The 288358-nt window shown below is 46.3% G+C and overlaps 2 protein-coding genes and 1 pseudogene across 5 annotated transcripts; 2 read left to right on the plus strand and 1 right to left on the minus strand.

The window, feature by feature from the left end:
- Nucleotides 1-3848: 3848 nt before the first annotated feature.
- Nucleotides 3849-216380, plus strand: SLC10A7 (solute carrier family 10 member 7). 4 transcript variants are annotated; one of them, XM_056119048.1, is made up of 12 exons: nucleotides 3849-4182; nucleotides 9698-9780; nucleotides 10722-10858; nucleotides 15228-15303; nucleotides 76721-76759; nucleotides 167987-168022; nucleotides 182194-182277; nucleotides 187694-187859; nucleotides 189471-189522; nucleotides 198026-198099; nucleotides 215495-215640; nucleotides 216315-216380. In XM_056119048.1, exons 1-12 carry the CDS (start codon nucleotides 4083-4085, stop codon nucleotides 216342-216344), a joined length of 1023 nt encoding a protein of 340 aa, XP_055975023.1. In that variant the 5' UTR covers nucleotides 3849-4082; the 3' UTR covers nucleotides 216345-216380. The 4 variants fall into 4 exon arrangements, with proteins under 4 accessions (XP_055975023.1, XP_055975024.1, XP_055975025.1 ...); XM_056119049.1 differs by lacking the exon at nucleotides 76721-76759; XM_056119050.1 differs by lacking the exons at nucleotides 189471-189522; nucleotides 198026-198099.
- On the plus strand, nucleotides 96837-97178 carry LOC130028299 (ATP synthase-coupling factor 6, mitochondrial-like; annotated as a pseudogene).
- Nucleotides 216381-254793: 38413 nt separating the features above from the next.
- On the minus strand, nucleotides 254794-265920 carry LSM6 (LSM6 homolog, U6 small nuclear RNA and mRNA degradation associated). The gene is made up of 4 exons (XM_056119052.1): nucleotides 265844-265920; nucleotides 259128-259240; nucleotides 256117-256230; nucleotides 254794-254960 (listed from the first exon to the last, which is right to left on the minus strand). The coding sequence occupies exons 2-4, from the start codon at nucleotides 259219-259221 to the stop codon at nucleotides 254926-254928; spliced, it is 243 nt and encodes an 80-aa protein (XP_055975027.1). The 5' UTR covers nucleotides 259222-259240; nucleotides 265844-265920; the 3' UTR covers nucleotides 254794-254925.
- Nucleotides 265921-288358: the final 22438 nt, after the last annotated feature.

Below are 288358 nucleotides of genomic sequence, written 5' to 3' on the forward strand. Positions count from 1 at the left end.
GGGTTTATTCGTGGCTCTGGGCATAGGGATCACTCCTGCATAGGGCCCTGAGGACCATGTGTGGAGCTGGGGATGGAACAGGGCTTGGGGGAGTACAAGGCAAGTGGCTTAGCCCCTGTATTCTTTCTCTGGCACTCACAGCCATGTTTCGTAATCTCTCAGAGGAATGTGATGATTCTGAGTTGGTTTACCAGAGCTGAAGTCAATGAAAAGGAGGATACTGGCTGGATAAAGAGAACAGGTCTATTAATATGAGTCCTTTGGAACTGGTAAAGAAGTCACTGGCTCAAGATTTCAGCTACTGAAAGGAGGATCAGCTTTAGAACAGACTTTTCTGAGTCCCAGTCTGAAGAAGCTTCCACCCCACACGTAGCTTGTGATGTTTGTTCAGCCATGGTCCTTGGACCAATGTTGGTTGGCAGAAATTTCTGGCTGATCCATGAAAAAATTATCTTAGATAACTACAGGATTCAGCTGATCATGAGTTAAGTGGCAATAATGTCTTCATGGGACAGCAGGAAAGCTCTGCAGAATGACTGTAGTGGTTGAAAACCACTGTTTGAGATTCTTATGGAACTTCATGATGGGTACTGAGCAGATAAAACCCGACCTTGCAAAGTGGCCCAGAAACAATGCCTCGTAAGAGGGAGTATCTGGGCAAAGTTGGCCAGAACAGCACGGGGTATCAGGCCTTGAGCCTCCTCAACCTCCTAGTCACATGCGCCAAAGACACAGAAACTGTCACGTATGCTTACCAGGTCATCCTAACCTCAGCAACTAGCCTTGACTGGGATTGGACTGGGGCAAAACAGAGTAGGAGAGCAGATAGGTTAATAATGCTAACATTTATGTGATTGGACCTTTTCTTTGGTGGGGGGGGGGGGCATCACACGCAGCGATGCACAGGGGTTACTCCTGGTTCTGTGCTCAGGAATTACTCCTGGTGATGCTCAGGGGACCATATGGGATGCTGGGAATTGAACTCAGGTTGGCCATGTGCAAGGCAAACGCCCTACCCGCTGTGCTATCGCTCCAGCCCCGTGATTCGACCTTCTTGTAAGCCAAGACTCCCTATAAAATATGTATGTATTTGGCAATAAGGTGAACCTGGAAGGTGTTTGCCCGTGTGCCCGTCATCCTTCACCCCATGTCTGCCTGAACCCGGTGCGCAACCTGTCTGGGCACGTTGGGGGAAGACCGGTGCTCAACCTGTCCGGGCATGTTGGGGGAAGACAGTTCTCCAACAGACCCTAACATCTCAAATTATGGCTGTGATTCATAGACGGTCTGAGAACTGACTATGGGTGGCTAAAAACATTTAGCAACAGTCAAAAGTTTCTGAACAGGCAGAAACCAAATGAATTCAAGTATAGCTGCATTGGGAATCCAATTCTTTTATAGTTCTTGGGCAAAAGGGAGTTGTGGGCAGAAAGAAATTTAAGAAGCTCTGATCTAGATGATCTTTCCTCTGTTTAGACTATGAGATTGGTTAAAGAATCAAAAACCGAAACTATATCTCCACACTAAGATAAAATAAACCCCACATCCCCTATTTTACAATTTACTCTCTGAATTACAACTATTCAAGTCAATAAACATTTATCAGATATGTATTGCATCTTCTGGTGCTGTGTTAAGTGTAGCAAATGACTGTGTGATGGGAAAAAAAAAACCCTAAACCCCCAAAACCCACAATCCTTATTCTTGGAAAGCTTCCAGTCTGGTTATAGAAAACTAGGAATACAAATAACTTGTTAGTGACTGTGACCAACAGGGAAATACACACAATGGAAAGGTAATTTCTGGCTCAAAAGAGCAGGAAAAGCTTTCCTAAGATTTGTTGTGGGTCAAGAGATAAGGGAGGCAATATCACAGTGGTTGTGGGTGTTGGCTATGTACCTCATGGTTCCTACCCAGGATGACCCGGGCTTGCAGATGAAGCCACTGAGCTGACAATCACAGCAGGAGGATTCTGTGTTTTGGTCCATGTCCAGCTGTGTTCGGGGCTTACTCCTGGCCCTGAGCTCTGAGATCATTCCTTGTGGGAACCAAGGGATCATCTAGGATGTCAGGGATTGGGCCCAGGTCCTTCAGCACTCAGGGAACTGTGATCCTTGAGCACAGAGCCAGGAGTATGCCCTGAGCACCACCAGATGTGACCCCCCAAACAAACAACAAAAAGCAACCCCCCCCCAAAAAAGAAAAGAAACAAGAAACAAATGCTGTTATCTGCAAACTCTATACCCTTGCCTGTCTCATAGCCAAGAGCAGGTATTCATTACACCTCACAAGCTTGGTTTCTCTTTCCAGGATAAATTGTTAGATTTTTTTAGGAGTCTTCCTAGAAAGTTAATTTTTAATCTGGAGTCTCACTTGTCCTTATCTAGCCAGATACATCAACAGCAGTCACTCAGCACCCTTTAACTTACAACCCCGTGGCACAATGCATCTGTGGGCATGTTTTAATTTTTTTTTTTTTCCTGCACAGCACACCATGTCATCGAGCTAAAGCTTAATTCGGTGGAGGGAATCGCAGGATTCCCTCTGAGTCCTGGCTCAGCCTTTGACCACGTTCAGATTTAAAGAGTGGCACTGTCACCTAACAATTCCTAAGTCCCTCCGGGACCTTCATGCGTGACCAGATGCGCAGGCAAGGGGTGGGGTTCAGTGGCCCGGGCAGGGCACTGGGTTCCACCCGCTGCAGCAACCCCCGCAAGAAAGCAGTCCTGGGGTTCAAAGCACCGTTTTGTGAGCACAGGGTTGAGGGGGCAGAGGCTACAGGTGGGGAGCCGGTCGCAGGATCGCAGGATTCTGCAGGATCATCTGCAGGATCCGGGAAAACATAAAGAGACAGCTCGACCTGGCAAAGCAGAGCCCCCTCTCTCGGGGCCCAGATCCTCATCACTCTTACTTGGGGGTGTCTCTTGACTCCTTGAATCCCCTTCCTAGAGTTACCCTGCAGCTTGGGTGGGTCCAAACCCCAGCCACGAGCTCTGCCTCCCCATCACCCCCAACCCCATTTCGCTCATCAGCAGCTCCAGGGAGGGAACCTGAACCCACTCCGACCCCCGAAGGAAGATCTGATGCCCACCTCCCGGAAGGAAGGGACCCCGTGCACTCCTTGCCCACTCCGGGGATCCAGTGGAGGCGCCGGGGAGTCCCTGGCCGCGCGCCCACCCATGGGCGTGGACCTGTAGAGTCCCTCCTGCCCTTCCGGGGTGCACAGGCGCGGGGCGCCGGCGAACTCGCCCTGGGGGCTCAATGCATCCCGCGTCCAGGACTGAAATCTCCGGGAGCAGATGCCCGGCGCCGGCAGCCGAGCGCTCCTAAGCCGCGGCCGCACCCCCGAAGCCCGCGAGCCGCCTCCCCCCGCACCCCGCCCCGCACTCACGTCAACGCCGGCGTCGGGGAAGCGCCGTAATGGCGCGAAGAAGTGCGCCCACCTAAACCTGCTCCCCGCTGCCGCCGCCGCCGCCGTCGCGGCGCAAAGGAACACCCCCTGCCCCGAGCTCACGCCAGTTCTCGCACGCTCGTGGCGAAGCAAAACGCGGCCCTCTCCGGGGGATGTGCTCCAGCAGGGGGTGGGGGGCGGCTACGAGGAAAGAGGTGTGCGTATGCGATGGAGTTTTCAAGGCTCGGGCGCCCCTCTTGGCCCCCTAAAATCCCCTTCCATAAAGTCATGGATTATGGAAGTGTGCGTATATGGGGTGGTGGTGGTCTGTCGTCCCTGCACGGCGGACCAGCCCCCGCCTCTTCCCAGTTGCCTGGCTCGGACCAGCTTCGCGCGGGTGTCCGCTTCCGAGCTGTCGGCTGCGTGCGCGCGTGTTAGGAGGAGCGCGGTAGTGATGGCGGCGCTCAGCGCGACTTCCCTGTCACTGGCTACTACGGCTCCCAGCCCTCCTCCGAGCCGCCCGAGCCGAGCCCCGGCGGTCTAGTTGATCCGAGTGGCGATTCGACTCGCTCTGCTGCATGTCCGGGGGGACCGTGCCCAGTGCGGAGCCGCGCCGGGGACCCAGCGACCGCAGCTCGAGACGCCCAGGAGGAGCCCGAGCAGCCAGCCCGACCCGGCCGCCCTAGCCGACATGCGGCTGCTGGAGAGGGCGAGGAAAGAGTGGTTCATGGTCGGGATCGTGCTGGCCATCGCCGGCGCCAAGCTGGAGCCGGCCGTGGGGGTGACCGGAGGTAGGTGCGCGCCGGCTCCTGCACGCTCCGCAACTCATTTCCCGGTCCTGGGGGGTCCCCGGGGGGTGGGGTGGGGGGAACGGGGCGGATGAGAAAGTGGTTGCTTCTCTCTGCCGAGGGGGATGCCTTCCTTGCTTTTTGCTTTTTTTTTTTTTTGCGGGGGGGGGGGCGGGGAATAAAATAGAAAAAGAGCCCAGTGCAGGTTATTATTTGTCATCAGGATGTGGGGCCAACGCGTTTGAACGCGGGCTGCTCCCGGGGGTGGGGTGGGGGTGCCAACCAACCGCGAGCGACGAGTTGAGTCCGCGCCTAGGATGGAGCGAGGCTGCAGGGGATGCAACTTAACTGGGCTCGCTCGGAAGTGACCTCGCATCCCCGGGGATGCTCCCCGGAGCGCCCGGTCTGTCTCGGAGACAGACAGACAGACAGACAGACAGACAGACACACACACACACACACACACACACACACACACACACACGGTTCTCTGGTCCCTTTTCTCACCGCGCCCCTCCCCCAGCTTTCCGGGGGTAAGGGGCGGGCAAAGGGGGTAGGGGGCAAGCAAAGGAAGCAGGCACACCCTCCTCCCGCACCAGCTGGGACTCGCGGACCCACGTGTTGGGTAGACGGAAGCTGGAGGCTTGGCGGCTGGGGCAAGCCCCTTGCAAGCCGACTGACACGTTGCACTGTCAGCTGCTGGGACTAACTACACTTCCGCGTGCTGCCCGGGGGCTGGCTGATTGATTGACAGATGCGCGCAGGGGTGGCTCCCGGGACGTGCTGCTTGGGGTGGGGACAGGTGGGTGCGCACAGAGCATGCTCAGACCCTCCCGCCCCCTCCCCTTCCCCCAGGTACTAGGAGCCGGGAGGCATCCCGTGCAAAGGACTGGAGATGTCCTGAGTGGTTTGTGCATCCCGCTCGCGCCCACACCCCTGCCCCCACTTTCCACCCTTAGACACTCCGGCTCCACTTTCCCCATAAACATCGGGTTTCCTTCAGTGGATGGTCTTTGTGGCCTTGTCTGGCAGTTTTCAGGCTGATCCACAGGTTTCAACAGGTTTTATACAGCTCACATGCAACAAGTGCAGATAAGGACAGGAGCAAGCAGCGTCTTTTTCTAGTAGGAAGAATTGGAAACTGTTTTACGTTTTTGATAAAAAGAAAACATGGTGGTAATAAAAAAACAAAGGATCTCTCTGGAGTTCAAATGATTCCTTTGACCCTCTGCCACCAATGCGTCCCTTTAGAGAACATTTCAAATGACTTGATTTGAGCTAAGATTGTGGACATGAAAACTTTTTTGCTTTATTTTTCCTCTTCGGTATTCAACTAAGTCGTACATGTTAGACTAATCTAAGGGTAAAAAAACAAAACAACAACAACTGATTTGTCCTTCTTCCTCCTTCTGAAGATGTCCGTTTCTTCTCTGGGAAGCGTGGGAATGCTGATATTTCCAAACTGTCTAGTGATAATCCTGACCTTGCAGCGCTCTAGCTGAATGTGAAGAATTCAGATTTAAGGCTGGAGAGATAGTACAGTGGGGAAGGCTCTGGCCTTTCATGTAGCTCACCCGATTTAGATCCTTGACACCCCATTTGGTCCTCTGAGTATTGCCAGAAATCATCCCTGAGCACAGAGCCAGGAGTAAGCCCTGAGTGCAGCTTGGATTGGCTCAAAAACTACCAAAAAAAAAAAAAGAATCAAGTTAGTGGGCTGGAAAGAGAGTATGTGTAGGAGGTAAGATGTTTGCCTTGGTTCCAGTTGCTGAAACTACACATGATCCCTGAGTATTGCCCAGGGATCACTCCTGAGCACTGAGCCAGTAGTAACCCTTGAGAACCTCTGGGTGTGGGTGTGATGGAAACCTTTTCCAACTCTGTATCCTCAAACTTCCTCCACCCCCCAACCCCCAACACTAGTGTCAGTTATGATCTAGAACATACAACTTACTAGTAACTAGCAAGTTACTAGTTACTAGTAACTGTTTGTCTGGTGTTAAGGTGAAGTTATAGTTAGTGTATGAAGTTTAAGACTGCAGGAAGTAACTTTGGTAAAAGACTTTTGATCATGCTCTTTGGGATAACGGGCTGTTGAGTGTTGCTTCCTTTCTTTAAGATTTCCCAGTCATGACGTGTGTGAGGTGGATTCTTGTTCTGGCTTACTCCGCCAGCACAAGAAGTTTTGGTGTATTGTTTTGAAGTTTTGGTGTATTGTTGTATCTTATAAATATTATTCCTCTATGTTCTCTAGTACTGAGGCCACTAACTAGGAAAATTCATTTCTCCGCTCAATTTGAAGAGCAGAACATTAATAGTTGAAGGAACATTTATAAAGTATTGGTGGGGGGGCCACACTAGAAGTGCTAGTTGCAGAGGCTATTTCTAGCTTTGTGCTGGGGGAGGGGCCCCTTGGGCTGTGCTCAGGAAACGGCAGTGCTCTGGGGATCAAACTTGGGCCGACTCTGTACGAAGCATGTACTCAGCCCCTGGAACTATCTCCTAGGCCCTTGAAAGTGTTTAAGTCAGCCCAGAGAGAGAAAACAGGAGGTCAGGCACTGCCCCTACATGCAGCTGATTCCTGTCAATCCCCAGCACCACGTGTGGTCCCCACCTTCCACGCTCAGCACTGTCAGGGGTCATCCTTGAACTCAGAGCCAGGAATTACCCCTGAGCATCTCTTGATGTGGCCACAAACAAACAAAAGAATTTTAGTCAACAGGCTGCTTTCTAGATGACATTTTACATAGGAAACGTTTTGTTTGTCTTTGGCTAGTGAAAAGACTCACATTCCCTCTCCCTGTCGGCATCTTACTAAGGACTCTCCAAGTTTGCCTCCATCCCTAAGTGTTACACCAATCATCTCGCTGTCCTTGGTAAGAGATTCGGAGCTAGTTGGTGAGTGATGTACAAAGGAAGATGTGGAGTGAAAGGCATTGAGTGGCTTCTAAGAAGTATAACACATATTAGCCTGAATCATTTCATTCTTGGTTCCGTTGTTTTTACTTAAAATATGTATAAGAAGGCTGAAAATAGAGAGCCATGGCAGATGGAAAGTGTGGATTTGGAGGTGCAGAGACTGTACTATTGGCCTTGAACTGTGTGTACCTTAGTTTCTCTTGGTTTAACAGGGTTTGTTCCTGTTGAGTTCATTCCTGGCAAGAGAGAGGTTTACCTGGGATGCGCACGGTCAGTTCTTCATTCTATCTGCACTTGAACTCGAGTCATTTCATTAATAACATGTGAACTCTAAAAAGGAAACACTTCCCTTTCTTCCTTAAAAATAAAAACAAACAACGTAACCAGAAACATGCTATCAGCTTTGTTCTATCAACATCACCCTCTAGATGAGCTTTGGAAATGAAATCAATTTTGGTGATGTGTCGGCTTCGTGAAATGATAGATTAGTTCCTTGCATTCTTAAACATTCCAAAGTAGTTTTTTTCCCCCCTCATTAAAAAAATACACAGTTTGAGGAGCCTCACATTACTTAGTTTTTATAGCCAGTTTAAAAAGTTGTTATTACTCTACCTTATTCTGTTTTCATTGAGAAACATTATTTGCTCCTGTTGAAAAGTAAAATTTACATTTCCACTTTATAGTCCACTTCATAGATTGGAGTTTTATAGTCCGATCTGTTTATTTTAGTAACACGGAAGATGCAATCATTACCTTCGAGAAGGACCAAATACCACATTTATATCATAGTTTCCAGTCTCACCATTGTGCAAATATTTATAGCAGTCTATGCTTCTGTGTGCTGCACATATCTTCCCTCTGAGTGTGTCTGCGCATGTGTGTGTGCGTGTGTGTATGTGTGTATGTTGATGTGTATGTGTGTGTGTGCTTGTGTGTATGTGTGCATGTGTGTGCGCATTGGTGTGTGTGTGTGCGTTGGTGTGTATGTGTGTGTGTTTGTGTGTGTGTGCGTGTATGAGACGGAGATGATGCCTGTCTCCCACTTAGCAGGAGAATATCGGTGGGATCAGGGCCGTTCTGCATCTGATGAGAGCCCTGGCTGAGTCTTCCTGGAATTATCTCTGCAGTCACCTGATTTCCCAAAACTGGTCCTGGCCACCGCTTGTGGGCTTGTGGGTGGGCCTGGATTTGGGGGAGGTGGATTCTATTTATTTCAATTCTACACAAGAGGACCCAGGAGAATGGCAAGTCTGAGATGATCTCTGTTTTTTTCTTATTTCGGGGCTGGGGGCTCACAAGGAGTGCTCTGGAAGCCCTCCTGTGCTTCTCAGTCACCTGGGCTGGAGGTTGAGTGCAAGGGCCCTGCAGTGCCAGCAGTTGACCTGGGCCATCCTGGTGGTGCTGGGGTGGGGGTGGGGGGTCCTCCAGGGCTGTACCTGGTGATGGGGGAACCATGTGGCTTTGGGAGTTGTACCCTAAGTGCTCAGCTGTCGCCCCCCAGCTCCTGATTTCTGGTCTGAAACTGGTGTGCACCCTGGCTCCAGCTCAAGGATCACCACTGGCAGTGCTCAGGGCACCACACGGAAAGTGGGGGATTGAACCTGGGTTAGCCAAGGCAAGAGCCCTGCCCGCTGTATGATCTCTCTGGCCCCTGCACTACAAGTTTCAGTGATAGATGTTCTCTGGGCCTGGGGAATTGTACAGCACCTGGTTTATGTGCTTTCCTTACATGCGCCAGTTCTAGTTCAATCCCTGGCATTAGCATATAATCCCCGAGCATCGCCAGAAATGATCCCTGAGCATAAAGCCAGGAGTAAGCGCTGAGCATTGCCAGGTGTGGGCCCTGGAAATGGGAAAAAAAAATGTCTTTTGGTTAGTACATTTGATCTTCAGGTGAGCTGTGGACAAGTCCCACTCACTGAAAACTATATGTTGGAGTTACCACGGTTCAACCCCCTCTGGGACTATGGTACATATGTACTCAGAGAGGACTTTCCGCAGGACGGAGATCAGGCTTGACTGGCTCAGACCCTGGCACAGTTTTCCAACTCCCATCTTAACAAAATGTCCATTGCTCTGTTATCTTATACCTGCATGCCCACAGTTGCGTGTAGGGAAATGGTCAGCTCTTCTGTAGAACTGAATCAATGCATGGTGTAGGACTCTGTGTCTGGGATTGCCACAGGAATGAAGTGACCTTTGCTCCGACGGGACTGGTCCTCCATCGCATCTCTTGTTTATTGTGGGTGGGGGGTGAGGGGGATGGGGAGCGCTGGTGGTTGGATCGGGCGGGTAGATCCAACCACCTGGGTGTGCCAGAGGTCTTGTTAGAGGGACAACTGCCTGTTTCCTTTGTGACAGCAGACTTCGTTTTTTCTCCTTCTGGACAGGGGAAACCAGGCTTGGTATTTGCCTTTTGGGAAGTTCTCTCTGCAATTAAGTTTCCTCCCCAGAATTTCAGCTCTGTCAGGCCAGTGGTGTGCTCTGGGCATCACGAAGATTTAAGTCTCTATTCATTCTCCTTCAGTGGCTGCTGCTTTCAGACCAAACTACCTGCTGGCAGTCCTTATCCGACACTAATTCATTTCTCTCTTCCCAGGTCCACTGAAGCCAGAAATCACTGTCTCCTACATTGCCGTCGCAACAATATTCTTTAACAGTGGACTCTCGTTAAAAACGGAGGTACTGGAACCCGTGGCACATTTGACAAGCAGGGAGAAACGTTTCATTTGTGCTGGCTATTGTTGAGGGGAGGGTTCAGACCACACCTGGCTGTGCTCAGGGATCATTCCTGGAATACTTGGGGGACCCTATGCATGTGACATCCCTTATAATCCCCTAAGTATCAGCAGCTTAGAGGCAGGTGTAAAGCCTAAGTACCCCCTGCTATGGCCACATCCCTCCCGCACCAAGGAATAGGTCACGCTAAAAGTTATTGTAGCATTGTAGCACTGTCTTCCCATTGTTTATCGATTTGCTCGAGCAGGCACCAGTAAGGTCTCCATTGTGAGACTTGTTGTTACTGTTTTTGGCATATCGAATATACCACAGGGAGCTTGCCAGACTCTGTGGTGTGGGCGGGATTCTCTAGAGGGACAGAGGAATTGAACCCGGGTCGGCCATGTGCAAGGCCTACCCGCTAGGTTGCCTAAGGAGGGGTGAACCGGCCCAGGTTGGAAATGGAGCAGGTCAAAACTCCCGTGGTAAAAGTTATTAAAAAGATTTATTTTTTTTTAATTCGTTAAACATGTGCTTGTTTATAGTAGCAACAATTCTCAAATATGCCAGTGGCAGCACACTGAATTAGCCCTGGTGAAGAGTTTACCGATGTTGGGGGGCTGGAGTGATAGCTCAGCGTGTGGGGCGTTTGCCTTGCATGAGGCTGACCCGGGTTCGATCCCCAGCATCCCATATGGTCCCCTGAGCACTGCCAGGAGTAATTCCTGAGTGCAGAGCCAGGAGTAACCCCTGAGCATCGCCGGGTGTGACCCAAAAAGCAAAAAAAAAAAAAATGGGTTTACTTATGTGAGTGGCTGGGGTGAGCTGTATGATGGGAGTGTTTCGGATGTGAAGCTTTTTCTTACTTTAGTTTTCTTGTGTCTTTCTATTTTTTGTCTTTGCAGGAGCTGACCAGTGCATTGGTGCATATAAAACTGCACCTGTTCATTCAGATCTTTACGCTGGTGTTCTTCCCGACGGCAATCTGGTTTTTCCTTCAGCTCTTATCAGTCACACCCATCAATGAATGGCTTCTCAAGGGGTATGTGGGAACCCTGGGAAGGGGGCACTTATCAGATGGCAGGGCTAGTGACACTGTGGGTGTGGTGAGATCTCGTAAGGAAATGACCTTTAGCCCTTTAGATGGGGTGGAGGGGGCACACCTGGAAGCACTCAGAGCTTGCTCCGGGCTCTGTTTAGGGATCCCTCGTCACCTTTCTGGGGGACCACAGTTGGTTCTAGGGATTGAGCTGGGATCAATGTGCAAGACAAGCACCTAAACCTTTGCACATATTTCCAGTCCCCTAGCAATAGTTTTGGTTTTTTTTTTTTTCATTTTGGGTCACACCCAGCATTGCACAGGGGGTACTCCTGGATCATGCACTCAGGAATTACTCCTGGCGGTGTTCGGAGGACCATATGGGATGCTGGGAATTGAACCTGGGTCGGCCGCATGCAAGGCAAATGCCCTACCCGCTGTGCTATCGCTCCAGCCCCAGTAATAGGTTTTTGAGATGTGTTTCTTCCATCACAAGTATTACTATGCTTATTAGGAAGATTTATCTTACACTGTCCTCCCATTGTTCATTGATTTGCTCGAGTGGGCCCAGTAACGTTTCCATTGTGAGACTTGTTGTTACTGTGTTTGGCATATCGAATACGTCACAGGGAGCTTGCCAGGCTTGGCCATGTGAGCAAGATACTCTTGGTAGCTTGCCAGGCTCTCCGAGAGGGGTGGAGGAATCGAACCCGGATTACCTGGGTCAGCCTGGTGCAAGGCAAACGCCCTACCTGTTGTGCTATCATTCCAGCCCTTATCTTACATATATACATATATATAGTAATACTTGTGATGGAAGATATATATCATTGGTTTTCAGTCACAGGGAGGGTACTCTTGGCTTTTTGCTCATAGTCGTCCAGGCCTCCAGTGTGCAAAACAAGACTTCAGCCCCCCTAAGCTAGCTCTCCAATCCAGGATTGAATGATTTAAAAAAAATATATATTTAAAGTACTTTATAACTCACATGCTTTATCCTTGTGGCATAATTGCTGAAACACTAAACCCAAAGCCAAAAATCACTTTCTGACTTTTCCCTATTTAAAGTGACCATGATGAAAGTCATTTTGTGGTTTTAAACCTCAGTTTCCCTGTTCATACAATGAGGATAATCTGCTTTTGCTGTCTGCTTAATTACGATGTTGAAAATATCCATTGAGATCCCTTTTTTATTTATTCAAGTCATGTGTTTGGCTCCTACCATGCATCAGAACTGCTGTAGATATTAGAGAAAGAACTGTAAATAAAGCTGGCAAGATGTTTTATCAAATATCCAACCAGGGTTCAAACTATTAGGCCTCATCTGGGACCACGTATATCGGACATGCCCAGGGAAGAATTCAAGTGCAAGTCTGGACTAAAGCATAGAGTTTGTTCACCTACGGATAGTAGAGATAAGGGCCAGGAGAATCGCTTCATGGCTCTGAAGATGATCTCATGTGCTGGGGGAAAAGGCAGGTGGGGTGGTGAAGAGACCACAAAGTGAATGATGGCTGGAGGGATCGCTTGAGATGGTAGATGCATGCTGAAAGTAGATAAAGGACCAAGTAGATAAAGGACATGATGACTGCTTAGTGCCTTTATAGCAAAACATAACACCAAAAGGAGAGAGAGTAAGAAGGAATGTGCCTGCCATAGAAATGGGGTGGGATGGGGTGGGGGTTGTGGGAGGGACACTGGGAAAATTGGTGGTGGAGAACGGGCACTGGTGGAGGGATGGGTACCTGAACATTGTTTGATTGAAACATAATCACAAAAATCGGTAAGTCTGTAACTATCTCACAGTGATTCATTAAAATAAAAAAAAAATAATAAAATTGGTACTTAGAATATTATACTAGATTTTTTTTTTTGCTTTTTTTTGGGGGTCACACACGGCAATGCTCAAGGGTTACTCCTGGCTCTGCACTCAGGAATTACTCCTGGTGGTGCTCGGGGGACCATGTGGGATGCTGGGAATCGAACCTGGGTCGGCCACGTGCAAGGCAAACATCCTGCCTGCTGTGCTGTCGCTCCAACCCCATACTCAACTTTTTTTTTTTTAAAGTGAAAAAGCACTTGTCTTGGTAAATAAGATAAATAAAATAGCTGAAGTACTAAAGGAAAAAAAGAGTTTGTTAGAGAACAATGCACATTAAAGAATCATAGTGCAGGCATTAAGTGAGCAGCTTCTCCGAAGCGCCATCACCAGAGAGTGGGTCGACTCTAGAGAACACTACAGATTTTACATAGGTTTCAAGCTCACATAGGTATAAATGTGGGGTAAATTAATAAAGGGTGGAATATTCATGGTATTTCAGAGAAGAGGAAGGGTTTGGGGAGGTGATTTCACTGAATCAGGTGTCCCCGGATCCATATTTAATCACTTCTTGGGCAATTGTAAACTGTTGTGGCGTGGGCAGATGTGATTTTTTTTTAAACTATGCAAATATATTTTAATGAGTGTCTAATGAGGCTGGAAGTCATCCAGGGGTCAGTTAGTCTTCCATTTTGGATTTTCTTGGCTCCATTGAGTGTTGAATCTCATTGGTCTCACCTTATGAGGTGCCCTGTATGTGTAACTCATTAACTCTTATAGATTAAGATGTTTTCAATTTCATAGCTTTAGGGCAAAGCAGAACATTGTAGTTGTGAAGTTTTATAGTGTCTTGTCAGGGGAATGGTTTTCTGTGAGAGGCCAAGTGTTCTGATTCCTTCCCTGTCCAGGTCAGTCGGCCATGTTTATTCCGGCCACTTCCCACTGTCCCCAAGTGTGAGGTTTGCACTCTGAGAAGATGTGAAATGTGCTTGTCAATAAATTACTTAGTTGATGGTCAAGATAGAGATGAGTGATGCGGAGTAAGATGTAGCACTAAAGTGAGTCAGAAAGAGAGGGACAGACATTGAAGGACTGCACTCATCTGTGGAATGTAAAATAACATCACATGAGACTGATACCCAAGGACAGTAGACACAAGGGCCAGGAAGATTGCTCCATGGTTGGAAGCCTGCCTTATGAGCTGGGGGAGAAGGCAGCTGGAATAGAGAAGGGATCACTAAGTCAATGATGGTTGAAGGGATCACTCAGGATGGGAGATGTGTGCTGAAAGTAGATAAAGTACCAAACGATGGCCTCTCAGTATCTGTATTGCAAACCATAATGCCCAAAAGTAGAGAGAGAGTATGGGGAAATTGTCTGCCATGGAGGCAGGGGGAGGGTTGGAAAAGGGGGGTATACTGGGGACATTGGTGGTGGGGAATGTGCACTGGTGTAGGGATGGGTGTTTGATCATTGTATGATTGAAACTCAAACATGAAAGCTTGTAACTATATCTCGTGGTGATTCGGTTAAAAAAAAAAAAAGCCATGGCCCTATTGAAAGTGGTCATGGACATCCTCAGGATCTAGATCATGTTAGATTTTAGAGTCCTGGGGGCAGATCGTTCTTGAAAAAGGAAATGAAGCATGCTGAAACTGGACAGCATGAGCAAGCCCAGGTGCTCTGGAGTCAGGAAATCGCCCTTGCAGGCCAGAATCTGATGGGGGGCAGGCAGATCACCTGACCTGGAGTTGGAAAGGCCGGAATTGGGTCACGTAGAACCATGTAACTGTGTACAAAAGGCTAGGGTACAACATTAAAATTTTTCCGAGCGTTACAAAATTCCACTCATTTTTGGGGGAATTTTGGGGAAGGATTTTAAGTGAGAAGGGGTGTTGTCTGTTGTACATTTCCGAAGGATTCTTCCAGCTCCTATGAGGAGGGTTGTCAGAGAAAGTTGACCAGTCTGGAGGTAAATGTACTTTGCTCACCCGGGCGGAGAGGGAAGCAGAGGGATGGGTACTTCATTTTTAAATCGGAACTCCCAGAGCAGAAAGATTTTCAGGCTGTGCAGTGAATAGGACAGAGAGGAATCAGGGTGATTTTTAGATCACTGGGAAACTTTGGACTTTGTTTAAGAGCTTCATTTTGCCAAAACACTTCCTGTCCCCCCCCCCCCCCCCCACAAAAAAAAAACCTCAAGGAAAGATAGGTGAAAACATGCTAAGTTGGAAAGGCAGGAACTGGGTCATGTGGAACTTTCCAACTCCTTTTCTTCGCTTGTAATAATTACACTCTTCATTTAACCGACAGTTTTCAAGTTTCATGAGAGTTTAACTAGCTTAAAAAAGGGAAATGACCCAAATCAGAGGGTTGAATGATCGCTGAGAACTCATAGCCAGATCACCCCATGTAAACTCAACAGCACGTGTGTCTCGAGAAACACTCTTCACTTAGCTCTGCTTGTCCAGAATGAATTTACTGACAGCTAAATGAAATTAAAAAAAAAAAACACTTCACTGAACTTGTTTTTTTTTTCTTCCAACTTTCCAGTTTGCAGACAGTGGGCTGCATGCCTCCCCCCGTGTCTTCTGCAGTGATCTTAACCAAGGCAGTTGGTGGAAACGAGGTGAGTGCTGGAGCCCCTGATTAAGCATCAGCAATGCTGAGCTTTGGTTTACATTTATCTGGTTTATTTTGGGATGAAGAGCTGTGTCCATCAGAGGAGCAGTGGAAGGAAGAAGCGGGTTTATTCCTGTATAAGATAATACTAAAGGGATGAGTGGAATTTAGGATTTCACAGAAGATCAGGGAGACAAACGAAATGGAGAAGGTGATTCCCTCTCCTCAGTGGACAAGGAGTCTAAGAGAAGTGACCTTGTTCAAGGGTTCCAAAGGAGGCTAGAGAGATGGTACAGCGGGTAGGGTGCTTGCTGGCACACAGCCGACCTGGGTTAGTTCCCTGGCACCACATATGGTCCTCTGAGCCCCACCAAGAATGTTCCCTGTGCAGTCAGGAGTAAACCCTGAGCATTGCTGGGTGTAACGCAAAAGGCCAAAGCCAAGCCAAGGCAAAACATAAAAGCCAGTCACAAAAGAGAAACAGCTTGCTAGGACTAGTCCTTAGTTCTCCAAGGAGTGGTGCCAAGATAAATTCATGTGAAAAGGTCAATAGCAGCGTAATGATAAGTGAAGGTGGTGTCAGAGGAGAAGCGAGACCTGACTTCGGAGTGAGCTCACAGATGATCCAGTTTCCTAGGGACTGTGGCTGAGGGGTGCCTTGGTGTCGGAAACGCAGCTACTCCCTCAGGAACTGCATGAGTGGTGACAGCTCTCCTTGGTTGAGTGGCCCCTCAGCTTTATACCCAGTAAGTTGGACCATATGCAGAGTACAGTACTACTGAATGAGGGATGGTAGAAGTAGTTCCTCTTCAACTCTTTAGATTGTTTTCTTCCTTATCCCTTTATTCCAGAAATATTTATGGGATTTTATTGTTTCTTAGGGATTAATTTTTCATTTTTTTTGGCTTTTTGGGCCACATCTGGCGATGCTCAGAGGTCACTCCTGGCTTTGCACTCAGGAATTGCTTCTGACAGTGCTCAGGGGACCATATAGTGAGTTGCAGTGATATCTGTGCGCATTTGTGAGACCAGCAGAAGGTGGGGTCCCTCTGATGTCTCCTGGTGCCCCGGAGCCACCCCCTCCTGTCTTTCTGGACATCCTTCTTCCCTAGGCAGCCTGGGGCATGCTCGCCCTCACTCTAGGTTACTTTGCATTTCCTGAGTTCTACTTAAGGAATTCAGACAGTACACGCGTTTTCCCTTTAAGTCCTCTTTGACTTGGCAAAGTTCTTTAGAAGATCCAGCTATGTTATGTGTATCAATAATTCAGTCCTGCAATATCTATTGAAAACAAACCTTGGGCTAAGCCGAATGGAGGTTACCATCCTTTTGTTCGTCGATTGCCTCGAGCAGGCCCCAGTAACATCTCCTTCGTCCTAGCCCTGAGATTTTGTAAAAACTGCCATATTAAAAGCTCTTCCAGGATTAGGAGAATGAGACCCATCATGGTTACTGGTATTTGGCATATTGGGTACGCCACGGGGAGTTTGCCAGACTCTGCCGTGTGGGCAGGTTACATTCGGTAGCCTGCCATTTTGTCAAAAGTAAGAATGCGGCAATAAGTTGTCGCGCGATAATGGAGGTTACCAGGTGGGGGTTAAAGGGAGGAGAGGGGCTAGGGAGGGATGGGTGGAAGAGAAGGGACTTAGGGACAGAGTTGGTGGATTTGGGGCACCTCAGTATTGGGTATGAGGAATAATTTTGTGCGTGTGAAGCATGAACATGAGTACTGCCTTAGACCGTGTTACTACAGTGGTAATAAAATAAGGTAATATTAGACTAAAAAATAAAAGTAACCCTGGCCTATTTACAACTATGATTCACTTTCACGTAATTTCCTGCAAAGGAGGTGACAGTTTAAGGAAATAAAACCAGAATTCCCGTTTTCCAAAAAATAATAATTTCAATCCTTTATGATTGCTGGAAACTACTGTTTTCTAATATGGTATGGATTCATGGCATGGATATAACACAATATACATTGTTTATCCATTCCCCTGTTAATGGATATTCAGCAGTTTCCAGTTTCAGGCTCTGGGTATGTGGGTACAGACCTAGGTGGACATGTATCTTCTTTTTTTGGGACAATATAGGAGTGAAGTGGCTGTGTCACTTGTCAAGTGGCTGTTTCAGTGACTTTTGACCATGAGGGAAAACACTAGTAAAGAGTTATATATCATCTATTAATAACTTCATTTTAGGGGGGCTGGTTTGGGCCATACATAGAGGTCTCAGGGTCTATTCCTGGCTCTGCTCAGGAAGTGACCCTTGGTGGTGCTTCAGGGACACAATGTGGTACTGTGAATGGATCCTGGTTCAGCCTTATGCAAGGCAAACTCCTCACCTTCTGTATTATCTCTCTGGTCCTGTAAATAGTTTCTGAATTCAGCATTCACACACACACACACACACACACACACACACACACATACACATGCACATGCACACACACATACACGTGCACACACACATGTACACACACATACACACATATGCATACACACATACTTTTTTCTTACTGAATCACTGCCTTTGTCTTTTGTTTTCATTTTTGGGGGTCACATCCAGCAGTGCTTAGACTTACTCCTGGTTCTGCACTCAGAAACCATTCCTGGTGCTCAGGGAATCAGGCGGGGTGCTGAGGATCGAACCCAGGTTGGCTGCATGCAAGGCGAGTGCCTTAACTCATGTACTATATCTCCAGCCCTGCCTGTGTCTAAGAAATTACTAAAGTCTTTCAAATGGCCACAGGCTTTTCCATTTACGCCACCAGCGGAGGAGAGTTCTAGCACTCTATCCCCATTTGGTATATTAGCCTTTTGCACTTGATCCATTCTCTAGGCCTGGTACTGGTGTCTCATTATGGTTTTCACCTGCATTTAGTGCTTCACCATCTGAGTGAAGTGCAGTGTCATTTGCACTTCCTAGTGACTGATAGTGGCTGAACATTATCGTCTTCTCATTTCCTTTTTTACAGCCCATCTTCTTTAGTTTTTAGATCTTATTTGTTTTGTTTTGTTTTGTTTTTGTGGAGGGGGTCCTAGTGATGTTAGCCCTTGGGCTTGACCATGCAGTCTGCTCAGACCAGAGGAACTGTGGGTCCCAGGGTTAGGAAATCTTTGGCTTCCAAGTCTCCTTGTTCTTGCTGTGTTGTTATCTTTTTGGCAAGTTCGAGAGTTTTCTATATTCTTGAGCCAAGTTCTTCATCAGCTCCATGCCTTGAAATATTTTCTTCTGGTTGTCATTGTATTTTCATGTTATGGAAGGGTGGGGTAAAGTCACACAGGGGCAGGCTTCTGGATGTATTGGGAAGGCACAGGAGGTACCAAACGATCGGAAAAGGGGCATGAGAGAGAAAAGGGCAAGTAGTGAGTACTCAGTTTTTTTTTTTTTATTTGCTTGAGTGAACTGGTTTGAACTGGGATCGATCCCATAACCCAATTCTATCTGAGTCTCATCCCTTTCTTTTCCTACCTGGCTGTCTGAGCTTTGGCAAAGCTACTGAAAGGTCATGCGTGCAGAGGTGAAGAGCCCCAGGCGAAGGTGTGTTGGGGACCTTAGTCTAGGGACTTTAGTCTTGCCTTCAGAACTCAGAACTCCAAACTCGGAGTGAGGAGATTTGGAGGCTTATCTCTTGCTCCCGGGCAGGTCAGTGGGGTTTTGCTGTCACTAAGGAAGCTGCTTGAGCAGCCTCTGTGTCTGGAAGGTCACGGTCCAGATAGCACAGAGCACATTTTGTTGCCAGGACACGGGCAGAAAGAGATCAGAGAATCACAATTGGGTTTCTCATTGTCCAGATTGGACCCGACAACAGGCACCTCAGATCATGTTCCAGTGGCCAGAGCAAGTCATAAATTGACCTGGTGGTGTGCTGACTTGTGTGTGCCATGAAGGAGAGAGCTCAAGGGTGGTGAACACTTAGAGCGTCAGCCTTACAGGTAAAGAGCCAGAGCTCGGTTGTTTGCTGTGGCAGGATGACTACTGCCTATCTCAGTGGCCACTGGACCACAGAGATCGAACAGTTGGGTTCAAAGGAGAGCTCTAAAGGCGAGATATCATTGAGGACTTCATGGGTGTAAGTGTTGAGTAATGGATTTTTCCTCAGTGTTGGTTGTATCCACCTTGAACAACGTTGTTCAGGGTGGGTCTGGTTTGCTTTTCCCTCATTTTGCATAAACTTACAGTTTTGATGAATCTGTTCATGATGTTTAGGGCGGGTGGACTAACTGTAAATAGTAGTTAAAGCCCAGGTTGGATGCAGTTACTTAGGCAGAGAGCACTGGGAGAGCCAGGAGGTTTGAACCTTGGAACTCTCTGACACGGAGAGATTAGGATGATGAGGAGGGGAGAGGGATGAAGGGAACGGGACAGGGAAGAGAGCACTATAAGAGTGATGGAGAGAAATAATCAACCAGGAAGTGGGGGGTGGCGCTGACAGGTGTGGTCAAGTGTACTGCATGAAACTCCCTCAGTAACAGTACTTATATAGTCACTCCCGCTTGCCAAATTAAAAAAAAAAAAATGTTCCTGTCACTGAGGCAGGCTGTGGATGGGAGGGAAACTGGGGACATTGGTAGAGGGAAGTGGACACTGGTGAAGGGACTGGGTTTGGAACATCATATGCCTTTGTAATTCACATTGACTGAAGAAATTAATAATAAAAGAGAAACTGAAAAATCATTTCTCTAAGTTTGGAAAACGTTATTTAGCTTTTGGGGTGTTGGTGTTTAGCAAGAAAGGTAGAGTTAGGGAGCTGTACTGCCTTGATACATTTCAATCTTTGGTCTCTCTCTTTTGTTTTGGGGCTGCACTGGGTGGTACTCAGGGCTAACTCCTGACTCTGAGCTTAGGGACCATTTCCGGCGGGACTCAGAAGACTCTTTTGTGGTGCCGGGGATGGATTGGACCCTGGTCAAGCAGTGCTAGTGCCCTGTTCCCTCTTCGGTCTCAATATCTGATCTGTTGCAAGCTGAGAGAAAGGGAAGGATTCAATAAATGCCATTGCCTTAAAAATGTGCAGTATATTTGTGGTTTAAGTTCTTGAGTAAAGTTGCATAGGTGTATGACTTTGTAAAATTTGAACCAAGTAGGAGAGACATATTAAAGATTTCTCCCTTCATATTTCTAAAGGGGGAAAAAAGGAAGAAAAACATTGTGAATCAGAACTGATTAAAAATATGGGCAAGTCTTGTCTTCTTTGAGAGTAATTTTTATGCTCACTCTCTGTTACCTGCACTTAAGACTGCACTTGGCATTTGAATTGTGAAAATAAGGCACTTTCACTAACGAATAGTGTACCAATCACTGGCCAAGTATTTAGATTCATTTGTTTATTATTATGATGTTATTTCTCAAAGTCAATTTCTTAGAAAATAGAGTAACATTGGTTGGGTGGTTAGGGAAAAAAAAAACAATTAAATCCCCTTTTTCCAGTCTCAATCAGTTGAATTAGAATGTTTGCTAGAGGGACTTTAGGACTCTCCTTTTTAAAATGATGAGATCTGTCTATAAAAGATGTAAATGTGTATGCTAAAAACATACTAATAAGTGCTATCGTACTCGCTGTACGTCTTCAGAGGAGGATGTGGTGTTCACCGAGCAGTGATTAGGCACATGGGTGAAGTGGACTGTCTTCAACAGCTGGCAACCAATAGGAGCCTTTATTTGGCCCCTGTTCCTACAGTTAGTGTGACATGACTCCTTTATTGTGTGCTAGAAACCTCACAAATAGGCGAGACTGAGTGGTTGACTTTCTTGACAACTGAATGTTGTCCCAGATCATTCCATCATCGTTTTCCCTTTTTGAGTGGAGGACAGCAGGATGTGGTCTGAATAGGCTCCATCCCCTCCATCCTGGTGGCCAGCCTGGATCTGGATGGTGCTCGCCCTGGCAGGCATGGAGATGGCTGTCTTCTCCCCGGCCCTGGGTGAGGACGGTGTTTTTTTAGGGTAAACATATTCAGCTGGCACTTGGTCGTATTTTACTTAGCAGCTTGGAGGATTTTGGATTTTGGAACCGGCAGTTAGTAGTGCAGAATTCCAAGTAGATTTAGAAGTCAAAAGTTTTGACGTTAGATGAAGCAGAAAGGTGGCCAGCTAAAAGTGTGTGTGTGTGTGTGTGTGTGTGTGTGTGTGTGTGTGTGTGTTCATCAGTTGGGTTAGTGGCCAACTCTCTATCCAGAGCATTTACGGAAGGTCTCCCGAGCAAAGAAAATTATAGCATGTGGTGAACTCTTTAAGATATAGACGAAGGTCATGGCAGTCTGTGGGTATTTAAAAAAGGCTTTCTGTCTGCTTGGAAAGCAAATGAAGCACTCATTACTAACTTTAAAATGATAGCTCTGGGAGGACTTTTGCGAGAGGTGAAAGATCAAGATCATTGTAGTCCAAATGGAGACAAAAGTTCAATTTCGGGCTTATCAGGGAGGCCTGAAGCATTTCAGGGTTATTTTGCATGGTCAGTGGGGAGTTGGTCTCGCTAATCCAATGCATGAAGATAAGATTCATTGAAACATTTATAAAGGCATTTGGAAGAGACCTAATCAGGGGAGAGAGAGAGAGAGAGAGAGAGAGAGAGAGAGAGAGAGAGAGAGAGAGAGAGAGAGAGAGAGAGAGAGCGAGCTTGAAGTGTGAAGCCCCTAGATCTGTCAGTTACCATCTGGGCTTGGGCAGCCCCTTGCTTTGTTGTGCCTCACCATTCTCTTCAATGAAATGGGCTCTAGCTGCTTTGCTTACAGTGGAAGTTGAATGACTTCCTAGAGGAATCAGCTCCTTGAAAAGCACTGTCAGGATTAATTCCTCCTGCAAGCTCGTTAATGACCTCACTTATGCTCCAGCCCCCTGTGCACTCTGGAAAATAGGGAGAGTTTTTCAAACTCTGTGATGGATGAAAAAACAAATGGCAGCAGCAGCAGCAGCAGCAAGAAATTCTCTGTTCCCGCTGCTCTTCTTCCAAGACCACCTGTAACCTTCATTTCATCTTCTAGATGGAATGACACTTCCTTAAAAGCTCTAGGAATTGTTGACTGGGCTTGTTCTAAGTTGCTACGAAACTAGTTTGAAACATCATAGATCCTCTCCCAGCATTGTGTGTACAACATGGAATTCTCTCATTTACCCCCTCAGTGCCCTTCAGACTGTCTCTCATTTCTACCGTCTAGCTCAAAAGGTGCTTTGTACCTATTGCCAGTGATTCCTTGTCGGCAAACAGTGTTCAATTCTCAGTTCCTATTTTCTGGGACCTAATTGTAGTCTTTGGAACCATGGCCGTTGCCTCCAGGGACTTCTTTTTCCTCATTCTCTTCTCTGCTAATTCTCTTCCTGTTCTTCTCCTTTCTTCTCTTGACTGGTTTATTTCCCATTTCAGTGGATATATCTTGCTGAGACTTCCCTGATCATGAGGCATTTTTTAAAGCATTAGAAATTCTTATTTCCTAGTTCTTCACTCTATAATAACTGAAGGCATTAGGGCCTCACTTCTGCATCAGCTGTCTCAGATGTTCGGATCAGTCCTGTCCTAGCCTTGGGTGAGGAGCTTGGAAAAAATGCCATGACACACCATCACCACCTTTGTCATGACTTCCCTAAAAGATTGGATCCCTTCTTTTATCATTACTCACCTGGTCATCTGAATGCCCATCAGGTATGCTCTGGGCCTCTCTGAATGCTCATTTCTTCATCTTAGGGGCAGTAGTATTGTGACCCTATTTTATAGACCTGTTATAAGAATCTCATAAAGTCATATGCAGAAGTGCTCATAAAATATGAGGAAATATATATGTATCAAGCAAATACCAGCATTATCATGATTGCAGAGATTCACTGCTGAGATTATTTCAATTTATGAGTTGGTCTTACTGCTTTCTCAAGAACATGATCTTCTAAACCGATTAACTCCCTTCACCCAAAAATAATGAGCACTTGGCTCTACTTTGCTGTATTTGCTAACTTGATAGTAAGGGTGTTTCATATAAACTGTAAATCCTAGAAAAGCACCTAGGACCTAATAAAACCAATCAACCAGCCAGTCAGCCAGCCAACCAATGAATTATCCTGCCAATCAACTAGCCAAATCAGCCTAGTCAAATAGCTGGACAACCAACCAAATAATCAGCAGACAGGCAAGCGAACTGTCAGTTAACCAGCTCACCTACTAATCTACTAAATAATCTACCAGCCAAATAATCTAACAGGCAACCAATCAACCAACCAACCAACCAACTATCCTCCCAGTCAACCAGCCAAATCAACCAGTTGAATAGCTAGACAACAACCCAACCAATGAACAAACAGGCAAGTAAACTTCCAGTCAACCAAATAGCCTGCTAATGAACCAAATAATCTACCAGCTAAATAATCTGCCAGCCAACCAATGAATCAACTAGCTATCCTACCAATCAGCCAACCACCCCAGCCAACCCAGCCAACCAGCCTGTAATTCACAAAACGAATTGGGTATGTCCCTGAAACGTGTGTCCCTGAATACTACATAAACACAGAAAGAAAACTTGTTATCTAATTTTTCAAATTTTTTAAAGAGGGGAGGTTATATTGATTTAACATAAATTTTTTTTCCCATAATTTTGGAAATTTGGGGACCACTCAATCCCATACCTAACAGTCTTTCCTTTCTTTCAGGACTCTCCTCCAATGCCACCCCTCTGATTGAGTCTTAGCTGATGTTTTGTATTGAATACATTAAGAATGTATTCTTAATGGGAAAGAGTGATAGCATAGCTGGTAGGGCATTTGCCTTGCACATGGCCAACCCGGGTTCAATTCTTCTGCCCCTCTCGGAGAGCCCGGCAAGCTACCGAGAGTATCCTGCCTGCATGGCAAAGCCTGGTAAGCTACTTGTGACATATTCAATATGCCAAAAACAGTAACAACAAGCCTCACGATGAGACATTACTGGTGCCTGCTGAAGAAAATGGATGAACAAGGGGAGAACAGTGCTACAGTGCTACAGTATTCTTAATCTTGCCACAGTGATGTTGCACGCACCGGCCTCATCCAGCGGTCTTCAGGGTTTAGTCCTGGTTCTGCTCAGGGGTCACTCCTGGTAGTGATCCAGAGGCCATATGTGGTTCCAGGGATCAGACTGAATTCTGATGTGTACACAGCTCTGGCCTAACCCCTGTACTATCTTTTTGTCCCAAGAATGCTTTTTTTGTGCCTCTGTTCCTACACTCTCCCTCAGTCATTATTTTGTGGTATGTATTTATCTCACCGACCTGTTTGTGCCTGTTCTGTGTAGGGATTGCGTGCCTTAGCTCCCTTAAGTCAATAGAAGAGTCTCCATACAAAAATAGCCAGGGCATATTTGGGGGAGCAAGAGGGACTTCCGTGTTCCTTTGATGGCCCCAGTAAAGTGGTTCCCTCTCGCATTGCAACCATGTCTCAGGCCTGTATTTCCTCACTCTCTTCTTCAAGAGTCTTTTTGTATATTTGCTGTGTCCAAATGAAGTAGACTAGGATTGAGCAGAGTTCTATCGAGATTTTTTTTAATGCAGATGCATTTTAGTTCCCATTCAAAGAATTTGTTTTCAAGGCTGAAGTGCATGTTTTGTATGTGGGGGCCTTGGGTTCAGTTCCAGGCATCATGTGTTTCCCTGTGCACTGAGTCAGGAGTAGTACTCAGCACCGTGGAATGAACTCTCTCTCCCCCTCAAAAAAGAGCTTGTGGGAAAATTATTCTGAGTTTGCACTATATATGGACTCTGAGACAATGTTATGACAGAGTTCCAGGCTAATTATAGTTAAATTCATTTCACACGTGTTTGTAAATGGTAGAATTTCTCAAATAGTCTGACCGTGATGTTTCATTCTAGAAAACAATCTGAGGAATGAACTTTATGAGATAAGGCCTATTTATGTATATGTTTGTGTAATCTGACTTATTTTTTTTTCTAAGTGCATGATGTATTAGCTTTGAAAATGTTTTTCAGGGGCACTGATCACTGTGCCTTCGACTCTCGTGCTGGTTTGTGTTTAGTCCTTGTCAGGGTAGAGTCTGGCATACTTGAGGCACTGGTGCAGAGGGAGTTTCTCCACCCCGTGAGTGTAGAGGAAGCATCTACTTAACATCATCATTATACACGTCTCATTGGCTCACAGCATTGAGGAAGAGCAGTTTCTTGTGCTGTGGTCGGTGAAGTTTTACAACTTCAGGCCCAATTCAGTATGGATTGCTCGCAGTCGAGAAAGAAGCAGCAAGTTAATTGAGCTTGAAGTGTGTTGGCTTAATAAAAGAGCCAGTTTAGTATTGGTTGGAAGCAGCCTAAAGTTCAGATTTCACAGAGTCTCATAGGATGTGGTGAAGACATGTGCTCATTTATAATGCACCATCCCTCTTCCCGATCCTGGAGGAGAGAAGGGGCAGGTGATGGTTTTAGGGCTGGCAACAGCGCATGGCCCTGGACGTCTTCCCTCTCACGGGCAGTTCCCGTGCCCTCTGCAGAGTGATCTGGCCATTCCCTTTATGGGAAGCAGGGACTCCTTTCCACTCCCAGGAGGCGCTCCCATGCAAAAGGAAGACTAGTAGCCAGGGTGTGGACAGCCCAGGATGTGGACAGCCCAGGATGTGGACCGGCCCTTGTCCCCTATGCCTTGCAGCTCCTTTTCGTGTAAGTAACAGTCCTTCACCGTTGGCACTGTTGTGAGTATTCACATTTGACAGATAAGAGAACTGAGCCCGGGGGGATCAGGGACCTTCGGAAGGCTTACACCACCCCCACAGAGCCTGAGCATGGCAGCAAACGCATGGCAGCAAAGGCTCAGCTCCTGACCTGCCTGGAGCCTCTTGGTGAATCCTGGAGGGAGGGAAGGGGCACTCAAAGACCCCCACCTGTCCCTGTCTGAGGTCCCCAACTGCTTAGGCAGGACGAGATTGTCCTGGGAATAAACCCCGACACTGCAGCGGACGGAGCTAGAGGTGAAATGAGTGCTCCGAAGTTGTGTGGGCTGGGCTGGGCTGTCTTCCGGACTAGAACCTCACCCCCTCCTCAGCCCTCTTCCCCCTGCGGTGCTCATGCAGGGTGCTCCCAGTGGAGTGTGGCATTGATCACCATGCTCCTCTCTTGCTTTGCTTTTTTTGGGCATGGGAGTGGGGGCACCCAAGGGCCCCTGGATAGCATAGTGTTCAGACCTTCCAGGGCTAGCATCAGCTGGGCCACCCCGGCAGTGTGTGGGCACCTCCAGGGCTGCGTGTGGCAATGCTCTCGGGACTGTGTGATTTCCGGAATGCAACCTGGTAGTGCACCTGCCAACATGCCAACCTCACCACGCTTCTGTCTGCCCACGGCTGCAGGTGGCACAGTGTGCCTTCTGTTCCACAGCGATATCCTGTGGGTCTCGCACATTCGTTGGTATATTCCAGTGGGCACAGTAACCATATTTGTTTCGAAGGAGTCTCTTTAAAAATCTTCTAAACCTCTCCATGTCTTTTTTGAAATACATTCCCCGAAGGCAGTGACTCGTGCCTCGCTTTGGTTTGTCCTCTGTTAAATCAGCTTTTACAGGAATATCCAGCGGTGCCCCAGACCAGCCCTCCTGGTACTCCCTGCATCGTGTGGTGATTCTCTCCAGCTTGGCTTTGTCTAGGCCTCCTTGGCCGTCGCTGCCATTCACTCTGGGGCAACCGCCGGTGGAGCTGGTGCCGTGCCAGGTGGGAAGGAAAGGGTTCTAGTGCTTGGAAAGGAATAAAAGCCTTTTTTTTTTTCTTCTCCAGTTGCTCTGAGCTGGAAGGAAATAAAAAGACTTTTCTATAGGGCTGATTTTGCATTTTCAGACCTATTCAGGGATTTCTTTGATAAAGCATAGAGACATTTTATTTTGGTTGCTGGATAGAATCTTCAGTCTTTTCTTCCCTCTTTAATTTTGGGGCATCGTAAACTAGCCGTCATGTAAGCATCACTGTGGGAAATGTGATTGTCATATCTAGAAACATTGGTAGCTATTTGATATATTTTGGGAAAAAATTTAGGTAGATTCCCCCCCCCCCCGTACCCCCTCCCACTTGTTTCTGTATGGGAATTTAAAAGTTGAGAGGAATAAACTATATATGAGTTTTTGTGTGTGTGTGTGTGGGGGGGAGGGTGGAGGTTGTTTTGGGGCCATAGCTGGCTGTGCTTAGAGCTTACTCCTGACTCAGTGCTCAGGGATTGTTTCTAGTGGGGCATGAAGGACCCTGTGCAGTGCCGGGGATCAAATCCGGGTGGGCTGCGCTCAAGGTAAGCACCTTCCTGCTGTACTATCTCTCCAGCCTAAGAGTCTTCTTTAGTTCATCAGATGTGATAAATATATTCTATATTCTGCTGTGTATCTTGGGCTGGGGTATAGTTCATTGAGGATAGTGCCATGCTCATGTGAGACTCTTGAGTCTGACCCAGGCACTAGTCTCCTGGGCACTGCTGGGAGTAGCTGGTAGTCCCTAAGCACTGCTGGGAAGAACCCTATACAAATTACTTTGCTTCTCTGTTTAAAAAAAAAAAAGAGGGGCTGTATAGCCCAGTGGGTAGGGTGTTTGCCTTGCACCTGGCCAACCCGGATTTGAATCCCAACATTCCATATGGACCCCTGAACGCCACCAGTAATATTTCGTGAATGCAAAGCCAGGAGTAAACCCTGTGCCTTGCCGGGTGTGACCCCCCCAAAAAAAAATAAAATAATAAAATTAGAAAATAATTATTCAAGTAGCACTGTAGCACTGTCCTCCCATTGTTCATTGATTTGCTTGAGTGGGCCCAGTAATGTCTCTGTTATGAGACTTGTTGTTACTGTGTTTGGCATATCGAATACGTCACGGGTAGCTTGCCAGGCTTTGCCGTGCAGGTGAGATACTCTCAGTAGCTTGCCAGGCTCTCCGAGAGGGGCGGAGGAATTGAACTCAGGTCGACCAAGTTGGCTGCGTGCAAGGCAAACGCCCTACCACTGTGCTTTTTGGCTATATTTTTATTTATTTCGCTTATTTATTTCTTCTCAATGGCATGAAATTGCTAGGGCTGGTGTGACACTAACATGTGGCATGGGCAACGTTCACAATGAGAGGTGACAGCTTGTCCATTACAGGGCTGGGAGGCGGGACCAGCCCACTTTATCCACCATCCACTTTACCTGTGATCTTGTGCAAAACACTCCAAACAACAAAATCCAAAGGAATAACCGGGCCTTGTGCGGGCTCCTCTCTCCAGGAGGGGAGCTTGAGAATCTTCCGGAGATGAGCCTCTGTGTGCTCTGAGCAATGGTGGGTCCTTGCGCCCTGCGAGGCACTGAGATGATGTTGCTGAGCATGGGGACCTCGAGTCCAAGGGAAATCCAGTGTTGTCGGCTTTCCTGGGGGTTCCAGTGAGAGGGGCAGATTTTCAAGGAAGGGGGATTGCAGAGGACGCGGTCACTGGACCACACCCGCAGGAGAGGTCCCTGGGAGTTGAGCTTCTGTCCTAGGGGCCAGAGCCTGTTTTTAGTTTTAGTTTTTGAGCCACACCCAGCAGTGGTCAGGGATCTTCCTGCTGGCTCTGTGCTCAGGGGTCATGCCTATCAGAGCTCCAGGGACCATACTCAGTGCCAGGGATTCGAACTGGGGTCCCTGGAACTCAAGGCCAGCGCCTTAACCCCTGTGCTATTTCTCTGGCCCCCAGGGCTCTGTGTGTACACACAGTGAGAATTAAATAGCAGATTGGTTGGGAGGTCCAAGAGAAAGGGTCTAATGTTAGAAGGGGTTAACCTTGGGTCTGATGTTGGAGAAGGTACCTTTGGGTCTTTGGAAGGGCTGCCATTGGATCTGGTGTTGGAAGGGGTATTGTTGGGTTTGGTGTTGGAAGGGATATTCTTGGGTCTGATGTTGGAGGGATGCCTTTAGGTCTGTTGGAAGGGGTGCCATTGGGTCTGGAGTTGGAAGGGGTGCCACTGGGTGTGGTGTTGGAAGGGGTTCCGTTGGGTTTGATTTTGGAAGGGGTGCCGTTGGTTCTGGTATTAGAAGAGGCTCCATTGGGTCTGGTGTTGGAAGGGGTGTCTTTGGCACATCTTCTCCCAGGAGAAATTCTGAGTCCTGGGCTTACAAGTGGTAGTGGAGCAGGGACTCAGGGTCCTTTGAACTGTGAGCAACTCCAGGGCACTGTGTGTCCTTGGTGCTGTCTTTACAGGAGAGAGGTGAGTTACCCCATGTATCAGTGAGGGTTATTTGGGCTCTTTTTGTATGCAGAGAAAACTAATCACAACTAGTCCAAAATGTGGGAGTATAATCATAAAGTATACTTAACACTGGAATGACACTGAATATGATTCAGAATAATAATGGTCTTTAGAAGGCTGCAGAGCTGAGTTGCTTTGTCTGGGCCCTTTGTAACTTAATGGCAGTAGTCAAAAAAGCTTCTAGGTTGAGTGTTCAGCTGCTTTGGATTCTTCTGGATGTGCAGATTGCCAACTAAGAAATATTTCACATCAGTGTCCCCGCTGCTTGGAGCAAGATCCAGAAGGCTTGGGGGAACCTTGGAAACACCCTTCTGGGATTCTTTATGCTGGAAATTCTGGAACAGATTTTGTGCTAAGTTTTTTTTCTTCTTGAATGATGGCAATGAAAGGATACATACTGAAGAGAGGCTATAGAATAATTCTCATTGACATTCTGCATCTTTGATCAAAGAGACACTTCAACAGCAAAAGATTTCTGGGCCAGGGAGGGTGGACTGGGTTCCATCCCTGGCCCCTCATGACCTTTCAAGCACGCTGCAGGGAATGTCCTCAACATTTAAAAAAATGTTTTAAATCTGAATTTTGGTTATATTTCTAATACTTCTTTTGAAATTGTGGTAAAATGTATCTGTACTATTTAGCTTTTTTAACTATATTTAAGTACTGTTCTGTGACATTGACATTGTATAACAGTCACCATCTGTGTTCTGAACTTTTAAAAATCTTCTCAAAGTAATAGTGCCATTAAATTCTGACCCAAGTTTATGCACAGAGTCCCCCCCCCCCCCCCCCCCCCATACACACACCGGCCACAAGGTAACCAACATTCGTACTTTCTGAGAAGGCTTATCATGTAAGAGGAGTCATTTTTGTATTTGGGGGACTGGTTTGTGTTACTCAGCTAATTGTTTTGCTGTACTTGGGAAATTTCATGAAATTAAAATTATTATTAACAACAATTACTATTTTTTGGGGGGGGGTTGATAGTATTGAATAGTATTTGAGCCACTGACATGATGTGACTGAGACCAGAAGCAAGGTGTTTCTGGCAATGGCAGGTATTGAGAGGAAGGTTTCTGCTGAGTTTTCTGTATTAGAAACTCAAATGTGGGGCTGGAGCAATAGTACAGTGAGGAAGGGGTTTGCCTTGCATGTGACCAACCCAGGTTTGATCCCTGGCACCTTGTGTGGTTCCCCAAGCACTGTTAGGAGCGATCCCTGAGTGCAGAGCCAAGGGTAAGCTGAGTACCACCTGGTGTGGCCCAAAACACAACAGCAATAACTGTCACTGTCACTGCCCTCCCGTTGTTCATCAATTGGCTCGAGCGGGCACCAGTAACGTCTCCTTTTTGAGACTTGTTGTTACTGTTTTTGGCATATCGAATACTCTGTGGGGAGCTTGCCAGGGTTTGCCGTGTGGACTGAGTACTCTCGGTAGCTTGCCGGGCTCTCTGAGAGGGGTGGAGGAATTGAACCCGGGTCAGCCTCGTGCAAAGGCAAACACCCTACCCACTATGCTATCGCTCCGGCCCAACAGCAATAACAAGATGAAATAACACAAGTGTGATACTATGGTATAGCATTTGATGTTTCCATATTATTCAAAGGAATTAGAAATGAATCCAATATGATTTTAGGATATAATTTGAAAGTTCATAAATTAAGCCCTAATCCCACTTGGCTTATTTTCAATTTGTGTCTCAACTGTTAAAGTATCTTTCTCTTTCTCAGAATGGATAGATTTTGGGGATTGGACATTCACCCTCCCCAAAAAGGATTAAGTTGTTGGTGATTATTTGCTGTCCAGGGAAAAACATCAATGGTCTTTTTTTTTTTTTGCTTCGGAAACCCCATTTTACCCTGCGCCTCGCTGTCTCTTTCAAAGCTCTCCCCAATCCGGCTCCCCACGTGGTATTTTTTTCAGAGGCTCTTCACAGAAGCACATTTCATTAGAACCTTCTGGTACACGGAGAGGGAAGATCCCTCCACAACAAGCCCAGTTAAAGGAAGAAATGGGGAGGGATAGGGCATAAGGAGAGCCAGGCCCCATGTTTGCAGGTCTTTAACCCTGCAGCCGGCAGTTCAAACCATTGTTTCACCCGTCATCCTGCAGCCCCAACAAACGGGTGGAAAAAAAGTAAATAAATCTGATGCCATTTTGCCCCTCCCAACTTTCTTCTCTGCGTTGCAATATGCAGTGATTAATATTCAGTGGATCCTGAAAGGTGAATGCTGGACTTTAAAGTCGGAACAAACACATCCCCGTTCAGTCAGGTCGGGGTGCGGCCTCTGTGAAACAGCTCTGAAGGTACCACACAGTAGCGGTGTGTGTGAGGACAATTTGGATCCTCTCGTCCACTCCAAAAGAAATCTGCTACCCCTGTAATGTTTTTTCCCTTGCCAGGACCTTCCTTGCCTGGTGTCATTTCTTGAGCTCTCCTGGGAGGAGATTAGTCTAAAACAGCGAAGTAGCCAGATGTCTGGTTCTGAGCTAGTCCCAGAGGCCGGGCGGCGGTAGGCGAGAGAGAAGCCGGGTCTGAAGATCAAAGCTACCTGAAAATTACTTATGGGCTCCTAGACTGTGTCATCCCCATTATTAACAGGCTGAGGAAATTTGTTTCTCTAATTAACCCTTTTGTTGGAGTACCCTTAAATTGGAGGGACTATATTTCCTTTTTTCACTCGGGTTTTTCTTTTGTGTAGGTTTAAAACACGTATACACCGCCACCCCACCCCAACCCCCCATAAAAAAGAAAGGAAGGAAAAAGGACTTCATATGCTTGATTGCAGTCTCTAAGCTGGTATTCTTAGCCCAAATAGCAGAGCCCTGCAGTATGTCATCAAATCATTTATTGTGAAGTAAGTGGGTGTTGTGATTCAAAGTTAAAATGACAAATTAATAACAAGGAACTCCCCAACTGGCTTTGAAAAAAAATTGTTCCCGAAAAGCTATTCTGAAAGCTCTAATCCTTTTAAGGCTGTTATTGGAACTTTGAGCTTCCTTCGAGGGGAGGTTTTGCGATCACAGCTTCCTGGTTTTCAAATGAATTCAGAATAAATCCCAGTGGTGGGAAATCTGTACCTTATTAATAGCTGACCTCTTTCATCACACACTGGTATTATAATGAAATGCTGATTTAAAATTCTTGCTACCCTTTACCTGTTTGCGTTCGTAGATACAGTTTCAATTGTGTAGGAAATACAAATCTGGAAAATATGAAGACTTCCATCTCTCACGGTAGTCTGAATCCTAAAGCTCTGAAAAAAAGCTGTTAGCTGAATTTTTTGTCGGGGGATAGGTAAAAATCTGATTATAATGTATGTCCTTCGCATCTAGAAGGGAGTCTCCAATCAAAGGATGAAAGATTTCGGTCAGGCTGAGTTTGGCTTTAGTTCACCATCATGTGAAAACAAAGTCCAGTAAAAACCTACTTCCTGTGTTCTCGGAGATATGATTCCGAACCATGGTTTCCAAGATTGCAAGTAGCCAGTCTTCGTGCTTACAGTTGGTACCATGTCGTCCTGGAAACTTGGCATCAACACTGTGCAAATGTCTCTGAATCTAATTGGAGATAAACATGAGCGAAGCACTGTAGCAACCTCCTATTCTTTATATGGCCAGGGCAGTTTATAAGGGTTTAGTCCGTGCCTCCCCCTTGGTTTCAGTTTGAAGAATTGAGGCAGAGATTCAGCTGGCTTCTCGAGCAAAGTACTCAAGAGGCTGTTATTTATTTATTTATTTTTGTTTTTTTGTTTTTTTGCTTTTTGGGTCACACCTGGCGATGCTCAGGGGTCACTCCTGGTTCTGCTCTCTGGAACCACACCAGGCGGTGCTCAGGGGACCATATGGGATGCTGGGATTCGAACCCGGATTGGCTGCATGCAAGGCAAACGCCCTACCTGCTGTGCTATCTATCACTCCAGCCCCAAGGCTGTTATATTTTTTCTCCCTGAAAAGAATTTGTTGGTTCTTCTGTGACAAAGGGTTGTGGTCTGTGTTATACAGACCCTTGAGAACCACCCCCATCACCGCAGAGGTCTATATGTCTGTTTTCGGGGGTTCAGTGCAGGTGGGTTCATTGTGGCCACTGATGGTGAGTATTTCTAGACCCCAGCACTGCTGCAGTGACAGGATCGCAGAACACCTCCTTGGAGCTGGTTCTGTAGTGAGATCGGATCTGAAGGAATTAGGCGAGAGTTCCAGGACCCAGTCGAGTGACTGAGGCACCTTCCACTCTGTTGTTGGTCAGGGCATTGTTCTCCTTTGAGCAAACTCCTTTGGGTGCCTTCCCTTTGTCTGTTCCCGTCCCCCCCCCCCCCCACATGCACACACTCACAATCACCAAATCAGCAAATCACAATCAGCTGATCACTCACAATCACCAAATCAGCAAATCACAATCAGCAAATCACAATTTGTAGATTTGCTGAGAAGACGAAAGAAGATTCTGTGATGGTGCTGTTGTAGGTCACTTGATCGGCTGTGGGTTTCCCATTTCCTGTGTGTACTGCTCCTGTGGGGGTCATCTCTTCTTGGGGCATTTCCGACCATAACATGTATGCTTCTAAAAATCAAAAATATCAAAAATAGATATTTTCCAATTTAAGAAGGTGGAGCCTGGTGGTTTTCTTTCTTCTTTCTTTTTTTCTTTCTTGGTTACTGGTCTTTATTTATTGTACTTTCTGTATTCATAAAATTGCTTTTTAATTACCTTCTCTTTTCCGATCAATTTTTTTCTCCCCTTCACCTTTCAGTTCTTAATTCCGTTTCAACTTCTGTCTATAACTTTCCAGGAGGGGTTCTGATCTTAAATGAGGACTAAGTTGTAAGAACAGTTATAATCACTTCTGAAAACTTTTTAATAACTAAAGGCATAATGATTTACTACTTGGGTATCTATTGAGATGGAAAACATCTTCAAACTTTTTAATGATATAGTTATGTGCAGAATAAAAATGACTGCAAAATAACTCAAGTCAGTGTCATCGGAATGTGATAATTCTTATTTTAAGAATTGCATTTTTATTTTTCTTAAAAAAAATACTTGGGAGTTAGGTGTAGATCTTAAATTTTTTTTTTTTTAAGTTATGATGGGTTGAAAGACCGTTAAAGCTTGTTTGTTAAATTTCTTTAGTGATTAAGTTATTTTTTTTTTTGGCAAAAATAATTTTACTGAAAGAAATTCACCTAGAGAAATGTGAGGGGAGAGATGAGGAGGAGAGAGATACGTGTTAAGAGAGAACAGAACTCTTCAGAGTGGAAGAAGCGTTAAGTTCTATTTATCCTCGGCAGAGTTTCTGGCTAATAGGCTATTAATGTTTAGAATGGCTGTATTTCGACTCAAGTGGCCTTAGACTGAACCTGCAAAGTGATAGGATTAGATTTTTCGCAGACCAGAGACACTTTTCCCATTGCTTTTGGAGAGGGCAGTCTAGAAGGAAAGTTACGTGTGGGGACAAAATTATGATCAGTCCTTGAATTCCTTATGACTTCCAACTATTGTTATAGAGCAAGAGCTTTTAAAATGAAGTAATTGAAAATTAAGTCATGTCATTGATTGTACCTGGCACGGGCACTTGGCAGATGAGAAATGTTTGAAGTGGAGCACTGTTTCTTTTTTTCAAATATGAGTTCTTCAGTTCAATAGGAAGCGAAACTACAGCTGACAGGCAATCGGGTCCCCGAAAATAATGTTTGGGGGAAGCCGGGTTTCCTGAAGATGTGACGCTCAGTTATTTTAGCCTGGGGATTTTGCCTAGGGGAAAAAAATGTATGTGCCTCAACAGCTGAGGGGCTATTTGGGAGGAAACAAAGTAAAATGGCATCTGCTTTAAGGTATAATTTTGATATCTCATACTTAATCTTCTCCTTGGCAGAAATGTCAAAATATACTAGCTACGAACCGTTCTGGAGTATCTACTGCACCACGAAATTGAACTGGGTAGATAAAGTCCTTAAGGATCCAGTCATTTTCCATGGGGAGAAAAGGGTTCTTTTTCGGTTATTCTCTGGAGAAAAGGGAATGCTCTGGGAGAATCAGAATGAAGAGGTAATGTATTTCAAATATAAGGATTTACAGCCTCCAGAGATGCTGCAGGCGGGGAAGACGAGAAAGGGGGCACGCCGTACTCGCACATAAATATGATTGGGCTTAATTCACAGCTTTTTCTATGTCTGATGACTCCCACTTAAAAGTTTGAAATAGCATTTCCTTTCCTTATATTTTATTCTTGTATTTTTAATTTTAACCTCAGCCCGCATGGAATTGTTTCTGCGGGGTATGATACTCTGACTCTGTCCCTTCTCTGCCATCCTTCAGAGACCAAATTATTCTTGCTGCAGAGTTGCTGTTTAAACTTCAAATCAAGTTCTCACTAATGGACTAGCTCGATTTAGATTGTATGCGACTGCTTTCCTTTTGCCTTCCCGAGAGTAGACGCAACCCCCTGGAAGAATTCAAATGGTAAAAATCTAGGCTACCATTTATCCTGGTATCACATGGCTGTTGTTTATTGTTCTTTAGTAAAAAAAAAACATAAAGTTTCTGTATTTAATGACTCAGAAGATATATTGCATTTTGTCAGCATCTAAGAATGTATGAAGAATAAAGAGCCTTTAGAATTCCCTAAAGATCAAGAAGGGGATGTGTATAATTTTGCTTCTTAACACATACAGAAGCATTAATATTTATTGTTAAGTTTAGTATTTGTATTTATACTTCCATCTCTCTATATATTATAGCCTATTGTATAGAGACCATTAAATAGCTGAGGACTACACAAAGAAGAAATCAAATTTTAGGTTTTTTTTTTCTTTTTCTATTTGAATTTTCTGCAGGTTGTTTGGTCGTAAGCAAGCAAATTTGTTTGAAATGAGGACATTCAGTTTACTTAAAGCCCTGTCTTGTATGTATGGACGTAATCCAAACAACTGGCAAATTGCTGAATGGTCACCATCATCTGTTAATGTAATGCACAGACTATTAATGCCCTGGTGTCAGAGGCACCTGCGCTGTGAAAATCAGCTCCACAGGCAGGTAGGGCCCCGGATACCTAATTCCTACTTAATTATTAGACTGTACATGAAATATATGGGGTTGCTCAACTTAAAAAATAGTATTTGTTTCCTAACATTTAAAATTCATGGAAATGTTAGACCAGTGTACTTCTGTTTTACTGGAAGATTCATTTCTTATTAAAATGGCATTCAACCCCCCCAAAATAGAGTGTTTCCGGAAACTTATTTTTATTTTTTTTTTTTACAACAAATTCTGGATGAATAGACTGTTTCCCTTGCCAGAATAATCGGTAGCCTCATGCTCTTTGAAATAGTGCTCTTTGGGGTCCTCCCCCCATGCACATGAAATGTTGTGTGTTTTTCTCCGTAACCTTTAAAAGGGGAAATTGTTTCAAGGACGCTGAGCACTGCTCTCAGCAACTGAAGTCACCTCAAGCATGTGTTTGTGTTGCTTTCGAGATGCTCTTGTTATAGATATGCTGTCTCCAGCGGATGGTGTGTGCACCCCCAATACACACACACACACACACACACACACACACACACACAGAGACTCATATACACATACAGAAAACACTCACAGTCATCTTTAAAAATATTTTTTTATTTTATAAGGTGATTCACAATATTTGATTACATTTAATATTCAAACACCAATCCCCCCACCATTACACTTCCCCACAACCATATTTGGGATGTTTCCATCCCAAGCACCAATCCCTGTTCCAAAGCACAACCGAAATAATATATTTTATATGGTCTGTTCTGCAGTCAAGGCTGGAGCGATAGCATAGTGGATAGGGCATTTGCCTTGTATGTGGCTGACTCGGGTTCGATTCCTCCATCTCTCTTGGAGAGCCCGGCAAGGAACTGAGAGTATTCCACCCACACGGCAGAACCTGGCAAGCTGAACCGTGGCGTATTCAGTATGCCAAAGACAGTAACAAGAAGTCTCACAATGGAGACATTACTGGTGCCCCGTCGAGCAAATTGATGAACAAGGGGAGGACAGAGCTACAGTGCTACAGTGCTATTGTCTGTTACGAAAAACCGCTGAAAATGCTACCAAAAAGTATCCATAGAGAAAACAGTGTGAAGATTGTTCTTTTTTGGCAGTGGCCATGAAGACATTCTTTAGGATATCACTAACATGTTCTTAAAGGTTGATTGATGTGAGCTTTCGTATATATATCTGAAAATATGTATATATGCAAACATACATATACATATTTCCCTCTATGATTGGTTGCCGACTATTTGAACCCCGTCAAATGTGGTGTGGTGCTTTTGGATAATGGGTAGGAAGTGTCTTATGGACACACACTCATTTTTAACCTCATATGCTCGGAGTGCTTTGACCAGAAGGAAAATCACTCGCAGCCGAGGCCTGAGCAGAGTGCAGGTCAAACCTGCGTTCAGAGGCACCCACAGTGATACAGCAGCCACGTGGGCCAGTGACAGCCTTCCACATATGTGAGATGCAAAGACCGCTTCGTCCGCTCGCTTGTGATTCTCTGCTTCAACCAGTCGTCAGCACCCCGCCCTTTCCGCAGGCTGGAGTCACCACGCACAAACCTTCTCCTCTGTTGCGCATGGACTTGGATGGCCGTGAAAAACACTCTATTCCGAGAAGCGAGTGATGTAGGACACCCCACCCCCTACCCCTAGAGGAAAGAGTAAGGGCTTCCCGTGGGCCACCCCCATTGCCCGGTCCTCCATAGAGCCACCCCTGGCCACCTAGCCTTTAGCTGGGACCAACCTGGCCCTTGGCACCTGGCCGTGCGCCTTGCTGTCTGTTCTCTGCCCACCGCTGCAGTCGGGCCCCGAGTCCCATCAATTTTGGAAAGTTGAAAGGCAATAAGTCAATTCCCTGGAAATGATGCCACCGTGGAGATAGATGCCAGTCGGGAAGCGGGAAATGCATGGAGCACATTAAGCAGACCTGGAAGAATGGACTCCTGTCTTTTGTCGTGAGGTAATTGGGCCCCAACCACTTGGCAGGAGCCTGTGCGTGGAGCCGGCTGTAGCTGCCACAGGTTGATGGGCAGGTGACCAGGCTGCTTCCAGGGGCAGCCCGGGAGGCCCGGCCTAATATGCTGTCTGCCCTGAGGGCCTGTGGGAACACAGTTGGATTATTATGTTAATGCGTGAGCCTGCTGCCCTCTTCCTCTCCCAGCTGGGTTCCCTGTTGTTAGAAACTGCTTTGCACTGACAGTGGAGTAATATGCTTCATGATTGAAAGGGCAAAGGGGCTTGGAAGGGAGAGGGGGAGGAAAAAATAAAAAAAGAATAGGCCTGTGCAGATATGCAAATGAGAGGAAATCCGCAGGAAGATTTCCCTGCCCTTGCGGAGAGAAAATTGAGGGGAGAAAGTTCTAGTTTTCTCCAGGTGCTGTATGTCCAGGCTGAATCTCCTGTCCATCCCCCCTCACCCCACCCCCAAACTGCACTGGGCAGTGTCACCTCAGCAAGCTCTTGCTCCCGAGAGCTTGTCCCCGAATTGGATGTACTGGGTGGTGTGCAGCAGTGAGGCCTTTGGGAGGACCTCAAAGCCTCATTCCATTCCGTTGTATTTTGGGGGCACATTTTTTTGTTGTTGCTTTCTTTGGGGGTTCACACCCGGCGATGAACAGGGGTTACTTCCAGGAATGACCCTTGGTGGTGCTCAGGGAACCATATGGGATGCTGGGAATTGAACCTGGGTCAGCCACGTGCTAGGCAAACACCCTATCACTGTGGGTCAGACTTTGTTTTCCATGGAGGTTTTCAACCTTGACACCATCGGAGAGCAAAAAAGGGAGTGTTTTTTTTTTTTTTTTAAAGGATGCTGAGGGGTTTGCCTTTGGTGTTGGCCTCACTTTCATTTATTTGGTGCCAGCTTTCGAATACTGCATAAGCCTGTCTTTGCGGGGGTGGGTGGGCTTGGAAGTCGAGGCGAGGCGAGGGGTGGTTCTGGCACAGAGGAGGATGGAACCACTGTGGGTCAGACTTTGTTTGCCATGGAGGTTTTCAACATTGATGCCATCGCAGAGCAAAAAAAGGGAGCATGGTGGGAGTGTGGCCTTTGTTATCTGCAGATCTATCAATTCTTGCTCCAGTACCCACTGCACCTAATTTTTATTTATTTGGTGAAGGGGGAGTTGGAGGCCACACCCAGCTGTACTTAGGGCTTACTCCTGGCTCTGTGCTCAACCTTAGGAGGGGCCAGGCTTCAACCTGTGTCATCCACATGCAAGGCAGTGTCTTACCCGCTGTATTGTCTCTCCTGTCCCCTTTCTCTTTGAACATTAGACCTTCTGTGGTCTAATTTTAGATGAATCATGTTCCCTCTCATCTACCTCAGCTATAAAATGGGCATATTTTATAGACATTTTAAATATTTTAGATGAGAGAATAATGACCATAAACCACTTAGCCTGACATTCATCTATTGAGTATTCATCAATGCTTGCCATAATTATACTTAATTGTCATTTGTTAAATGACCAGTTTTATGTGTTAGGGCATTAACTCTGTTTTCAGTGGATTTTGGTGATTGAGGATTTTCTCTTTTCCTCTCCATTAGAGATTCCATAACTTATTTTTTCTACTTTTCCTTTTTCATGGGCTGGAGCGATAGCACAGAGATAGGGCATTTGCCTTGCGCGCAGCCGGCCCGGCCGAGCCGGGTTCGATTCCTCTGCCCCTCTCAGAGAGCCAGGCAAGCTTTTGAGAGTATCTCACCTGCACGGCAAAACCTGGTAAGCTACCCATGACGTATTCAATATGCCAAACACAGTAACAACAAGTCTCACGATGGAGACGTTACTGGGTCCGCTCGAGCAAATTGATGAACAACGGGAAGACCGTGACCGTTTCTTTTTCATGAAAAAAAAAATCACTCTGTACTTCTTGTTTGTTTTTGGACCCCCCTGGCTGTGCTGGGAGTTACTACTGGCTCTGCACTCAGGCACAGTTTCAGTGAGGGTAGGCTGTAGGCTGGGGAGTGTCAGGGCCACCCGTAAGTTTACATCGGGACTGAGCCCACGATGCAGCTTCCAATGTGACTGCAAATAAAGATTCCGGACCAAGGAAGAGATAAGGAGGCTGTTTTCATCCTTCCCTAACCAGACAGGTTTTCTGGTTTCTAATACTGAATTCAGCACCTGATTTCCTTGGTCCGGCTTCACCGTCAACCATCTCTTTGCCCCAGTCTCTTGTGCTTTGTAATTAGTGAGCACTGCACCCTGCCATGTGATGGCGAATGAAGAAGACGACAGATACGGGGTGCTTGGCACACCAGGAAGGACCAGGAAATGGTGAGCATTGGCCTGAGGGTCTCGGCAGCTCCCAGCAGACCCTCCTGCTTTCTTATGCTCTGCAGATTTACCAGGGGGAGCCACAGAGAGATTCTCAAGGTTTGTAAATGCAGAACGTCTGGGTCGAATATAGACCTCCATAGGCGAATGGAATGTTCACCGTATAACTGCTACAAAAAGAATGCTCCTGATTCTTTCTAATCACCTGATACTCTAGAGAAAGCTTTGCTAAAGTCTGAGTACGATACCTCCTGGGGGTAATGTAGGGAAGTAGAATCAATTCTGAAAAGGTAACAGTGCACTTGGCTTTGCATACTGTGTCAATGGGGGAGAAATATATTCTAAGCAGTTCTTCTTTGTCATTGTAATAGAGATCTTTCATCACATGTATTTATATTATCTATTTAGTTTCATAGATGGCCTGTGTGTATGTATATTTATGTATGTATGATATATGTGAGTGCCTGAATATGTTTACACAATTATACATATTATAATGGTAGTTATATGTTACTATATGTGCACCTATCTTTATTTCAGAATCTGACATATTCTTAGAAATATTTCCAGAGGAGCTTTGTTCAAGCACATGCCTTACAAATAGAATTTTAGCCAGTGCATTCAATTTAAGCAATAATTGTTAGGTTGGGAAAATTTTGAAGACAAGAATCACTTAATCACTTAATCCCCGTTATTCATCGATTTATTCGAGCGGGTGCCAGTAACGTCTCCATTCATCCCGGTTGCGTGCTAGCGTAGCCCAATGGTATCTGTTCATTTTAGGAACATGTAGAGCCTCAAACCGATCATTTAGGGTCTTGACGAAGAAGTCTGACCATCTTATAGGTGGGCGTCCACGTGATCTTTTGATGTCTCGTGGCATCCAATCAGTAATGGCTCTAGTCCAGCGGTTGTCTGTAAACCTCATTACATGTCCAGCCCATCTGATTTTTGATGTCTTGGCAAATGAGACAGCGTCTCTGATTCTTGAGCGTTGACGAAGATCAGAACTCCGGATTCTATCTCTCATTTGAGTGAATCGTGATATTCCAAGCATAGTTCTTTCGATTCCTCTTTGAGAGACCCGAATAGTGTTCTCATCCTGTTTTCGTAGGGTCCAGGTCTCTGAGGCATATGTTAATGCAGAAGAATAGTGGAATCAAAGAGATGTGCTCGTAGTTGGAGGTTCTTTGTCCTTTTAGTTATTTCTTCAATGCTCTTGAAGGCATTCCAAGCCGCTCTCTTCCTCCTGCGTAACTCAGGTGCCAGGTCATTCATCATGTTGATTTCTCGACCTAAGTATATATAACTGTTGCATTCGGAGATGGTGGTTCCCTTGAGAGCGAATGGAGCGTCAGGAACAAGGCTGTTTCTCATAAACATTGTCTTCGTAAGATTCAGCTGTAGTCCGACCTTTCCACACTCACGGTCAAAGTCCGCAAGCATTTGTGCCGCTTGGCTGATGTTTGGTGTTATTAGAACGATGTCATCAGCAAAGCGGAGGTGGTGTAGTTGCCGACCATCTATCTTCACTCCCATGTTTTCCCATTCTAGTCGTCGCATGATGTTCTCGAGGGTGGCACTGAAGAGTTTTGGTGAAATGGTATCACCCTGCCGAACCCCTCTCTTGATATGGATGATTACTTCTTTGTAGAATGGTGAGATCTTGGTAGTGAATCCGCAATAGAGCTCACGAAGGATCCTGATGTATTGAGTTTGTACGCCCTGATTGGCTAGGGCTTCCATGACCGCTTCCGTCTCAACAGAATCAAAGGCCTTCTTTAAATCAATGAACGTTAGACAGAGCGGCATCTTGAACTCCCGAGATACCTCAATGAGCTTGGTTATCGTGTGGATATGGTCGATGGTACTGAATCCTTTTCGGAATCCAGCTTGTTCACATGGTTGTCCTTCATCTAGTGTTCTGCTAATCCTATTCAGGATGACTCGAGTGAATAGTTTGTAGATGACAGACAATAGGCAGATTGGGCGATAGTTGCCAATGTCGTGGATGTCTCCTTTCTTGTATAGTAGTACAGTCTTGCTGGTTTTCCATTGGGATGGAACCTTGCATTCAGACAGGTAGCGTGTGAAGAGTCGAGCTAATGTACTGATGAGTACTGATGGTAAGTTCTTCAGGTGTTCAGGTCTGATCTTGTCTGGGCCAGGTGCTTTTTGTTTCTTTACTGACGAGATGGCATGTTGGATTTCGGAAGGGAGAACATTGGGAACGACATATCCATCATGTGGTATGTGGTATGTGGGCAAGTGGATGTGGCTATTAAAGAGATCTGAGTAGAAGTCATGAATAATCTTCTCCATTGCCCTTCTGGAAGATGTGATAGATCCATCATGATGTCGGAGGGCAGTCATCTTGGTTTTGTAGTTGGTGAAGGACAGGCGGGCATTACGAATGTTTTTCCCAGCTTCTGCTGCATCTACCAGTACTGCTGCTCTCCTGTTTTTGAGGTCATCCTTGATGGCTTTTCTGCACTGTTTTGCCAGTTCGGACGTTTGCTTGTGGTTGCCTGAGGCACGTGCCACACCACGTTGGCGAATAAGTTCAAGAGTGTTCGAAGAAAGACGGTTTTTTGTGGTTATCTCTCTCTTGGCATTCCTTGCACAATCATGGAGGTGCTGAATCATTCGATCGTATTCCTCATCAATGTTGTCAATGACGGCATCTTCCCATGTTGCTGCAACAGAGCCAAAGAGTTCCCAGTTGGTGGTTGTTCTGGGAGTCTTCTTCTTAAACCTTGCATTCTTTTCTCCTCGTTCTGTGAGGTAGAATTTTGCACGAAGAAGACGGTGGTCTGATCCCGTTTGGAATTTTGGGACAACAGGAACATCGGTTAGGCAAAACCGCCGATTGAATATGATGTGGTCTATTTCATTGTGGAACCGTCCATCGGGAGACTCCCATGTCCAACGTTTAGATTCAGCCTTTTGGAATTGTGAGTTACCATGGAAGGTTTTGGTTGACATGATGAACTCAGACAGTCTGTCACCTTGTTCGTTCCATTCCAGGCCATGGGTTCCGATGTGGAGTTCATCGACTAGATGAGAAGACAAGAATCAGGGGGAAATAATAAGACCAGTAGCTGGATAGAGAAATAATCAAGATATCATATATGTTTGTTTTTTTGTTTTCGTGCTGGGAATTAAATCCAGGGCCTCATACATATAAGGCAAGTACTGTATAACTGCGTGTCCCCTTCACACCTTTTAATAAACCTTCCATCAACCAGAAGTGGAGCTCACATGTACTGTCTCTTGCAGAACATACTTACAGATTTTCGTTAAGCACTGCCGTTGTAAAAGGAAAGATGCTCATTGCGGAGTAAATTAGAAGTACTGTGTTGGAATTTTGCTCCATGACTTGGAGGCCAGCCACACATGCTAGGGAAAAAGGAAGCTCAGATAGAGAAGGGGAGCACCAAATAAAAGGTGTTGGGAGGATCCTCGCAGGGTGGGAGAAGCATGCTGAAAGTAGACTATAGACCAAACATGACTGCCACTCAATGCCTTTCTTGCAAACCACAGGACCCAAAAGGAGAGAGAGAGAACAAGGGGGAATGCCCTGCCACAGAGGCAGGGTGGGAAGGGGGGAATGGGGGGTGGGAGGGATGCTGGGACCCATGGTGGTGGAGGATGGGTACTTGATCAATGTATAACTGAAACCCAGGCACAAAAATTTGTAAGTCTATAACTGTACCTCATGGTGTTTCACTAATAAAAAATAAAAAAAGAAGTACTGTGTTGAGGCTGGAGAGAGAGTTCTGTGGGTAAAGCACTTTCCTTGTAAACAGGCCCGATCCCTGCCCCCCCATAAGCTCCCACTGAACCTGCCAAAGGTGATCTGTAAGCACAGAGTAAGGTGTCAACATGGCTAGATGTGGCCCCTAGACAAAACAAAACAAAACAAAACAAAACAAAACACAAATGCTGTTGTAAAAGCAATCTGACTTTAAATAAAATCTCTGTGGGCTATTTGGTTTTAGTGAACGTGTGTCAGATACCTGTGTTTTAATTTTTATTTATTGTTAATGAGGTGCCCTGGATTTAATCTGGTACTGCTTTATCGGATCAGGTGTTCTTGAGGTCAGGAGTCACCGCTAATACTTTTTCAGAGAGTGTTTCTCAGTTCCTTCTGAGCAGTAGGAATTCACCAAATGCTGTCTACTGAACAACGGATGATTTTCCTGACAACGCTCAGATTTAAGTTTATGGATCCCACTGTTCCTTATCCTCGCTTATGTTTTCTTGGCGTTTGCTCTAGAGAAAGATTATGTATGTGTATTTGGGAGCGGCTTTGTGAGGCTGACGACAAAGTAAATTTCTAACTTCTGCGACCCCTGTGGGATCTCAGCATCTCTGATGCCTGGCGGCCTTCTCTGCCTTTGCAGCGCTTCTTGGTACCTCCCGAGGCTTTTGTTGGTAAGAACTCCAGAAAGGTTGGACCTGGAGAAAAGGGGACAAATTCTTTCCCAGGGGGCTGGTTTCTGTCCTCTCTCCAGTGACTGCTTAGCAGTACTTTCTGCTTATATACTCATTCATCCTTGGCTTTCAGAAAAATTTTGGAACACCCTGCATGGCTGTTTTATTTCTTATCTCAGACTTAATTAGAAGTGCTAGGATCCATTTCATTATAAAGACCCTTTTCCCCCCAAAGGTGGTAAAAGACAATGTATTGAGTATTTTCCTGCAACACAGATCTCTACTGTTGTAACAGGTTGCAAGTCTAACATCACAGGGAGTTATTTTATAAAAATTCAAACCCTTTTTGTAGGTATTTTAAAATGTATTTTTGAAATTAGCTTTTGTTTATTGATCACTGGTTCACCATGCTATAGAATTTCCAGAGCAGAGCTTGTGCATATGTCTCTACTGACAATCAAAGTTCTGGTTATACTGTCGCTGTCACTGTCCTCCCGTTGTTCATCGATTTGCTCGAGCGGGCCCAGTAACATCTCCATTGGAGACTTTGTTGTTACTGTGTCTGGCATATCGAATACTCTCGGTAGCTTGCTGGGCTCTCCGAGAGGGGCGGAGGAATCGAACTCGGGTCGGCCATGTTGGCTGCGTGCAAGGCAGACGCCCTACCGCTGTGGTATAGCTCCAGCCCTCTCTATATACCTCTCTATATACCAACTATTTTCATAGAGTCTGAGTTATTTCTGTCATATGCACTGATTCTTTGTTGGTTTGTGCCTTTTCTTTTGGGCCACAGCTGGTGGTATTCAGGGTTTACTCATGACTCTGCTTAGGGATCTATCCTGGCAGGGTTCTGTTTCTCCAAGTTATGTTGGCAGTATGCAAGGCAACAGCCTTAACCCCCTGACCTCTTACTCTGTCCCCCTGAGCACTCTGTTTTTGTTTTAAATCTGATGTTCCAAATGTTCGTTATTCTTTCCAGCTTTAAAAATTTGTCTCGGTTTCTCCCAGCTCTACAGAAATGTTACCTCTATTTCTGGATTCATCATTTTGCAAGTTGCTGAGGAATTATTCTTTCCACTTGGTAATGTGATATTCTGTTTGGTGATTCAGTTTAGTTTTGTTTTCGGGTGTGTGTGTGGGGGGGGGATGAGTACTCCAGTGGCACTTGCAGGCACAGGGGCCACTTTGGGCAGTACTTACTTACTTAGTACTTACTTAGCCCAGAAGTGTGGACCTGGGGGTTTGGTGCTGCTCAGATTTGACAGTGGTCAGGGTCACCAGGGTAGCACAGGGTAGCACCGAGCAGTGCCTGGACTTAGACTCGGGCCCTCATGTATAGAAGCCTTGAGTTTTGTCTCCTTGCACTTTCTCCCCAACTCTAATGTGAGGTCACTGATGATGGTATTGTTGACCATATTTATTTAGCACTTACTATGCCGATGCTTTACCTGAATGGTTTTATTTTACTCTCACAAAATGCTTGTAAGTCAGTATCAGCAGGAGACCCATTTTGGAGATGTGGAAGCTTGAAATGGCTCTATTAGTTGTGGCTCTTTCGCCTTGGAGCTTTGTCCTCACCTGTGTAATCTAAATTGAGCCCCCTCTGGAGCCTGCGTATCTTAGGGATGTTGCCGTTAGTGTGTCCACACTATTGTGTACCCCAGTGACTCACACTTGAATGTGGCATCATTTACACTAATACAACCCCAGTATCCATAGGTCAGTCTATGTACTGAGAACCAGCCCTGTTTGCCTCACTCTGGTCTGGGGGTTCCTGTGCTACAGATTAGGTATGGATAGGCACATTAGGTCTAATCATGTTGCATTGATTTAAGAGGATGGATCATGAAAAAGAGACAAGAATAAAAAAAACCCAAACTCAAAAAAACAGCAACCTTAAAAACCCAAGGAGTTGCTGGGTAGCAGTTAGGCACCTTTGTCTTGGCTCACAGAGACTGGCCCAAAGAAAGAAGAAAGCACGGAAAGGAAGAAGAACGAGTGTTAAGTGTATCCTTGGGCTGGGTAAAGGTCAACAGCAAGAATTGTGTGAACTGTAAGTCCATCACAGGAGCTGAAGGCGGTGAAAGGCAGAAGCTGAACATGCATTTTGTTACCGTCCAGATAAACCCCCACCTTTGGGGTAAATCAGCTTCTCAGTACCCCTCTGGGTACTGGGTACCAGTGCAGAGTGGCCCAAGGAAAATGGGGCACTTGGACTTCAGGACTGACCTTCCCAGCCTGCTGTCCAGGGACCCAGGAGCCAACCCCAGAGTCTGGCTGTCAACCAGCTCTTGATTTCTGTTTCCCAAAGCGTCTCAGCCACTTGCCTCACTGGAGAGGAAGGTGCTCCTTGTGATCACCCGCACCCCGGGGTCCTGCTGGAGATGAGCAGATTTCCAGGGAAAATGGGAAACTGAGTCCAGCCCTTGTCCTTCCTCCCTCCCGAGCTCTGCCAGAGCCTTCCCCTGCGGTCGTGGAAGGAGGGTCAAGTGGTACCCGACCCTCCGGACCTGGCCCGCTGGGCTCAGCTCTGCTCTTCCCTCTAAACTCTCCCTCTGGCCTCTTCTCTCCTTCTCTTTGTTTGTCTTTTCCAGTCTGGGGCCTACCCAGCAGTGCTCAGGGAAGACTCCTGGCTCAGTGCTCAGGGATCACCCCTGACGGGGTTGGAGGGATCCTGTGTGGTGCTGGGGAGGGGAAGCCCTGCTTGCTAGGCCTCTGTTTCCAAACCTTGTGAGCCATGGATCTGGGGGAGAAAGGAAATTCAGCCTGATTCCTAAAGCTCTTCGAAAGTGCTTTTCAAGCAGGGATATAGCTGACTAAACAGCGGCCAAGTGGGGCCGCCGCCGCCCGCGGTGTTGGAGGTGAAGCAATTTGTTTTTGTTCTTGTCTCTGTGCTTTTACTCTTTTTAATCTCATTTCTAGTCCCTTAGGTTCCATAATAAAGTCTTCAGTACTATACATTTTTATTAAACATCTCTTTTTTTTGGATTTCAATTTGCATTTCAGATAATATAACAAAATGTATGTGTCTCAAATATTCACTGCATAATTGTGATTAGAGCATGTAATCCCTCAAAAGATGTTAATTGCAATTTAAATTCACGCTGAATTTAATTAAGTGAGTTGGGAATTAGAAAGTAGATGTTAGGGGTAGTTAAGGGAATTCATTTTCTAAAAGCATCCGTATATTTTTTTTATTTTTGGAGAATGTAAACCTCTTTCAACTTTAAGATTAGTCAGATGAGGGAAATGCCAAAGAGAAGAGGAAGAAAACAGTTATCAGACATAATAGGAAACTCTGAAAACCTCACAGTTTGGATCTTGGGCTTCAGCTAACTTTGATTGAACGAGGGCTGATTGACAGAACAGTCTCATTCATATTCTCAGGGTGTTGAGGTGCTTGTTATCCACTTAGTGTCCACCTAGTACCTGCTAGTGTTGTTAGACCGAGCTCTTTAAGTTCTGCAGAGAAGGAAGTGGAAGGAAGTGGAAACTCGTCTTTCCGTCTGTTATGTGATGCTTCACTGTATCCTGGCTAGAGCTGGATGAGAAATTAATTGGATTTAGTGTACCCTTTCTGCATAGATAAGTCATCTTTAAGCTATGCTGTTCTGTAACTTCCCTCTATTCATGGAAATAAAAAGTGAATTTGGAAGACAAACAGATACCATATTCTCCTTATTTCTAAAAAATATGTATTACTAAATCTACTAAAGATTTCTCATTTCTAAAAGTACTAATTTCTAAAGAATAGTATTGAATGCTACTAAGAGAGCATTAAGTGGTTCATGCTCTGGATGATTGGAAGAATGAACTTTTTTTCTTTTGCTTTCTGTGCCACACCCAGTGATGATGCTCAGGGGTTACTCCTGGCTCTGCACTCAGGAACTACTCCTGGTGATGCTCGGGGGACCATATTGGATGCTAGGGGATCGAACGCAGGTTGGCCATGTGCAAGGCAAACATGCTGTACTATTGCACTGGCCTGCTACCTGATATTTTATTGTAGCACTGTAGCAACTGTCCTTCCATTGTTCATCGATTTGCTCGAGCGGGCCCAGTAACGCCTTCATTGTGAGTCTTGTTGTTACTGTGTTTGGCATATCTAATACGTCATGGGGAGCTTGCCAGGCTTTGCCATGCGGGCGAAATGCTTTCAGTAGCTTGCCAGGCTCTCCAGGAGGGACGGAGGAATCGAACTCGGGTCTGCCGGGTCGGCTGCATGCAAGGCAAACGCCCTACCCACTGGGCTATTGCTCCAGCCCGATATTTTATTAAGCTCTATAAATGCATCATTGAAATAGATGTAAAAATTCAGATGGAACATTTTGATTTTGTTACATAAGAAGCTAGTTATCCCTGGAGAGAAATATGGACTCTGACTTTTCATCTAGAACCCTTTTCTTTTACTTTATCTGTCATTTAGTTTTTAAGAAAGCACCTTTTCTTACATGAGTTCTACAGCCATTTCCCGACCTTTCCCGCCTGTGACCCCCTTCCAATCTTCCTTCCTTCCTGTGCTCTCTCCTGCCCTGCTCCAGTTATCTCAACACTTGCTTATTATTCTCATGTGCACATGTAGAGCGATTTATTATTTTATCCATGAAAACCTTTACTATTACCAAAAAACGTCATGGCTTGACAGCCACTTTGCAAGATTCTTTGCTCTGTATTGTTTTCTTTGCTAAATCTTTCCAAGTGGGATTTCTGGGTCTAGCTGGGTCAAGGGTGGCTCGGGACATTCTGTGGTCCTCGTGTCTTTTGCGACTCTTGCCCGGTTATGAGAGATGGAAAGGCAACTTTCCCCTGAACGCTCATCCATCACTAATGCAGAAGAATTTTTAAAAATCTTTGCTCATTTGATCATTGTCTCCGCACACAACTTTCGTCTCCTCTTCTCACTGAAAGGGACCATATGGCCCCTCCAGCACAACCAGGAGAAATTCCTGACTTACTCCACATTGTAAAGAGGAGGCATCCATCTACTATGTTCATATTTTTGGAGACATGGGTACTTAATAAATAATATCGTCATACGCCCCTCCCAGTTTCTATTGTTCCTGTTTTAGAATAGAATCAAGAGGATTGCATTAAACACAGAACAAAACAAAACAAAAACAACTACAAGACAACTTGACCCATTTCTTTATTTTGCTTTATGCCACAGAAATACACATTGTAGCTGCTGAGTGTGTTGTTTAACCAGTTCTCTAATCATGTTATAAATGGTACCTGTAGAAGGACCTGGGGACAAGACCTTTAAGCTTTTTAATCACACCATGGGATCTTGGAGAAGCTGAACTTATATAAGAATGTCTGGGCTGCTGTTATTACAGTGAAACCTTTGGAGAGTAGCATCTCAGGTAATTTTTTTTTTTTTTAAAAAGAAAGTCACTTACTGATATAAAATGTTTGACCAGGAGAAAGCCTCAGGTTGTCAGAGTTACTTATACACCATTGTTCAGCTGGGCCTCTTTATTAAATCATCTCGTGGCAGTCCATTAGTTTTGCTGCGGTAGCGATTGCATGGCCCACTAAGCTAATACACCTTCAATCACCAACAGAAGGATAACCTTAATAAAAAATTTGGAGTCGATTTAGGGCCTCACTGCTTGCTGACTAGTGTTTTACATTTTACTATGTCTGTACCAATTCCATTTTGTGTAATTTTGATCTTCACATATATCTTCTCTACATGGTCTCGTCGAGTCTAGTAAAGATTAATGGCCCAAAGGAAAAGGAGGAGTGTTTGGGGACTCTTCCGTGGAGTCCTGACGAGGGTTAATTACTGCTACGGGCTGTGTGATCTTGAGCAAGTCACTTCTGGTCTCAACTTCTTACTCTCTTCACGGCAGAGTAAGAAGTTGACCCCAAAGGTCGGCAACAACTATTTCTTGTGGTGTTACTATACTGTTTGTAGAAAATTTTAAAGTTGCTGTGAGTGTCACACATTGAAACTTAAGTCTTTTTGAACAATATCTATGCTCCTCTAGGGGGAAAAAGTTACTCTATTCTGACTCCCTCTCAAAATTTGAGTAAGTAGAATACAAAAAGAGATCCACATCATCCGGTGTCAGATGACACAGAACTTAGCTCTCCATATAATTTTGCAAACAAGCAAAAAACAAACACTGTCCTCCCGCTGTTCATTGATTTGCTGGAGCAGCCCCAGTAATGTCTCCATCGTGAGACTTGTTGTTACTGTGTTTGGCATATCAAATTATGTCACGGGTAGCTTGCCAGGCTCTGCCGTGTGGGCGAGATACTCTAGGTAGCTTGCCGGGCTCCCCGATAGGGGCCGAGGAATCGAACCTGGCTCGGCCGGGTTGGCTGCGTGCAAGGCAAATGCCCTATCGCATAATTTTGCATAACTGAAAATTATTTGTTGCAAAATAAGTTTCTTTATGATTTATCAGTAAATGTTTGATTTGCATGCCTATTTTTATTTTATGAAATCCCTGTGATTTATGAACTTATTCACAGTTGGGTTTTCGGCATACGGTGTTCCAGTACCAGTCCCCACCCCCAGAGTCCCCTTCCCTCCACTAGAGTCCCAGGTTCTCTGTCCTCCCCTCACCCCCAGCCTGCCGTCTTGACAGACCTTTTAAAATTTAGTTCCGAAAGTTTGTGTCTCATGATTTCAGTATTGTTGACTCTGGGGTTTGGATATTGAGCTCTATCATTCCTTAACACCACCAAATGGACCTAAATCCCCTTGACCCTTGCCTCCTGTTTCTTCTTCTCTGTCTCCTTTCCCACCCCCCACCCCAACACATACTCAGTTTCTTTAATTCTATTTCTGCAGCTGCTTATTTTATAGAACCTGGGATCGCGTAAACATTTCTCAGGTGAAAAGAGTTGTGAGTTAAAAAAGTTTAAAACTATCTGCTAGGAAGCTTTAAGTCAGCTAACTTTTTATTTTTTATTTTTATTTATTTATTTATTTTGCTTTTTGGGTCACACTCGGCGATGCACAGGGCTTACTCCTGGCTCTGCACTCAGGAATTACCCTGGTGGTGCTCAGGGGACCATATGGGATGCTGGGAACTGAACCTGGGTCAGTCGTGTGCAAGGCAAACGCCCTACCTGCTGTGCTATTGCTCCAGCCCCAAGTCAGCCAACTTTTTAATAAAATTTATATATTAATGTTTTAAATGATTTTTTTTTAAAAAATGGAATCACTGTGAGATAGACCCTTACAAAGCTATTCATGATTAGATTTCAGTCATACAGGTTTCCAACACCTATCCCTACACCAGTGTACATTTTCCCGAACCAGTGACCTCAGTTTCCCTCCCATTACCCCCGCCCTCCCCCCCACCTGCCTCTTTTCTTCTCTCTGTGGCAGGCACTTTTCTTCTCTCGTTCTCTCCGACTTTCTCTGTGTCTGTCTGTCTGTCTGTCTGACTGTCTGTCTCTTCTTTTGGTCAGCTAATTTTTTAAACGAAAGAATGAACACTTGGTAGTTATTTCTGAAAAGTATGTTTCCTTAGTATTGACTTTGAAAAGATACAATTAAGTTATGAAAAAGAGCTTATTTAGAATCCTTTGAACAAAATTCAGGTATTATTGAGACTTCTGCTAACTCTTGGAGAGAATGAAGAATCAACTGTTGGTTTAAGGTTGGGGATGCCTTGTGCTTTTCCTCAGAAAATTATATACGGGGTGGAGCAATAGGACAGCGGGGAGGGCGTTTTCCTTGCACGCGGCCAACCTGGGTTCGATTCCCAGCATCCCATATGGTCCCCCGAGCACCACCAGGAGTAATTCCTAAGTGCAGAGCCAGGAGTAACCCTTGAGCATTTAGGGGTGACCTAAAAAAGCAATATATGATGCCACGATTGGTATTGGTAAATGAAAGCTCCCTTTTATTTAGTTTTCAGACACAACCAGAGAGATGGCAGTTTGCAGAAAGAGGGGCTGGAGAGCTAGTACAGGAGTTAAGGTGCTTGCCTTGCAGGTCACCAACCCTGATTCAACCCCCAGGACCGCTAGTGGTCCCCAGAGCATAGAGCCAGAAGCAGTCACCGAACACCGCTGGACGTGGCCTAGTCCCTTCTCTCTCCCCATCAAAAGCGCCCCCAGAACAGAAGTTTGCAGAAAGAATAGAGGCTGGATCCACATTCAGGGGTGCTCGCATTTGAAAAAAAAGTTAAATAAAATCAGAGCGACTCATTTTTAGCCCCTGTCCCATCACATATTATTATAATGCACTTGCCCCCATGCACTATTCTGATGCCACTGATTTTGTGAAACCTGCATCTTCTGCAGGATTCTCTGCCCCGTGAGCCTGGGGTTTGCAGTGTGTGTGTGGCTGCATGGGGTGCAGGAAGCAGTTCAGCAGTAGATCAATCAGCAGCGCTGTAGCCTGGGGCAATCCCAGGGCAGCCCAGGGAGAGGCCTGGGGCTCTGCTGCCTTTGCTTCCATGTGCAGCCTCCTGGAGCACAGTCCTTAAGTGGGGAGGCCTGATAGGCCTTCCTTTATCTGGCCTTTTGCTGCGTGTGGGACACTGGGACCGAGGGTGGGGGGTTGGGCTAGATTTGCCATCTGGTGCGATCCTCACCACGTCGGCAGAGGTGGATGCCGTGAGTCAATAAAAGGCAGCTCAGATAGAGAAGGGAGCACCAAATAAAGTGTGTTGGGAGGATCCTCCCAGGATGGGAGAAGCATGCTGAAAGTAGACTATAGACCGAACATGATTGCCACTCAATGCCTCTTTTGCAAACCGCAACACCCAAAAGGAGAGAGAGAACAAAAGGGAATGTCCTGCCACAGAGGCAGGGTGGGATGGGGGGATGGGGAGGGATACTGGGATCATTGGTGGTAGAGAATGGGCACTGGTGGAGGGATGGGTACTCAATCATGGTATAACTGAAACCCAAGTACAAAAATTTGTAAGTTTACAAAAAAAAAAAGAATGTCAAAGTTCACTGGTGGAGGGATGGGTACTTTATTTATTTATTTTTTGCTTTTTTGGGTCACACCCAGTGATGCACAGGAATTACTCCTGGTTCATGCACTCAGGAATTACTCCTGGAGGTGCTCGGGGGACCATATGGGATGCTGGGAATCAAACCCGGGTCGGCTGCATGCAAGGCAAGCGCCCTACCTGCTGTGCTATCGCTCCAGTCCTGAGGGATGGGTACTTGATCATTGTATAATTGAAACCCAAGCACAAAAATTTAAGTCTACAACTGTACCTCATGCTGTTTCACTAATAAAAATTAAAAAATTTTTTTTAAATAATAAAAAATAAAAATAAAAGAAAAAATATATAAAAGCCACAGAGATTCAAAGAGTTTCTTTAGCTGAGTCCATGCTCCAGTTTTCTCAAAGGCTTTTGACTTTATTATCAGTGTTTCTCTCATATTTCCCAGAGGCCTTTGCGATGATCTTAAGTTAAAATGGTTTATTAGATTTGAACTATTTACTGTTAACATTAAAAAAGAAAGTTTAAGACCATGCCATGTTTTTGAATGCCCGAGTCCTGACATATTCATATTGTGATACTGTTGAAAATGGTAACTTGACAACACTATTTTTTTTTTACAGATTATAAGTACTAAGTAGTTGTTCTGTGTTTTTGATAAATTTATTTTTATTAAGTAGGCTGGAGCGATAGCAGAGCGGGTAGGGCGTTTGCCTTGCACACAGCCGACCCGGGTTCAAATCCTCTGTCCCTCTCAGAGAGCCTGGTGAGCTACCGAGAGTATCTCGCCCACACCGCAGAGCCTGTCAAGCTCCCCGTGGCATATTCAATGTGCCAAAAACAGTAACAACAAGACTCACAATAGAGGCGTTGCTGGTGCCCGCTCGAGCAAAATAACGGGAAGACAATGCTACAGTGCTATGTAGGCTTTTAGAAATTTTTGGATATCAGCCTCAAAACCAAGTAAGTCTGAAAAAAAAGAAAGGGAACCACCACGACTTATTTTCATACAAATATATGGGGGGTGGTGGTGTTTGAGACACACCAGTTGGTGCTTAGGGGCTAATCTTGCCTCTGTGTTCAGGAGTGAACCCTTATGGTGCTCAGGAAATCATTTTTGGCTCCGGGATCAAGCCAGGGTCAGCTGAATGCAAGGCAAGAAGAGCCTTATCCCTATACCTGATGCCTGTCTGGCCCATGCCTTACCATTATATATCTTGACTTTTTTGTTTACTTTGAACATTCTTATAAATTTACTCATTTTTGTTTTTGTTTTGGGGCCTGGAGATGCTCAAGGGTTACTTCTGGCTCCGCACTTAGGAATCACTCCTGGTGGTCCTAAAGGAACCATATGAGATGCTGGGGATCAAACCCGGGTAGGCCATGTACAAGGCAAATGCCCTCCCCGCAGTACTATAGCTCCGGCTCTTGAACAGTCTTACAAATTTAAAAGTTCAGTTCTGGATATAAGTTTTATCAGTAAAATTCATCCTTTTAAGGTATAGTATGATTCTTTTTGGAAATCATATAAGTTGAGTAGACTATGGTTCCCAAGTCCCCAGATTCACTTTTTTTCCTCCTCCTTCTACCGACACCGCCCCTGACAGCCAGTGATCTGAATCATCCCTAAGGTAGTCTGTTTGCCTTTTCCACACCATTCTAGCAGTAGAATCCATCGTGCATAGCCCTCTTGTGTCTGGCATCATTTACTCAGCATCGTACCTCTGAAATTCGTCCATTTGCCTGCAGTAGCTGTTCATTTCGTTTTATCACTGAGTGATACTCCTTTGTAGGGAAATATCACCATGTGTTTATCCACTTGCCAGCTGATGCGTGGTGCGTGAATAGCTTTTCATTTGGGGCCATGGCAAATACAGTTTCTCTGGAGATTTGGGACGAGGCCTTTTTTGTGACCGTGTTGTTCTGCCCCCTCGGTGGCATGGCTGCTCAGGTAGTGAACGTAGGTGTGACTTTACAAGAGAGTGCAAAGCTCTTGGTGGATGTGTGCCTCGGTGGATGTGCACCATACGCATCCATTCTGCCACATCTCAGGCTTCTCTGTGGTTCACTTCACCAGTGCTGGAGTGTCAGCTTTAGCCCATCTTGTAGTGGTGGGGTGGTATCACATGATGATTTTACTTTGAATTTCTATGAAGCGGCTTTTATGCTATAATCTGCTGTCCATGTATCTCTTTAAATCTTTTGCCTGAATATCTCTCTCTCTCTCTCTCTCTCTTTCCTCTCTCTCTCTCTCTCTCCATCTCTTATAAGATTGGCTTATTAGTTGTAAGAATTTTTTTCTAATCTGTCCTGCACATACGTTCTTTTCCAGCTGTGTGCTATGCAAATATATCCCCCTCATTTGTAGCTTGTTATTTTATGTTCTAAAAAAGTCATTCTGGGGAGCTGGAGCAATAGCACAATCGGGTAGGGCGTTTGCCTTGCATGTGGCCAACCTGGGTTTGATTCTCAGCAGCCCATATGGTCCCCCGAGCATTGAGTAATTCCTGACAGCAGAGCCAGGAGTAAACCCCTGTGCATCGACGGCTGTAACACAAAAAGCAAAAAAAGTATTTCTGAAAGAACTGTATCACTGTATCACATATGCTGTATCATATATGCTGCCTGAGCCTATGTGCTGCTTTTGCCCACATAGCCGAGCACATGTGGTGCCTGGACACATGTGTCACCCGCATCTTCCCTCTTGAGATGTGGACTTTCATGCTTTCGTATCTAATGCTAGGATGTGTGTACGGGCTCTCTCCACCCTTGGAGAAGCCCGCATTCTCTCTCTTTTTTTAATTTTTTTTCTTATTTTTTTTCTTTTTGGGTCACACCTGGCGACACTCAGGGGCCACTCCTGGCGCATGCACCCGGGAGTTACTCCGGTGGTGCTCGGGGGACCATATGGGATGCTGGGAATTGAATCTGGGTCCGCTACGTGCAAAGCAAACACCCTACCTGCTGTGCTATCGCTCCAGTCCCCCCCCCCCCCGCCATATTCTCTCTTGAGCGCGTTACTCTCTCTCATTCACCCTCTCTCCCTCCACACCTTAAAACCCTCCAAATAAAATCTGTTTGACTTCACTGCATGTCTACTCCTGAAATTCCTTTCTGCAAGTGGGTCCTGGGTGGCAGAGGGGGATTGGGAGAAAGTGACCGTCTTTCTCCTCCCCACTCTGAGAGAACTAAGTTTTCAAGTCGGGTGACGTCCAATATGTAATTTTTCATTTCAAAGGTACAAGTTTCATACACTTAGCACTTATAATAAATCTGTGATCCATTATCAGCTCACGTTTCTACGTGATGTGAGGTGAGGGTCCGTTTTCTCTCTCCACCCCCCTTTTTTATGTCAGTTGCCACTTATTGGACCGAGTATGCTTTTCCCATTGAATTACTATAATACTGCCCTTGGACAAAATAAGCTTATCAGATCTGTATAGATTTATTTCTGTGTACTTTCTGCGTTGTTCCATTGATTTATATGTTTGTTCTTACAGGATAAAAACCAGCAGATATTATAAACTCATGTGCCATCCCTCCTCCTAAGAGCGAGTTCCAATATCTGCCAGTTTGTTCCTTGTAATAGCTACTACAATGGCTCTTTCATTGTTTGATTTTTTTTTAAAATTTTTATTATTGAAACACCATGAGGTACAGTTGTAGACTTAGAAATTTTTGTGCTTGGGTTTCAGTTATATAATGATCGAATACCCATCCCTCCACCAGTGCCCATTCTCCACCACCACTGATCCCAGTATCCCTCCCACCCCTCATCCCCCCCCCCAAATCCCACCCTGCCTCTGTGGCAGGGCATTCCCTTTTGTTATCTCTCTCCTTTTGGATGTTATGGTTTGCAAAAGAGGCATTGAGTGGCAATCATGTTCAGTCTATAGTCTACTTTCAGCATGCTTCTCCCATCCTGGGAGGGTCTTCCCAATACCCTTTATTTGGTGCTCCCTTCTCTATCTGAGCTGCCTTTTCCCCTAGTGTGTGCGGCTAGCCTCAAAGCTATGGAGTAATCCTCCTGGGACTTATCTTGGACTTATCTTGGCTAAATAGGTGTTAGTCTCCTATTTTGTTACTTTATGTTTTCCAAATGAATGCAATCTTTCTGTGTCTGTCACTCTCTTTCTGACTCATTTTGCTTAGCATGATACTTTCCATGTAGTACCACTTGTATATAAATTTCATGACTTCATCTTTTCTAATAGCTGCATAGTACTCCATTGTGTAGATGTACCAAAGTTTCTTTAACCAGTCATCTGTTCTCGGGCACTCAGGTTTTTTTCAGATTCTAGCTATTGTAAAGAGTTCTGCAATGAACAAACAAGTGCAGATGTCACTTCGACTATACTTTTATGCCTCGCCGGGATATATTCCCAGGAGTGGTACTGCTGGGTCAAATGGGAGCTCAGTTTATAATTTTTTGAGAATCGTTCATACTGTTTTCCAAAAGGGCTGAACCAGTTGGCGTTTCCACCAGAAGGGAAGGAGAGTCCCTTTCTCGCCACATCCGCTTGTTTGATTTTTGGATTTGGAGCCCCGACTCTCTGGTGTTCAGGGGAAAGACCTGGGTCTGTGCTTAGAGATCAGGGCAGCGTATTCAGTGCTTGGATTGAACTACGCTGGGCCCAAGCTGCCACATGCCAGGCAAGTAGGTACATTACCCCCTCTACTCTGCCTCCAGTTCTGAAAGTAGGTCTTTTTAAATCTTTTTTAGGGAATCTAACGTTTTTAAAAAGATGATTTCACATGAAAAGTTTTCTCCATGAGAAGGGGACTTGCTAGTGAGGAAGAGAAGCTAGATCAAAATACATACTTTTGGTGATGTGTTGAATGCACATATTTTTCACATTCAGCTACCTGTCTTCTAATGTACCTACCAGGCGGGGATGGAGTGGAGACTGGGGTGCAGACGGAATTTGGGAACAGTTGGTGGAGGAGTGTTGACACTGGTGGAGGGGATTGGTGTTGGAATATTATATGCCTGGAACTCAGCTATCAATAACTTTGTAAATCAGGGTTCTTTAATAACAAAGACAAAGAAAAAATAAATATATACTTTAGGGACCAGAGTGATACTGCAGAAGGTAGAGTGTTTGCCTTGCACCTGGCTGACTTGGGCTCAAGTCCTGGCACCCTCTTAAATTCCCTCAAGTTCCTGTCTGGAGTGATCTCTGGGTGCAGAGCCAGGAGGAAGCTCTGAGCACTGTTGCATGTGGCACCCTATATGGAGATAGATAGAGACTTTAACAATTTTAAAAAGAGATTATTTTGTCACTGAGCTTGAACACACGAATAATAGCATGGGTATGTCCAAGTTTGTTGGTGCTCTTAGCATAGTCCATTAAACGGGGGTCACACCTGGTGGTGCTCAGTGGTGTTCCCAGCCCAGTGTGTGGGGGGTTTGCTTCTGGCTGTGCCGGGGGAACCATGTGGTGCCGGGTATCAAACCTGGCCTTCCTGCATGCAAAGCAGGTGCTCTACCCAGCTGAGCCATCCCTCTAAGCTCACTGCATCTCCCTTTCTGAGGAGAGGAAGTCCGCTGCAGTTCTGCTAATCTATGGGAAGTTATTTCCCAGAAGATGGCAGGAGAGCTATTTTCTTGCTAATGAAAAGCTGATGAGAGAGTTATTGCTGAGGGATTGATCTGTTGCCCTCTTAAGAAGCTCTGAGATTCCCAGACCTAATGGATGGGGTGGGGGGAGGGGGGGTGAAATAACAGAGTTAGGTAGTTTGCGTCTAAAATTTGTAAGAAACATTCACTGTTTGACATGGGTTGTCATTGATGTTTGTGGATGCCCTTCTAAACAGAGTGTTAGGGGAATTCCTAGCCAATTTCTCCACGTGCTAAGAGCCTGCTTCATATGTTGGCATTAGATAGAGTTTCCATTAATTGATCAGAGACGAGCTGTTATATGTGAGTAGGAGGTTTGAAAAAGTCGACTTCAAAGGAAATTTTGGTAGTTAATTTTCATGCCGCCATCACTCTTTGCTCTCATTGGTCTCTTTGTATGATAGCCATCATGTCTGCCTTCTAGCTGTGTGCTGTGAGCAGATACATACAACTGGGGGTTTATTCTCAGTGTGTAGCTTAGTTAAATTGCTTAGTAAGTTTATTTTGAATGAGTGATCAGATAAACATTATCTCATTCCATTTTAGTAGGATTTCACAACAATCACGACCATCCTGTTACTCGTCGATTGCCTCGAGCAGGCCCCAGTAACGTCTCCTTCGTCCTAGCCCTGAGTCTTTTTTAAAAAAGTGCCATATTCAAGGCTCTTTCAGAGTTAGGAGAATGAGACCCTTCATTGTTACTGGTATTTGGCATATTGGGTACGCCGCGGGGAGTTTGCCAGACTCTGCCGTGTGGGCAGGTTACATTCGGTAGCCTGCCAGTTTGTCCAAAGTAGGAATGAGACTCTGCGCTTTTCTCTTCCGGGAGCTGGGTTTTATAGTCTCTGAGTCTTGGCCGTTGTTGGAATTACAGGGCGCCAGGGGGCCAGTTGGTGGGTGTGACCCCCGTCTACTGGAATTTGGAGGATCTGGGTGGAGGATGCTCAGCACCGATCCGAGTAGGCTTGGAGATCTCAGCCCTGGGACCCGCGTGCCTTTGTTCTTCTGCCGGTACCTTCATGCGAGTGGAGAGTGGTCTCAGCATGGTGGTGGCTGGTTCTGGAGGTCTTCGGCTGCCGGAGCCCTGGTCAGGGCGGGAAGGATTTAGTAGGATTTAGAAAACCTGAATGATCCAGGGTGATTAAATTTAGGAAAAATTGAGAAATTGGCATTTTAAAAATGTGCAGTGTCTGCGCCGGAGCAATAGTACAGAGGGTAGGGTGTTTGCCTTGCATGCAGCCGATCAGTGTTTTATTTCCAGCATCCCGTATGATCCCCCAAGCACCTCCAGGAGTAATTCCTGAATGCAGAGCCAGGAAAAACCCCTGAGCATCACTGGGTGTGACCCAAAAAGCAAAGAAAAAAAAATGTGTAACGTCAGATAGTGTTGTATTTCATGTGTTTTCTTCAGCTTCACTTGAAACACACGTGTTCCATAAGCTATTAATAAATAATACCTATTTTCAGTTTAAATATTAGTATTCTCAGCTACTCCAACAGTAATTTTTCTCTGAGTTTTTGGTGTTATTAATAAGTCAGTAGGCTACTTAAGTGGTTTCTTCTTGGGATTGGCGGTTTCACTCCCGTCTTTGGTCTGACATTGAACATCCACAGCATTGTTCAAATGTCTAAAGAGAGGAGCCCTAAAATGTTAGCTGCGCTCAACGTAAACTATTTGTTGTATGCTATTTCTCGGATAAGTAACTGAATCGGCACAAAGTATCTTGAAAACGGAGGAAAAGCAGAAAGGAAAAGAGTTGCAGTCCCTTGCTCCGCCATAAGCATGCCTAGTGCTTTGGCGAATGCCCTTTTGTTGTACACATCCGCCAGTGTCTGTTAAAAACAGCGAGTGCAGTGGCCCTGCGGCCGCAAGAGCTTCCAGCCGTGTCTGGTGATTCCGTTCTGACTTTGCCACCAGCCCCCGTGACCTCTGGAGAGAAATTCTGCATCTCTCGAGAGTTCTGTTGCTTCATTTATAAAGGGTTTGTCATGGCGTCTGAGGACTCTTCCTACTTGAAAAGTCTTGATGCAGTTGAAATTGAACACCTCTGAGAACAGATTTCAAGAGGAGGAAATTGAAAGCAATTGATGAAGCCTTTATTCATCTTAATCATGAGGCAGATTACAAAAAAAAAAAATCTCAGACCAGTGCATATACTTTTTGTTAATGGCCTCAGGTTTGGTTATTATTAGAAGTCAGCATTCTAAAAGCAATACATTTCTACTGAATCAGGAATGACACACTCTGAATTGATATGTTTTTTTAAAAAATTGAAATAATTCTGCAAACCTTTCACATGCTTATGAAATACATACATGGGTTTTTAGCCACGGAGCACACCAAGTTGGAAATCAAAGCAGCTATTAGTACCTGATTCTTTTGGCCTCTCAAGAAAATGGATTTTTATCTTCCTTTCCCTGTTTCATGCTTATTTGTATAACCAGATTGGTATGCAAGTACTTTTTCTTATTAGACAACAAAGCTTTCAAAGTATTAAAGGTGTCATCTTAGGAGAGTCAGTTTGCACTTGAAATAATTTTTTTGAACAGTTAAAATGCCCTTTTCCTTTGAACCATTTTTGACTAGAATTTTTTTTGGGGGGGAGAATACACATTTGAATAGTTATTTAGGAGCCCCCATATGCTGAGAAAGGAATCTGAATATATGTGCCTTTCCCCCCCCCCCCTTTCTTCAAAAGCCTGAATACAATGTCGGTTATTCCATCAACACCATCCAAGGACTGTGAGCTGCAGAACAATATGTAAAAATACAGCTTGTGAAAGATTTCCTTTATTAACTGTCATCATCCGCAGAATATATGTTCAAATAAACGTTGTGTAATAACTAAATTTGAGATTAATAGGCCCCTTAAGAAACAGCGCAGTCATTCAGAATAGTCAGTGAAAAATGGGCTGTAAGCCTGTAACATGCACATATTGTCCTGCTTACATGCTCTCTCTGGTGCCATTCCCATTTATCACTGTCGGCACGCTCTGTTCTCATTAAAACACTCTTGCACAAAAGCAACTTAATTTTCTTAAGAGGAGAGGACACCTGATTCAATTTAGCAACCAGAAACAGTAACTTGAATATATTTTTTTCCGTGCCTGTATTGAGATGAATAGTTACAAACAAGAGCAGTCCCCTCACCCACCCCGGGCCCCGCCCCATGCGTCTCATGATCAAGGGTGTTAAATAATTTTTCCATTGCCGTGGAGAAGTGAACCCGGGAAAGTCAGTGAGAAAGGCAGCTAACTCACAGAAAAACAGCTGAATGTCTTTTACTCTGCACTGTAGCACTGTCCTCCCATTGTTCATGGATTTGCTCGAGCGGGCACCAGTAACATCTCACAACAAATTGTGAGACTTGTTGTTACTGTTTTTTGGCATATCGAATACACCACGGGGAGTTTGCCAGGCTTTTCCGTGTGGACGAGATACTCTCAGTAGATTGCTGGGCTCTCCAAGAGGGGTGGAGGAATCGAACCTGGGTCAGCTGTGTACAAGGCAAATGCCCTATCTGCTATGTTATCGCTCCAGCCTTACTCTGCACTAGCAGATATATGTGAACTTGGTCCCATTCCTTCCATGCTTTTAAAACAAATAGTTGCAGTGGTCATTAGGATGTTAGATTGAAATGGTCGCAGTTCTAAAATTAACCTTTTTTTTTTTTAAGTAGTGAAAGCCTTATAGCAGTTCTGTTACCTTCATTTGGATTTGTTAATTGAGAAGAAATATTCACCCATGCTTTTAAAATAATATTCTACCTTATAACCATTGTACCTAAAAAAGTACAGTAATACAAATAGTAAAATTAAGAGACCGCTTTTGTATTAAACGTGAGCCAGAAGATCCGACTTTAATTGGTGTCTTATCACTATTCACTTTTCTGTGGCATAGTTTTTAAAATGTGGTGTGGAAATGTATAAGATCAATGCAGTTAACTAGGCCATATTATAATGTCTTAGGAACTAAGGGACTTGGTGAATTATTTTTAAAGCCAAATCATAGCACCACAGAGATAGGATAGAGGTTAAGGTGCTTGCTTTGCATGCGGCTGACCAGATGGTATCCCTGGCACCACACACCACATATGTTCTCCCAAATAACTCCAGGAATGATCTCTGAGCACAGAGCCAGGAGTAAACTCTGAGCATTGCTGGGCACAAATGCCCCCTCCCCACTGAAAAAACAAACAAACCAACAAACCAACACAATTATGATTGGCTTTTAAAAGAGAATGAGGGGCTGGAGTGATAGCACAGCGGGTAGGGCGTTTGCCTTGCACGCGACTGACCCGGGTTTGATTTTTAGCATCCCATATGGTCCCCTGAGCACAGCCAGGCGTAATTCCTGAGTGCATGGACCAGGAGTAACCCCTGTGCATCGCTGGGTGTGACCCAAAAGCAAATAAATAAATAAATAAAATATTTACAAGAGAATGAGCTTTTCTTCTTTCTTGGGTGGGGGCCACAAGCAGTGGTACTCGGCCTACTCACTTCATAGTGCTCAGGGGTGCTCCTGGCCATGCTTGGGGTGACTATGTGATATAGAGGATCAAATCTTCTCATGCAAAACGTGCCCCACCCTGCCAATCCCACCCCCAGGATAAACATTTCTTAATTCTTAGGCGGTGTGTTTGCCTGTCTATAGTACTTTGCAGTATACCTTACAAGTGAAAGCGTTATTTTGTGTTTCTGTATTTAATAGAAGACCAAGGATTGGACTTTAGTCTTTGTTGTCCCGTTGGCTTCCCACCGGCCCCAAACCAAAACCTTTGGCAGGAAATAAGTATTTATTTTGTTTTAAAATGCAATTTAATTTTATTATTGCAGTAACATGGTTTCCAATAGATTTAATGTTTATCCCTTCAGTGTTTAAAGTTCCTGCAACTCCACTACCACCCAAGTTTCAAAGACATTCCACCTCTGTCCCTCTATCCTTCTGTCACTTCTAGTCCATCCCATTCCTCCCCTCCCTTACCTCATGCCCCTCTCCCCTCCCCAGTCCCTGCCTGTTGAGCCTGGTCCTGTCATCAGAGCCCAAGGGCTTGTTCCTGTTGGCTAATCTCCATTTACTTCTTTTGTTTCTCTGTATTCTACATACACTGAGAGCAACTGGCTTCTGTCCTTCTCCCATCAACTTGACATGATTGGATACTTTCTGGTTCCATCCATGTTGGAGCAAAGGAAAGATTTCGTCTTTTTGTGTAGCTGACTATACAAAATTTTGCATGTGTTCTGTTGGGTATGTCTTCTTTGGCCACTTGTTGTTGGGCATTTGGGCTGTTGTTTAAAAAATGGGGGGGGGGCTGCAATGAATGTAGGTGTGCGGATATCTTTTTGAATTAATGCTTTTGTGTTCGTGGGCTACACAATGAGGAACAGAATTGTGGTTCATGTGCTAGTTCAATTTTTTTGTTTACTTCTTTGGTTTGGGGGCCACACCTGGTGCTCCTCAGTGCTTACTCGTGACTCTGCATTCCTTCAAGCCCTGCTTGGAGGATCATAGGGGGTGCAACGTATTGAACCCAGTTGGCCGTGTGCAAAGCAAGTGCTTACTATCCTTAGTAAGGTGGGACTGTCTTTACTATCTTTAACATCACAGGTGCTTACCTGCTTTGCTCTCTCTCTCTGGCCAGTAGTTCTGTTGTTGTTTTTGAGCATCTCCAAGCTATTCTATAGGGTGAACCATTGACAGTCCCACCAGCAGTGAATGGGTCTTGTTTTTAATGTGAATGTATAGAGATGTGTGTGTGTATATATATATGTATATATACATACACACACATAAACACACACGTATATTTGTATATATGTATACATATGTGCGTATATGTATGTTTAGATGTGTATATAGGTATGTGTAGGCACTTCCCATGAGTGTGAGGTGCCAACCCACTGTCATTATTTGACTTTTGTATTCTTTTTCATATGTCCGTTGGATATTTCTATATCTTCTCTAAGGAGTATCTATTTGGCTCTTCTTTCTGGTCTTTTCTATCAATGGTTTTTTTTTTGTTTTTGATTTTTTTGTTGAATGCTTTATAAATCTTTTGTGAATGTTTTTTAAATCTTAGATGTATGATGTGCAAACACTTTTTCACATTCAGTAGGGTTTCTTTGTGTTGTCGCCATGGTTTTCTGCCACTTTGTAGAAACATTTTCATTTTATGTTGTCCCATTTGTTTATTTTTGCCTGTGTGTGTGTGTGGGTGTGTGTATGTGTGTGAGTGTGTGATAGTGGGGGTCCCTTGGCGTTGCTCAGGGCTTGCTTTTGGCTCTGCCCTCAGAGATCACTCCTGATGTGCAAGGCAAGTGCCTGACCTGCTGTACTATCTCTCTGGCCCCAGTTTTGTTTTCTAATGGAGTAAATTCATTGAAGACCTCTATGAAATTGTTATCCTTGGCTTTTTTTTTAAAAAAATTGATTTGGACCTAATGTTGAGCCCTTTGGTCCATTTTGAATTAAGTTTTGTGTATAGTGTGAAACGGAGTCTGGTTTCTATCTCCCCCTTTATACATTTTTTTTTTTTTTGCTTTTTGGGTCACACCCGGCGATGCTCAGGGGTTACTCCTGGCTCATGCACTCAGGAATTGCTCCTGGCGGTGCTCGAGGGACCATATGGGATGCTGGGAATCAAACTTGTGTTGGCCATGTTGGCTGCGTGCAAGGCAAACGCCTTACCCGCTGTGCTATTGCTCCAGCCCCTATACATTTTTTTCTTATAACTGTTCTTTAAGAGTCTTTGCTTCCTCATTTAATGTATTTTACTCTTCTTTGCTATAAGTTACCTCTTAAAAACATTTACAGATTTACTTATGGACTCTGAATTTTATTTCATTGGCTTAAGTGAAGGTCTACTTTTATTCTAGCACCAGACTATTTCGATGATTAGAGTTTATAGAATGTTCTAAAGTTTGTGATGTTAATATTAACATCAATGTCAATTATTAGCAATATTAACAGTATTAAGGACTGTTCTTTTGGAGAGTCAGAAGCTAGAGTGAAGTAAATACGCAGAGCTGAGGAACGTTTCTTGGAGGACAGTCAAACAGGATGCAGCTTGGGTCTCCGACAGTCTCCACCAGCAAATAATCAATTCCCCTTTCCTTTATTTCTGAGTGGTGTGCTTTGCCAGATGCCACGGGAATAAGAGATTTTGCCAAATAAGCCTAAATGCCTGCTCAAATTAGTATTGTGAAAGAAGCCCTTTGGCTTATTTAACCTGCCTGATGATCCTTTATTAGTTTCTCCCTTGTTTGGAACATGATTGTACTGTTCGACCTCCAGCATAATAGGAAATCAGACTAAATGTGGCTTCAACGAGCAGGGACTTATTCTTCTCATATCCCAAGGTGCCTGGGGGTCGGGATTGCCGACATCTGTCCTGTGACTCAGTGATATTAGAGTGTCTCCGTGCTGCTCTCGGCCTTTCCTTCCTGGGCTCAGGCGGGCTCTCAGTGCCCTAGGCAGGAAGAAGGACCCTGTCAGAGATGCCCGACCCCCAACCCGCCCCCACCAGGCTGGGATCAATCTAAATTTTCATTGCCTGCAACTTGGTTACATAGCAACCTTGAGTTTTTCCTTCTCCGCTTGTACTTTTGTGCCATATTTTTAAAGTGATTTCCTTAGCTGAAGGCATAAAGGAGGTCTCTGTTTTTCTTCTGAGGGTTTTGTTTTCCAATTTTATTCTTTCTTTATCTCATTTTGACTTTAAAAAAAATTACATGATTTTTTAAAAAGTCATATTCTCCTCTTTTTCTCTTTGCTCTGTCCCGGGGCTCTTGTCTTATCCAGCTTTCTCATGTGTCTTATTGTAAACCCTTATTTAGCGGGGGGTTGTTTTATACGAACATTCACTTTGTTCTGGTTTGTGGGAGAGACCCCAATGAGAAGTTCTGCATTTTTTTTTTCAGCGCCCCAGGGAGTCCACTGGTCTGTGATCAACTTTGTTTTTCCAGTTCTTTCAGTTAATTGCTAGTTTGACCTCTTAAGCCACACAGGGAGTGCAAATGTAGCCTCAAGTGCATCTTTGATGCAGTACTCTTACTTTCTTGACTTTGTACACCGATTTTTCTGGATGCCCAGATGCAGTGGGTGGGCCTTCCACAATGTTCTCTTCTGCTCATTGTAGGTGTCACGCCCTGCAGGCAGAGCCCAGCCTCTTACCGTGTCCTGGGCCCCAGGTTCCCAGGAGGAGAGGGACACAGTTCACACACCTCAGCACTCTGGTTTCAGTAACTTCTGTCTCATCCTTGAGAATCTGGCTTTTTTTAAAAAATTTTTATTAGTGAGACACCATGAGGTACAGTTGTAGACTTACAAACTTTTGTGCTTGGGTTTCAATTGTACAATGATCAAATTCCCATCCCTCCACCAATGCCCATTTTCCACCACCATGGATCCTAGTATCCCTCCCACCCCCAATCCCTCCCATCCCACCCTGCCTTTGTGGCAGGACATTCCCTTTTGTTCTCTCTCTCCTTTTGGGTGTTGTGGTTTGCAAAAGAGGCATTGAGTGGCAATCATGCTCGGTCCATAGTCTACTTTCAACATGCATCTCCCATCCTGGCAGGATCCTCCAAACACCCTTTATTTGGTGCTCCCTTCTCTATCTGAGCTGCTGTTTCCCCTAGAATGCCCAGCTGGCCTCTAAGCCATGGAGTAATTCTCCTGGTACTGATCTCGGCTATTCTTGGGTATTAATCTCCTATTTCATTACTTTATGTTCCCCAGATGAATGCAATCTTTCTATGTCTATCCCTCTCTTTCTGACTCATTTCGCTTAGCATGATACTTTCCATGTAGTACCACTTGTATGTAAATTTCATGACTTCATCTGGCTTTCGCGTTAGCTTTACTCTGCATTTAAAATGTTGGGCAGTTATGGGCTGTCTTTGAGTTACTACCAGAAACTGGGGCGCTCCAAATTGCCAGAAGGGGGAAAAAAGTTCCAATCATCTTTGTTGAGAGTTAGGGATTTGAGGACTATCTCCATGAAAGCCCTCACATCCTCCCATTCCCCATTCCTACCCTCTTCTTTGGTGGCACTTCTGGGTGACCTCCTGGCTTGCTGGTAAATCTTGGTTATAAAAACAGTCCTGTTCATAGAGTTAGCAAGTAGGGTTTAATTAGGGGGAGTCATAAGTTGGGGTGGGAGGGCAGCTCCAATAGAGAAAGGACCACCAAGACAATGATGGTTGGGAATGACCACTGTGGGCAAGAGCTGGGTGATAAAAGTAGGTACAGGGACATACAAGATAACTGTTCAGTACCTGTATTGCAAAGTGTAATGCAGAGAGAGAGAGAGAGAGAGAGAGAGAGAGTAAAAGTACCTGCCATAGAGGTGGGGCAACAGGTGGCAGGAGGGAAACTGAGGACATTGGCGGTGGGAAATGCACACTGGTGAAGGGATGGGTGTTGGAATATTATATGACTGAAACCCAATCATGAACAACCTTATAACTGTGTATCTCACAGTGATTCAACTGAAAAAAAAGTTAGGGGGGCGTTCAAGACAGGCTAGTTGAAAATTTCAAATTCCATTCTTTTCCAATCTAGGTTAACCTCTTTTTAAGATTTTATAGGTGGGAAAGCATATCATTTTTAAAAATGAATACGGACACATATGGAAAACTATGCAGTTTGAAAGACCAACAGGGGAAGCGAGATGGTCTGTTGTACTGATTTTTTTTTCCTTCGTCTCCTCCCTCATCCTGGCCTCACTAGGGTCGGGCGAGGTAGGAGGCCTCTGTTCTAGGGGTAGGTCAGGCTGTGCTTTGCTGGGTCTGTCCTGGCAGGCGGCCGCATGCTGGCTTGTGTGCTGGGCATTTAGTCTCCCCTCGAGCTCTGCCCCTGAGCACACCTTCCACAGCCCTGAGCACACCCTCCACAGCCCTCCCAGCTTTTCTTGCTCTTCCCCTGGGATGATGCTCTCTGGGGTCTCGGAATGAATCAGCTTTGAGGGCAGCCCTCTGGGGGAATTTCCTGCCCGAGTGGAAGCAACCAGACCTTGCCCATTACAGAAGTGACTCTGTCATGCCCATTTCTTACGCTCACACCTGATCCTCCTGGACTTAGTGATCTCTTCAAGGAAGTTTCCCTCGGCTACCTTTGCTACCAGGAAACAGTACGGCAGGGCAGAGGGTGAGATTTGGGTTTGCATCAATGTTGGTTGATTATAATGTTGCTGAGGAAAAAAAAGGAATCGGTTTGGACCTGGGCATCTGTGCACCTGCACGTTCTCTTCACAGATCGGTGGGATTTCTTGAGAAACTCTTGTTTTTGCCCATGACCCAAAGATATGGTGGGGGGTGGAGGGGAAGAGAAGGAGGGGAAGGAGGGAGGAAAGGGCAGAAGGAGGGAAGTAAGAAGGGGGAGGGAGAGCGCTGTCTTGTCCAGGGTGGGCCCCTTTTTCCCTGACCCTAAGCTGTGAGAGAAACTCCCAGATGCCAAACTGGAATTGACAGGTTGAAAATGGGACAGAAGAGATGGTGCAGTGATAAGGTGCTTGTCCCGCACGTGGCTGACCCCAGTTCAGTCCCTGGCACCATACAATATCCCCCGACCCATGTCCCCCCAACTCCTGGAGTGATCCCTGATCACAGAGCCAGGAGTACTCCCTAAGCACCATTTTCATTTCTTTTTAAAAAAGATTTTCTCTCGTGGACTCATGATCATTGCACCATCATCATGAACATTTCAGCTGTGTGTCCGGAGAGCTAGACTCATGGGCATGGTGTTTGCACACAGCTGGCCTGGATCCAATCCCTGGACCACATATCCGCTCCCCACCGGAGTGATCCATGAGCACAGAGTAGGAGTCAACCCTGAGAGCTATCAGGTATGGCCCAGAAGATCAAGGGAAGAGAAAAAGAATTTGAGACATCATTTTGGGAGTTAGACTCGGATGGGGCTCAGCAGCTTGTCTCGACCCCTTGTTCTAATAACCTGTTGATTATTGATCCTCCCCTCACCTTGAGGAGGTTGTTTGGAGAGGGACCCGCTCTGCGACCTGATGTCCGAAATCTGTTTGTGGTTTGTGGGCGGAGCACCATCCAGGCAGAACTGGACTCTCCAGAGACTGCCAGAAGAAGAGGAAGGGAGGCCCATCCATAGATGACCATGCCCAGCAGGTGCTGGGCTGGCTGGGAGACCCAACCCGAGTGAGGCTGAGAGCTGGTTGCACCCCTGTAGGCACTCAGAGGGGCATTTACCAACGGGGGTATGGGAGGGTGAGATTTCCAGGGAGAAAGGGTGTTTCCCTGCCCAGTTCCATGTGCACAGTCAGTGGGGGCCGCTGGCATCTTTGCTGCCACAGGGGATGGTGATACAGGCACCATCATCAGAAAGGAAAGGAGGGGCTGGAGTAACCCCTGTGCATCGCCAGGTGTGAACGCCCCTCCCCCCCCCCCCAAAAGCAGAAAGGAAAGAAGCCCCCACCTCTGCGACTATTTAGGAGGGAGACATTTTCTCTCTCAACACAGATGACATCAGGTGATCAGGTGGAGGTTAACCCTGGGACAGATCAGTAGAAATCGTTCTGGGGCAAGTGGGATTGGAGCACACGGTGGGTAGGGCACTTGCCTTGTACACGAAGAACAAAGAGGACGAGCTGTGGCAGCCCCTACGTACCCTGAGACCTCTGAGCTCCAGGAGTGATCCCTGAGCACAGAGCTAAGAGTCAGCCCCGAGCATTGCCAGATGTGGCCCAGAAACAGAGCAGCAAAAGCAGAAGCCATCGCCGGAGGGCCAAGGAGGAACTGGTTCTGGGTGTGCAGTTCACATGGGCAGAGGGCGAAGGGATTGGCGCAAGGATCCTCTCCCGCACCCATAGGGAGGAGCACCCTGGAGGTGGAGGGTAGTATTAAAGGGATTGAGAGCCCCCAAGTGCACGGTAATCTCAGCAAAGGGAATTCCCTTTCAGGTGCAGAGACGCAGGCGTGCGGCGCTGGGAGACCCCCTCAGTGTATGCTGGAGTCCCAGAGGGCACCGGGGATTGCTGCCTGCTCCTGGGCTCCAGGCACTGCCCCCCACGCCCTTGCACCCCCCCTCTCCGCGCCCCCCACCCATGCTTCTGAAGCGCAGACCAAAGGGGCCAGACCAAGGGAAAGACGTGGGTGTGGCCAAGGCAGGCGGGGTGTGGCGAGCCCAGGGCAGTAAGGAAAGTACAAGGTCCACGCGGTCCTCTCCTGGTCTTTATTTAATTAATTAACGAATTTATTTTTAATTTGGGGGCATCACACTCAGTGATACTCAGGAGTCACCGCCTGGCTCTGCACTCAGGGAGCACTCCTGGTGATTCCCCGGGGACCATAAGGGACACCCAAGAATCTCACCCAGGTTGGCCTGGTGACCAGAGCTCTGGGGCCCTCGCGGTCCAGTTTTTAAATGCAGCTGATCGAAGAAGGGCTTGTTTTTGTGAGTTAGAGAACTCTCTGTCCTCAGTGCTTTGTTTTTTCTTTTTTTTAAATGTTTCCATCTTATTTCAAATAATTATGAGCAGGTTGTGAAGAAATTAATTCATGATTGAACTTGCTCGATTTTACAAAGTAGTGTAATAAAGACACGCTGTACAAAATATAATGAAATCTGAGTAAAATACCATAGAGTGGGTGAAATTAGGCTGATGCCAAAAGCAGTTTGTTGTCTAAAACTGTAATATCGAAGAAGCCAGCCCACCCAGTATTAAAAAACGAGAAACTGCTGCAATGATGGTTTTTCAGTTAGCATTGATCTAATTATCCATCAGATGTGATTATGCCAAGGTATAACTTTGCAGATGGGATTCATTATTTGATCAGAAAACTATTACTGCCTTTGGTAGTTCAATTTTGATCCCAGAACATGGTTTGTGTCCTCTAAAATGATATTTGCTACAAAAGTCAGGTGCATTTGCTTTTTGCTTTTATTTTTGGGGGAGTTACGGGGCTTGGGCTACACCTGAAGTTGCTCAGGACTTACTCTGGGCTCTGAAACTCAGGGATTACTCGTGGCGGGGCGCAGAGGACCATATGGAGTGCTAGGGATCGAACCTGAGTTGGCTGCAGGCAAAGCCTGCACTACCCATTGTGCTCTCTCTCTCTCTCTGACCCCTTTTGTTTATTTTTCCAAACCAGAAATTCCCCTGTTCCACTTGCCCCTACCGGTGTCCTCTGTCCTCTTACACAAACAAACACACACACACACACACACACACACACACACACAGTGGTGTGTGCTCTGGATGGTGCTTAGCTCCTAGCTAGCCATGCCTTGACATTGCCATTTTTATCTCAAAAGCAAATATTTTATTTCTGATGTAAAGAGGTTTCAGATGCTGACAGTAGAGTGTGCACCACCCTCTTTCCCAGATAACCCTTCTGAAAGGGCGAATAGAACAGAAGGAAAAAGGTAAGATGAGCTCGCCGCACCCAAGCCCGCTCAACAGGTTGAGCCTTTGTTAGCTTTTTTGGTAACCCCTTTTGCAACATATAGTGGTTCATTTTCCATACTTATGTGTGTGTGTGGATGTGTGTGCACTATTTATACCATGGGACTATAATACTGTGAATTTATCATAAGAAAGATACATTCAGCTTACTTTTCAAGTCCATGATCTCCCTTGAATGTGTATCTCACTTGTTTGCCTCTGTGTTTCAACTCTGTAGAAGCTTGTGTTCTTTCTTGAACATATACTTCTCTCTTTCTCTTTCCTTACATTTTTAAAAATAAGTTTCAATCAAAATGGACTGGAGTGATAGTACAGCAGACAGAGCATTTGCCTTGCATGCAGCTGACCTGGGTTTGAACCCCAGCACCTCATGAGGTCCCCAAAGTCTGCCAGGAGTGATTGCTGAGCCAGGAATAAGTTGTGAGCTCTGTCAGGTGTGGCCCCAAACCCAAAATAAAATAAGAGCAGAAACTATCTTGCTCCAGAAATAAACCAAAAAATATATCAGTTGAACTTCTAAAGCCATTGTGAGGGTCCCTAAGTGAGAACAGCACAAGATGTGTCTGATTATATTGTGGAGATGAGTTTTGGAAAGCCCCTGGATTAGGAAAGATCAGGACTGTTTGCCTGGCCAGGGACTGACAGTGCCATAAGGGAGGACATGGGGGCCCACCCCCGTGGCCCTAAGTAGGGAGAAGGGCTGAACATGAAACCTCCAGAAAAACTCAAAAAAAAGGGTGTAGGAGAGCTTTCGTATTGAGGAACTCTAAAACATGCCTAGAACCTCCTCCTGTACCTCTTCAGTTGGGCTGCTCCTAAGTCATCTCCTTTAGAATGAACTGAGAATCTAGTAAGGAAGCGAGTTTCTCTGATTCTAGAGCTGCTACAGAAGGGTCTTGAGTGTCTCTAATTGATTGCTGGTAGGTTGGACGCCCAGGGGACAGCCGACTTCTTGTAGGCATCTGAAAGAGAAAGAGCAGTGGAACTGCACCCTACCTCTGAGGGGTCACCAACATGGCAGTGGAGGTAAATGTTAGGATGTTCACCTGATGTTGGAGTAGTGCTTGATGAGGCCAGGGAGACAGCTCAAAACAAGCAAACAAATCAGATAAATCATACACACTTCTTGGGTTCCAGTCTCATTTAAAATACAGTTTATATCAGTTTACCATTGGTTTACAGTACTACAGAAGTTCAGGAGTATACACACTATTTGGAATCTTCAAATATCTTAGCCTGCTTATGCAAATCATCCTGGTTTTAAATGGTGCCAGAATCATCCATGGTAAATCTAGTTTTTACTTACTGAACCCAGTAGCTATGGTGAGCAGTGGTGAATGTTAAGACATTCTTTATTTGAAGCATTTTTATCATTATGTAGCCTGTATCAGAATGGAAAAGTGGAGGCACTTGAAAGTAGACAAGATATGTGGAGGAAGAGATGAGAGATGGTGGGTCCGAATCTGGTTCCAGGTGTCAGATCCAGTCCCAAGAGTCTCGAAGTCCTTGAACTCTGCCGATCATAGAGACTTACTTAGCAGTGGAAGTAGACGTTGGGTATTTACGAGAATTCTAATTTCTGGGTTAACAAATATGTAGCTGCTTACGATGAACTTCGTTAGATTCCTTTTATTCTATTTTTTTGAGGACCTTAGTCTGCAGAGAAACAGGAAGGTATGTATGTACACTTGTACACAGGCCATTTTAATATGATGACAAGTGTCACAGCGGAAGCATTCTTCGTGTGTTTTGGCAGGAGGTGTGGGCACATTAAACTACATTAAACTACATCTAGAAGTGTGTGTGCCTGTGTGTGTGTGTGTGTGTTTGTTGTGTGTTTGAGGAGGTGATTGGAAGCTTCTCCAGAATGAGTGGACATATGATGGCCAAGCTGAGTGACTTAAGAGAAATTGGAATTCCTAAAGTAGGGAAGAAAGAAAGCATTTCAGAGAAGAGGTGAGGACAGCCCAATGGGTTTGGGGAATCCTACTAATTTAGAGTTTTCAGAATAGAAAATTCAAGGCAGGAAATGAAATGGACCAAGACCTGCTCTTGGGGGCCTGGTAGACCATGTTGTTGGTTCATCCTAAGTCAAAGGACATGCCTTTCCCATATTGGTGAAATAGTCTTTACATTGCGAGCATCGCATTTCACAGTTGTCCTCTGTGATGTTTTATTTAGCTGTGTCTTCCCCGCCCCCACGTCCAATCCCCCACCCCTCTCATACCGGAAGCACCATATGCTATTGTCTCCTACAGAAAGCAAAGGTTCCCCTAGTTTGTGCCTGTTCCTCTGTGGTTTTTTTTTTTTTTTTTTTTTGCCACAGAGGAGTGTTGGTCCAGTGCCATCTTTTATTGATAGGGCCAGCCAAGGAGAAATCTAATGAAATTATCAGAGCTTTGAATTAATTATGAAGTTGAGTGGGAGCTCAGCTCTCTGGAGCCAGGGATCTCATTATCTATGCACTCTTTCTGCAGCCCCTTCTGGAGCAGAAGGCTCCGAAGGCAGCTCCTGCTCTCAGCTTGGCTTTGGACTTTGTTCCAACTTGCTCAACTGACATCCTCTTCTTGCTCTGACATGGCAACTAATGTCCATGATGATTAATTTAATTCTGCTCTGGATCGACAGGAGCGGTCAATAGGTTTTCCTCTTGCTCTCTCTCTCTCTCTCTCTCTCTGTCTCTCATTCTCTCTCTCTCTCTCTCTCTCTCTCTCTCTCTCTCTCACTCTCTCTCTCCCCTCTGCTCATTATCTTTCTTTTTTCTCCTTTTTCTGTCATTGAATTGGATCTCACACACATTTTTAATTCTTTCTGTATCACGCGAAAAGCTTCAGGAACCAGGTAGAGCTTCGTGGAATAGAGGGATTCCTTGAAGCGTTCTAGTTCTGTCTGCCCTGTGTTCCCTGGATGTTTAGGTAAGCGCCATGCCTCTTTGAATTGTGAACGTCTGGTGGAAGTTTTTTCCTGCTTGTTCTTGTTTCAGGAGGAAAGATCTAACCAAAATGCCCGAGGTCTTCACGGGGTTTCCTTCTCCTTCCTGTGTGTCGTTGGGAAAGAGCAGTTCTCCCTCTTTTGCTTCCCTATGAAGAGAGTAAATGTTTGCTTTCCAATTCCGATGCTCCTTTTCCTCGCAGTCCAGATGTTTCAGATGAATAAATAGGATCGTTTTGAAGTCTGTCTAGTAGCAGAGTTCATAACCAGTAGGGCTTGAATCCCTCTCCGTGATGGTTCTTTGGTCCTGCCATGAAGGTTCAAAGCATGTCATGACAAGTCTTTTTTGCTGGCCATTAAGACCCATTATTTCAGAATTCTAAGCTACAGCTCGTCTGTCTCAGTAAAGTACAGGCCACTGGCAGTTTTTGGAAGCAGGGACTAACTTTCCTTTATAGAGTCAACGTTTTAGGGGTGGTAGGGAATGGGAGAATGATAATCTTTGGTTTTCTTTTTCCTAATTACTTTTAGTGAGTGTTTTCCCCCTATTTATTTTCTCTGTAGGCAGCTGCGATATTTAATTCCGCCTTCGGAAGTTTTTTGGTAAGTAAACATGACTTTAACTTGTCTCTTAAAACTGCCGTTCTGATGTTGTTTCCACACTGAAAAAGTATGGAATTTTTAATTATTTGGTTAAATGTAAAAGTATGTGAATGTTTTCATGTGCCACCATCCGTGCCCTGAAGAAATTAGTTAATAAAGAAAATGTTCTCTTACACTTATAATTTGGAGGCTTGAGTTTAATATTCCATTTAATGGATTCAAAGAATCAATTAAAACCCTACATGTCTCCTTATAGAGGTTATGTCAATGTATCGATCATTTAATGAGGTCTTTTAGATGATTATTATTTTGTATCCTGGGACTGAGGATTTCAAAAAGGAAACAAGACCCAGATGGTCAGAATCAGAATGCTAATTTACTTGTTGACGTGTCATTTATTTTGTTCATTTCACTCTCAAAGAAGCGACTGTCGTAAATACTTTGGAGAGATCTGTGTGGAAAAAATGAAAATGAGGAAATTATGAGTGATTTGCAAGAAATTTATTTTTCATATTTCAATTATAGCTTGTATATAGAAAGATTTTTAAATTTTAACTGAGTAATTAGAAATACTACGAGTAATATGATTTTTAAATGGATGATGTAACAAAGTCTTGATTTGTGTTAGAAAAGAATGAGAAACGGAGATCTCTGTTACCTGAATATTTTCATTTATATCCCCAAATTTACTAAATTTGTGAAAATAAATTAGAATATTACATTTTTAGGGATATTACTTAGTAATAATACTACACTTACAAATAGCTGAGAATAAAATTGCCTGTTTATCAATCTAGGTAAAATGTCAATTACTCCTATTTATACATTGATTGTTGCATTCACCTTAAGTGTCGTTGAAGCTTTTAAGCATATTATTACATAGTGTTAAATCTCTATGTAACCATACAACTTCTAATTGTTCTGTTGTCACTAAGCTTTTAATGATGTGGCTTTTGAAAAATATATGCTTAGAGTATTTCTTATTTATAACTAAATAGTAGTATTATTCCTGAGGTTTTATTATTATTATTGAGAAGAAAATCTTTGTGGTCTGATGAAAATATCTCTTGAGCTCATTAAAACTCAGTAATATTGTGTTAAATCCCTCTTAAAACTATTTTCAAGAATTATTTTCCTATGTTCTCTTACTTGACAGAATATCTGTACAATTTGATCTCCCTAGAGGCCCCTTTGGTGGGTGGTTTGGAATCATCCACAGCTACTTTGTGATCCTCATTCCCTAAGTTAGATTTCTTTGGGAGAGAAAATATACTATCGAGGGTAATTGAGAAATAGGGTTGAGGCACTTATCCCAATAACTGAAGCAAGATATGTGGTGTGTTAATTGGAGGGTAAGTTCACTAAGTATAGTTTGAGCTCTGTGCAGACTGTGTGAATAATGAACTTATCGCAGTATTTCTTGCTGGGTCCAATTCTTCAGTGAGGTCGAATGAAGTCAAGCTTGTTCAGGGGGTTGTTTGGGATTTTTTGAAGTGCCTTTTTCCCTTCTAAGAACTTGTGCATTTTCACTCCTTCCTGGTCTTCTTTTTTCCTGCTCTTCCATTCTTTTGGTCTAGTTACTCCATCAATAGTATTATTTGATCTCCTTCAATACAAAGGCAGTGTCTTTCTCCTAGCTGTGGAAAGTGCAAAGAAAATATGGTATGAGCCTTACTCCATTGTGAAAACGACACAGCTGAAAAAAAGGAATGCAGGAGTCAAAGAGTCAAGGCCAATGCCTTGAACCCTAACTCTCCAGCCAGAGTCAAGACAAAGGTGTTACCCTTTGATAACACAATTGTCAGTCGACTCAGGTATATGACCTCTGACCTCAAAGGTGGGCAGGAACAAATTTTGTTGAGCTGGGACTTTTAGGTAGGGTAGGACTCAAGTAGGAGAGAAGAGAGGAAAAGAACCGAGCAATGACAGGGGTGCAGAAATACCCCTTTTCCTTCCCCTCTTTCTGTTACAAAGTTGGAAATGTCCAGATAAGGTTTGCAAATGGAAATTATGATTGTAGATGTTTTGTTTCAGGGTGATAAGAGAAGTGATTTGATGTCTTTTTTTTTTCCTTCACCATAATTACAACGGATCCTGGATCATGAAATATGTATGAGTCTGAACTGAATCAGTTAGAATTAGATTCAGCTTATTTAACAGGGAAAAAAAAAGAACCCTTCAGCCAAATAGAGGTGGTTTATACAAGACAAAGATTTATTCTCTAGTAAGTGAAATCTGGTGGGCAACTCTTCAAGTGTGGTTCCACTGAGGGTCAAAATGCTTCTTTCTCCTTCATCTCCCATAGTGTATGATCTCTAACTCATGGTGCGAGAAGATGGCTGGCATTCTGGCCAAAAAAGGCGTCTGCAGAGCAAGACCTTTAATTTCAGGAGGGGCAAAGGAGCCCACCTAAAAACTTTATCTTCCTTTACACAGGACCTCTGGAATGCCACTACCATCTTTGCAATAATATTTTGTTGCAAAACTTAGTCATTGAGTCACATCAACCTACTGGAGAGATTGGGACGTATGACAAGAGAATGATTAGTTAGAAGCAGCTAGAACTTTCTCTCTGTGTTACCATTGTCTAGAATTTGGAGAGAGATCCACCTGGACTGTTATGCAAAGATTTTAGGGAGAAGCTGTTGACTTGCATTGAATTTGGGAAGAGCACTTGTTTTCGAGGAGGAAATTTCCAAATGACAGCCCTTGATTTGATTTTGGTATTCTCAAAAGGGAATGATACTTCTTAGAGTTTTAGAAGAGTTTTCTTTATAAATGAAAATATTCACCTACCCTTAAGCTTAGGATTATGGGAAGAAGTTTGTTTTCCAGAGTTAGTTTGTCTAACTAACTAGACAATCCAGACAGTTGAATCCAGACAGTTTTAAGAGACAACTGCCCAACCCATAAAATATATATTGGGGGTAATCATAGCACCTAAACATATAATGCAGTGAGGATTAATTATATTCTTAGCTATTCATATATTCTACAAATAATTTACACATGCTTGTATGGTGTAGTAGAAATAACACCTAGGTTTTGTCCAAACTCTACCAGGAATATTTTTCTTTTGACTGTAGATATTCATATAATAAAGAAAATGGTTATCACTGACCCATCTCCTCTGAGATAAACCCTTTGAGTTCCAAAATATATGGATTGACTCATTATCCTATGGCATGAGGGACCATTTTTTTTTATATTTTTATAATGGACTCTGAAAAGGGTACTTACTACAGATTATATTAAAACTGTGAGTGAAGAGGGATTTTGGGGGAAGAACTTCTGAAGAAAGAACTCTGAGAGTATTCATGTTGATTTTCAGACATCTGGGCATACCAAATAAAATAGCTCACATATTTATAGCTAGTTTAATAATGTCCCAGGTCTAATTAAAACACAGTGTTTTAAAGAACTAATTGTTACAGAAAACATTTTTTTAAAACATGGAGCTGACTGGTAATAACCAATGATAGATGAATTCAATTTACATAAATTTCCAACCATGAGAATATTTTTAAATCATGCCACAGAGGGCTTTAAGTTAAGAAGTTAATGTCATTATCTCCTCTTCTCATTTAAATTGTTGGGTTTATAATAATTGTGGAGCATAATAAGTGCTTGGAGATTTCCCGCTCCATGAGATTTTAATAAAATTAGAGTCAAACAATCTGAATAACTAAAATGTTATCAAATTACATATCTAAAATATCTCTTTTTGTAAGGTCATAGGGTTCGTGTTTAACTATCTCATGCATTGCTTCTTTGGAAGATTTACAAAAAATAGATATTGACAGCTTTTTAAAAAGATTCCAGTTGCAAACTGCTTAATAAAATACTCAACTTTTTTTTTTAAAGCAACTTTGTATTGAGAAAAAAAATGAATTTGAGGGTTGAGAGAAAGTACAACGGGGAGGATGCTGGCCTTGCACATTACCAAACCAAGTTTGATCCCTGGCATTTGGTATGGCCCCTCAAGCAAGCATTGCCAGGAGTAATATCTGAGCACAGAGCCAGGAATAACCCCTGAGCTGTGCGTGTGACCCAAAAACCAAAAAAACAAAAGACCAAAAAAACAAAAAACCAAAGCCAACCAAAAACCCTTTAATCACCTGATTTGTTAGGCCTTATCATTTTTGATCAGGAGACATTTCAGAAGTGTTTCCAAGCTTTAAAAACTATACAGGTCAAAGTTTGAAAGGAAAAACATTGAATGTCAAGAATTACAGGTCAAAGTTTAAAAGATAAAGATCAAATGTTGCAACAACAAGGTAGGCTGAGGTGTTGTTATTTTATTTCAGTTTATTGTTGTTGGTAATGCCTAATCTTGTTTTTCAAATTTGGACGGGTCATGGTTGCCTCCAGTTACTCAAAAGGCCTGGGCATCCCCTCCACCCCCCACATCCTTGGCCTTGGTGGTTCAGTGAAAGGGCCCGGGAATGTCTTGCTTCTGGGACTTGTGTGTGTGGGTTCTGGGCCAACATGGAGTATGTGGGCTGCCAGAGCTGCACCTGGCGATGCTCAGGGGCCATGCAGTGCAGAGGATCCGACCCAGGTAGGGCATGTGCTGGGCTTGTGCCCCAGCCGCTGCCTCTTGACCATGATCATTCCTGGCCACTCACCCTAGGTGAGGGAACAAAATTGATCAGACCAAGTCGAGTGTCTAGGAACTATGTTACAGTGGCTCATGTCATCCTGAACTTGTGAAGCGGCAGTGATGGGGTTACAAAAAGCATTAAGCCATCTTTGTGAACAAACAAATGATTCCCAGTCTAAAGGATCTCTGAGGGTCACTGTTGGTTTTCTAGTTCTTTTCATTTAATGTATTGAGAAATGGTTTTCGTCTGTTTGTTCTCTCTTTTAAAAATGGTCTTCTGCGGGGTCGGGGAGTACAGCGGGCAGAGTGCTTGCCTGGCAGATGACCCACCTGGATCAGTCCCCGACACCATGTATTGTGCCCAGAGCACTGCCAGGGTTTAGCCCTGAGTACTGCCTCTTGTGGCCCGCAAAGAAAGAAGAGTCCTCCTGGAACCAGCTCAAATTTACTCATTACTAAAATGAGTAATTTTGGTTCCCTTTTCTGCCAGACCGAGGTTTGAGAGGAACCCCTGGCTTGAACGGAAGGACCAACCAGTGTTTGTACCAACAGCCATTCCATCCTTCTCTTTGCTTGCTCCTCCTATAATACTAGCTATACATGAAAATTTGAATAAAATCTGATGCTGTTGTAGTTGAGGATTGGGTGGGGGGGAAACCCTTTGTTTGCCATCTCCTTTTAACCTCCTTTCTTACTCAGAAATGTACTCAAGACACAGTGGGAGTGATCAGGGAGGAAAAACATTGACTTGCTTGCTTCTGGGAAGCTGGACAACTCGGCTTCTGAAAGTCAGAACCAGGGGCTGGAGCAATAGTGCAGTGGGGAGGGGGATTGCCTTACAGGTGCGGCCGACCCACATTCGATCCCTGGCATCCCATTTGGGAGTGATCTCTGAGCAAAGAGCCAGGAGTCAACCCTGACCACAACTGGTTGTTCCCCCACCCCCACCCCCCTCTGAAAAAACTCAACCTCCCTCCCAAACTGTAAAACAGACACATGAATAAAACCAGCAGCGTGGCACAAAATAAGAAAATAGAATATCAAATTATTGCACATAGACTTAGTGCTTGTGCTTCGGGGCACTTCTCCAGACACTGAAGCAGACACATAAACCATAAGTGAGTGAGCAAGTAACAAGAAGAGAATTCAGGAAGAGAGAAGAGAGGAGACCCCATATTCTATGTATGCCCTGTGCTCCAAACATGGAACTTTATGTCTACATAAAAGCCAGTCTTGTCTTGGCTAGAAGGCAGCTGAAATGAAATCAGGTGGAAAGAAGCCAGTCTCAATGGTAGTGAGCCTACTCCCCGGGTGATAAAAGGGAAGGTAGTACCAGTACCAAACAGAACTGCTGCGTCCCGTTGTCTGAAGGACTCGCTGCGGTCTAAGACTTAGTCCCCGTGTCCTTTGTCATTTCGCATTGCCCTTCACATTGGGACGTGTGGTCTTCACTTGGAGCACTGCCATTCTCTGTCACTCAGGAGAACTATTTTGGGGGCATGGGCAAGAGAGGTAATCAGGGCTTAAGACTCTTGGCATGCTCATGGCCAACCCTGGCACTGCATGGCAGTGATCCCTGAGCACAGGGCCAGGAGGAAGCCTGGAGCACCACTGGGTGTGACCCAAACCCCCAAAGTACAATGGAATACAACCACTTGGGGGTATATGCTCATTTGATGGTCACCACCGCCTCAACTTAGGGTGTGTAATTCCTTTCTTTCGCTTTGTGGGATTCCCTCTGCTCTCACTCCTGGAGAAGCTCAGGTTCCCTTTTGAATGCACTTCTTCCACTCTCTTTCCCTCCCTCCCTCCTCATATTCCCTAAGTAAAAATCACTGCTTTTCCAAAAATAAATAAATAAATAAAACCACTTGGGGAGGCCAGTTAAGCCTCCACCCTAAATCAGGGTCCCTGGGCGGCCTGAGTGTATTCCTTGAATTTCAGTATGTTTTTGTGTGATGCTGGCCCAGAAGAGTGGATGCCTCGCTGCCAACTAGGTTTGTAAAGTTAAAAATGAGCTCCAATGCCTGGAAGAAGCATTCAGTGATCACGGCATTTGGATTTGTTGCTAACACAAACTCTTATCTTGCAGTTCCTGTAAATAAGAAATGGTTTTTGTGACTTAATAAAAATGTATAGAATCCTTCCCAACTCCATTGTTGAAGCAGAATGCTGTCGCCATCTGACAGGACTTATGGAGCAACTAAATGCATTAGTCACGGTGACCATTTTTCTTGCAAATTTGTGACATAGATTTAATTATAGGAATGACCAGCAACTTACAAATCTAATTTTGGTGGAGGCTGAGGCAACTTTTTTTGGTTATTATTTTAATAATGATGGATTTTTTTTAAAGCAATGATTTCATTACTATTTAAAGAAATCTACTGGTGTAGAACTAGCCAATTGACTGAAGTTATTTTATTACCCTTTAACAAATGCCACATACTTTCATTTTTATTTCTATTAATTTTTAAAATGTCATCATTCCCAAACTGAGAAAATACTTGTTCCTATACCCATTTAGGTGAAAATAGATAAATAAAAGATGAGGAGGGGGCAGGCCATTTGCAAAGGGCTTCCTAAGAAACGTGGTGCTAATGGTGGGTTAAAACAAGACTCAATTTCCTTAAGTTTGAATCCAACTGATTTGGAACTGGAACTATTCACTGCTGATTGATGGTGATGTGGGAGAGAGTGAGCTCTCATTTCTCTGCTTCCATTTCTCCACACTATAAATTTGCCATGATTGATTTATGCAGCCGGTATTGGGGGGATCTGGGGTTCCAGGTGTGGTGAGCCCATCAGGGTTCTTGTCTTCATCTGCACGGCTGATTCTAAAGATTAGAATACCATGTCCCCGATGGTGGGATCCTGGCACCCGAAGGGAGGGTATGAACAATCTTCTGTTGGTGCCAGGCTCTGTTAGCTCTCTCCACACTGCCATTTCACAATAAGTCTGGGCCCATGGAAAAAAGGGCAGCGCAGGAGGCCTAAACTGTAGAAACGTTAGGGATTGATTCTTGGGACCAGAGAGAACCTCCTTCATGCTCAGTCCCTTCTCTGTGGGGAGAGCAGCCCTGGCTGTCCGCACTCAGCAGTTCATAGAAACATTGGGCACTTCTCGAAAACAGGACTTTGTGTTCTTGGAAATGGTGCATTGTAGTTCGAAAATTCAAAATCAAAACATCCTATTTTCTTTCGGCTCAGATTCACTACTTAACGTTGTTTGGCTTTCTCTCAGTTTCATGAAGCAAACGTGTTAGTAAGTTTCTGCAGTGTGCTAAGTTCCAGTGCTCCAGTGATGATGATGATGAAGAAGATGATGATATTAAGAGTAATGATAAAAATAAGATTTTCAGCAGCAAGGAGCTTAGCATTTCTGGAGTTGAATATTATTTTTTGCAGCAGTCACTGGGAAACTGCTTCTTAAGCACCCCAGCTGAGGAAGGTTTTATTCCACACCGTTTTGGGACTAAGTTTTTTAAACTACAAATTTTCAAATCAAGTAGCACATTATCATTTAGTCTTTTTAGTAGCACTGTCCTCCCATTGTTCATCAATTTGCTCGAGCGGGCCCAGTAACGTTTCCATTGTGAGACTTGTTGTTACTGTGTTTGGCATATCAAATACGTCACAGGTAGCTTGACAGGATCTGCCGTGTGGGCGAGATACACTCTGTAGCTTGCTGGGCTCTCCGAGAGGGGTGGAGGAATCCAAACTGGGCCGATCGGGTCAGCTGCGTGCAAGGCAGACGCCTTACCTGCTGTGCTATGTAATGTTTTAATCAATTACTAAAAATTGTTCTATTTTGATAACAATGTCAAAGAGAACTGGGTTTTGTTTAAGCTTGTGTGTCTGCTAGCTGGGATATTTTTAAGGAGTAGTTGAGTAGGCTGGAGAGATACTACAGGTGTTAAGATTCTTGCCTTGCACAGAGTCAACCTTGGGATGATGCCTTGTACCAGATGGTCGGCTGAGCACAGAGCCAGGAACAGTCCCCTGAGAACCGTTGGGTGTAGTCCCAAACTCTCTCCCACTCACAAAGAACTAAATAAATGAAGAAATAAAATAAAAGCAGCTTATCAGATACTAAATTCAATTTGTAAATGCATTAAAAGCTAACTCAGCCTGGTATCATAGCTCATGTAACTAATTTTGTGGGAACATCATGTTAACAGTGAACTTTTGTTTTTCTTTGTTATTTTTGGGGTTATACCACTGGTGCTCAGGACTAACTTCTCACTCCAGGTGGGCTCGGGGGACCATATGAGGTCCCGGGGATTGAACGTGCTTGGCTGCATGCAAGGCAAGTGCCCTATCGGCCATACTCTCTCTCTAGCCCTGTTCTAACAGTGAGCCTTTGAAAGCATTATATTATGTTTATTATGTAAAGATACAGACAGAAGTACCAAATGCCTGTCTGACTACTGTTGGGGTGCTGGGGATCAAACTTGGGCTGGACACATGCAAGGCAAGCGCCTGTCCACTCTACTATTTCTCCAGTCCCTGAGGTACAGTTTTTATAACAGAAGAAATTCTCTCTATTTAGACATCTAGTTCTATGAATTTTTTAAATTCTCCTCCTATTGACTCTGGCACCACTAGGCCAACTCCCTGAGGTGCTCTGGAGACCATCAGGTGCCTGTGAGTGGATGGGACCCCGTGTGTGCCAGGCGTGTACTCCAGCTCTGTGAAGTGTCTTCCTGTTTCTTTTTGCTTTCTCAACCTGTTGTCTTTCAAAAACCGGAAGTTTAAGCTTGCTATTAGGTCAGTTTATCTATTTTCTTATATGGAATATTGTGTGTGTGTGTGTGTGTGTGTGTGTGTGTGTGTGTGTGTCTGTGTCCTCTCCTTGAAATCCTTGTTTAGTCCAAAGTCACATACTGTTTTTCCTTCTGTGTTTTTTTTAAAAACTTTTTTCACTTTTTCAGTTTTGTTTGAACATTTATATCTATAGTCCATCTTTTTTTTTTTTTTGAAGTGAAAGCTTGTAGTATAATTTAAGTGCGGAAGCACATACAAGTTTTGTTTCTGTCTTGGGCTGTGCCTGGTGCTGCTCATACCCTCTTCCTGGCTCTATGTTCAGGTTTTCAACTCCTGACAGTACTCAGGGAACTACATGTGGTGCCAGGGATCAAACTCAGGCTGGCCAAGTGCCGTTCTCCTGGTGGATAACTGAGTTTTAAACAGTTGGAACTGGAAACCCACGCCCTCAACAAAATGCAGAGTGTTTCTGTTATATACTCAGTACCTTTTTATTATTCTACTCTATATCCTTAGCACAGGGGTAGGGCATTTGCCTTGACGTGGCCAGCCCGGCAGGGCCGGGTTCAATTCCAGCATCCCTCACAGAGGGCCCGGCAAGCTACCGAGAGTATCTTGCCCGCACAGCAAAGCCTGGCAAGCTACCCATGACGTATTGGATATGCCAAACACAGTAACAATGATTCTCACAATGGAGACGTTACTGGGCCCACTCGAGCAAATCGATGAACAACAGAAGGACAGTGCTACAAGACAGTGCTACCCTTTTGTCGTTAGCTACCATCCCTATTCCAAGCAAGGATTTTCTGATTTACATTGACATAGGTTAATTTTTCTAGCTATATTGCACATAAAATAAGATCAAACAGAAACAATAATGAATAACAGTAGTACTTATTCTGAAGAGAAGTTACTGTATTCTTTTTTTTTTCAGTGTCAGGTGTGAGTGAAGCCAGGACCTCACACACGTGAGATCTCCCCTCGAACACTTCCCCACATCCCTGTGAACCGTGTTTCCATTTGGGTTCTTTTCACTTAGTATCATAATTGTATATTCATCCATTCTGGGTTTATCAGTAGTTAGTTCTTTTCTCTGCTGATTTTTCTCTGCTAATATTTCTGTTTTTCTGTATTTTTGTTGCTAAATATTTGGGTCATTTTCAATTTTAGACCATTCAAAAATAAGATGATTGCGAACATTCGTATGATCTGTGATCCATTTTGAGTTAACATTAGCACAAGATTAATTAGAGTTCATCACTTTGCTTATGGCTATAAAAGATTGAAATTTTCATGTCAGTCATATGTATTCATGTTTTTCTTAATGGATTTTTCCATAGACTATATATTTATAAAGGTCTTCCCTAATGACAATGATGGAGAAAATGTATGTGGATGTTAATTTTTGTTTAGTTTTATAGTAAGTGCATATCTAGTGTATGTTAAAAATCACCCCATGGTTTGAAAAAGTACTTCACAATGATACCAGTGATTATGGAATTGTTGGCTAAAGATGTCAGTTTTTGTTTTTGGTTTCCCTACTTTTTCCTCCTAAATCCTGTGCACATGTGACATATATGCCTGTCCCTGAAAACAATTAGATCAGTATTCATGAGTGTTAAAAATTGTCTGTCTATCTTGGGATATTACCCATGACATTAATATAATTACTTAAAATAGAATTATTTGTTCAGAATGTAGTATAGAGGTGTACATAGAAGACTGATCAGAAATGACGGAAACCTCATTTTGAACTGTATTCATTTAATTTGCAAATATTTACACAAATTAACTGTAAAATGGTTTTTCACTGGGAGGGTTATGGAATAAAGAGAACTGCTCTCTTAACAGTTTCTAATAACAGAGCACTTGGAATCATTAATTTAGTAAACTTTCATCAATTTGATTTTAACTTTCATAAACAGGTCCTACTGTGTGTGTGTGTGTGTGTGTGTGTGTGTGTGTGTGTGTGTGTGTGTGTGTTGGGGACAGAATCTCAGGATAGACTTTGAAATTGAAGTCAAAACATCATGGTGCTTCAGGCTCCTGAGAGAAATGCCGATTCATATTTTCATACTTAATGATATTTATATCTGAATTTACACCATCCACATTTTTCCTCTTTCTCTAGGACAGTGTATTTACCACCTTTTCTTTAATTGCTCTTCCTGTAATGTTTCTAAATAAACAGAGCAAAAAATCAGAAGTGTCTACTGAGTTTATAGTCATACTTTATAGCAGTTTTGTGGTCATATTTTGGTCTAGTGGTCAATATCTTTTTTTCCCAGACAGGCAACTCTCTTGTAAGTAATTAGTTCCTAAAATATTTCTCGAAAACTCATGTTTCAATCTTTCCATCCATCAGTTGAGGAGAAATCTTGTTTCTTACTATCACTGTGCTTTTTGGTAGTTTCCAAGAGCCACGCGGTGTACTGCCTTCTCTCATGTTGGGTGAGATAAACTGTATTTTGATGCTGCTTTGATATGTCATTTCTTTGCCCCAGGGTCTTTACTCACTCTTACTGGGCCACCACCTAATTGACCATTTGGGGCTCCTCCTGGTCGGGAGCCCAACCTTTCTGGTGTCCTTCCTCCATTCCCTTACTAATGGCTGATTCACTCTTCTCCTGTTCTCTAATGCTTGAGGCTCTTTCTCCCTCATTCCCGCCTCTGCTTACACAAGTCTCGTCCTTTCCCTATCCTGCCCATCTCTCAAACTCCCTTCTCTCCTTTAGAGCAATTTCTCCAGCCTTCTTTTATGGTTATTTAGCTCTTGGGATGACTTTTCATCTAGATCGTAACTGCAGAGTGTGGTTAAAATTCTGACCTCTCTCATTCCAACACTTCCTGTCATTCTGCTGTTATTTTTTTCCTAAAAATTGTTGCTTTCTTATAGTATTTTCTTTACTATGTTTATTTCTCTTTAGCTCAGTGAAGGCTGCAAAGGCAGCTATCTGCTTGTTTTGTTTAAGTTCAACGGTTCTATCCACTGTAGCTTCTGAAGTTCCGGTGCATGGTCACTTAATCACTTAATCACTTAACTTCCCGTTAGTCGTTGATTTGCTCGAGCGGGCGCCAGTAACGTCTCCATTTGTCCCTGTCGCGTGCTAGTGTAGCCCAATGGCATCTGTTCGCTCCGGGAACATGAAGGGCCACAAACCGATCGTTCATGATCTTGACAAAGAAGTCTGACCATCTGGTAGGTGGGCGGCCACGCGGTCTTTTGACATCCCGTGGAATCCAATCAGTAACAGCTCTAGTCCAGCGGTCATCTTTAACTCTCATTACGTGACCAGCCCATCTGATTTTCGACACCTTGGCAAATGAGACAGCGTCCCTGATCCTTGATCGTCGACGGATGTCAGAACTCCGGATTCTTTCTCTCATTTGAGTGAAACGTGATATTCCAAGCATAGCTCTTTCTATTCTTCTTTGGGAGACCTGAATAGCGTTCTCATCTTGTTTGCGTAGGACCCAGGTCTCTGAGGCATATGTTAATGCAGGAAGAACAGTGGAATCAAAGAGATGTGCCCGGAGCCGGAGGTTCTTCGTCCTCTTAGCTATTTCTTCGACGTTCTTGAAGGCGTTCCAAGCCGCTCTCTTCCTCCTGCGCAGCTCGGGTGCCAGGTCATTTGTCATGTTGACCTCTCGACCTAGGTACACATAGCTGTTGCATTCGGAGATGGTCGTTCCATTGAGAGCGAATGGGGCGTCAGGAACAAGGCTGTTTCTCATAAACATTGTCTTCGTAAGTTTCAGCTGTAGTCCTACCTTTCCATACTCACGGTCAAAGTCGGCCAGCATTTGTGCCGCTTGGCTGATGTTTGGTGTTATTAAAACAATGTCATCAGCAAAGCGGAGGTGGTGTAGTTGCCGACCATCTATCTTCACTCCCATTCCTTCCCATTCCAGTCGTCGCATGATGCTCTCGAGGGTGGCACTGAAGAGTTTTGGTGAAATGGTATCACCCTGCCGCACCCCTCTCTTGACATCAACGATCACTTCTTTGTAGAATGGTGAGATCCTGGTAGTGAATCCGCAATAGAGCTCACGGAGGATCCTGATGTATTGGGCTTGAATGCCCTGATTGGCTAGGGCTTCAATGACCGCTTCCGTCTCAACAGAATCAAAGGCCTTCTTTAAATCAATGAACGTTAAACAGAGCGGCATCTTGAACTCCCAAGAAACCTCAATGAGCTTGGTTATCGTGTGGATATGGTCGATGGTGCTGAATCCTTTGCGGAATCCGGCTTGCTCGCATGGTTGTCCTTCATCTAGTGTTCTGCCAATCCTATTTAGGATGACTCGAGTGAACAACTTGTAGATGACAGACAATAGGCAGATCGGGCGATAGTTGCCAATGTCATGGATGTCTCCCTTCTTGAACAGTAGTACGGTCCTGCTGGTTTTCCACTGGGACGGAACCTTGCATTCAGACAGGTAGCGAGTGAAGAGCCGAGCTAGTGTATTGATGAGTACTGCCGGCAGGTTCTTCAGGTGTTCAGGTCTGACCTTGTCTGGGCCGGGTGCTGTTTGTTTCTTTACCGACGAAATGGCGTGTCAGATTTCGGAAGGGAGAACGTTGGGAACGACATATCCATCCTGTGGAATTTGGTATGTCGGCAAGTGGACATGGCTATCGAAGAGATTTGAGTAGAAGTCATGGATAATCTTCTCCATTGCCGTTCTGGAGGATGTGATGGATCCATCAGGACGTCGGAGGGCAGTCATCTTGGTCTTATAGTTGGCGAAGGACAGGCGGGCGTTACGAATACTTTTCCCGGCTTCTGCCGCATCTCGGTGCATGGTAAGCACTTAAAATATTTGTTAAATGGATAACTAGAAGTCATTCAATGAATGTTATTTATCTGTTTGTTTGTTTCGGGGCCACACCTGTGGTGCCCAGGACTTCTGGTTCTGTGCTCCGGAATCTCTCCTGATAGGCTTTGGGACCATGTGGGGTGCCAGAGTCAAACCTGGGTTTACCACGGTCACGGTCCTCCCGTTGTTCATCTATTTGCTCGAGCAGGCCCAGCAACGTCTCCATCGTGAGACTTGTTACTGTGTTTGGCATATGGAATATGCATCATGGGTAGATTGCCAGGCTTTGCCGTGCGGGTGTGATACACTCAGTAGCTTGCCGGGCTTTCCGAGAGGGGCAGAGGAATCGAACTCGGATCAGCCATGTTGGCTGCGTGCAAGGCAAATGCCCTACCTGCTGTGCTATCGCTCCAGCCCATGCAAGGCAAACAGCTACCTGCTGTACTGTCACTTTGACCACGAATTAATTTTATTTTAACCTCTCCACATACCTAAGATTGAGAATATTTTTGTATAATATGCACCTAAAATGCATTGTAATTTTAACTCTATGTTGAATTAATTTGGCAAAAGTCCCAATATCACTGTTATCTTTTCATTATGTTAAAGTAATTCTAAATGGTGTTTAAATCTTAATATCTCAGGCTTTAGCCCTGAGAGACTTGTATGCTGTTTAGTCACAGTGTGGATTTTGATTGGGCATGAAAATTCATTCTCACCTCTAAATTTCATATTAGGTTTTTTGTAACATTTTCTTCTTGTAATGACTTCTGTGAATAGATTAGGGCATGCTATCTCAATGTTACCAACCCACATGCTGTTATTTAAATCAGGTGTTTTAAATGTCAGAAAATTTTTCATGATGTTTCAAACAAAGAATTTAGGGCCAGAGCGATAGCACAGCAGGTAGGGCATTTATATACCTTGCACATGGCCAACCTGGGTTTGATCCCCAGCTTCTTATATGGTCTCCCAAACCTCACCAGGAGTAATTCCTGAGTGCAGAGCCAGGAGTAACCCCTGAGCATGGCCCAGTATGACTCAAAAGGCCAATAAATAAATAAGTTAAATAAATCTAATTACTATATTTATTCAGGAGATTTATCATTCAGAGAGCATAAACAAGTTATTATGAGTCTATGCCATTGTAGGGAATTGCAGTACTGGCAGTCTTAAAGACAAGTGTCTGATCATTAAAGATTATCCTTTAACCATGTGAAAAAGGGATAGTATAATTAAACTGCCACGTAGGAGCTGAATTTCCAGCGGTGTTGCAATGTCCCAAAGAAGAGATGAAAATGCAAGTAATTGAAAACTAGAACTGGGTCATTGGTGAATTAAAGAGAGGTCAATCCCTGAGATTCACTAGAAAGACTTAGAAACTGTATATTATTAGGGTAGAAAGAAAAAGGGAAAGTAAAGAAAACAAAGCCCTGGTGATATTGAGGAACTTTTCAAGTTGATAAGGCAGAAGGGAAAATAATGCAGTTCCTTTAGAAGGTTCTTTGCAGGGAATCACTAGCAATGCTTCGAAGGTTCTGAAAGCTCTTTTCTCACCTCTAGTATTTTTCTGACAAAATGTCACCCCAGAGCAGAATTCCCTCCAATAATATTAATGGTTTTTCTTCATTTACTTGACTCATCCCACATTTTTAACAAATCGAGCCCCTTCTTGGGAAATACGGGTGGCAGCTGTTTTATAAATGTCCTCCAGTCCTGATGCAGGACCTGAGTCCAGCTTGCAGGGGTCGACTCACAGGAATCACAGTCTTGCTGATGTTATCTAAATCAGATTGCCAGGGCATCGTATAGACAATTAAAAAAACCTCTTTGATGTTTGAAGTGGACAAGGATGAGAACGGAAATAGAGGAAGGAGAGGCAGGGCGATGTTTGGTGCTCTCAGGCTGGGTTAAGCGAGAGTATCTGGTTGCCCTGCAAGGACACATTGGCCTTGGAAGCAGATGGGTTCTTTGGACAGGGATCTTCTTTCCCAGATGGTGCTGCGAGTAGTTTTCTTCAGAGATGCTCGTAGGTACTTCTATCATGGCTCCCATCTCACTGCTTCATCACGTAAATGGATTCTTGCAGGTATCAACCCCCTGCTGATGTTTTAAAGTGGTTTTGTATGTCTTCACTGGAGAGGTAGTTCTTTATTTCGAAGGTCAGGGACTGGGAAAGTAATTCTCGTTTCCATTTTGTATTTTCTCTGTAGCTCTACTAAGCAGTGCAGTAGCCACAAGCCACATGTGGCTGTTTGAATTCTAACGTTACCATGGCAGTCAAGGAAACTCAGTTCCGTTACACTCGCCCCATTGTGGGGACTCAGTGACCGTGAGTGACTGCTGGGTACTGTCCACATTTTCATCATGGCAGAGCGTTCTGTTGGACAGTCCCGAAAGCTGTCTTCTTGACAAACTATTTTGTTTTTCCCAAATGTTAATATCATTTACTATTTTTTTTTTGTATTTTCATTTTCGTATGTTTATTTCAGATAGTTGTTCCACTTAATATTTCAATCCTGGGAATTTGGAGTTGACCATACTCATGTGTTCAGTCAGGCTGGGACTATTGCTAAGGCAGAAGTTGAATAGCCAGCACTTAAGCAACTTATTAAAAAACGCTCACGCATTTCATGCATAGTTTCTAACTTGAGAAGTTTTGAAATATTGGGAAAAACAGCAGTGCAGAGTCATAGCAATTTTAATGGTTAAATGATGTTTTTATAATTCTGACTTTTTATAATGGTAGATTTTTTTTTTCTGTTTCTGATACTGCGCTATTTTGTTAAATAGCTCCCCTTCAGAAATGCTGACTATACCAGGAAAATAATACAATTGCATATATACAAGAGATGGCCTTTGGAAAACGGAATAATGCTGTAGCTAGACGTGCCGAAAAGTCTGAATTTAATTTTATTTTTAACTCACATTCTTGCCTCCGCATTTAACAACTTCTCAGAGAGCTATTAGAATTTTAAAAAATCTGTTTGCGCTCCCTTCCCATTTGAAAGATCATTTTCAATAAGACTAATCTTTCTTTCTCGCACAGTAGCTTGACCAAGACTAATTTTCTAACATTTGGATATCACTGATCCTAGTCACATTTCAAATGAAATTTTGGCGAGTACATAGGGTTTTCAATTCTTTATTTTCCCAGAGTCGCGCTATCATTCATGATGATCATTATTTCATGAAGAAATGGGCGTTTGAAACATGAGGCCTAGCTGGAAGTCGTTTGGAATTATTTGAATAAATTTCACTCTGCGAAAGTGAAACTGTAGGTCTTCTCCTGTCAGCGCTTCCTCAGGTGGTGATAACACCCCCCCCCCTCCCCCGGGGTGCCAGAATGATGGTGGTGGTGGCCGTGGGGTCTGGGGGCAGTAGTAGTGTCACATGCCATCAGAGGGGAACTTTCTCCTTGCTCACTTAAAGAAGGTAGATGCTAAGTAATTTTTTTTTTTTCTGAAAAGAGAATGGTGGGCCAGGTAAGTTTGGGATACTCTGCTTCATAAATTTGCACTTGTGCTTGCCTAATAGAATTCTCCACTGTTGAGAGACCCCTCTCTCCCTTCCCCTACCCTGGGATATTTGTTTTTCTTCCTTACTGACGATCTTTCTACTGCTTCTGTTTGCTATTTTAAACTATAATTTGTGGGGCAGGACTCAGGACTTACTCCTGGCCCTCTGTGTTTGGGTCACCGTGTGCAGGGCTGGGGATCAATCTGGGGACGTTCACTTGCACAACCAGTGCGTGACTTCTGCATCATCTCTCAGATTCCTTTAAATTATACTTTGGATTAACTTCTTTCCTGTTATGTGTCTACTCAAGGAACCACAGAATCGTATTATCTGCCACCAGATTGTCATTTATCAAAAAGTTATTTGACCCTCTTAGCCAGGACAACTATTAATTCCGATTTTCTTTGTCTCATTCGTGCTCTGAGTTCATGCTCTGAACCTGGCAGGGGCTGGGGAGAAAGAGGTATCTCTTTCAGAATGAGAGAAAGATGAGAGCAAAAGAATAAAATTCAAATAACTTAGGAAGTAGACCTAAGAATTAAGTTGCAAAAAAAAAGTCTGTTTGGGGTCTAAGATAGTAAGAACTCACTTGTCAGGAACTTAGAATTTTTTGTTTATTTTTTGTTTGGTTTTGGGGACAATCCAGATTTGTTTAGGGTTTATTCTCCTGACTGTGTGGTCAGGAACCACTTCTGGTGGGCTCAGGGGACCATATGGGGTACCAGGAATTGAACCCTGGAAGGCTGTGAGCAAGGTAAGAACCCTATTCACTGTACTATCTCTTGGATTTCAGAAACTTAGAACTTTATAAAAAAATTGTCATTTAGAAAAATATTTTAAGAGAACATCAATATATTGACATACATATATATGACTTTACTCACAGGATTTTTATGTGCTGGTTGGAATTGTGAAAGAACTTTTTGGAGTATACTTGCATATATTCATGCACATAAATATATATTCATATTCTTAGATCCAATTTTTCTTGTCATTAGGAAAGGTCACTTTTATTGAATATTTGAAAGTAATGGTTCTGGGAGGGCTATAAAGCTATATTCAGGCAAAGAGCCTATTCTGAGAGAGTTTGCTCTATGGTAATTGGGTGTATGCAAAAATGCCTGTAAAATGAAGTATGGATGATTAGAGAACGTCCTAGAAGAGATGTTCTGAGAAGGGTCTTGAGGGGTCTTGAGGAATAGATAGAATTTAAGAAATCAGTTGTGTTCATTCCAGAGTAAGATCAGGGAATCTTGAAAATTATTATTGATAACGTATCCACAAATCTCTTAAGTAGGCTTTGTTTATTAGTTGCAATGCTTCTGCCTCATATATAAAATCTATTATAATCCAAAATAGTCACCCAAAAGGGAAAAACAAACAATACATAGCTGGAGACCTGTTTTAGTATTGTCATAGTTGAATTTCTGCACAAAAGGTATATTTTACATGAAGAGTTTATAAAGACAAGATTGGACCGTCTTCAATATACCAGAGATTTCGGTGTAACTTTACTCAGGATTAAGCCACAGCAATGTTCTTTTTAGGGAAATACAAGAGATATATATGCGTGTATAATTATTAATCTCTGCTTCTATTGAAAAATGATTTTTCTTTTAAAAGGCTAACTAATTAATTTTTATAAATATATTGACATCTTTAATATATTGTTCTATTTTTAATCTTTAATATATTGACATTTAATATATTGGCATATTTAATATATCGGCTGGAGCGATAGCACAGTGGATAGAGCGTTTGCCTTGCACACAGCTGACCCGGGTTCGATTCCTCCGTCTCTCTCGGAGAGCCTGGCAAGCTACCAAGAGTATATCTGGATGGCAGAGCCTGGCAAGTTCCCCATGGCATATTTGATATGCCAAAAACAGTAACAACAAGTCTCACAATGGAGACATTACTGGTGCCTGCTCGAGCAAATTTATGAACAACGGGAGGACAGTGCTATCTATTATAGCACTATTTTGACATCTTAGCAGAGCTCTATTAAATTTGGCCTATTGTACGGTCCCTAAGTTAGGTTGTAGAAAATACATGAGTTGAAAAAAAATAGGTGACTGGCTCATGGAATTTATAAAATATTTCTCATATCTATTATTTCCCCTGAAGTTTTTTGCATCTGTTTTCAAAGATAAATCATACCTTATTCCTTTATGAGTAGGTCTCATTATTCTAAACCCTTTTTAGTACTGGTAGTCATTTATGAAGGACTATATGCATGGCAGTTGAGTTACCGTCATTTGGATGGTGAAGAAGAATATGACACACAATTTATGAATAATCGAGGAAGAGAGACCCGAATGAGGAAAAACGCCTAGTTAAGAATATGAGTAAAACAAAGGGTGTTGGCAGCTTGGGCCTGAGTGCAAGGAACAGAGACACCATGATTCTTCAGAGGCTCTTCCCGCTCTCCTCTCTCCTTCAGTCCGCTGTCTCTGTCTACTTGAGGAGGAACATTGGTGTGACTTCAGTGGCTTTTAATAAGGAACTTGATCCTGTCCAGAAAATCTTCCTGGACAAGATCAGGGAATAGCCAGAGGCCCTGTGGATTCTGGCCCAGAGTATCAGCAACAGCTGGACTGGGAGCTTTTCAAGCTTAAGCAAATGTAGGGCAAAGCAGACATGAATACGTTCCCCAACTTCACAATTGAGGAGAGCAAATTCGAAGTCATTGATAAACCCCAGTCCTGAAGGAATGATGTCAATTTACCTGGTCATTTGTCCTCAGTTTTACAACCGATAAGAAGGAACAGAGTGAACATATCTCTCCTCGGCCAAATGTTCTTTCAATTCTGATTCCAAATAATTAATTTGGTGTTGAGTGTCTCTCTCTCTCTCTCTCTCTCTCTCTCCATATATATGTATATAATATACATATATACACACACATATATATACATAGATAGATAGATAGATAGATAGATAGATAGATATGAGTAAAACAACCACACAGTTACACGCGCCTATCAAAGGCATAATCCGGTTTGTCTCAGGATGTGCTCTACACCGGCAGCCGGCCTGCAGGCTAGATCTATAACACATCGCGTGATCTTTGTGTGAAGCGTGGCCTCTCCCACCTTCACCAAGACCAGCAGTTGTGTCCATATCGTTGCTCCTGGACACTGTCCGAGCACGTTGCGATCGTGGGTGGCGTGGGTTGCTCCAGCCTCCAGTGGGGCCGCAGAAAGGAAGGACCACGCTGATTGGTAAATCCCCGTGAAGTCCCCAGCGCGGTGCTTTAGTCTGAGGCTCAGTTATGTGGGTCTCAACCTCTTCCCCCACCCCCCGCCCCCGCCACTAGACCTTCCTGTGGCTCAAGTGTGTCATTGTCATGCTCCTGCTGATATTGTCTGTTCAGAAATCATGGGTCCCTGGGGAGGCGGGAGAGGGAGAGTCCTTAGACGTCTGCAAAGGCTGCAAACCTTTCACCTTGCTGTCAAGGTGACAAATGTTTGTCCTTTAGGGAGCACTGGAGGTTAAAGCCCCAGTGCTTCTCTCACTTATCTTCTTTTCCCTCCTCCCAGCCACTGCCGGCCACCTGGATCGCAGAAAGAATCTCAGAAAAGGAGGCTTTTCTGAACCTCGACGGGCCTCCTATGTGGATATTTGCATCCGTTCCGAGTGTTGGCAGGCAGAGTTTACATTCTGACATACTATTCAGAACTTTGGACTCTGATTGCGCTAAAATGAGCAGTGATACTTATTCTTGTTCTAGCATATACCAAGGGTGTAGAGACACACCCAAAGCTGCAAGAACTCCAGGACGGGATGTGGCTCTGGATTCCCTCCTCTCCTCATAGGCCTCGTCCATCCCACTCCCCCACCTCGCAGCCAAGGGTCATCCTAGGAAGCAATCAATTGATCATGTCATTTTCCTGCTGCAAAGTCTCCAGAGTTTCTTGCTCTCCATACCAGAGTCCCTTGCATCGTGTACGAGGTCATGTTTGAGCTGCCTGCTGCATTCCTCCCCAGCTCCATCCTATGCCCCTTTTTTGTTTTTGTTTTGTTTTGTTTTGTGTTTTGTTTTTTTTTTTTTTGCTTTTGGGGTCACACCCAGCGATGCACAGGTGTTACTCCTGGCTCTGCAGTCAGGAATCACTCCTGGTGATGCTCAGGGGACCATATGAGATGCCAGGAATGGAACCCAGGTCGACTGTGCAAGGCAAACGCCCTGCCCGCTGTGCTATCTATCGCTCCAGCCTCCTATGTCCCTTTTTTTTTTTTTTTTGCTTCCCCCTCTAAGGCAGCTGCCCTGTGGACCTACTTAGACTTTCTGAGTTCATTCATGCAGCAAATGCTTCCTTGAGCTTCTACTCTGCATTGAGGCTGTACAAATGTATAAAATAGACCCACAGTTCATGGAGTTTATGGGCTAGTGGGGCAGAAAAGTATTAAAATACATAGATCTGGGACCAAAAAATGTGTAACTAATAGGTATTCTTATAACTATCTGTTATGGAGGTACGTAATGTATGGTTTGTGTGTGTGTGTGTGTGTGTGTGTGTGTGTGTGTGAGAGAGAGAGAGAGAGAGAGAGAGAGAGAGAGAGAGAGAGAGAGAGATGGAGAAAATGTGCAGAAAAGGAAGATTAAGAAGCAGCTAGAGGGGTTGTAATTTCTTAAACCATGGTTGGTGAGAATAAGGATGAGAGCTGCTGGTCTCACTTAGCATGTTTAAGTGACTTGAAGGAGATGAAGGACCAACTCCTGAGGCTATTTGGTGAAATCATGTCTCATACAGATAGAAACCCAGTGCAAGGATACCCGAGCACTGTGTTATACACATTGAAGGCATGTGTATATAAACAGTTGACCCATGTGGACTGTTTAGTAGAGTGGCAGGCATATTTGTAAGTAACAAATATTAGCGATCATTGGTTTTGTCATTTAATCAATGGAATTTTGGGGACCAATTTCATGGCCGTTTTATTCTAAATGAAATTAAGAGCTGAAAAGGTTCAGTGTGTGTTCAAACTTCCCCAAGTGCTGAGAAGAACCCCCATCTCCGTTATTTCTCAGAGAACTTCCGCCCTGCCATGCCTTGCTTGCATCTGTCTAATGAAGTTGTTTGGCATGTTCCACTGGTATGAGCCACTGACAGCCTGGCTGATGTTTTTGTGTCCGCCGTTCCCAAATCTTCAGGAGGGGTCAAATTAGGTCAGCCAGGTTAACACTATTGTAGTAGCAGCGTTAACAGTCCAAAGGTAGGAACTTTACGGATGGGATGAGTCATTGTATATCAGTTTTTACTTTCCTTTGCATCTGACTCAGATAAACATCCTTCCATCTCTTTGGGAGGAGAGATGTTCTTAATGTGGAAGATGCATACAGTAAGGCATGGCCATTAATTAGTTCCATGTTTTAAAATTGTCTTTTGTTACGACAGAGGAAAGTGCTTCTCAGAAGATCCTGTGCATTACACCCAGTGTCTGTTAGGCCAAGTAATTACGCCCTCTAATGCACTTGGGGTGGGGAGGGTTGTTGGATGGCCACAGTAAAGATAAAAGGCTATCGTCTCGCTCACGGCCAACTTCACAGCTGACTGAAGCAGGTGTTAGAAATGCAGATGAGGTGGGTTGACTAAAGACGGTACAAATTTGATGTGAAAATGCCACTGGTCTGCGCACCGCCTGCCGCACATACAAAGTTTCAGGGCATTTAATTATTCATCTTATTGTCAGGAGCCTTGGTGAGGACTCAGGCAAAAAAAAAAAAGTGCCTTTTACATTTAAACTGTTTTTTCCCTGGCTCCCTTTTATCTGCACTTGACAAGCAAAAGGAACTTCGTTTTGTTAAGTTTCATCCAACAAGTGAATGTCTTACATCTCTATGAAAAAAGTACACCTCGGAGCCGAAAACGAGAGGTTTCAGTGACAAGCAGTAGTGATGGGCAGGGGAAGTGCCTTCCCGCCCAGCTGTGCGGCCTGGGAAGCTTTAGATAAAGGGGAAAGTAGCCCTGTTATCATCAGGCCACACCACAGAGCCCTTCGCAGCGCTGACGTCTGTAGCTCTTCATGTTGCGTGAGATTCTGAAAAGTGAGCCATTTCTTCTCATAAATGGGAGAATCCCAGTTTTTTTGTTGTTGTTATTGTTTGGGGATCATACATGGTGATGCTCGGGGCTTGCTTCTGGCTCTGTGCTCAAGTATCACTCCTGGCACTGCCCAGGGAAGTACTGGGGTTGAAACCAGAGTTGTACTTGTACATCACAAGTGCCTTAACACCTCCACTGTCTCTCTGGCCCTCAGAGTCCTGATTTACTTTAAAGCTGAAATGGAGAGATCTTTAACCATAGAGTTATTGTATACTTTTCATTTTCTCCCCGTGTACTCATTTCATCTACTGAGCCTCTGGTTTTTCATTTGTGTAATGGGGAAAATCATAGTAATACGTGCCCCTGTAAAAGCCAACCCATTACTGTGAGAATCAGATGAGACTTTTTTTTTGTGAACCACTTTGAAAAAGTATTAAATATCCTGGAAGGCTAAATAAGTTATATCACCTACACCTTTCCCACTGGAAGCTATAATTATACTATGACAGACTTTTATTACTTATTTTCACAGCAAATGTTTTATATCTTTTTAAGATCCCTTTCTAGTAAATTCAATCAGTTAACTCTGTCTGTCATGTAGATATTAAGTTTATGCGGATATAAAAGTCGTGAGCTCTTGTTACAGCACCCTTTAACATAAGGCTCAAGGTTCTTCCTTATAACTATATGTAGCTTAAAAAATTTCATCATGCTTAGGCGAGCACTCTTTTTCTAGGGTTCCTGACTGGCTACGAAATGTAGACTGATCCTGCTGGAGCAATCATTCTAGAATTGCTATCAGTGAAAACAACTCTGACATTGCCCCATTTAAAAATAATGTACAGATTGTAAATTCACTCTTCTAATATGTAATTGTGAAATTCTAGAAATGTTCTGGCAAGTGTTTACAGTCAGATAAGCACCACCAGAATGAAAATGTAGAACATTCTATCGCCCTACTATTCTGGTGCCGCTTTCTCCACTCATATTCCCAGCCCCTGGCAATAACTTACTGTTCTTTTGTTTCTATAATTTTGCCTTTTCTACAACATTGCATAAATTGAATCACACATTATGTGCTGTTTTGAGTTTGATAAATGTAGCATTTTTTTTGTTAACACATCATTTTTAAACAACCCTCAACCCTCCTGTTTTGGAGACAAAATTGTTAACTGCTTTTTATTTTTAAAAAGAGATTCCCAACATTGTACTTTTAGAGTGTAATTTGAACTTGCTGAGCAATATTGGTTGATGGTCTTGGCTCATTATCAGTGTATGAGTTGACATTGCCTAAATATTTCCATTTTTTTGACTGCTTATACTCATTTAAAATTTTTCCTTTTAGGTTAAATTGTCAACCAAAGATTACATTGTCTTTCGGAATCTGTGAAAGGACATTGTCTCAACATTTTCACATAGTTTTGATGATGATGATGATGATGATGATGATTTTATTTTTGTTTTTTGGCTACACCTGGTGACCACTCAGGGGTTGCTCTTAGCCCTGTGCTCGGACATAACTCCCAGTGATGCTCAGGGTACCATCCATGTGCAGTGCTGGGAATCAAACTATGTTGGGCAACATGTAAAGCAAGCACCTTAACCCCATACTGCCTCTCATCTCCCCTTCCTTCCTTGTTTATTTATTTTTCATTAACCCAACACTTGTGATGGGATAAATTGTGACACTCATTCCCTTAATTCACTTGTTGAAGTCCTATCCCCCTATAATGACTGAATTTGGAGAGAATCACTAAGGTTAAATAAGGCAAGAAGGATGTGACTCTTGTCCAGTAGAACTCATGTCCTTGTAAAAAAAAAAAAGAGGGACCCCAGATATGTGCACGAGAAAAGTGTCCTGGGATCACCTGAGAAGAGAGCTTACTCTGACTCCATAAAGAGGCCTTTCCCGAGCCCAGACTTGCTGGCACCTTGATTACAAATTTACAGCCACGCTAGAAATTTCCAGAGAGCTGTGAAATTACACACAGTACTGCCTTCAAGCCATGAAGTGGACAGCAGGGCCTTCCTAGTAAGACTCCAGGTGGGATGCAAAGTGCACAGATCATTAATAGATGGTAAGGCATTACAAAAGCTGGGCTGATATCCCTGCAAAGTCGAGAACTATAGGATGCATCACAGGGAAAAGAAGAAGATTGATGTAGAATCTCCCATCCTCTGGAATCCATTAGTCAAGTGTGTTTTCGTAATACAAACAAACAAACTGGATAACTTTGTTTCGTTTTTGTTTGGGGGCCACACCTAGTGTACTCAGGACTTACCCTGACTCTGAGCTCAGGATTCTGCCTGGCGGGCTCAGGGAAACATAGAGGGTTCGGGGACCAAACCCAGATTGTTTGTGTAGACGGCAAGTGTCCTACACGTGTGCTATTGCTCTGCCCTTATGACTAAAAACAATCATTTTGACTGAAAATTGGGATGTAGACATTTGCAAGGTCCCTGGGCTCTTTCCATCTCGACTCTGCTCTACTGAGCAGGTTTTTTTTTTTTTTTTTTTTTTTTTTCCCTCTCATGCTCACATGGTGACAATTGGATGGCTGCCTCTGTCAGTCTCTGCCTTCTGGTTCAAGGTAGGGTGTTAGGGAACTGTCATTGCAAGAAAGTGATCTCCTCACCTCTGTGCTTTCTGATTGACAGAGCAGGGTGACAGCTAGCTGTGAGGAAAGGAGAGAGATTTGGGTGTCTGTAAGGTCAGCCTTAGAACTCTGCTCGCTGGCCTTCTCTTTGTGAAGCCCCTGTGAGATGGTCACATTGTCTGCCCAGCCTGGGACCCAGACAAATCAATACTGCAGCTCTCTGGTTGCACTTGAAGTGCACGTTAGTTAGAGAACTAGTTAGAATGAGAGAACTAAAGTCACTAGTTTAGACTTCTTCTGAGTCGTATCATAGATTGGTAGATCGTTCTCCAAGGAAACAGCATTCTATCGGCATATCAAATGGGAATGGCGTTTAGGTAGGCAGTGGATTGTAACTGTTAGTTTTTTTAAAAAATACATATATTTTACATTTGAATAAAATTGCATCTGCTAAGTCTCAGAAGTTACTTTTTCTTCCCTTGAGTTATAATATTCTATATTAGTCAAGAGCCTGGGAGCTAGATGCTTGACTTTTTTTTTTCCCAGGTATACTATCAACTTCACTTACAACAGTATGTTTTCTGCCTGCATGAAGTCATCCTGGCAGTTGCAGAAGCCAATTGAGGGGCAGGAAAGGCCACCAAGGAAATGAGTCGAGTTTGCAGAGGAAAAAGGAAAAGCGCAGGGTACAGACCAGCGCCACAGGGCAGGGACCTAGCGACTGGCCAGGTGGCAGACCCAGGCCTGGATGGAGAGCTACCATGGCTCCGGCATGGCCAATCAAGATGCTTCTTGGGCACTGTCCAGAACAGGAAAAGGGGTCAGGCAGGTGCTTCAGGGATTTATTCTGCAAAGCACCAAGGAAGAGCATGCGAACGAGAAGGTGACACTCAAGCATGTCTGTGCTCCAAAATCAATCGTTGAGGTGTCTACAGGAGAAAGGGGAAATTCCTTCATTTAGTTGCTATTTAGGGATAGTCTTAAAAACAAAATTTCTGATAGAGCAAGAGTTCCAGAGCTTGGAGAGTTGGAATCCTAGTTAAGTTCTGAAAAATTTATCTTCAAAATGTATCCTCTAATTGTATATGGATTTCTCTAGAGAGAAAGGCCATAGCTTTTGTCTAATTTTCAAAGATGGAAAACAGTGAGTCTGTGGAATGCTTAAATAACCCAGACTCCAAGCAGTTTTTCAGGTCTCCTGAGAGTGATTTGAAGAGAACTACGGCTTCTAATTGTTCTCTGACCTGACAATCTGTTTAAACAGTCATTTGTCTTTGATGCAGAAGGTTCTTTAAAGCTTATGTGGAAGATAGCATAAGTGACTTCATAGGAAAGTTATTCTTTTTTCTAGAATATGCATCCATCCTAACTCTTCTGAATTTAGGTCCCTCCCCCCCCAACAAAAAAGATAAAATTTCTGATATGTGATAGTAAGCTTTATGTATTTTGCAAAGGATATTATTGCAAGGGAACCACAAACCTTTCTTCTATTTTCAAGATTACATCGGTAAGAGTGACTTTGTTATAATAGTCAAATACTTCTTTACTAGTCATTTCAGAAATTGGATGCCCAAAATATTTAGATATTTACCTACTCAGGTTTACAGTCTTAGCAAAATTGTGATAGATGATAGATGTAAATAGGTAGATAGATAGAGATAAATATCTGGGTAGACAGCACGATCTTTTGTCTATTATAAAACAATAATTAGTTCCTCGTTGCCTTCTCGGTGACTCTGGGCTTCTAGATGTGTGTTTAAATAAATTTTCCCCTGTGGATGAAGCTGATGGCATTTTCCAAATTGATTTTCTCCCTGTAATATTCCAACCATATCTCAAACCTCATTAAGGCACTTTTCATCATTTCTCCGACTCCATTTGTTATGGCAGCGTCTCAAAATTTAGTTTTCTCGGTAAATTTCATTATTGTGGTTACCATTTCATTATAAAATGATCAGGGGGTGGGGTGGAGAGTCGGAGGGAGGGAAGAAGAATTGACAGATGAGGACAAAGTGAAAGATTAGGACTGTGTGGGCCAATTTGACAGACCAGGAATGGCACGAGTAAAGAAATGTGAGTCACGATGGTCGGTCGGGAATGAAGAAAGGGCATTCCTGAAACCTGCTTCACAGATAAGGAGAGCCATGGAACGGGGCGGGAAAATCTTTTCTTACAGCCTTGGTGAATTTATTTTAGGACCAAAGGTAGTTGTTTGGTTCCAGATGATAGAACAAATCTTGCTGTGAATTCTGAACTGTTCCCAAGAAATTGTTAATGTTATTTCTTATCTTATATTTTCTTATTTTATCTATCTTATTTTTAAGTCTTATTTTTCTTTTCTGTTCTCTGGGACATCCTTGAGGAATAGACTTTTGCATTTGTCTAGGCAAGATGGTGTTGAGCCTACACAAGACGGTCCCTGCTTGCCCATCCAGAATTCTCTGTAACAAAGAAGTGATGTTCCAGTCTTCTGTGTTCTTACAGATAAAGAAAGAAACAAGTACACATGCCAATAGGAAAAATACAAATACACATACACATACAAATAAGGAAGAAACAAATACACATGCCAATCAGTCAACGTCTCACATGTCATGTCTTTGGGTGAGTGGTGAAGGGAAGGAAATATGTACAGCACAGCATTTCAGTACAAAGAAAAATAATTTCCACGTACAGATGATCAAAATAATCAAGATCTACAGGACCCGTTGGTCAAAATGGAAAGACTCCAAAGTATACGCTGTTTTCTAGCTATTTTCTAGGTGGTAATTTTGCAGTGTGAATCCAAATTTAAGACAGAATAGTAGCAGCAATGATTACAGCATCCATCAAAGCTACCAGAAACTTGTGTGCTCAGTGCTTGGCATATTGTAATTTTCTTACTCAGTCATTACTCCTGTGTTATCAGTGAGGATCCCAGATTGTAAAGACTTCGTGTTTTGGGAGGAGATGGGAGAGAGGCACACTGGCAGTGCTCAGTGTCTGTGCCTGGGGGCGTTTGGAGACATATACAGTGCTGGGAAGTGAACCATTGTTGAAGCCATGGCCACAAGCTGGATAAGTGCTTTAACCTCTGTACTGTCTTTCTCGCTCCAAGAATTTGTGTTCTTTAAAGCCAGCATCATACAACTACTAAGTGGTGAAGTCAAGATTTGAAACCATAGTTTTCTAGCGCCAGATTCCATAGTGCTAGCCACACTTCCCGCCCATTCTGGGTAGGTGAGTTCCACTTCTAGAACTGATGTCATAGAGACACCAACGGCTCAGCTGTGCACGCAGGAATGATAAATGACTCCTTGGTTGGTGAAGTGTCTACAGACTATCCAACTCCAGAGCATGGCAAAGTCAAGGCAGGTCACTGACTGCAACACTGATGGCACAGTGAACCCAAGAGACCCCACCCACTCACCGCTCTGGACTTGTGTTGCTCCAGGGAAGGTCTCTGCTCCGAGAAGCCATAGTGTTGCCTTAGACCGGGTGTATGGACCGAAGAAGGTTCCCGAGGATGGAAGGGGAAGTACAAGCCTGTTCTACACAGGTGGTTGCAGACTACACACCCATGATATTTCTGTGGGATTGCAAACGCCAAGCCTAAAATTAAGGTAAAAACTATTTTTCAAGGATGAGCTACAAAGGCTATAGGAGTGGTTTAGTGCCCTGCCAAGTGGGGCAGACAAACACCAAAAGCTACAGGAAAAATATATACAAATATATTGTTGCACTTAAGACTGAAACTTCAGTCGCACCAACAAAACTGCAACTCCACTAGTAGTAAAATTGCTGGCACTGATATAGTGGGTGCTTTGTGCCATGTGTTTTCTAGATGCGCTCTCTCACATTCTCCCTAACCCTCCCACCCCCCAGTTTATTTTTCTCTTTATTTATTTATTGGGAGGGGGTGTTGGTATATACGTAGGCCTTACTCCTGGCTCTGTGCTAAGGGTCACTTTTCCAAGTGCTCAGGGGACCATATTCAGTGACAGGAATCAAACGTGGGTTGGTGGCATGCAACCCCTCTACCATCGCTTCCACTATTGATCTAAGTATTACCATTGGTTTTGTTTGTTTGGGGGCCACACTAAAGTGCTCAGGGCTCACTCCTGGCTTGGTGCTCAAGGATGAAACGAGGGTTGGCCCAGCTCAAGGCAGGTTTCTCAACCCCTGTGCTATATTTCTGGCTTTCTCAAATTTATCTTAGTTGGCCTTTGCAATTTGAACAAAGTAGGCTTTTTGGGAGTCTGGTTCTTTTTTCTTTTTTTGGTTAGGTCAAAACAACCTCAAATCACAAATTATATTTATCTGCTTTCTGATGGGAGATTTTCACCTAATTTGCTCTTATATCTCTTCCATCCCATGGCATTTTCCAGCAAACAAAGAATGCCACCTCTGGTTAGACAGACTTGGTTCCATACCCCGACTTTGGTTTTGAGTCCCCCCCACCCCACTCACTTGTGTGTGTTTGTGTGTGTTTTGGAGGGTGGGGGAGGTGGGGATAGTCTGACTTTTTCGGATACTGGTTATCGGTCTCTAGGCATCTCATGACAAGATAGTTGCAAAGACAAATGTGGGGACATGGAGAGCCAGGGCAGGGTCCCGGGCGCCCTTGTCCCTTCTCCCTCCCTCGCTTCTCCCCTCAGCTCCTTCCCACAGTCCCCCAGGGGCTTATTGACGGGGTCCCTGGGGGATCCGGGACATGGGCTCTGTCCCTGGCTGCTGCCGTTTGATTCGCCTCTGTGTAGGCAGGGCAGCCATTTCCCCATAATGAAGCCATCCATCACCATCCAGGAGATGAACTGAGCCAGCTGCTGACCCTGATTTGGGAGGAGGATGGGCGTGGAGCCCCCAAGAGGAGAAGGGGGGCGGGGCCAGTGTGAGTGAGCAGCCGAACCAGGAGCAGCCCGAGGCAGCGATGCCCTTAGCAGATCTCAGACTCAGCGAACGCTCTGCAGGCTCAGGGCTGGAACATGGTCCCGAGGCCCCATCTGACTCGCAACTCAACCCGGTGGCTCCTGAGCCCATTCGATGGCCCCTTCATCAACAGTGTCCACTTTTTTTGTTCTTGTCTTGAGGGGTTTTTTTTCCCCTTTTCTTCTTTTTTTTAATGGGGGCCCTCTCCAGGGATGCTCGGGGCTTACTATCCCTGGCAAGCACTGTATACCCATTGTGCTATCACTCTGCTCCTCCCCCCTTTTTTTTTGAGTATTTTCTCAGCACTCTCAGTCTTTACCCTTTTCTATGTAAAGATACATTCCCGAAATGCCAGTGTACAGCAAGTGCTGTCCTGATTACACAGCAGTACCTGGTGTTTCACTCTTGTTTCGCGTGGCTAACCCATCCTCCAGATACCTTTCAAGCTCTTTTTCCTGCTCCCCTGTTTCCAAGTACCCTCAGGTCTACACTCGCTACCATGACTGTGTGTCCTTCTGCGTCTTTGACTGACTCTGAAGCCTGCGGACACTTGTGACCCCCACCTGGCCTCGTGGACTGGCTGTGCCGAGTCCTTTCTGTTGCTTGATTCCCCCACTAAGATGGCAAGTTGGCATGTGGCATTAATGAGCCTCCTGAAGAGCTGGCCAGGAAGGGAAGGTTGGGTTGTCCCAACTGCTAAAAATCCAAGACCGCTGTGCCAACACTGGCTGCTATGGGCTGGATCCCACCCTTGCCCCCATCCCTACCTTCCCCCCACTCGCTGGCCCAAAATCATCGATCCACAGTAAACACTGACAAGTTACCCGTGATCAATTAGCTATATTTGAGGTTGTGTTTGAAAACAGACCTCTCTTTATGCTGGAATTCCCGGAGGAATCTAGTGTTGCTCACGGTCAGTTAAGTTGTAAGAAATTCCCAGATGTCTGAAAACTTTTGTGACATTATTTTACTTGACAGAAAGTCTACCAAGTCACCCTATTTTTAAATGACTATGATTTAATCCATATTAAACCATCTTTTAGTTCTTACATCAGTCTTAACTTTATGAAAGTCAAGAGTAATGTTTAGGGAGGGTAAAATCATAAATATGATTCATAAATACTTAAAGCAACAACAGAACTCCTCGCTGAATAGAAATCGTACTTAGAATTGTAGTCTCTCTTTGAAAGAAAAACTTCTGGGATTGAGAGTAAACTGGTTTTGAAAAAAGAAATCAAATAGCTTGGAATTTGAAAATCTAATTTAGCATATATTAGATTAATGTCCTGTAAAGCTCTTAAATCTGAATTCAGTTTACGGTGTTTGACTTAATTCTATTGTTTCTTTTCCTCTTTTTTTTTCCTTGGTTATTTATGTTTAAATCTCAGTGACTTTTCCTTTTATGAGTTTTTAAAAAACATTTCTACTGAATTTCTAAAGGCTTCAGTCCCTCTCTGCCTTCTTTTTCATTGTACACTAGAGAAGGTAGTGGCCAAGAATTTGTGTGTGTGTGTAGAATGCTTGGTCTTAGGAACGTATATTAATACAATTTCACAAATTCACCAATTACTTTTTTTTTCTTTTGCTGGCAAATAAGCAGGGGTTGAGAAATTTGGTTCATAAGGAGCAAGGTTGATAAAAGGCTTTTCATATATTTGTTTCCTAATGTGTTTTTCTTTTTAAAAAATATGCTGTAGCTGATTGAACTAAATTTGATTCTCACTTCTGCCACACAACTCTAATTCCTTCAAAAACATGTCAGTGTACGGTATGTTTAAGGTGATGTCAGCAATAACGCCTTCTTTATTTGGAGTAATGCAATCTAAAGCTATCAACCTTTTCTCCATCCACGAGCTTTTGACTTTCTTACCATAATGCATGAAAGAATTCATTTTATTTAAAGCTCTTGATAAAATGCCCATCACTGAAAGAAATTTTATGTTGGCCCAAGCACTCTCCCCATTGCAATAGACATTTCTTCTGGTGTCTGTATGTCTTTTCAATATTCTAGTCTTTTGGACTAGTTTGGTTTTATTAGTTATCCCTTTATTCCAAAAACTAACAGGATATTTCCCCTTTGTGGTCAAAAGCTTAGACTGAGTAACATGATTATGCTCAGGAACAAAATAGCAAATGATACTAGAGTTGTGTTACCTTATCAGTTCTCTTCAAATGGATAGGATTAAGCAAAAGGAAGGAATCATTTCTATTGGAAGGATGCAGAGAGGACAAATTAGCCTATCCTTGTCCTTGTAGACTGAGAGCCACTCATGATATTTGGCAATGACAAGAATGATGTCTTAGGGGCTGGAGTGATAGCATAGTGGGTAGGGCATTTGCCTTGCACGTGGCCGACCCGGGTTCGATTCCCAGCATCCCAGCTGGTCCCCTGAGCACTGCCAGGAGTAATTCCTGAGTGCAGAGCCAGGAGTAACCCCTGTTCATAGCTAGGTGTGACCCAAAAAAGGGAAAGAAAAAAAAAAAGAATGATGTCTTGGATTCAGAAGCTTCCTTGTGTGAACAGTCCTCCAGATGTTTATGTATATTAACTTCTTTGAAATGTAAACTGAGCAAAGAACATTGAATGGCATGCATGGTCTTCTGAGACTTTAGGGGCCCGAAAACACACTGAAATATAGAATAAGCAAAATAGAAAGATGCTCTAGAAAGGGGGCCAGGCTGTGCACTGTCTATACTCCTGCTTGCTTGCTTTTCTTTGCTAAATGAAGCAAAGTTTTTAGCCCTGAAGAATGTGTCTGATGGGGAGCTGATGTGTTTTGGCCCCTGGCGCCTCTCCTATGCCGCCATGTTTGTGACATAAATTGTTCTGTGATGCACATCTATTTTTAAAAGTTGGGTAATTAGAGAAAAATGAAATTTAATCAAACTAGAAACTTGCCCTGAATGAGATCCTGTTCTAAAAAGAAATGGAGATGATTCCGCGTGAATATACAAGCTCGTTCAGGCTTCATGCTCTCCTCAGGGAGTATGGCCCGGAGAAACAGGCCACTTGGTGACATCGAGATTGCTCAGGGAGGGGTCAGGAAGGTGGAAATGTTCAGGGACAGCTTCATGGAAATAGAGATTTGATTGAGAAAAGGTGTGCCTTAAAGAGTTCTGATAACTGAATGCAGTTCAATTTTGTGTAATGAGGCTTGAGTTTTGGTTTTGTTTGGGTGACAGGCTCTGGACACGCCCTTGGGGGCTGTTCCTAGCTCTGTGCTCAGGGATCACTCTTGGCAGTTAGGGAGATCATATGTGGTGCCAGGTATGGAAATGGTGTTGGCTGCACCACGGCAGTTGCACATGGAGTTTGAAAAAATATGGTTTATTCATTTCACTCTCACATGACTAAGAATGTGGAGGAATATTAATTCCATAGGTAAGATAAGTTGTACGAGTCTTTCTGAGGCCTTTTATCCTTCATTTGCTCCTGTGGTTCATATTCATTGGGTGTACCTGGGGTCTCTGTAGGCTAAGTAATAATACTACTAAAGATAAAATTACAGACTTTTAAAATGTGTTGACATAAAAAAAAAAAAAGGCCCTCCCATTGATCATCAATTTGCTCGAGCGGGCCCAGTAACGTCTCCATTGGAGACTTTGTTGTTACTGTGTCTGGCATATCGAATACTCTCGGTAGCTTGCCGGGCTCTCCGAGAGGGGCAGAGGAATCGAACTCGGGTCGGCCATGTTGGCTGCGTGCAAGGCAAACGCCCTACCCGCTGTGTTATCGCCCCACACAAGACTAGGTGTTGACATAAATACCCATTTTATAATTGTGACTTAAAGTATGTTTATTCCTCTTGAAATATTTTTCACACCAGACTGCCTCATTCTTTGGACCACATCAGTAACCATTTTCCAAAAGAAGTTGGTTTTGGGGGGATGAGATGGGGGGAGTGCTTTGAAGGCTACACCAATGGTGCTCAGAGCTTACTCCTGGTCCTACTCTCAGGGATTACTCCTAGTGGGCTCAGGGGACCATATGGGGTGCCTAGGATCAAACCCAGGTTGGCCACATGCGAAGCAAACACCCTCCTTACTATTGCTGCAGCCTTTAGAAGGAAGATTTTTGAAATAAGAGCCATTAATTTGCTTCTTCGGTTGCAGCACTGATAGATGAAGGACTGAATGCAGTGGGAGGTTGGAATAAAGATTTAAGTCAGGTGTTTATTCATGTCATTACCATGGATGACGAGAATTTGCAATCAAGGGCTGACCTTGACCAGTCCCCTGGGTGTTTGGGTTCAGGAAAACTTGCACTGAGAACTTAATTATTAGGTTCATGGAAATTCACGATCGTTCTGATTAGGTTTCCTTGCCAAGTACAGTAATAAGGATAGTTTAGATGCAAGGGTTAGCTTTATTCATTAAAGTACAACTTCTATGAGTCTTTGGAACATATTTACCTTAGCTAGCCAGCTTTCTAAAAAATCACATTTCAGATGTGATTTTAAACGTATTTATATGTTGGAATTGGAGTTAGGAATCTACTCTGAAAGCAACAGAGAACTGTGTCTTCAAGCTCTAAGTAATTGCTCTGACTGTAAGATCCAGCAGTTAACTGTTCGCACCACTTGCTTTGCCCATTTGATACTTAGGCTATACTTAATCATGATTGGACATTATTTATGCTTGATAACAGGTTATGCCTATTTTAGCCTTCAAAACTCAGCACTTGTATTGGATAGGTAGCAGCAACTTTACCAGGAGTAGTTTTAATCAGCCTTTTGGGGAGTAGGGGTGCCAAAAATTACTTAGCGTGTCATGGGACCAGACATATTTGTTCACTCCTGTGTCCTCAGCACCTGCTCCGTGTCCATTCCACAGGAAACATGGCAACCCCTTTGCTTCTAGTGTGGACAGCAAGTAGGAAGCAAGTAACTAAGTACGGTGTGTGCTGTCCAGTGGCAGGGCAAGAAGGGAGAATCGTGGGGGTGTCAGCTTGGGGGTCTCCGCTCTGTGATTCTGCCCTCTCCGCTGACAAGCTGTGTCACCTTTCTTTCACATATTTCTCTGTCTTTCTGGGACTCACTGTGACGTGAGTAGTGGAAATAACAACGTCGGCTTCATTCACTTACTGTGAAACGAAATGAGAGAACGCCCGGTCTTTCCCAGGCAAGGCCCTATCCTGAAGCCTAGTGTCAGTTAGTGATGATTCCCCGCTGTAGTTAGTTTGGTAAGGAAAAGGAAAGGAGGGGTTCTGGGGAGTTTTCTCTGAGCAGTTAACTTTGGAGTCTAGATCTGAACGGTGGTGGCAGTTCGCCAAGCGGAGAACGATTTACAAGAGAGAGCACCATGTTCAAAGGCCCTGAGGCAGGGTTGCCACGGTGTTGCTAAAGCCCCAAAAGAAAACCATCGTGGCTGGAACTCAGACAGGAGCAACTGCAGTGAGCCGGCATGGGTTATAATTGTGTGATCCTCTCATGGGACTTGTTAGAAAGGATTTAAGGCTTTATTCTAAGAGCAGTAGGAAGAATTTCCAAAGGGGGATGACATGATGAGATTGGGTTTTAGAAAGATTGCTCTGGCTTTAGCATTGAGAATGGCTTAGAATTTTCATAAAGAATTAAGGTTCTGGCTTGTCTCAAAGGGACCTTTTAGGAAAAATACTGGTGGATATTTTTTGCGAGTACAATGTTCTTAAGTGATGGTCCCTGGGACTGGCTAGTTTTGAATAAGTCTGGGGGGTCATAGATATATGAGTATGTATGGGTACATACTTTAATAAATATATTAAACATGCATATGTGAGTGTGCATACACACACACACACAGACACACACACACAGACACACACACACACACACACACACACACACACACACACACACCCTGTCCCAGTAGGAAAAGAGCCCAGCATGATTTCTTCTCTATTTCTGACCATTCGATCTTGATATTTCTTGAGTTTTGGTTCTTATGTTTTAGAGGGCAGGGAGAGAAAATTCATCTCCTCGTGCCTCTTATCTGTAAGGCAAAAGGATACATTATAAGGAGTTTCTGGAGTTGCAAAACCTTCAGTGTCACTCTTATAAACTGAAAATAAAGAGGTGTCACACTTAAAATAAAAATGAATGTGTCATGAGGCTTACCCTCCACATGAGAGTGGGACCAGGCCATGTTGAAATGGCTTCCTAATGTAGACTCCAGGATGTCAGAAATTGTAGAGCTGCAGAAGAATCATATGTGGTTCTTTGTGTCATGACAAACACAGCAATGGGTGTACCTATAAGAATAGATCACACAGAGCATCCCCGGAGCTCCATTTGCAGACAGATCGTATCTCCACGATGACAAAATCCCCGCGAGATGGTGAATTATTAATGTCTTGGAATCTGCGGGATTCAGCAGATCTGTTCGGGGTTATTGATGGCAGCCAACTTTCTTATTTCTGAGACATACAGTGAAAATAGAGAGTCCCCCAAATAAACACAGTTACTTTTTAGGCTCATTTTGTAGGGGCCAGCGGGCTTTTACTTACTGTGTGCAAACATGATTTTTCTCTTCCCCCAGCCAATTGCATGAGAGAGAGAGTCGAGGAGAGGGAATTGGCACTAATTTATGAACCATCTAGCCTTCGACACACAGGACACCGTGTGAGGGCAAGATGTTCTAATTACACTTCCCTCCCATAATGAGAGTTTTTAATGATGAGGGTGGTCGGAGGCAGGGATGTTTGGGGACTTGACAGAAGCTGTATTGGCTCTCAGAAGAGAAGACTTCAGCTCCTTCTGTGTATAAGTCAGTGCCCCACAGATGTCCATCTGCCCAGCTGCCCAGTGAAATTTCCACCCCTGAATAGAGAGCCTTCTGAAGTTCACCTTATTTCCCAACTCAGTCCAGGGCAGAGAGCTAGAAATTCTGTTTGTTTTTAGCACTGTGTTGATTCGACACTTTCTCCCCTTCCCCTGGCCATAAGCACATTTTTCTTTTTGGTAAGAATGACAAGACTGTTTCTCCAGACATTGATTTCACCAGCCCAGACAGACAGCCAACATCGTTTTCCTCTTCACACATTTGTACCAATTTGGGGGAAGCCCATATTTTATCCTAATATAGATAAGGTGATTGTCATAGGATGAGAGAGAGAGAGAGAGAGAGAGAAAGAGAGAGAGAGAGAGAGAGAGAGAGAGAGAGAGAATGATTGTTTTTCTAAACGCATGAGTTTGTACAGTCTTCATGTCCTTTTCGTCATGGAAACATACCGCCATTTAACTCGCAGAATGGTGGTACTCTGTATCTTGGTAATGGAGATAGATGAAGGGGTGTGTGTGTGTGTGTGTGTGTGTGTGTGTGTGTGTGTGTGTGTGCTTCTCCTTCCCTTGCAAGTTTCTCTGCCTAGTTTCTCTGAGAGCCCATTTTGCTTTTCTGTTCACTGTCTTTCCAGTCATTTTCATCTTTTGCTCTTTGAAAACGTTCTATACCTGAAGTGTTATACCTGAAGTTAGAATTAAAAGGAAAATGTTTGTGTCATTCAGGTAAGTGTAAATTTCAATAACTTTCTGTTAACATAACTGATGAAGTAGAAAGGGAAGATGGTTCATGTGTTCTGGGCCCCTAGGCCTCTCCATTCTTGGGTTCTGATTTTAATAACTTTTTCATTTGTCACAGATCCTTCCCGTAACTCCCCAGTGCTTAGAATACTTAAAGCCGTTAATAGCTATTAGAATCTTTAGCAATGCTACAATCAGTTGCAGAAATCTCGAAGACCCCATGGTTCCCTTATGTCAGTTATAGGTACAGTTTCATGCAAACAGACATGTTTGTCACCAAAATAACTTGCCTTCCTCATATGTTTTATTTTTTATTCAAGAAACACATGCATTGTAATGGCTGTGGGTCAGGCGTATAGTGTGAATAAAAACTGTCCTTCAAGGCCAAGGCAAGAGAGAAATGGAGGGGAAAGCCAGAAAAGGCAGATGGGAGTAACAGGCAGGAATCGGGGGTGGGAGTTGCTTGGACACATTGGTGGTGTGAAAGTGTGATGTGTGTGTATGTGTTTGTATATGTATACACATATATATGTATATATGTGTGCATAGTTATACATATATGTGTATATATATATATAAACTATAGACCACTGTAGTGCTGAAGCAAGGGACTTAAAAGTAAAATAATCTTAAATATATGCCTTTTAGGGAGGCAGGCCCTGGAGAATGGGGAGGAGTGGGACATTGGTCGGAGGGAAGTTGACACCAGGCCTGGGATTGGTATTGATTGGGACATTGTATGCCAATGATCTAGTTATGAACACAGTTTTAAATCACAAGCCTAAATAAAAGCATTTGTTACCTACCCCCTACCAAAAATAAAGAAAAATCCTCACATCATCATCTAGCATGATTTTAATAAGTTTGATGATTAATATATTCAAACAAGCACATATCAGTGAGGGCATACACTATTAGACCTTTTGTTACTGCAAATGCCTCTGTGTTGTCTTAAGTCCCCATAAGTTGCATCTGAGACCATTTACCAAGCTACAGAGTAACTATCTCTCCTGAGTGCTTTCCCATCTTTTGTCTCCCATCACCACCACTGCCTCCTCCCCTATTCCCCAGGAAGAACAGTTTTCTGTGTTTCATCACGGAGGACTTCAGGGATCTCGAAGGAGAGGTCAGTGACTGGCCTCTGGTCTCATCATCTGCAGGAACCCCCTGTCCCTGCCCACAGACTCTGAATTGGATTCTACAGGTCCAGTCTGAGCCCCCAGCAGCCCTGCTCCTCCACACCTGACTGTGAGAGCAGCTGTACCCCCCCCCCCCCCCCCGGCCCTCACCTTCTCTCTGGGGCCTGAACTAGACCAAGGAAACCTGTGCTCTCTGCAGAGTATGTTCTCTGCTGCTATCTTGACACCCCTTGTTGCTTTGCAAAACATAACAGGTTTCATTAAAAATATGTGTTTACTCTTTCACTGTTGGTGGGAATGCCCAATAGTCCAGCCTTTCTGGAAAACAATATGGACAGTCCTTCAAAAACTAGAAATTGAACTTCCATATAACCCCGCAATACTACTTCTTGGAATATATCCCAAGGATGCCAAAAAGCACAGTAGAAATGACATCTGTACCTATATGTTCATTGCAGCACTGTTTACAATAGCCAGAATCTGGAAAAAACCCGAGTGCCCGAGAACAGATGACTGGTTAAAGAAACTTTGGTACATCTATACAATGGAATACTATGCAGTTGTCTGTCAAGAGAGATGAGTCATAAAATTTGCTTACAAATGGATAGACCTGGAGAGTATCATGCTAAGTGAAATGAGTCAGAAAGAGAGGGACAGACATAGAAGAACTGCACTCATTTGTGGAGTACAGAACAGCATAACATGAGGCTGACACCTAAGGATAGTAGATACATGGGACAGGACGATTGCTTCATAGCTGGAAGCCTGCCTCATGAGTAAAGGGGAGAAGGCAGCTGGAATAGAGAAGGGATCACTAAGAAAAAGAAGGCTGGAGGAATCGATAGGGATGGGAGATGTTTGCAGAAAGTAGATAAAGGACCAAACATGATAACCTCTCAGTATCTGTGTTGCAAACTTTAACGCCCAAGAGTAGAGAGAGTGTATGGAGAATATTGTCTGCCATGAAGGCAGGAGGAAGGTGGGAAAGGGGCGGGGGTATACTGGTGATATTGGTGGTGGGGAATGTGCACTGGTGGAGGGAAGGGTGTTTAATCATTGTGTGATTGTAACCCAAACATGAAAGCTTGTAACTACCTCATGGTGATTCAATAAAATTAAATATATATATATATATATATATATATATATATATATATATGTGTGTGTGTGTGTGTGTTCAGGGAGATAACTTAATTGGTAGAATCATGTTCGAGGTCCTGATTTTTTCTCAACATGGCATGCCCCCCCACACCAAGAACCCCAAGAATCTCCAGACTGGGCAGGAGGGATCTTTGGGATCGGGTTTAGTCTTGGTGGCTCCACCTTCCCCCAACACTGCTGGTGTTGGCCTCTGTAAAACCCTCACTCCTGCCAGGGGCCAGAGAGATAAAACCTTGCACATGGCCAACCAGACACTGATTCCTGGCACCCTGTAGACACCCCTGAGCCTCCCACTAGGAGTGATCCCTAAGTCACAGGGCCAGGAGTAAGCCCTGAGCAATGCCAGGTATGGCCCAAATCCTCCATTCCAAATTAAACACCCCATCCCCCTAGCCCTGATGAAATATATTCAAACCAAAGCACAAAATACAGCAGTGGTTTGGGCTAACGTGTATATAACTCCGAAGAAGGTTTATACATTTTTTACATGCCAACCAATCTTAACCACTTCCAGTTAAAGAACCAAACATATCAATTGCGCTGGCATTAGATTTTAGAGAACTGAAGTGATGGCCGATTTGTTTCTACTTTCAGACAGTTGTACTTGGTACACTGGCTCTCTGACCTGTGAAAGTTGGAGGCCAGATCCCCAATTTATTAACAGGGGGCCCATCACTAGATTCTTGGTTAGAGCATTTTTCCAAGGTAATATAACATGTTGGAAAGAGAAGTCACAGATTCCCACCTAAGGGATTTTGGTGAAATTGCCCATTATAAAAGCACAGCTGAAACTACCAGAATTCCCCAAAGAAAAAGCCCTTAATTTTGCATGTGTTTTCAGTAAATGCTTCTCTAAAAGATAAAGGCCAAATCAATGTTTTTGAATCCCAAACATCATTATATCACTTTTTGTATATTGTAACAGAAAGGATCAGCTTTTCCTTAATTATCTGCTACCAAGTCTAAATTTTGATTTAAGAGCATTAGCCATTGAACTATATATGTCTAAGCAGTCACAAACACCCACTTTTAGAAAGTCATTTGCAAACATTCATTGAGTACCAGTTACAGTTCTTATGAGTTTCTTTAAGACAGAATCAAAAATAAAAACCATCTTCCTTCTACTCTCTGACCAAGAGCCTTCTAGTTAATCTCTTTACACTTCCATTTCCTCTTGTTATACGGTAACGGTCACATCACAAAGTTGCTTTGAGAAGTGAATGGCACGGTGCATGTAAAGTGTCTTGTCTTCAATCAGAAAAAAAAAGTTCTGATTTCTTTATCAATATTATCACCACTAAAGTGATTTGTAGAAAATCAGAGTTGCTGAAAAGGATCTGAAATAGAATCTCAAGCTCCGTCTGATTTTTCTCAGTGTTTACTCATTGGTTTTGCTTGACATTTATTGAGTCTCTCCTATCAGCAAGTTGCTGGGCTGAGTCCATAAAATATACATAAGTTGTTCTTTGGCGTACTTCCTTTTCTTAAGTGCTCATAAGTAACCGTGGTACCAAGAAGAAAGATGTGGACGCTCTGAAAGAAGTTCAGGTGGTAACAGAAGAAGGTGGGAAGATGTCATGGATTAAGGGACATTTCAGTTAAATTGGGCCTTGTAAGGAGTACTAGAGGGGCCGATGGGAAATATTAAGAGAACATTCCAAATGAAGGAAATAGGACCTGGATAATATGGGAGGTCAGGAGAGTATATCCACCTGGAGAAAGATCTCTGAAAAACCAGGAAAGCGGAAGTATACACAGAATGTATGCCAAAGTATTTACATGAGAAGCATCATATGAGATATAGATTTTAGGGAAGAAAGCTTGAGAGAAATATGGTAACAATTGGTAATTCTTGAAAGTGGGTGAAGAGCATGCAGGAATTCATTGTACTGTTGACAACTTTTCTATAGGCTTTAGTTCTTTATCTTTTAAGTTGAAGGGCAAAAGTCAAAATACATGAGAAATGTGTAACTCGTAAGCAAAAACACAGAAAAAAGAAACCAACCACCTAGTTGAAAAATAGCAGGGCATCTGCAGGCTGGATATTTGGCTCTTAGAACTTATTACAGATTGCCCTCTGATGCAAAGACTTCTTAAATAAGTATCCTGATTTAAATATTGTATTGTTAGCTGCTTTATGTAGGCACACAGAAAGAAAGCAAAATCATAAAGTACCCTTCACAGCCTCTTCTTGCAGACAATGATTGTTAAGTTCTCTTGTTCCCGACTAGAAAGAAAAGTAATTACAACCATACTCATATGACATTTGTGTGTCCAAGGTGTATGTCTGTGATTTCAAAAACTTACCCCAGGGTGATGGGTAATTTGGTATATAAATGCCTGGGCCTCTTGCCTTTCCCCTTTAACTCAGTACAGTCTATTCTGTTTAGCATCTATATAAGGATCCTCTGTCAGGTAGATCTCAGTGGATTGCAGTAACCCCTTCTGAGTAAATATGAATGTTCTTCGTTTTTCACTGTTAGATTAGTGTGCATTGCTCTTGGTGTTTGTTTTGAGCATGTTAGTAGTATCTGTTCCTGGAAGTGTAAGGGCTGGGTCCAAAACTGTGTATTGATAAATGATTCCCCTTTACTAAGCTCTGCCATCTTACCTTCCTCAGATGTGTTGAGAGAGTGGTGGTTTCCTCCCAACTGTAAAGTCATTAAGAGAAAATGGTACCTTCTTCAGATGGATTCATCAATTATTAAAAATAAAGCTGATATGGGGGCCAGAGCACTGGTACAGTGGGTAGGGTGTTTGCCTTGCACATGGCCAACATGGGTTCAATCCCTGCATCCCATTTGGTTCCCTGAGCACAGCCAGGAGTGATTCCTGATTGTAGAGCAAGGAATAACCCTTGAGCATCACTGGGTGTGACCCAAACAACGAACAAAAAAAAAACCTGAGTAATAATAAAATTATAGTGTTCATGTGTTTAGTTAGTTATTAATCACCAGGCTCTTGGCCAGCTCTTTCTGTCAAGGAACTGCGCTAGGCACCAGGATCCAAACACCTCTGAGTCATTGTGCCAAGTTTCCCATTAGTCTTTTGCATTGATTTTTATAAGGCTATTAACATAATATTTTATAAGCCTAATTGCATAATAGCCTGTGTCTATTACACAGGTTGCAAATATCTTTCAAGAACCGTATCTTTTTTTCATATGAAGTTTTGGTTAATTCTTGCACGAGTAAATTTATCCATTCTTTCTCCCCGCCTCCCCATATTATAAGTTCTAGGATTTTTTTTTTTAATGACATAACTTAGTTTTCTTGGCCTGCCTTAATGGAATGCCACAGACTTGGTGGTGTGAACAGCAGACATTATGCTCTCATCACGGCTAGGAAGTCCAAAACGAAGGCCGAGAGCCCTATAGTTCTAGTCACCTTCTCTCTGAGTCTGCACTTGGCGGGGAGGGAGACTGAGGCTGCTGGTGCGTTTCCTTTTCTCACAAGGTACTAACCCTCCTGACGAGGACCCCAACCTTAAGCTTTCATTTCATCTTAGTTACCTCCTAGAGGCCTGGTCAACAGATACAGTCAAATAGAGAGTTGAGAGGAAGAGTTCTTTTGGTATACAGATCCGTGCAAACGTATCTCTAGGCACAGAGATACCTATCTGTGAAGCATTTGGAATAGTACCTGGATCAGCGTATCGGTGAGATTATGTAAAATGTTATTACAGTCCCCCCTTCCCCCAGTCCCTGAGGAGTTTGAACCAATCCACTTTGTCTGGTTACTTCCCTTCCCCTTCAGCTCCACGGTTGTCAGCCCTCTCTGCCGTGCTCTCTGAGGCAGAGAGGGTGCTCACCGAGACTGTGTGTGTCGGGAGAGGGCTGCAGTTAGACACAGAGGCAGAGGAGCACTCGCCTGGGTGGGAGCGGGAGTACGGAGCTCCCAGAGCCAGGGGCACCGCTTGGCTGCTTTGAGGAGGTGTCCAGGGGCCCAGGCAAGTGTTGCCAATGACCAGTTCATTTTGCTCCTCTTTCCCTCCTGAACTCCTTTACTCCCCCTGTACTCCTAGGCCCCCAATGGAGGAGAATAGCATGAGGCAGGACCTAGTTCTCTATTTTTTTTTTTGAACACATATGTAGCACTGTCCTCCCGTTGTTCATTGATTTGTTCAAGCGGGCACCAGTAAAATCTCACAACAAATTGTGAGACTTGCTGTTACTGCGTTTGGCTTATTGAATACGTCACGGGGAGCTTGCCAGGCTTTGCCGTGCGGGCGAGATTTTCTCAGTAGCTTGCCAGGCTCTCCGAGAGGGGTGGAGGAATCGAACTCGGGTCAGTCATGTTGGCTGCGTGCAAGGCAAATGCCCTACCTGCTGTGCTATCTCTCCAGCCCAACACATATGCAAAAACTTTATTTATTTATTTATTTATTTTTAAATTTTACTGAATCACCGTGAGATAGTTACAAGCTTTCATGTCTGGATTACAATCACACAATGATCAAACACCCATCCCTCCACCAGTGCACATTCCCCAACACCAATATCCCCAGTATACCCCCCTTTCCCACCCTCCCCCTGCCTCCATGGCAGACAATATTCCCCATACTCTCTCTCTACTTTTGGGCATTATGGTTTGCAATACAGACACTGAGAGGTTATCATGTTTGGTTCTTTATCTACTTTCAGCACACATCTCCCATCCTGACCAGATCACTAAGAAAATGATGGCTTAAGGAACCGGTCGGGAGTTCTCTATTTTTCTCATGTGCAAAAATAAACATATAAAAAGGAAAGTCAGGCTCTAAGGCAGCTGTCATGTGAAAACTCGAAACTGGAGCTGAGATTTTTAAACACACCAGGAGTGTTTTGAATTTGTGAGCGTGGCAGTGTGTGTCTGGACGGAGGCTTTGCTCCAGCCTCTCCCGACTGTGGCACTCCTTGTTTCCACTGAGAATGGCTTTTGCATTCGTTCTTTGTAAGAAGTCACTCATGGTTGAGTTTCAGTTTTTCGTGCTAATTCCTAAAACATTCCGCTTCCAGGCATTCCCTCTGAAGAGCGCCATTCAAAATAGGTTTCCAGATGCTTGAGGTGGCAGACGTATACAGGAGTTTAGGCACATCCTGTGCATGTGGTCAGCCCTGTTCAGATTCTTCGACCGTGAGGGCCCCCAGACAGTGCCAGAGATGGCCTAGGGTCACACCCAACATTGTCCTGAGCAACCCCCCCCCCCAGTTGGAAGAGTGGCCTCCCACTAGGTGTCCTGAGCAATTCGTGAGAGCCCTCCCCACCCCAAGAAATAATAAGATTTATTATGTAGATATTGCTGTGCGATACTGTCCATGCCACAACTCCCTTGCCTGGCTCTTTCGTTAGGGGTGCACATTTTTACCCCTCTGCTCAGTATTCCTTTAGGAAATAGAAGTGAACAGCCGCAGTGGCCATCCTCATCCCAGTCCTTGGGAGGGTCCCATGTATTTGAGGGAAAAAGGTATGAGCAGAAGCTCGCTAGAAGAGACAAATACTTGAGGAATCCATCTGGTTGGGAATAAGAGCAGGCACAAAGCCTTGAGGGCAGTGGCAGTGGGTTGGAAGGGCTGTCACTGCTCAGCCCAGTTGATGGCACAGAAGAAGGAATAGCCCGTCAGAAACGGACCCATCCCATCGTCACTGAAGATTCAGCTGTGGTCTGGGGGAATAGACAAAACCCAGGTGCCCCCGGGACCCGCACGGACTGGGAGGGTGGCATCCTTTTATGCCACGGCAGCCACCACTTGCCACTCTGCTGTCTCCCAGCCCAGAAGTCCTGAGACGGCTTTTTCTGTAAAGGCAAGAAGCGTAGCAGGCTGTGCCACCAAGCCTTTCCCCAGATTGGAGTTTTTTTTTTCCCTTCTGTAAATTCAGAGCGATGGGCTGTCTTCTCCAATGATCGGGGGCATTGCTCTTGCCAGACTTAGAAATCCTGGTGTTCTATGTAGTCTTCAGTAAACTATTGATTCCCCCCTGCTCTTCTTCCAGAGTCACTGAACGTCTCCTTTTACCGCTTGGAGACTCAGGGCTGAGCAGTCTTCCTCTGACAAACAGGGCGCACGTATAGAGACAGGCACCCATGCTGTCGAGGTGATTGATAATCTGCTCTTCCTGCTCAGGGGCCAGCTTCCGGAAAGCGCCTTCCGAGGTGGCTTGAAGAACAGTTGCCCCCAGCTGCCTTGTGCGTGTGCGGTAGGACCCTAACTCGCTCCTGGACAGGGTGGGCAGACAGGGCCCCGCCCGGGGGCCCCAGTGATGTATGGCTTCTCTTTGTCTGATGAAAGAGCAGCATTGACTGAGAGCCGGGTGGGGGTGGGGGGATGCTCGCCCCATCTTCCCCGTCTCTTGTGAAGATTCCTCTGGAGTGGGGTGGGCGAGCGTCACATGGGGAAGTCTATTTGGGATGAGTTATCTGCAATCTCTCACTCTCCCTGGAGAGAATGAGAATGACTAATTGAAGCATCCCATAACAGTAATGGAGACAGATTGAAAGGGGAAATGAGTGATTAACCCCGGCCATCTCCGGATGGCTGCGCTGGGCGATGTGCGAGCGGGTTTCTGGGGGTGCCTTCCCAGTGCCTCCTTCACAAAGTCCACATCGCTCCTGTAATTGAATTTTGGAAAAAAGACGTTTCCGCCCACAGCTCCAGTTTCAGATAACTTGTTGCTCTGTTTTCTATCATGGCCTGAGTGCAGGCTGCTTCCTGGTGGCTGTGAAAACCAGAGGCAGATTTGCTCAGAAGCTCCCAAAGCTTGAATGCCTGATTTCAAGCTCTCCTCAGGTCCGAGAAATAACTTTACTTTCCATAGACTCAGTCTGTGTTATGAATTAAAATGCATTCAAATGAAATGAAAAGAATACTAGATGAATCTATCTGGTTTGAAAGCAAGCAAACACATAATCTTGATGGCAAGTAGCTTAGTAGGGAGCAAAATAGACCTCTCTATTCCTAGAAGCTAGGGCAGTTAAGTAGTATCACGTACTTGGCCCCGTACATTGCTTGGGTAGTGAGTACCCAGTAATCTCAGGCACCCTCTGGATTTTGTTTGAAAGTATATTTGCTTGCAAAAACTGTCATCTTTTGTCTATAGTTATTTTTGTTTGTTTTGTTTTTTAATTGATGATTTTGTTATTCTGTTTTGATGGGGTGGTAAATTGCCTTGGTTTTGCTGAAAATTTTATTTGACCTATTAGGGGCATGTGCCTGAAGCTATAGCCTTTGGGTGGCTTTCTTCCCAGTGGGTATGCACTCCCACCCCCATTGCTTTGCTTTTGAAAGTAGGTTAGTTCTCTGCTTGTTCATGTTCTTGCATACACACATATACATAGTTACTTTCAAACAGATATTTGTATAGTGTGAATCACTCATTAAACTTTCAACTGGAATATTTGACAAGAACTGAGAACATTCTTCAAATTATCAGGAATTTTACTTTTTTTTATTCATTCATGCATTTGGTTTTTTAAAATTAATTAATTTATTTTGAATACCCATCCCTCCACCAGTGACCATTTCCCACCACCGCAGATACCAGTATCCCTCCCCACCCCCAACCTACCCTCCCTCTGTGGCAGGGCCATTCCCTTTTGTTCTCTCTCTCCTATTGGGTGTTGTGGTTTGTATAAGAGTTTAGCCTGATTTTCAGGGAGAGACGTTGGATGATTTACTTTCCATTGATCACTTGGTATATAGGGAGATGTCTGTGTTCCATCTGGAGGAGGCGGGATGCGGCACCTACCCCATCTGGGACTTCCCGGTGATCTCGGCTCTTTTTGGGACCTGGTGCTTTCTCCGGGAGCTGTGGAGCCCCCCCCTCCCCCCCCCCCCCGTGGCCTTTCTTCTCTGCTTCTCTGCGGCTGTGTGCTGTAAAGATGGTGCAGGGGGGCGGGTTGTGGGCATGACTTCTGGAATCAGAGGTTACCTGGGAGCCGGGAAGGTCCTGGCAGTTTGGAGGAAAAGTCCTGGGTCCTGCATACCTGAGCTATGCTTGTAGAGGCTCCTGGTCACCGGGGTTCCATCTGAAGGAGGCAGAATTTTACATTTTTTTAAAAGTGAGGACTGCTAGGTACTATGAAGAGTAAGAGTTGTTCCCTGCACATACTCCTGAAAAGGTATAGTCTCTGACTTTGAAGTGGCTTTGAAGAAAATGGAAGACAAAGAAAAGAATTTTTTAAAATAAATGCTCAATAGATTGTATCAACATGCTCTCTATCCCCCATCCCCAGCCCCCCAACACACACACACACACACACACACACACACACTTCTGATTGAGAGATTTTGAAATTTGAGATTTTTTTTTTTAAATCTCAGAAGCAGCTTATTTCTCACTCTTTGTTTTGTTACTCAGGCAGTTTCACAAGCAAATAAGTGAGATTTTTAAAAAGTCTGTGCTTCCTTCAAGACCAGCCTTCCTACCTGTGCACGCACATTTATTTTGCCAGCCAGCAGCAATTACAATATCAAGGTAATGAGTAACCTTTTGTTCTTGGAGGTCTTATTTCCCAGAGATCTCTCTCTACTGGTGGTCTTGCCAGAGCTTCTGATGAATCTACATCAGTAAAAGAGGTTGTTCCCTCAATTAAGCATACAGCTGAAGCTGCAAGTACATATACCCCATGTGTTAAAGATTGTCAGTATTCATAGGTGGAAGGGATAAGTCGTTGCGGAGAATACTGTAGCCCTTCGTGTAACAAAGACTGAGCTGTTTTGAGCTGTTGGACCAGCCTGTATCTGAGCAAATAGATCCTAATGGCTTTGTGAGCTAGATTCTAGGTAGAATGAAAGCAATTTGGGCAGTCCTCTGAAGTCTGCAATTCTGTTGGGCCAGTTCAGACACTCTCCACAGGAAGCAGACATTGAGGTCAGAAGTTGGGTCATAGCCTTTTAATTGTGAGCCGCCATGATGCCTCTGGGCTTGGGTCAGTAACCCGAAGGGCTCTGTTTGTGGGCCTGGAAAGGGTCTATTAGGGGGGCTCAGGTGGCCTACTAGACTGTTCCAATACTCTATTGTGAGAGGCAGTTGATCTGCTTTGCAGATTATCTGATCTTCTATCACCAGCCTTCCCGCTGGGCTTTCACTGTCCAAGGGTGAGTGTCCAACGTGAAGTGCAGGAAGTGGCAGAGTGGACTCTGTGAGCAATCCCATTACAGAGCCAAATATAAATTCATCAACAGGCTCTGCTTTGGTAAATGACCTGAGGCTTATTTGGCATGGCATTTTCTCGCTCTCTTAATCTGTATTCTTAAGAGTTGCCTAAACCCCATTCATTGATTTTATTCTTATCTCCTAGAAGTCTTGAGACTCGGAAACAGATGTTTCATGAAATCCACGTGAAATGGAATTACTCAAAGCCCTTTCCTTTTTCTCATGTTCTCTATAGTGTCTGTGTAATATTTTCATTTTCAGTGACAAACAGATGATTGTCATCAGTCTCCGATGATCTCTGAAACAAAGAGAACGATGGACTTGGGGAGGGAGGGAGGGAGAGAGAGAGAGAGAGAGAGAGAGAGAGAGAGAGAGAGAGAGAGATATGGAGAGTTTAGCCAGATCTTCTCTATGGTATCTCATAGAGGCAAATAGTATCTCATGAATTGTTAATAAGGGAATAGATTTTCCAATACTCTATTGTGAGAGTATTTTATGTGAGAGGATTCTGATGCCTTCTTTGACTTGAGAGAGTATTCTTAACACTTACAATGACAGATTTTCAAACTTGATCTTTGTTCTATCACCAGATCATGCCTCACTCCCAAAACCAGTCTTAAACTCAAACACTCTTCCTATGTTCTACTAGCTCTGACTCAGTGTTCTAAGCTAGAGAAAGTGGGGTATGGAGTGTTCCCCCAAGCACAGCCAGGTGGTCCCCAAGCACCACTGGCCCCCAGCACCATCACTTGGCTGGGTTTGAGCATTGAAGTATCCAGCTCGGTTGGGCAAATACCTCTGGGAATGGCCCAGTTGCATTTGGGACACCAATAATAATAGATATTGGGGTTATAATAATAACCATAATAATAATAGAGGGAACATTAATTTGGACCAGTGACTAAGTTATTTTGACCTCAACAACCTCTTCCTCTCTGCTTTTAAAAAAGTCTGTTTCAGAAGTTGAAGAGATGGTAGAGTCAGTAGGCATTTGCCTTGCATGCAGTGAACCCAGTTTCAATCACTGGCACTGCCAGGAATGATCCCTGAACACAGAGTCAGTAGTAAGCCCTGAGAACCACCTACTGTTGCCCAAAACCCAAAAATAAACAATTATTTCAAGTTTACTCAGGAGCCAGAGAGTTCATAGTATACCTGCAAAACAGCCCCCAAACCTCGTGGGAACAAATATTAATTTCAAGGAGATGGCTGGCTTTATATTAGTTGAATACTTACTTAAAATATTGGTATATATACATCTATGGTTTTCAATTTTGTTGACATTTTTAAGTTTTTTATTGAAGATATATTCATTTTATATCACTTTGTTCTAAGTATTTGGTGCGACAATAATAAATTTGCAAAAAAACTATTGAAGCCCTATTTTTAGTATCTTACAACTGCCAAGAACTATTAGAAGTATTTGTTAAACATTTGTTAACCTCTTGGGGCATTTGTTAAACATTATGTTCAAATATATACATGTGTTGATAAAAAGTTCCTTTAGGAACTTAAATGAATATGCCTTACTTTTCATAATTGTTACACTTGAATTGGGAATGTTATAAAATGGAAGGTAAAAATCCTACCCTTGAATTTGTCAAAAAAAATCACATATAATTATATTTATATTTCGACTTCTTAATTTGTATTTTCAGTCAGCCTTTTGCCTACAGTGTTCTTTCTCAAGGTTTTCTTATCAAATGATGATCAACAAACTGATGCACTAAATGCTTTATTTTTATTAAACAATTTTGGGGGACCAGAGAGATAGTACAGAGGTTAGGGCACTAGCCTTGTGTGTGTCTGACCCTCGTTTAATCCTTCACACTATATAAGATCTCCTCGAATGCCAGGAATGATCCCTGAGCACAGACGCAGGAGCATGCCCTGAGCACCACTGGGCATGCCTACCCCACACCCACCAAGAAAAATAAAGTGAGTGAACAGTTGTTTTGTGGAGCAGATGGAACTCTCTGATAGGATTTACGGATAATTTTTCCAACAGATCCTGAATGATCAAACTGGCTTGTGAAATAAAAAATTTGATCCTCCTAGTAAGATTGTTGATACCATAATGAGTCACTGTGTTTTTTTATTTCATAATTTGTTTGGCTAAATGTGACAGAGTTTTGTAAATAATGGTGAAACAACTGCTTTTGACAGTGTGGTGAAATTTAATCAAAGAAAACATCACTTCATTTTTTTTTTAATATTTGATGTAAAGCTATCTTGCCTTTTGCTGTTCCTTGCTCTGGTATATCGTTACCCTTGCAGATGGCTTCGATAATGAGTGAAAAACAAAATTTTCATCTTGTTAATGCTCTGTGTCAGTGACTTTAAGGTCAGGAGGCACACAAGAGGGTCTGTCTGTGCATTGTGATGAGAGGGCCCTGGCGCCTTCCTCCTGGGTGTTGAGATGAACCATTTCACTCCTGACTACCCAGAGGACCTCCTTGCTTGATTATACACCAAAATCCTAGGGAAATGCTTTTAAAAATTTAGATGGCCTTCCTTTCTCAGTTCCACCTTAAACTTACTGCATAAGAACATTTAGGTTTTGGGCCAAAGAAATAGCTTGTTGGACTGGAGCACAGGCAGGAGACCCTGGGCACTGAGTGACCCCCCAGGATTGAACCCGTGTGAATACCAGGAACTTAGGGCTAGAAGGAGCCCCTGAGCACTGCTGGGTGTGCCCCCCCCAAGTATATACCCCCCCTGTCCCCCCCCCCCCCCACACACACACACACAATCTTTAATCTAGACTCAACAGTTTCTACATTCTTCAGATCCCCGGGAGATGAATCTGACCCACTGCCAGGTCCGGGCACCCTTGGGCCACATTCTGCCAAGCACTGACTGGCAGGAGGCTTAAAGGAACCTCTAGGAGTCCCCACTCGCCCGCCTGAGGCTTTCAGTGGACTAAGCAGCCAAATGCTTGGGAGTCGAATGAGAAACAGCAGTTGGACAGTCCAGCTTCTTCCTCTTTGCTTATGTGGGCGCCATTTCTAGGCACCCAGAGATCTCCAGTAATCACAGAGGCACCGAGAGTAAAAACGCACATCAGGGGCTGGAGTGATAGCACAGCGGGTAGGGCGTTTGCCCTGCATGCAGCCAACATGGCCAACACAGTTTCGATTCCCAGCATCCCATATGGTCCCCCGAGCACTGCCAGGAGCAATTCCTGAGTGCATGAGCCAGGAGTAACCCCTGAGCATCGCCGGGTGTGACCCAAAAAGCAAAAAACAAATAACCCCCCCCCCCCCCACACACACACACATCATACCTGACTCTGTTCACAGGTGTGCAACATCTGCACGCGGTATGTAGCAGACACGCAGATGAAGTTGTGTGGAAGAGATCTCTATCTCAGCCACTGTGTGCATGTAATTCCAACCCCACCTCCCTCCTACCGAGGTCCTCAACCCCCCTTTCTTTCGGTTTTTTTCCAGCTCCAGTTTTTGCTCTCTTCCGTGAAAAGCACCTCTGAGTTCTGTGGGCAAAACAAAAAAGGTTGCATGCGGATCTTTGTTTGGCTTTTTTTCATGCTTGAGAACTCAGTATTCTTCTCTTTGGGATTGCAGTTTTTATCTTAGAGACACTTCTGAGGCTGGAGTGATAGCACAGTGGGTAGGGTGTTCGCCTTGCATGCGACCGACCCGGGTTCGATTCTCAGCATCTCATATGGTCCCCTAGGAGTAATTCCCGAGTGCAGAGTCAGAAGTAACCCCTGGGCATTGCCAGGTGTGACCAAAGAAACCTGTTGTTCATTGATTTTCTCGAGCAGGCACCAGTAATGTCTCCATTGTGAGACTTGTTATTACTGTTTTTGGCATATCTAATACGCCACAGGGAGCTTCTCTCGGTAGCTTGCCTGGCTGTTCAAGAGGGATGGAGGAATCATACCCAGGTCGGTCGCATGCAAGGCAAACGCCCTACCTGCTGTGCTATCGCTCCAGCCCATCCAGCAAGGGAATGATACTTCGTCTGTGTTTTTTGTTGGTAGAATAAAGCCCAAGAAGGTTTTCCCAAAAAAGCCTCTCCAATGGGTTATAAAAAGGAACCTTTGAATCCCAAACGTCCCAAGCTCTTTCTGCCATGGGGTGTCCATCTGCCTTTCATGTCATTTCACAGCTCATTCTGCCCTGTAAAATAATGAACTGCGAGTTCCCTGAGGGCAGGCATATTCCATCCATTGCTGAGGACCAGGGTGGTGGTACAGAGATGAAGGAGGTTACCTTGCAAGCAGCTGACCCTGCTTTCCTCCCTGACACAAACTGCACGCTTCCTGCGTATTATCAGGAGGGACCCCTTCGCTCAAAGCCAGGAATAGCCCCTGAGCACCACTGGGTGTGGCCCAGACCACCCCTAAAAGGGTGGGGGAGGGAATGAAGCACGGGCCATATAATAAGTGTCCTTTTTGTTTGATGAATGGGTCTGATAGTGTTTGATGAATGAGTTTTATTTCCTTTGGAAAGGGGTGCGGCGGGCCACACCTGGTGGTGCTCAGAGGTTACTCCTGGCTCTGCACTCAGGAATCACTCCTGGCAGGCTCAGGGGACCATACTGGGTTCTGGGAATCGAACCCAGGTCGGCAGCATGGAAGGCAAGTGCCCGCCCCACTGTACTGTCACTCCAGCTGATGACTGAATCCTGAGGCTCTTCCAAAAAAGCAGATGTGGGGGGAGATCGTACATGCGGCACACGGCACGTCTGTGTAGCACACGGTACTTATTCCATCTTCCCAAAGCAGCCATCAGGAAAAGGCGGCATTCACTGTTCAGTTTTGACTCTTCCTCTCCAGCCGGGGTGTGGTTCGGTGAATTTATTTATCTGAAGCTACCAGTTGGAACAACAGAATTTTGAAGAAATAAGAGACAAAAAGAAAGTCAGTGGAAACGAGGAAGGATGGTCTAAAATAATTTATGCTTCTACAAAGCAAAGCTCTGTTCCGTGAAAAGCACCTCTGAGCTCTGTGGGCCAAAATTAAAAACAGCAACAACAACAACAACATTGCATGTGACTGTTTGTTTTGCATGCTTGAGAACTCAGCGTTCTCCTCTTCGGGCTTGTAGTTTTTATCTTAGATACGCTTCTGGCAGGCCTTTAAGACCTTTAGTACTTTTCCGCTCCACCCAGGAGACCCCCTTCAGGAGGGGAAGTGGGCACTGCCAGTGCTGAGCGGCTTTCGATCCGTAACTTGGCAGAGTAACATATGAGCCAACGAGGCAGGCTGAGAAGAAGCCGGAGCACCTCTTGTTGAGACGAACGGAGCCGTAATGAATTGGGTTCTATCCAAGGCTTAACGGGGATGGCAAAGAGGGAGAAGGTGGCCAGCCACATGTAAAGGGGGAGCAGATTAATTTTTTTCCGAGGGATGATTTGATTTCTCTTTCCCGACTTCCATTTGCAAGAAAATGGTCAAGTTGCTCTCAGTCTCTAAGGTATTTCTTGCTCTGATTCTGGGAACATGCCCCAGGAGAGAGTGCATTTTGAAACTGTAAATCTATGCCGGTGAAATTGTGTTAATTCCACTGACTAGAAATATTAACCATATTATCGCATGGAACTGCCAGAAATAATTCTCTGCCATGCCCTGTGACTTTATTTTAATTGATTTTTTTTAACTCTCCGTTGCTGTGATTTTTGTTTATTCTGACACATGTTTATTAAATGTGTGAAGAAAATGGTTGTGCAAATTATTCGTGGTGTTTGTAATCTTGTTTAAATCGGGTGGGTTAACTCTTTTTCTTCGGAATTCTGACCGCTCTGTTTGCCAATAATACTGCTGATTTAGCTTCCCTCCTCCCCCCCCCCCCCCCAGACTCTTTTTTGCACCCGCTAATAATAGTATCATTGCCCACCTCAGCAACCTGTACAATTAAGTTGTAAGCTTTGCGCTATCATCGAATGTTTCACACAGATTGGAAAGTCACAACTGAATAAGATTGATTGCTGCAAGATATGTTAATATTAGAATTCCTGGGCCGTACTATAGAATAAATCACTCTCTGCAATAACAAAGATAATGCCTCCCACATTATTCATTTTACATTCCATCCGTAATCAGGCCCTGGGACTCAGCTACTTTAACCTACAGGGATGCCCTCATGTTGCCCGCATCACAGAACCTCATTTTGGATGGCAGGATTGACCCCTCATCAAAGACAGATCGGAATGAGGGGAACCTCGTTTCCTTCGCTGTTCTCCTCTCTGGGCACCTTAGTAGCTGGTGTTGAGGAGCAAAGTTGTCAGTGGGATGGCCGGTGGCAGAGTTCCTAACCTGGCAGGTGTGAGGTCCTGGCTTTAACATCCTAGCATCCCCCCTTCAGCCCCCCCCCCCCCCCCACACACACACATTGCACTGTAGTACTGTGGCACTGTCCTCCCGTTGTTCAGCGATTTGCTCTAGTGGGCACCAATAGCGTCTTCATTGTGAGACTTGTTGTTACTGTTTTTTGGCATATCGAATATGCCACGGGGAGCTTGCCAGGTTCTGCTGTGTGGGTGAGATACTCTCAATAGCTTGCCGGGCTCTCCAAGAGGGATGGAGGAATCGAACCCAGCTCGGCCGTGTGCAAGGCAAATGCCCTACCCGCTGTGCTATCGCTCCAGCCCATACCCACGTATACACAATAATAACGACAACAATAAAATTGAAAGGAAGCTGTTTGATTGTTTTTAAGCTGTATTTGTCCACAAAGATTAACCAACAATTTGGAAGTGCCAGGAACTAGAGTGTGCATTTAACAGGTATGAGTGCATTTAATTCTTGCAGTAATGTACCAAGACACTCAAGTGTCTAAGGACTGCCATCCCCATCTTGCAGAGGAAACTGGCCCAGAGATGTGAGCTTGCTTCCTGAAGGCCACACAGCGAGAAGTAGTGGAGCAGGATTTGAACCCGGGGTGTCTGGCCCCTGGGCCATGTTCCTTACTGGTATAGCTTACCTGCTGGAGGAATGAGATGGAAGGTCTTTGCCCTCCGTGACTCGCTTTCTCTTTCTGGTGACATTAGTCATTAGGAGTGTGAATGAGAATAAGAGTCTGCTAAGTTGCTGTGTAAGTGCCCCTTTGGAAACCGCATGCAGGTATTCAAGAAAAGACAAAAACAGTAAAAGCCAGGCAGTTCTCAAATATACTTTGTCATTATTTACATAAAACTGAGAAGTCTGTATGAAAAAATAGCCATCATCACTTTTTGTGCAAATGAGAATTTCAGACGGAGATGCCATCTCGGTGAAAATGGCATCTAGCCCAAGAGCCGTCGCTGTTGGCCGGGAAATAACGGGAGGGAATGCTCACTCATGGCTGGCGGGAAACCGTCTCTTTCAGCCTCTGTGGAAGATGGTTTGGAGATTTCTTGAAAAGAAATCTTTCTCAAAAAGTTTTAAAATATTTCTCAAAGAAAATAGATTTTACATATGAACCAGAAATTGTGTTTCTTGGCATCTACCCTCAAAATACTAAAGCATAAAATACAAAACAGTAATTCAAAGCTACTTTCATACCTGTGTTCGTTGCAGTGCATACTACAAAAGCCAGGACATGGACAAAACCCAAATGTCCAATGACAGATCAATGGATGAAAGAAGATGTCGTGTATAAACACAATGGAGTACTATGCTGCCATGAGAAAAGTTAAAATTTTATAGTTTCCTACAATGTAGGTGACACTGAAAGGTACTGTCAGTGAAATGATCAGAGAAAGATAGCAAATACCAAGTAACCTTACGCACCTGTGGTTTGTAGAGAAACAAAAATGAGGAACTAGAACTAGACAGACTTACATAGTAAACCCTTGGCCTTGGATTGCAAAACTGAGGACACCAAGCTAAGGACGGTGTCAGGGTGGGGAATACGGGCGTGAACTAGAAACAATATAAAGTCACTGGTGGAGAGCCTTGAGCACTTTGGTGGTGTTGAGGCGCAGTATCCGTATATATCAAAACCATGAATATACTACACCACCGCAAAGAGATAAAAAGTACTACAAAAATTGAATTAACAGAATTTAAATCTGAGATGCCTAGGATCACTTGATCACTTGACTTCCCGTTAATCGTCGATTTCCTCGCGCGGGCGCCAGTAACGTCTCCATTTGTCCCTGTCGCACGCTAGTGTAGCCCAGTGGCATCTGTTCATTCTAGGAACACGAATGCCTCAAACCGATCGTTCATGATCTTGATGAAGAAGTCTGACCATCTGGTAGGTGGGCGGCCACGCGGTTCTTTTGACATCCCGTGGAATCCAGTCGGTAACGGCTCTAGTCCAGCGGTTGTCTCTAAATCTCATTATGTGACTAGCCCATCTGATTTTTGACGCCTTGGCAAACGAGACAGCGTCCCTGATTCTTGATCGTCGACGGAGGTCGGAACTTGGGATTCTTTCTCTCATTTGAGTGAAACGTGATATTCCGAGCATGGCTCTTTCAATTCCTAAGATGCCTAGGAAAGGCTTTTAAATTCAGAAATTCAGTATATTCCTGGTGGAAGTGTTTCATAGAGAATCAAGTCTGTTTTCACTGTAGATCCTGTTAGCTCATTCTAATTCTAAATTATTCTCAAATTATTTTTATTTTGTTTTTGTTTTATTTTTAGGGTTTGTTGTTGTTTGGGGGGCCACACCCAGCTATGCTCAGGGGTTACTCCTGGCTCTGCACTCAGGAATCATTCCTGATAGTGCTCGGGGGACCATATAGGATGCCAGGGATCAAACCTTAGTGGGCTGCATGCAAGGCAAACACCCTATCTGCTGTACTATTGCTCTAACCTCTCTCTCTCTCTCTCTCTCTCTCTCTCTATATATATATATATATATATATATATTTGAATCACCATGAGATGGATCCTTATGAAGCTGTTCATGATTAGGTTTCAGTCATACACTGTCCCAACCCCATCCCTCCACTAGTGTACATTTACCAGCTCCAATGTCCCCAGTTTCCCTCCCATCACCTCCTCCCTCCCTCCCTCCTTCCCTCCCTCCCTCCCTCCCCTCCCCTCTCCTCCCCTCCCCTCTCCTCTCCTCTCCTCTCCTCTCCTCTCCTCTCCTCTCCTCTCCTCTCCTCTCCTCTCTCCCCCCTCCACATACACACACACACACACACACACACACACACACACACACACACACACACACACACCCCTTTTGGGCATTGTGGTTAGCAGTGCAGATACTTAAAGGTTATCAGATATATCCGTGTACCTACTTTTAACACATTTTTGTTTGGGCCACACATGGTAGTGTTCAGAGGCTATTCCTGGCTCTGTGCTCAGAAGTGACGTCTGGCCGTGCTTTGGGGGACTATGTATGATACTGGGGATTTGAACCTGGGTCACGGCCACATCCAAGGCAAGAGCCTTCCCTCCTAAGCTCTTTCTCTGACCCTCAGAGTATTTTGAATAGTCATACTTTTTATTGAATCACTGTTGAGATACAGAGTTGCAAAGCTGTTCAAGATTGGGTTTCAGTCATACGGTGTTCCAATACCAGTCCCCCCACCTGTGTACATTTTTCCCACCACCAATGTCCCCAATTTCTTTTCCGCACCCTACTCCCACCTCCCGCCAGCTGAACGGCAGGCACTTTTCTTCTTTTTCTCTCTGTCTCTTTTTCTCTCTTTCTTTTTGGGTATTGTGGTTTTCAGTACAGGTGCTGAGATATACAGTTTCAGCACACAGTTCTTATCCAGAGTGTGGATATTCAAACTTTTAGAGAAACTTTATAAATTAATTGATTCACACCTGGTTGGACTGTTGCATGGTACCCATGTACTACCCAGATGAAGTCTGCGCAGGGTGAAGAGACATCTCTGTAGTGTGTTGCTCTCTTCCAAGATTCATTTGTGAGTTTCTCTTGTTGTATTTAACAGCTCACAGATCTAGAACTTATTCCAGTAAATTGGGTACTTAAGAAATGCCTTATAATTAGTTAAACCATGTTTTTAGTGAATAGCAAAGCCATTGGTCTTGTTTATAGATTGCTTGTAAGTTAGCGAGAGAGAGAAGCAAATCTGAATATGGAGTTAAAGAATAAACTTTTACTGCCTCTGTATTTGTAACCCAAGAACATCTCAGCATAGGAGACTGAGAAGAACTTTTGTCAGGAGATAAAAGGCAAGACCAAAAAATTCTAGAAGGAAGTGCCATAACTTAAGAAAGTACATTCTTTCAGATGCAGGGAGAGTAAGTATTTTCTTAAGTTCCATAAAGCTGTTTTCTTGTTTATAAAAGTAGATGCCTATTAACATAATATTAATAAAATATAGGAAAGTACACAGAGCAAGATAAAACTCATGAAATTTCATCTGTTACTAATAATTATCTTCAACACTGATGTAGTTTCTAGTCTTTCAAAATTATAATGATGAATGAGATTCCCTTAACACTAAGTCCAGCTAAATAAGGCCCGTGCTTTTCACTCGCATCATAATTTAATTCCTACCAGTAATGCAATGCCCCATGAAGGAAGAATTACAGACCTTCCACCCTTTGTCCACATCTAAAATCTGAAAAGCTCTGAAAACCACAAACAAACCCAACATTGTTTCCTCACGATTATCTCTGACCTGAAATGACCACGTTTTTGCCACTTTGTCATCTGTTGGGCTGTGCACTTTATTTCTGTTGTTAAGTATGGATACCAATGAGATTTCTGCATTAGTAGGTAAAATGGTTATGGAGTGTTTTCCAGGGCCCACTGGAGTGATTACTTGTTATGTAATTTGACCTTTCAAAAGTGTAAAAATAATATGAAACCCATCTCACCCCAAGATTTTTGGAAAACGGATATAAGACTGTGCTGAATATTACTACAGACAATCCGGGAACAAACAATAAGATACTTGTCCAAGTCTTCATGGTCACTAGGAAACATAGCCAAGACTGAAATAGAGGGTCTGACTTCAGAATTCTGGGACCTAAGAGTTTGCTTGTTTGACTAAATTTCCTCCGTACTGAAAAACATTAAGTATCTATACGCTTCAAAGTGACTGAGCAGAACTTTCAGATACTGATGACTGGATAACCATATCTTCTTTTCTTTACCAATAAAGTGGAATAATTAAGTATTAATCATTAATAATTAGAAATTTATTATTGATTAATGGATTGGTGAATTTATGCATTTAATGATTGACTTTAGTTTGAGGATTTATTTAGATTATCTAAAAACTGTGCTTTAGATGGAAATTAACATTGAATGCACTCTTTAAATCAGCTATCGTCAGTCATAAAATATTAAACTATACTCTCCTGTATGTTTTGCATTTTTACTGTATCTTACAGAGGGTTTGTAAGACATGACACTTGAACTTGAAAATGTAAATCTTTTTGCCAGAAAGAAACAAATATCTGTTTAATAGTGATTAAATTCAGACTTTAAATGAATAGGAGAGTGTTTTACTGTATACATTCTAGGAGTACACAGTATTTTTAATAGTAGTTCCTGGTGTAACTTTGTTTCCTGTATTTACTGCATCCTAAGCTACAACAACAAGATCTTAATATACAAGAACAAGGGTTTGAATTACAGATTCTCTGTGTGTGCTTTGCTCAACCCAGGGATCAGTTGCTTCCTAGTGGTGTTCATATGAATTTTTGGACATTGAATATTCTCCAATTTAAATACTATTAAAAAGAAATAAGAGAAGGCTTCCACTGTATTGGTTTGCTTTTGCTTCTCTGTGCACTTGTGAGCTCTTGGAAGAGCAAATAAAAATTACCAACGTAGGGACTGGAGCAATAGCACAGCGGGTAGGGCATTTGCCTTGCATGTGGACGATTGGGGTTCAATTCCCAGCATCTCATATGGTCCCGTGAGCAAGCACCGCCAGAAGTAATTTCTGAGTGAAAATCCAGGAGTAACCCCTGTGCATTGCCGGGTGTGAGTCAAAAAGCAAAAAATAATTACCAACGTAATCATAATCCTTTTGCTTGGGAAGTCCCATTTTAATTGGCTGTGTCAGAACAGTTCTTCTAAAGACACACAAATCCGTTCTTTCTATTTACCTACAAAATACAGCTTTGAGTTGGAAATACGTAACAAATCTTGAACCCACAAAGTTGTTTGTTTGACTCTTTAAAGACAAAAGTCCCTCACTCTACCCAACTAATATTTATTATAGGCCAGCCAGTAGCATGGTATCTTGTTTCTGGAACTTTGGAGTGGGGGGAATATATATATATATATGTATATGTATATATATGCATACATATATAATATTATTATATAGAATATGTTTGCTTTCAAGAAGTTCAGAGAAGAAAACAATTCCTTTTAGTGGTAGTGGTGGGAGCGATGGTAGTGGGGTGGTGGTGGTGGTGATAAGAGTGATGCTAGTAGTGGTGGAAGTGCTAGTGGTAGTGGGTGTGATAGTGATAGGAGTTATCGTAGTAGCTATTGTAGTGGTGATGGTGGAGTTGGCTGTCGTGGTAGCAGAAGTGGTGTAAAAGCAGAGAAGGAGGGAGGAGGAAATAGGAGTGGCAGTAATGGAGGCAGAGTTGGTGGTACTAGTGGCTGTGGTCATGGTCGTCATGGCAGTCGGAGCAGCAGTCGCATCCGCAGCACGAGCGGCAAACCTGTAGCAGTCGTGGAGTATAACCAGAAGCTATTCCCTGTGTCCAGCATCTTCCTGAAACTTTGTAGTGACTCTGGTCCTTTCAACCCAGTCATCTCCATTTTACAGATGAAAATATTGAGGTCCAAGAGGCTTTAGTTGTTTCCCCAAGGTCAAGGAATTTGAACCCAGGTACTGTGGGTTCAGGTCGAACCCAGGGTTCAGGTCGAACCATAGCAGTCTGTCTGCCTTCAGATGGGAGAGGAATAAACTGGATTCTGAGTGAGGAATGAGAGACCTCATTGGCAACGCATCTCCTCAACAGTTCTTTGTGAAATCCCTGTTCTGGGGACAGGGAAAATATGCCACTATGCTCGGGGTACTTGGAGCAGGTTTCTAGCCTCCCTGATGAACAGCCCAGTGGCCCAGTGATAAAAGAATAGTGTTCTTATTTGAAGTTTGGCTTTGTAACAATCAACAATCTAGAGCATTTGGTAAACCTGTTTTTTAACTTGTTTTTTTCAAATGCTATGCCTACTCAAATATTAATGGCACAAATATCATCTTATTAATGGATATTTATATAATGGTCTTTCTATAAGGGTTATTAGTGGATCGTTTCCTTTAATATTTGAGAACTTATGAAAAGTCAGGAATGATGTGCCTGCCATAGGACCAGTGTTGAGCAAGATAGACCACCCCACCTGTGCTAGAATTGACACCCAGTGGTGAGTACAGTTGCACAGTCATTGCAAGTGATAATTGATTCCTTGTAATACAGTTAAATTGGTTCACATAAAATATGGCGAAAGCTTTGACAGGCAAATAGGAAACTATGAGAGTATACAGTAGACACTTCAGGCCTCAGAGATCTCAGGAATGTTGGAAACCTGAAAGCTTAAGGAAAGGAATGTGGGGAATAGAGAACAGGAAAAAAATAGACAAGAAAGCCATGTTCAGGCAGAGGGAACAGCCCCTAGAGGCTGAAAGACTTCATTCATTGGAGACGGAGTGTGGCAAGCGGCCTAACTGCTTGTGTGGCTTCCTTCCTTACAGAATGGCCTGGGGAAGTTATTCCTCCTTCTTAAACTTAAGTTTAAAAGAAAAAATATATATGTAGCTTGCTTCTTGTAGAGTTGTTGTAGACATTGAATGAAGATGGTGTTCTAAAAGTATCCAGCACAGAGTGAGCGCTGGAGCAAATTTACTGATTATGAACTTGGGACATCCTGAGTTAGATGTCACAGGGACCAGTGAATCAGAGTAAGACTAGTATGGAGGTGACGGATGGGGACTAGGCAGGAGGGTGAGATGATGGCACAGGGGAACATTGGCCTTGGGTACCATGGTGGCAGAGGAAATTATGAGAAAACACATACATATAGTCATATATTTACCCAGATATGCATATATAGTTCTGTGGTAGAGGAAATGATGAGGAAAATACACACACATATATGCATACATTTTTTAGAGGAAATGATGAGAAATATTTATATAGCTTTCAAGGTAGAATAGGACTAACTCCTTGGTGAGTGCAGATTTACTGGGTGGGAGGCAGAAGCATTAAGGATAACAGCCAAGTTTCTGGTTTTGAGCTGTTGGGTGGTTACGATTGACGAACTAAAACTCTGAATCTAAGCTTGTAATAAATGTCAGTTATGGAAAAGCAGCTTTGGCTTGGGATGAGATCTTACTAGGTAGCCCTTAACAGTCTGAATTTTAAAGTTCCTGCCCCAGAGACCTGAATAGACACTTCTCCAAAAAGACATAGAGTTGACCCACAGACATATGAGAAAAATAAATGCCCAGCCTTACTTATAAGGGAAATGCAAATTTATGAGTTCTCACCTCCCTCTGATGAGAATGGCCTATTTGCAAAAGAGTGGAAGCCGCTCTTGCGTGGTATGGAGGTGCAGAAAAATAGAAAGCCTGGCGTGCTGTGGGCGCGAATGTGAAGGGACCCAGCCTCTCTGGAAAACAGTCTGCGGACTCCTTCCCAAGCTGCAAATGGAAATGCCAACGATGCAGCGATCCCACTGCCCACCATGTGTCTGAAGGATAGGACAACACTAATTTTAAAAGTCTTTGCACCATGAATTGTGCATAATGTAGCAGCTTTATTTTGTAGATGCACAAGAGCCAAAGCATGATCGCCCACAGAAAAGGCAAAATACGGGTGTTTTCAGAAGAAAGGTGGTGCTGAAACTGTGGCAATGGGAACCTTCAGTTCCCTGCCCAGCAGCAGCTGCTTTATGTCCATCCGATCCTTCAGTCCTCAGAAACATATTGGCTCTGCTCCAAGAAGCAGGTATCTTGCCCCTCAATCACACGGCAACTTAGGGACGTGCGGATTTCTCCATCACTCGAATGCGTTTGTCCTCCTCCTCCTTGAAACACCTTGTTCCTGGGTTATGACAAACTCCTGTCCTCTTCTTCTAGACTTCCCTCCTTCACTTAACTCAATGTTGTTTTTTTAAAAATTAATTGTATTTTATTTTTATCAGTTTGTTCACAATTTATTACGTTTAATATTCCAACACCAATTCCACCACTGTGACACCTTCCCACCACCAATATTTAGAATTTTCCCTTCCACCACCCAAGCCTGCCCCAACAATAGCAGGTGCCAAATAACTTATTTTTTGTCACTTGATATGAATCGTTCACTAAAAATGACCAGAAAAGCTTTCCTTAGTGTGATTGTTGTATCTCAACCTGGAGCCCATAAGCCCTTGTAGAAGAAATTACTAACGTGTTGTTACAGGCCGTTAACTCAACCCTTTATATGCTCTTCCTTGGCTACTCCATGTGAGCATACTTCCTTGCATAGACTCTTTCCACAACCGTTCAAGTGGTGCCAGGGCCTTAGGGCACTGCATTTGGAGGCCATTGTAGCTGAGGGTGCAGTTGGGAAGCACTTTCTGTGTGCTTACATAAAGAGGCCGATTTCCAAGAGGCACAAGCAATTTTTTGGGGGGGGGGGGGAGAAAGGGGCAGTAAGCAAACAAACTTTGGGAACTTCTGAATTAACTATACATATGCCAATTATGGAGGTCAATAAAAACAACTATACTAGTCACTGGGCCACAGTTTTGTCCTTTTTTTTTTTCTTTTTGGGTCACACCCTGCGACACTTAGGGGTTATTCCTGGCTCTGCACTCAGGAATTACCCCTGGCGGTGCTTGGGGGACCATATGGGATGCTGGGAATCGAACCCGGGTCGGCCACGTGCAAGGCAGACACCCTACCCGCTGTACTATTGCTCCAGCCCCAAGTTTTGTCCTTTAATGGGTTGTATTTAGAGATTTCCAAAAAGAACCATAAGCAAGTAGTTAATTGGGTGTCAGACTGTATGTTTTGTATCATGAGTTCAGCGTCCTGTGAATTGTCACATGAATTGAGTGCAATATGTGGAATTCAAATTGTCATGTGAATTGAATCCAGTATGTTGGAATGTTTCCACATTATCAGCGGTATAAATCATTTGTTTAAGAAAGGAAAGCTAAGAAAGACAGTGTTTCCAAGGGTCAGTTCTGCTCAGTTTATTTCTGAATGACCAGTGAATTGTCATCTTAAATATAAGAGATAGCACTGTCCTCCCGCTGTTCATGGATTTGCTCGAGCAGGCACCAGTAATGTCTCCATTGTGAGACTTGTTACTGTTTTTGGCATATTGAATATGCCCTGGGGAGCTTGCCAGGCTCTGCCGTGCGGGCAGGATACCCTCGGTAGCTTGCTGGACTCTCCGAGAGGAATGGAAAAATCGAACCCTGGTTGGCCGCATGCAAAGGCAAAAGTCCTACCCACTGTGCTATAAATATGAGATGAGAAAATTAATTTGATTCTCATCTGATTTGTGCCTTCTTTAATTTTTGTTTTGGGGGCCACACCCAGCAGTGCTCAGGGATTCCCCTTGCTCTGTGCTCAAGGATCATTCGTGGTGGGGCTTAGGGGACCATACGTAGTGTTAGGAGTCAAGGTGGGGTTGGCTGCATGCAAGTCAACACCTAAACTCCCTCTACTCTCTCCCCAGCTTGGGCCCTCCATAATTCTTGGCATTTGTTTGTAATTGTGCTTTCAATTTTACAGAATTTGCCTGAACATTATGATGCATGATCTAGACTATTTAATAATGGTCAAAATGAGACTGTTACACTCTAATATTATACAAAATTAGGGCATAATTTGGCTGGTCACCTCAACGTATTTACATGCCACCTAAATTATCTTATAAAAACTGGACTCTACCCCAGAAGTATTCAAAAATGAGGATGTACATTCTAACATGTGTTTAAATGTACAGAAAATGCAAATGATTGCTGTTCATACACTGCAGTTTGCTCCAGGAAAAAAAAAAATCCAGATGCTTTTCTAAAATCCACAGCTCTTAACTCTTTGGTGTTTAAAAGCTCGTCCAAAACCTTCCAGGAAAGGAAATTTCCTTAGACCAAATCATTCCCCCAAATTTTCTCAAGCACATTTATGAGGTACTGGGTGCGCGTGAGAGTTCTTTTTCATGCTTTAAATACAAAACACACCAGCTGCGACCCCAGCTATCCACCAGAGAAAGGGAGAATAACTAAATTTCTGCAGCAATGTGGAGAAGTAAATTTATTGAAATCCCAGTGAAAGCTTTTGTAGTGCTTGGTATAATAGGGGAAATTCCATAAGATATCCGAGATTGCATTTTCTTCTTGGTAATCTTCCTGGTCCGGGGGTCCCCCCCACCCCATCAGACCACAAATCGGCTTCATTCATTTAGGAGTAAAACCTGCCCCTCAGAAGCCAGCCAGGTTTGGGGATTACAAGACATTTTATTTCCAATAACATGCCGACTCCTTGTTGTTAACACAGAACAGATTGAATTTGGTTCAGAGAGGTTGGAGCTGGGGAAAGGCCCACCCTCGGTTAGTGTATTGCCCCCTGAATATCCAAGGAATGGAATCCCCTAAGTGTGTGGTCTTGGTGAGCTGACATCAGCCTCTCTTGCGTCTGTCTCGGAGGCTTTTTCCCCTTGTGATATTTTTGGTTTCATTTCAAGGACATTTTTTCTTTGACATTTATTTTCTCGCCTCTCGCAAGAAGTCACCTTATAGGTGCTGGGGTGCGTGCATTTCTTCGCAGAGATGCAATTCTTCTCCCCTGTGTTTTTAAAGGAAGACAGTCTCTTTTGATCTTTTGTTGATGTTGTTGTTGTTGTTGTTCCCCCTGAGACAGGCTGACAGGCCGTGACGCTGGCTAGCGCAGGAGCTGCACATTTAATACATAATAGATGACTTGGGGGCCTGCATGCGGCACCAGGACACCAGACATCGGGCTCACCGTGCCATGCAGGGGAGGGGGGCGGGGCTGAAGGCTTTGATTTTTTCGTTTCTGAATAGGAGTAACTCCTCGCTGAGTAACACCGATTCTAGAAGTTTACTATGGTAGCAATTATTCCAGAGAGCAAAATGTTTGCCAGCAATAAAAGATTTGAACAGTCTTTTCTTTTTGTTCTTTTTTTTTCTTGAGTTTTGAAGCCATACCCAGCAGTGCTCAGGGCTTACTCCTGGCTCAGTGCTCAGGTATCACTCCTGTCAGGAGTCCGGGGAACCTTCGGGGTGCTGAATGGAACCCAGGTCAGCCACATGCAGGGGAAGTACCCGCTGTGTTTTCTCCTTGGCCCTGCGTTACGCTGCCTGCCCATCTAAACATCTCTCCACTTAGCAACACACATCAACGTTCGGTTTGGCTGATAATGTGCTCAATCATGTTTTAAAATGAAGTTTGCCATAAAGCAACAAAATGGGAGACGAACACCCAGGAGTGGCCGAGATTAGTACCAGGAATTTTGCTCTGTGACTTGGAGGCCAGCCACACGTGCTAGGGGAAAAGGAAGCTCAGATAGAGAAGGGAGCACCAAATAAAGGGTGTTGGGAGGATCCTCCCAGGGTGGTAGAAGCATGCTGAAAGTAGAATATAGACCAAACATGATTGCCACTCAATGCCCCTCTTGCAAAACACAGGACCCAAAAGAAGAGAGAGAGAGAACAAGGGGGAATGCCCTACCACAGAGGCAGGGTGGGATGGGGGGATGGGGGTTGGGAGGGATGCTGGGACCTGTGGTGGTGGGAAATGGGCACTGGTGGAGGGATGGGTACTTGATCATTGTATAACTGAAACCCAAGCACAAAAATTTGTAAGTCTATAACTTCTTCTTGGTAATCTTCCTGGTCCAGGGGTCCCCCCACCCCATCAGACCACAAACCGGCTTCATTCATTTAGGAGTAAAACCTGCCCCTCAGAAGCCAGCCAGGTTTCGGGATTACAAGACATTTTATTTCCAATAACATGACGACTCCTTGTTGTTAACACAGAACAGATTGAATTTGGTTCAGAGAGGTTGGGGGGACCCCCGGACCAGGTGTTTCACTAATAAAAAAATTAAAAAATAAGAAAAAAATTTTTAAAAAAATGAAGTTTGGGAGGGAACTTCCAGAGAGCACTTCTTCTTGAGCTTTCTTCGTCCTTTCACCCTTTCCGATCCTTTGATTGGTGGGGAGTGGAGAGGTTGCTAGTGTGACTGTCTCTTTTTCATGGGAAGAGGAGTCAGGTTGTGCCTTTTCTTGCAGCTGACAGTCTTTCCCTCTGTGCCCTTGAGCTTGCTTCCTCAGTCTCTGAACCGGGGTCATTTCACAGGCACAGAGGTGGTTACTCCTTTCCAGCCTGTCCCTCCCAAGTGCTGCTGCACCAACATGCCCAACTTTTCCTGCTTCTAAGAATCCTCCTTCTGATAGGACTTTCAGCTTCCTCTCCCTCCTAGGTGCCCACCAGAAAGCATCCTGCTAGAACTAAGACGAGAACCTGAGCAGCGGAATTCACTGTGTGCTCAAACTTTTTATTTTGATTTTATTTTTTTAAATTTAATGTTTACATCCAAAAATTAGGTAGTCGTTTGACATTTAAGAAATTTTTTAAAAAATTTAAACAATACCAACAGTGAAAGGACTTTCATCGAGTTTACTTTTTTTTTTTTTGCTATCATTTTGAACGACAGTTCATCTCATCCTGCCTTTAGGTAATGTGCAGATGTATTCTGGCACCCAACACAATCAGGAAACTAAACATCTCGATAAAGTTAAAAGGAACATTTCACCTTTTGAGTATTTAATTTTTACGTGAACTCATTTCTGAAAAACTTTGGTGATGATTCTGGTGACAAAAGGTAGTTAATAGCAATTATTATATAATGCTTACATATTACAGAGTTTTTAAATAAAAAGTACATGAGTTTCCTTTTACGGACATCGAGGATAACGTGCTCCAACTTTTTGAAGCCGCCTTTTGCAGCCTCCAGACTGCACTCAGTTACATCAGCCTAACGGTATTCACCAGAGTTGAGATTAACGCCAAGAAAATAAAGACTTTTGTTTAAAAATGACAATACACCCCCCCAAGGTACGTAGGTATTAGCCTGTTAGTGAGATAGAAGTCTTGTTTCCAGAACAACAACAACAAAAATGAGCTGGGTGGAAGAAGAGTGCCGTTGTTTGAGTCTTTGCAGATCTCTTGACTGTCTGGCTTGGTCGCAGTAGCTCCAGTCTCTGTTTCCATGTCTGCATCTGTCGCAACCAGCCAATTAGGAGAGAATGAGAGTCAAATAGGGCAAATGATGCCTTATTAGGATCATGAAAGATCATGAAAGTAGGTTTTAGCTCAGTGACCCTTTCAGAATAGACTCAGAGACCCCAGGGCCCCTAACCACATGATAACGGCTGCTGATCTGGAAGACCGCATGTAATTTACAGAACAAGATGCTTGTGGAGTCAGAAGGCACACCGGAGATGACGCGCCAGGCAGTGTACCCGGAGAACTGAGAGTACCCAGACAGCCTGGCTCAAATCTATGCCTGCTTTTCATTACTCCTTCTGTGTGTGAGCCCGTTATAGGCTCTTAAAAGCTCCAAAGGGTTTTTAGTGTTTAGTAGAGAGACTCTTACAGTTTTGTTTTGTTTAGTTCAACAATATTTAAGATTCCGGATCTTGATGTTTTTGCCTCATTTGTGGGGGACTAAAGCCTATTCCCCATTCAAAGTCAATTTTTTACCCCCCCCACCTCCATCCCGTCCCCCTCCCCCCGCCCCCATGACTTCCGGTGAGCATGAGGTCACTTGGTTTTCTATCCTGGCCAGGAGACTTTGGCTTCACTGTGTTTTTATCTTTCAAGAAGAACTGGGGTGTAACTTGAGGGGACACGCGGGTTGTGATCTCTGTGGTCTCTTCTGGTTCAAAAATGACACGATGTCATCTTCTTCTCTCAGGTGGCCGGCAAGCTCTTTTCCAAGATGTGCTTCTCAGCATCCTTTCCATAAGTGTGTCTTCTCCGTGACACATAGCGTTCCTTTCCAGGAGTTCGGTTGCGTTCCTTCTCGTTCCTTTTGAATCAGGCTGTGTGTTGATGCTGCAGATTTCTTCCATCATTCTTAGTGAAAATGAATTCTGCCATTTATTAATTACGCTAATCACAGATTCCTGTCCCTTCAGTATAAGATGCTTTATTCTTTCCCTCTCACAGTGCTGGAAGTGCACGCAGGGAGGGGAAAGGCAGGCCGGACTGAGGGAGGAGCGCTGGGAAATCCATCACTCTGCCTGGCTTTGATGCCCATCAAGGAGAATTCATGCTTTTATTACTGGGTCTCCTGAATCATTACTAATTTCCATTCTGTAAGTGATAAAAAAAATAATAGTAATCTAACAGGACAATGGAAATGCCATTTGTGCTCCTTCATTTGAACTCCAATTTTTTTAGGTTTTCTTTTCAGATGTGTCACTCATACATAAATGGTGAAGGGGGCACGTCAGGCCTGGTCAGAGGTCACAAATGAGTAGCCCACAGGCCACACGTAGACGACAGATGTGCTTTCCTTGGCCTGCATTGTGCTGTGTGAGTGTGAGTATGTGTGTGTGTGTGTGTGTGTGTGTGTGTGTGCGCGCGCGCGCGCATGTGTGTGTTCCTTTTGAAATTAAGTTATATTGTTCTAGATTGTTCCCACTCCCTATTACGGTACACGTAGCCTGACTTGCGCACTTGCCTTCTCACTTGAATGAAGTGCTCTACTCACACAGTCACATTTCAGAAGAATAGAAAATTAGAACCCCAAGAAGGTTGCACTGTATACCAGGACATAAGGAATTGCCCAATAAAAATCGTTTGACCAAAAGAAATCATTTGTCAAGAACATCTAATCGCTCATTTCCTTATTCACAGACAAAAAAAATAATTTTTAAGATTAATTAAAAAAAAAAAACGGTTGGTTTACCCGTGCCTGCCAGCGTAGGGTAGGCACACGCTGAGGCAGTTAGTGTAACACGCGTGCAGCCCCGGACGTCTAGGGGCATCACAGACCTGTTACTGCTCAATCTCGGGTGGCTGAATGCCACTTGTCCTTCTAAGAAGTTGGGGGACACGGACCGCTTGGGGGGTCACATAATTAGTTAGCATGCCAGAGTCTCGTTTCTTATTGGAATTAACCAGACAAATCGCTCCACCAACTAAGAACGGCCATGCACCACCTCCCACGGAATGGAGACAGAGCTAACAGTCTGTCAATCCTGTCCGTGTCCGGGCTAGGTGCAGTTTCCAGTGGAAATAATGGGCTGGAGCTATAACACAGTGGGTAGGGCATTTACCTTGCATGCGGCCAATTCGGGTCCGATTCCTCCATCCCTCTCGGAGAGCCCAGCAAGCTACCAAGAGTATCCCCCCACACGGCAGAACCTGGCAAGCTCCCCATGGTGTATTTGATATGCCAAAAACAGTAACAGCAAGTCTCACAATGGAGACGTTACTGGTGCCCGCTCAAGCAAATCCATCAACAACGAGAGGAAAGTGCTGCAGTGCTACAATAAAAAAAATAACATCTATTGAGAAGCATGCCTCAAAAGTGGTATTGTATGAAGGTGCTTTTAATACCTTCACAAGAGTTAGAGTATGTAATTATGAGAGAAGGGTCTGTCTTCCAGGGATTTCATTTATCAGAATTTTGCTTTTCATTATGTTACTTGCATGACTTTAGTTTATGTGAAAAAAATGTTATTTAACATACATTTAAATATATAGAATCAGCCACACGAGTAATTTGTCAAGTGTAGAACTTCTCAGCATTAGTTTGTCTGTAAGGACCCACAGTGCCACCTAGTGCCTTGTGTTTTATTTTGCATAATCTTTTTGTAAATGAAAAAAATTCAAGTGATCACATTTTAGTGTCAGGCATGGAATGGAGATCAACATATTAACAAGCATAACTATAAATAGAATAAGATAAATTAGTACATGTTTTAACATTGTCAATGGAACAAAAAACAATGATCGATTATATAATAGAACTTTTATATTTTTTTAATTGGTGGTCTTGGGGCTAGAGAAGTAACGTAGTGGGTAAGACACTTGTCTTGCATGTGGAGGATTGGGTCCCATCCTCAGACCCTTATATGGGCCCTCAAGTCCAGGAGTGAGCAGACCCTGAGCACTGCCAGGTGTGGCCCCCAAAATATTTAAGTAAAAATAAAATCTGGTATTTTAGCTCATGCCTAGAGATACTCTCTAAAAGGCAAGTGTATATGATCTGGTGAAGTTATTGGTAAGTTTTTAATCCAAAGCAGATGCTGATTCTATCTCTTATTTTTGCCTCTGTGTAATCTGGGAAGGGTAATTCTTCCAGGTTTCTTCTGGAAATACAGGAATGAATTATATTTTTGTAGTCTTTCATGTCAGTGGATTCTTTTATAGAACATAGTGAAGTGGGGAGAATGTAAAGCTTTGTGCAGAATAATGTGAATATTTTAAGAAAACCCTGAACTGGAGGACCGAGGAAGGCTTAGGCAGGTGGCGGCAGAGGAGAGGAATGGGTGGTTATAGGTTTGTTCTTTCCTATAAAATGGTCTCAAGCAATGGTGACGTTTCTCGGGGAGAAGGGTGCTCAGAATCTTCACTTTTAATTCTGTAATTATGACCTTTCTCTACAATTAAGCATTTTCTAATCAGATCCATGCACTTACTCAAGATCAGCAAGTGTTCTTGGAGTATTGGTTATGAACCGTTTTCCCCCTTGTTAGATTTCTCTTTAAGATAGAACTGAAGGGCTTGGGAGATGGTGCAAGGGTGGTGCTGGACTCTGGATCATTCCTCGGCACCAAGTGCTCTGCAGAGCATGACTGGGTGTGGCCCCAAGGTCCCTGAGCACCTCAGCCTCCGGCCCTAGCTCTGACCCATTAGTACACTTTAGTCACGATTTCCGCACACACCCTGGGTACCGCTTGTGAGTTCCCAACCCCAAACAAGAACAAACAGAAACTCAATTTTTAAAAATAAAAATGTAAAGAAACCCAAGTTATAAGACACGGTACTCATCTGTGCTGTGTACTTGTAATATAAAGGTGGCTCTTTGTACATGGCTTTTAAATCATGTGTCATGGAAGCTCCAAGGAGGCAGGGAATTTGGCCAGATTTGTCAGACTGTGTCACTGATATCTGGAATTCTCTCTGGCACATAGTAAGTGCTCACTAAACTATTGTTTAATGAGTCAATGAATGAGCATACTTCATACAATATTCAACTCAGTATGGCTAATGTATATATAAAATGTATACATATATACATATATGTGAATACCTGGATTCATATATACATATATATTAATACATTTTTAGGTGATATCATATAAAACATAACTACTGATGGCTGTTATTTCAGAGTTTATAAGACAGCCAGTTACAGCTTGAGATGTTGTATCCTGGCCCTTTGGTGCTTGTTTTTAAGTTTATGCATACCCTTTAGCTATATTTGAGGGCTCGATCAAGAGGAAACTCTTTCAGATATTTTATAAATAACTACGCTCATCATTTGCCTTTCATGTGTCAGTGGCTGATAACTGCATCATCAGAACCTAGCAGTTACTACTTTTAAAGTTCTTGCCATAACCCATATTAATCATAAAGTGATACTTATTCATTATGAAACAATTCTTAATTACATATTTAAAATGCCATCTGCTTTTATAGCTGTCAGTGAAAATCCATTGATGGACATCAACTATTGTTCTGCGTGTGTGTGTTTCTTAAGGAAGTGGTGGGCATTGATTTTTTTTTTTTTTTAACTGTCAAGGTGTGTGAAAGTTGCCCTCTACTGGGGAACTAGGAAAATGATGTTGGCATAGATTTTCAATTGCCTTAAAGACTCTTAGTTCCTTTTGTTGATGCAATTTGCCAAATGATCACTTCTGGATCTCTGGCACGGCAGGGAGTTTAGCCGAATAGGTCGAAAAATATCTGGGGCCAGCGAGGTAGCTTCGAGGGTTGGGGCATACGCTTTGCAGGGGGATCCCCAGGTGCCATCCACAAAACCACATAGCCCTTCAGTACCGACCCGAGATTAGCTCCCAAGCACCACCAGGTATAGCCAGTCACCCCCAAATAAAAACCACTAAAACCAAGAATCTGATGTGACTGTACCAGCAGCCTGATTGGGGGATCTTCCCTGAAAACTCCTTAATCGGAACACGCCATACAGATTCACACGAAAATAGAACATATGTATACAGATCTACAAGTACTTGTGAGGGCTAAGTTCTTAGGAAAATATGCAGGGAAATCAGCTCTTGGTGCTTCTACAGCTAAGAATGGGTCCAGGATGTTTGAGCAGTTGGCTCTAGGAATTTGGAGGATGAAATTCCAAATCGGGCTGGAGAGATAGCACAGGGTGGGTAAGGCCCTTGTTTCACATGCTGCCCACCCCAGTTCAATCCCAGGCATCACATACGGTGCCCTTAACACCACCAGGAATGATCCCTGAGCACGGCTGGGTGTAGCCCCAAAGCTCCCACCTCCACCCAAATTCTAAATTGAGCTAAAAAGTATATGGTAGCTAGTTCTTTTGCATTTTCCTAGGTTCTCAGGTGAAGTTTTATTATGCATCAGTGAGTTGTTTACTAATTGTAGCACAGTAGCACTGTCCTTCCATTGTTCATGGATTTGCTCGAGCTGGCACCAGTAACGTCTCCATTGTGAGACTTGTTGTTACTGTTTTTGGCATATCGAATACGCCACAGGGAGCTTGCCAGGTTCTGCCGTGCGGGCAGGATACTCTTGGTAGCTTGCTGGGCTCTCCGAGAGGGATGAAGGAATTGAACCCGGGTCAGCCACGTGTGAGGCAAATGCCCTACCCACTGTGCTCTCGCTCCAGTCTGTTTACTAATTATTGAACTTTTTATACCAAAAAAAAAATATCTCTTAATCATCAGCTGATCTCCTGGCAACTGTGGTGAATGGACCAGACGGGCCGTTCTGCCTCCGGAACGTCCACAGGCTCTGGGTATCACTGTCCTAGGAACTCAGTGCTCAGGCACACCTTGTTCACTCTGTGTGTTGTCTCCTGGTCAGTAATAGACATAACACGTGACTGAGGAGAAACGTCTTTTATATCCGAAGTGGGGCCATAGATTCCCCAGTGCCAGGTTAAGCATCAGACTTTATTCGCCCCACCTCTGAGGTGGTGATGGTGGTGATTGGGGGGGGGGGGGGGAAGACCATGGAACCCACGAGTTCCCACACAATGAGAACAAAATGAGAGTCTGCGCTGGGGCCATTGATCCCCCCCCCCCCCCGAAACCCCCCGTGCCCTTTCCCTGACTGAGGCCTCTCCGAGTCAACAGGCTCAGGATCAGTTGGGAGCGGCAGGAATGGCTCAGGCCACGGAAGATGATGAAAATGAGCAAGACTCAAGCAGACCCTTGATGTATGAGGCAAGGCAAGTGGAGCACAGCTGTCTCCACTCATTCTGTCCCTCTCTGCACTGGTACTGATGGGCACAGCTGGCGCGGGGACCCGTTAGGCCCCTTCGGAAAGAACGTAGGCACTCCCCCAGACCCCTTTATGTCACAGGTGTCCACACTGGCTTTCATTCTTGTTCTTGTTTTGTTATGGTAAAGGTCTAGTCCAAGTTTAAATCCTAGTTTTTATCAAAGCATTATTTTCAGTGTTTTATTTAAAACAAAAACTGGTGCATAATTATTTTAATTTAGCTTCTAGAAACCTGCATGAAAACACCCATCCCACAGCCTCCCAGAAATCTCTCTCCATCACCTTCTTCCTCCTCTGCTCTCAGTCTCTATCCCACCCTCCACCTTCCACCATTTTTTTTACCTTGCTTTGGCAGAATTTCACAAAAATGTTGTCCCATAGTCTGATGGAAATTCAATAGCCTTTCATGGCGGGGGTGGGGGGGAGAGGAGCGTGTATTTCAGGATTTGATGTCTTTCAAATAATGGGCTGGAGTGATAGCACAGCGGTAGGGCGTTCGCCTTACGAGCGGCCAACATGGTCGACCCGAGTTCGATTCCTCCGCCCCTCTCGGAGAGCCCGGCAAGTTACCGAGAGTATTTGATATGCCAGACACAGTAACAACAAAGTCTCCAATGGAGACGTTACTGGGCCCGGTCGAGCAAGTCGACGATCAACGGGAGGGCCTTTACCTTACCTTTACCAAATAATAAAAAAAAAAAAGTCTCTATAACCTTAGGACCATGGAGAAAATACAAGGATAAGGTGCTTGCCTTGCATGCAGGTGATTCTGGTTCAATCCCTGACACCACGTGTGGTCCACTAGGAACAGAGCCTAGAGTAGGCCCAGAGCTTCATTCATTGGGGTGACCACCCCTGCTCCCCCACCTCACCCCCCACACAAAATAATGCTACAATAAGCATTGGGTTGGATATTGCTATACCAAGTTAGTCTTTTCATGTTCTTGAGGTAGTTGTGTTGTGGAAGTGGCATTCCTAGGCCCATGGAAACTTTTTAGCTTCTTGAGGAAGCACACTACATTCTCCAATGTGGCTGCTTCCGTTTTCATCTCTCCCAACAGTACACTGGCTTTTGTTCTCTCCACACCTCACAACACGTGTTTCTTTTATCAAGTAAGGCTTTCTTAGCAAGTGTGAGGTGGTGGTATCCTGTAGTCTTGATATGTATCACGACTAAGAATCAGTAATGATAATGATCTTTTAATAGGCCTGTGGATATCTGCGTGTCCTATTTGGAGCAGTGTCTATTTAAAGGTTCTATCCATTTTCCCCCCCTTTGGAGCAAACACCCAGTTGTGCTCAGGACTTATTCCTGGCTCTGTGCTCAGGGATCACTCTCGGTGGGCTTGGGAGATCATTTGGGGTGCAGGGATCCGAACCTGGGCCAGCCTATGCAAGGCGAATGCCCTACCCACTGTACTACATTCCAGCCCCATCTTTTACCCAGTTTTAAATTAAGGTATTCTTCTTGTTGAGTTATTGGAATTTGAGCGTCTTCTCTCATCCAGGAGACTATCTCTTCATGCTGTTTATATGTTTGTTTGTTTTGCTGTGCATTCCTTTTCAGTGTAATGTAGTAGCAATTGTTTATCTTTGCTTTCATGCCCTTTGCTATAGGCATGGCGTCCCCAAAACTCTAGGATACTTACAACTTGGAACATTTCCCCTTTGCTATCATCTACTATGTGTTTGGGGGTCTTTTATTCAGGCCTTAAGTTCAATTTGAATGTATTGTTGTATATATATGGAGGTAGAGAATAATCCGGTTTCATTTGCGTATGCCTTTCTAATTATTCCAACACCATTTGTTTCCAACACAGTTCTCCACTGTACAATTCTCTATCCTTTGTCTTAAATTAAACATCAGTAAGTGGACTCTCCATCCTCAAGCCCACTAGTTTCTCAGCCTTGGGAACGCAAAATCTCTCCTTCCACATTTTGGACCCTCTTTTTCTTTCCCATTCTTTCTAAGTGGAACCGTTTTACTCCACTAAAGAAAAAAGTGTATCATGCTAAGTGAAATGAGTCAGAAAGAGAGGGATAGACATAGAAAGATTGCATTCATCTGGGGAACATAAAGTAACAAAATAGGAGACTAACACCCAAGAATAGCCGAGATAAGTACCAGGAGGATTACTCCATGACTTTGAGGACAGCCGCACACGCTAGGGGAAAAGGCAGCTCAGATAGAGAAGGGAGCACCAAATAAAGGGTGTTGGGAGGTTCCTCTCAGTATGGGAAATGCGTGATGAGAGTAGACTATAGTCCGAACAAGATTGCCATTCAATGTCTCTTTTCCAAATCACAGCACTCAAAAGGAGAGAGATAACAAAAGGGAATGCCCTGCCACAGAGGTAGGGTGGGATGGGGGAATGGGGGGTGGGAGGGATACTGGGACTGGTGGTGGTGGAGAATGGGCACTGGTGGAGGGATGGGTACTCGATCATTGTATAACTGAAACCCAAGCACAAAAATTTGTAAGTCTACAACTGTACCTCATGGTGTTTCACTAATAAAAACTTAAGGGAAAAAAAAGAAAAAAGTGGCGGGCGGAGCGATAGTACAGCAGGTAGGGCGTTTGCCTTGCACGCAACTGAGCCAGGTTCAATCCCCAGCATCCGATATGATCCCCCAGCACTGCCGGAATACCCTGAGCGTCGCTGGGTGTGTGACCCAAAAAGCAAAAAAAGAGAAAAAAGTGTGTGGATTGTTTCTGGGATTTCCTGTTTATTCCATTATCTGCGTGTTGTTGTCTGATTTTAGGCACTGTGGTTTACAATGCCATTAATAATGGGGTTTTATGCTTAACGCCTCCACTCCGCTCCTTCCCCTGGACTGTCCACTTCTCTCTGTTTATTTGCATTCCAGTGTTCTGCCCTGGAGTTGGAATCGGTTTTTCCCAAAGTAGGCAACAATTTGCTCGAGCGGGCCCAGTAACGTCTCCACTGGAGACTTTGTTGTTACTGTGTCTGGCATATCGAATACATCACGGGGAGCTTGCCAGGCTCTGACGTGCGGGCGAGATACTCTCGGTAGCTTGCCGGGCTCTCCGAGAGGGCTGGAGCGATAGCACAGCAGTAGGGCGTTTGCCTTGCACGCAGCCAACATGGCCAACCCGAGTTTGATTCCTCCTCCCCTCTCGGAGAGCCCGGCAAGCTACCGAGAGTATCTCGCCCGCACGGCAGAGCCTGGCAAGCTCCCCGTGACGTATTCGATATGCCAAACACAGTAACAACAAAGTCTCCAATGGAGACGTTACTGGGCCCGCTCGAGCAAATCGATGATCAACGGGAGGGCCTTTACTTACTTTACTTTTAGGCAACAATATTGCCCCCTGGGGACTACCAGAATGATTCGGGGGTGTGAGCAGTGTGAGGTACAACGGGAGGTGGAGGAAGAGGGTGCAAGGTAAGTATTTCCAAGGCAGGACTGAGTGGTTTTCCTTTTGTTTTTTTCCCTGAAAAGAAGGCAGTAAGCCAAGTAACTTTGGGACCCTCTGGCATATAAATCAATTTTGAAAAATATGAATATGCAGAAGGTGACCTGGAGATCTTGTTGCAAATGCCAGCGATGCTGCATTGGGTTTAGGGTGGCCGCTGAGATTCAGGCAGCTTCCAGATGAGTGCGGGCAGCACTGTGGGTCCACGGGCCACTGTGCTCAAGTGGAGTGAGGAGCAGGGCTCAGGAAGCCATTCGGCAAAACCGTCCATTCAGAAAGGAGAGAGAGAGAGAGAGAGAGAGAGAGAGAGAGAGAGAAAGAGAGAAAGAGAGTCAGGAGTTGGAGTTGAGCTGCTGAGAATCAGACTTACCTTGGCATCATGGGGGCCACAGACTGTGAGAACACCAATGTCATCTCAGAGAAGAGGCTTTCTGGTGGATTTAAAATGATTATTTGGGGGGTTAGACCATAGTAGAGCAGATAGGACACTTCCCTTGCATGCCGCTAACCTGAGTTCGATTTATGAGCTCACATATGGTCCCCTGAGCAACACCAGGAGTGATCCCTGAGCAAAGAGTCAGGATTAAGCCACGAGCGTATATATTTTGGGGAGGCCCAAAATATATAAGTTAAATGCCTATTTTGTGATGGTTGTTTTAAAAATGAGTTTACCAAAGAATGTTCTTAAGAACAGTGCTTGTCATTTCCCCAAAAAAAGTGCCTTCGTGCTGTACAATAAACATTGAGAGATGTTACAGAATTATAAGCGTCTTCCTAAAGGATTTCTGGATGGTCCAGCCCACAGTGATATCTGCAATGCTAGAATGAGTGAAAGAGTTTCTTCTTGGCTTCTCTCCAAAAAGTGATGACTAGTGAAAACAGCAAAGAAAAAAGCCTTTGGGTTTTTTTCTATTCATTCTATAGCATTGAAGTCCATCTTCCTCCCATCACCAGCTGCAATTTTCCCTCCATCCACTCTAAAAAAATCTCTGTCAATTCTCTCTGAATTCAGCATCATTTGATAGAAAAACCCACACAGGATCCCGAATCTGTGCGTATTCAGGGCGTCTGCACCAGAGCAGAACCTAGAACCTTTACCAAACTGGAGCAGGACTTGGAGGGCAGTTGGGGAGGATGACCTGTGAGGGCTGTGAGTTCTTCAAGGCTCTCCTGAACACTCTCCTGAGGAGTACTCTTTCTCTTTAACTGATGTGCCAGAGGTCAGGCGGGAGAAATGGTCATTCAGGCTTGCACTGATCACCCCTGGGAATGTACTTCCTGCCAAGTGCACAGGAGCCCAGCCAGAGGCACCACTTCCCCAGCCTCCGCTCCTGTAACGGTGCTTTGATTGTCGCCAACTTGGGTGAGACATGGAGTCAGCAATGGTATTTGTAGAGAGCAATAGTGAGATTGGTAGTTTATTTTTTTTCAGATCCCCAATATCCAGGTGTTCTGTGTCCAGACTGCCTTTGGGTGATGGGATGTTTCTGCTGCAAGACAATTTATCCGTGTGTCTTCTCACATGTCTGCACACCCTATGAGGAGAAGCATTTGGTCCCCTTTGTTCTTGCCTATTTAAGGGTGGTTTGTGCAGTGAATTGCCTTGGAAGAGAGAGAGTGTGTTTTCCCCTGGAGCAAAGGGCAGATTTGCTCACTGCTTTGGAAAATGCAGACAAGTATTCCCTGTAAAGCCAAGGGCAGGCATTCTTCCTGCCCATTATGAAAGGTATGGATTCCTTAAACTCAGTGATCTTCCATTGAAATGCTCCCCACGGTGTGTGTGGACAGCTCACTGAGCCCCCTGCAGTGCCCTGCCAACTGGGGTGTCAGCAGAGCCCTGTCATACTCAGCCACTCACCGTGCTGAAGCCCCTTGTCTCTGTCTGGAAATCCTTTTTCTTTTTTTGACTGAATCACCATGAAATACAGTTACAGGTTTTCATGTATGAGTTACAATCATACAGTGATCAAACACCCATCCCTCCACCAGTGCACATTCCCCACCACCAATGTCCCCAGTATATGATTCCCCTCCCGTCCCCCCCACCTCCATGGCAGACAGTTTCCCCCATACTCTCTCTACTTTTGGGCATTATGGTTTGCGACACAAAGATTGAGAGCCTATCACGTTTGGTCCTTTATCTACTTTCAGCACACATCTCCCACCCCGACCCATTCCTCCAACCATCATTGACGTAGTGATCCCTTCTCTATTCCAGCTGCCTTCTCCCCCAGCTCATGAGGCAGGCTTCCAACTATGGAGCAATCTTCCTGGCCCTTGTGTCTACTATCCTTGGGTGTCAGTCTCATGTTATTTTATATTCCACAAATGAGTGCAGTGATTTTATGTCTGTCCCTCTCTTTCTGACTCATTTCACTTAGCATGATACTCTCCATGTCTATCCACTTATAAGCAAATTTCATGACTTCATTTCTCCTAATAGCTGCATAATATTCCATTGTGTAGATGTACCAAAGTTTCTTTAACTAGTCGTCTTGGGCACTTGGGTTGTTTCCAGATTTTGACTATTGTGAACAGTGCTGCAATGAACATATAGGTGCAGATGTCACTCCTACTGTGCTTTTTTGCACCGTCAGGATACCCAGAAGTGATATTGCGGGGTCATATTCCAGACTGCCTGAAAGTCTTGTGTCACCTTCTAGTGTCCAGGAAACTTGCCACCTTCCGAGTAGTCTGAGTCTCTTCACTGTTCGAGCTCACCCTTTCCCGGTAGTCACGGCACAGGTTTCCGGCCACCAACCTGCCCCTTTCTCTGAACCTCTTTCATGTGGTGAGACCCTTCTAGAATGTAGACACTCACGTGAAAGCTTCTACAGTGTTCTGGCTTTACAGATGTGAGTCTTTCTCTGTCAGCACCTCATGTATGTGGTCTCTCAGTTCATAAGGAAGAGGTGTCTATTTGTCGTCCTTTCTCTAATGTTAAACCTTCCATCTGTGGGACATTTCCCTCCCCTGGTGCAGAAGTTAGGATAGGTATCATCCCTTCTGTTGACTCAATTCCCATTCTCCTGTACCTCCTTTGGACTCTTTGCTATGAATTTTGAAAACTCTTAGGTTTTTCCTTTCTAAAAATCAAGTAAGCAAACAACAAAACAAGCCCAAATATCAACAATCTTTCTTCAGACTCATTCCCTTCACACTCTGGGCCCACAGTGATGAGTTCTATGGCCAAGTTTCCCTGACAAAGTTTGGAGCTGGGCATTTGCTTTGTACGTGGTCAACCCAGATTCGATCCCAGGCATTCCATATGGTTCCCTGAGCACCGTCAGGAGTAATTCCTGAGTGCAGAGCCAGTATCCCCTGAGGATCACTGGATGTGACCCAAAGAGAAAAAAAAAATAATTCTCCCTGACCGTGTTCTCCAAATTCAGCTCTTTGGTATCCACTCTTTGTCTGCTGTAATCTACTCCAATTTCATTTTCAAACTGATTTTTCCATTGAAATAATTTTCCTCTAAGCCTTCTCTGAGCTCTAATGCATATTTTATTCTCCTTATTTTATTCCTATCTTCTCTGTCAGGAAACCAGTAGTTATTGGTTATGCTGTTTTCATCTGGAGATCTTGGAGACCCTTGAAGCTCATCATCTTCGCCAGCAAAACTTAAGCTAATTCTACCATGGCTTAGTAATTGACTCTATGGTGTTCTAAAATAACTTCTTTCCTTCTTTTTAATATACCCCCTCCAGTTTAGTTAATCTTCCAATATACATCTCAGATCCTTCTTGAATGTGTCACGTCTATCTTGATTACTAAGGGTCCTTCCATAGTCCAAATCAGCTCCTACCCAAATTACCGAACAAACCCCTAATTAGTCTCCCTCCCTTACATGTTCCACCACGTTAATCTCTTCTCTAGACTGCCCCAGCCATGCCATGATTTCGACTTAAGTAAGGGTTATCATCACCAGTTGTTGCTACAAGCCTTTTCCCCATGACACACCAGCATAAATTCTTTGAGTGGTTTTCCCCTTCGGAGAGGAAATCCAAACTCTCTGTGCATGAGTTACTAGGCCTTCCTGCTGCTTCTCTCACACACTCCCCTCTCTGCCTTTCAATGTCTTTAATTCTCTTGTTCCAGACCCTTTGTCCAGTGTCTTCTCCCTGCCTGTGTGTCTTCCGCCTATGCCTGGCTGCCTCCTCTTCAGCTTAGATTTCTCCAGTTTTTATTCACCTTCCCCCAAAACTCTCTCATACCACGCTGAGATTTTTTTTTTCCATGCACTCAGTATTCCCCTGTGATTACTTGTCTGTCCTCCTTTTAAAAGCTGAAGCATCCACTGTGTATTTCTCATTCCCACTGTTCCCCTATATCTACCAGCAGAGGGGTCTTGGAATCCAAACCATAGGTGACTTTGAATTTATCAATGACAGATTGAAATCCCAAAAAGCAGTAGGTTTATATCTAATAATATAATAATAATTTTAAATAGCTAATAAGAAATTCCATAAGAATGTCAGACCCTTACTTTGATCTAAAAAGTGACACAGTATTTTGAGAGTAGAGCTATTTCCTGATACAAGTATTGAAGATACAGAAGGGCACGAAGTACTGCATTCTATAGTAGGATGTTACGGACCAGGACATAAATTCATGATCACTCATTAATATTGATATATATTTGATAAGGTTCAGACACTTGGCTTCAAAGGCCAAAATGTGACTCTATGTGGGTAAACAATATTCTGCAATAAATTAGAAAATTTAGAAAGAATAAAGAAATTCTAAGAAAGTCCCTCCCACAGACTTCACAGAAACTCTTTTCTGGAATTCACGTAGAAGTCTAGTTCAAGCTGACTGACTGGAGTGTATGTGTTGTTCTTTTGGAATAGTTTTCCCCTCAGCACTCTCAATGTCTGATACATTGTTAGCACCCAGTGAATGTTTAATTAAATGTATGTCATAGAGACAAGCCAGCTGCCATTCACAGGGTGGCCTTGCTTTAATGGGGTCACCGCAGTCTGGGGATGGAATCCCTTGCTTTGCAGGTCCAGACATACCCTGTTGTTAGCCCACCCCTAGGTGGTTGTCCTCTAGAAGGCTAGTGTAGCTGGATAAAGATGCAAGCAGCGTTATTATTCCATGTTTGTGGCTACCCTGAGTCTGTCTAGAGAGAAATAACTGAGTTTTTTCAGAAATGGGAATTATCCAGCTCAAATGTGTGATGTCTCTACTGCCGTGTGCTGGACCTGAAAACAGATTATAGTGATGGTCTACTTCGCTTGGGCATCTCCTCCCGGGGATGGAGCTAGGCACACACTGAAAAATGTTTAACTTTCGCATGCAAAGAAGCTTGCTGTGTGAAGGTTGGCTTTTAGGGAGGAAGAAAAGGCAGAGGAGGGGAAGGGAGGGGATGACCTGCCAGTCAGCCACCGCATGCTTTCCTGATGCCCTTTCCTAGATCCCAATTCCCTTTTCTTCTGGAAAGTTTCCTCTACTGTGTTTCTTGACACTCCAGTTCATCAGGACACGTTCTCAGGGAATCATGTACTATGACCTCCTTGTTTAAATTTAAGTACTCTCGCTTTGGAAGATAATACCATAGATGATACAGGCCAAGGTGTCAGGAACTGGGAGTTTTAATTGACATTAATTTTCCTTTTTGTTTTTAAAGGGATCTTTAGCTTGGCGTAAATATAAGACTCATACTAAAGGGATTGTCAAAGTGTAATTTTGACAAGAGCTGAAAACATATCTATAGAATGGACATGTGTCAAACATGTATGGACTGCCTCACGAGGGAAACAGTGGGAAGGGGGACTTGGTTTGCAAAAGATCATACAAATGGAGATTATAATCTGTCAAGCAAGCAGGCTGAAGTTAGTTGCAAATCTGGCTAATTACCTAATGAATAATAGAACCAATGGCTGCTGTGACTGATTTTTTCACTAGTCAGAAAGAGTTTCCATCCCTACTGGACAAAATGTTGTAAACAGACATACAGTTTTACAGTCTGGGTACAACCAGTAGTAAACAGAAGTCAAACCAAGATGTATCCCTCTAGACCATTGGGTAGTTCACAAATTGACCTGTTCTACAAAGCTCTTGAACAACATAAACTCCTGTTCCACATTGGGTATATTTTTATTCTCTTGCGTCTTCTGTTGCGGACTCCGGCTCTATGGTGGGATAATGTGTGGAAGGGAAGACTCGCACCCCCTCTCCCCCAAGAGAAAGCAGAGACCCCCGCACCGTCCCCCACTCTCAGCCTGGAGATTCCTTATGTGGGGACCACTTGCTCATTCCTGCTTCCTCTGAAAACATTCCCCAGGGAACATGTCTTCCCGCTGTACAAAAACTTCCACTTCCAAGGCAGGTCATCTAGACGGTGATGTTTGGGGATGGGGAAGAGGGTGGTGGGGGTGCTGGGAGTTGGTGTAAGGAAGACCTTGCCCGTCCCAGGAGAGCCAGGATCAGGCTGGCCTGTGTCAACAGCTGGCGGCTTCCCTGGTGGCGGGCAGCCAGGCCAATGTCACGTGACTTGCTGCAAAGGCAGGGAGAGGTTCAGGTTGCGCTGCAGGTGAGGCCTGAGCCTCTCGGAAAACCTACATTTCATCAATGAGGGAAAATCCAATACTTAACTTTGGCCTTTTAGTTACGAAAACAATAATTCAGTGACTGGAGCAATAGTATAGTGGGGAGGGCATTTGCCTTGCACACAGCCAACCCAGGTTCAATCCCCAGCATCCCATATGGTCCCCCTGAGCCAACCAGGCATGATTCCTGAGCACAGAGCCAGGAGTTAACCTTGCGCACTCCTGGGTGCACACCACACACACACACACACACACACACACACACACACGCACACACACCAAAAGTCAACTGTTTGCTTCAGGCTGGAGAGAGTATAGCAGTTAAGACATTTGCCTCGCACATGGCCAACCCAGGTTCCATCATTCCAGGTATGCCGTATAGTTCCCCAGCACCGCCAGGAATGATCCCTGAACTCAGAACCAGGAGCTATGCCTGAGCATTGCCAGGTGTGAACCACCAGCCCCCACCTCCCCTAAAAGGAAAGAAAATAAGAAATCAAATTTGGACTGTGGTGACAGGATATAGATCCCCTGTCTGTGGTGATGTACCCCTAAAATGTTTTAGTACTCACACCCTCAAACCAGCGTTTCATCAACAGAAAGTGAAATAGAGAGGCAGAGCAAAGCATCCTTTCCAAAACTATAATTTGGTACCTGGGTTTATTGGAGGATCGAGAAGTCAGTGCTGGTGTCTGTATGAGTCCAGTGGCTTCTGCAGCAAAAGCACTGAATACCACTTTCCACTTCAAAGGGGGAGAAAAAGAACTTCGTAAATCACAATGCTCTCATTTTCAAAAGTAGGAAAAACAGGTGATTTACTCCAATGTTTGCCTTCTTCCTAAGCCCTTTTGTCGAAAGAGGCATAGTCGCAGTTTTGTTGGTATTTGAAAGTTTCTTGGCTCCTATTTTAATGCAGCTAAATCTCAAGGCCTCTGATTTAGCACCTCCCCCCCTTCCCTAAGTCATTGAAATATATTCATCCAGTCGTTCACATCAGAGGTGTAAATGGATTTTCTGAAGGGTTTTTATAGGACAATCAAAGACCATCACTTTGTGACTTCACTTTTTCAGGTACTGCAGTCAGAAAGTTGGACGTTCTCCCGTTCTCCCTGCATTTCACGGCTCTGTGTTGACCTTGACGTGGCCAGGAGGGCATCATTCCCCCCTCCCCCCTCCCCTGCACCCCACCACCCCTTGGTAGAACTCCTGTGCAGAGCCTCATTGATTTTGCTCATTTCCTTAGGATTTACTCGGAAAGAGAGAGAAAGGGAAACACTCTGAGCTTTCTTTCTGTGTGCTGGAGAGAAAAATCACCTGCTTATTTAACTTTCCTCTTATTTAACTTTCCAGAGGCCATGCTATTCCCATTTATATGCTCAGTTCTCCCTTTCTAGAAAAAGAATATTTGCAAGCACCTAACTTAAAAAAAGCATTAGCCTTTTAACTTTAAAAAAAAAAAAGCATTAGCCTTATCACGGAGAGGCCTTAATTCTCCATCTGTTTCATGTCATCAAAATGACATACTGAGTCTGAAGCTGTACTCAGGTTTGCTCTTTAAGATACAGCGCCAGGGGGGAAGAGCCGAAGATTGTAGCGGCTTTACTTTCTGGATCCGGGAGCTTAGGGCTGGAGTCAGGGAACTAGAGTTGGATTCTTGGCACATTTGCTTCGTATTTCACTCGGTCATGGTTCCCCTCCCTGCGGGAGGAGGGGACACCTCCCCTCAGGGTTGTTGTGAGGATTACCTAGCATACACAGGGGCTTGGCACATCATTAGGTTGAAAACAAACACTCCCAGAATATTGGCTCTCATTTTTTAAATAACCTTTGGCATGGCTTCCCCAACGCTTAAGTGGGGTGCTGGGCTCAGGACCTGCCATGCCACTGCTGCGTTTCCCGATGGAACTGAAAACCAGATTTCAGTGGCCTATGACGATCCGTTCTTGTCACTTGTCACTTGTCATCCGGTTGCTCATCGATTTGCTCGAGCAGGCGCCAGTAACATCTCTATTCATCCCTGTCGCATGCTAGTGTAGCCCAATGGCGTCTGCTCACTCCAGGAACATGAAGGGCATCAAACCGATCGTTCAGGGTCTTGACGAAGAAGTCTGACCATTTCATAGGTGGGCGGCCAGGCGATCTTTTAACGTCCCGTGGAATCCTGTCTGTAATGGCTCTAGTTCAGCAGTGGTCTCCAAATCGCATTACATGTCTGGCCCATCTGATTTTTGACACCTTGGCAAACGAGGCAGTGTCCCTGATCCTCGATCGTCGTCGGGAGGTCGGAACTCCAGATTCTTTCTCTCACTTGAGTGAAGTGTGATACTCCAAGCATAGCTCTTTCGATTCCTCTTTGGGAGACCCGAATAGCATTCTCGTCCTGATCCACTCTTAGTTAATGAAATCAAACAGATAAGGAAATGTCGCGGATCTGAGTTAGGAATTCAAGTCCTAATATGTATGGAACTTTTAATCTGTTGGGAAGAAATATCCTAAGACTTGTAAAAAATAAAATAAAACCCAAATGTGCCGGCAACTATCCACGGGAGTCGATTGGGCCGGGCCCCCAACTGCTCTTGGCGCTTTGCCTTTGAGAATAACAGGATCAGCTGAGGAACAGCGCTTACAGCAGCTGGGCTCTATGTCGTGAACAGAGAGGTGTGGAGAGTTTCATGAATGGGCTGTGGGAATCGACTGCCCAGGGACCCGCAGCAGTGAGGAGCCAGTTCACTCTGTCCAGCCTGGGAGTGGGACAGAGTGGACTTGAGCCCAAGGTCTCCCTCTTCATTTGCTGTGTGACTTTGGGCCAGCTGCCCGGCTTTGCCGAACTCCGTTTTATTCTACGGAATGGAACCTATATGTGGCCTGACTCCTTTGATAAGGGAAAGTCAGATATTACAAATGTGTGTGGAAGTGTGAAAGCACTTATTGATAAATTTAGTTTGTTTGGGGGCCACGATTGGTGGTGCTCAGGGCTTACTTCTGACTATGCTCAGAGAGCACTCCTGGCAGTACTCAGGGGACCACAGGGGGTGCTGCGAATTGAGTCCGGGTCAGCAGTATGCAAGGCAAGCACTGGGCTGCAAAGGAACTTGAGTTGGGCCCCAGAAAGAGCATGGTCCTCATGTTCACTCCTCTGACATAAAACAAGTGCCTCTAGAGGATGACCATGCTCAGCCTTCTTCCTGCATGAACATTCTTAAGGTTTTTTTTTTTCTTTTTGGGTCACACCCAGCAATGCACAGGAGTTACTCCTGGCAGTGCTTGGGGGACCATATGGAATACTGAGAATCAAACCCGGGTCAGCTGCATGCAAGGCAAACACCCTACCCGCTGTGCTATCGCTCCAGCCCCTTGCGTGAAACATTCTTATCCTATCTCTGTGGGAGAAGGTGACATATTCCTTCCTAGCCAAAGCTAAGAGGATATAGTTACTCTCATGACAAAAGACTTTCATATAAAACTAACGAAGGGATCCCGGTAAAGCTTGATCCTGGGCTCAATATAGTCTCCATCTGTTTGTCTGTTGGTCAGTCTTGTACACAGCACACATACCCACTTAGCAATGTTAAAGTCCCAAGTCAAATTCATGAGTAAAAATATGAAAGGCTTTTCCACCCCTCCACTTTGTCTACATGATGATGAAGTGGAGAGACACAGAGAGAGAGAGAGAGAGAGAGAGAGAGAGAGAGAGAGAGAGAGAGAGAGAGAGAACGGGTGTTCTTGACCGTGTCCGCCAGAGAGAACTGAGAGGGATGAATCATCAGATGCTGACCGGCATCTGAGACCTGTCAGCCCAATCCCCAGCTCCAACACCTGACTTTAAAGATTTACCTTCCCGAAACCTGAGAGCTTGTACCAAGCCCCGGCGACAACAGCCTCAAACTGTTCCCTGTCATGGAAGAAAACAAATCTTTTGCCCCTTCCTGCCTCGGGGAGGCAGAGGGACCACCGTGGTCCTGTGTGGCTGAATTAGATGAAAGACTCGCCTCGCTCCACGGAGACACGGAGTCTAATCAAGTGAAATGAGTTTGCGATCCCAGCTCATTTCCTGGGGGACATCGGCTCACATTACAACACCGAGACATCTCATTCATCACCCCTGACGTAGTCTTTGCTCGGGAGAGCACCCCAACTGGGACTCCAGCACCTGTCTCCTCTTGAAAGGGGGCACTTTATCCAAGTTAGAGTTGAAAGCCTGGGAGGGAGACGGCGGCAGCCGGGGAAGAATCAGAACTTTCGAAGGGAAGACGAGTTTGGGGGAGATCCATGGGGGCACTTGCAGTTGATGTCAGGGTGTCGGCAACGTGACGGGGAGAGCTGAAATGAGGGTCCCCTCTGCTTTTCCTCCTCCGTTTTATGAAGTGGGAAGGGGAGGCAGTTCTGTGCATCAGAGTCTCAGTGGCCAAGGGTGGCTGGAGCAGCCGTCCTGTGCATGGGACACTTGCCTTCCACATGGCCTGCTCGGGCCCCTACAAGCCCCCCGTGCCCCGCCAGGAGTGACCCCTGAGCGCAGATTCCAGAGTCAGCTCCGATCACCACGGGGGTGTGGCCCCAACTTGAAACCGGAATAAAAATGGCAAAGAAGCTGCAGCTGCTTTCCAGGCTGATAAATGACCCTCCTCTCTTTTATCTCTTCCAGGGCATCGTGATAACGCCTTTGCTCCTGCTGCTTTTTGTGAGTATCTCGATGTTGTCTTTAATACCGTTGATTAAAAAAGTCACCTGCCACCGTTAGGAAAGATCACGAAGGGGTCAACATTGAAATGTGGAGGCTTTAGCACCTCTTTATAACCCTTTCCTCACATGGTCGCCCCGTTGAGCTATCCTGGGGCACACCACGTAGACACAATCTCTGTAGTGTGGGTGCAAGGACGGACGTCATGAGGACCCAGGTATGTACGAGGCCTCAGACTCCTCATGAAATCATCGACTCTGGCACATTCCTGATCTGTGACCCAGGTCCCAGAAGCTCTGCTTTTGGTTTTCTCCTTAGTAAAACAAAAGAAAGTGGTTGCTGAATAACCCAGTATTTTCTAGAACACCTTGGACCAGGGGCCCCGAGGAAGAGTGGGTTCCAAGCACAGTCCTGAGAGTTAACTGGCTTATTCTCTGCTGAGTAGACAGTCTTGATTTTTATTTTCTCCCTGTGTATAACGGGAAGCAATAACACCTACCCCGGTCTGTCTCCCGAGGTTCTGAATTACATCTGGGGAGCTGGTTCCGCACTAGAGCCTTGCATGTGTGAGGCCTTGGGTTCAATCCCCGATACTGCAGGAAATATCTCTCTCTTGCTCTCCCTCTCTTTCTCTCTCTCTTGTACACACTCACCACAACACAGAGAAATAAAAGGAACAAGCTACCGCTTAACTAAACCAAAATTGTTCTGAAAATAAGAAATGCTAATTAGCTGTCTTCCTTTGGCACAAAGGCATATGAGAAATTAGATGAAAGATTATATAATAGAAATTAATGTTATCTCATGCTGAGAAAAGCATATGTAATCATGAATGATACCTAAAATATTTTATGAACTGTGCATTTTTCATACACATCTCCCAATTATAAATCACTCCACTTATCACTGCAGTGTAGTAAGGATATGTTTCTGGGAGTGAAATGTAGCTGTTTGACTAGCACTATTTGTCACTGAGCTAAAACTATGGGGAAATTTTATTTAATTATAATGTAATTACCCAAGTTGGAATTCAATTAGAGTAATAGAGTGTGGGACTGGTCCTCTTCTTACAAGCTGGATGGGAAGTGGAGAGGGAGTGATTCGCTACTCAACAGTTGGGTTCTGCATCTTTCATGAAAGGCATCATCTTCAGGTAATCAAGCCAAGCTTTCCCATCCTTTCTCAACAGCCAGCTTCATTCTGGGAAAGTAAAAGGAGTCATATCGCTTCCCTCAGCATAACCAGCCTCATTAATCCGGACTCTACCCAGTCCGAATTTGCAGTGAGTCCAACTGAAACGAGTGAATATCGATGTGTATTCACTTGGAGGAAAAATACCTGGCATGAACCTCACTGCTCACCCAGTTTAGAGTTGGCATCGTCCTTGTGAATTTCCCAGACCTGGGATCACAATTCCCCAGGAGCTGCACTGAATGGGCCCTGAAAAGTAGACTGATCAGACACATCTGACCCTCATCTGAACCATGAGTCGGAAGAGTCGGCTAGAGCCTGGCAGCTACTAGGTGAACCGCCAATGGCTGTGTGGCCAAAGTTTGCCTAGTGCAGAAGAATGTGACATCTGTGTGTGTGTGTGTGTGTGTGTGTGTGTGTGTGTGTGTCTGTTCCTCTCTCTGTTTGTCTCTGGCTCTCTCTCTGATTCTTTCTCTCTGTTTCTCTGTCTCTCTGTCTCTCTCTGTCTGTGTCTGACTGTGTCTTTCTCCTCGCTTTTTCTCTCCTCTGTCTTTGTCTCGTCTCTCTCTGTCTCGTCTCTATGTCTCGTCTCTCTGTCTTCTCTCTGTTTTCTCTCTCTCTCTCTCTCTCTCTCTCTCTCTCTCTCTCTCTCTCTCTCTCCCCCCCTCCCTCCCTCCCTCCCTGTCTCTCCTCTCCCTAGATCCTCTAGGCCACACCTGGAGATGCTCAGGAGTGACCCCAGGCAGTGCTTGGGGGACCATTTGTGGTTCTGAGAATCAAACAGGTTGGTAAGACACGGGCAGACGCCTTAGCTCCTGCCCTGTCTCCCTGGCCCCAGAATGGGATCTCTTTATTGCTGTGACCTTTGAGGGGCATCGGGGAAGAAGACACAGTGCCCCGCCCCAGGGGACTCAGACTGGGGTGGCACTTGAGGCGACTGAGTGCCTGGGCCCTGCTGAGTGCTTCCTTCCATTGCTTACTCTCTTCATGCTGTCACAAACTTCCCAGCTCAATCATAATATGGCATAACCCTGTGTCATACCTTTTTCTCGCTCTTAAATTATGAGTTTGTCCATGTTATAGAATTTGGAGCCGCAGTATGGAGTGCATCCCAGAAAATTCAGAATACTTAACTGGGGCAGAACTGGGTGTGGCTGCCTGGACTTCTGGAAGTACAGGGAGGTGGGCAGAGATTATCCATCCCCACTCTGAAAGGGCCTGGAATTTTCAGGGAAAAAAAAATACCATGTACCTGAAATTTTTGGCAGATTAAATTCTCTGTGGAGCTCAGTCCTGCGGTGGGGATATAGCGGTGGCTTTGGGGCATGGATGCAACTGCCAGGGCTTTGGTAGGGCGGGAGCTGGCCTATCCTCCAAGGTCACCCTGAAGGTCTCGGCCGAAAACCCATAATCAAATAAATTTGTGTGGCTAGTTGATCCCTCTTGAGATTTATTTAGGAGTCTCTGAAACAGGCCCAGTAAGTGAGCTTCCCTGGCAGCGGCCGTGGGACCTGGGTCTAGCAATCTAAATGTTCCTTTTGGAATGGTCTGACAGATTTGTTTTTGTTTTGGGGTTTGTTTGTTTGTTTGTTTGTTTGGCCTCAGTAGTGCTCAGAGCTTACTCCTGGCTCTGTGCTCAGGGGAGCATATGAGGTGTTAGGGTTCAAACCCAGGTTGGCCAAGAGTCAAACTTTCTTGGCTCTAACTCAGCATCTCCCCACTACATACATGACTAGGACTGTCACATAGGTTGAAACTAATGACCTAAATCCAATTGAGACACACAATCCTATCACCTTCCCCTAACACTCTCTCTCTCTCTCTCTCTCTCTCTCTCTCTCTCTCTCTCTCGTTATTTCACACCTTTTCTTTCAGATCTCAAGAACCTCTTTTCTCTTTATTTTCCCTTTCAACTGAGACAGAATAGAAATTAGTAACAATCATTGAAGGCTCAGAAGATCCCGTCTGCCTGCATCCTCCTTTGCCTTCCCCTCAGTTTTCATTGATGTGCTATCTCTGAAGGGTCCAGCCACTCAGGCCATCCCCCATGGCCTAGTTAGTTAACAGTGTCACTCATACCAGCTTTCCTCTTTCTCCTATACTATCATTTCTTCCAAGGCTGCTGGGTCACTTCTACAAGTACATGCACATTCTGTGATCCTCAACATCTTCCCCATGAAATCCCACCTCCTGCTGGCACTCCATGTCTGTGCGCGCGCTCTCTCTCTCTCTCTCTCTCTCTCTCTCTCTCTCTCTCTCTCTCTCTCTCTCTCTCTCATTTCTCATAGCAAAGATTCCTCAAGAAAAACTTTGTAGCAAAGAGTTCTCATTCATCCAGTAGTGATGGTTCTATAGGCCAAGCACTTTCCTGAGGCCCAAGGTTATAGCAGTGTCAAAACAGATACCTTTGTTTTGATGGAGGTTGTATGCTAGTGGAAAGAAATAACCAACAAATACGTAACACTTTAGGTGCCAGATGGGTGATTGTGCTACACATCTGGCACCCGATGGGAAAACCAGGGAAGGGGAATTAGAAGTGCCAGACGGACGGGAGAGAGAGTACAGTGGGCAAGGCGTTTGCCTTGCAAGTGACCAGCCTAGGGTCAATCACCAGCATCCCATATGACTCCCTGGGCACTTGGAGGAATGATCCCTGAGCACAGAGCCAGGAGTAATCCCCAAGCACTGCCAGTAAGCCTAAGCACAGCTGGGGTGGGGGGGCGGGGAGAGGGGTGCCCCCTCCCCATGTTACTTTCCCCCATTATTATTAGACAGAACATCGATTCTTTTACTCAGAATCTAAATGCCTGTTTTGCACTGTGGCCCAAAAAAACAAGCAGATGAAACAGACGTGTCAGACGGGGTTGGGATGGTTGTTTGGATAGGCTGGACTCCCACTTGAGGAGCACTGTGCAGGGAGCACCTGCCACCGTGGACCCTCCTTAACCTTCACTGCCTCAACTTTTACGCCCATAAAAGGAGGAGGACCCAACATGTGTTCATGTATATGGAAGCGTGCACGCACATGTGTGCACACATGAAGTAATCTGAAAAGAATGAGACAGCGACTAGTTCTTTCCACTTGACCCTTGATAAGGAAAATAACCATAATTCCAGGAAGCAAGATTCTTCAGAAGCACGTACCGGAGGGAGGTGTAGCTTGAGTCCAACCCATCCACACCCTTCCAGTGAGCTGACTCTTAAGGCTGTTAAGATTCTAGAATCTTCTAGAAGCACTGTGATCTAGAATCTTAGTAGTCTTGTGTGCAAAGAACGCATGTGTTTGCCATGGCTGCTGGTGCAGGCCAGGGAACTTTTCATGAAACATCACCATTCCTTTCTGGAACACAGAGAGCTTGCCCGACCAGCCCTGTGTCTTCCGGCTAGCATGTTCCACTGCTCCTGAATGGTGGAGCAGTGACCATCCTTTGTGATGTGGGCAGCGGCCAGGCAGCAGCCCCTGGAGTCCCTGCTGGTGGCATAAACTCAGAGCCTGCTCCGCTTCAAGAACTGCACCTGAAAACCATTACTTAGAATTCCCAGTCTACTTCCTCAGGAAACAGTGTCACAAGTGGTAAGCGTCCACTAGATGGATGCAACAGCATTAATGTCATCAGGAGGAGGGGAATCCAGAAGTCAGGGAGGAAGAAATTATGGGAATGGCGTACGTGGCAAATAAATGCTTAAAAGGTTAGGACCCAGCCTGACTCCAAAATCTCACCTTGCCCTTGCTATGGAAAATGATGCTCTTTGGGCAGAGTGAATATAGTTGGGGGGAGAGGGGGTGCTTGTCTTGCTCCCAGCCAGCCCCGTTTCCATCCCAGATGTCGCCTGAGCCCAGCAGGAGGGATTCCTGACCATGAGCCAGGAGTACGCCCTGAGCACAGCTGGGGGATTCTGCCCCCACCACGTGCATTTTCCCGCCATTATTAGACAGAACATCTGTTCTCTTACTCAGTATCTGAATGTTTTGTACTATGAATGCTAGAAAGATCAATCTGGCATTGATTCTTCTCACAAAACAAAAAAAGTGATGATTTCATAGAAAAAGTAGAATCCAGGCAGAAATCATCCAAATCCAAGGTAGTAAGGAAAAACACCGCAAGAATCACAATATGACAAACAAGATCGCTAAAGTAGACAACATTTTGAGAGAAGCGTCGTTCTGCAATGAGTCTTTGACTGAAGACAGAGAAGGCAGATGGGTGCGGCCCAGAGCTCTGCTCACTTGGGATTCTCCCCACCTGTGCGGGCCCGGGTTCTCTGCTTACATCCCAAAGCACCGAGAGAACTTGCCTCTCTTCCGTCTCCTCTGACGTGGCTCCCTGACGCCGTGCTCTGTGCCGTTATTATAGTCATTACTCAGCCGCAAATCACAGAGATGCCGGAGGGGCCGAGTGTCTGAAACTCCAGGGCGGCCGGAGAGTGGCAGGGAGGGTGCTGAAGTCGGGGTGCTGAGCCGGGCCTGGGGCGAGGTTCCACTGCCGCAGCTGTTCTCGCCGACCTGTTCCCTCAAGGGTCCTCCCAGCCATGTCCCACCTTCTTCACAGCTCCATCTTCCTCAGGAGCGGAAGGAAAGGAGAGGATCCCTGAAGAGACACTGAAAGTTGAGTCAAAGCAAGCCACGAATCTGTGTTAAAATCGTGCACGCAGGGGCTGGAGCAGTAGCACAGTGGGTAGGGCGTTTGCCTTGCACGCGGCCAACCCGGGTTCGATTCCCAGCATCCTATATGGTCCCCCATGCACCGCCAGGGGTAATTCCTGAGTGCAGAGCCAGGAGGAACCCCTGTGCATCGCCAGGTGTGACCCAAAAAGCAAAACAAACAAACAAAAAAAATTGTGCAAGCAGACCAGGCTGCTTTGGTGCCATTGCCCACCCCACCTCACCTCTGTCACACCTCGGCAGCTGTAGCTACAGATTCACTGCTGTTGTCATTGGGTCAAGCCCCCTCCTGTGCAGGACACAGGCTGTGCTTGGCCTGCCCGGGAAAGGCCTGAAGCCCTTCAGTCACGGCGTCCGAATTCTAAGTCAGACCGTCAGACCATCTTCTTCTCCGGAGCTGGTCCCGTCAGCATCTGGGGGTATTTGGTTTTAGAAACGGCACCTCGGGGCCCAAGTGATAGTATAGTGGTGAGGAGGTTTGCCTTGCACACAGCCGACCCTGGTTTGCTCCCAGACATCCTGTCCCCCCCCGAGCACAGCCAGGAGTGACTTCTGAGTGCAGAGCGTCCTGAGTAAGCCCTGAGCATTGTTAGGTGTGACCCAAAAAAACAGACCCCCAAAAAGTGCACACATAAGCTTGCCCGGTCAGTAGCGTGAAGGCCGCCCTTATACGTGAGCGCACCATCATCTGATTTCATACGACTTGACTTCTCCTGAAAACTGCTTTTTCTGAGTTCTTGAGCTCTTCAACCACACATACACATCCGTACACACAGACATGGAAACGCATGCAGATACGCATGTGCATGCAGCCCCAGGCTCAGTACATTCCTTGGGTTCGTCTCTCCTGTTCATTATCATCTGGGCAGCAATTGTTCAGTCTCCAGGCTGGAATTCTTGTCCTGCTGTGGAGGAGAAGAAGGAGGAAGGGGGAGAGGGCAAACCTTCCTGACCCTTCAGTGGCTGGGGCACCTGCCCTAGAGGCTACCGTGGTAAGCACCCCCCACCCCATGGGACCGATGACCCCGAGAGGTCAGCTCCTCTCTGCCCCGGGCCTTCTCAGGCCTGCCTGGACAGGGCAGTGCACAGGGCAAGTAGATCTCATGCCTCCCGGCCCCTGACTTCCTCCACAACTCCAGCCCTGAGGTGCTGCTGGTGCAGACAGGGGCCCCCAGAGTCACATGCCTGCCTGCCCACCTGTGCCCACAGGTGCCCACGGTTCAGAGCACTCTGTGGAGGAGCCTCAGCTCTGCACTGCTGCCAGGCCAGATTGGCAGTCACAGATAAGCCCCACACTCAGGACCAAACCCACTGGGACCCCAGATGCCAGAGTGCCCCTCCCCCAGCCTGCCGCACCTGGAAACCTCTCCACTTCGGGCTGAGAAGGACAGTTTCTCCTCCATTCAGGCACCTTTCCCTAAACAGCCAGTGTGGTGTCAGCAACCAGAACTTACCATCATACTTAGTTTCTGTGGGTTATTGTGAGATCATCTTGTGTGGTATTGCCTTAATTTAGTATGTGACAAACTGAGTGGTTTTAATCTCTCAAAAATCACTGCAGGTTTATTGTGTATTCCTCTCAAAAAGGAAAGGAGCCAGAGAGATATCACAGCGGATAGGGCAGTTACCTTGCACGCCGCTAACTGGGCTTCGATTCCTGACATCCTGTGTGGTCCCCTAAGCAGTGGCATGAGTGATCTCTGAGTTAGACCTGTGCACTGCCTGGTATGCAGGAAGGAAGAAAGGAAGGAGGGAGGGAGGGAGGGGGGAGGAAGAAGGGGAGGAAGGAAGTAGGGTAGGGAGGGAGAGAGGGAAGGAAGGAAGAAGGGAAGAGAGAGAGGGAGAGAGAGATTGCACTTAGATACAAAACCTATCATTGTCTTTACCTGATGTCCATCTCTCTGCTGACCTGGCTTACTCTGAGGCATCGGCTAGTCTTACATGTGATAAACGTCCTAGTTACTTGTCCACTTATCTTGTCCACTGGGCTGTGTGGAGCTCATGGCCTTGGTATATGGGAGGCAGATGAGACAAAGACTGAGCTGTGCATTCTGGAGAAAGGTCTTGGTCTCACAGGGTTTTGAGGGCGGGGGCTTGGGGACAGACATTTCCTGCCAGCAGTGCATGTCTTCCGTGGAAGAAGGGGACCCCTAGAAAAGGCAGCTCAGGTAGAGAAAGGAGCACCAAATAAAGGGTGTTGGAAAGATCTACCCAGGATGGGAGGTGCATGCTGAAAGTAGTCTATTGACCGAACATGATTGCCACTCAATGTCTCTCTTGCAAACCACAGGACCCAAAAGGAGAGAGAGAGAAAAAGGGAATGCCCTGCCACAGAGGCAGGGTGGGATGGGGGGATGGAGGGTGGGAGGGATACTGGGATTAGTGGTGGTGGAGAATCGGCACTGGTGGAGGGATGGGTACTCGATCACTGTATAACTGAAACCCAGACACGAAAGTTTGTAAGTCTACAACTGTACCTCATGGTGTTTCACTAATAAAAATTAAAAAAAAAAAGAAGGGGACCCCCAGACCCACTGCTTCCTTCCTTCTTGGCCTTCCTCAGGGTAAGACTCTGGGGGTAGGGGTGGGGGGTGGGAGTCCTTGGGAAAGAGGCGTATCATTCTGCTGCCATAAACTGTAAATATCTGTTCTTATTTGCTTCCAACGTGGTGCAAATGAAAGCAAAGACCAGTTATCAAGGGTGAATTATTTAATACAATAATGTTTTAATAGCTGAGAAGAGACAAAAATAGTGGAGATGCCTGTGGCTAATGGATTTCCCTGGTAGGAGATAAAAGGCTGATTACACAGCAGAGCAAGTGAAGACCTGGTGCATTAATGACAATTTACAGGTCAGCTCACTTACAGGAGTGATTTAAAACGCACCATCTGTTTTCTAACTGCAAGCTGATAACTATGATTTTGCCGACAGTCCATGCCTCTTCATCAAGAACCGCTTCTCATGTGTCTTTTGAAGTCTTGTTAGTTTAACCCCATAATATTTTACTGACTGGGGTGCCAGGTTCTTTCCCCATCAAATTGGGTATAAAATGAATGGATTGATAGCTGCCAGTCCTGTGGCGGGCTCGGCCCTTCTCTGCCAGGTTAGAGACATAGGTCCTCATGCCCTAAGGCGTGTGTGTGTGTGTGTATGTGTGTGTGTGTTGTATTAACTCCCTTCTAGTACACTTACTCTGGTCAAGGGATTTACTGCCATCCTTGAAAGAGTTGAGGGGGGGAAAGTCACTTAGATCATTTCCTGTGTCCTGTGTGAATCCGATCCACAGCCCCCGCTGAGAAAGCATCATCGAAGGGCTGGGGCAATAACACAGTGGGTAGGGCATTTGCCTTGCACACGGCTGACCCGGGTTCGATCCCCGGCATGCCATATGCTCCACCGAGCACCACCAGGAGTAATTTCTGAGTGCATGAGCCAGGAGTAATCCCTGTGCATCACCGGGTGTGACGGAAAGAAAAAAAGGAAGGAAGGAAGGAAGGAAGGAAGGAAGGAAGGAAGGAAGGAAGGAAGGGGAAAGAAAGAAAAGAAAAGAAAGAAAGAAAGAAAGAAAGAAAGGAAAGAAGAAAGAAAGAAAGAAAGAAAGAAAGAAAGAAAGAAAGAAAGGAAGGCAAGCAAGCATCATTGAGCTCTATGGATGAAGGCTGCATGCCTGTTTCCCTCTCACTCCTGGCATCTGTCTGTCCTACGGCTCCTCCTCTCAGCCACACACACATACACACATACACACACACACACATACACACGTACTCCCTCTCTTTTGCTCCCCTGAGGGAGGACAGAAGTGGGAGGTGCAGCTTTGCCCACCCACTCGCCCAGCCCCGCCCTCACCAACACTCCGTGAGAGAAAGGATCCAACGTAGTTGCTGGTTGAACTGTCCTGGGTCCCCACTGCCTTTTAGGAAAGGTGAAAACTAAAATGACCTGCCTCTAGGAGCCTGAAACTGTGTTACAGTTTCCAGCACGCAGCCGCATTGGCCTGGGGCCCGGGTGCTGTCACTGTCCCTGTAGGAGACGCCTGGGCTGATGACCCCTTTGTTGGGTTACAATTTGTTGTGACTTAGCTGAAGTTGGAAGAGCCCAGAGTGAGTGTGGTCAGTCCTCTTTTTCTCTCTCAGTCCTCTAGTCCTTTGTTAGTTAACGGTGGCATTTGGTGAAGCCCCTACTGTGTCCTGTGGTTCTCAGAGGTGACCCCACTCAGCCACAGCAGCACCGCGGAGGAATATGTCAGACATTCTCACCATCGCCCACCCATGTCCCCACACCTCTGCCCGGGTGTCCTGAATCAGGAACTCTGAGCTAGGAACTAGGGAGTCAGTGTTTGAACCAACTACCTGGATTTTTTCGGAGGTGCTGGCATTTGGGAACCGTTGGCTCCTTGTCAGAGTCTCTCTGCGGAGCTCTGGAGAGACAGGGACATGAGTAGGGCTGTGTCTGTGACAGTCAGGAACAGAATCTAACCGTGTGGCAGACGTGTAAGCAAGACTGTCCGGGACACCGGCAGGTACAGTGCTCCAGGGGACCCCAACTGAGTGCCGCCCAGGCTGCATTTGAGGATTTGGAAATAATTCCTGAAGGAGTGGTTCTTGAACTAAGTCTGGGGAAAGGGCTAGAACTTTTTGACGGAAAGAGCAGGGACAAGTATTCTCTACAGAGTGTGCGTGCACGGGGCAGTGGGCGGAGCGTGGATCCAGAGGGTGATGGGTAGAGCATGCAGGCACTTGGCGGTGGGCGGAGTGTGTGTGTGCACACGCATCGAGTGTGATGTGGGCGGAGTCCACGTGCACATGGTGGTGAATGCAGTGTGCATGCACGTGATGGTACATGGAGTGTATGTGCACGTTCTGGTGGACAGAGTGTGCAGGCACAGGGTGGTAGACGCAGTGTGTGTGTGGATGAGTGCCCGTGGCAGTGGTGTGTGCACATGGTGATGGATGGAACGTGCGTCCACGTGGTGGTAGACACTGTGTGCATGTGTGTGGCAGTGGAGGCAGTGTGCCCGTGGTGGTCGATGAAGTTTGCACGCACATGGTGGTGGACGGGGTGTGTATGCATGTGGTGGTGGAAGCAGTGAGCATGCACACGCGGTAGACATGGTGCGTGCACGTGTGCAAGTGGACACAGCACAGACCTTGGCTCCCAAGCATCACCACGGCACGGGCGCTTGTGTCTCATGCCTCGCAGAGAAGGGCAGCTGCTCTTGGAAGGCACCAGGAACTGTTTGAATACTATGCACCCAACTCCCACATTCTCCACTGTCACCGAACAACTTCCCAGTGTGTTATTAAACCACATAGTATATGGTGAGTACCCGTAGGAGCCATCCTAGAGCACAGGGCCAGGAGTCAGCCCCTAGCACCAGTAGATACAGGACAAAAAGCTAAACAATCAGTCAATTAATACCAAACAAAGCACAGAAACCTACGGGCCAGAGCTAATTGCTAACTGGCAGCCAACCCCAGTTCAGTCTCTGGCGTCATATATGGCTCCCCCAGACACGGCTAGGAGTGGTCCATGGTCACAGAGCCAGTGTAAGCCCCAAGCGCCATCAGGTGTGAACAGGGGGGAAAAATGGGGGGGGGGGGGGAGGAATAGACCAGAGAGAGAGGGCAGGAGTTCAGGCTCTTGCCTTGCTTGCAGCTGATCCAGCTCAACCCCCACTCCATATATGGTCCCTGGGACACACCACCGGGGTCACTTCCAAGCACAAAGCCTCTGCGCACCACCGGTGCGGCCCAAAAACAAAACCAAGAGCAAACAGGAGAACACACACACACACACACACACACACACACACACACACACACACACATTCACTGAGTTTTCTCCTCTAAAGAAGTATTTTCCTGGTGAAAGTTTGCCGCAGAAGTGATGGTTCAGTAGGACAATCTGGAGGCTCATATCTGGAAGGCTGGGTGGGCAGTGGGAGGGATCTCTTCTGAGCCTTCACCCGGATGTGCCGGAGCATCTTGACATGCAGGCCTGGACTCTCCCAAGCGTGGCAGGTTCCTCCCTGAGACGTGGGAAGCGCCGGTTTCCTGGCTTCCAGCCACGCTGCATCCATCCCTCATGCCTTGCCCTGCCCCCTGCTCCTCGTCTTCCCGGGCCTCCACGTCTGGATGGCAGGGTCCGGCCTCACAGCATCAAGTGCAGCCCTGAGGGGACCCCCATGTCTTCACACTGACCACAGCCACAGGCCCGCTGGTGGATTCAGAAGAAAGGAGTCTTGCTGAACGAAAACCCAGTGTGGAAGGGTTCTACTGCAGGATTCCCTCATCCCATCCCCACTGCTCCCTCCCCGTCCTGATGGGCTCTGCTCTCTCTTATTTGCACCCGTGGCTTCTAGTCTGAGAGAGTGGCAAGGGAGGGCTGCGCAAGCCCGTGTTCCCGGTCAGGAGCAGCCGGCATCACAGGCTTTTGAGAGGACAAAGGGCCCTGGGAGATCTTGGGTTTCGTGTCCCCGCCTCTGCTGAGGAACCACTGGCTTCAGGCTTCTGGGCAGAGCTTGTGCGATGCTCTGTTATGACCTGATTGGAGAAAGGGACAGATGGATGGAGAAAGGGACAGACGGAGACATTCCCTTTTCTGCCTCTGTGACGTCCAGGGCTCACGGCCTTGACTGCAGTGCCCTGTTGGGGATCATGCAAGCTTGGACGCGGTGCCCTGGAGACCTCACACTTGCTTACATGGCTTGGGGAGGAAACGGTCAGACGCCCACTCTGTGTGGGCAAGACTGGCAGCCAGTGGTCAGTGCTGGGGCGGGCAGGAAATGAACAGTTCCTCTGCCGGGCAGGGCCTAGTGTGGGATCTTGAGCCCATCTGGTTTCAGACGAGGGGAAAGGGACAGAATTTTAGAAAATAACCAGGGAAACTTGTTTTGTGTGGGTTTTAGGAATCAGTGAAAACATCCTCTCCTTTCAGCTGTGGGCTTCATTTGTTCTAAATATCTGGTTGGTTTTATTTAGCATTCTTAATCATTGCTACTTGGATTTTTTTCTCTTTTTTTTGCAAAATTGTATATACAGCAGGGAGCTGGAGAGATAGTACGAGAGTTACCACCAGGGTGCTCTCCCCCCCCCCAAAAAAAAACCCTCCCAAAATTAATAATAACTGTAAAAGATTTTTTCCATGAGGAATTTCCAAGTTTGAATACTCTTTTTTTCTTTGCTTTTTGGGTCACACCTGGCAATGCACAGGGGTTACTCCTGGCTCTGAACTCAGGAGTTACTCCTGGCAGTGCTCAGGGGACCGTATGGGTTGCTGGGAATCGAACCCGGGTTCAGCCACATGCAAGAAAAACACACTACCCGCTGTGCTATCACTTCATCCCCCTCAAGTTTGAATACTCTTAAGCAAAAGTGAACTTGAGTCTCGGTCTACAGTGGAGGAATAGAAGTGAGTTGCAAGAGCCAGGAAGATCATTGCTGAGAGTTTAGTAGCTGCAGAAGGAAATCCTGGAGGTGATGACTCTGGGACCAGCTGTTGTTGGTCCAGAGAGGTTTGGAAACAGGCTGTCTTGAAAAGCTTTAGGAAGACAACAGTTGTTGATGGCTTAGGCTCTGGTGAGTGTGGAACAGGGTATGGAGACACACACTGCCTTGTGCTGGTGGCTTTCAAATCTTCGTGAAGCTGAGACTGTGATCAACAGCAAGAAGAGAACCAAAAATGGGAACAGAGAATGTATTTAAAAAATTGAGCATGTGGTAAACCATGCCAACTTAGGAATGGTGTAGTAACATATTTAAGTCAAAAGGTAGTAGGTTTCAGGATTTACGTTTCCTAGACTCTATAAAAATCCATTTTAAAGACTATGAGGCAAATCACCTTTACTTTGAAGGAAGAAGGACCTTAGGATTTTATTTGCATCAATAATAACATCATCTTACTAATGGAAATATGAGACATATTTGTTTGTTATAGGTCTCAGCGGGTAGGTAAAATGGAAACTACACAAAGTTGTAATTATAGGTGAAATGTCAAGCAGTCGGAACATAAAGTGGCCTTAAATTCACTCAGAGGTGAATTTAATAATTAGCAATTCAACTCAGTAAGAAATACATCATTCGTTTAAATAGCTAAGGAAGTTACTGTTTTTTCCTTAATCTTTGTCTCCAAACATAAGTTACTTTGAAATTACTCAGCAGTCTGCTTTCGCTGAATTTCGAACATTGAAAGCAACTTGCTTGTTCTTCGTAGCTGCGACTCAGGGGTGCATATGAGAGAATTCACCAAGGGCATCGACTAGCTGCAGAACGGGGCAGCTGACTGGGAATTGACTCCTCTCCCGTTCTTGTCTTACAGCTGGGCTCCTCCTCCTCTGTGCCTTTCACCTCTATCTTCTCTCAGCTTTTCATGACCGTGGTGGTGCCCCTCATTATCGGACAGGTAAGGTCCCTAATTCTCGCCGCTCTTTAAGATTGGATTGCGTGTTCTTATGTAACAGCCAGGAAACTGAGAGAAGGGACAGAAGAGACAGCTGGATGAAAATCCTAAGACTAAAACAAAAGGTTTTAACAGTCCCAAAATTTTTCTTTTGTTCTTTTTCTATCAGTCTGCTTCGTATGAAGCTTTTTAGATGGCCATCTATCTAGAATCCTGATTTTTTTTTTAATTTAGTATCTTATTCACAGGTAAGTAATTAGCTCAAAGACATTTAGTAGATCATTACTTTATTCTGTATTTCAACAAGATCTTGGCATTCCCTACCATTATCAGGAGCTAGTGTGTGTCTTTGGCTGATTCTTCATAGATGCCTCCAACAGCAGCAGTTAAGCTTGTGATTGTGTCTTTAACAATTAACCTGTTAGCTTTTTTATTTTGAAGGGTAGACACACCCAGCCATGCTCAGGGGTTACTCCTGATTTTGCACTCAGGAATTACTCCTGGATGCCAGGGATCGAACCCAGGTCAGCCCCATGCAAGACAGTACCCCACCCACTGTACTATCTCTCCAGCCCCTAAACCTTTTATTTTTTTTGCTTTTTTGGGGGGGGGGGGTCACACTCAGCGATGCACAGGGGTCACTCCTGCCTGTGCACTCAGGAATTACTCCTGGCAGTGCTCAGGAGACCATTTAGGATGCTGGGAATCGAACCCAGGTTGGCTACATGCAAGGCAAACGCCCTACCCACTGTGCTGTCGCTCCAGCAACCTCCCCCCCCCAAAAAAAAACCTTTCAAAACCGTTAATTTAGTTTATTGTCTCAATCCTATTCGTTCTTAAAATCCTAGAAAATGTGGTTTCCGTTATTCTTAGTGAACGAGGAAGAGTCTTCAAGTTAATAATGAACATATAATTCCAGGCATGCAAATTTCAGAACAAGTATGGTTTATCTTAATCATGGGTAGCCACAGGAGTGAAACATGAACTTTAATGCATCACTTAGATGAGTCAGTCTCAGGAAGAAGGATATTGGGAGGGTTCGGAGCACAAAGGTTTATTCCAGATTTAGTTATATCTTTGATTTGCTGTGTGACCTTGGGCAAGTTACTTAATCTCCCTTGCCCTGGGTTCATCCTCTGTTAAATACTACCGTAGTATGGTCTTAGAGGATTGTTGTGTGGATTAAACAATGCACATAAAATACAGCGGGAAGGGCAGTGGTGCTTCTCAGGGCTTAACTTCTGCCTCTGTGTTCAGAGATCTCTCCTGGAGTGACCAGCAGGAAGGGCACAAGGGAAAGGCAGGTATTGGACCCAGGTTGGCCATGTTCCAAGCAAGCGCCCTACCCACTGTCCCATCACTCTGGGCCTACATGCTGAGTCTGCAGAAGATGCTTCTAGCCAACACGTCCCCACTTCTTTTTTCCCAAGAGAGAATCCTGAGACATCACTAGCAGAGTGTGTTCATCCAGCTCTAGTCAAGGCTTGTTTCCTTTTCTGTGTGGCAAAGAAGTCTGGAGAGAATGAAAACACTCTGGGCTCTTAATAAATGGAGAACATTTGTGGGGAAAGGAATGGACTGAACTAAAAAAAGATGGAGTTTCCGTAGGGCTAGAGAGACAGTTCAGGGGTTAGAGCATTTGCCCTCTAAGTGACAGCCAACCCTAGTTTGATCCCCAGCATCACATATGGTCTCCCAAGCACCTCAAGGAGTAATTCCTGAGCATCGCTGGATGTGACCCAAAAAAGCCAAAATTAAAAAATGCCCCAAAAATAGATCCCTAAGAACCACTAAATATGACCTCCCCTTACCCCCAAAATAACACTTCCTGGAGGTGAGTACCTCTTCAGGGTGTATCAACCCAAATTTACCCACTACTTCGTGAAACATTTTCACACTTTTCTAAAGACACATGACAAAAAGAGCTGCTGTGTGAAATTTATTGTTGATGGAGATGGGAATGGTTCATGGGGCCTGGCAGGGTTCCAAGCGGTTTGTTCTGAAAAGGAGACAAGAGTCACTCAGAGGTGCAGAACAGGGAAAGGCCATTTGTTTCCCTAACGGTTATGCATGGGGGTCGCGCTGTCCCTCTGCCCACTCCTCAGCTTCCTGGTTGTTTCCTTCAGCAAGTAGCTAGCATTAAACCCGATGTGTTCAGAAGGAACAGACCCATAGGCGGGGGAGATGGAGGACCCCCAAGCCTTGCTCCTCGGCGTGTCGAGAGTCCTGTCCAGCTCTGAGATGAGGTTCTGAGTACTCAGTAGCTAAGGAAGACGCTCTTAGATTAAGTCCTGCTGCAGCTAGTGAGGTTGATTGATCATGAAAGGTTCGCCTTGGGTTTTAAATGACTTTGACTTTGGAGTTGCACTTCATTCATTTTTACTGGTTTGTCTTAGGTGGTGGTGGGAAAGGGGGAGGACATTTCCTTTAGGGATTAGGCTCATACATACATTCAGTGACCTACTGCAGTGACACCCCCCCCATGCTTAACCATTGCTCATTAAAACAATATGGGGGACAGTGTGATCCAATAACTCCTTTTATTTCCTCAAGGACTTGCCTTTGGGCAACTATCAGGTGTGCGCTACCAAACAGCAGATTCTGAAATGATCTTTTCTTTTTATTCGGTGGGGAAGGGGGCTGGGAGGAGGTTGAGCCACACCTGGAGGTGTTTGGAGGCTGCTCTTGTGTTCAGGGATCACTCCTGGTGGTGCTCAAGGGACTACCTGTGGTGTCAGGGGTCATATTAGGGTCAGTCACATGCAAGGCAAGTGCCTGACCCCTGACCCATGTCTCTGACCCTGAGGTCTTTTGGAGTGAACCTCCTCTATAGCCTTCGAATCAGCAGCTACGCCCCATAGTGACATATCAGGACATGAGACCCTCAGTGCTCCTTGAGTTTTATTTTATTTTATTTTATTTATTTGCCTGAGGAATTTGTCCTTTTTTTTTTAATTTTTATTAGTGAGACACCATGAGGTACAGTTGTAGACTATTATACAATGATTATACAATCATCAAATACCCATCCCTCCACCAGTACCCATTTCCCACCACCACGGATCCCAGTATTCATATAGTCGAAGTGACATCTGCACTTGTTTGTTCATTGCAGCACTCTCTACAGTAGCCAGAATCTGGAAAAAACCTGAGTGCCCGAGAACAGATGACTGGTTAAAGAAAATTTGGTACATTTACACAATGGAGTACTATGTAGCTGTTAGAAAAGATGAAGTCATGAAATTTGCATACTAGTGGTACTACATGGAAAGTATCATGTTAAACAAAATGAGTCAGAAATAGAGGGACAGACAGAAAGATTGCATTCATCTGGGGAACAAAAAGTAAAAAAAATAGGAGACTAACATCCTTGAGTTTTATTATCCAAAATTATTCCTCTGTTTTGTTTCTTGTTTGGGGACCACCCCTGGAGGTGCTTAGGGGCGACTCCTAGCCTCATGCTCAGGTATCACTCAGGAGGTGTTTAGGGGACCATGCAGCACTCAAACCATGCACTCCAGCCTGAAGCTCTCTCGGACCAAATCGTGTATCCTCGTCCATCAGCAGGCAACTATTCTACTTTCTTTACATTTTGACCTGAAGGGGAGGCAGGGAATTCGGGCAAAGTCCTGCGCTTTAGAATTACTGCTTCATTCCTTCAGGTTGGGATCTTGGCCCCGGCCGCACCTGGTGATGCTCAGGAGCTACTCCTGTTTGTGTTCTGGGCCATGCTGGCAGGACCACCGGGCATCCTGCATGCAAAACCTGTGTTCCATGAGCTCACTGAACTCTCTCTCCGGCCTTAGAATCATTTAAAAAAAAAAATGCAAATTCTGGGGCTGGAGCAATAGCACAGCAGGTAGGGCGTTTGCCTTGCACACGGCCGACCCGGGTTCAATTCCCAGCATCCCATATGGTCCCCCATGCACCGCCAGGGGTAATTCCTGAGCGCAGAGCCAGGTGGGACCCAAAAAGAAAAAAAAAATAGAAATTTTAATTACCACAACAGTAACTTTAATCCCAAGATCTACTTTTAAGGCTTATTCCAAAGAGTTTGAGGCCCTCTAAGCAGTGTGTCGTCCCCCGCGGTCCCCCAAAGGAACCCCCCCAAGCGTGAAGCTTGCAGGGAAGCAGCCCCTGAGCGACTCTAGGTGTGTACCCACACCAGAACAAACCAAAGGAATGGCTGTTGACCTTTACAGAACACAACTTCCCGTCCCACCCAGCACCAGTTCCTCAGCTTACTGGTGAGACTCCCTCCCTCCAGCTCCCTGGTTTCACTGACTGAGCCCTTAAGAACGGACAGAATTGAGGCCAGCACCGGGCAACACGAAGTTCACCAGAGCATCATTTATTTTGTTCTTGAGTGTCTGCGAAGGGACGCCCCGTTGTGGATTGAGCCTTTTCTGTGGCAGAGTCGGAGATGACAGAACCCCATCAGCTTTGTGAGGAGAAGTTCCCTGACCTCATTATTGCTAATGGATCATGGTAATTCAGCCTGTTGTGAAATATCATGTCCAATTATGCAGGATAATGAGTGACTCAAAATTTAATATGTCTCAACTATCGTCCTTATTAGAAGGTTTCGTCAACATCTTTCAGAAGTGGAAAGGTTTTTAAATCGGATGGTGGTTCTCTTCTACCAAGGAAAGTTTCCACCAATATACAGACAGTCCGGGTTTTAAAAATCCGATTTGATATTTGAAAAAGAAAGAATTGCTCTGTAACTTATTATTTCACCGATTCTTTTTGTAGAAAAAGTTAGGACAGGTTTATTCATTTTTTAAGTGCTAATTCTAGAATTCTGAAAGCCTGCAAATGGCATTTGTCTTTGGATTCACAAAAACTCCAGATATTCAGGGTTTGAATTATTTAAACTCCCACAACACATGCACTTTTGCTTTTCAAGCATGAGTTATAATTTAATTAAAAACTTCTGGTGCATTGCTAGCGTTTTAAATATTAATATGTTTCATGGATCACTTTCGATTATCTACCATCTTAAAATTCTTGAAGATGTCAGATTTTTAAGATTCCCAAAGTTGCACGTGGAATTATCTGTGGAGGCCAAGGGGACTGTGATAATTACACACATCCATTAGGCTCAGCAGAGGAGATAAACTTGGGGGAGGCTTAATGGGCATGTCTCAGTGACAGGTAGCAGAGAACATTTGGCGTGATTAAGGATGGATTTGAATGCAGCGGAAAATTCACTCTCATGACGGACAGCCACTGAAGTTGCGATCCAAACGTGAAATTCCCCAGAAGAGCAGTATGCCGGGGAAGCTTGGAGGTCCTCTGTGGCCACGGCCCAAGTGGCGCTCCTTCGTGTCTTTCTGCTGTCAGAGTCACTTTGTATTGCCCCAGTCAACCCTCCGTTTTGCGGCAAAGAGGCCACCTGTTGATCTCTGTCTTTCAGATCGTCCGAAGGTACATCAAGGACTGGCTGGAGAGGAAGAAGCCGCCTTTCGGGGCCGTGAGCAGCTGCGTCCTCCTCATGATCATCTATACCACGTTCTGCGACACCTTCGCCAATCCAAACATCGACCTGGACACATTAAGCCTTATCATCATCCTCTTCATCAGTAAGTGGGCCTCCGGGCCACCTTGGCACTGGTGCTCCAGTCTCCCCCAGCCCAGCATAGCGCCTGGTATTCTCTGCATTCACTCAGAGTGTGACTGTCGGCAGGAGAGCACCTTCCTTTCATATTCCCAATCCCCAGTGACCCTGGCAGGGGTGCTTCTGTTCCTTAAAAAGACACCAGCTCTCAGTTACAGCTTCATCTGCTTTGATTTGTGTGTGTGTGTGTGTGTGTGTGTGTGTTTTAATTTTTTTTTTTTTGGCTTTTTGGGTCACACCTGGCAATCCACAGGGGTTACTCCTGGCTCTGCACTCGAGAATTACTCCTAGCGGTGCTCAGGGGACCATATGGGATGCTGGATCAGACCTGGGTCAGCCACGTGCAAGGCAAACACCCTATCCTCTGTGCCATTGCTCCAGCCCCCCTTTTTTTAATTTCTAAATTTTATATTCGAATTACAATAGTCAATGATGGTTGGAGGAAGCCATAATATCTGTCAAATTCAAAAATTCTTTGGATACTTTACCTATTGGACACATGCTCACCAATTTGTTACTATAACTTTAAGCTAATCTTACCCTTTATTATGAGTTAAAGGTAGCGCTTATAATATAGGGTGCTTTTACTTTGTAGGTCTGATAATTGGTTGCATTGGCTAAAATGGGACTATTTGCCTTATGCTTTCCATTAAAATATCTCCAAAGTGCTATTGTTTTAAGAAGAGTAAAGTGCAGATAGCTCCAAGGCTCAACAGTCATCCTTTTGAGGCTGGAGCAGTGATACAGTGGGTACAGCGCTTGCCTTGCATGCAGCCGACCCACGTTTATTCCCCAGCAACCCACATGGTCTCCTGAGCACCACCAAGCACAATTCCTGAGTGCAAAGTCAGGAGTAATCCCTGAGCGTTGGTAGGTGTGTCCCCAGAACAAACAAATATGTATTTTTAAAAATCCTTTTGTTTTATTTATCTTATCAAACCAAAGGCAACTTTTGCTCATTGTAATGAAGGAAGAATGTTATCAAATGTTAGCATGAGTTGCAATCAAAAAGATAGTATAGGGATTGGGTCAGATGACTTGTATGTAGCCATCCCTGGTTTGATCCCTGGCACCCATGTGGTCCCCCAAACATCCCTGATTGTACCTCTGGAAGCACCTCAACACACCCAGGGTGTCGGGGTTGCCCCAGGCTTCTCAGACCTGTGCATTGAATCACTGGCCCAACAATCTGAGAACATTGGAAGACCCCAACTATAGATAAATATGTATTAACCCCAAATGCAATCACATTATGCTATTTGTCATAAATACCAGTAGTGCATATCAGTTCTTTCTAAAGTGAATGAATTAAAGGAACAGAATTTTGAATGAAAGGGTTTTTAGATTTCTCTTGGGGAGCTGGATTAAGAGCTGGGGACATTGTATTGAGGAATAGGTTGAGGCCCACTCATTTGGTGACAGTTGGGCAGCGTCGGTTTACTGGGTTTTGTGCCTGCGCTGGCATCTGAGGTCCCCTATGTTTCAGACAAAATGAAATCCACGAGTAACTATGCTGCAGAGTTGAGTTCTCTGGCACTAATCGAGAATCAATCTTTTTTTTCTTCTTCTTCTTCAGTATTTTCTATTCAGCTGAGTTTCATGCTCTTAACCTTCATCTTCTCAACAAGGTAAGTGATTTGGCATCTGTTGTTGCTAGCTGCCTGCAGGAAGAAGAATGTTCTCCCCTTGGCTTCTGGGCCTCCTGTTGCAGTATCTCCCCTGTCTCTTCCCCGACTGTGCCATCTGGTTCCTGCCACCCCCAAATGGAAGCAGTGGTCAAAGGCTCTGTCCTTGGCCCCTGCCTTGACCAGTCACAGCCTCTGTCCTACTGACCGAGGCTGCAGGCTTCCTGCCGTGATGATCAAGCCTGACCCTCCCTGGCCACTGTTTTTCTGCCTGCCAGCATCTTCTCCCTTCATCCTTCTCTATCTTCGTCTTGGAGAGTCCTAATTCCAGAAACTCAGCGAGGATTCATCTTTAGTCCCAACTCTGCTTCTTTGCTGTCTTGTTTCTGGAACCACCATCCCACAGAGCTCCGTAGACTATATTTTACAAGTATCTCCATCCTCCGTCGGTCACAGTTCATGTGCCTTGCTTACACTCCTGCTGCCTCTTCTCTCCCCAGACAGTTCCATGAATGTTGAACTGATCTCGTGGTTCCTGTGAATTTTCTTCTGACAATCGTTCCTAAACTTTTCTCCCCTGTGCTTATGCATTTTGCGTGGCTTCCAATAATTGAGTGTTCTTCCGATAACTTAGATAATGGCTCTTCTGTTTGGAGAGTTCTGGGGGTTTTCAAGGGCGTACTACAGGGTGAAGTTCATCAAGAGGTGAGGGTTAAGTAAAGGCCCTCCAGTCTATTTTTCCATCTGGAAACCTTGCTCACACTCACACATTCCTAACCTTTAGGTCAAGGTGAGGCTTCAGCCTCAGCTGTTCCCTGGAGAAACATCACATTTTCTCACATTACTTTGGTTCTTCCCATCCTTATTAGATTTTACTACTTAGTCCGTCTTTCCTGCTCTTACATTCTCATCCCTAAAGCAACTTCTTCTAGCAGTACTAGATAGTCAGCAGATCCTATTTGCACATTCGGTTTGAGAGAGTTTCCCCAAAGAATGTCACCACTTTGAGGCCACTGTGAGCTGGTCCTGCAAGAGTTCATAAACTAGAGAAGTGCCCTGGTAACTGTGTCCGTGGCATTGCAGAGCCGTAGTAGACAGCACTTCCACAGACAGTGACACAGTCAGGCCTCAAGAAAGAACTGAGGTTTGACTTGAATGATAAGCATGATAAACAATGGTTAACTATTTAGTGATTGCTGAGAGAGGTCTTTTATGGGAGAAGGAACCATGCAAACGTACACACACACACACACACACACACACATTTACACACATGTGCCATGAGAATTGTGAGACCATCAGAATAGAGGAATATTGGAATACTAAAACCAGCAGTAGTAATTGGAAGGGTTTCCCTTGGGCCCATTGTCCTGAATGCCAGGTGATGCCCATTTGAATGCCTCCCGGAAAGGGACCTGGTCTGTTTCTGAGACTTGAAAGAATGTTCACCAATGTATGGTCGGGTCTCAGAGTAGGAGAACCTGAGGACCTTTCAACTGATTGTGAACAGTCTTAAAACCTATTGACTGGTGTCAGTGGAAACATCCCCCCACCTCACCCCCGCTTGTGGTTGTGATTTTGGAAGAGTGAAGCCTGAAGCCATTAGGTCAGAATAAAAAATGGGGCCTCTCTGGGATAAGCAGGAGTTATTTTCAAGTAATCTTTGCAAATGGTTGTTTAGGTTACTTGAGAAGAGCCATTCACCTGTCTCCGGAAGTGGGACTCAGGCTATATTATATGTATATGTATATATATATATATATATATAGAGAGAGAGAGAGAGAGAGAGAGAGAAGGAACCATGCAAACGTATACACACACACACACACACACACACACACACGTGCCATGAGAATTGTGAGACCATCAGAATAGAAGAATATTGGAGTATTAAAACCAGCAGTAGTAACTGGAAGGATTTCCCTTGGGCCCATTGTCCTGAATGCCAGGACAATGTTTATATATATATAAACATCCATCCCAGAGTGTAGAATGAAGCACAGCTCGGCCACTCCTGGGATTGCAGAATAGGGAGGTGAGAGGGTGAGCATAACTAGATGGATTAAAACTGAGAACATTCCACTCGGACTGGACTGGACTCGTACAAGGTCCTACATTTGGGTCCCTTCTCTTCTGCCTTCAGTCCAGCTCTGTCGTGGTTCAGATGTTCTTGCCCCATGGTGAGACATGCGCATTATTTAATCAATAACAGAAAATGGAGCAGCTGGAATGACTCCCCTGGCCAAGTGGTGGCGTGGCCCACAAATAGTTCATTAAAGCTGGGAGATTTCCAGCTGGACATAATTTATACAATAGCTTTTGCTTTAGTATCTTTCACTGTGTCAGCCAGACCCCCATGGTGCCAGAGATGTTACTGGAGGGATGAAAGATCCGAGGTTTGTTGAAGCTGCTCTACTCCGGGAACTGCACTAAGGAGTGTGCACGATTATTTTGTAAAAGTAGGACAGCAGAGACCATGGTCCCCAGAGATCTAGTTGCTGTTTTGCTCATAAAGACCCATTTAGAGGGTTTAGCTTAGTGACTTACCTCAAATCAAATCATCATCTTTTATTAATGACCCCCAAATCAGCGGCAAATAGTATCTTGACTCCACTTCCATTTGACATTTTCCAAAATGGCCCTCCTTTTTCAAGTGCACGAAAACATTTCAGTGACTTTTAAGACCTGTAACTCATGTTTAGGTTGGGGATTAATAGACATGTTCAATTGGAGTCTTGAATCCAAACACAACCAAACAATATGCCACTCATGCCAAGAGTTTGCACTGAGACCCACTAGGGTCGAACTGTGCTGAGTTTCATTTCTTTTCCTACTATTTGTTCCTTCCTGCTCAGATAGAATAAATTTTGCCTGTGGCGGGAGGTGGGAAAGAGGGAAGATACTCATATTTTTCTTAGTAATTTGGTAAGAAACGAATCCAGATACATAGAAAGACCAAAAAAAAAAGTCATTATGGAAATCAGTCTATTTTTACTGAGAATGCTCTAGGCAGAGGAAATTTCGGATAGGCCAAGGCTACAAGCCCGCCTCCCTGCAACACACCTCTAAGTGCTTTTCATTTCTAAGCTTTAGTCACCTATAACCGTGTCATTCTGGTGTCTGGCAGGAGTACCCCTTTAAAATGCATTTGAGAATTATTATACTTTTATCTCTCTGCAGAATCATGCCAGGGTTAAAAAATCCCAAATCTGGAGTCAGGCAGGCTTGAGTTTCCATCTATTTTAATACCTCAGTAATTGTTGTCATTTTCCTCGTCCAAAAGATAAAGATTGTCATACCTATTTTGTCAGGTCACTTGAGATTTATTATATATTGAAAGCCCTGGCATACAGTAAGTGCTCATTAATAAATGTTAGCCTCTGTGAAATATGTATCACATAAAAATAATTTACTGTTTCAAAAGCTAGTAATGAAAGAGAGAGTTAGCATTCCTACTCACTTTTGAGGTTTTCCTCTGTCGGTTTTTAAGACAGGGAGTGGATTCGTAAAACCAGGACTCACTCTCTGCAGTGACCTGGGATTCCTATAGGAGTCTCTCAGATTTTATATTTCCTAGTGTCGAAATTATCTTAGAAAAAAGAAAGACGGACCAGAGAGATAATACATGGCTGACCCAGGTTTGATCCTCAGCACCCTATATGGTCCCCTCAGCCCAGCCAGGAATGATTCCTGAGAGGGCAGAGCCAGGAGTAAGCTCTGAGCTCAGACAAGAGTGCCCCCCACCCCAAGAAAAGAAAAACAAACCTTTAAGGAAAAGGAAGAAAACAAATGTCAAGTGCTTGTATTGGGCCTTTTCATAGGGCCTTAGGGCTGGAGCGATAGCACAGCGGGTAGGGCGTTCGCCTTACAAGTGGCCAACATGGCCGACCCGAGTTCGATTCCTCTGCCCCTCTCGGAGAGCCCGGCAAGCTACCGAGAGTATTCGATATGCCAGACACAGTAACAACAAGGTCTCCAATGGAGACGTTACTGGGCCCGCTCGAGCAAATCGACGATCAACGGGAGGGCCTTTATCCTTCTCAGGACACCTTTAGCCAAGTGTCTCCACAGAGCCTGGGCTGGGAGTGTGACTCCGGAGGGCAGTACAGACCTGGGAGGCAACTGAGTCACAGAGCTCTGGCTAACTCGAGTGTCAGAGCTGAAGACGAATGAGGCTGTGCTCTGCACCACGCCAAGATGAAACACAGGTCCAGAGGTTAGCGTGGGGAAGCACAGGACGGGGACATTTCTTCCTCAGAAGTAGTGGGTTCAGACGGAACATTCTCCAAGGAGCATTCCTGTTCCACATTCTGTGATTCCACGACTAAAACCTTCTGACGTGTTCTCCCTCTGCGGGCACTGCCAGGGAAGGCGAAATAAATATTATGTGGAACGCATTGATTGAAAGGTTTGTAAGAGAATAAAAAAAAAGACCAGTGGGGAAGAAAAGGAAATAAACCCCTCCAGGGAAGCCCAAGTGATCAAAAGGATTATAAAAAACAACAGGATAAAAGGAAAATCAATATTAAAAAGAGTTGGAAAATAAATAGTAATGCGATTCCTTTCAAGAAGGCAAGCAGACACAATAGACATGTTAGTCGCTGAAAGTAATTACAGTCTTTCCCACTTACTCACGGCTCACAGGATGCTGGTTGCTGCCTGTCACCCCGACTTTCTGGCATTAGCCCCCCACCTCCCGCCCCCTGCTTCCCTTAGAGACCCTCTCAGTCAGTTCTGTTTAAATGGAACGCTGCCTATGACCTTACACCTTCCCTTCCGTCCTGACCTTCTCCACAGACACGGCCTTGGTGTCCCTCGCTCTCAGGCAATGTTCCAGCTCCAGTCAGGCTAGTTCCTCAGGGTAGGCCTGCCTTGATCTCACCCCCAAAAAGTGCCAGCCAGCAAGTCCTCCCATGACCTTTTCAGCACATTCCTGGGGTTTTTAGCTTGTCAGCCACACCAGTCCCATCAGCCTTCTTGGCCAGAGAGATTTGACACCTTTAGACCACACTCAGACCCAGGAAAGTGCAAGTTCCTGAGCAAAACAACGTTTACCAGAGGAGTGTGTTGTTGGACCCACTTGGAAGAAAACCAAATTGTTGATCGAGGACCATGAAGACGGGAAAGGCCTTTGTGTTGTTCCTTGTTCCCCAAGCGCCTCTGAAGGGCGGGCCCCAAACTAGGCGGCCGGTGCCTGAGTTCTGCCAGCACCTGTGGGCATTCACCCCTGACTCTTCATTCTCTCATCGTCAGCTCACTTGGTCCCCAGCCCACCTCTTTCAAGTTTTCCTCAGCTCTCAGTCCCTGGGCCTCACTGCTACCTCAGCCTCTCAGTGAGGAGCGACGCGCCTGACACTTCACAAAGGAAGGAAACTTCCCCACAGAAAGGGCCTTCACCTTCTCGTTCCCTGACTGGAATGGTCCATATTTTTCACTCGGTGTGTCTCCTCTTGCTTCAGGCCCACCGACTGTAGGCAACGCTCCCCTCCGACTCACCCTGCAAGCTGGTTCTCTTGAGCATCTCTGACGACCTGGTTTCCTCAGTAGATTCCGTTGGCTTCCTCTCCCTTCACCTCCCTCTCCCGCATCCCCAATGCAGCATCCCCAATGCCCCACAGTGTCTCCTTCTCGCCAGATTTCTTGAAATCACGGTCATCCCCCCCCCCTCACCACACGGCAGACTGGCCCCCCATGAACATCCACCCTGCCCCTCTTCTTCGCTGACGTGTCAGTGCCCTCCTCACTCGTGTTTGCTCAGTTCCTGGTTTTTCTTTCCCCCTGCCTGTTTCAAAGCAACAATAGCAATCCAGGTAATAAAAGTCACTGAGCATTTGCCATGTGTCCATTTCAGATCCAACATTGACCTTTTTCCTCACAAGGACCCTAAGAGGTAGATAGCAATTTTTTTTTTAATCTAAACAAAGGATGGTCTGGCTTTAAGTGCAGGTGTATTTAGGCCCCTGGACAGTGACACACCTTCCTCCTCCCTTCTGCCCTCCTGCTCAGCGCCCCTCATCCCACCCTCACAGGTTCCATGTCTACTGCTCACTGTTGCCCCAAGGCCTTCACGGGCTCCCCTTCATCTTTCCGAGTCCACAGCCGTGTCTTGCGCACAAGGCAGCCTGAAGCAGCCGCTCCTCACTCTCCCGGGCTGCCCAGCCCTGACCTAAAACTCACCTCTGCCCTTCCTCAGCCTGCTTGGTCGCTCTTTGCTCAAGAAGGATCACCACATGCCTACCATCTCCCCCTCCTCCCCTGCCGGTTAAGGCTCATCCTTTCCCCTATGCCAAACCTTCCCCATCTCTCTCTCCCTCTCTCTCTCCCCTCTCTCCTGTTGCTCTTCCTGTCTCTTCTTTTCTCCCTCTCTCTCTATCTCCCTTTCTGTCTCCCTCTCCTTCTCCCTCCCTCCCTCTCTTCCTGTCTCTCCCTCGACATCTCTCTTCCTTCACTCCCTCTCCCTTTCCCCTCTCCTCTCTTCCTCTTTCTCCTTCTCTTCCTCTTCCTTTCTTCGCCTTCCTGGATCTTTTCTCCTCTCGCCGTTGCACTTCCAGAACTTTACATAGCTCCTGCCACTTGAACAAGCTGGAAAAAGAGAAAAGGAATATGCTACAGCTAGTGCCAGTGTTAAAGTGTAAGATAAGAGGGGGGAGCCAGAGAGGTGGTCTTACTCTATTCAAGGGATACACATCTGCAGGGAATCCTTATCTGATGAAGGTCCTGAAAAACTGAGGTTTGAAAAGTTGTTAGCAACAAAAGGCAGCCCAATAAAGGGAACCAGAACAGAAAAAAGCTGTTCATGAAATTAGTTAAAAGAAAGTTGTGGAGGCCAGAGCGATAGTGCAGCAGGTAAGGTGCTTGCCTTGCACACAGCCAGCCAAGGTTTGGTCCCTGGCATCCTACATAGTCCTCTGAGGACTTCCAGTATTGATCCCTGAGCACAGAGCTAGGAATAAGCCCTGAGCATCACTGGCCCCAAACGAAACAGAACAGAACAAAAAAAAAAAAAAAGAAAGAGCAGGAGGTTAAACGACTGTTTAAACAAGGCCAAAGAGTAATGTAATCTTTTCTTGACATATGTGCAGGGAAGTGTCTAAAGTCCAACAGTGAGTATATGGTGTGCAGTCTGTTTAGGGGAGATTTTTTTGTCTAAGGGAAAGTTGCAACCAAGGATAATATTACTCACGAGAATCTCTTTGATTAGAGACCCTTTAAAAATTGGGTAGCTTATTCTATCTGCAGCTCCATCCAGTGTGGACAAGTACTAGGAAACACTTGCTCAATTGTTTGTTCAAGTTCAGGGCAGAGAACGAATAGACTCATTATACCTTCAAACCCCAGTTCTGCAAGAAGGGATCATTTCTAACAGAACAAGGAGACAATGGTAATAATTACATTTCTAACCTCTGTGACTTCTGGGCCTCTCAATCTTTACATTCTAAAATAGGGAGGATAAATTTATGTTCACCAGCACTGACCCCTCCCTAGGACACTGAATGAATTTTACCTAAGTGAAAAAAAAATTTTATGTTTAAGATGTCATATAGCACTAAACACAGGCCATTAAGAACCTAGGTACAGGAGGCAGACCTAAATTAAATCCTGGCCTTGTCATTGAACGGTGACAGCACTCTGGATAAGTTAGTGGCTTCTCTTTGCCTCAGTTTCCTCATCTGCAATGAGGTCTGCTGTTTCCCTGTGGGGTTGTTGTCTTCACATGCGAAGACTTCAAAGAATATCTGCTCCACAAATGATACTATGTGTGTATGCATATACATCACGGGCAGAGCCCGGCAAGCTCTCTGTGATGTATTCGATATGCCAAATACAGTAACAATAACAGGTCTCATACCCCTGACCCTGAAAGACCCTCCAATCGTTTGGAAAAGATGAGTAAGAAGAGGCTGCTAAAATCTCAGGACTGGGAGGAATAAAGATGTTACTGGCGCCCGCTTGAGTAATTCGACAATCAAGGGGATGACAGTAATACATATACATAGTTTTTTTTTTCTAGGTCATAGGATGTTAAGTCTTTGCTCATACCCCACATATATATATCATATATGCCATATATATATCATATATACCATATATATATCTCAAATATATGTCTGCTGCAAAGAATATATTGTTCCTTGAGGGAAACATCTTTTGGGATTTACATTAACTCTTTCAAGTGACAAACAGGTTAATAGCAAGGCATGACTTTGACATGGGTAAGAATAATTCTTGCTGCCTGATTTTCAGAAATTCCCGCATCTTTGCAATCTAACAGACGCCCTCACCTCTCACATTTGGAAAGTGTCGCTTTGAAATATTCGGGTCAATGTCTTTGAAATGATTCCCTAAAAAAGAAATTCCAGTAGACATAGCATTGTTTCTGTCACCAAGAGTGATCAAAGAGACATTCAGATGAAGGTAGGTACCACATTGGACTTAGGATGTTACTTAGGATTTTCTAATACAAGTATTTTATATTTAACAAAGCAAATACTTTGTTTGCCCCTAGGAATAATTCGGGTTTCACACCAGCAGACACTGTGGCTATCATTTTCTGTTCTACACACAAATCCCTCACATTGGGTAAGTGATTCACAGAATTCAAGACCAGCTTCCTATTAAGAACAGTTGATAATTCTGAAATTCATTCTTCAGATTCAGTGGAATGGGGTATTGTCCTTTTTTTTTTTTTTTCCGTAAAGACCAACAGCAAAGTTAGGAGGGGTCATTGTTTTTAAGTATCTTCATTTGATTGAATTACTTTTTGAGGACCTCAATATAATAACATAGGATTTGTCTTCATTGATAATCATGTCTTTTGATTCTCCTCAAAGTGGTTCCATGTAGAATGTTCACATTTACTAGCAAGGATTAGGAGAAGGGAGTGGATTGGGATTGATGCTTTGGGGTGCGAGGCGAGGGGGGCGGGGAGAACTGGCAAAAACTTAGCCTTAGAGGCTCTAGAATTAAGCCAAGGAAATAGTAACTGGTTTTTGGAATCTTGAAGTCGGTAAAGAGTAATATTGACACTTTTACTTGCTATAGGCATTATTTTATTTGAGTTTTTTGTTTGTTTGCTTGCTTTCTGGGTCACACCCAGAAATGCACAGGGGCTACTCCTGGCTCTGCGCTCAGGAATTACTCCTGGCGGTGCTTGGAGGACCATATGGGATACTGGGAATAGAACCTGGGTCAGCCATCACAAAATCACAAATCATCCTGTTATTCATCGATTGCCTCGAGCAGGCCCCAGTAACATCTCCTTCATCCTAGCCCTGAGATTATATTCAAGGCTCTTTAGGAGAATGAGACCCATCATTCTCAGCCATGTGCAAGGCAAACGCCCTACCAGCTGTGCTATCGCTTCAGCCCCTATTGACGTTTATTTTAAAGTTTATCTCAAGCTGGTCCATTATTTCTTTAAAGAAACACTTGACAATTTAGTTATCAGTTTAAATACTTGGTCAGTGTACAAAAAATAGTCCAAGACAAATCCTGTTGCTTTATCCATAGTGGCATTAGCCCCATATCCTATTCCGGTATCTGGAATCTATGTTTTTTAGTCATTAAAAGAAAGTAGCATTAATGAAATGACGTCATTCCCAGGGGTCCTGGGCATATGGTGGTAAGAACACCAATGGAAAACGCTTTGCACATTGGTCTTTCCCTCACAGCCGAGAATGAAGAATCCTTATGTTGTCTGTCTACTCACGTTTCCTTAATATGAGATAGTTTGCAATGTTCTTAGGGCATTTGCCTTACAAGCGGCCAACGTGGCCGACCCGAGTTCAATTCCTCCGCCCCTCTCAGAGAGCCCAGCAAGCTACCGAGAGTGTCTCGCCCGCACGGCCGAGCCTGGCAAGCTCCCCGTGACATATTCCATATGCCAAACACAGTAACAACAAGTCTCACGATGAGATGTTACTGGGCCCGCTCGAGCAAATCGATGAACAATGGGAGGACCATGACCGTGACCGCTCTTATTAAACCCTAGCATATTTGTCTGATCATTTATAGGTAAAGGTAAAGGCCCTCCCGTTGATCGTCGATTTGCTCGAGCGGGCCCAGTAACGTCTCCATTGGAGACTTTGTTGTTACTGTGTCTGGCATATCGAATACTCTCGGTAGCTTGCTGGGCTCTCCGAGAGGGGCGGAGGAATCGAACTCGGGTCGGCCATGTTGGCCGCTTGTAAGGCGAACGCCCTACCCGCTGTGCTATCGCTGATCATTTATGGTTTGGAAAATAATATTTATTTCTGGAAAAAGTCTTTAAGAAGCAGTTTTGTAGGAGAGAGGAGGCAGGGGGGAGAGGGACAGCCTGCTATCGTTGTAGTATGCCTCTTTGCTTCTCCTCCTCCTCATCAAATGGAGTTGAAGGGGTTGTGGGGATAACTCTTGGCTGCTTATGTTCTGACCCGGCACAGATCACCTCACCTTCCTGCACCTGAGCTTCCTCCCTAGTGAAGTAAGGACAGAGAACCACTTGCTTTGCCATGTGGTTGGAAAGGTGAGAACTACAGTTTGTGAAGAGCAAAGCATAGGGCTTGGGCGTGAGAGGTAATCATGTTTGATGCTTAGTACCTGACAGAAAGAGTTCGCTGATCCACTGTCCATCACTACAAGGGCCTCAGGGAGAGCTCACCTACACAGCTCGTGTGCTTTCTCACACAGGAAGTACTCTCTAAGTTGTAGCTGTTGAGGGGCCAGAGCGATAGTACAGTGGGGAGGGCATTTGCCTTGCGTGCTGCCAACCGGGGTTCAATCCCCGGCATCCCATTTGGTACCCTGAGTACCACCAGTAGTAATTCCTGAGTGCAGAACTAGGAGTAACCCCTGTGCATCTCTGAGTATGAACCAAAAAAAAAAAATTGTGACTGTTGATAGATTTTATGAACTAATAATCTAATAGGAGTAGTTATGACTGATTATAACAAGTCTGCTGGCCATATCTTGTAGCTTTTTTTGTTTGGTTGCTGTTGATTTGGGAACCATACCTAGTGATGCTCAGGGCTTCCTCCTAGCTCTGCTCTTAGGAATTAGTCCTGGCAGTGCTCAGGGGACCATATCAGGTGTCAGGGATAGAACCCAGTCAGCCACAAACAAGGCAAGCATCCTCCCTGCTGTATGTCTCTCGGGCCCATGCATTGTATAGTTTTTCATACAAGTAGGCATTAGTTTTTTTCCTCAGAGAAACACTCTTGGCACCTCTTTCCCATGTGGTTGTGGTGATGTGGTGTCCACTCGTTTCGGGTCTCCTGTAAAGTAAGGCGCTGTGGCTAGGTGGCAGAGTACATGCCTGCATGTGTGAGGCCCTGGGTTCAATCCCCAGCAATGTCAGAGAGAGAGAGAGAGAGAGAGAGAGAGAGTAGGAAGGGAGGGAAAAGGGAGGGAGAAAGGAAAGGAGGGAGGGAAGGAGGGAGGGAGGGAGGGAGGGAGGGACAAAGGAGACCAGATGTCCAGGGTCCGATACACAAGAAGCCTGTGTCTGCGAATACAGGCTGTGCTGCCCCTGGCATGTGCCCAGTGCTGCCAAAGACTGTTGAACCCATCGGCCCAGGGACGTGCTGAGTCAGGAACATCACAGGGGCTGGTTGGTTTCTTTCTCTGTGAGGTTCTGTGCTGGACCAGACCCCGGAAAGAAACCAAGAGCTCTGTGCCCAAAGCCCGCTGCGGTCCAAGATTGTTTTCTAGAAGCAGAATCCCTGCCCACACCATCTGTGTGTCCACGTTCTTCTCAGCTTTCTCAGTACTGAAAGCCCCTCTGTCCCGAACGCTTTCTGGAAGCTCTTTTCAGGCCAGCAAGGAACGCTGCACAGAAGCAACCGTCTACTGAGAAGGCCTGGATGAGGGAGGGTTCGGGGGTATTTTTATAGTGTTTGCCCTCTCGCCCTCTGAGATAGTCATAAAAGGAAGATTCTGAGTAGCCAGGCGAACCCCGTGTGGTAAAACTTGTACTTTTCCCATGACCTGTGGCGTGCAGGCAAACCCTCAGGAAGCTGTGAAGCTGGTGCTCCCTCCCTCGTCTGCCCCTGGGCTGTTCTGGGCCGCTGCTTCCTTAGCTCTGAGATCAGGGATGTCACCTTGGGCTTTGCTCCCGCACCCTCCCTCCTAAAGGCCGTGTCTGAAATATTCTCTTTGCTGCCTCTGCTCCGTCAGAGGTGGCACAGGACCTTCTTGTCTCGGGATCACACAAGCTTCTCTCTGTAGCCCAGGCAGAATGTCCCTGTCCAGCCTTAGAGATTCACCAGATCCGTTTCCTCCTCAAAACCCACCGCAAGTGTGCCCCACCCCTGGGCTGCTGACCGGTCCCCTGGGAAGGCCGGTAGCCAGCTCACAGGACTTCTCACCTGCCCAGAGACCAAGGACATCACCCCAGGCATCATCCAGAACTCATGCTCCAGAAAGCAAGAGGAAATGTCAAGGGTCACTCGGAAATCAGCCCTCTCACCAAGATGAAAAATAACCCGTTGTAATTCTCTCTCTCTCTCTCTCTCTCTCTCTCTCTCTCTCTCTCTCTCTCTCTCTCTCATTGGGAATAGATCCCTATGCCTTTTGCAGTCGTGGTCTAGTATTCCTTCTAGAGATCTCTCACACCTCACACATACGCTCCCCTCAGGTACAACACGCTAACACACAGGCCACGGTTGTCCCTTCTGCTCTGTAAGACCCAATCCTCTCCAGCCAAGTGGCGCTTGTGTCATTAGTGGACCCATGGCGGAGACGGGCTCAAGCTGCCTCCTGCACACTCCCTCTCTCCTGCCCGGCCACTCCGTTGGCGTTATTGTTCTCGCTCACCCCTGTCCCCGTCCCTCCCGTGTCCGCGCATCTACACACACGCTGGATTTGATTCATGGCTTTTATTAGTGCCTTTGCCATTGATTGATTAGTTCTCCGTATTAGTACTTTTTCTATTGATTGATTGCAGATGAAGTGACTATTTGACCTTTAATTATGAGGCTTCCTATTGAAGATGACATTGAGCTATGGCTTCACATAATCCATCTGGAAAGCCTGACGTGATGCCATTCCCTGGAGTTCATTCAGGAAGGAAGGGGGGGCGGGGGCGAGGAAGGGCAGCCCGGTCACTGGGGTGCGCCTCAAACAGCACCCCGGGCTGGTCTGCTCCGCCAGAGTTTCTGCTCCGGGTTGAAGGTAATTTGATATTCGCTCAAGACAGCATCCCTTGCTGGGGGCAGCGGGGTGACTTGAGAACCACAAGCTCTCCCAGACCATCCCCCAGTTTTAGGGTGCTGTTTGTACACATTTTACAGTGCCGAGGATAAAGGGCTGTGTCCTCGATATTAATGCCTCGCTGCACAGACACTTCATCGGGAAAGAAATTCAAATACAATTTAATCCAGGGGCCAGAGAGATAGTACCGCGGGGAGGGCACTTGACTGGCACACACCCGACCCAGGTTCAATCCCCGGAACCCCATTTGGTCTCCTGAGCCCACCAGGTGTGGCAAAACGAACAAAAAAATAATCATTATAAGACTATTTTGTTCTTCTTTTTGTTAGGTCCTGGGTATCCAAAGAACTGGGTTTCTCTAGAATTCTGCGAGATGCAGAGAACCTCTCCTGCTTCCTGAAGGAGAATGCCTCCGAGTGTTCGCAATCCCCGGCATTATGCTCAGTTTGCTTTTTGTGTTTTAAATGGGAGCATGTTCTCTCTGAGCATTGCCTTCTCTCTCGTTGGCCGTCTGTTGATTCCAGCCCATGGGCAGCAAAAGTCTGTGGCAGGTTCATCTTCACAAAGACACTAGACTGGAGGAATGGGACGTAAATGTTCAGTAGCATGGGCTGGAGCGATAGCACAGCAGGTAGGGCGTTTGCCTTGCAAACAGCCAACATGGCCAACCCAAGTTCGATTCCTCCGCTCCTCTCGGAGAGCTCGGCAAGCTACCAAGATTGTCTCGCCCGCACGGTAAAGCCTGGCAAGCTCCCCGTGATGTATTCGATATGCCAAACACAGTAACAGTTGTCACAATGGAGACGTTACTGTACCTGCTCGAGCAAATTGATAAACAATGAGAGGACAGTGACAGTGACAATGACAGTATGTCCTGAGCGGCGCTTCTAAAAAGCCCACTCTTCTCTGGTCACGGAGGGGCATCGTGCACAAAGGCCCACGTGGGCAGCTACTCTTGTCTTGTTCTTATGAACTTATAGGTGCAGTTCCAGGGTGGATGGTGACAAGAAACTGCATGAAGCAAAAATGATGCAGCCTTTCAGGAGACATGGGGATCTGGGAGGAATAGGAGGGACACACCTGCACCTAGGCCAGCGCAGGGGCCTGTTCTCTCACCCAAAGCTGGAACACATCACTCAATTCCTGTTAGGGCTGTTTCCTCAACCGCCAAAGAGGGAAAGAGGAGCTGCCACCGAGTGTTCCGTCCCTCTGAGTCTGAGTCTGTGTCTGTGTGTTCAATGGCTGGCACTGCCATGCTAGAAGGTAGGGAAGTTCTCCGTCAGGTGTGAAAGGAAGAGTTCTTTTTTGTTTAATTGAATCATCATGAAATACACAGTTACAAGGTTGTTTATGATTGGGTTTCAGTTATACCCATTGTTCCAACACCTCCTGTTCTTCACCCTTCACCAGTACACGTTTCTCACCACCATTGTCCCCAGTTACCCTCCCACCACCAACCATGCCCCAATACCTACATGGCAGGCGGTGCGCTCTCTCTCTCTCTCTCTCTCTCTCTCTCTCTCTCTCTCTCTCTCTCTCTCTCTCTCTCCCTCTCTCCCTCCCTCCCTCCCTCCCTCCCTGTCTTCCTTTGGGCATGATGGTACTAAAATGTTATCATGTATATCCCTTTACTTCCTTTCAGCACTCAGGAAGGAAGAGTTCTTGTTGAAAGGAACAACTTGCCCATTTTCAAGAATACTGAAGGATTACCTGCAACTTAGGTTGAAAAGACCATTTAACTGCATCCGTGCTGTTTTCTCAAGAGCAACTAGAATTGAACAATGAAAGTTTTTCCTTTTGGTTACCTATGATTCTACTTGGCACATAAAGAGTATTCTCTTAATGGGGCCAGAAAGAGAGTCCAGAGAGTGGGATGTTGCCTTGCGTGCGACTGATCCAGCTTTCATCCCCTGAGTACCACCAGTGTGCCCCCAGACAAACAAAGAGTATTCGCTTAATAAAATCCCCAACAGCTGGGAACATTTTGATCAAGCACTTAACCCTCCAAGTCCCATTGCCTGAATAAAACCTGAGTATTATTAGCAGGTCAGTCATTATTATCTTATTTGCATACAAAAGAAATGGATGGTAGAAAAAAACTCATAGATCCTCCTCCAGATTATATGACAGATTATATTCCAGGCCTCCTAACTTCCAAAACTGTTAGATGAAAGCCCTCCCAGGGGTAGGCAGGGGTAGGGACTGGGCGGGGGGGGGGGGGGGGGGGGGAGTGTTGTTTTTACTTTTAATTGATTTATGTTGTGGTCACACCCAGTTGGCTAAGGTCAAACCCAGGCCTCCCACATTCAACTCTGATGTGAAAACACTTGGGAGCACAGAAGTAGTTACCTGATTCCGAGTGTTACCGTTGTGTAATGTCAGTGTGGCTTAGAGTAGTCTTAGTGCTTGCAAAAGAAATTACCTCTGATTACACTGTAGGTTATAGGACAGTTTAAAGTACGTGGTATCAGTCATGGTCCCCCCTGCATGTTTGTTTCAGTACTCCCGATGGTAACCTGCTCTTTCATTTCTTTATTTATTAACAAAAACATATAATCTGCTCAAAGTGAGTCTGAGGAATGCAATCCTCACTCAGAATCACAGTGCCATGTGGCAAGGAACTATGAAAGCAGAAATAAGAATCGTGTATAAAGACGAAATCGGAAGTTTTGGTCTGTGGAGTACAGCCATAAATATATTTCTGTCCTACAGTTTGCTGCTGGAGCTGCAGTTCTGTGAGGGAAGACAGTTGAGGGACCTCTGCCACGAGGCAGAGCCTGAAACACTCCCTTGAAGTCACAGTCCTGCTAAGATTCTCTCGTCAGGCTGAAGAACAGTGTAGGGAGCGGGATAAGGGAGGTGCCTCTTTCTCAATCCAGCCCCAGAAAGAAAGCAAGTTCTCTCAAAGCAAGGCTCTTGTGCTCTGTGGAGACGTGTTCCCTTCTCTTGCTTTGCATTTTTTTAAAATTTTGAATCTGGTGTCATTGCAGGCATCCTAGATTTGCATCAGAATCGGAGAAGTCCCCACACTCTAAGCAGCAAGGGTTATAACACCCCACCCCCACCCCCATAACACGTCTCCTAATGATGAACTGGTCGCCTCATAGGCTCACACTGGGCTAAGGGCTTGTTGCGTGAAGTAACTGACTGCTCCCAAAGGCAGAGAAGAACCAGAGGGAGGCTCACTCCCTGACCAAGCCTGTGAGGGCCCCAGGAGGAGGGTAACTCTGAGGTAGCTGATGTCACCTCCGCTGACTTGCTGCAGTCAGCCCTGTTCTAGTTTTAACGTTTTGTTTTGTTTTGTTTTGTTTTTTTCCAATTTGTTCAGTTGGTTGGTTTGATAGTGGGTTTGGTTCTGGGGCCAGACCCCTCAGTGTTGAGGGTTTACTCCTGGCTCTCTGCTCAGGCGTCACTCCTGGAGGGACCCGAATATCCAGGGTAATGCCAGGCAACAAATCAGATCCGCAGCAATAAAGGCCCTACCCATTGCACTTTCTCTCTGGCCCTGGGAGACTCTTCATTCCACGGCACCCTATCTATTGCCAAGGGAAAAGACCCTCTTGCTATCAGAAGGGGCTCCAAAGAGAAGAATCCTGCTCATCAGCACTCAGCTGAGACGTCCCAGTCACCCCACACCTCTGAAAGAAAAAGAAGGTGCCAGAACAAGCGAGAGGCACTCCTCCACGTAGGGAGCTTGTCCTTCCCGCCTCGCCCGCGCCCTGCACGGGAGCCGTGGTCCTGGGGCCCTTCCCCGGGGCTTCCCGTGGCGTGTCCCTGCGCCCCGAGCGGGAGCTTGTTTATTATTGTTCTGATTAATATTGAGGAAGTTCGCCCCGAGCAGTACCAACGCACATCACACAGCCGCGCTGCTGACGGTGTTTGAAGTGAAGAATCGCACCCAGGAGAGCGCATCCGCTTGAAGTCGCTCTCCCCGTCCCCGCTCCCAGACAGGGATGGATGAATTGCATCTGTCACTCGGGTGTCGCATCTCTCCAATTATTTATCTGGTCCCGTCTCTTCCCCGCAGTCCCCCGTAATCGATCCCGACACGCTCCCCCAGTTCGGGGCGGCCCCGAGCACAGCCGGCTCCGTGCTTCCTTGTGCAGCAGGAGGACGGAGCCCACGGATGGCCACCGGCGGAGGGTGACCCCGGCTGCCCCGGTCCCCTCCAACAAGCCCATCCAGACACCAAAGGTGGCCACCCGCCACTCACAGCCTGGGCTGCTGGGCCGGGGGAGAGCTTCGAGGATCAGATCTCGGTGTGGAAGGGGGAGGCGGGGGAGTTGGGTGTTCCCTGATGACCAGCCAGGGAGATGGCACAAGGCATGGGGTCCATCCGCGGCACCACCTGGCGCCCCAAACACGAGCAGGAGTGACCCCTTCTAAGGAAACAGTAAGAGTTCCTGGTGAGCGTGCTCAGTTGAGGGCGCGTGCCTGTTTGTTTGGGGGTCACACCTGGCAGTGCTCAGGGATGTGTCCTGGCTGTTTGTAGGGGACAGTAGTATGCAGTACAGGGAATCAAAACCGGGTCAGCCTTAACGTCTCTGCTGTCTCTCTGTCCCTTGGGTTGGGGGCCACGGCCAGCAGTGCTCGGGGCTTCCTCCCGGCACTGTCCTAGGGATCCTCCCAGCACTGTCTGCACCCACTGCCTGAGCAGGCTGGCGCAGGGTCAGAACAAAGCAAGCTTCGTGTGCCCTCCCCGCAGGAGATTTAGTGTTCGGAGGCTAAAGAAAGGAGATTTAGTGTTCAGAGGTTAAAGAAAACGGGGAATTAGGAAAACAATGGCTTCCAGGTCTTTTTTTCCTCTCCTTCATCTCACTTAAAGCCCTTAAATGAAGCCTGAACGTCCCACTGTTACAGCCTTAAAAAGGCAGGAGAGCGAGCAGGTTCGTCACCTTGCCAAGTTCAAAACAGAAACCCAGATAAGGGGCTGAGTGATAGCATAGTGGGTAGGGCATTTGGTTTGCACACGGCCAACCTGGGTTTGATCCCCAGCATCCCATATGGTCCCCCGAGCACCGCCAGGAGTAAGTCCTGAGTGCAGAGCCAGGAGTAACTCCTGTGCATCGCCAGGTATGACCCAAAAAGCAAAAAAAAAAATAAAATAAAATAAGTAAATTTAAAAAATAACAGATAAGTCTTTTTGGGGAGCAGTGGGGGGTCGCTGAGAGTCTCCCAAGCAGGACTCAGAAAGTCCAGGGGCCCCTGGACTTGGTGATTCTCGGCCACCCACCCAGGTGGATGATGCATTGCTGCTCATCCATGTGACGCTGAGGATGTCCCGGGCCACCCCGACCATGCCCAGGGTCCTCCAGGCCACTGCAGAGCTCCTGGGGAAACCATCTGAGTGGTGCCAGGAATTGAGCTGGGGTCGGCCACATGCAGGGCACGTGCCTTCACCTCTGTACGGTCTCTCTCTGCCCATCCCCGCAACCCCACCTTTTCGGAGAGATGGATTCCAGAGCAAATCACTCTGCCTTCTCCTTCCCCGAGTCCCGAGGGTTTGTGTGTGTCCTGAGCTTTGTGTCGAGCTCAGCGTGGGCGTCAGTGAGAGGAAGCGGGCTGCTAGGGAGAGGGGTGGGGGCACAGCGCTGAGCTGGCCCAGGATATGGGTCTACGTAGGGGGAAGACTGCATGGCACAGCTGCCCAACATCTGGAGGCCTGCCAGGACCTTAGTATAACATGGGGGGACGGGGGAGACCAAGTGAGGAGATGGGAGCAGGAAGACCTTGCCTCAGGTGCAGGCCCCGCCCATCCACTTCCCTACCGTGGACTTCAAAGGTTCCAGGGCTCTGCATCATCCACGTGAAAACCCACCTGAGGAATCCTGAATCACTGGCCATGCCTTGCCAGGGCCAGCCAGCCAGGCCCACAGTGATGACCACGCTAACTGGGTCCCCATGACTCTGCCCTGGGTTTTTTTTTTTCATGTAAAACCCTTGTTTGGTTCTGTATGCTTGCACATCCCATGGGTATCAGCCTCCGACAGAGTTTTCTCCTTGAAAGATGAACAGCTGGGGCTGGAGCGATAGCACAGAGGGTAGGGCGTTTGCCTTGCACACGTCCGACCCAGGTTTGATTCCCAGCATCCCATGTGGTCCCCCGAGTACCGCCAGGAGGAATTCCTGAGTGCATGAGCCAGGAGTAACCCCTGTGCAAAGCCGGGTGTGACCCAAAAAGCAAAAAAAGAAAAAAAGAAATAAAGAAAGATGAACAGCTTCCTTCACCACCTTGGGAAGAGAGAAAGTAAAATCATCTCTTTCACCTTCCTGCCCATCTTGAGGGTGACCTGCTCTCCCCCTGGAGACAAAGCAGCCTCGGAGGTAGGCACTGGGCTCCTTTGTTCATTAGGAAATTCTCTAGAGGCATAGTCCCCCTGTGAAGCTCTCAGACCAATGAGGGGGCACCTGCCCTGTCCCCTCGGCATCTCCTCAACCCCCAGGTGAGCCAACTCAGACCAGTCGTGAAACACCCTTTTTATCAGAACCAGTGACAGAAACCAGCTTTGGGGCTGAAGCCATAGCACAGCGGGTAGGGCATTTGCCTTGCATGCAGCCGACCCAGGTTTGATTCCCGGCATCCCATATGGTCCCCCAAGCACCGCCAAGAGTAATTTCTGAGTGCATGAGCCAGGAGTAAACCCTGAGCATTGCTGGGTGTGACCCTAAAAGCAAGCCAACAAGCAAGCAAGAAGAAAGAAAGAAAGAAAGAAAGAAAGAAAGAAAGAAAGAAAGAAAGAAAGAGAGAGAGAGAAAGAGGAAGGAAGGAAGGGAGGGAGGGAGGGAGGGAGGGAGGGAGGGAGGGAGGGAGGGAGGGAAGAAAAAGAAAGAAACCAGCTACCTCCAATCTTCGTTCCTTCCTGTGGCCCCCTCCTCCTATTGGTTGGTCCCCAGTCTTGCACCATGACCCCCAATTTACAGTTTTCACTTGTACCCACCCCCTTTGAAATATCCTGGGGGCTGACTGGGAGCCAGGTTGGAACCTGATAAGAATCTGGTGTAGACTGACTCTTAACCAAGTGAATCAGAATCATAGATGGCAGAAACACACAACCTATGCTTTTCAGCGTATTTCCTCTCCCACTCTCCACTTCGGTTCTCATTTCAAGTCTTGAGTTCCTGGGCTGAGCAGCTTCTTTCCTTCCTGCCATACCCTATATATACGTTTCGACCTTTGCCATCGCATCCTCTCCCGGAGGTCTGTCTGAGCAACTTGTCTTCACAGTCTGGGAGGCCCCAACACTCATCCTCTTCTCTGTCTTTTTCCAATAGGAGCCGTTTCTCCTTCTCATCAGTCATTTATGAATTGAGCACCCCTCCTATGCTTCAGCACAAGAGGGGCTCAAAGGGGACATAGGACAGGCCTGCACAAATGGAACCAGTGACAGTGTCACCGAGGAAGAGTTATGTGGTCACTAGGTAGTGTCTTAAAGAGGAAGATACCAATGGAGGGGTAGGAACATGCGGAAGGATATATGAAACCAAGCCCGGAAGAAACCCGTAGAGGATTCAGGCACATAAGAGAAAGGACAGGATCGAGGATCCTGGCATGGGTTTGGCTTTTGCAGAGCTAAGGAAGTGCTGAGTGAGTGTGAACAGAATCAACAGCAACGAGGGAAGTCAATAGACCGGGGAGGGGTCCTTTTCTGCCTCTGGAAAACCCACCAGATTCATAGTCAGTCACGCAGCTGCTCTCAAAAGCTCAGTTTTCTCATCCTCAGTGGGAAAATGGCTGCCCACTTCCTTTGGCTGTTGGGTCGTGATAAGACAAGAGAATGTGGGGGAGGCACTTAACATGCAGGGCTCACCTAGGAAATGGTGGTCGTGGAGATTGTTTTTTAGTGAGGATGGAGAGGCAGAGAGTTTGATGGATGAGCCTTGGAAGTCATCGTAATTCTTGAGTAAGGCATTGGCTTTAATTAATGTGGTTTTTAGGAAGATTAATCTGGCTGTGATTTGTAGGATTGATGAGGGGAAGAGGCTAAAGATGGGGTTGTGTGAGGAGGCAGCAAGGGCAACCCTGACGTGGCCATCTGAGGAACCGAATCAGGAAGACCAGGGGGAAAACGGGAAAGAGAACGTCTGTGGAAAGAGAGTCCACGGAATTTGATGACTGATGCTGAGGTAGAATGGTATTGGGGATTACTCAAAGATGATCCCCCAGTTGGGGGGGAGCATTGTAGAAACTGGGTTGACCAATGACAGATGGGACTGAGACTCTTCTCTCAGGCAGGAGACCATTAGGGCAAGGACAGCCTGTGGGGTGTGGGGTCCTGTAGTCTGTCTGAAATACTCTTCCACCCCCAGCACTCAGGGCAGCTTACATAGAGCAGAGGCCCCAAAAGTGATGATGATGGATGGAGATGGATGGATGGATGGATGGATGGATGGATGGATGAATGGATGGATGGATGGATGGATGGATGGATGGATGGATGGAGATGGATGGGTGGAGATGGGTGATGGATAGATGATGGATTGAGATAGGTGATGGATGGATGGATATTGGAAATGGATGGATGGATGGATGGATGGATGGATGGATGGATGGATGGATGGAAATAGATGAATGGATGGAGATGGATGGAGATAGGTGTTGGATGGATGGAGATGAATGGATGGTGGATGGAGGGATGATGGATGGATGGATGGAGATGGATGGGTGGAGATGGGTGATGGATAGATGATGGATTGAGATAGGTGATGGATGGATGGATATTGGAAATGGATGGATGGATGGATGGATGGAAATAGATGAATGGATGGAGATGGATGATGGATGGAGATAGGTGTTGGATGGATGGAGGTGAATGGATGGTGGATGGAGGGATGATGGATGGATGGATGGATGGAAATGGATGATGGGTGGTGGATGATGGATGGATGAATGGATAGAAGATCATGTACTTACAAGTAAACTTAAGCAGTGTTATAGCTTTTATACTGCAAACAAGAGAGTAGCTGTTGGTAGGACTTAAATAAAAATATCTGATTTAATCAAGGAAGGAAACTGTTTCCCAAAGTAAAGTTAAAAACTGATTCTCTGTAAGGCCAGAGAGTTAGTTCAGAGCTAGTTCAGGCCAACCCAGTTTTAATCCCCAGCACCATATAAGGTCTCCCAGGCCTTGCCAGGGTTTATTCCTTAGCACAGAACCGTGAACATTCCCTGAGCACTGCCAGGGTGACCCAAAACACAATAAATAAGTAGAAACCATTCATCAAAGAGTAAGAATAGCCCATGCGAACTTAAAGGCACCTACAAAAGGGCTTTTCTAATTCAGAAAACATAAAGGAAACATATTTAAGGTAATAATGGAAAAAAAAGAAGAAGAAGAAAGTCAGGGAATCAACCACCGTGCTGGTACCTATTGTTTTCTCCTTGCCATCCTGGGCAGAGGATAAAAGAAACGCCTTGCTTGCTTGTTAGAAGAAGAAAGCGCTCACTTGAAGTTCCTGCTTGGCAGATGTCAGTTGAAAGCTCTGCTTATGGAGTATGGCGCGGTGTCAAACCCTGTTGGGTGATTCGAGACGAATGTGTCATGTGTGACATGGAATATGGAGCGCTGTACATTAGTGATTTCCCCAGTGTGTGGCTGCGGTCGCGGCGTGCAAGGGAAGTGCTCTTCATCTCTCTGCTCCGGGTACTTGTAGAGCAATGGGGAAGTGCTTTTGGTGGAAATTACTTTAGTCAGAAAAAGAATCCATTTACAATCTGCACCTTCTAACATCTTTCAGACAATGCATTGTATTAAAGAGGCATTTTTTGATTAATGTTTTATAAACACTTTTCAGCCTGACAGCTTAAAGTCCCTGTAAAATTGTAAATGCGCGCAGTGTTCACTTCCATAAAGTCAAATGCCATCTCATAAAGTCTAGCTGGGTCCTGTCAGCCACCGAGACGCAGACTTCGTACCTGCCGTGCATTAAAATTAATCTGCTCTGTGGGTATCACGGCGGCGTTGGCCAGATGAAAAGAAGCCCCTGTTTAAATTTCGTTTAGAGATAACGCTAGTAAAGTTTGGCTTTGGGGGGGCTTGTTGAGCTTCTTCTTTTTTTTTTTTTTCCATTGTTGCTGCTTCCTTCTCCTTAGCAAAAGGGAACATAGATGGGTGGGTTAGGGGGTGAGTCAGCCCTGAGCGACCCGCACAGAGGCAGGAGAGAGCCTGGTGTTGGGTACCAAAGAAGATGGAGACAATGGGTACCCCGGCATCCCCTCGAGGCAGTAACTAGGCTCTGTGCCCCAGGAAGTGCTCCAGGAAGTGCTTCTGAAAGGCTTGCCCTTTCGCTTCCTGGGGCGTCTTGCTTACATCCAGTCCCAGGAAGTTCTTAGAGCTTCTGGGGTAACTGCTACTTGACATTCTCCATGCATGGGGTGAGGGGTTAGGGGAAGGCTCCCTCCCGACCCCAGGGGTGTCTGACCCTCCTTCCTCAGATGTAAGCCAAGCAACCAGCTCACCAACCTCCTGAGCTGGTCGGAAGGTCGGATGCTGGGAGTGTGGACCCACACGCTGAGAGGCCCTGACCCCTCTCGTCACCTCGTCATCCTTATTCATTCTTTGTTTTATTATCCTTGTCGCTGCAGTTTTCCAACGCGGATGCATGCTCTGGTGGGTGTTGCTGCTCTCACTGTACCCGCATCTCCTGCGGGCAGTTTTGCTTGCATGCATTTCCTCACACAAACCCCAGAATGCTGGCTGAGCCCAAGAGAACAGCAAAAATAAACCTCAACTCACTTGGCCCTCACTTGGTCATCCTTCTGGAGAGGAGTGACACCCCTGCTCTCGCCGACTTTGGGGACAGAGAACTCCGGGCTTCCCTCTCCCTGGCTGTGGCCTCACTGCACACTCTCCCCCACCTTCTCCTGAACTTCTTCCCTTTGCACCAGATCATCTTCCTGGAGACCCCAGAGGGAGCTCTGTCTCTTTCCCTCCCGCTGATGACTTTCCAGGCTATAATGTCAGCGGGTGCGGCCTGTCTGTTTGTCCTGTAAAGAAAGTACTTCCGGGGCCCGAGGGATTGTACCATGGGAAGGCGCTTGCCTTCTGCATGGCCAACCCGGGTTTGATCCCTGGCCCCACATACGGTTCCCCAAGCCCCACCAGAAATCATCCCTGAGCACAGAACCAGGAGCAAGTCCTGAGCACAGCCAGGTATGGCCCAAACCCCTTAAAAATAAATGAATAAATAAAACAAAAGGCAGCACTTTTGCCTTTTCTACTAGCCGAAGACAAGCGATGGCAATCTTAGGAGGCTGGGAGGGCAGCAGAGATGGGAGAGAGGAGCGTTTTCGCCTGCGGCCATGACATGGGCATCTGCAGGAAGGGAGGACCCTGGGTCCACGTGCTTCAGAGTAAAGGCCTGAACTTGTGGGAGGTGCAGTCGTGGCAAGGGTAGAGCGTGGCTCTCTGGGGACTCAGGAGACACTTCTCAGTGCACGGTCATTGTGCGTGTTCAGGTGCTTGGCGTCACCTGCAGACGTAACAAGAAGGTGGAGCCGTTAAAATGAATTCCAGGGCATTCCAGGGCCGGAGCAATAGTACAGCGGGTAGGGCATTTGCCTTGCACGTGGTAGACCCAGGATCGATCCCCGGCATCCCATATGGTCCCCACCAAGCACCGCCAGGAGTAATTCCTGAGTGCAGAGCCAGAAGTAACCCCTGTGCATCTCCGGGTGTGATCCTAAAAAGAAAAAAAAATGAATTCCAGGGCCCGGGCAATAGTACAGCAGACAGCAAGTAGAGCATTTAGACAGCAAGTAGTTGCATGTGGTCAACCCAGGTTCAATCCCCGGCATTCCATCTAGTTCCCACCAAGCACTGCCAGGAGTAATTCCTGAGTGCAGAGCCAGGAGTAGCCCCTGAGCATTGCCAGGTGTGACCTCAAAAACCAAATAAATAAATAGCCCAGCAAACTACTGAGAGTATCTTCCCCACATGGCATAGCCTGGCAAGCTACCCGTGATGTATTTGATATGCCAAACACAGTAACAAGTGTCACAATGGAGATGTTACTGGGCCGGCATGAGCAAATCAATGAATAATGGGAGGACAGTGACAGTGAATTCCATAGGGGGGAAAAAACTGCCCTGCATGTCCAAACGGATCCCACACCCTCGACCACTCAACTCCGTGGATGATGCTCATCACTCAGCCAGTGTCTGTGCTCTGGGAGGGCCCTGGGTGGGCACCTGCCTGTAAAGCGGTGGGTGTGCCTCGGGCCCTCAGCAGAAGAGAAAGTAAGGAGAGATGTATGTGGACAGACTGGCGTCCGAGTCCCAGGAGACCTCCCGGCAGGCTCGAATACCGAGCACTCAACTGAGAGTTCCCCTGCCACCTCCGTGGCCTAAACAGAACAGGCAAAGCCTGAATGAGTATTCACTGGACTGTGTGGACCAGCAGCGCCACCCTCCTCCCAGCCTCTTACCGCAGCCTTTGGACCCTCTCAGGGAAACTGGGGGGCTTGTTCTGGTGCTGGCAGCCTCCCAAACCCCACCAGGCAGTAATATATTCCTCGCCTACTTCCGCCTGACACAGCCGCCCGTTAGCCCAGAGAGAGACGGATACTGCTCAGGGCAAACCTCCTGGGAGTTTTGGTCCCTCTGGTCAGTGCTTAGACCATCCAGTAGCAGAGGGACGATGAGGGATCCCGTGGACTGTTTGAGACCAGCACCGCATGCTGGGACCCCACCAGGGGAGATTTGCTGCCGGCACCTGTTCTAGCGTCCCATTTCCACTTTGTGACGGACCCGATTCGCCTCTGAAGTTTTCTGCCTCCTTCTGCCCCTCAGGAATCCCAATGCTGAAGATCGTGTTTTCTGGCCATGAGCATCTGTCTCTCATCTCCGTGCCCTTGCTCATCTACCACCCAGTGCAAATCCTGCTGGGAAGCGTGCTGGTGCCAACCATCAAGTCATGGATGGTCTCCAGGCAGAAGGTAGGACACCAGCGAGATGGGTGTGGGGCACCATCACAGGGAAAGCTTGGCATCGCTCATGCCCTCATGCCCCGGTCCTTCCTCGGCAGAATGCTGGGATAACGATTCAACTGATCCACTTCCATTGGGCAGAGTTGCATATTTTATCTTGCTATCGGAGTACAACTTGCAGTTAACAGTGAAGTTTGAAAAAGAACGTGCTAGTCCTCCCAGAGATGAAATGGAATTGTGGAGAGCAAGGAGATTCAGTCACCATCCTAGAGTACATATACCCCTGACTCCGGGAACACCATCCTTACCCGCCTCCCAGCTAGTCTACGCACCGTGAGGTCTTCCTGTTCCCCCACGTGTATGGCCAGACTGATTCACAACACCATCCGTTAATGATGGTGTCACATACACATTGTTCCAGCTCCCATCTACCAGCTGGGCATCTTCCCGCTCTCCCCCACCATCCAGAGGTTCCCTCACTCCTGCCCGCAGGTAAGCTCAGTTCTTAGACCAGGTTCCCAGCAATGCCGGGATGGCCACGGAGTCATCACGTTGGTTAGAAACGCTCTATGGGCAGGTCTTGGTGTCCCCCTGGCAGCACGGATGCTCTGGGGGGGTCCCTGATGCTTTCGCCTCTTTGTGAATATTGTCTACCGCTGAGCTTGTGCTGTCGTCTCTTACAGGGCGTGAAGCTGACCAGGCCAACGGTATAACGGAGGAGGCGCCCTGGATGCCATGATGTAGATATGTAGACATGGACTTGTGAAAGTCGCCTCGATGCATATTTTATTTTTTTACACACACACACACACACACACACACACACACGAAAGAGAAAGAGAGAGAGAGCTGTTTAAGTGCCTTAAACTGTCTTTGACCAGAGCATTCCTTCCAAAAACAGACTTTGTGACTGCCAGAGGGTAGTACCGTATTTCAGTTGTTTGATGAATGTCTTGCCTCGCGCAGGAGACAGTTTTCATCAGCGACAGCAGCAAACATGCCTTCTTCCTCCCACCTCGTGGGCATCACGACTCTGCCATTGTTCCCGTTCGTACGTTGGAAATGAGGCCACACCCCCTTCTGATGCAGCGAGATTTTTCTTTTTCCCAAAGTCCTACTCACAAATACTTTGATTTACTGTGCGATTCTTTTTTTTTTTTCCCTACCACTGTGACATGCCTCTTTATCAACTCAGCAGGAGGAACAGAGTGAGGAGATGCTTTCAAAGCCTGTTCCTGGCATTTCTTGACATCCTGTTTTGAAACATTCCTTCAAAAGGTTTCCACACGGAATTCCGCAAAGTCCCGTTCCAGGAGAGTGCGGCCTTCCGTTTATCCAATGCGGCTTCAAAGGAAGGGTCTGATATTTGGGTTAGGGATAAAGGAAGGGAGGTTTTGAGATGAAATATACGGGGTTTGGTTTTGAAGATTGTTCAGATTATGTTTCATGTGGGTTTCCTTTTTCTCCCATGATTTCTTTTTTTAATCTTTTTATTTTTGTTTTGTTTTGTTGGGGGGGGGGCCCACACCCAGTGGTGCTCAGGGCTTACTCCTGGCTCTGTGCTCAGGGATCAATCCTGGCGGTGCTCGGGGGACCATAAGTGTTGCCAGGGAATTGAGCCGGGGTCAGCCGCTGTAAGGCCTTTCCCAGTATACTATCTCTCCGGCCCTCCCGTTTCTTCTTCTCCTTACCTGTTCGCCGTGGCAGACTCGTCACAGCCAACCATAAGCGCAAAAATGTTACAGTCCGTTTGAGAGCGGCCGCGGCTCATGTCACACCCACAACTGAGACCAGAACGTTTTCCTGTTACTCAGACGTGCCCGAATGCAGAGTGTCCCTCGCAGAAGCAGCCTGTTACATTCTTGAATTAAGCACACTTCAGAGAAAGGCAGAGGAGACGCGTTATTAACGACGACTGCCTTGGCAGAGTTGACGAGTGGTTGCAACATATTTTCTCTATGGAATCATACTGCTCTTATGAATAAATGAAAACAAAGAGGTCCCCGGTGCCGATCAATGTTCCGCATACACATTCTGTCTAGCCAGATGGGAAGAAAACTGGACACAAAAATTACAAAGCCAGTCACTGACCAAAAGAGCAAGCAACATTAGTTCCCGGTTGGGCCTCAGCTTTCTACGAAGTGTCCAAGATTTGCTTCCATGTGGCTGAAAGAGGAAGAGACTAAACCATATGTAGGACTGGGGACACTTCCTGTCCACCACTCTGCCCCGTCGTCTCTGCAGCCCCTTACTTGATTCCGCAAAACAATTGTGGCATCCTGGGTCGCACCGAGGCCACGTTGTTCTCGGCCCGTTCTGTTGTGGTGGCCAGCAGAGTGGTCACGGACCTCTGAAACTTACCACACAGTTCAGTGGCCTAAATGTCCATGAAGTTTTTCCTACTAGGCATCCCCTTGTGTTATTTGGACAGATTTCAAGATCTCTGAGCCTCATAAATGTCTTTTTTCTTGTTGGTTTTGTTTGGGAGGAGGGGGGGACGGAGAGGGGGCGATTTGGAGGCCACACCCAGTGGAGCGCAGGGGTTCTTCCTGGCTTCTGGAAGCAATTCCTGGCTCAGGAATTACTCCTGGTAGTGTTGAGGACCATATGGGATCCCGGGAATCGAACCCGGGTGAACCACGTGCAAGGCAAACGCCCTACCTACTGTATACTGTCTTTCCAGCCCCTGAACCTCACAGTATAAAGCTGAAAGGCCAGTGCCAAACCTTGCAAGAAAAGAAATTCACGCACGACAGTCTGTCAAGATCTCTGTGGTGAAACTTCTGTGTGTGTCTGAAACTATGATTCTCTTTGCTCGATCTTTCGGATCAAGATTTCTGTCTGGAACACAGAAAGGCGTTTCTGGGTCGTTCCTGCAAGTTTCTTTGGGTTTCATTGTCAGTGGACTATCTGTCTATCTGTCTGTCTCTCTGTCTGAACTCATAAAGATCTTTCTCCCTCGCATTTTCATACTGATTTTTCCTCCCAACGTATCTACCTCTTTCGTCTTAACACCTATAGTAGGTGTGATTTGGGGATAAAATTCAACCAGAAACTCTAGAACATTTTATCTTTCGCTTTAAAAAATGTGCTTTGTCTTCAAATAACCTTCAGAGAATGAATCTCAGCGGCTTTTGTTTATACCGCTTTGTTTTTTTTTTTTTACTCACTTGCTGTGGCATACTCCCCCATAAAAGAAAAATCACAAAGTCAAATTTTATGTTTAATTCCAGATTATTGGGACCTAATTATCCATGTCGTAAAGTGGCTTTGTTTCTGTTCCATCAAGCTCTCCCTGTATGCAGTTGTTTTGTCTAAATGTATTTATGGAAGAAATATGTTATATTTATTTCTCCACCTGGATTTTTTTAAGCAGTTGTTACGAAATTTAATTTTTTTAAATGGGCGATAGTGTTCATCTGTCCACGCATTTTCTTTTCTAACTTTAACTTTTTGTGGGTTTGTAAAAACTAATTCTTCTATTCTGTTTAAAACTAACATACTCTGGCTAATTGATGTTCAGTGTTTGTTTATGCTAAATACCAAAATTTTTTTAAAAGACCGGTGAGTAATAAAATGGATTATTTATGATGAATGGGAGATGAAAGCAATTCTATGATTAAACAAAGATGTTTCCAGAATCACCTGAGAATACGTGGTGTATTTTTAACTTCATTTCAGGTGCCTCCTTCAAGCTTCACACAGTCTCTAGAAAGTTCTCCCACTTCCTCCCAGCCCTGAATCGCTTGTAGTTGAAAAGACATGAGCAGCATCGTTTCCCAGTACCCCCCAAATCCCCCGACCCCAGGACAGAACCCCAGAAAAAGCCCTGGCTTTGGCATTGGTGCCTCCGAGTCAAAGTCCGAAAGGGAACAATTTCAGTAGGTGAACTGAATCTTCCCTGCTTGCTGCCCGCTGGAGGGATGAATGAAGCCTTAGAACCTTTGCAAACCCAGCATTCGTTCCCTCCTGGAGGACTCCTGCCTTTTGTGCTCATTTTCCTGGCCTTGGCTTAGGAATCTTCTCCCTGGAAACGGGGACAGACCACCTCCTCTCGGGAAACCAGTGACTCGACCTGGGTGTTTTTTTGTTTGTTTGCTTGCTTGCTTGCTTTGGGGATCACACCCAGCGATTCTCAGGGGTTCCTCCTGGCTCTGCACTCAGGAATTACTCCTGGCAGTGCTCGGGGGACCATATGGGATGCCAGGGATCGAACCCGGGTTGGCCACATGCAAGGCAAACGCCCTCCTCTCTCTACGATTGCTCCCGCCCCAGTGACTCAACTTGTTCCCAGGACACACCACAGACCGGGATCCCGAAGCCTCTTCTGCATCGCTCTGCGTTTCTCCCTTCCCCCACCCCGGGCCCATCCCCACAGTGCCACCCAAGCTCCTGAGAGCAGCCCCACACATCTGACTCCTGGATCTGGGCCAGCCCTCTTGGCCCTTGTTTCCACTGTCTTTGGGCCTTAGTCTCATGCGGGTGGCGGAGAGGGGAGGGCAGTTAGCTTAGAGAAGTCCACTCTGACAGCGACGGCTGGAAATGGTTGCTCTGGGCAGGGACTGAGTCCCGGAAGTAGGTAAGGGGATAAACAGGATAACCTTTGGGCATCTGTATTGAAGACCACGATGCCCAACAGGGGGGAGAGAGAGAGAGAGAGGAGAAGGGGAGAGAGAGAGCTGCCACAAGGGACATTGATGGTGGGAAATATGCCACTGTCTACAGGACATCTGAGGCCATGGGACATCAACTATTGGGGTCCCCAGAGTGAGGCGCCTCCTCTCCATGGCCGGCCCATCTCCTTGCCCCCACAGCTCTGTGCTGGCTGGGCCTGGGCGGGCACAACCCAAGGCCTCACCCATCTGCCCAGAAAGCCGAGTGAGACCTGCACGAGCCCTGGGCTGCCCCCCCCCCCCCCCCCGGGGTGTTCCTGAATTCACACTCTGCCTACGGCCAAGGCTCACGAAATGAGACTAAGGGCGATTGGGAGAAACACGGTGGAGAATATTCCAGCGCCAGCAGCCTGAGAAGATGGGGACTGGTCCCCTCAACCATCTTCCTCTCAGGCTGGGACTTGGAGGGCAGAAAGGGCAGGTGGAGAATGGAAAGCAAAGAAAAACAGGGGTGTGGAGTTAGCAGGCAGAAGGCACTCAATTCCCAACATCCTGCTGCCGTCAGTGGATGTGCTGGAGAGGACATGGGCCCCGGGGCCACTCATCTGACTCCTGACCCTCAGCAAAGACCTGTTAGGAAGGGCAGCCTGGGTCAGACCTCTGGCCTCTGTACGTGCAAAGGGCCTGAGGTCAGGGCGACATTGGCACCTCGCCCCAAGGCCTTCCCTCTCCAATCCCGGGCACTCGCCAACCCCAGCCTGTCTATGGGGCAAAGGCATCCATGCGTCACGACACACAGGCAGGCCAGCAGCTGTGTCCAGGGAGCCTGACGGCTGGGCCTTTTACCTCTGGGTCACTGGTTCGCATCCAGCCAGGCCTTACCTGACAGAAAATCATTACCAGCTCCTGTTGGGCCACCTGACAGATGGAAATGACTTTCTGTCATCCCCTTCCACGGGGCAGTGTCCACAGCCCACTTGGCACGGAAGATGCAGGGACAGTCACGGGGTCTCCCCCTCTGGGTGAGGGGGCCTGATGGTTCCCCGCTTTCACGAGCTCGGTGGGAAACCAGGTTGGGGGGTTCTGCCCGGAAGGCACTGCTGCTCTGTGAGCTGGAGACTTTGGGGGGCTGCTGGGACATGCTGACCTTGACTGCTCACCTTGTCCTCTGGAGGCTGAGGGTCCCTGTGGGGGCAGGCAGGACAGTGGGGGCTGAGGGACCTGGTGGCCTCTTGCCGCCTCTTCGAGATCCCAGGAGGGGCTTCAGGACAGCCACTGTCCTCCCAGGCAGGGGAAGCGACGGCTCAGGCTCCCGTGGGGACATAGCAGGGCTCAAGGGCACTGGGACCAAGGTCATTGAGAGTCAAAGTCCATAGAGGCAAGGTCAGAGCCTAGGTCAGTAGAAGACAAGGTCAGTGGAGGGCTCAGGCTTCCAAACTCGAGTCAAGCATCTACCTGGCAGGACAAACCTCTGCCTGTCGGGTCAAGATAGAGAAGGGAGCCGCCCGCTCCTCTCTGGAAAGAAAGATGGCGGCCGCACGGGAGCCTTGTGGAAAGCAGGTTTGAGCCGGGGCTGACGGGAGCGGCGGGGACCTCATGGGAAGGGGGGCTTTGTGGGCCGTCCCCCACGCCCCACCGAGGTCGCCAGCTGCCCCCCACGAGCGGCTCTCCGGCACGGCCACGACTCCAGGGCACAGAAACCAATCTCTTAACTAGCTAACTTTTAATAGAAATTCTTCCAGGGTCAATAAGTAAAATAGCAGAAATTCAAAACCGCGCGGCCGCTATTGCGGCCGCGCGACATCATTTTATTCTTAAACCAAGTTGTAGAAAGCGAATCATTCCACAACGCTGTTTCAGCATGTCTGATTGGGGGGGGGGGTCGTAAACTCTAAACAATAATTGTGCATCTTCTATCGAAATAATCTATCTAGTCAAAGTAGATAGAGTATTAACTAGAACTCATCTGCCTCACAAAGAATTGGGAGGGGTGGGAGGTGGGGGTCTATTGGGGTTCGGGGTTAAAAATGAGTATTGGTAAAGGGAAATGTGTTTGGTATCTACATGACTGAGACCTAAACCCGAAAGCTCTGTAACTTTTCCCAGTGATTCAATAAATAAATAAATTATAAAAAAAAAAAAAAAGATAGAGAAGGGAGTGCCTGGCTGCCTGCTGCCTGGCTCAGATAGAGAAGGGAGCACCAAATAAAGGGTGTTGGGAGGATCCTCCCAGGATGGGAGAAGCATGAGGAAAGTAGACTATGGACCAAACATGATTGCCACTGAATGCCTCTTTTGCCAACCACAACACCCAAAAGGAAAGAGAGAACAGAGGGGAATGCCCTGCCACGGAGGCGGGGGGGGGGGGGGGGGGGGATGGGGGGATGGGGGGTGGGAGGGATACTGGGATCCGTGGTGGTGGGAAATGGGCACTGGTGGAGGGATGGGTACTTGATCATTGTATAATCGAAACCCAAGCACAAAAATTTGTAAGTCTACAACTGTACATCATGGTCTTGGTACCTCAAGTCTGCTGCCTGTTGGGACAAACGTCTGCCTGGTGGGACAAACTTCTGCCTAACGGGACAAACACCTGCCTGGCAAGACAAACGTCTGCCTGGCAGTCAGACGTTTGCTGCCAGTTGGGACAAACATCTGCCTGGCAGGACAAACGTCTGCTTGTGTAGTCTTGGGTACTTGGGCTTCCTTGGACCTTTCCAAAGTGGGCAACACCCTGGAAAGCAAAGGACCCCAGACGCAAGCCCCTCCCACTGTTCCCCTCCAGCCGTGATCTCCGCCTGCCTTCCTGGCTCCACTCTGGGGGGGAGGAGGAGGCTCCAGAGCCCAGAGCTCGCCCTCGCAAAGAGGACCAGCACCCCGAGCACACGGAGCTCAGCGGCTGAGGGATGCCTGCAGACCCCACGGGGAGGAAAAGCCACTGGAAGGGGCACCTTTCTCTGCAGCAGGACCAAGGGGCACCCCCTCCCCATCCCAGACTCTCAGAGAAGTGATGCCTGCCTGGATGATGACAGATGCCAGCTTGAGAGGGACCAGGACAATTATCATAGGTTTTGCACTCCAAATTTACCCATTTGCAAACCAGATTCGCCCTTTGGAAAACAACTTCTCCCTTTTGTAAATCAAATTCACTTTTTTCCCAAAACAAATTTTCCATAAAATTTGTAGTCCAAACCTGATGTAAGATATTATTAAAATTTAAATGTTTTATTTCATGTGTGTGATAAATAAACGTAAAATGCATAATAGCTAAAATACTTAAAGCTTCATTTATTATGATTTTCCTGTCACTGTTCATGTTAATTTCATATATATGTATTCACAAAATAATATGACAATCTGTAGGTGTAATAGTTGCGACAGAATGATTGATAACATCTACTAAATGTTCATGACTTGAAGGATCAGCCAAAATATTTCTCATGCAGAAATTAACTTGAAAAAGCATCTTCAATGAGGCTCACCGGAGAATACAAAGGTAGAAATAATAAAGTATGTCATCTCTAAACAACAAGATCACATACTTTCTTGCTCTTAGGAAGACATGCATTGTTCCAAACTAACCACACTCTTCCAGATGATCACAGCCCAATTTCCATAATCTCCAAAGAAATTCGGGGAAAAATATGTTAGACTAACAGATGTGCAATTACTTCACCGATCCCTAGTCCCTGAATATTCCTTCCCAAAAATGTTTGGGAAACATTTCACACTCTAATTGTTGGCATGCGGTCACATAAGCCGGTGAATGAACTTTACTTATATCTTTGTTAGCTAAAGATGGCAGCTAACCCTGATTCTTCAATGAATGTTAATTTTTGTCTTGCATTTGGACAGTTATTTGGAAGTTCAAAGAGGGAATCTGATTTGCAAAAGGATGAACTTGGAGTGCAAAAGGGTTAATTTGCTTTGCAAACAGACGTTTGCGGATTGCAACAGTGAATTTGAAGTGCAAAGGGGTGAATTTGGAGTGTGGTACTTGGACTTCAGGGTTAAGATTTCAGAGCTTCACAGACATTCTGATGAACAGAGGGCTTTCTTTTAGTGATCAGGTTGGGCACATACACTCTAAAAATAATTTTTTCCCTCACTCCCCCAACACCCCACACAAATTCAACACAGCTGTGCACTTTTGGGAGCAAAAGCAATTTTCCCCCTAAATTTGTTATGTGCAAAAATGCATTTTTAAAAACAGGGCTGGGGAGCCAGAGTGATAGGACAGCAGTTACGGTGTTTGCCTTGCAATGTGGCTGAGCAATGCGGCTGATCCGGGTTCGGTCCCTGGCACCCCTTATGGCCCCAGAGCCCAGGCGGGAGTGATTGTCTGATACCTGGTGTGATGGGGTTGATATCTGAGGTGGGGTAAACCATACACATGGAATTTGGTCATGGCTGATTGTAAGGTTGGGTGCCATGAATAACTTTGTAAATTACAGTACCTCAATAAAAAAAAATTTTAAAAAATAAATAAAATAAAAAATAAAAATAAAAACAGGGCTGGTCTGGAGTCCTGTATAGTCCTGGCCACATAAGCAATACTCCTTGCCACTCATTTACATATGGAACAACACCCCCACACAGCTGCCTGCAAGCCCCACTTCTATTGTTTGACCCCTACCCCTGCTCCCAGGCCCTTCCAGTACTTGGTCGGAAGTTTTCCCAGGAGACGCTGTCTTGGGAGTCCAGAGACCTGGAGGTCTTAGGAAGGCTTACGGCAAACCAGAGGTCGCCCTGCCCCACATCTCTCAGCTCTTCATTTCCCTAGTGATTCTTCTGGTTCCCTGAGAAACCAAGGGAACTGGGGGGCGTGTACCACAAACACACACACACACACTGAACACACTGGCTATTAGGCCAGTTGTACACACACACACACACACACACACACACACTGGAAGCAGGTGACCCAAAATTCTCCTGGGTCATGCGTGTGTGCGCACACACACACACACACACACACACCACACACGCACACAGCAAGTAGCTAACCCAGAAGCTCTCCTGGGTCAGTTGTGCACACACACGCACACACACACACAAACACACAGCAAGCAGCTAACCCAGAAGCTCTCCTGGGTCAGTTGCACGCACACACACACACACACACACACACACACAGAGCAAGCAGCTGACCCAGAAGCTCACCTGGGATAGTTGCACAAACATACACACAGAGCAAACAGCTAACCCAGAAGCTCTTCTGGGTCAGTTGTGCACACACACACACACACACACACACACACACAGGAAGCAGCTGACCCAGAAACTCTCCTGGTTCAGTTGCACACACAACATACACACAGCAAGCAGCTAATCCAGAAGCTCTCCTGAGTCAGTTGCACATACGCACGCACACACACACATAAACACACAGGAAGCAGCTGACCCAGAAACTCCCCTGGTTCAGTTGCACACACAATACACACACACACACATACACACACACAAACACACAGGAAGCAGCTGACCCAGAAACTCTCCTGGTTCAGTTGCACACACAATACACACACACACACACACACACACACACACACACACACACACACACACACACACACAGGAAGCATCTGACCCAGACGCTCTGCAGCTGCCTTGTCCCGCTATTCCTTCTGGAACAATCAGGAAACGTTCCAAACGCGGGCCTGACCCAGGGCTCGCCGGGCGGGCGGGAGCCGGGCTGGCTTTTGTGCCCTCCTGGAGAGCGAGCGGCGGGCGTGCCGGGAACTACTTTCCAAGAGCGCCCTCTGGTGGGCGTCCGGGGGCACGGCGCCTCGCGAGCCGGCCCGGGATGCCAACCCCTCCGGGCGCGCGGGCGGGCGCGGGGCAGAGGGGGGCGGCCCGGCCGGGCGGCTCCGCTCGGGGCTGCGGGCTACGGGGGGCTCGGGGGAGCCGCAGCTGGGCGCGTCCCGGCGGGCCCGGACACCCGCGCGGCTGCTCCGGGCGGGGCCCGGCCCGTGACTCCCCGAGCCTCTTTGCAGGCGGGAGGCCCGGCCCCGTCAGCACCGCGGAGCCCGGGTGCGACCCCCAGAGACCCCCTCCGGCCCGCGGCACAGCATCCCACTCACTCTCTCTGCGAGGCGGCCCCTAGCGGCGGCCGGAGGAGAGGACGGAGCCAAGTGCAGGGCCTGCCCGCGGGGTACCCGGCTGCCTGCTGAGCATCCCCAGCCCAGGTGCATTGCTTGGCCTCTTTTTGCATCCTGGTTTTTTTTGGGGGGGTGCACACCCAGCGATGCTCATGGGTTACTCCTGGCTCATGCACTCAGGAATCACTCCAGGCGGTACTCGAGGGACCATATGGGATGCTGGGAATCGAACCCGGGTCGGTCACGTGCAAGGCAAACGCCCTCCCCGCTGTGCTATCTCTCCGGCCCGCATCCTGTATTCTCCATCAGTCCCTCCGGCTGGGTGCCTGGGTGGCAGCTCACTGGCAGGACCGCGTTCCTTGCCTGGGTCGGATCCCAGGCGCTCATGCCACCCCACGCCCACCCTAGGTGTGTCCCTGGTTTCCCCCGAGCATCATTTACTCACCCCCGTGTGTCCTAGTGAGTGTTGCCTAGAGTGGACCCTCGTGCCCCCTGAACACTACTTAGCACACCTCCCATCCCTGGCTCACAGTCAGTGGGTGTGGGTGCCTAGGGTGGTCAGCGCTGGTCTCCGCCTGGGTGCAGGTTCTCATCTGCATGTCACAGCAAACAATTACTGAAGAATGCAGTGATGGGAACTCGTTTTTATTTCAGAAAGTAAGAGGCGAGGAGACAGACTCCCCAGCTGTTCCAACAGGAATGGCTTGTTGTCACACTGGTTTTCTTGGGGGTTGGCAAACTCCCCTGGCCTGGGGGTTTCTGTGTGGATAAAAGTCTTTTGCTTAAGCATCTGGAGTGATAGTACAGTGGGTACGGCGTTTGCCTTGCATGTGGCCAACCCGGGTTCAATTCCCAGCATCCCATATGGTCCCCCAAGCACTGCCAGGAGTGATACCTGAGTGCATGAGCCAGGAGTAATCCCTGTGCATCGCCGGGTGTGATCCAAAAAGAAAAATAAAGTCTTTTGCTTGGGCCTTGGGCAAGAAGTGTTTAAGTCCTAGTGCTCTGCATTTAGAATTCTTACGATGTTTAAATGATAATTTTTTGGGGGTGGGGGCTCCGTTATCTAGCAGATGGCAATTCACTTACAGTCAAGGCTGATTTTCCTCATGGGGGGGTGAGGGAGCTTGGTATGGGGCCACAGCTGGCTGTGCTCAGGCTTTGCTCTGCTGATTTCTGTGCTCAGAAATCACTTCTGGGGGGGCTCAGGGGCCCATATGGGGTACCAGGTATCAAATCCAGATCAGCCACGTGTCGGGCACCCCCCTGCTCTGTCCTGTCGCTCACTTCTCCATCCTGGCTTTCTTGCCTGACGGGAGGGCTGCTCACCAGCTACTCGGGGCTTTGTGCTCGGGAGGGACCCCTGGTGGTACTTGCAGAAAGCATTTGGGGGGTGGGGGAGGGAGGGACAGCAAATGGAGCCAGGAGGTGCAGTGGCTCCCATCAAAGAGGATGCAGAGCCGAGGGGAGGGGAGGGAAGGGGAGGGGAGGGGAGGGGAGGGGAGGGGAGGGCTGGGACATGGTGTTACCTTCTCCTGCTTAGCGGCAACTTTGAAATCAGGCAACACCCATATTCCTGGCGGGGGGCACCAAGCCCGGGACCCATTCGGGCCCTGCCCCCGCCCCCCACTGGGCCCACGTGGCCCACCCCGGCGCAGGGTGCCCCAGAGCAGTTGGCTGTATAGTCAGGCTTGGCTTGGTCCTTCCATCCTCGGACCCTCCCTTTTAGGCCCTTCATTCCTTCACGTTGAGCCTCCCCCCTCCCAAGCGAAGCCTGACCGACTCCTGAGAGGGCTGGCGGAGAAGCCCGGGAGTTTTCGAAAGAACCTTCTGGAAGCACTGCCCGCGGAACGGGTCCTGGCTACCTGGGCGGGACAATGACTCTCGGCCCAGGTTCTGCCCCTGCTTCACGCTAAGAACAGAGGCAGCAGGGGAGAAAGCACAGTGGGCAGGGGGAGGGGAGAGGAGGGGAGGGGAGGGGAGGGGAGAGCAGTGGGCAGGGCAGAGGAGCAGAGGGAGAGCACAATGGGCAGGGCTTACCCTGCACACAGCCAACCTGAGTGCCGTTCCCCGAACTACAACCGGCCCCTGAGCCCCCCAGGGGTGAGCACTGTGTACTGCCAGGGGCCTGGAAAGCAACCCCAGGACACAGTGACAAACGGCACATCACCTGGGTCCCTCCCGCCCCGTGGCTCCGGCTCCTCCCCACATGGGATTTTGGGGCAGAAACCCCTGCTTCCCCCCTTCTCCGTGGCCACTGCACATCTACAGTCTGTCACCGCGGGTGCTTGGGCCACAGCTGCGACTCTCGGCCCTTTCGGGCTGACACTCACCCCAACCAAAGCCGCCCCTCTCCGCCTCCACGGAACCTCCTAGAAAGCCTCACAAAACCTCAAGGTACGCCCCATCCCCCGGGCTATCTGATTCAGGGGGGCAGGCCCCACCAGCTGCGTCCATCCGTCCATCTGAGGGGTCTGGAGTCCTGGTCTGGCTGTGGACAGCAAGTCCGGCTCCCCTTGCCACGACTCCCCCTCGCCTACTTGCCGTTTGCAACCTTGAGGGGCTCTGCCCACTTCCTGCTGACTTGTCCCCATCAGGAGCTTTTCCTGCTGCCACAAGGACCCCAGCTGTCAGCCCCTGCAGCCCGAGTCCCGACTCAGTCACCATCACCTGCCTCACTTCCCTCCTCCTCCAAGACCTTCCTCCTGCCTCGGTTCGCAGCTCTGTCTCCATCTCCCCTAAGACCCTGTCCCTCTGGGGGTCTCCTCCTGGCTCTGGGAGATGGGAATGAGCAGGAACAGGAAGGAGCAGAGAACTTCCATGCGGGGGACCACCTGGGGTCCGGACCACCTCACTGTGACAAACAGCCCACCCGCTGGACTGTCTCTCTCTCACGCCTCAGAACTGATTTTCCTGGGGGACGGGGAGGGGTGCCCTGGGGCTACTCCTGGCTTGGTGATTAGATAAATAAATAGATCCAAATATAGGGCTAGAGCAATTGCACAGCGGGGAGGGCATTTGCCTTGCACGCGGCCCAGCTGGGTTCGATTCCCAGCATTCCATATGGCCCCCCAACCACCGCCAAGAATAATACCTGAGTGCAAAGCCAGGAGTAAACTCTGTGCAATGCCAGGTGTGACTCAAAAAGAAAAAAAATCCAAATATATTTTATATCTTTATTTTAATAAAATTATTGAAATATTGGCACTGTCACTGTCCTCCCATGGTCCATCGATTTGCTCGAGCGGGCCCAGTAATGTCTCCACTGTGAGATTTTTTTGTTACTGTGTTTGGCATATCAAATACGTCACGGGGAGCTTGCCAGGCTTTGCCATGCGGGTGAGAGGCTCTCAGTAGCTTGTCGGGCTCTCCGAGAAGGGCGGAGGAATCGAACCCGGCTCGGCCAGGCCGGGCCGTGCGCAAGGCAAATGCCCTACCGCTGTGCTATCGCTCCAGCCCAACAATATAATAATAATAATAATAATAATAATAATAATAATAATAATAACCTCCGAGGACTAATGCTTGGGCTGCACCAGGGCTGGAAGTGATCAGCGACATTTGGACTTTCTGCCCAATGAGGTTAAGCGGCTGAACATTTGCATAATAAAGATCAGAAGCCACTGGTCACACCAGCCACCCGCGTCCTTGCTCCCCGAGTGCCTAATGGACTTTCTGTCTGCAGTCCTGGGCAGAGAGTCTCAGCTTTGACTTGCGTGTGAAATGTCAGCTTTTTTTTTTTCTGGTCGGAGAGAACAACAAATTATGTTTCTAAATGAGAAGGTGCCTTCTGTAATGGATAATATAATCTGAAAATGCAGCGGCAACATCTGTGACCCGCGGTGCTAACCTATCTTTTCCCCCGGTCTCTCCGCTGATAGGAAAACATCACTTTAGATATCATAATTAATCATTAGTCAGAATGGAGCTCTCCATTGGCGTCTGGCCTCTCGGAAAGGCCTGCCCCGCTGGGCTATAAATCAGGGTAGCGCTTCCTCTAATATCCCATGGAATGTGTTTCTCCAGCAGCTTCTTTCCTCCCTGAAGTACCAGGACGTGGCAGAAACTGCCCGTCAGCTGCCAAGGGGAGCCCCTCACCCCAGGTCCTACATGGGAGAAGGAAAATGGGGGAAAAGGCAGAGCCCAGAGCCGGGGAAACAGCACATTCAAGCTGTCACGGTCAAGGATCACGGTCAGGGATGAGATCATAGGGGGGCAGGGGAAATGGGACATCAACCCCTCCAGTTCCGTCCCTGAAACCACATACGACCCCCTGAGCACTGCCAGGGGAGAGATTTCTCAGGTCCCCTCAGTTCGTGTTTGGAGCGGAGGCGTGGGACCAACCCACAGTGCTCAGAGCTTACTCCCAGCACCCTCAAGTCCAGCAGCACTGCCTTGTTGGGACCCAACACCGGACCAGCAGCCCACGCTGTCTGCCAAGGGTCACTGGTAAGGCCCCAATGACACCTTTGTGAAGATTTACGTCACCTGGATCCGCCTCACGTCACTCTTGGAAGCCACCAGGTTCCATCCCTGGCATCTCCTGTGGTCCCCTGAGCACTGCCCGGGGTCACTCCGGAGACAGAACCAGGAGGAAGCCCTGAGCATCGCTGGGTGTGAATGACTCTCACCCCTCCTAAATGAATACCCAAATAACTACCATTTCTGAATTTATAGGGGCTTTTATTTTCATACCAAAGAGGGCAGCTGTTCTGTTAAAGTGCCCCAATAAAGTTGAAGTAACAAACGCAAAAGTTATATCAAACCTATGTGGGATTTTTTAGTTTGTTTGGGTCCATGTTTTGTTTGTTTGTTTGTTTGTTTGTTTGTTTTGGGGGGGGGTGGCTGTTACATCCAGCAGTGCTCTGGGCTTACTCCTAGCTCTGTGCTCAGGAATCGCTTGTGGCAGTGCTCAGGGAACCGTATGGTGTGGGGGATTGGACCAGGCTTGGTCACGTGCAAGGCAAATGCCTTCCCCTATGTGACTTGAGCTAAAGCAAAGAGAGTTTCCTAAAGTCACAAGAGCAGTAGTTGTTTTTTTGTTTTTTGTTTTTTTGTTTTTAGTGAGACACCATGAGGTACAGTTGTAGACTTAGAAATTTTGTGCTTGGGTTTCAACTATACAATGATCAAGTACCCATCCCTCCACCAGTGCCCATTCTCCACCACCACGGGTCCCAGCATCCCTCCCACCCCCCCTCCCCCCTCCTCCCACCCTGCCTCTGTGGCAGGGCATTCCCCTCTGTTCTCTCTCTCCTTTTGGGTGTTGTGGTCTGCAAAAGAAACATGGCAATCATGTTTGGTCTATAGTCTACTTTCAGCATGCTTCTCCCACCCTGGGAGGATCCTCCCAACACCCTTTATTTGGTGCTCCCTTCTCTATCTGAGCTGCCTTTTCCCCTAGCACGTGTGGCTGGCCTCCAAGCCATGGAGCAAAATTCCTGGTACTAATCTCGACCATTCTTGGCTGTTAGTCTCCTATTTTGTAGTTCTTGACAGCCACCTGTGACACTTCCTCCCCAAGACACCCCAGACAGACCAGGAGCGGCTGCTTTTAACTGTGCGGCTGGGATTTTAATCTGCCTGACTCTTCTCTTTCCCGATCCTGGCTACTGGGAGGGTCAGCAAGGAGAAGTGGGTGGCCCAACTCAGGTCCCTCGTGCCCGTTGGGGAGGTCCTGTTCTCACAGGTGTGTTCGGTCGAGCCTCACGCGAGTCATGGCTTCTGATCCATCACAAGAGCTCTGTTCCCCTCCGTGTCTCTCCCGGGAGCCCCCTCCCCCACCGCCCTCTGGGAAAGGCTGGTGTTGGTTGATCTCTGGGTTCAGAAACAAGCCTTCATCCAGCGTCTGCGCGGGACACTGGGGTCGTTCCCAGATCTGGACTATTGTGGGTAGCGCTGCAATGAATGCAGGCGTACAGATGGCTTTCCGAATCGAGTACTGTGGCACACATGCACGGAAGAAAAGGCAAAATCGTGCAATTTGCTGCTGCTGCTGTGTGTGTGTGTGTGTGTGTGTGTGTGTGTGTGTATCTGGAGAGTGTCACGCTAAGCGAGGTCAGTCAGAAGGAGAGAGGCAGATAAAGATGATCTTTCTCAGATGTGGTATATGAAGTTACAGAGCAAAGAACAAATACCCAAACGCAATAGTAGCAGAGAACTGGTCTTTATTTTATTTTTTATTTTATTTTATTTTTGCTCTTCGGGTCACACCTGGCAATGCTCAGGGGTTACTCCTGGCTCTGCACTCAGGAATTACTCCTGGTGGTGTTCAGGGGACCATATGGGATGCTGGGAATCAAACCCGGGTCAGCCGCGTGCAAGGCAAACGCCCTACCCGCTGGGCTATCACTCCAGCCCCAGAACTGGTCTTTAGTAGGAAGCTTAGCACTGCAGAGGGGATGGGGAGGGGGACTCACTGGGACATTGGGGGAAGGAAGTTGGCACGGGTACAAGGTTCAGTACTAGAATGTTCCATGCATGCCATTATCAACACTGTAAATCAATATGCCTAAAATAAATTTTTTAAAAAGATTAAGGGCCAGAAAGACAGTAGAGTAGGTAAGGGTGCTTGCCTGGGCACGTGGCTGACCAGGGCTCAATCTCCAAAACCCTGTATAGTCCCCTGAGCCCTGCCAGGGGTTGACCCCTGAGTGCAAAAACCAAACCAAACCAAAAAGAAAAAATTCTAAAAAAAACCAAAAACTTTTTTGAAAGAAATGAACAGACCAAGACAGGCTTCTCTGGAGGCAGTTTGTGAGGGAGGAGGAGAGGCTCTTTCCTGGCGAGACGCTCCCTTCCCAGGTGCCTTTCTTGCCGGGTGAACTGCAGAAGATGAGACGGGCAGGAGGGCGCAGACTCGCTCCTTCACGGGTTCCTCAAGGCGACACAGGAAGCTGCGGCCGGGGTGTCTGCTAATGAGCGGGTTATACAATATTCATTGTGTTGAGTTTAACTCTTCAAACAGAACGTCTAATTGTGGAACGGGGTGGGAGGGGGGAAGCGGGGAAATTACAGCTGTTAAGACAACAAAGCCGAGACCTGCTCCCTCTGTGATCAAACCGTCCTTCCCCCCGACCAGACAGACACTCCTGGTGGGGGCCTGGTGGGTCCCCGTGCTCATCAGCTATTCCCCTTGGCACAAGGGGCGGAGGGGGTGGTGGTGTGCTGTCGCCTGACTTCTCGCAGGACTGCTCCAGCTACCACAGGGGGAACGGTTGCAGGCGGCTGATGTGGAAAGAGGAAGGATCGAGGGGTCGACCTATCGCCCCTTTCTCTGCCCACCTCGGCTCCCAGGGTAAGTGCTCGGGGGAAGCTGAGCCCTGGTGAGCGTCTGCACGGCACACCTCACAGGTCGCCTGCCTCCTCCAGGCAGCCACCCAGACACACCCGGTCCCACGTGTGGCAGGCGTCAGGAAATCGCCCCCAGCACCTGGTTTCTCGGGGAGGGGCAATGCTCAGGTGGGATCCAGGAACTGCAGGGAAGTCAGTCCTAAACTCTGACTCAGGTTTTCCAGGGCTGTGGTCTTTCGCTCACAGAAAAGTTTCAGGAGGAGATGGACGGTGACGTAAGACAGTTCTATTTGGAATGGACTCAGGGTTGGGCTTTCCAGACAAGTGACCGGATAGAGTGGGGATGCTCTGAATAGATACACAGGTCTGGGCCCGGTGTGAGGGTCGGGGCAAAGCACATGGATAAAACTCACAGATAAAGCACATGGATGGATAAGGGGCCGGAGTGATAGCACAACAGGCAGGGCGTTTGCCTTGCGTGCGGCCAACCTGGGTTCGATCCCCGGCATCCCATATGGTCCCCTGAGCACTACCAGGAGTAATTCCTGAGTGCAAAACCAGGAGTAACCCCTGAGCATCGCTGGGTGTGACTCAAAAAGAAAAAAAACACATGGATAAGACACAAGAATAAAGCACATGGATAACACACATGAATAACGCACATGGATACTGCACATCACTGTATCACTGTCATCCAACGGATGACACACATGGAAAAAACATGTGGCGAAAGCTCTTGCTTCCTACCCAGGAGAGCTGGCTCCATCCTCTCCCCCACAGAAAAAGCGACAACAGAGCACTTATAAGGAAACAGTGAAAGAAAACGAGTTCCGTTGTCTCCAGATGTTTCAAGCCAGACACTCTCTGGTTGGCCAGCTTTGCCACGGGCCCAGAGTCGAGAGGTCCCTGGTGGAGGAGGAGAAAGAGAGCACTCATCCAGACAGACTCCAGTCTCCATGCAGGTAGCAGAGAGCCATCGCCCACCATGGTGGAACATAACAGTAGAAACTTGGAAGAACAATGCCTTGGAGGTGCTTCCACCTCTGCCGGGTGTGTGTGTGGGGGGGGGGGGGGGCTCCACAGTTTCTTTGCCGAGATGCCCTGACCCAGTAAATTAAAAATGACAGGGTGGCCCAGAAGCTGTGGGAATGGTGAGCAGTGGGAGGAGAGGGTCTAGTTCCCACTGAGGAATGCCTGGTCCCGAAGAGAAAATGACATCATGCACGCTGCATCATTTCTATCTGGATAAAATATATATCCAAATGAAGTACAAAAAGCACTAGGAATGTTTCTTATTTAAATATTGGAGTCAGGAAGAACTTTCAAAGCAAGACTCAGGCACCACCAAGGAGAAGGTATTTCTGAATATAGAAGAAGTCAAAATTGGGGCCCGAGTGATAGTACAGCAAGGTAGGACGTTTGCCTTGCATGCGGCCAACCCGGGTTCAACCCCTGACAATTCATATGGTCCCCCAAGCACCGCTAGGAGTGATTTCCTGAGTGCAGAGCCAGGAGTAACCCCTGTGCATTGAGGGGTGTAACCCCAAAAAGCAAAAAAAATGTCAAAATATCAGGGATAAACTGGTGAAAAGGTTTGATATGTTACAAAATGGACAAATAGAAAAACAGTGATAGCATCTTAATAAAAAGGTGATGAAATAGTCAAAGGACCCAAACAGAAAACAAACAAACAAACAAACAAAAACCCAATCATGATTTTAAAAGCCTTGGAGATGCCAAGAGACATGGCTTTAAATTCTCATCGTCTTAATAAAATTGGGGGGAGGGCATTTGAGCCTGGTAATACTCCTGACACTATTTGGGGACCATGTGGTGCCAGGAGTGATCTCTGAGCACTGAGTAAGCCCTGAGCACTGCTGGGTGTGGTCTCAACCCCCAAACAGAACAACAGCAAAACCCCCCAAACCATGAAGAGGACATGACAGCACTAAGCTTCAGGCACCCACAGAGGAATGTGGACTCCCAGGACAATCGCACCAACGGCTGCAGCACAGGGTCCCAACCCCACCCGGTGCCAGGTCCCCTCCCGCACCGGGCACCCAGCCAGCTCAGTTCTCTCTCTCCTTCCAGTCCCCTTTGAATCAAATCCAGGCGTCACCATCTTCCTGGTGATTTTTGTCCTTTCCTGCCTAATAGAGTGTATTTTTTAAAAAAATATTGGTTAAAAACATGATGCAGTTTTCAAGCACAACAGCTGTTCAATCTGCACACGACACCGTAGGGTCGCACGAGAATTCTCATTTGCATCCTTTCCCCAACTGCCAACCCCTGCCCTCGCCCCAACTCCCCCTTCCCTCCTGGCTACCACTGTGCGCGCCCCGTCTGACTGTCTGACTTAGATGACACGCTTGCTTTGTGTCTTCACCACAGACGAGGGAAGTCAGACAGTGACTAAGTCCACGAAGCCGAGTCCACCTGGGGGGGCTCATCCATGTGTCTGTGTTTTGGCAAATGAAGGGATTTCACCCTTCTAAATAGCTGCAGGGTGTTCTGTTGTGGTGTCACGCCCGCTCAGCAACTTTTTACCCAGCCGGTCATCTGCTGGTGTGCACTGACACACACAGGCACACCTTCACACACGTGCGTGCCCACGAGCACACACTCAAACGTACAGACACACACAGGCTCATCCGCACACACATACACACGCATGCACACACACACACACGCATGCATACACATGCTCACACACACGTGCACACACACACACACACATGCACATACCCATGCAGGCACATGCAAGCTCAAACGCACACACATGCATGCACACACAGGCACCACACACATGCTCACATACACACGTACATGTACTCACACTCATATGCACGCACATGCACACAGATGCCCAAATGCACACATTCATGCACACACAAGCACACACTCACATGCACACATTCACACACGCATATGCACAGTATGTGAAATGATCCCTGTCCCTTGGCTCCTGTGTCTAACACTGCCATGAGCACCGGCATGTAGATGTCTCAGGTTTGGATTATTATCCAGAGATGCCACCACCGGGACTCACGGAATTTCTACTCTGAATTTTTAAAAAATTAATTATTTACTTATTTTGCTTTTTGGGTCACACCCGGCAATGCTCAGGGGTTCCTCCTGGCTCTGCACTCAGGAACTACTCCTGGCGGTGCTCAGGGGACTATATGGGATGCTGGGAATCGAACCCATGTCAGCCGCGTGCAAGGCAAGTTCCCTACCCACTGTGCTATCGCTCCAGCCCCTCTACTCTGAATTTTTGAAGGTCTCTGTGCCTGTTTCCCTCTGTGACTCCACCAACTGCCCTTCCCACCAACGGTGCCAGGTGGTTCCTTCTCGCCAGGCCCGACCCTTTGAGCACCAGAGACCCGGAGCCCACCTTGCCCAGGGACCCCCATGGCAGTGCCTCCTGAGTGCAAATGCTTGGGCCCAAGGTTGAAAAGGTGTGAAAAGGTGTGGAAGGAAAAGAAGCTTTGCCTTCCCACTCAATTCTTTATTTTATTAAAAAAATTCTTTTTTTTTTTTTGCTTTTTGGGTCACACCCGGCAATGCACAGGGGTTACTCCTGGCTCTGCACTCAGGAATCACCCCTGGCGGTGCTCAGGGGACGATATGGGATGCTGGGAATCGAACCCGGGTCGGCCGCGTGCAAGGCAAACGCCCTACCCACTATACTATCGCTCCAGCCCCCCAAAAAATTCTTACAAGGTAAAGAAATTGTTTTATTAAGGCACCATGACTTACAAAGTTACTCATAGTTGAGTTTCGGGCATATAAATTTCCAGCACCAACCCCACCACAGCGCCCACGACCCCAGGTTCCCTCCCACCCAGCCTCCCTCCTTAGCAGGTACATTTTTAAGTGTGGGGGCTATAGTTCGGGTTGGGTGTTTTCTTTGGTTGGTTGCTTTGTACGTTTTGTTGTTTGGGGTCCACATCTAGCAATGCTCAGGCGTTACTCCTGCCTCAGTGCTCACAGGTCATTCCTGGCAGCCTCAGGAAGCCATATGGGATGCCAGGGATCGAACCCAGGTTGGCTGTGTGCAGGTGGCTGTAGTTCTATCTCCTGCTTACAGCGTTTCTGGTCCTGTGTCTTGGGGAATCCACAGCCACATCTCCACCTGCTGGCGTGTTTGACGTCCCTGGTCCCTCTGTCCACTCTTCTGCCTCTTCCCCTCGATTCCTCTCCACTCACGTCTGTCAAAGCTCTCCTCTTGCCAGCTTCTCCTAAGGCCAGATTGCTTCTATTTAAAGAAAGGATCTCGCTATTAAGTTGGAGAAATAGGAACAGAAAATGTTTGTGCCCTCGCGTGAACTCCTTCCAGGCTGTCCGATCTCCAAGGCAAGTGTGAGCTGTGAGTCGGGGAGCCAAGAGAGACACCCCGTATTCCAGTACGGCCGGGCAGCATATGGCGGCTTGGATTCACGTCTCCAATTACAGAGCGAAACGGCCCGAAGCTTCTGCCAGTGATCGGTTACTGGGGGGTGGTTGTCAAATTTTCCGTGCTTTTGCTCTCTCCTGATCATTCTTCCATGGACTGTTTTCAGGGGTATTTCACCAAGTTTTCACAGCGAAGATGGAGAGAGAAAGTCAGAGCCAAGCAACCCATTCTATAGCTTGTTAAATAGATGGGGAGAGGAGAGAGAGAGAGAGAGAGAGAGAGAGAGAGAGAGAGAGAGAGAGGAGAAGGAAAGGGAGGGGAGAGGAGGGGAGGGAAGGAGGGGAGAGGGGAGAGGAGGGGAAGACAAGAGAGGGGAGGGGAGGGGACCGGAGGGGAGGGGAGAGGAGAGGAGAGGAGGGGAGGGGAGGAAGAGGAGGGGAGGGGAGGGAAGGAGGGGAGAGGGGAGAGGAGGAGAAGACAAGAGAGGGGAGGGGAGGGGAGGGGAGGGGAGGGGAGGGGAGAGGAGGGGAGAGGAGGGGAGAGGAGGGGAGAGGAGAGGAGAGGAGAGGAGAGGAGAGGAGAGGAGAGGAGAGGAGAGGAGAGGGGAGGGGAGGGGAGGGGAGGGGAGGGGAGGGGAGGAGAGGGGAGGGGAGGGGAGGGGGAAAGGATTGGCTTTGGAATAGAATACAATAATGGGGTCAAATGATATTTATAGAGTACATTTCATTTTTGTTTGTTGGCTCTAATGCCCATCAACAGAATTAAAAGGTAACCGTGTGAAACAGATCACAGGTAAATGTAGGTGAGAGCAGGCAAGTAAGACAGGTGGGAAGTCTCCAAGGAAAGGTTCGGGCTTGTTGCTCATGGAAATGAATAGCTGGTGTTTGCGGCCTTCACAGTCCTTTGCACAGTATAAAGGCCCGTTATCCTGGCCGGGGAGATGCGCCCAAGGACTCAAGGATGGCAGCTCAGATTCAGCTGCAGACAGGCACGAGCCCAGATTCCATCCACAGCACTGCCTGGTTGGTCCTGAGATGTAGAACCACGACTGTCTCCCCTCAACCTTCTGCCTTTCCAATACTAGGCAAGACACCAGCGCGCAGGCCTCATTCTCTTGTCCTCTGTCCAGTAGAAGTGACCCCCTGGGGGGTTGATTCTCCTAGACTGTTGGGATCGTGTCTAAGCACCTCCTACTACTGTGCAGGGTGAGAGTGAGGCTCCCCAGAGAAAGGCCCTCATTCAGTTATTCGCTCACGATGCAGTGGTCCAGGAGAGCGGGAAGGAAGTTCCAGAACTCCCAGCTCACAGGTCAATGCTTACTGCCTCCTCCACACAGAAACACTCCGGTGAGGTGGGAAAAATCCAAGTGGCAGCAGCACCCCAAGACAGTGACCAGCAGGTCCTCCCCCATCCCCCGGCGGAGCCTGTCTGACTTTCCACGCCTGTCACTCATGCTCGTGCTCTGACTCTCACCCCCCAAGGAGGAGGGCAGCCCCGTGGGGAGGGCGGTTATTCCTTCCTTCCAAAGCCAAATTCTATCCCCGCCAAACCCACGTATTGATGGAAGGATCTAGAGTTAGGCCAAAACTAGGAATGACTTCATCAGAGTTTGAGTTTCATCAAAACGTCAAACTGGCAGGCCCTTGCTGTTTTGTTTTTTTTCTTTTGGTTTTTGGGTCCCACCCGGCTGGTACTCATGGACACTCCGGACTGTGCTGGGGAGCCTGTGTGAGGCCAGGGGTAGCACCCGACTGGCCATGCGCGCGGCAAGTGCCTCAACTCCTCAACTCTCGCTCTGGCCCAGTCCCTGAGCGTTTAACTTTTCTATGCAATGTGTCTAGAAGTGTCAGAATAACAACTGAAATGTACAAGATACAGAACCATTTCAAACAGGATTGACTCCACAGAGCCAAATGTCCGGCCCTGCAATGTGGTTCCCTAAGCACCACCAGGAGTGGTCTCTGAGCACAGAACCAGGAATTAGCCCTGAATACTGCTGGGTGTAGCCCAAAATCAAGTCCCCAAATCGTATATATCATATATATGTGATATATGATATCATCACTGTCCTCCTGTTCTTCATCAATTTACTCGAGCGGGCCCAGTAACGTCTCCATTTTGAGACTTCTTGTTACTGTGTTTGGCATATCGAATACATCATGGGGAGCTTGCCAGGCTTTGCCGTGCGGGCAAGATACTCTTGGTAGCTTGCTGGGCTCTCCGAGAGAGGCGGAGGAATTGAACCCGGCTTGGCTGGGCTGGCTGCGCGCAAGGCAAATGCCCTACCGCTGTGCTATTGCTCCAGCCCATGTGATATCATATATATCATACATGTGATATATGATATATGCCACATATAAGCCATATATGATCTCATATGTGATATACGATATATGATATATGTGATATATTATCATATATATGATACATGTGATATCATCTATATATGTCATATATTTATATCTTGTTATATATGATATATATGATGTTATATATATCATATGATATATACAATCATATATATCCTAGATAATCATATATGTGATTTACATATGATATAAATATAAAAATCACACATATGATATAGCATATGTCATATATTTATATGTATTAAAGACTTCTACCAAATGATGGACCGGAGTGATAGCACAGCGAGTAGGGCATTTGCCTTGCACACGGCCAACCTGGGTTTGATTCCTCTGCCCCTCTCGGAGAGCTCGGCAAGCTACCGAGAGTATCCCACCCACACAGCAAAGCCTGGCAAGCTCCCCGTGACGTATTCAGTATGCCAAAAAACAGTAACAGTAAATCTCACAATGGAGACATTACTGATGCCTGCTCGAGCAAATCGATGAACAACGGGAGGACAGTGCTACAGTGCTACCGGATATTATTTTATTACTATGGATTTTTGAATGGTGGAATCCCCAAAATAAGGAGGACCCAAGAAATACAGAATCCCCAAGAACTGGAGGACCAGGTGGCCAGTCCATGGCAAAAGCAGCCACCTTGCAAGCAGAAAGCCCTTAGTTGGGTTCCTTGCAGCGGATGCACTGAGCGCTCTCCTGCCATGCCATGCCATGCCATGCCATGCGTGGGTTCTGAGTGTGCGAGCCCCAGGCAGAACCACAAGCTGCCCTCAGGACCTGCCGTGAGCACGTGAACTGCGTAACCGGAAGAGGGAAACACGACAGGCAAGCTTCACACCCTGAGCACGGCACAAACCACGTGTGGACCCCACAACAGAACGAGTGGACGGCAGCTGATCACCACGAGACCCACAGAGAAAGGGCAGGGCGGAAAAGGGTGGGGTGGTCGAGGCGTTGAGCTTCCCAGCAGCACAGTGGAAAAGGGTCAATAGAATGAAGTACTACATCTTCTTTTTCTTTTCTGTTCTTTTTTATTTTTAAATTGAATCACTGTGAGACAGACCCTTACAAAGCTGCTCCTGATCAGGTTGCAGTCATCCCCTGTTCACGCACCCATCCCTCCACCTGACTTTTTCTTTTTTAGGGACTAAGGGGAACAAAGATGGGCTCAACCACCACCAGGACAGCCAGAAGGACATAGAAGGACAGGTCTGAGGGACACGGACTGCCAGCGCCAGCCTGTCATCTGATGGGGCATCCTGGGCACCTTCCCTGCAGGGGTGGGGGCGGTAGGAAGGTGGGCCGGGCACGTGAGTGGTCTCTGGGTGACCAGCCACTGGGAAAGGAGGCAGATGACTACACGGCGAAATAATGATGAGCAATGAATGATCTTGACAGGCCAGAGCAATGAGCTGGAGAGAACAAGATAAAATTAACAAGGACAAATGTTTGGTGCTTTCTTTAGGTCAGGAAGGGAAAAAAAAAAAAACAAAAAATGATGGCATAAACCCAAGATGGAAGGGACAAGGATCACCAGCAGAAAATATTTTTTTAAACAATTAGCAAATCTTTGAATTGAAAATACACCTGTAGAAAAACGTGTGTGTGTGTGTGTGTGTGTGTGTGTGTGTGTGTGTGTGTGTGTGTTTAACTTAATACAATTCTGTCTCCTGGGCAAAGGATATAACTGTTTTTATTTGACCATTTTTATTATACTTTGTGACGATGAGTCTACACTTAAATTTGGATTCTGGATACTCTGCTTTAGTTCTATGAGTGATAGGGCAGATGGTTGTGTTAAAGCCCATTTGTTTATTTTGGGGGGTGGGCATTTGGGCTACTCTCCTGCTGTCCCCAGGCCTATTCCTGAAGTTGTGTTCAGGTGTGACCCCTGGTGGTGCTCAGGGTTCCATTCATAGGTGATGCCAGGGATTGAATGGGGGGATGGGGGGTGGTGTGGGGAGCCAGGTCCAAGGCTTAACCCCAGTACTATCTCTCCAGCCCAGAAAGCCTCTTAGGAAATGGCAAAGTCTTCGTTGGTAAGCTCCTCTGTCCAACACAGCTATTTTCATCACTTGTCTGTCCTTTATTCATGCTTCATGCTTTGACTTTAAATAAACATGAAGGAGAGAAAAATAAACAATAACAGAATAAGCATATACAAACAAGTATGTTTGGAACCCCCCGTGGTTTGTGGGCTTAAAGGCAGAAAGAGAACTAAACTAAACTCACAGGGAGTTTTGATGTAGCAGAGGCTCATGGAGGTGAAGGTGGTCTTGACAGAGCTGAAGGGGCCAAGCTAAGACTAAGTGTGCCCAAGGACAATGGAAGGTCACACCTGAGAACAGCATCCATAAAACCTGCAGAGTTTTCTTCTCTTAGAAACTGACATTGTGATCTCACAATAGGTGGTAAATACATCACTACTTGGGGCTGAAGCAATAGCACAGCAGGTAGGGCATTTGCCTTGACTCAGACAACCAGGGTTCTAGTCCCAGCATCCCATAGGTTCCCCGGAGCACCGCCAGGTGTAACCCCTGTGCATCGCCAGGTGTGACCCAATATATATATATATATATATATATGTAAAGGTAAATATATATATAATATATGTAAATATATATGTAATATATATGTAAATATATAATATATATATATGTAAAAGTAAAGGCCCTCCCATTGATCATCGATTTGCTCGAGCGGGCCCAGTAACATCTCCATTGGAGACTTTGTTGTTACTGTGTCTGGCATATCGAATACGTCACGAGGAGCTTGCCAGGCTCTGCCGTGCGGGTGAGATGCTCTCGTTAGCTTGCCGGGCTCTCCGAGAGGGGCGGAGGAATTGAACTCAGGTTGGCCATGTTGGATGCGTGCAAGGCAAACGCCCTACCGCTGTGCTATCGCTCCAGCCCATATATATATATATATATATATATCATTGCTTTGTTAGCAGAAGTGCATTCATCTTGACAGATGAGGAAATTTTGTATCGAAATGGTAGAATGGTAAGCAACATCACCTAGCTGGTCTGTTTATGGCAGAGTTGAGACACAACCAATGAGCTGAAGCTACAGTGAGAAGAATTTCAATTCACTGTTAAAAGAAAACGTCTTCCTGGGAGAGAGATCTCAACAAGAGACAAAGTGAAAACCTCCATAGTTCCCAGGAGAGTGTCTGTAAATGAAGCAAGGAAAAAATTTTTCAAGAACTGGTCAAACCATTAGCTTTCAAAAAAATTTTTTTTGACCACAATCTATAATGGAAGATGTATTTTATATCCCACCAAGTGCGTACATACACCACCAAGAGTAAAATGGTAACAGAAGTGTAACACGATGATACTCGTAATTACTATAAGTGGTGCATTTCGTTGTTTTCTATTTTACTCTTTTAAAATGGTGACCTTTCGCCCCCTAAATTGATTTCATCTCTCATGCCATCTCATGCAGATTGAAAAACAATGGACCGGAGAATTGTTTAGTGGAACTATTTGGCGGAGCCAGAGGATCAAACATTCCTTTGGAAAATGAGATTCTCTAATTTTCAGGTCTCCCAAAAATTAGGTAGCTTAAACACACAAACAACCCTGGAATCGAAGTTTGTTTTTTTTTTTTCTTTTCCAGTTTATTCCTTGCATTCCCACACTCCAGCTTGTTGAACTTTCTCACTCTGGAATCTATTTCTAGTATTATCTGTCCTACCATCCCTCTATCACTGGAAAAATTCTTCCTTCTTTTACCTGAGTCATCGATGACAACAGAAGCTGTATGGAACCAAGCACAAAAGCCCAGGACCTGGGTCGAGCTCAGGTGTGCTCAGTTGATGTCGTTTCCAGGAATCAGTTAGAAACCTTCCACTCAGACCAACCCTACTCTAGTTTCTGTGTCCAGAACATGGAGAAACTTTGCTCAGCGTGTTCTCACTGAGACTCTGACTATGACATAGAAGGTTAGTGATGAGCATAGCAGGAGACACTACTGTTCGCTCAGTATTTCAGAGAGCAGCAAACTTGATCTGCTTGGGGGCTGCTGCCAGCTCGAAGTTGCTCAAGGCTGCTCCCACGGAGCTGGGGGTACAGGTCTTGTGGTAGTGGGGATCCAATGCAGGGCTCACACACAAAGACGAACACACACACACACACACACACACACACACACACACACACACACACACTTGTGCTTCAGTCCTTTGAGCTATTGCCCTGGCTCCTTTGCAGAGAATTTAGATGTTGCCTGTGCATGGACCTGCTGTACAGTTGTTGACCATCAGGCCATCAGCAATATGACTGGAATCTTCCTCCTTCATAGCCTAGAAACTTCTGTAAACTGAGTTGTGTCAAGTGAGTTTGACACTGGCTCCTAAAATTCACCCCCTGGCATTGCCCAGTCTTCTCAGTTTTTAGTCTTTCAATATTTTAACATCAAGTTTGCTGGTCTTTGGTTTTCTTAAACTTTTCAACCTTTGACTTATTTTTTTTTTTTAAATTTCTGACCAACCAGTGGTGATCAGGGCTTACTATTGGCTCCTCATCACTCAGGGATCATTCTTGGGCAGGCCTTGGGAAACCAGATGGGCTGCCAAGGTTAAAACCAGGTCAGCCTTGTGCAAGGCAAGCACCCTATCCTCTGTACTACCTCCCGCGCTGTGCGAACCCAGCCCCCTTTTTAAAACCAGGCTCTTGCGTATCTTATTTTCCTTAGATCTCCCAACTTCACCAGCAGGCTGTCCAGTAGGGTGTAATTCCAGCAGTTATGTTAGCAGAGGGTCTTCTGTGGTGTGGAGAATTACTTCTCTCCTAGAAAAGTTTCCAGAATGTTAACAATGTCAATATTCAATAGAGACCAGAAAGGAAGCGAACAAGAGCAAGCCCGCTGATGCGACCATCTGAATATCTAGGGTTGAGCTGGATTCCAGCAAACTCTGTGCCTCAGCCTGTTTTACAAATAAAGTTTTATTCAACACACACCCACAAACACATGAAATGCTTCTAGGCCATCTATTTAAGTACAAAGCAAGAGAACAAGATCTAAGTTCCTAGCCTTCTTGAACACCATGCCCTCCTCATCAGCTAGCAGGCGTCTCTCTCTTGTCTACTTTGTTCTGAAAGACCTCTGTGCCTATAAGGGGTGGGTTTCTTGAGACACCAAGAGAGGTGGATTCGAGTCTCTGGATAGCAACTGGTGTTATTTATTTATTTATTTATTGCTTTTTGGGTCAGACCTGGCGATGCACAGGGGTTACTCCTGGCTCTGCACTCAGGAGTTACTCTTGGTGATGCTCAGGGGACCATATGGGATGCTGGGAATCGAACCCAGGCCGGCTGTGTGCAAGGCAAATGCCCTACCCGCTGTGCTATCTCTCCAGCCCCACAACTGGTGTTTTTAAAATACCACTAACCAGCTGGGTGACATGAGCAAGTTTCTCTTTATGCCTCAATTTCTTGGTCTGGAACAGAAACGGATTATCTCTCATAGCACTGAGGGAAAGAGGGAACGAGAACAGTGGTCGCACCAGTCCGGCCTTCGCCCCGGCTAGCCTCATATTCCGGTACCCTCTGATGCCCTCTTCTTTTATCTCTCTTTCAGTGCCCAAGAAACTTTCCAAAGCCTTGGCTGCTTCTGGCATCTCTCCTGCGGATGACGTTTTCTCTGAGCTTTGGGGTAGCCCTGCTTTCTAAAGGCTGGGATGTGTCTGACACCACTGACGGTCTCTTTGATCCCAATTACACCGGCCAACAAGACATAGTCACGTTCTCTCCCCAATCCCTGTCACTTCCCTGCCAGTTCCCTTTCCCCCTGGAGTCCCGCCTCAGCCTTCTTTGGTGATTCTCCTTTCTAAGTAATAAAACTGTCAGTGGGGCGAGCCAAACGCATGTCAGCTGGTGTCCTTCTAGGAGAACTTCCAGCAGGTGAGAGAATGAAGGTCTTCTGCACTGTGACCTGCCTCGTTGCCAGTTGTCAGGCTTTCAAGAAATCCTAATGGTCCTGATGCTGAGCGTGAGAGAGTACTTTTATCTGAAAGCAAAACTCTTGCCAAAGACCCAGGTATATATTTCAGTGCATCGGGTTGTTATTTCTAAGTACTTTCTGGTACGCAGGATAGAGCAAATGGTCAGGCATATACTAGGCACCTACTTGAAGCACCAGAAATAAAGTGACAGACAGAACTCTACCCTTAGAAACTTCCAGTCTCCCTCTGCTCTAACCCCCTCGCTGCTTGAGCCAACTGGAGTCTTGTTTGTTAGGCAAACACACACCAGAGAAGGACTTGCTTCATGCTTTCTTAAATTCCCAAAGCCCTTAGGCCAGTGATGTGCGGCCCAGTAGCCCCCAGGAATGAGGCTGGCCCAGTGTCATGGGACTTGCTTCCCTGTAAATCCCGATTCCTCCCCAAAAGGAGAGCTTGGGCAAAGCCGGCCTCCTCCCAGTCAGAGGAAGAAGAGAATATCAGGTTTTGGTCAATTTCCACTTCCTCTAAGGGAGGGATCGCACATAAAAAGTCAAGTAATCCTACTAAATATTGGCATAGGGTTTCCTGGTGAAAAGAATAGTTTTCAAGTTCCGTGTCTGTTGGCTGGGTTGTGTAGCCTACTATGTAACCTGTTACAACAACAATACCTCTGTTATTTGGAGCGTACACACATTCATTTGGGAAAACACAGGTGTCTTATTGAATTGGTTGCAATTCTGGGAATTACAATGCTGTTAATGGTGGTTTCTCAAAAACACAGATTAATCCTGGCTAGGGGCATCGTGGATGGTGGTCCTGTCTTTCTCAGTCACTCACCCAATTCCTATTTTATTATTTTATGTTTTTGCTTTTTGGGTCACACCCGGCGATGCACAGGGGTTCCTCCTGGCTCTGCACTCAGGAATTACCCCTGGCGGTGCTCAGGGGACCATATGGGATGCTGGAAATCGAACCCAGGTTGGCCGAGTGCAAGGCAAACGCCCTACCCACTGTGCTATCGCTCCAGCCCCCGAAAACATGTTTTTAATAAATATTCAAAATAGAAACTGGGGGGCTGGAGCGATAGCACAGTGGGTAGGGCATTCCTGAGTGCAGAGTCAGGAGTAACCCCGGTCCATTGCCGGGTGTGACCTAAAAAGCGAAAAAAAAAAAAGATGTTTTTCCTGTTGGGAGCGAAGGAAAGGGTGTTGGAGCCGCACCTGGCAATGCTCAGGGCTACTCCAACGCTGGGGTGCTGGGATCAAGCTTCACCAGGCATTGAACTCGGTACTCCGTGTGCAAAGAACACACTCAGCCCTGTGCCCTCTCAGCCCTGATTTTCTTCCCTTTTTGCCCCAAGATGCCACAAACACATTTTGATCAAGCCCACTCACTGCGTCTCCTCGACAGTTCTCAAACCGAACCTTTTCAAAGAAAAGCTGAATGGGGGCTTAAAAAAATAAAAATAAATGGCTTGTTTTTTGTTTTCAGGTCACACCCAGTTGCACTTAGTGCTGCCTCTGCACTCAGGGATCACTCCTGGTGGTGCTGGGGGATCGTACGTGGTACCATGGGTGGAACCCATGTTGTCTATATGCAAGTGCCTCCCCCCGCTGTACTATCAAAAAATAAAAAGGGAACAGTCAGAGGCATAAGTACACTGATCCAGCAGGATGGATTTAAGGCAATCTGGCTGGATTTTCAGTGAGCTTGGTGGAGGGCTGAAGTACCGGAGGGTCATGGTTGGTGGTGGCTGTGATGAGGTGCTTGGGGATGAAGGAAGCGGGGTGGGTGACACTTAGTCTCCCGAAGTGGGTGATTCTCCATCCCTGGGAGATGCTGGAACAATCCAAGGATGGAAATGGGTGGGGGAAGAGGGCACTGAGGGGTTTTCTTTCTCAAAAGGGGGCAGCGAACCAAATAAATTTACGAAGATCTGTTCTCAAAGACCCCAAAGTATGTCCAGTGAGCTTACACTTCTGGCTGGGGACCAGAGCTGCGCTGGGGGACAGGGCAGGTGGGTCGCACAGAGCCCGTCTGCTCTCGGGCTGGGACCTCTGGCAATGTGCTCGCGCAGGGTTAAGTGGCTGGAGACAGTGGGACACAGCCCGCCGGGGTGTCGTGAGAGTCAGCGGGACCTCAGGGCCCCTCAGGGGTAGCTGTGTGAAGCCCTCCTCTGCCAAGGGTGCAGGCACACCCGGGTGGGGGCCAGCTCTCACCTTAGCCAGGATGAAGGGCGGATGGCCACATCCGGATCCCAGCATCCCTGAGAGAGGCAATGACCAATCACTGCCTAGACCATCGTCTTTGAACATTGTGGTGGACAGCAGCTGTGCACACACTGGGGACCTTCTTCTTTCTCCCTCCAGCAGGATGAAGACGAGAGAAACGGAGCTACTGATCTCGAGCACTTGGCACAGGAGCATCTGTCGGTCTGGTATCAGGGACTTGGGCACGAGCTTGCACTTTCTGCTCCCAGGAAGGACCTCCAAGAGGGGTGACTCAGTGGGCTAAAAGAACACAGGCCGAGGCAGCCTCCACACAGTCTGTTGCTGTGCTCGCCCGGGGAGACCCAGCCGGAAATCTGCGTCCTTGCTCTGCCAGAATGCAGAGGGGTCAGCCCTGTCGCCTCAGCCCGGTTCCTCTGAGCGGGACCAGCAGACTCCTTGCTCAGGCTGGGTGCCCTTACAGGTGCCACGCGGAGCGTAGGAAAAGCAACCTGGGTGTCTTGGAGACGGGTACGGCTGTTCTGGATCACAAAGGAGGCAGGTACCCTCCCAAGGATGCGGGTCCAGCACAGATTTGTAGGCTCGGGAGAACACTGACCTGCAAAGGGTTTTGCCTTTTGCATGTTCCTCCTGGGGGAGGTAAAGGGTGTCCCACACCCAGCTGTGTTCGGGGCTTACTCCTGGCAGGCTCAGGAGACCATCTGTGGTTCTGGGGTTCAAACCACCTGCACCCCTGGACTATCTTTCCCATGCACTGCACATTATTTTTTTTAAACCCAGAAGCTATAGTTGGATGGGTTTTTTGGGTTTTTTTTTTTTTTTTTTTTTTTTGCTTTTTGGGTCACACCTGGCGATGCTCAGGGGTCACTCCTGGCTCTGCACTCAGGAATCATTCTTGGCGGTGCTCAGGAACCATATGGGATGCTGGGAATTGAACCCAGGTAGGCCACATGCAAGGCAAACGCCGTACCCGTTGTGGTAACACTTCAGCCCCTAGATGGATATTTGTAAACAACCTTGTAACCACACAATCAAACCAAAAATGCCAGTCCAGATCCAGCTCCTAAAACCATGCTGGGAGACGGATCCTTGGCTTCTTCTGGGGAACCCGGAGGGGGGAAGACGGTTACAGACATACAGGCCCTGAGAACACTTTTTTTTCCTGTGAAATAATAATCTAAGACTTTACTGTTCGGCATTTCAATATCATTCCACTTTCTATAAGAAAAACATGTGTCCTAATGGATATGGCCACCTTCCCCGACAGCTTATTTTGTGTGTGCACTTGGCAGGGTCAAAAGATCCTGACATTCACTCGTCTGTGTTTCTGTGAAGGTTGGTTTTGAGGCCACACCCAGTGGAATGCAGGGGCTACTCCTGGCTCAGTGCTCAGGGGTCACTGTGCCAGGCTGGAAGCTGAGCCTCCGTGTCAAGGCACGTGTTCCCGCCGACTGAGCTCTCCAGTCCCGTGAAGGTGCTTTATAGGCGAGATGAGCATTACAGGATTTTGTGTCAAGCAGAGGACCCTCAGGAGGGTGGCCCTCAGCCTGCATAAAGACGGTTAGGGGAACAGAATGAGGAGTTGGGGGGGGGGGGAGGGTAACTGGGGACACAGGTGCCGGGAAATTACATTGATGGAGGGACGGGTGTTGGAACATTGTATGACTGAAACCCAATCATGAACAGCTTTGCAATGCTCTATCTCACAGTGACTCAATTAAAAAAAAAAAAAAGAACAGTAAGAAAAAAAGGCTGACCTCGGAGTGGAAAAATCTCCTTCATACTTGAACTACAAGCCTTCCCTTGGACTCCTACACATCCTGCTCTTCTCTGAACTGCATCTCTGCTGTGCAGAGCCAGTTCCTTCTGTCTCTCCTCCGTTTATAGGGTACGGACGCGTCGCACTGGGCCGACCTCTCTGAAGCAATCCTCCCACCGGGGTGGGTTTCACCCCGGAAGCACCAAAATTCCTTACACTCTCACCTCCCAGGCCCACAGAATGTTCCTGAAACCTTCCAGTCAGCTCAGATGTTGGAACTTGTTTCTGGCTGTAGGACGGGGCTATAGGATGGGCTGGAGCGATAGCACATTGGTAGGGTGTTTGCCTTGCGCACAGCCAGCCGAGCCGAGCCGGATTCGATTCCTCCGCCCCTCTGGAGAGCCCGTCAAGCTACCGAGAATATCTCGCCTGCATGGCCAAGCCTGGCAAGCTACCTGTGATGTATTCGATGTGCCAAACACAGTAACAATTGTCACAATGGAGATGTTACTGGGCCCGCTCGAGCAAATCAAAGAACAACAGGAGGACAGTGTTTGCTTTTTGTTTGTAGGATGGGGTGCAAGTGATCGGGGTGTCACTTCTGAGCAGAAAGCATTTTGGAGCCAGGACGTCCTTCCTTCTGCCCACACTGTGACCCTAGGTCTCGTGCCCTGCCTGTCTGGGCCCCCAGCTGACAAGGAGCAGGTGTCCCTCCTGTGTCCCGGACACACAGAGCAGTGAGACCTGGGGTTGTCTGACAGACATGCCACTCAGAGGTGGGCTGTCTCATCCCCCAGCCCTCTCTGCTCAACTCTGCGTCACACACACCAGGCACACGCTCACCACTTGTGCCTTCACTGCTGCAGGTTCGGTGTGACTTGTGTCGAGATCAACAGTTGACGAGTGATCTGGAATGCTGTGTGGCCCGAGATGGGAGTAGAACAGTTTTCTCTCAAAATTGTTTTATGTCAACTTTTCACAGACTGGCCTCGCCTTCCATCCAAATTATTGGTACGCCGTCCTTGCCAAACCCGCCAGGATCTGTTCCATTCCCAGACTTGGCGTAAACCGAGTCCAGATGGGTTTGAACAATTTTGTAAACAAAACCTCTCTCAAAAGTCTATACTGACGGTGCCCGTGCTCCCATTGCCATGAAGTTCTGAGACTTGATTCACCTTTCTCTCTGCTCTTGCTTTCGGAGTACTAAGAAAATCCTTCAACAAGGCAGACAAACCTAACCAAAAATTTGGCTTCAGATAGATTGGAAACTGCCCCCATGCAAACACCAACCAACAGAACAGAAAGAGAGAAGACTGATGAACTCCACTGGGCCTGGAAGAAATAGGATGGAGGTCATCTGACTTCAAAATTAACTAGTCCTGGGGTTGGAGAAAGAGTACAGTGAGCGGGGTGCTTGCCTGGCCTGTGGCTCACCCTGGTTCTATCCCCAGCACCTGAGCCCTGCCAGGAGTGAGTCCAGAGCATCACCAGGTGTGTCTGTGCCCCACATTCCCTAAAACCATCTAGCCCTGGGATTCTCTGAAGTTTTAAGATATGAAAACCATCTTCAACTGTTGGGATTTAAGAAAAAAAAATTTTTCAAAATTTTCTGCCACCCCCCACCCCCATCCACCTCCCCCCACAAAAACAAAACCCAAACTTGGATAGCATAGGTGTCTCACCCACCTCCAAAGCTACAAACTCAGCAGAGAGCAGGAAACTGTCCTACTTCCTTTACTTCCTTCCCGAGAGACCTCGGTGCCCACCTGGCTAACACTCGGAGAATGTTCAGTTGTTTCTGCAACCACGTCTGGCTCCCAAGCCCGTCGTCCCTGGACAGGGAAAGGCGTCCATGCAGATCAGGTAGCAGCCAGGCCCCTCCTCATCTGTCCACCTCTAGCCCCTACCTCCACTGGGCTCTCTGGGGCCAAGCTGGCCTCTCCCCAGCGGACACTCCCGGTCACACGACCTGTTCCAGGCACGAATGGGCCACAGCTAACGGGACGGAAGCAGCTGTGGGACCCTCAGAGGGGTCAGGACGCGAGTCCCAGGCGCGGTCCACAATGATCGAGGCCACCTCAGCCAAGTCAGGGCGGCCAGGCCGCTGGAGCGAGGGTCACAGGGAGACAAAAGCTGTAGCTTGTCTTCCTTTCACTAACCATTTCTTCTTTGTGGAGAGAAGAATGATGACAAACGCAGCTTGGCTGCTGAGAAGAGGCTTGGCCACACAATGGCCTGGGACTCGCCTCTGAATAGCAGAGCTGCTCGGAGGGCAGAGGTCAGTGTCAGCCCACAGGAAGGGACAGAAGCAGCCCCGGCCTGGAAGGCAGCAGCAGGGAGGTCACTTGGGAGACATCCCCCCAACCCCCCACGTTGGATTCTAATCGAGCAGGAAATCACACAGGCCAAGCCCTTGGGCTTCCCTTCCACCCGGGGCTGGACGCCACACTGCTGAGGCCGGGAGCATGTGCCCAAGTTTAAGTGTGGAGGGGCTGAGGAGCAAAGTCAAGGTGTCACCATGCGTGCTGGAAGTAGACTACAGACCGGAGATAGTGGCCACTCAGTATCTTTATTGCACAGCACCCTAAAGGAAAGAGATAGCTAAAGGGAATGCCCTGCCACAGGGGTGGGGTGGGATGGGAGGGATACTGGGATCAATGGTGGTGGAGAATGGGCACTGGTGGAGGGATGGGTACTCGATCATTGTATAACTGAAACCCAAGCATGAAAGTTTGTAAGTCAGCAACTGTACCCCATGGTGTTTCACTAATTAGCACCTGCACTACACTGTCCTCCCGTTGTTCATCGATTTGCTGGAGCAGGTACCAGTAACGTCTCACAACAAATTGTGAGACTTGATGTTACTGTGTTTGGCATATTGAATATGTCATGAGGAGCTTGCCAGGCTTTGCCGTGCAGGCGAGATACTCTCGGTAGCTTGCCGGGCTTTCCAAGAGGGGCGGAGGAATCAAATTCGGGTCAGCCATGTCGGCTGTGTACAAGGCAAACACCCGACCTGCTGTGCTATCACTCTAGCCCCTTCACTAAAAAAAAAAAAGAAAAAAAAAGAGAGTTCCCCACTCAGAGACAGCCAGGACACGGGGCCCAATGCCTGCCATCCACAGATCTGTTTGGTGGGGAAAACTCCACTCCACTTGCCCAAGGATGGGCTGATGTCTGGCTCAGACTGAAACAACTGTCCACAGTGCTGCCAGCCAGCCCCGACGACCTGTCTGCTCAGAGCCCAAGGTCCGGCGGACACTAACACAGACATGGATGGACGCACACAAATATTCAGACCAGGACAAAGGTCCGTGCAACTGGCTGTGACCGGCTGGCACCCGGGAGGGGCAGCTGAGGGAGTCGGCATCCGGGCACGCGCCCAGCCCCAGCTTGGTTCCAGGCACCCGGGGCCCAGCTTGGTTCCAGGCACCTCTCCACTGGACCGACTTCGCCCGAAAACAGCTGGCAGGGGCAAAGCAGAATGGGGCAGGAGGAAAGCAGGGGAAGGGGGAGGTTCCTGGGGGGACCGTGGGCCCAGCCTCGTCCAAACCTGGGGACACAGTGCGCACCTGGGCCCAGAAGCCTGCTTTTCAGCAGAGCACCTTAGTGGCAAATTGGTGACTTGTACTCTCAGGCTGGACCCTTCTCAAGAGCTTGTCAAGAAATGATAAATGACTGAGGTGCAGGGTAAAGTGCTTTCTTTGGGGGGCGGCCACCGTTCAACGCCAGGAAGGGTGTCCGCTCCCCTCTCTCTGGGTTACCCGTTACAGGACTGTCTCCGTGACCACAAACTTGAACATCGCCCCTCACAGCGTGCCCCCTCCGCCCTTCGGGACCGGCACCCGTGGCCTCTCGGGCCCCATCCTGCCCTGTATCCTCCCACCAGGGCAGTTTATTGCCCCACGTGCCCTGGAAGCGGTGGCCGGGAGGAAGGGCAGGCCTGCCAAAGCCCCCTCCTACAATCTTGGGTGCGCAGTCCCCTCAGCAGCCCGGAGGGGATCTCCCTCAGGGCCCGGGGAAAGCCCTCTGGGCGGGAGTCCAGCCACCCTGCCATGGAGGAGCGATTCTGCCCCGGCACAGGTCTGCCAGCACCTGGCTGAGCGCTGCCCCACAGCCGCAGGGACCCTCCCGCCCCTGCCCTGGCGTGTTTACAAACCAAGAGCGGCTGTGCGGGTGCCACCACGGCTGAACTGCTGACCCCCGGGAACCTGTTCAGTCTTTGAATGAAACCCAGTTGCATCCTGGGGCCAGGCAAGACCCTGCCAGTGCCTGAGTGATCAGCCACGTTGTCTCTGCCGGCCCGAGACAGGAAGCAAAGGACACGCGGGGAGCCAAAGTGAAAAAAGCTTCGAGTTTTTTTAATCCTTTCTGCATTCTGCACACTCTGCACGGACAGAGGTGAACGGCGATGACTGACACTCGGTAGGAAAGACTCCGTTACAGTCAAATCAGCACGTTTATACCTTTATCTTGTTCACATCGGAAGAAATCAACTAGTAGAAAAACTCAGACAAATCATATCACAAAAGCAAACCATTTCATAGAAAAAATCCATCCACGTAGGAAAAGCGGCCCCGGCGTCCTCACATCCTTCTCTTCTGTGTGCTGATGTACAACACTGCAGAGGGAAGACAGCAGGTGAAGGTGGCGGCAGGCAGCGCAACGAGGTGACCCAACTCTGGCCCGACCCTCCCGCACCCACGGTGGGTCTATAAAGCGGCAACGAGACGGGGACTCGGCTGCGTCAGACAGGAGCCTGGCGTCTCATGGGGCAGTGCTCTCTCAGCGAGCCGCCTGGCACGGCCTGCCAAGTCGTGGTCAGAAAGAGAAGATCAAACGTTAAAGACCCTGGCCTCTGAGAAGGGTTTGTGACCGTTCTCTCGTGATGGTGGGGACGTTTGCAGCAACAGCCCATCAGACCATCCAATAGACTAGACCTCAGCTTTAGAGTCAAGATGACGGTATCACCTTCAGCCCGTGTTTAGATTTTTTTTGGGGGGGGGGGGGGTGAGTGTTACTGTTTTTAGCATATAGCAGGTACAGTGAGTATGACGGTGACTCCAGCCGCATGCTTGAATCACTTCCAAGGGAAGCCGGGGCTGCAGGGCTCAGCCCCTGGGCTCCCCACCCGGAGTGCACCCCAGCTGCTCCACCATCTCCAGCCCCCGTCACCTTCAATTTAACAGCATAACTCAGACTTCAGGATTTTTTTTTAATACGCCAAAATCCTTATTCTCAATTTCTGTGAAGAGTATCATTCAACTCTGGCTGTTGTCCTGAGCATTGTACTGCTGGGACCCACAGTGGACTTTGGAGAAGGGGTGGTGCTCCGGGGCCGCGAAGGGTTCTCCCCCCATGCCTCAAGCATTTGCCGGGCTCAAAGTGGACAGGAAGGGATGGAAGTCTCGTCCCAGATGCACCCAGCCACTCAGGACCTGCAGGGACAGCCAGATCCGGCACCCAGAAGATACAGCCCGACTCCATTGGGGCAAAAAGGACAGGGAGGAGAGACTTTTCTGGTTCTAAAACTGACGATGCTGTCACAAGAGCTGGCTGTGCCTACGGGCTGTGACCCCAGGGTCTAACGCTAAGGGAGCATGCCTAGCCGTGAACGCCGTCCCGAGGGCCCGTGTGGTGTGTGTGTGTGTGGGGGGGGCCAGACCTGCCTGGCGTGTCTCACCTCCCACGTGATCTCTCCTGCCCTCGATGCACTTTCATCACCCACAAAATGGGCCCCCCGGCTAGCACCCAGGCGGGTCACACAGGACACTGACCGTTGTTCCCGCGGATGAAGGCGTCCCCGTACTTATTCTTAAGCTGGCCGTTCACATACTCCTCCGTCTGCTCCAGGGCGATGTTCATGTAGCCGTCCAGGCAAGCCAGGACCCCTAGGGAGAGAGTTAGTCAGAGAACACAGCAAGGGAGAGCGAGCAAACGGCTGGGGGGCGACCTGCGGAGCCGGCAACCCCTTCACTCACTCATCAGCTGGGACACACACGCTCACCACCGCCAGGCGCCCCGGAGACCGAGCTCACAGGGAGCAGCGCCCGCCCCCGGGCCCCTCCCGGACGAGGTCTGGACAGGCAGCAAGGGGGAACGGCACAAAGGACAGGGCGACGGGCAAGTCCCCCCGAGCGTGACGGCGCCAGGACTCCGACGGCAACGCCGGCTCGCAGATTTATCCCCCTGCTCTGCTCGCTCGCAACACGGGCCGCGACAGCTGAAGGGGCGCGGGGCGGAGAAGGAGCCTCGGCAATCTGTTAGGAAGAATAGCAGAGGAGACAGCAGGTGCTCCCGAAAGCACATCCTAAAGCTGTGACTCACAGCGCCGAGCAGCTTGAGAAAATGGGGCGACATATTGCCTTGTAACACATCCCTCTCTGTTTGGTCACAGCTCGAAGCGTTTCCAATCCCAACTAATACAGAAAAATGGCCAGACACATTCCAGGGGAGCTTTCAAGGAAACGGCCCGAGCACGTCGCCTCCACCCTGTTGAGGAGACGACCCCGACGGCAAATTTCCCTTCAGGATTTCTGGGCCCCCTCCTCCCCAAAGACGAGAAGATACACACTCCCGGGTCTCCTCTGGTGGGACATTCTAGAAAAATCCAAGAAGGAACAAATACTATCCAATTCATTTGATTAACCAAGTCAATCGTGCCTTTTTCAGACCCGGCTTCATTACTATGCTTCTCACTCTCTGCCTCTGCCCCCATTCTCCCCGAAACAAAAAAGGTTCCTTTCAACTATGGCAGCCGGTAATGAGCACGCAAGATGTTAACCTAATAAAATTCCGCGAGAAGCTGCAAACTTCCAAAGACTCAGAACGGATGCTGAGCACTTAATAACAATTACTTCTGATCCAACGGCAGTCCAAGCCGTACCTTTACACAGGAATGGGAAACTTGAGACACAGAATGCAAATCTGCCTGAGAATTAATCAAAAACATTTTAAATTGAAAGCTTCCCCTTCAATGAAAAGATTTATCCTGCAGGCACAAGTTAAAAAAAAAACAACAAGCAAACAGACAAATAAACTAGTCTGAGAAGGCTTAAGTGGCTACTCCATCTCCAAAGGATAAAGTTAGTATAAGTAATGAAAAATGAGTTCTACTCAAACTTAAAGAAGAATTATGGAGCATTGTTAAAAAAAAAAAAGCCAATCCCCCGACCACCCCTAGTAAGGAGGCTCGACGCTCTGGACATCATCTAGTTCCAAGAGTAGAGACCATGAACAGACTTTCAAGAAAGGAGAAAAGTGAGCAGCTGCCCAACCTCAATAGCAAACAAGGAAATAAATACTAGAATGAGCGACCCAGAGCCGAGGAACAGGGAGCAAGAGGCAAGCCCTGGCGGACATGGGCGGTGAGCCCATGGTGAGGCCTTAACAAGGCAGTGTCAGGCAGACTTTAGACTCCAGGGTCCCGGCCCAGGGAACTGAAGGAGAAGGGAGACAAAGGCTGAAGGTCTAGGCCAAAGGAAGTGAGTTGCTTATTCAAACAACGTCTGGAGAAAGCCCAAATGAGCAAACGGGGTAAAGTGAAGCTATGTTATTTTATGTTCAGAAACTACAGCTGCACAAAAAGTGATTTAATGGTATCTTTTTTTATTGGGGGTGAGGGAAACTGGGAGAAGATGGGTACAGCATCAGACCCAGTGGTGTTCAGGGGACCACGCCATGCATGTGCCCAGGGATGAGGGCTGGGCATCCTGGGAACGAGGCGGCCACTCCAGCCGCCTGAACCGCCTCCCAACCCGAGTGATCAGTTTCTGTTGTTGCTGTTCTACGGGGGAACTGTGTATGGTGCTGGGGATGAAACCTGGACTGGCTCATGTGCCTTACCTGCCGCCCAATCTCTTCAGCTACGCCCCTCCCGGGACCCCCTCCGCCAGATTTCTTACAAGGCTTTAGAATCAAGCTTGAGCTTCTCCTGAACTAGTGGGGGGATATTAAGAAGATCACGAAGGATTTACGTGAAGCTAAAAGGAAGACTTAAGTGATTAATACTCACTGGACACATGGCAAGCATTCAATAAAATGAAGTTTCTAGGTGTGGAAAGAAGATAAAGCTCAAGAAATTGCTACCATTATTCAAAAAAGAGACCAAGGCAAGACTATGAAACCCTAATGAATCGGCACCTGGGAAGGACCTGGAAGAATTAAACTCAGCAGCTAATCTTAGGGAGCAGCTTAAGAGATAGCACAGCAGGTTAGGAATCTCCTAACTTTAAAAAAAGAAACAAAAACAAAAACAAAAAACCAAAGGAATTTAAGGGCCAGAGCAACAGTACAGCAGGAAAGGCATTTGTCATACACGTAGCCAACCTAGGTTTGATCACCAGCATTCCATACGGTCCCCCAAGCCTGCCAGGAGAGATCCCTGGGCGTAGAACCAGGATGAGCACTGCCAGGGCGCCTCCAAACAAAATGAAAGAAAGGAATCTGGTGTGTTCCCTCCCAAGTTAATTTTAGTAGTGTCAAGTCTCTTAATATTAGCACTCTCAGGCCACCATACTTGCCTCCATGGGGCCAACTCATTCAGTCCCTGGAACCCCATCAGGTCCCCTGAGCACAGTCAGGAATAAGCCCGGAGCATCGCCAGGCGTGACCCAACAGCCAAAAAACAAAAACAGCGCTTGCCACAAGAAAAGAAGTGCATCTCTGGAGACAGAGAAGGGACCAGAAAACCAGCACCCCCCTGGTCTCCCACTGAGGAGCCGCATGAAACACCCGAGCCCAGGGACTTCTCTGGGGCCATCGGTGAGAACGAGCATGGAAACCCTACCTCGATAATCCACTCCAGAGTTTAGTTTGACTACGACTGGTCGTCCGATGATCTGCTTTAGGAAGTCACTGGGAGTTTGCTTCCGTAGACTCATCTTACCGGTCCTGATCAATCTGTACAGGGGTAACAAAGGTAAAACAGAGTCGATTATTCGCCCGAACGAGCCTCCGGTCCTGCAGGTACTGACAGGAGCCCAGGTATGGGAGGCGCCACTTCATCCCACTCTGCTCCTCCCAGGCCGAGGCATGCAGTACACTCGGGTGGAGACACGCCAGGCTAAGCCCTCGGGCGTCCCGCTCACAGAGGGGTCTGGGTCTTCCGAGGCACGGCTCCCACAAACCCATTCCAACCACCACCAGCGCCAGCAGCACAGAAGGGTCTGCTAAGACCCTTGCAAACAGGGTAGAACTGGATCGTTCCAGGAACCCTACAAGGCTGGAAACCCCCACATTGTGCTGACTAGGAAGAAGATGAAATGAATCATTCCCCTTTTGAACAAATATTCCAATTCAAATCCACCCTAATTTAAAGTCTGCGCTGCAGACGCAGAGCCCCGTCAAGGACAGAGGGTGCCCGGAGAAGGTGGCAGCGGAGAGAAGCACCGCCGTGACGATGCCCTAGCGCGTAACTACTGAATTGTCACTATTGGAACCCGAGAATCACTGCAAGGAACACGACTGACAGGCCTACACACCAGAACCTCCCAAAACACCATGTTACATGCATGGGTCTCTCCAGACGCCACCACCCTAAGAAGCAGGCATTGCTCTGTCGTTTTACTGGTGAAAAAATGGGCACAGAGCAAGGCGAGACACCCAGCAGGATGTGACAACACCTCCCTGTGTGCCCCCTCCCCGCCCGGTTTTGGTTTCTGGATAGCTGCTCAGGCACCCCACGATTCTGTTCTACTTCAACTGGGGAAGACTTCCCAGCAGTGCTATTCAGCCTGATGGTCAGAGCTACAAGGGTCTGGGAGGGTTGGGGGGCCCCAAGGCCTAATCCCAGCAGCACTGGGGCGGTGGAGGGTGGGGGTGGGGTAGGACGTGCCATGCCAGGGACCCAATTCAAGACCTTGAGCACACAAAGCAGGCACCCCACCCCCTTGGGCTAGCTCCCTAGATACTGACTTACTCCTAGCACTGGCACTGTCCTCCCATTGTTCATCGATTTGCTCGAGCGGGCCCAGTAACGCTTCCATTGTGAGACTTGTTGTTTCTGTGTTTGGCATATCAAATACTCCACGGGTAGCTTGCCAGGCTTTGCCATGAGGGCGAGATACTCTCAGTGGCTTGCGGGCTCTCTGAGAGGGGTGGAGGAATTGAACCTGGGCTGACCAGGTTGGCCGCGTGCAAGGCAAACGCCTTACCCCCTGTGCTATCGCTTCAGCCCCTCCACTAAGATTATAGCAGAGAAACACTATATATATATGAAAAAATATTTAATGAAAGGTAAAATAGAAGCCTGAAATGGATGAGCTAAAATTCACATACATGTCATACACACAGGCTCTGTCCTTACACAACCTAGAATCTAAAACTGTTTAGTAAAATGTTTAAATAAAAATGATGATTAAATAAAAATGATTTAAGTGAAATAATTTTAACTGAGAAAAATCGACATCCAAAAGCTTTTTTGAAATGCACAAATTTCAGAAACATCTAGAATGTTTAGGCTGAATCCCCTACTTGCATACTCACAAGCTTAAACATTTTTTGGAATGTGATTAGCTGACTATTTGCTCAGGAGAAAAACTAAGGAGGGAAAGATTTGGGGCAACACTCTGCAGCAAGTAATCAGGCTTTATTGGCAAGCACCTCCTCAAGCCCCAGCTCCTAGACTCCGCTTAGCAAATTTTAATATAACCCGCCCACAGAATTACCAACTTAATTTTCAGCTGGGGCCAGAGTAGTCATAAACAGGTAGACTGCATGCCTTGCACGTGGCCAACCTGGGTTCAAGTGTGGTCCCAAAACTAGGTAAATACATAAAATTATTCTTTAGCTGTGCAGTTTCAACTGCAAGTGTTCCTTCCGACTACTGTTCACTCACGGAGGCTCAGACCACACAATCATTTCTATCCCCCCACTGTTCCGAACAGAGGAACAATGCACGGCAACAGACTCAGGAAAGAAGTCAAAAGAAAACAGATCTTGCAACCACCTGCAGATGTGCTGGAGTAAAGTCTGGAGCAGGAGCTGGTTTGTGGGTGAAGCCCCGTTGACCCCATTCACGGGGGCTTAGGGCCAGTTGCACTCAGGGGCTACATCCCATTGAGCGAGCTTCTTCCTGCACAAAACAAGACAAATCCAGCTACTTCTGTTAAAAAAAAAAAACACACCAAAAAAACCAGGCCTTACCAGTTACACCAAGAGGCACAGGGATAAGAAAAAAAAAATTTAGTTCATAAGAGATCCTGTGACTTCTTTGCCCAAAGTTAATGACGGAAAAATATGTTAAGCCTAAGTTGCTATTACAGCTATGACTCCATCTGCAAACTTGGCATGTCAGTTCTTTCAAAGATACCAGAACTCCTGCTGGCTTCTTCGAGGCGCACCGAGGGGACACCTCTGCCACTAAGCCCAGCTTGGCTCTAACCAACCCGTCTTCCCCGAGGGGGCGGTCGACCCCTCACGGCCCAGGTGGAATCTCAGCGGAAGGCTTTGAAGGCCCTACAAGGCCTGGGGCCGAGAAACACCGAACAGCACGTGTGCTGGGTCAGGGCCCTCAGCAGCCCAGGCTGGGCAGTCAGGTTTCTGCAGGTGACCCAGGCTGAGCGCACGGCCCTCCCCGGAGGATGGAGCCCACTGCCGAAATGGGACACGGCCGAGCCCTGGGCCCACAGCCCGTGGGGCGGGAGGTCGGCTCGGGCAGCAAACCCAGCGGCTCTGTGGCCCGTCTCCCTTGGTTCTGGCCCCAGCCGGCAGCACTGTCACCGCACCTGCCACACCTGTCGCTCTCGCCTCTCCAGCTCTTGGCTTTGGGGAGCAGCCCAGGGCCGCTCGCGTGTACAGGCTATCTGGACTCTAACATACGCAGCTCTCCTCCCTCAAAAGCCAGAGGAAAGGCGGTTCGAAAAACAATTTGTCCTCGTTTATTCTTGGAACACGGACAAGTCTGCTGAATGTGGGGAAAAACAAGCTTTCAAAGTTCTCTGACGAGCGGCTGGCTGCCTCGGGCCGCCCGCCGCCACCTGAGGGGAGCACATCTTCTGCATCTGTCTTCATTAGGCCGCCGTGGGCCACCCCGTTACTTAATGACTCGCCCATAAATCCATTCTGGAGGAGCAAATTGGTCTCGACACCACAATTTTTCCCATCACTTGGCTCATGTAATTTGAAGTTTTCATCGTCTAAATTGGATAAAGCAGAAGGAATCTCTCATACCATTTAGGAAGCAAGAGAACAGTCCGCTGAACCAAAAACGTATGTGCGAGACAAAGGCTTCTTTCCTCTAAGGTCACCTTGATGAAGCCTCTTCCAGAGCAGAGCCATCCTCACCGTCTCACCCGCCACCCCACCGTTAGACCACCATCCCCACCGTCTACACTGCTATCCCCATCATCTAAGCCGCCATTCCCATCGTCTAAACAGCTAGCCTGACTAAGCCAGCATTCCCACTGTCTACACTGCCATCCTCACCGTCTACACAGCCGTCCCCACCATCTATACCGCCATCCCCACCGTCTCCACCTCCGCTCCCCCTGCCTCCTTCCAGGCTTCTTTGAAGTGAGCACTCTTCACCAAGGGCTGCAGGGTCAGAGCTGACTTGCTGTCCGGCTGCTGGAGACAGAGAATGTCTGACAGACGCTTGGAGACTTTCTGGGTAGAAGGCTGTACCCCACTGGACTAGGGGCTGGACACCCTGGAGCAGGTAACACAGTGGCCGGGGGGGAGGGGGAGGGGGGAATGGACTCTCATCCTCGCAGCCCCAGATGATCCAGAGACGCACAGGGAACGGGAGTCAGGGGAGACCCCGAAAGGCCCAGTCTAAGCGTCTCCAGAGACTCTGAGGACACGCACGTCCCTGCCTCTGAGCCCTTCCCTGACTCGGGGTAGGGACACCCACACTGGGTCCCAATGCTCCCTTTACAGATGAAGAACTTCATGCCACCCCGAAATCTGCCTTCCAAAGGGAACAGAAGGCAGCTCCCAGCTCCTCACCGCCGCCCCGGGATCAGTGCAGTGTGCCAGGGGGCTCCATCACCCACTCTGGCTGGGCAATGCCAGCTTGGGGTGACAATTAAAAACCCGGAGCCTCTGTGTCCTCATGGCTCTGTCCCAACAGCCCTGGACTCCGGGCACGTGAGTGGCCCTGCCCCTCCTAGACCCTGCCTGGCACAGGGGCTCCCGGCCTCCTTTCTCTGCCGAGGGCCCCGCCGACCACTGGCCACACGAACGGTTCACCCACTCGGGATACTGGGGCCCGTGGATGCACTCAGGGCAGGGCCCGTGCAGAAGCAGATCCAAGCAGCAGATCTTGATTCCTGATCCAAGCTAAGGAACCGAGGAAAGGCTTGGCAAGAGGCAGAGCCCCAGGCCAGACGCAGGGCACCGGGCGCCAGAACCAGCTTCTAGATAACACTCCACCAAACAGCTTTCTCCACAAGAGGCAAGCCTGCTCCACGGTGGGGGTGGCATGGAAATGTCTGGAGTCACTCTGACCCACAGGACAGGGGGCATGGCAGCTGGAGACCAGGCCAGACTGAGCAAATAAGGGATCTGCTGGCCCAAATGTTAGCTCAGCCTGAGGAACACTTCTGTGAGGCCCCACAAGAACAAGCAAGAAACCCACTGATCTCTGCTCTTAAATTTTCAGAAACCTCCAAAGTATGACACACAGGAACCAATAATTTGAGTTCTAGTTAGACTTCAGCGTATAAATTATGATCAGGTATGTTATAGTTTAGGGCCAGAGTGATAGCAGAGCAGGTAGGTCACTTGCCTTGCACACGGCCAACCCGGGTTCGATTTCGAGTCCAGCACGCTAGTGAAGAGTATTCTGCCCACACGGCAAAGCCTGGCAAGCTCCCTGTGGCATATTCCATATGCCCAAAACAGTAACGAGTCTCACAATGGAGAGGTTACTGGTGCCCACTAGAGCAAATTGATGAACAATGGGAGGACAGTGTGTGCTACATGTTATAGTTTATAATCATCCCATCAGATAGAGTCTGAAAGCAACTGTCACACGCGGGAAGGGACGACTATTCCACATAACGGATCCAGTGCCAGGTCTGCAGGTGCTGGGGCCCAGGGAGGTGGTGCAGAGGGTGGAGTGCAGGTAGGATATGCTGGCGCCCTGGATGGTTTGCGGGGCCCAGCACTGCCAGGTGCGGCCCCCAAACCTAAAAAAAAATAGCAGAGAAAGTATCCAGTTCGGTATTTCTCAGGGTGAAGAATCCCTCGGGTGAATTAAAATCTGTTACTTGATATTCTGAAAGAAATGAATCATTCACGGGGGATCATCTTTGAAACGTCTTTTAAGAAGACTGTCACCTCCACCAGTTTAGTGACATCATCTGACGCAGCAGAAAGTGCATTCTCTCGGGAGGTGGAACCCCCGCCTCCCAGCTCCACACCGTGACCTGGGCACCCTGGAAAACGCCTCATTTCCCCTCCTCATCTGCAAAATCAGGGAGTTGGGCTATCTGCAGAATCAGGGAGTTGGCTAGCTGGTCCCTGTGGGTCGGGCTCTCCCTTTCAGGCTGCTGGCCGTGGGGGACTCCACTAACACACACTCGCACCCTAACAGAATCCTCTGCAGATCCCCCCACTGTAAAAGCAAGCAAGGGCCGAAGAGATCCAACAGGTGGGTAAGGCACCCGCCTTGCAGCTAGCTGACCCAGGGCTAGCTGACCTGGGTTCAATCCCCACTCGCTAAAGGGTACCCAGAGCACCACCAGGAGTCCAGTGCCATTAACCTCGGCACCGCAGGGGGCTGTCAGACCCCACCCGCCCCGCCACCCCTGCCCCCAATCAAAACAACCCACCCAGTTGTCATTGCCATGCACCACCCGCCAAAAAAAAAAAAAGGAGGGGGGGGAAGGACCCCATGCAAAGATTCCGCCTTTCCAGGGGCTGCTGCGGGAAAAGCCTCGTGAGCTACAGAACCGCCTGGAGAAAACAGACTTGGCGCTTCTAAAGCACCAAGAACAACGGGACCGACCAACGCGCGTTCCTAGAAAACATCGGGTCACGTGTCCCCGGGCCCGGCCCAGCCCGTTACCCGGAGGCCGGCATCTGCTGCACACCACGACTGCCCCGCGCCGGAATCCCGGGCAAGCACAGACCCCCTCCCCCGAGACGCAGTTCCAGAAAATAAATGATTCCATTAAACAGCATCCTCTGGGACGGCTCCACCCGAGCCGAGCTCGCACCCGCGCGCCGGCGGCGGGGAGGCGGGGGCCGGGGTGGCAGGCAGGGGGGAGCTGGCCCCGCGGAGAAGAGGCGGGATTAATCCCTCAAGGAGCGGTTTTGGGGGAGGAAACTGCCTTTCGGGCAGAAACTGGCCGAGCGCGACGGGCCCGTGACCACGCGCGGGAACCGTGGGCGGCGGCGGCGGGACCGGCCCACACGAGGCCCGCGCGTTTTTCTGCAGTCCCGGGGGGACGCGGTCGGGCTGCGGGCGGGGGGTGGGATGCGGAGACGCCCCGCGGCCTCCCCGCCCCGCCTCGGCCCTCCGCGCGCGCCCCCCGCCCCCCGGCGCCCCCCGCTCACCTCGCGACCGGCGGCCGGAACCCGCACTCCCCGCGCCGCGCGCCGGCCCCCGCCGAAGGCCAGCCCGCGGCCGGAAGCGAAACTGAAACCGCGCAGGGGGCGGGCCCTCCGCGGGCTCCTCCAATCGCCGCCTGCCCGGCTACGGCAGCCCGCGGGGGCCCGAAAGGCCCGGCTCGCCTGAGCCCAACCGGGCGCGAAGGCGCGGGGAGTTGGAGCAGGGAGCGCTGGGAACTCTGTATGATAGAAAGTATACACACGCGCCCGCGCGCGCGCACACACACGTGCACACACACACACACGCACACACACGCACACACACACGCACGCACACACACGCCCTCCTCTTAGGTTCTGTATTGTAGAAGTAAACGCACACACATACATACATACATACATACACACACACATACCCTCCTCTTAGGTTCTGTATGGTAGAAGTAAACACACACACATACACAAACACATACACACACACACACACCCTCCTCTTAGGTTCTGTATTGCAGAAGTAAACACACACACACACAACGACCTCTTAAATTCTGTATTACAAAAAATAAACACACACACATTCTGTCATTCTGTCTCTCTCTCTGTCTCTCTGTCTCTGTCTCTCTCTGTCTCTCTGTCTGTCTCTCTCTCTCCCCCTGGCCCTTCTTAGACTCTACATTACAGAAAGTAAACACACCACACACATAACAACCTCTTAGGTTCTGTATTACAGAAAGTAAAGACACACACACAACAACCTCTTAGGTTCTGTATTACAAAAAATAAACACACACATCCTCTCTCTCTCTCCCTCTCTTTCCCTTCTCTCTCTTTCTCTCTCTCTTAGACTCTGCATTACAGAAAGTAAATACACCACACACACAACAACCTCTTAGGTTCTGTATTACAGAAAATAAACACACACACACACACACTCTCTCAGACTCTGCATCACAAAAAGTAAACACCACACACACACACACACACACACAAACACACACGCGAGCGCGCACACCCCCATAGGCAGGATTTCTTTTCAGCAGAAATGTAAAGAATAGATTGAAGTCAGAGGACACCAGAATTTACTGTTAAAATAATGACTGTGTACAGCCAGAAATGACCTTGAGTAATTTAATGCACATAAATAAATAAAGCAACTCCAAATCTTTAAACCCACCTTTGAATTTGATTAAACGTTTTGCGAAGACAAAGTCATTATTAGCAAGAGACTGTTTCCATGGGAACGTTAATAGACACAAAAAGAATTTAAAATCACTAAAGTAACCACGGATTAGAATGACATAAATTGCCTTATATTACAAACTAGTTCTAATTGGAATGGTGTGCAGACATTCTGAGCGCTGCTATGGGAACTTAGTTTGGAATTTTGCATGAATTCTCAATATTCTTGCTATTAATGGGAAGGGAGAGGAAGAAGAGAACCTCTTCCTAGGGGCCCAGCACACATCCCTTAATCCTATTGTATGAGTTGAAACTGTAAGGCAAGTGATCTTTAAACAGATGCTTCCCCATGTCTAATGTTTAGACACTAAGACGCAGATTGAGTTTCTGTTGGTGCTTTTAGTTTTGTGGAGGTGCTCAAGGTTTTCTCCTAGCTCCTATGCTCAGAGATCGTCATTCCTGGTGGGGCCAAAAAGTGGTACTGGGGAGGGAACCCAGGTCACCTCTGGGCAAGGTAAGAGCCTCAATAGCTATACTGCCTCATGGGCCCCAGAATGATTTTCTAAGAAAATAAAAAGTGTTTGTATTCTTACCAGAAGTAAATCTTTGTTCTGGTGGAAAATTGTGAGATTTGGTAGCAAAGAGAAACTTCCTTCCATAAAAGTTTATTTTGCATAAACAGATCATTACAGACTTATTGGAAAGACTCTATTTGAAGTCATGATGAAATAAAATGCAATGTGAGTAAAAACAATTTTTAAGTAAAGCATCATTCAAATGAAAAAACTGCGAAGATCAAACACAATAGAAAGTCCTGCCCCTAAAGACCTCCATAGGAATTATCAAATTATAAACTGCATTTCTTGCTGCTCGTGAGGAATTTCTTACTGTGTTCCCACAATTCAAAAAAGACCTTCGAGGAGGTGAGAGGGGCAAAGGGATAATATAAAGAGTAGGGTGCTTGCTTGCCTTGCCCAAGGCTGACCAGGGTTTGATCTCTTGCACCTGCAGAGTCCCCAAGCCCACAAAGGGTCCTCATCCCTACCAGCAGTGATTCCTGAGCACAGAGCCAGTAGTCAGCCCTGAACACCATTAGGTGTAGTCTCCCAAAGAGCCAATGAAAAAAATTCTATAAGCAACAACAGCAAAAGATCGTTTGAGTTCATGCTTCTTTCCTTTTCCACCGATCCTGATGAAACCACTGGGACTGGTGTGGTGTGCAGAGGGTGTGGAGGGATTTGAAAATTGGGGTTCATGGGCAGAACAGCTGCAGCATTTTTTTCCTGGAAGGAAGATTTGTGAGGGCTAACTAGACAAACGGGGTAGGCACCATGAAGTCTTCATGAGCCAACACGCTTATCAAAACGTGATTGTGCCCAGAACTGCCGAAGCAGCTTAAAATGGACTTTTTCCAACTCACAAAGCAACTGGCCCTATTTCACAGGGTTTTTTAAAGCCTCTTTTGTTATAGAAAGAAAACACATGCAAGTCTTTTCCTAAAGAGTAGTAGTTTATCCAGCACCAATCTACAAAATCCCGAACATAAACTTCAATTAAGGAAACTAAATGTTAGTGAAAAAGAATTTGAAAAGCCTTAGCTTAGTTTGCATGGTTGTTAAAATTGATGAGCCTGCCATGAAATATCATTGTCAACTCCTGCCCATTGCTTATATTAGGGTTGGTTCCTGCTGATGGCGTACACTCTCTGACATGGATTTGCTATTATAATATACAGAATATTTTCATGCACAGATGCCCCCCTCATCACCCCTGTTCTATACCCCTGCAACCTCTCCCCCACTAACTCCAGGCAACCACTGACCTTTTTTCACTATCTCCACAGTGTTTGCCTTTTCCAGAATGTCATATAGTTGGACTCACAGTATGTAGGGTTGGGATCTTTTACTTAAGATGTCTTCAGGGCTTTTCATAGTTTCCTAATGCGTTTATTTTTAGCACTGAATTATACTCTTCTCTGGTTGTACCACAGTTTTCATCCATCTGACTCCTGAAAGACATCTTGGTTGCTTCCAAGTTTGGGCAGTTTATGAACAAAGCTGCAATAAACATCTGTGTGTAGGTTTTTGTGTGGACGTTGCTTTCAACTCGCTTGGCTAAATATCAAGGCATGCAATTACTAAATTATATGATGAGAAAATGTTTTTGTATTAAAAGGATTTTTTTTGGTAAAGAATGACAACTACCAGCAGGAACCAGCAGCAGAAACAAGGATCTGATCCCCGCAACTTTTCCCTGGACAAAACTCTAGCAGCTGCCTCTCACCAGCACAGACGGCCCAAGCCTGGCCAGCTTGGAGAAGACCTAGAAAAGCAGTTTCGCAGCAGGACTGTCATGTGCAATCTATGCTAGGGTCACCCACACTCCAACTCTGGTGCATCATTTCTGTCTTATGCTTTTAGAAATCCTGAATGGTCTTGCTTCAGCAAGACATTAACACCAGCTAATGAGAATCCTAATCTGTCCCATCCTACTTTGGCATATTTATACCAAGATCATCTATTTTTGCTCATAGGATGTAAAAATGAAGTTTTTTGGGTAGCAATCTTCTGGGTCACTTCCAGTAGTGTTCAGGGACTATTCCTGGTTCTGCTCAGGAGTGACCCTGGCAGTGCTCAGGGGATCATATGTGGGGACCGAAGAGCCAAATGAGTCCAGTTACACATCAGGCAAGTGTCTTGTCTCTTGTACTATCTCTCTGGTCCCAGTTTATTAAAGTTATTGAATCTCTTTCCAGGAGGAGTGAAAGCTTAAGGACAGCATGACTTTTATTTTGAACACAGACAAGACCCTGCCCTCTGATTGGTGTAACTTGCATTTTAAAGGAGATGGGCTCAGTGTCTGAACACTTGTAAGGAGCCGCCTTCCAGTCCTGCTTTATGCTCCACTGTGAACTCTAGAAAACCTTTCCCAGCTGTGAAACTCAGGAAAATCAGCGTGACGCTATGCTGGTGTTTTAATCAAGATGAACTTGAAAGGTGAACGTTAGAAGCGGGAGACATTATTTATAATTTGGCCATAAAAGTTTATGTCGAACACTCCAAATTTCCTACATCTGCTCTCTGCTGGCCCTGAGATATAAAACAATGGAAGTTGTCTTTACATTTGGCCTTATACAAAAGGTTATAAATTAGAATGATGGCGCTCGTCCTCTTTCTCAGCTCGTGAAATTTCCATATTAACATCTTCACCTCAAACATAAATGGTTTACCCAACTACAAAGAAAAGGATTGTGTCAGCTTTTATGAATTATAGTTTCTGTTGGAAATCAGCAGTGTGTATGCCTGCTACACCTCTTGCCGGTTAGTGCAACTACTTTAATGAAGCTAATTCTACCCCAGTGAAGCTAATAATTACAACCACGTGAGCGGTTGAAGTCAGTTAAATACTGCATATTACACTTGAGGAGTAGAACTGAGATATCATCAAGTGATATCGAAATTAGATGGTGCTTTAATTCTTAAAGATAAATTTCTAGGGCTGGTGAGATAGTACAGATGTTAGGACCCTGGTCTGTCCCTTATATGGTCTCTGAACACAACCAGAAGTGATCCCTGAGCACAGAGACAGAAGGCAGCCCTAGCAACATGTGGGTGTGGCCCAAAATCCTCCCCACATGCATCTCTATAATCTTTCTCATATGTGATACACAGTAAGGTAAGAACAAAGGCATCACAATGGAACAACTGATCCACACAACTGTGTGTGTGTGGGCGGGGGGGGGGGGCGTGGAGAATGTGAAAGTGGGTCTTTGGGAGAGAGAGAGTAAAAGGGAATGTGACTGACACAGAGGCAAGGGGGTGATGGGGAGGGTGGTAGGAGGGATACTGGGAACATTGGTGGTGGATACTGGTATGGTTACTCGATCATTGTATGACTGAAACGTAATCACAAAAGTTGGAAGTCTGTAACTGTATCTCATGTGATTCATTAAAAAAAAAAATCAAAGTGGAATTGAAAGCATCAAAAAAAAAGTGGGACTTTATGGTCCTTGGGATGGGGAGATGAATATGGAAGTGCTGTGCACCAAAAAAACATCATTAACAGTATTGGAAATCACAGAATCAATAAATCAATTTAATAAAAAAGGATTTTTTAAAAATGTGCATGTCGAGGTAAGCTGGAGGCAGGGAGGACACTAGCGTCATGGCGGAGGGAATGATGGTACTGGTGATGGGATTGGTGTTGGATCATTCTATGCCACCAACTCATCTATGAAAATCTTTGTGAATCACAGTGACTAAAAAAAGATTTTTTTCTAGGGGCTAAGGAGACATAGGCATTGGAGGTGGATAGGGATCCTCCCTTGCAGAACCACCCCCCACCCCCAACACCAGCAGGTGCAGCCCTGGAGATCCTTGTGGAAAGCTGAACTGGCCCTGGTGTTCCCCAGCACCAGAGGGTCTGACCATCATTGCATCTTTGGATTCTGAGCATCATTGCATCTTTGGACCTTGACCATCATTGCATCTTTGGACCTCTGGGTTGGTTGGCTGATTATCACTGGCATTGTGCTACAAGTCCACAACCACTGTTTGGGAGCCCCTTCTGAAGAAAATAACAAAAAAATGCATTTCTGCATCTTCTGCATTTTTTCTGCCATAATACCTGCTACCAAGCTTATTTCAAATTAATTAACTTTCAAGATGTTTCTTTCTTATGTGGCTTTAAACAGCTCATGTGAAAATTCTGACTTTTTTTGTTACAAGAAAAAAATTACTCCACAATATGTTCTTATTATGACATATCATAACGAGGTTTCATTCCAACAGATTAATGAATTGGACCGGTACTTTACATTTAGGTTTTCAAATAAATTGTTTACAGAAAAAAACACATGTCCTTGATTTTCTAGGGTAAGTTATCAAACCCATATGCTTTTTTAGTGTAAAACTTTCTCTCACCAGCACTGTGGTGGTGTTGAAATGTTGCCTATTCCGTAGACTGGGAGGTACTTTCAGGGACTGGAGCACATGCTCTTGTGCCGGGGCCCTCCTGTGCTCCCACACTTCTGAGAGAGGTCCCCACCCTAAAAATCTTCCATGACAAATTGGCATGGCCAAGTTCAAGAACAGGACCAGAAATTAAGGATTTTGTCAAGGAAAAATGCAAACATTTAAAGGAAATGCTATTTGCCTGTAACTTTTAGCATTTGAACTGTTTTTCTCAGTTCTGCATGAGTGAACGTAATAGAGCTTAAAATTACTCACATCCTAGCAAAAAACCCTTTGGAACTCAATTTTATTTTCCCTAAGCAGTGAAGAAAATAGTTCGCTCCTTCAAAATGGAAAGGAAGATGACTTTTGGGGTCTGTGTGTGAGAGCATGCGTGTGTGAGTGCGCGCGCATGCACACACACACACATACACATACAGACACACACTTGTGCCAGCATGCACAAAGGAAGATGACTTTTGTACTCTTGGGGTCTGTGTGTGAGAGAGCATGCGCGTGTGAGTGCGCGCGCATGCACACACACACACACACACACACACACACACATACACATACACACACTTGTGCCAGCATGCACAATCTCATGTGTCCTTTGTCTAAAAAAAATGTGTTTTTACTAGTGAAACAAGGTACTTTCTATTGAATGAAACCTGCTTAGAAAAATGTGAGAGGAGAGAAAGAGAGGAAACGTGTTCAAGAGTGAACAGAGGCCTCTCCAGAGTGGAAATAAGCAAAGAAACCTAGAGACAAGCAAGGTACATGTTCAAGAGAGATCACGGGCTTGAAGAACAAGCCTCACATGTCTTTAAAGAAGATGATTTTAATGTGTCTCTACCAGTTGGATCAGTTCTGTGTAGGGTCTCTCATCTCCAAATTTCTTCATTCTTAAGCCATTGGCAGCTTTCTATTGAGCATGACTTTAACAAAGAGCGGGGACGTGAATATCATACAATTTCTGCAAAGTGGCATATTGAAGGGAACCGCTGATGGAGGCAGGGATTTTTTTTCTTCCTTTGACCATTTGCAGGACTAAAACCAGTATTGAACTCAAACATTTGCAAGTGCAGGGATCTGCAAGGATCCTTAGTACTTGTTGTGGCATAAGCAGAACATCATGGCTAACTCATCCCTCAGCGGGGAAAGAGGTAGCAAGTGGGAAATAGTGGCACAGAATATGAAGAATATCCACCAGTAGCAAAATATCCACAGCGAGAAGGTGTGAGGAAGGGGTCAGCCTCATCTTCTGTAGGGGACAGGAAGAAGCTTCTGATCGTGACTTTAGCCTCCTTCATAGAGACTCAACCAGTGGGGTTGAGTCCTGTTCAGAAAATAGTTTACTTGGATGCCTTCCCCAAGTTTTTTTTTAAACTATGTCCCCTTTGCTGACCTCAGAGGTCAACCCCAGATAACACAGGAATTCTCTCCAGGGCTTTCCTCCCTATGTGTCCCCTCTATCGGAGCTCTGGGCTCCACCTTTCTGCTTTCTTTCCCCCACAAGATAATTCTTATTCTCTTAGACTCTTCCCCACTTTCTCAGTTTCCCCCCTTTCTCAGCTCATCATGGCCCACCAAACTCAGTTTTGGTAAGCCGGTAGTATTTTGCGATTCAATTTGCGATTTTCCCACACGCATCTTAAGAAGGTCGAATTCTTTAACAGCTTAATGTAATAAACCTCATGTGAAACACCTGCATCACTGCTAGGTGTGGGAAGATGGTGTCAGTATTTCTAGGTGTGATGGCCTTCCCAAACAGGAAGATGTTCCCAATTATCCAGAAGTGCCGAGCTGACTTCCAGTTATGTGGTCTAAGAGTGAACCCACGAGACTCCATCTCTAAATCAAGGAATAAAATTGCAACCATTCATCAACATGAAGGTGGGGGGGAAGAAAGACATGCAGATGGAGCAGGACATATTTTATTTAACTTTAGCGTCTCAATGGCATCTAAACAAATAAAATACCTCCAACCCTCTCCAGGTATTCAGGATCATGGAAGCTGCCAGGGAAGAGAAGGTACAAAGGTAAGAGATGAACCAGCTTGATTTTTTCCAAGATAAACCACAGTGATGCTGTGCTAGTTTCTATCAATATTGGAGGCATTTTCAATCATGTTCTCCAGCTGCAGCCCTGTTCCATCATGGACTTGGATTTGGAAAGACGAGAGGTCTTCCAGAAAGGTAATGGGTCTTCTGAGCTCATGTCCTGTTCGGGAAACGTTCATTCCACCTACAATTCCAACATCCTCTGAGCCAGAAAGCTATTCGACAATCTGGAAAAAACTGCTATTTTGTTATATATGTGTTTTTATTGAAGAAGGATCTGAATTTGCCACGAGGGCAACTATGAACATTTAATGAAAACAGGTTTATGAGTAATATGTAGTCATCCTTTAAAAAATTAATTTTTAATCACACCAATATAACATGTTATGTAGATGGATTACAGATTAAAAAAACCTTTAAAATGTGTTTAACTGACTATTCAAAGCAAAGCAGGATCGGAAAGCAAATCAAAGCTACCCGGGCCATTCCTCACCTCTGTTGCTTACCCTCATACTCAGCACAATAACTCACTGTTGTTTGATCTTTTCCTTTCTCATTTACTTGCCTTTATTGGAGATCTTTCTCTGTCATTGAAATGATTTTAATAGCAACCTGAAACTCAATCACTGTTTTGTCAATCCTTTTATTATTGGACAAGTATATATTTTGAATTATTTACTACAAGAGCAATGCATATTTAAATATGCAGTGTGTATCTATGTATTGGCTGGAGAGCCAGCTTCTCTGCTAATCCCTTGAGTTCCTCAACATTGTCTCACATTTTTCAATGGTTGGCACATTTTATAGTAGATTTTGTATAGATCTTGCCATATTTCTTTCTAGGAAGGCCAGTAGTATTTATATAACTTACGGAATGAGAGCACCTCCCAGAAAAAGGATATTTTATAAATGGTTTGTAAGTGTCTGTTGATTTTTCTGTTCTACTAGTGAATCCCAATCTCCTGAGAAATAGGAAGGACTCTGAGCTGCTTATGAATCTCCAGAACCTTGCTCTGGAATCCCTGAGGATTCCTGGTGCTGATCTCTGTATGTGTTGGTGTTTGGACACCAAGTTGTATATGCTTCAGCCCCTACATCAGCTGCAACTTTCCTGCTCACAATTCCTGTGTATCAGGTACTGTTCTCTGCATCTTACTGATATGGATCGATTTAATTCTCACAAAATTAAATGTGAAGTTGCAGCTGTTATCATGCCTCATTGGTAAGTCCATAGACTGAGGATCAGAAACGTATCCATGGCCACACGATGAGTATGTTATGGATCTTGGAGTTAAACTGAGGCAGCTGACCTCCAGAATCCATCATCTTTAACCTCTTTGATTTCTTTGAAATTGCGCAGGTACCACCAGTGTGTACATTGCTGTCACTCTGGGCCAAAGAACAGATGTCTCCTTCGTTATTATCGTTTCACAACAGATCATTCTCAAGCCTTATTGGAACAGCAATAACTCTCTCCCATGGGGAGTCAGAGTAACAATATGAGACAGATCTGGGCGTTCTACCAGAGTTTGAGTGAGATGGTGGATGGGGCTTATACTACAGTGGATTCTCACAGGTGAGTCTGGCAATTCTTCTTCTTGGATTTGGGTTTGGAAGGTCAAGTGACCTTCCAGAAAGGGTGTGAGTCTTCTCAGCTCAGGTGTCGTCACTAAGGAACTTGCATCTCACCTACCATCTCTCTGCTCATATGGTCCTGGGGTCATTCCACAGGGTCTCTGCATGGGTGATTTGTGCTTCCTTACAATATGGCAGCCCCACAACCAGACAGCTTGACCAGTGGCTAAAGGATTTTCGAATATTGCAGTCTACAAGGCAGAAGAGTTTTATGACCCCGTCTCAGAAGTTCTGTAAGTCCATTCTGCCATAGTCTATTGGCTACAATAGTACCAAAACACCCCCACTTTCAAAGGAGCCGTAGACTTCCCACCCCCTTTCTTAGGGAAGAAGAATCAAAGCCACATTCTAAGAACAAGCAGGATGGGAAATCGTGATGGTGCCTCTGAAAAAAAAATAACAATCTGTCATATAACTAACATTTTCTTCAGCCCATAAAACACACTTTGAAACTCACGCTTCATTTAGAGGCAATAATGTGAGTGCTGATTCATTCTTGTTTGCCAGCAGCCCACCTTTCTGATTGATAAAAGATGCTCATAAAACGGCACATGAACAGGAGATGGCTACAGAACGGAGGTACAAGTTTATGGCTCTAGAACAAAGTAAACTGGCCCACTTGGATATAAATCATGTCTGGGGCCCTGGTCTCCTCAACCAGCTTTTTGAAAACTGTCTGCAGAAGTTTGACTAAATGGGTTAGATCTACTTTTACAGCTCAGAAAGAAAAGGATCCTTATTGCAAAAGCATATTTATTTTCCATACATGAATTAGATTTGGTGCGGCTGACTCTAACCGGGGCTGGGGTGTCTACACGGGGGTCAGCCAGAGCCAGTCAAGACTGCCGCTGGCAACTGACCAGCTGGAAAGGAGCAGGGCAGAAGGGCAGAACTTCTCTTGGAGCAGGAATGCTGCCAGGGCAGCCTCTCCCTGTTCAGCTGTGATTGTGTTTATGAAATAAGGCGGATAGGAGGGAGCATGTGCAGCGCCTGGAGGACCTTTCACTCCTGTTTGCTTCTTGGCTATAGCTTAAGGAGGCTGGCAGAAGAGAAACCAGTCCACAGGGCTGAAGTCCCAGCCTCCCAGCCTTGGGCATGCTGAGCGTCCTACTGTGTGCTTATTAAAGCTTACCATTGGTTTCACTCTTGATGGTGAATTTTGTTTCCTGGTAGGTTAGTGGCAAAGGTGGAGGAGGTGGCCTGAAGCAGCCAGAACACAGTCTGAATTGCTGTGTTCAGTGGCACAAAATGGCCCAGACGCTGGCCCATTTTAGGTGGGAGTGTGACTGGGACTTCTGAAGGATGCCACCCGGCACCTCCCAAGGTGGCTGTGGACCGCCCAAGAGCACACTCAGCTCCAAGCCAACTGTGAAGATGGCCCAGGGCCCCCCTCCACAGAAGGCAAGAAGTGAGGGCTTCCTTTAGGTCAGAGGTGCCCAAACTTATTGGACCTACCACCCCATTTTCGGGAAAAAGCAAATCAGTCAGCACCTCCTTCACAATCTACTGTCCTTAAGCAAAAGGAAAGAACGCTCCCCTCCCCAACTACACCAGGGGCTACAGCTACTCCCCCCACCACCTATCACTCTAGGGACCCCCACCCCTCACCCTGGACTGCACAACTCACTTTGGAAGCTGCCTGGGATACTCATTGGGTTTGGTGCTAAATATGAAAATGCATTTTGTTTTGGAAGCTGAAGCGATAGTACAATGGGTAGGGTGTTTGCTGACCTGGGCTTGATTCCCGACATCCCATATGGTTCCCCGAAACACCACCAGGAGTAATTCTTGAGTGCAGAGCCAGGACTAATTCCTGAGTGTTGCCGAGTGTGACCTCAAAAGCCAAAAAGAAAAAAGGAATAAGGAAGGAAGGGAGAAAGGAAGGGAGGGAGGGAGGGAGGGAGGGAGGGAGGGAGGGAGGGAGGGAGGGAGGGAGGGAAGAAAGGAAAGAAAGAAAGGAAGGAAGGGAGAGAGGGAGGGAGAGAAGAAAGGAAAGAAAGAAAGGAAGGAAGGAAGAAAGGAAGAAAGAAAAAGGAAACTGGTTGTGTTTTGAGTAGCCAATTCCCAAGTCCCTTGAGTTCTCTGGGCGACAGCCTCTGAACTCTTACTTTGTTCCTGAAGGTGTTCGCTTCTGCCTGCTCCCACATATTTTACCTTGCTAGTTCTGGTGGCATGGTAAACATTGTCTAAGGGGGCAGGGTAAGGGTCCTTCCCCTTGAGAATTTTCTGTTGGCAAGTCAAATCATTGGTTCACCTTCCCGAGAAGGTGGAAGGCCCCAGTTGCCTCCCTGACACCCAGGGACACGCTGTCGTAAGAGGCAACTTCACTTTAGTTTTATTTCTAGGTATTTAGAAGTGCGTAGACCAACCTCACACAGACCTTTCTGTGCATCTTTTTTATGAGAGAGGCACAAGGCAGATCAGCCACTCAGGCTGGAGCCTTGCAACTCTACACAGAGGGTGTCAGACATCCCCAAAGGATAGCAGAATGTCTGGTTCTGCGTCTCCCTACCTTGCTCTTTGTGTCTTTGCACGTCCTAATTGAAGGGCTGGTGACCTGTCTAAGCCTTTTCTGGTCTTCGTTGAGTGCAGCTTTGTCATTTGAGTTGATCCATGAGGGATACACAGACCAAATGGCTTAGACAGCACGAATATTCTAAACACTGCCCATAAAATGAGTTCCGAGCCATGACAGCTCTGGAATGGAGAGCATTGTGTCAAACGTGAGAGCAAGCTTTGCACCCTCCCTCTTCATTTGTCAGTGAGTCGAACACAGAGATATTTACATTTTCATATTTTGTGAATGGAAAAGGAGTACTCCCATCTGATGGAGAGTTTTTGATGCATCAAGTTGGAGAGGCTGACTTCTCTGCGTCTCGGAATCCTCAGTCAGTGGACTGCGAAGCACAGCTGCCTCTTTTTCTTTTCTCCACTTAATGGGTGCCCCGAGTGACCCCACATCGATCTCGGTCACTACTACTGAGAGACATAATAGTATCTCTGAAATCAGACTCTCTTCACAAACTACCGAGGAAGAATCAACATCCGCGCTGAGCCCCAAGTCTGAATGAGAGAGTAAGGAGTTTGCTGCTCCCGTGACGGCTGTCTCCCACTACCCCCCAACCCAGGGTGTTTGGAGATTTCATTTTGGTCTTTGATGGTCAGACCTGCCAGAAAATTGAAATGTCTCTGTACCTGGAAAGGCTTCCTGGAAAACACTGAAGACTCACAAAGACTCAGAAAATAGTTTTAGGAGGAGTTCTAAACTCTTCAATACTTTCTCTATGTTTTCATGTCTTTGGATGGAATGACCTCCCCACCTGTCACCAAGGCTACCTAAACTCACCTTAGCCATTGTCCTTACAAACAGAGGTAGAGACAGATCAGTCAGGGAAGGTCTACGAGCAAGGCATGGTTGGGTGATGGTTATTGTTTAAATTGCAAAGAAAACACTTAAAGGCAACCCAAAGGCTGCTTCATCAGAAATGAAAAGGGAATTGTGGGTTAAGTATTCTTCTGCACTCCCTGGAACTGACAACTAAAAATGAAGGACAAAAATCATTGAAAATGTCTCCTGATTTACTCTAAGAACAGGCACTAAAGGCACTCATTAATAAATCTTACAGCTGCAGCATGTCCTATCTGTGCTGTGCCAGCCGGCTTTATAAAGTCTGCATTGGTAAAACTTTTCAGAACTGGGATTTTGGGGGGGTGGGAGGTGTGGGGGGGGCGGAGTGCTGAGGGGAGCTATCACTTCAAAATTTGCTTCTTTAATACTCTGCTAAGAAAATGTATATTTATTTTTTTGAAGCTATGTCATTACTCCCAGCCTACCTCTTTGCCTTTGACAGTAAAACAGAGTGCTTATCTTCCTATTTTCATAATGAAAATTCCCCAAGCTCGGGCCACTCTGGCAGATTTACAACCTTTGAGCAGCAGAGCTGACAGGCATTTTAATATGAAAGGAGATATGATGTCTTTAATGCACAGTGATGTCACTTCTAACAAGGGGGGGAAGCTGCTCTCCGCAAGGGTGATCGCCATAACGAGGCTGACCTGGCTGCCGGAGAAGAAACCTTCTAACCTAGAGAAAGGTCACAAGCAAAATGGGGGTGGTGTGTGTGTGGGGGGGGGGTGCAGCACCCACCACCAACGTGGGCACAAGCACTTCCAAGGTGCATGCCTGCTTCCTGCAGGAAGCTTCAGCCAGGAAGTGTCTAGACAGAGCTGACCTTGAGAAGGGCGAGGGTCATGACAGTCCTCTGGGGAGTGTTCGGATGATCCTGCCTCCCAGTCTGTGACCCTGCCTGGTTCTCCCTCTCATCTCAGGACTTGGAGGCCAGCGTGACAGTGTCAACGTCGTCCTTAGCAGGGTCCTTGATGCTCACGGGTGGCCAAACGACAGTAAGCAAATGCCAGGAACTTGCCGTCTTCTCTTTGCAAGTGAGTCCAGGAGAGATTTAGCGTTTTGTGCAGAAAACGTTCGCTCTGGGTTTGAAAAGAGCTTTAAATTCTCGCTGGCGAATATTCAAACGTCCTTTCGCACAAACCCTAATTAAACCCGCTATTCACTCCTGACCCTCCAGCAAGGGATTTTTTATCAAATCGTCAGAGATTTGCTGCATTGCTGGAGCCACTTTTCAGGCGCCACTTTCCATGGAAACCCCCAAACGCTGTACGCTGCCTCTCAGGAAGAGGTGGGGGTGGGGGAGTTCTCGAACCCTCATCCTGGGAAGCCAGAGAAGCTCCTGCAATGAACAAACTTTCATTTGTTCAGCAACATTTCTGGACATAGGAGAGTTAACTTAAGGTCTTGGAAGGTTTTGCCGGCTCAAAGGATAGCCAAGCATTTAAAATTTGCCAGTGCAATTAAATGTGCTTCTCTTTAATTAAATGCAGGCACATTCAGCCATGTACACACTCAAAACGGAGGAGCAGAGATTTATCATGAAAAGGAGCCAGATAACAAGGGCAAGAACCAGAACTGACCTGTATCACCCAGAGCTTCATTTAAAAAAAAATGTTATTTCTTTAATTTGACGCAGGGGTCAGGAAGATAACTCAAATCACTGGCATGCACGGACATGGGGTTCAATCCCTGATACCTTGTGGCAGTTCTGAGCTGTTTTCTCTCTCTGCCACTTCCGAATGAGATAATCTGGAAAAGCTACCACATTTCTTCAAGCCTTAGTTTTGACTTTTGTAAGAGAATGGGAATAAGCATTTTCCCGAACTCACTTGATTTCTGTAAAAATTCAACGAACTAAATTATGAATCCCACTTACCACCAATAGTTGAGTACTCAGCAAATATTACTACTGCTTCTTACTACTATGCCATCATTACTACTATTATTTAAAAGAAGATTAATATCCAAATGAATCATGGTTCTTGCATTAGAATTTCACGTGTAGTACTTCAGAATATATCAAATTACCTTATGCTGTTTCCTTGTGAAAATTAACATTTTCTTACAGTCGCTCAAAGGATCATAATCATGTTCTAAACATACTTCAATGTCGGGGGCTGAATATATGACTCAGAAGCAAAGCACTTGCCTTATCCATGTGATTCCCTAAGTTTCAGCCCTGGTACTATAAAGCAAAATAAAACAGGAGCCAAAAAGTTAGTATAGCAGGTAGGACTCTTGCTGTGCAAGTGACCAACTTGGGTTAGATCCCTCGCACCACTTGTGGAACCCCAAGCACTAGCAAGAGTGATCCCTGATCACAGAGCCAGGAATCAGCCCTAAATACTGCTTGGTGTAACCTAAAACACACACGCACACACACACAAACAAAAATAGACTTCCTTGTAACCCACTCTGACAATGCAAAACAAACCTTTTTGTTGTTCATTTTGTTTTGTTTTGTTTTGGGGTGAAGTGCTCAGAAATCACTCTTGGAGGAGCTTGGGGGACCACATGTGGTGGCAGTGATGGAATCCGGGTCAGTTGTGTGTGAAGTAAGCTGTCTCTCCTCTATCACTCTGGCTCTCATATTCAAGTTTTACTGATGTCACCCTCTCGTGCAAGGCCCTCTGCTCCCTTGAAAAGAAATCCAGTGGCACTTAGATTTTGACCCATACGAGAATATCAGAGAAGTGTATTATATCTGTGGAGAATTAATTGACTTGGTAAAATTTATAGAGGGGTACAAGTATCTGCAGTTTTAATAGGGTGCCCCAATTGTGATGGCACGTGGTATCCAGAGAATCTAGTGGCCCAACTATGGAGAAATGTCAGAGACAGAAAACACAACTCTGGGCAAAGCGACCCTGTCCACCGACAGCAGTGAGCATGTGGGCTGGCAGAGGCTCAACCTTCCTACCTCCAGCAGAAATGTCAACCCACAGGAGATCTGTTCAGTCAAAAGCCCAAAACTCTGAACCCCAACTTCCTTATCTACCATAAATTTAATAGTTCAAAATAAAGCTCAGAGCTCAGGTCCCCTTATTTGGGGGCAGGGAATTTCCCCTAAGCCATGCAACTCCCTATTAACCCCCATAACAGTTCCCAGTTTGCCACAAAAAGGTAGAAGGTCGGTATGGACCCAACTGAAGGTCAAGGCTTTCCAGGGAGAGACCACACACAGTTTACTGCTGGAGCCAAACATCCCCTCCACCCTTTTATGATGAAACCTGGCACCTCCCTGTCCATTTGAGCTGTCTGCTCTCAGCTGCCCATGTATAACCCATGAGATGTATCCTCTGTTTCATTCAATAGACACTCTCAGTGTCTGGAAACCTCCAGAACATTCATAAACTCTTCTGGGTCACCTCAGAAGCCTGCTCCTGTCTCCCCAGAGTGATATCCAGCCTCCAGCATGCCAAGGATGAGAGGATGCATGCTTGAAGAGAGGCGCCCTTTTCTCTATCTTTCTTGGGGTTTATTTTTGGTGCTTTCTGTTTAGGAAGTAACTTCAGACCCATAAGAGTTGAAATGGGACAGGCGAGGACCAAAAGAGAAGCAGATAAAATTTTGTAGGTTATCTCTTTCCTCTGTTTAAAAGAGAGGGACGACAGTTTTATTGTGGTTTCACTAGAGCAGGTGAAGCTGGTACACGCAGCAAGACAAGACCCTTTCCTCCTGGATGCTAAGTGTGACAACAGGTAGTGGGCAAGGTTTCAGATTCTTTGGAAATACGAGACTCAAATGAGAGCTTTGAAACATTAGTGGCAAGGTCACAATCTGGTCACCATCACTGAATGATGGAGGACTCTCCAAAAAAAAAATGTGCCACTAGGTAATTCACCCTTGTCCAAAAGTCATAGAACATCTTTGCACAATCTTCGATGGCCTAGACTATGGAATACCTAGGCTTTCGTGATGCACATTGTACAGTGTCCTCCATAGCCCAAAATGCCACAGAACAACACAATGGCTGAGGTACAACAGCTCTCAGGCGGAGACCAAGATCTCACCATCCCACGCCAGTTCTTGTCTTTATGCCTTCTCATCTCCTTTTTCTGTTTAGCTATACAAAGAAAGACTTTTGTTTTGTGACTACACAAAGTGCAACACTTTTGGTGCTCAGGACTTACTTCTGGCTCTGTGCTCAAGGTGATTCCTGTGTGGGGACCATGAGTGTTAAACTGAACAGAGATTAAACTGAAGTTTGATGCATGCAAGGCAAGCATCTTAACTCCTGTACTCTCTCCAGTCTCCACTGTGAGACTGTTAGCTACTGATTTTCATTATAAACAGTAAGCAAAAGAAAGTTTCAGCCATCTATTCCTCATCTCGCATGTAAGGAACTTGGAAGTGATCACATCGTGCACAAAACAAGGGAAATGTTGAAAAAAAAAATGAAAATCATGAGTTCTTAAATTTATCAGAATCCTAGAGTCATAGAGCAAGGCTGTACAACTCAAAACTGAAGATAGGCAGGTGGGTAAAGGGACTCACAACTTACTAGAGCTGAACCCCAGAAACAGAAACCAAAGCTGGGTGGAAAAATCTAAACTGGAATTGATAGAGCACAGCGTGGATGAGCTAGAGAATTTAAAAGCAGGCTGGAGACATCATATAAGTTCTCATACTTCCATGAGGTTTGGCCAGATTTTCACAGTGGCGACGAGAGAAAGACTTCCTTGAGTGGCTGATAAGGGGAAGGATAACGTCATTTTTGAAATTGCTCAGTTCTTTGTTTTTTACTAATAATCACCCTCCCAGAAACCATTTTGCAAAAAACAACCTCTGGGTATTACCAGAATCTAATTTACTTAGAGGAAGAGAAATGTCTACCTCCAGCCCTCTCTAGCCTCCCTATCTCATCTAAAAAGGAGGGTAAAAAAATCAATCTAAGGAGGCTGTGTAAAGGTCAAGCCCAAGGGCATGTACTCATTGCTCTATTGAAATCTTATCCTGGGACCCAAGAATGTGTCTTGCTCCCCTCTCTAGAGCTCCTGTCCAGTAAAAGGATTACAACAGGGAGAACTGTCATGTGAGGCTTAATTGCAAAGTATCCGGGGAAACCTTAAGACAACAGGAGGGGGGGACAAATATACGTTCACTGGAGGAAATGTTAACCTCTGACCCTGCAGCTACAGCAAACAGTAACCAGATAAACATAAAACCATACACTAAAAGCCAATCTCTTTTATTAGTTTTGCCCAGTCTATGGGCTGGAGTGATAGCACAGCAGTAGGGCATTTGCCTTGCGTGCAGCCGGCCTGGCTGAGCTGGGTTCGATTCCTCTGCCCCTCTTGGAGAGCCCAGCAAGCTATGGAGAGTATCCCGCCCACACAGCAAAGCCTGGCAAGCTACCCGTGATGTATTCGATATGCCAAACACAGTAACAACAAGTCTCACAATGCAGATGTTACTGGGCCCGCTCGAGCAATTCGATGAACAACAGGAGGACAGTGCTACCGTGCTACCGTGCTACCCAGTCTATAATGTTTTCCTTGCAATAGCAAATTACAAGGCATATTAAAAGACAGAAAATACATTTGGAAGAGAGAAAGCAAGCATCAAGATTTGGTTACAGAGACATTGGAACTGTCCAAATAGGAATTTAAAACTGAAGTTAATGTGTTAAGGATCTAATGAGAAAGATTGATTGTGGTCAGAAGAGATATACTATTAGCAGAAGGAAGGAAATGCTAAGAAGGAATCAGAAGGAAATGGAAGGCTGCAAATCAAAAAATGCTGTCATAGTAATAAAGCATGTCTTTGAAATTTTGGCTTTGCAACAGACTGACACCCCCAAGGAAAGTACAAATGAATTTGAAGACGCTTCTTTCAAACTGAAATACAGAATTAAGACAAATAATTTAAGGGATAGAATAGGGACAAGGAGATAGTACAGTGCTTAGGACTCATGAGACTGACTTGGGTTTGAGTCTCAGCATCACATGTTTCCTCAGACCAATGAGAGTGGCCCTGGAGGTGGCCAGCACTGTTGGGTAGAATTGCCCAATCATTCACAGAACTGCTGGGTCATTGCATTGAACTGCTGGTCCAGTTGGCTGAGAGTCACAGGTGGGGCTCCCAGCCACTTTTTGGGAGTCAACCCCTCATCCTCCCCATAACCCCACCAAAAAAGGATGAAACAATATCTAAGAGCTGTAGAAGAATTTCAAAGGTATAAATGACAAACTGTAGCCACTAAAGTTCTAGGACGATGGTTTCTTTTGACCACTCACATTCCGGAGGCAACATTTGATGAAAAATTTCCTGCACTATCTGTGCTCCTTGCACACATGCCCCAGTAGGCAGAAAAAGAAATTATTCAATCAGTGAATCTGAAAGAAGGAATTAAGTATCTCTGACAGCACTTCTTTCTCTATTCTATCACAAAGGGGCCTGGCTGTTTGCAACGCCATAATTTTTTTCACTTCTGTCTTATAATACATTTCATTTTGGTAGAAACACAGAAGAATCCCACTGTTTTCACACAAATTCCCTAGAAAACAGAACCTGAGATCAAGCTTACATGCTCTAGGGGGAAGGGGTATAATACCAGGAAAACTAGAATGAAGAAAAACGTGCAAAAGAGAGAGAAAGAGAATAAATAGAAGTAGTGTTTTACCTATCTGAAGCCATTATTTCAGGAAAATTTGTGGTTTGGAGGGATGAAGAATTAGTTGCCAGTTCATGACTCTGCCATAATCTACCCCTCCAACCCCCCAATTCTCTCTTACTGTCCCTTGTTCATAATTTGTCCAGATGGTCTCTCCTCCCCTACACATCTGGGTCATATCACCTGTTCTCCTAAGCAGTTGATGGAGAAGTTGGGTTGCACATCCACTGAGAGAGGAGAGACAGATCCTATGTTGAGTCCATCCATTTGGCTCATGACGTCAAGACCATTACAATTTTTATTGTGACATCATAATGTTGAAACTTTCCTCTCACCCTGGGTAGACTGTACAACCAGAGATATTAAATCCACACATTTGGCCCTAAAATAGAGAACCAGCAGCCCATTATTCCAGCATATTTGGAGAATGCTTCCTGGATTCACATGTACAAGGCAGTCATTCTACCACCGAGTCACATCTCTGGGCCACTCATATCTCTGATAATTACAGAAGACAGAGATAAAGTGAGGAAGAATATTATGGGGATAGAGGGTAATATTATGGGGAACTCTCCATCATTAATCATTAATCCCATCTCCAGGGATGTTTGTGCTGTAACTCGAAATTGATGAGGGATGATGGAGTAGAGGGGGCTTACTTCTGGTTTGTGGTTCTCTACTAGGAAACATTAGGCAATACATGAAAATATTTGGATCTGTCATAACTGGAAGATATATCTGGCATCCAGTAGTAGAGGCCTGGGATGCTAATAGACGTCACACATTGCCCAGGAAAGCCTCCACAAAAGAGTTGTCTGGCTGAAAAAGCTGAAAATGCTGAGGTTGGAAAACTATGCACTTAACCCTTCCTACCACAATGACCCTTACTCCACAGGACAGGTAATCGATTCGGGATGCTGCCAGAAGCTAAGTATATCTGTCTCCCTTATCTATCCTGGAACCAGAGAAACCATCACAAAGCAGCCAGCCCAAACCACTGACCCCACCATTTGATGGGCTGAGTCTGTCTCTATTTTAACCTGAAGATGTGCTGATGTGCTGAGTCTCCTGATAGGAAAATCAGTTTAGACACGACAGCAAATAGTCCTCAAAAAGTCTGGTGTTACTTCATCTCTCGAGCAGCTACCCTGGGTGATTGCTTCCTGTTTCCTCTTTCGAAGGATAAATTGGGTATTCACTCTACCCAATTTCAGAGGCCCCAGAGGCTCTGGGTATGCTGATTGACTTGGATCTGGAAACTCAATGATGTGCAATTTTCTTTTTCACCTTATTATCACGTGAATCATTATAACTATGGTAACAGGGTTTATATTACTGTCAATATTTATGCTTTATTTACAAATTTATTGCACCACCACTCCACCACCACCTCATTGCAATCTTCCTCTATAACCATTCATAGGTCCCTTCTTCTCTGCCCCTTCTCCTCTCTTTCTGATCGACCTTTGTGACCTCAGTCCTGTTAACAGAGCCTAAGGGTTACTTTCATTGGCCACTGTCTATTCCTTTACTTGTTTCTTTATAAACCACACATGAATGAGATAACATAGTACTTATCTTTCTCCTTCTGACTTATTTTACTGAATCAAATAGTCCCCAGTTCCATTCATGTTGTAGTAAAATGCAGAATTTTATCCTTTCTTGCTGTAGGAAGAAGGATAATGGAATATATAGTATTCCATTATATATATATATTATCTCATTCCTACTTTGGACAAACTGGCAGGCTACCGAAAGTAACCTGCCCACACGGCAGAGTCTGGCAAACTCCCCGTGGCGTCCCCAATATGCCAAATACCAGTAACAATGATGGGTCTCATTCTCCTAAAGAGCCTTGAATACAGCACTTTCTTAAAAATCTCAGGGCTAGGATGAAGGAGACGTTACTGGGGCCTGCTCGAGGCAATCGACGAATAACAGGATGGTCGTGATTCGTGATATATTATAATTTCTTTATTTACTCATCTGTTACTTGACAAAGAATATGGTTTTTCTTTTTTACCATCCTAGGAGGCAATCACCGCCTTATACTCATCAATTCTAAATTTTTAAAAATGACTCATGGGCTGGAGCAAGAGCACAGCGGGTAGGGCACTTACCTTGCACACGGCTGATCTGGGTTCAGTTCCTCAGCATCCCATATGGTTCCCCAAGCACCGTCAGGTATAATTCCTGAGTGCAGAGGCAGGAGTAAACCCTGTGCATTTCTGTGTGACCAGCCCTCCACAAAAGCATAAATAAATAAATAAATAAAAACGACTCATTAAAAATTCACTTTTAATGACTCAGAAAGAAAGGGATAGACATAGAAAGATTGCATTCATCTGGGGAACATAAAGTAACAAAATTGGAGACTAACACCCAAGAATGGCCGAGATTAGTACCAGGAATTTTACTCCATGGCTTGGAGGCCAGCCACACATGCTAGGGGAAAAGGGAGCTCAGATAGAGAAGGTAACACCAAATAAAAGTGTTGGGAGGATCCTCCCAGGATGGGAGAAGCATGCTGAAAGTAGACTATAGACCAAACATGATTGTCACCCATTGCCTCTTTTGCAAACCACAACACCCAATAAGAGAGAGAGAACAAAAGGGAATGCCCTGCCACAGAGGCAGGGTGGGATGGAGGGGGGTGGGGGTGGGTGG

This window comes from Sorex fumeus, unplaced genomic scaffold (genome assembly GCF_029834395.1).
Source record: "Sorex fumeus unplaced genomic scaffold, SorFum_2.1 ptg000039l, whole genome shotgun sequence".
Lineage (NCBI taxonomy): Eukaryota > Metazoa > Chordata > Mammalia > Eulipotyphla > Soricidae > Sorex > Sorex fumeus.

Coding starts and splice junctions, on each gene's coding strand:
- SLC10A7 (XM_056119048.1), top strand. CDS start 4,083: ATGCGGCTGCTGGAGAGGGCGAGGAAAGAGTGGTTCATGGTCGGGATC. Junction 168,023..182,193: donor CTTTGCTCCTGCTGCTTTTT/GTGAGTATCTCG, acceptor CTTGTCTTACAG/CTGGGCTCCTCCTCCTCTGT. Junction 182,278..187,693: donor TGCCCCTCATTATCGGACAG/GTAAGGTCCCTA, acceptor TCTGTCTTTCAG/ATCGTCCGAAGGTACATCAA.
- LSM6 (XM_056119052.1), bottom strand. CDS start 259,221: ATGAGTCTACGGAAGCAAACTCCCAGTGACTTCCTAAAGCAGATCATC. Junction 256,231..259,127: donor CTCTGGAGTGGATTATCGAG/GTAGGGTTTCCA, acceptor CTCTCTCCCTAG/GGGTCCTGGCTTGCCTGGAC. Junction 254,961..256,116: donor CTTCATCCGCGGGAACAACG/GTCAGTGTCCTG, acceptor TTCCCTCTGCAG/TGTTGTACATCAGCACACAG.